The sequence below is a fragment of the Copidosoma floridanum genome, unplaced genomic scaffold (genome assembly GCF_036245765.1).
Source record: "Copidosoma floridanum isolate Cflo_tuat_1 unplaced genomic scaffold, Cflo_Japanese_pri ptg000001l, whole genome shotgun sequence".
In the NCBI taxonomy this organism is placed as follows: Eukaryota; Metazoa; Arthropoda; class Insecta; order Hymenoptera; family Encyrtidae; genus Copidosoma; species Copidosoma floridanum.
The window spans coordinates 6053075-6341432 of NW_028321878.1; the positions used below are offsets into that span (position 1 = coordinate 6053075).

Here is a 288358-nt window from a genome sequence, read left to right on the forward strand (position 1 = left end):
ATTTTTTGCCCCCATCCCCCCTCTTGATCGTATACACATACATACGTGAGTAACCTTTGACCCTTTTGACTATACATGCTCGAGTGTATGGACACGCGTTACAGGCCAAAGGTACCTATATATATGTACACCTACACCTATACCGTGTCTAGTTTATTTCACAAACATTACAGCTCGCGAGCTCGGGTGCAACGTGTGGGTATATATGTACGTACATATCCTAGGGTGCGAGCACGAAATTTATATCCTCGGTTGCGCGGGTGTGCGGTAAGCAGTGCGCGCGTGCGGGCGAGGTTAATGTTGGCCCCTTGTCGAAATTTGCATGGGGAAATTTTGAATTTTAAATCTCACGTCTACAGCTGCGCGGCTTTAATACGCGGGCCGATTTTTATACGCCCACAAGGTATTCGTTACACGCGCACTCTTGACCCTATGCGCGATGTGAATTCCGCGCAAAAGAGAAATACCAATTGTACCTATAAGTTTATTGTAATGTACGAGGTGGGCGCGTATTGTTTGGCGGATAAACGAATTCACTGCATCGGAGTACAGCTTAAAAGGAAGGAGATACTTTGAACAAGTATATACATATATATATATATATATATATGCGCGTGGATGGATGATTACTACTAGTGGATTTTTAACATTGATGTGTTTTTATTTACAAGTAACAACAAAAAATAAAAAAAAGTCGTGAAATAAAGGTTTTTGCAAAGTGGTAAAATTAAACTCTCCGAGTGTGGGTGCATGACGCAAATTACATCCCTGCATGTACGTGTAGCCGTTCAATAACTTTTGTAGCACTTCGATCTCCACACCAGCTAACGTAACGAGCCATCCGACGGGTAAACCCTAGACGAGGCACACTTTGTCGCGCTTCCTGGGCATAATCGAACGCCAAATGCGTGTATACGTACGTCTCCTTAGCTCCTGTAAGCTGAAATTGAGTGTGTGTGTGTGTGTGTGTGTGTGTGAGAGAGAGGCGGTTAATTAAAGTTGGCGGCCGCAACGAGTCAAAACGCATTGCCGGCACTGCAGTCGATCGTCATTTCCTCGAGAGCAGAGAGCCGCGATTCCCGTTTTCCTTCGCTTCGACGAGCCCATCGTCGCTCCGCTCGCTCTACCGAGTTGCAAATACACGCACCCAACATACCCAATGAGTTCGCGGGCGAGGAAACTCGTCAATTTGAATAATCGAAAAGCTTATACATTCGCTACGAATCGATCGAACGCGACAATTGCAGCCGATTCGACGTATACGGTATACATATATGCACAAAGTGACGCCGAGAACAGGGGGCAAAAAAAAAAAAAAAAAAAAAAAAACTAACAGACAGAACGTCGGGTCGGGAGCAGAGTTCACGTGCACTTGATTTAACAATAATTCATTCGGTTAATGTTTCAACCGAATGTGGCGTTGCTATGTGCAATCGGATGTACCTACGTACCGTGCGGATGCACCCCTCATTGCGCGACAGTGGCAGAGTGTATTGTATATGTCACATTATACGCCCTGCTACTCTGATTTCTGGCACGTGTGTTTCGTGTATCTATATACTCCCACTTGAAAATTTTTATGTGTGGTTGTGGTGACATTGTCAGCGCGAAAATGTACACTAGAAAAAAAAAAAAGGTTTGCGGAAAACCGGATCACGAATTTATATAGCAAACGTGGGCGTGGGTGTATATCGCAAGCCCAAAAATTCATTTGAAAGGGTCGGCATGTAAATTGCTACACGGTATATCCGAGCATTCGAAATTGACGCAGCAACTTTGCGTTTTTGTACGCGTCGAAAGCTTTTGGACATACACAACCTAGCCCTGCACGCCTACACCTGCCTTTTTCTTTCTCCTTTTACTCTCATATTATACACACGTACACCTTGAGAGAGCGGGAGTGTGAGCGGACTAATTGAAATTCCGCATTAAAATTCAGCCATAGGACCAAGAGAAAGGCGCCGGCGTCGTGTCTGCCGGCATTAATCCACCGATTGAATTACCCTTCGCGACGACGACGCGTTTCCGAGTACAGCTGCTGCGGCAGCAAGTCCTTCTCTCTCTCTCTTTTTTCCATTTTTTCGTTCTCCTTTTAGTCACCTTTTTTTCCCGTCCTTCAATTTTTTTTTTTTTTTTTTTTTTACTAATATAGCATTCGTCTCGAGCAGTGTTGAAAAGCCGCTTCCTCTATCCATTCGTTTTTCTCAACTCGGCAAATTTGCCCTCCTAATTTGTTTGCCCAGACCGGATTCGCGGGATTACATTGTCCTCTGGTGCTTGTGACGATTTCCGTTCCGTTTTATTGTCATTTATTTTTTTTTGTATATACACCAGAAATTTGGAAAAACAAAAAATATTTACGATAAAAATCGGTAATCACGAAAGTTTTGCTAACGAATCATTTATCGTCATGTTCGTGTAAAATAAATTTAATTAGAAAAATTCGTATGAAAGCTGAAACTCAATATTTCAAACTTCTCGGCAACTGCAGCACCGGTGCTTCGAAAGTAAAACTTTCCAGCACCAGTTCCACGGGTATATTAGTTTCGCGTGATGGTCCCCCCCCCCCCCAACCATGTACGACGACGATATTTTTATTACGTAAAAAAGTTCAACTTTTACCCTCGCAACGTGACACGGTGTATGGTTAGTATTAATTAAAGTTACGATGAGTTGCATTTAGACAGAACGCAATGGTAAATGTCGCATTCAAAGTTGATCTCCGATCGGCAATTCATCAAACTAACCGATTTTCATCAACCATAAGTGCACGTCCCGAACGAATGAAAAAGTAAATGGAAAGAAGAGACGAAAGGATCAGAGAGCTCAATTCGACGAAGGTATATAAACAGATGGGCGAAAATTATTGCCGATCGATGAGAAAATCGACCCTCACCATACGTATAGACGCATAAACTTCTTACAGTTGGCCATGAATCGAGAACGTACATGGACAAGTGTACATATACGTATTTGCCCCGGCTACCGCTGCTACTGACATCTCAATCCCGTCCAGTACTTACAGCCCATTCTCCTCCCTCCCTTTCCTTTTCTCTTCTCCCGTACAATGTAGATGATTTTCTTCGCGTACGACGCGTATACGGTAAAAGGGATGTCCGAGAGATATATTACATGCTGAATGAAGATGCATTTTTTTTTCCTGATCTCCTGCACGTGCGTGATTGGGTACATTTCTTTTCTCCCAAACGCCTCTTTTTTTTCGGCGCTGTGTCAACAATGCTAATGGGCCGGGTTCTCGGTCCCTCCCAATTTCTCTCGCGCCTTTACGAGTTAAGCCAAGAGTTGGAGGAGAGAGAAACAAAGTATACGTATGTATACACAAGGACCGCTCGCTTAGTCCTGTTTTTTTTTTTTTTTTTTTTTCTTTTTCTTCTCCCAGGACGGACAGTTTGCCGAGGCGAAGGTGGAATTTTTCTTCTGGGACTCTTTTTTTTTTTTTTCGTGGCTTTTGCGACCCCCAAGGCTCAACAGAACCCCGAGTAGCGATAAGGAAATATTTTTCCCCCTACCGCCGCGACCCTCCGACTCGTAACTTACTCCGACGTCGCTGAGCTCTCGCGTGCGGCATATCACGTATATTATTATCATCTGCTCTAAGAGCTGATAGCCTTTGTGGAGTGTAAGCGCGCCGAGGGCGTTTTTGAACGAAACGTCGCGCTTTATTGCGATTTTCATACGTTTTACTTTTTTAGCGTATTGTACGTACGGGGGGGAGGGGACCGACGTTTCATAAAGCTGCTCTTTGCCTTTTCTCTCTCCTTCTCTTGATTATTTATCCTCCGGTGGATGTAGCGAGACTTTCAATGGTCTTTCCTCTCCGAAATAATGTAGTGCCGGTGCAACTTCTCAAAGTGGGGGTTGTATACACTTTTCACCGATTTGGGGCCCTCTTGGGGTTCGCCTAAAAACTGAGTTGCGCAAAGTTTAAAAAATACGTCCAAAGATCCATGGCCATCGGCCGGAGAGTTTGCCGAGATCAAACCAGGGCACATTGTCATTAGGAAAAGTCATTACATCTCGGGACGAAAAGCAGAGGCCTCCGGGAGATCGGTGTCGGTTGGACGCGCCCGGGCTTTTACGAGCGTATACAATAGACCAGCGATTTACCGGCTATTCATCAGCTCGTTTTCTTGTTTCTCCCACTCGATCCATCTCTTGGAGGAGTGGAGTTTAAATTTTTCGTTGCTTCTTGATCGACTGTAATTACAAGCATCGAATGTGGGGCTCGGCGAAGGAGAAGCAACCTTTTCTAGGTGTGTTCGACACAGTGCACGATGAGTCGAGTACGCGTATATTATCTCTCTTCTCCGGGAGAGCAAATATTTGCCAAAGAGAGCGACGGACCTCGGAGAAGGTCATCTCTCACGGCGCCGGCTCGTGTGTGCCGATGGGGAAAGGACTCCTCGTCCCTTTATCCGTCCGACGCGCGCTTCTCGACACGGGGTCGAGTTTCGGGGATTTTCGTATACGAGGGACGTCGTCTATTTTTCCCCACCTTTTGCGTTTTCACGTTTTACAGTTGGAAAGCGACAACCATAAATGTATATGTACTTGTCGAGGCAATCGAGGAGAGTAGATTTTCCGATGGAAAACTCGAGCAAAAGAGAGAATAAGGATCTCCCGTGACTCGCTCCACTGCTTTATCATTCGAGCGCTGTATAATATACCGAGCAAGACGTTTGAAACAAATTTATCTCTTCCACTCCGTACTCCTTTTTTCTACTCTCCTGCCGGCTTTTTTTTTCATACGCATACTTTGTACGAAAAAAACTGGAGCAGAAAAAAGAGAGAGAACATCAAAGTATATATCACTCCCCGGAACTTTCGCGAGCAAGTCGTAAAGGACATATTTTTCTCTCTCGTATATGTATACGGCTCTGGCTGCAATTGCGCGACTTTTAATCCAACTCCTCGGTACTTACAGGCCATTGTCTTAAAAAAAAAAAAAAAAAAATTTCACCCGTGGGATGAGCATTATCGCGGAGAAACTAAAGTCACGAGTGTATAAATATATAGGGACGCAATCGTCGAACTTGAGTAGCAGATACAAGTTGAGCGTAGCAGGTGTTGCACCAAAGTTCCCGGAGCGCGTATCTACAGCTTCGTCCCGTCGAAACACTGCAAACGAGATTCCGAAAGCAAATACATACGAATCATCCCATTCCAAGTTCGGCAATCGCATAGTCTCGGTAGAAGCAACGTTACCCCTCCCTCTCGCGTCGATCCATGTCGAGCCACGCGTGAAAGCTCTACTTTCTTCTTTCGCGAGTGTCGTCCGGTACATCCAGCGCACGAATCGGCAAAAATCAAGGAGTTATGTCGATACAACCAGCTAACGTATATGTATACTCTCGTTTCTGCCGTCCCTTTGCCGTGGTGCACGCGTAGGTGTATATAGTCATACGTACATACACACAGGCCGAGACTGTTATTTGTATACGTATATATATGCATGCATGTATATTATATGGGTAAATAGGCCAGACGTTGCGGTCGGTCAATGTATAGGGTATAACAAGCAGCTGCGACAGTGGTCGGACGTATAATGTTTCGAGCTGTTGACTCGGACGCTGACGGACACACGTGCGAGAGGATACCGATATTTACCCCCTGCGGATGAGTGCGTTTATTGATGGGTATACTGTTTTTGGAAAGAGAAAAAAAAAGCTAGACGGTGGAAACGAAATAATCAACGTGACTCGTTTGACGTAAGGGCCAAAGAGGTGACGTCAAAGGGTCCAATTAACGAGATGGGGGGACCCAAGGTGAGCTAAATCAGTGCAACGCGACACAGGGCCGAGCACGAGTATCTCCCAGACGCGCCATTAGTCTCCCACCCGTCAATAAAAGCCTCATCCCTACACGATACGAGATATATATCGAGCTAAAGCTATCAAGTATCGCGCACAAGAGGGAAGGGCTCGACAAATTGAAGGGACGAAGGGGCTGGAAGAGCGTCACCTTACTCCGTCCATACCAGATGACACAGGAGCGTTTACGAGGGACACTCTCTTTTCTCGACGCCCATCAGGCATTGATGAGAGGACGTTAGGGCTCCCTCCGCTCCTGGTGTATGAAAGCCCCCCGGGGCCGGGGGGTGTACCTGCACCGAGCGCCTAAATTATATATACAAGGAGCTAGGGGCTATGTGTTGTACAAAAAGCGCGCCTTGGCTCGAAATTAATTGAACGTGAAAATCCAACAGGGCAATCCCCCTTGTGCAACAGTATACAAGTTACGAAATATAAATATCACTTTTCTTCACTGGGAGTGGTGTTTTTCGTCTTCGGATCTTCCGTTGGCACTCGACGCAGCTCGCAGCCGAATAGAAAGGCGAGTGGGCGAAAAACTGCTGGAAAGGGGTGTAAAAACGAGGGGAGTTGGGTCTGCTCTCCGGCACGTAGTTTACCTCCCCTTGACGGTGCCTTCGGTATGGAAAAACACCGATTGCATCGTTTCTGGAATATCAACGTGCGCCTCCTCCGGAATTAGTCGCGACGGCGATGTCTGTCGCCCTCGGGAATTTCCATATTACCCCCGCTAATCAGGCATCCAGACGCGAAATCAGCTAACAACGGTACCACTGCTTGCGCCATGGACGAAATCCAAGGGAGCGAGAAATCGATTACAACCCGAGAGAGAGAGAGAGGAATGGAGGTAGACTGCGTCTAGGTACAGAGCTGATGTATATCTCGTCACCGCATCGCGGTTGCCGCTTCGCCCCCTTTGGTGAGCATCCGGAGGAGGCTGCCGGCACGTGTATCCAGAACGTGTAGCGCGTATATTGTGTAACTCTGCTTTGCGGAGAGGGAGGGACCGGCGCTTGTATGACGCGTATAGTCCTCCAACTGCGGGGCTCGTCCGGCGTGTCTGCAAAGTTCTGCGGGCCGAGGTTGCAGGGGAAAGGAGCAAAGTGCCGGATGAGCTTTGCTCTGGCTTTCCGAGTTTTTCCTCTTTTTTTTTTTTTTCAACTTTCATTTCTGTTTTTGAGAGCAAAAGTTACGCTTGCGCCCTGAAATTGCGCTCCGCGATTATATATGTACACACATGTGCAGTGGACTGAGTTGTCACCACCGTTTTGCCGTATACCTTTTGGTGTGCTCATGCAGTGAAATGTCGTGTGCATGCGGTCACGAAAACTCCATAATGAAACAAAAAAAAAAAAAAAAAAAAAAAATGATCAAACCCTCGTAACGGAGCAGATCTCTCACTCCGAGTTGTTTGGCAAAAACCCATTTGCAGTAGTCTTTTATTCGGACGACGTAACATCTTGCAACAGCGCGATTTGCATGGACCCTCCGAGCTGTGGATGTATATAATATATGTATATGTAAATACTTTTTGTATTTCCCAGAAAAATATCTCGCACCTTTCCGCATACCAAGAGCTCACACCCCCACGGTCCTGCTGAATTTTAGGCGCTACCTCGTCAAGTGCTTTGCACGTGCGCGCGGGAACAATGGAGACGTGTACATATACACCAGCAGCAACGAGGAGGAGAAGAGATGGGTAAATGGGGGCGTGCCAAGTACATTATGATAATACATGCTACGGGGCCCGGGTAAATGTTTGCTCACCCATTCCCCGTGTCGATATCTCAATGAAAAGCGATGAGTTTCATAATGGATAACGATGTCGAGAATGCGTCGATATACGTTGATCATCGTCAGGAGCTTGGGTTCCTACATGAATTTTCATCTTTTTCTCAATGTAGATTTTCGCCTGTACAGAGACGCGGTCGCGATATTAAAATAAGCTGTAGATAAAAAAAAAAAAAATAACGTGTACGTCCGTTATATATTAATATACCGATACATAATATTATCTCTGCGTGTGTTTGCTCGTTATAGATCCGCATATAGGCACAACTAACCATATGCCTATACGTTAGTGGTCTAAATTGTGTGGTGCCCACGTTGCAGCTAATTGCGAAAGGTCAAAGTTGATATTTACCAGAGTTGTTTGTATCTTGGTTAACGATAATCGGTCGATCGCACTCACGATCGGCAATAAAATACATTGATTAATCAACCGCCGCACCTCAAATTCACCCACGTACTGCACCCAAAGTAACAACAACGAGTGAAGGAAGAAAAATAAAAATCTCGCTTGTCCGCAACTCGCTGTTCGTCATTTTAAGTGGCTGGTTTTATAATCGTCCCGTCTCGACTTTCATGAATTCAACCGTCCGAGGTGTTGGCAAGAAATACATGTATACGCGGGCAGAGGCAGGAATGAGAAAAAAAAAAAAAAAAAACTAAAAATCGCCGCGAGCGGAGCATTTCAATCAGCCGCTTCAATTTAACTTTAACGCCTCTACTTTGGTTTTTTAATGCTCCTGCTGCTTTCTCCTCTCCCTCTCGTATACACCGGGAAGCAAGATAACATCTCCGAGATCTACCAAAGGGGGATGGTTGGTCCACTTAAAAAAAAGTTCGGGGGGCGGGACAAAAAAATTCGTCCTCACCGAAACGAAATAGCGCCCCGAGAGAGAAATGGCCCCGGCCACTCGGCGATAATGGCACGGTGCTGAATGAATGCGCTCCATTGACCGCGTACGTATACGTACTCTCAATGAGACGATGACGGGATTGACCCTCTCGAGCGCCCGGTTGCTTTTAATTTGCGGTAATTAAGGCACCACCGATCGATTATCGTCCGTGTACGTAGCGTGTGCTGTACATCGACTTCGAGGACCAAAAGATAATATACGCGTGTACACGATACCACGAGTGCCGGGGCAGATGTCGCGTTGTCGTTATTATGGCTCGCTTTCTCACTGTACTCTGTACATTGGCTCTGATGTATTATTGTACATTTCGCGCCTCGAATGCTGTGGTAGCGGACCATTCTCGCGGGAGTATGTATACGATTGATGAAATATTCGCCAAATTCACGAGACATGGCTTTTTTTTTTTTTTTTGCTTCTCCCCCCCCCCAAAAAAAAAAAAAACTATTTGTAAGTGCCATTGGAATTGAGATAAATGATGATGTGCTCGGCCGGTCAATCGGCTCGTTGTTCGTGCCTCCGCAACCCAATTCTTTTTCCACGCTCCTTAATTCATCAGAGTGACTTTTATGGATCGTGCAACACGTCACGCCTCTCGGCTCCCATATATACACGTGTACATCGGAGATCTCCTCGTCAGAGATGAAACGTGCCATTATGTTTTCCGACGCGTCGTGTGAAATAAGAAATAAAGAATGCGTTTGCTCTCTCATCCGTGTTAAAAAAGGCTTACGGTAGCTGCGCGGCGAATCGCGTTGTGAGAACGGAATGGCCAAACGGGACGGGTTAGGGGGTAATAAAACAGGTAAACCGCATACACGCAGAGCAGAGAAACCCGAGAGGGGACTAATTTTCTCTGCGCACGAGGGAGCAAAGAAAAAGATCGAAGGGGCACGCGAGCTAATTGGGGGACCACCCTCCCATCTCAATCAGTGAGCAGAGAAAGAGGGAGAAAAATAGAAACGAGGGTACAACGACAGATATCTCTGGGCGGTTTAATTAACGGTGACCTTTTGCCGTGCATATGTACAGCGAGTCTCTTTTCACCGAATAATGGAGTACCTTGTAGGTTGGACGAGAGTAAAAAAAGGTTGGGGTGGGGCAAAACCGGCGAAATGTATAAAATTGTCGTTGGGGAAACTAGTTGTCAGAGCCGAAAGGAAACGGATTATCGATCTCGATGTACGGCGGTGTGGGTGGACCCTGAGATACAGAGAATTATTGGAAATACCTGGCGCGGAAGATACCAGCAGGGGAAGGGTAATTGAAAATGCCTGGCGGTGGCCTTGATATCCCGATATTTGCCCAATAGGTGCACGCATACAAGTGGCGGGGGACTTATCTTCCCCTTATGTACCCACTTTCGAAATTGGGTCTAGCTCTCTTGCGATCCCGGTCTCCCACACCCCCCGACACCCCGAGAGTCGATGCGCCCCGGTGGGTACTGCATCGAACTGTTTTGAACGAGGAAATTTTTATTGCTCCAGCCACACGAGTACTAACCGCATGGATACTTTTGTATCGTACCCATATTTAATACACTTTTTTGTGGACGGGCAGACACCGGGAGAGGTTTTCAGAGGCGCCACCCCTGCTACGTACGGCTATGCAAGTGGGGTTGTGGAAGGTGCATTTTTTTATTGAAGGCACATCACGGCTAATACGGCGCTCGAAATTGTTCCCTCTCAATTTCTTTCATCTCGTCTCTCGCTCTTACTTATCCGTATATATATATGTATGTTTTTTCTTGCAGTGGCAGCGGCGCCCGTGCCTGTGTACATGTATATACGCAAGTATCCGGCAAAGGGCAAATTGCGCGCTTTGCTCTTTCGAGGGAGCCTCCTTATGCCGAGGTAGAGCGTGGCTGGTGCGAGAGGCAGGAGAGAAGAAGGACGGGCGATGAAGGTGAAGGAAGGAGAGACGGAGGATCTCAAGTTAACTACCGTTCGCCCGCTGTGCGCGGGTTTTATTTTTGTTTTTTTCATTTATTTAAGTAGAGCGTGGCGGCGTGTCTGAGGCGGGAAAAAATAAGTTGTCGAGGGTACGTATGTATATACACTTACCCGACCAGCACCCGGTGTGTACATGCACAAGCGGTACTGCCCGGGAGTTGTTGGTGTGTTGCAAAGCGAGCGCTTTAATTAAACGCGGCGCTGAAAGGGGGAAACTACACCCGGCCGTGCCACGAAGCAGCTGGATTTCGGCGTCGATTAATTTCAGATCGCCGCGCCGCTGTGCCCAGAGTCGTGTACGTGTGCGCCGGCCTACTTGTGTGTAATACTCTGTTCGCTTGATTTCGGGGCCCCTGCGATCTGATGCACTTGCGCCTCTTAATTTTGGTCTTTCGACGCCTCTTTTTTTTTTTTTTTTTTTTTCACTCCTTACAAGTTTTCGGAAGAAACGTAAAATGCAATGCCCGCGACTCTGCAAAAAGTTCAAGGTAACGCGTATGTAGATACTCGTTTGTGCCGTTAATAAAAAATTGTTTTGGTTACGTGTCTACACATTAGTAAAAACTGAATCAATTTCTAAGATGTGTTTCAGAAATGTACACTCATGTATACGATAAAGCAATTAAATTAAATTACGGGAGAAACGAGGCTCCATGAAATAAAATCCATGTACCGTTACGGATGAGGCAAGCTACAATCGATTGGTCAATCAACGTGCCCAAGGAAAGTTTGAAAAAGAAAAAAAGGACCGGAGGTACCCAAAAGTCGGGGGATAACGTGTACACACGTTACGCGAGATGAGAGTAGAAGAAGAAGAAAAAAATGGCAAAAATATGCGCGGTAAGGATAGCGCCCTGCCCGCAAAATCTTTCGAGACAATAATATATACTTACGTACCGCGTCCCCTGTGAGGCTTTTTGTACGTTGTCTCTCTCCCGGTGACGTAAACCAGGACCCTCGAGGAGGCAATCGCCGAAAGGGTTTGACCTTTCCGTTTTCCCAGCCCCCCTTCCCCGGCGAATAAGCACCCGGACGCCCGCCGAGAGCGAGTACGTGATGTTTGTCGAGTCGAGATTCGTGCAAAGATTAGCGATACCCTCGCCCCCGGGGCTCCTTTATCCCCGCAGCTTCTCGGCACATCAGGCCGCGAACAAAACATTTGCGAGCCGATTAAACCCAACTGACAATTCCGTTGAAAATAACGCCACACGCCAAAGTTCTGAATTTGTATTATATAATGGTCACAATGGATTCCTTGAGGTATAGGTAACTGTGAGGGTACCAAACGTTGGATCTCCAATGCCTGAGGAGCGATAAATCTTCCCCGCGATCCTAATTAAGCCCCAAGACTCTCTGTGCCTCACATGTGTATACACATACGGGAGTTTATACGTTAACCATGTATACTTGGATTTATCTCTTTCCTCTCTGTGTGGCTCCTAGATTTTTCTCTCTCTCTCCTCCTATACTATATATACAACATACGCCGGCCCGCTATTTAATCGGCCGTCCATTAGCGAATGCAAATAAATCGCCAAAGCCTTTCCTCGTCTCTTTTCGGATTGCTATATAAACGCGCGCGCTAATATGTAGGCAGAACTGTGTACGTAAATAATATGTATATAGCCGAGGATGGATTTATCACGCATAGCTCAGGCGATGCGGCTGTAGTGTGTATAAAATATATATAATGAACACGGAGCCGTAGAGATGAGACCGAGTTCATCCTGTATCGATAACCCTTTCATCCGTCGATTCTCTTTCTTCGCGCTCTTTTCGGTCACACATGCGGTCCATGGAAGGTTTGTGCTTACGGGGTGAGACAAAATCAACAACGGGAGTACAAACTTACGGCTCCTCCTCGAGCGCTCTGCATGGATTATTATTTGTCTCTCCTTCACGGGTATTAGAGGTATGGATCGAATCCAATCCACATGAGAATGTGTATATGGTACGCCCGTGCGGAAGAACATCCTCGTTTGAGCGTTTATATGCATGTGACGGGAATCGATGGGAAGTGACCGGTTACCGAGGACTATTTTGCAGAGCCGCAGGTATATACATATGTACACCGCCAACTATGTGTAACAAACGAGTCCTCGCGTTCGATCGGCACGAGGGCTGTAATGGTGATAGCGAGCGCATCGGACTCTCTTTGTACTCGCGGGCTCCCTTTCGACGGCACATCGGCCGACTCTCGGGGCTACATCCTATACAGAGTGCACGAGTCGCAACTCCTTTGCGTGTATGTATATATAACCGCACGTCCACCGCGAGGATAACGGATCGTTTCGAAGCACACGTGCCATTGGCCTATAGCTCTGCGCGCCCTCCCCGACTATATCTCCCTTTCATCAGCTCCGGAACCAAAAAGAGGACGGGCGAAAAGGATTGCGTTGGATGGGAAATATTTGAGTCTACTGAATGATCCAAGGACAATTTGTACTGGAGCACGTAAGCCATCGATACGGCAGATCTACTGCTTCGTGTGTGCTCTCTTGCTCTTCGGGAGAGGCTTCGGTATTTCAAAGCTTATATACATGTTTATATTCCGTTTGCCGCTAATATATCAAGCTGCTCTATAAAAGACAATACGCTCATTCCTGGCAGGACGACTTTCATTGTCATTGTTTTTGAGTACACGGGCAGAGCAATAATATTTTATAAAAGAAACCTTTAGCTTGGCGGGATGTATACGTATACTGAATTATGTATAGCTTAGGGTGGGTGGGCGCACACCTACAGCGCGAGAAATGTCACTTTATTATATTACGCGCCGAGAAGGCTATGTGGTCGGTGTACAATATAATATACAAGCTGAGGGAGAGCTGTTTCCGTTGTTATCGGCTCGTTTGGGTTTTTATGCGACTACTCGCGCTGGGTATCTCATCTTGGCCGACTGTGGTCTGGTTTTTTTTTTTTTTTTTTTTTTTTTCTCAATACCCTATCCTACTTGTAAACAACTTGGTATATCGATCCCATCGGATTGTACAGTTTTTTTTTATGAAAATCAAGGCCTCTTTTTTCAGCAAGATTTGGTCAAGCTTTTGCAGACGAGGTGCATTGGGGACAGTAAGTTAATCGTCCTTACTCACACAGTATATGTATACCTACTTACAAGCCTATCTGAATAATGGCCCGACACTCTTGTCTCTACGTCCGTGCAATCGCAGAGCAATAATCGTAAGGGTTTACAGAGACAGCGCGAGTAAGTGTTTCCGTGGCAACTTCTTTATACCGTTTAACACTGGCTTAACTGTATTTTGCACTTTTTTTTTTCTCTCACGTTGCTCAATAAACTACGGATAAAACCGAACCCCTGTAAATGGTAATTTTGGTCCATATATGTATAGGCTCTTTCCTCGTTTGCAGACTCCCTCCGAACGAGAACTGGTCAATCAGTAAATGTATAGCGCGTATGCACCTGTTTGGGGTGACGAGAATTTCTACATGTACGTTCGTATACACGTACGGAGTTTCAACGAACTGGTTATAACGATGGACAGCCAAGGGTAACAAGGACTCTATCGTTACGCGACGGGCAGAAGGACGAAAATGGGCGGTGTAACACGCGTGTTTTGTCCTGGGGAGGGAGAAGTGCTGTTATTTGTTGGCTCGAACTTTTTCTCCAACAAAGTTGTTGATCCATCTCGCCAGGAAAAATATCAACGCAGTGCGCGAAAATTAGCGCGCATTCTCCAGATGCCTGCGCATCGGGGCTGCTCTTCCAACTTTTTTTCAACGCCGCGCAAAACTTCCCGACCGTGCCGAAGAATCTCGGCTACTTTAGGCTCCAATCGGAGAACAGAAAGAAGGAAAAAAAGGCCACGAGAGCACAAACTTTTGATTCCGGAACTCACAGAGCCTTTTGCATGGGAGACAGGCAGCCTCCCGCGACTTTTGGGGTTTTGAGGGAAAAAAACGCCCAGTGGCAATCTCGATCTTTCTTGGACGAGATTCGAAGCCGGAGTTAATTTATCGAGGTAAAAGGTCCTTTTCTTGTACACCCGGGAAGAGAAACTACCCTCACCCTCCCCTTCTCTTCTATCAAAGACTGCGAAACTTTGTCCCGCAAATTCGTTCGTTCGCTCTGCGGATACTCATATATATAGGCCTCTCGTTCACTCTGCTCCCTCGAAAAATTCGAATCTACACCTACAACACTTCACTGCAAGCTCTCTCTCTCTCTCGGCTCTTTTTTTTTTTTTTTTTTTTTTTTTTTTTTTTTTTTTTTTTTTTATTGTTTCAAAGTTCAAAGGTGCACGTGTGTGTGCAACGTCGATGACATGGAAAAAAAAAAAAAAAAAGTTCTGTGCACACACGTAAGTGCACATACGACGTACATAATATACTCTCCGACACCAACCTGGAGTTACGTCCTCGCGTGGCGTCTCCTGAATCTTGTATCGGCGCGTTTTATGGCACTCCATCGCGCGTCATGCGGAGGCTATTTGTTTTCATCCCGTGACGCTGTAAAACTCCTTCCCGAGCACTAAATGATTAACCCCGACGACAGGGCGCGTTACGTCTTATTTACGGCGCCGCTGCGTCTAATTTATTGTCCTGAATCCTTTTTTTCCTTCTTCCTTGCTTTTACGTTCTGCAGGAAATTAAATAATGCTTCGGGCGTACCGGAGCAGAAAAACGCAAATGCATTTTTAAAACTTTTCAAAGGGCGCACCAAATGCGAGAGCAAAGATGTGTGTGCTTCTACCGTTTTCCCCCCGCGATTGTTTCGTTTCGCTGGAAATATCGGAAAAATCATTGTTGCGTTTGCAAACTAACAATGAGCGCCAAAGCGCCAGAACCCGTGTAAAGGGGAGCAAAAAAAAAAGTTTGAAAAGACAAACAGCTTAATGGAGCGCATGAATTCGCAAGGCAGAAAAATAGAGAGAGCGACTTTTCGCTCGGCTAAGCATGCGATACAAATACAAGAAGAAGAAGAAGAAGCAAATACGTTGTACAGTGCACCACGGCTGAATGTATATCGAGTCGTGAAAAATTCACGGGAAGCGCGAGGAGAGAGAAGCACCCGCCAAATGGAAAAGCGCTGTCTGACCCATACTCGGCTTGTACCTCATCCCCCCATACGCGCGACGAGCAGCCCCGATATCTTTGAAGCAGCCTTTGTATACCCCCATAGAGACAAGCGTGAGAAAGGCGCTCCCCTATACCTGCATTATCCCCGAAACGACCGAAGGGGGCTAAGAATTTCGCGGACACTCCGCCGCAGAAAAAAATAAAAAAGAGCGCGATGCTTTACGAGAAGCGCTAACGTGAATTTACACCGCCATCATCATTACCACTCCCCCAAGGGGGGGGGGGCTATGTGCGCGTTGTTTAACGAGAAACGCGAGCTGATGGAAAGCCAAGGGGGGAAAAAAAGAAACAACGCCTCGCCCGCCGCTCATTACAAAGTTTTAAACTCCTCCATCTCTCTCTCTCTGCGGTTAACGTTGATTTCGCCACTTCCCTTTCCTCCAACCGCGAGCACTTACCCGTTCATCCTTTGCTCGGGTGGCGTTTCGAAAAAAATAAGAAAAAACACGCACGCTTGGACGCACAATGAAACGCTTGTACAGCAGAAAATGTGGAACTCGGTAAATAAACCCCACGCTCGAAGATTCACTTACTTACGCGCGCGTCTCTCCCGATCGCCGAGGAAATGGCCCTTTGGTGTACACGTATGATATCCGCGTGGCCGGCAAATGGCTATTGGCACGGAGAAACGTAGTTATGGTCCCCGTCTCTTTTCCTTCTTCTCCGATGCAGTCTGTACACGCTTGGACCAAATGGTTTCCGCGACGTCGGATTCAAGGGGGGAAGGGACGGCTTTTACCGATTACTTTTCCCGCTCCGCAGTTATTGGATGATTGAAAGCCCGCCACTGCGGCTAGGCGCTTCGTCTATCTTGCACAGCACGTATGGGTAAGGTGTATTGGACGCAAAAATTGCAGCGAGTGCAAAAAAGGCATAGGAGAGTAATTTTACTGATACGGGAAAAGTGCGTTCCTTATTCGACACGCTGTGAAAATTATATCGCGAGGGGCGAGTTGGGATGTGAAAAGAGTGTATCGTATTTTAATGGCTTCGCGGGCGGTGGTACGTATATAATATTATACGACTGCTATTTTAATGAGCGACGAAGGGCGCTCGATCGGTATTTTATGCTGTTTCGGGAAAACATTCGCGGACCAATACGGAGTCGTGAAATCCACCCGACCCTCGGAGTGTATAAATACAGATTGAAAAAAAAAAAAAAAAAAATCCACAGCGACGAGGCAAACGCAGCATAAAACGAACGGCGCTTAAATCTAAACGACGCGCGTATCCCTCCTTTGAGCTGCGTTTTTGCTTCTCGTCTACGTGTAGTTAGGAGCCGCGTGTATATCGCCGAGAAACGCGAAAAGGCCCTTTCCGTGGAATCAGCGGCTGTTGCTGGTTCCTGGGTGATCCAGTGCTTTTTTTTCGTTTTCGCGCTATAGTGACTGGCATTTTCAAGACCATTGCTATTACACGGTGGATAAAATGGCAACACTGTGGGGCCATTATCGATCGACAACGTCACGATATGCAGTGAGATACAAGTATGTAATTTGCAAACTAAAATCATTTCAACGTATTGTATAGGTACAAGATTTAAGGTAAACGTATACGATTGCTGTGATAATAGTAAAAAAAAAAAATGTATGAAAAACCGCGTTCGAGAAACAAAAGCGAATCCCCCCCCCCATCTAATGGGAGTAAAAAGGCTTTCATCCTCTCCCTTCCACGCTCACCTATATTTCCCTCTGCGCTCGTTATATATATACACACAGCAAAGGTTGAAGGAGGAAGCGCACACACATTCGGCGCGGACTCGCGGTTGACCTTAATGCAACGCGAGAGAATCCCCCGCGGATATCTGTCAGGAGCGATAAGTGCTCTCCCACGTGTTGTATCTGTGTAAGCACGTGTAGGTGTGCTCCACACCGATGCACCTACTGCACTCTCGCAGGCGAATCCAGACGCGAATGGTGACACGCTTCGCGCGTCCAATGTAGGTACACGTCTGACGCGAGCGAGGACATATATATATATATATATATATATATATATGCGGTATAGATGCATTGGTACACCCGTGTGGGACAGTTATCGTTAGTTGCTGCTGTTAGCCGATAGTACACGTCTCTTGTGTGGATACCTACGTACGTACAGCACATAGCCACAATAAATTCTTTCGACAGCGGTGCAATGGCACACTTTTGTCCGATAGGAGTTTAGACGTGTATCGAGAGAGAGAGAGAGAGACCGTACCGGGAGTGAACAGCGGGAACGACTTCATCCTCATTCCGGTCCATCGGTGCAGGTATGGGCAGCTTTTGATTGTTTGACGTCTCTCGTATGGGTGGACTCTGGTTGCCCTGATTTTTTTTTGCCCCCCCCCCCCTATCACGCCCTTATACTTGATATAGAAACTGCTGCCCATCAAACGTCAAAGAGTCAAACGTCTCTGTATGGACTGAAAAATCGCTCATGGGATTTCTAGTAAATTTGTTTGATTAAGAATTCAATTCGTCATAAATTTTTCGGGCCGCCTGTGGAGGGAGCGGGAAGGATGATTTTACGGGACATGTATACCATAATTACAAGAATACCTATACATATATACACCGTATAATCATTTAAATCAAAGCGTTTTTTGCGAGATCCGTGGATGGAGATTATACGGCAATCTCAGATCTTTCCGCGATAAGGGATAAATTTTCATGGGCTCATCCTTTTGCGAGCTTGTAAAAATATTTGCGTGAACGTACGGGTGGATTTTGCATCTCTGGCGATTAATTCGATTACCCGTTAACGAAATACGCTTTATGCTTATCGCGCGTATGGACGCGTACACGAGAATTTTTTGCTTGATATGCTGTCTCGTTGCATGTAAATGGAAAATTGCGTAATTTATGATTTATGAATAATCAAGGAGTTTCCTGCCTCCGGCTTTTACGTGTAGCTAAGCCTCGTCATCAGAGAGTAGATTTATATTTTTAAGCGATTGCGGATTGGTTAAAGACAAATTCGTCGATTGAAAAATGGCAAATGTCAAAATCCCGGTGATGATAACGATCTCGTGCAGATTTATATTGAACCAACTGTAGTAAGTGCAATAGATTTTGTAGATTCCGTCACGCGCTTTTCAACCTCACTTGCTATTTTTAAATCACTTTGTTATCGTTCCTAACGAGTATTGTCACATGCCATTGTTATCATTAACGTTTTATCGATTCAAAAAGCAACAATAATTATCTTTCGCGGACTAACTTATACGTACATTTTTACATAAATAAAATTGATGAGCACTTGAGCAGATATTATTATTATTATTATAGTTGTTATTATTAGTTGCTTGTAGGAAATTTTTATTATTAAAATAATTCATGAATGCAAGCCAATGCACTAGAGAATTTTAAGATGATCCAAGATCAGTCGTGTTTAAAAGAAAATCAAGCATAGACATCGTCACATGCCTTTGTTCACACGCGCATGTTTGAAATTGAAGTTTTAAAAGCTATTCGACAAAAGTAAAACTCAAATAAGGTACCTAACACGTTATCTTATATATGTCATTAGATTCAAATAAACCAACGTTTCTTATCAAATGGCACTACCTATCTCTGAGTAAATATGCTTGTATGAAAGTTTCACTTCTGTATTTTCACATAGGTATATGATTGTAATAAAAATATACGTGAATGAAAAATACGTTAATTTATTTATTCACCTAAATGGTTGTTCATGTGTAATATCTAGTTTTATACTTCAGCACGTAGCTGCCTGTTGATCATCTCCCCTTCTTACAACCACATTGGGTAATGATCAGATGGGGGTGCTCGAGGGGACCCACGTCATTTACACCATTAATGTTCATGGTAAAGTTTTTATAAGCCACGGGAACGCAGCAAGGCTCTAAATCGCATCGATCAGCGGAGTCCACATCGTAAAAAAATCTCTGAAAAAAAAAAAATACGATTGCTATAGCTTAATATAACCACAATTTAAGCGTTGCCGATGATATCATCCCCAGTAAGCATACCACCCATTAGAAGTTGTGATTCAAATGACACACGTAGTATCCCAATATATTATAAAAAAAAAAGGTAATTTTTGAGAAAATACTCGATATACGCTCCGAATAAGGTAACCAGTCGAACGATACTCACGTATGTCTTGAGATCATGATGCGACTTGTTTGTAATATTAAAAGTCGATGGTCCGCAGTGTCCTCGGCATTCGTTTACATTAACGTACAGGTCGTCCCCGGTGATACCTATTTTGAGGTCATTGACACGGACGAACTTTTTATGCTTCTTACAAGTATCGATGTGTTCCTTATGATGATGGTGATGATGATTGTGGTGCTTATTATTCTCCCTTTTGTATTCATTGTGGTTCTCGTGGTGCTTATGAAGTGGGTGATGTCCTCCAAGGTGTTTGTGCCCATGGGCTTCCACTTCCAAGGGAATGAACTCCGAGTCCCTCTTTTCATCTGATTTAACGATATATCGCTTCGCTCTTGGTAAATATGGTTTTTGCTTTCTTGAGTTGATTTTTTTAGCATCGGAAATGCTTACAGCAGCCAATGCCACCAATAATACGGCAAGTGACATCATCACAAAATGTCCTCTGCACCTCATTGTTGTACGTGAATCTAAAATTTACTTCAAGGGCAATCATCGGCAATATAATTGCTATTGAGTTAATTAAAATCACAATTTGAAATCTATATGCCAACTCACCAGTGACAACGATAGCAATCGGAATACGGTGTGGTTCCAACTCTCGAGTGTATTTCCGATCACGTAGAGAAAAGTTTAACACTCCAATTCGTGCTCAGTGTTGTACATATAATATAATGTATACGCAGAGCGTATAAAAATTAATGTTTATCTAGAGTCCATTACGTTGTCATGTGATATGCCATTACCGATCAACGCCGATACTTAATTATACTGCCACTCTCTAACTTTTCAAACTCAACTGCACACTTTTTCCGAAACGTATCGAGCTATACGTTTGAAGGCGCTGTAGTTGCAACTATAAAAGAAGACTAAGATGACGTAGCTTGCGTGCCTCTCAATTTGATTGGTAGTTGAAAAATGTCAATGACCAATAAGATCCGTTTTCAACTGTTGTCTGATATTTTTTGTCTACGCCTCGGACCTTTCAAATCAGCCCCTGTTTAGTTGGGTCACTTTTACTTGGATATCCAGATAACGACATAACGAGCTCGAAGGAACCAAAGACATTTTAAAAGTAGTCGTGACACAACACACGTCCAAACCTAATTACTGCCAGCTATCATCGTCTGGGTGATAAGATTTGTCCTTTGGTACTTTTTCTTTGTATATTTTTTCAGATAGTAACGCTAAGGATACTAGTGGTGTGAATAATGCACTATTAATCATTAAATTTATAGTCTTTCAAATCACTTTTTATGAGCCAAGTCGCAACTTAAAAATCGAATTAGAAAATCGAAAATGTAGGAACAATTTTTCTAGGGAAAAAACGTGCGGTCACCATTCTTGGTCAAATGTTTCGAGAAACATGTCATCATAACTTTCATTTACATTCTAGTTTTCACTGTTGGTAGTTAAAGTTCGAAAAATAAATAATTTTAATGACAACTTTTTAAATTTCAAATAGTTCTTCCACCGTACTTGATAACAGACAACAAAACAAGGAATAAATAAATACGTTTCTTCTTGCTGACAGTGCGCTCGATAAAGTGAGTTTTTAAAACTCGATGATTGTAGCGATACTTTGAGTAATAAAAATAAATACATTATTACACTTGATCACTTAAAGTTCTGAGATCCACTAAGAGTATATAATTTTTGCGCACTATGAGGTACAGCAGAAATAGATCAAAATTTACTAAGAAAGCAAAAAAAAGTTATTCTGAAAATAGCATTAAAAATACAAAAAACCGCTACCGCGTCATTTAAAAACGTAATAATAAGTATGAAGATTGATAGACAGCAAGCTCTCACGATTAAAAGCACAAGCTTCAGGAATAACACGGGAAAGAGAGGAAGAGTTGGTTTTGTAGCGAAATAATTGATTCCACGTTCTTCGCGTATTACTGCCGGTAACTCCTATTAACATTTTTCAAACCACTTCCCAAGCCTGTAATGTAAATTACGCGCGCGCGCGTGCGAGCGTTTATTTTTCTTTCCGATACGTATACACATCCCACGAAAATAGACGAAAATCCCAAAGGCACGCGTGTGCACGTGTACATAATTACATTTGAAACACGACTCCTCGGCTTGCGCGTAACGTGTTATACCACGCATTGTACCGCTGCATATAATGACACGTGTGCCTGTATAATGCACTACGGAGGTACAAACAGCTTCCTCTGCACTGCTATACATATTTATCTCTACTAAGATAGATTACCAATCACACTGGCCAAGTATAGCGATCGATCGGGAGCAAAGACCGATGATGCTCCTTTCGATCTCGAACTTTACGCTGATCCATCCGTCTTTGGTACCTATATACTTATGTTGGCGCGGACAACTTTATACGCACAAAAACGAGCAACTATGCGTATAGAAATGTATGCATGTGTGTTTGACTGACGTAAGATGCAGATTTTAATTTATGCTATGGAGCTGCAGTTGTTTATTTCTCGCAATGAAATTTTACTCTTACCTGATGTCGTTAATTGGAGTTGTTTATCATTATTATCACAGTGGGGCGATGGTAGTTTTTTTTACAATAAATCATATAAAAATCGTCTTCTTACCTTTGGAATTGTTAATAAGACAAACTTTTTCGTGTGTATCTCGAGTTTATTTTATGTGCGTAGACGATAAGCCTGAATTTATTTCGTCAATTGGGCATCACTTCATTGTCTTGGCGAAAAATATGCGTATGTTCTTTCTTTAAAAATTTACTTTGCAACGTCTCATTACGGCATATTACGCGGCAGTAAAAAATAAATTCGTCTCGCGGACCACCGAGAATACCCGTTAAACTCCCAGCTGTCAAAAAGGAGAAAAAAAAAAAAAGTACCTATACTCCATTACACGCCTCATTTTTTGCCCTCCCTTGGTTGGCAAGCAAAAAGAAGAAAAAAAAAAAAAAAAAAGAGCCAAAACTGCAAGTCGCTCTCGAGAGCATCAGCTCTCCAACAACAACAACAACAGCAACAGCAGTATTAGTTCGGCCAACTCTCCCCGGCTGCGCCATAAACTTTGCTCTCGACGGTCTCTTCCACCTTTTTCTTCGTTCACCTCTCCCCGGCCTTTTTTTCTTTTCTTCTTCTCGTCCTCGTTCCTTTTCTTCGTACTTTCTTTGCGCCCGTGCGATTTTTCGCGCCAATAGTCCCGCTGGCACGTGGATGTCCCCGAAAATCATCTTTTTTTTTTTTCCTTTCCTGCGATTCTTTCCTTTGGGTACCACCAACTTGCCCGAGCCACTTCCTCGTTTCCTGCCTTCCCCCCCGTCAAAATGAATAAACAACTCAGCGATCTGATATGTACTGTGTTTCAAACGCCTCCGTCCAGCGTCACGCGCATAAAGGACTCGAGTGAAACTGTGATATCTACGGCGATACACTATAACGAGAAGCAACAATGTAAGGACTGACGTCGCCAGCACTTGATATTCAAATGGTGGTTTTATCACTCTAGCTTTAAAATTCAAAAGCAAAATGAAAAAGCCGGGAGCCATTAGAGACGCGTCTGTGCAACACGCGACTTTTTCTACTTGTGTAGATTGCCATCGTCAGCCGGAGATAAAAATTCCAATCAAGCAGCAATATAATGTTATACGAGTGGTATGTATCACTCACCTGCCACGCAAACTCCCAAGCTTTATGATGCCCAACCGTGTGAGTATACGAGTATAATCATCGGCATCCTGATAACCACCCCTTGCACCACCCGCCTGCAGCAATTAGGTATACATATCTCCTTGGCTCTACTGCCAAGCGCGTGCCCACGTTTGTGTTTTATATATATATGTATGTATGTATGTATGTACAAAGGTGGTGAGAATAGGTAGTTAAAAGGGAGTCGTCTTCGGATCACATTAGAGATTAATTCGATCGGCCTACGTACGAGGTGTATGGGTTTGATGACAAACGCGAGGCTCCTCTGCGAGTATATATCCGTATATGTTATATGACATGCGCGGGTGTGTTTGACTTGTAAACAACGCCGAGCGGGTAATTCGATTCATCTGATGCCTGCAGTAGACTCTTCCCCTCCCACGTCTTCTGTGCGCATGTATACGTAATGAGGTTACACGTGTTTGGAGCCATCCCTCCAATGGGGGGGTGGTACAAATGCGCTTAGGGGAGGATGGAACGTCGGAGCTACGAGGGGGAAATTCCTTATCGGGAGGAGAATTTCGGCTTATTTTTCTCTCCCGAGACAAATCGAGGGCTATTATTTGGCGAATTTTACTTGAGAGACGGAGTTGCTGTTATCAATCTGTCGAGGGATACATTACTCGCGTTCGAGAGGTGATCAAGCGAGTGTGTCATGTCTACAGTTAATTCGCTGGAATTCTTACGACCACGAATGCGAATTTTTCGTTTGTTTGTTGCCAGATACATAAACAGCCGTGGCCCGAATAAAAGGCACCAACAGCTACCATCAATACACCGGGCGAATGAAAACATCAACGTTGAAACAATAATTACCGTAATCATCTTTATCTATCTGCACTCGACTCGGCTCCACCCGAAAAAAAAAAAAAAAAAAAAAAAAAAAAAAAAAGACAGCACCTGTGCCCAACCGCTTATTTAATCAGGAAGAGGGGGGGGAAAAAAAGAAGAAAAATCGTACGGAGGATGAAATCCCAGACAGCGAGCCGGGCGCACGAAACACGCGTGGGTTATTACGCCAATAATGACCGTGGCCGTGCCATTTTTTTTTTTTTTTTTTGTTTTTTTTTAAACACGCTCTGCCCGTACAGACGCAGCGCGAGTATGCAAATTCGAAAGCGATGGGCACCTAAGGAGAGGGGAAGACCATCTCGCCGTAACAGCATACGTTTATATATATATGGGTAATACGCGTGTGGTTGCTAACAGCTGCTACTGTGTCCCTGCAGGGTCAGTTCCGGTGATTAAGTATCCTGGGATACTCCTGACGAGCGACGCTTGCATAGGAGCGCGAATTATAAGCGATTGAATTCATATTAAACCATGGATACATGGGTGGATCTCTGACGTTAATGTCAAGGCGTTCTTTACCGCAGCATTGCAAATCCAAGTGGGTTACACGTGTAGATAAAATTTTTGTACTATTTGTAAAATGCATACTACTGTGGTATGGATAAATATTTCAGGAACAATTAAACCGATGCTTTGTCAACTACCATCGATTTTTTTTCTTTTTTTTTTTAGCAATCGACAAAAGTAGCTGTATAGAAAGTGAAAAGTTTCCACTCAAACTTTTTCTTTTGAAACGTATTTAGTTGATAGGTAGAACTAGTTAATTAGTCGATGCAACCACCACGAGCTTAATTATTCTCGAAATTCTTATCAACGCAACCGCAATGCATTTTATAAAAAAGAGCAATTTCAACTACGCAAGTTTTTATACGCGTACTTGGACACACACACACACACTTGGATTTACTGTAAATGAGTTTTTGCATATTTTAAGTTGATGTTTGTGAAACAAGTTAAGCAAGTAAAAAAAAAAAAATAATAATTGCTTGCAATCGATGAGTGATTAACTATGAACGATTCAAAACTCGAGTAGCTTACCGACGTTAGATTTTATTTTCCCACTGTTTGAAAATTCTTTTTCAAAACCTCATCGACTGCAATCGAAAGTTATTTGTAATAAAACTTCTATTTTATTGTAATCGACTTATTCGTCAATCATTTTCAAAGGTATTGAAATTACATTCAAATCACTCGAGCTTAAATCAAAATTTTCAATCCCTGCGTCACTCGATTGCACACGCAATCGCTCCACAATAATTATACGCTATAACACCATTATTAGCACCCAATACTCTCCTCATACTCTCATCGCAACAAATTTCCGAGTAATATTTTCCAACGATTTGAAAATATTATTCGCTCGAGCTCACACGCCGGTTTCTGTTTAATTGCATGCAGGGCGCGTGTGCGTGAAAAGCTCAGCTTTTGTGCATAATGGGCGCTCGACTCGTTAATTCCCCGATATTCGTTCGCACCCGGTGAAAAAAAAAGGGGGTACGCTGCTGATGCACAAAGCATTTTAATGCCTTTTTTCTTTATCTCCGACGCTTTCGGAGTACAGTTGCCGATAGCCAATATTACTTGCGCCAAGTACTCGAATGGACTTTAGCGCTTTCATGCTCGTTTTATCTCTACTTTAATACCCACGTATACGTAAAAACCTTCTCTTAGTGTTTGTAGATCGACAAACGTTATAGTGCTGTTGATAAAATATAATATGCTGTATTCATGCAAAACAAAAATTAACAAATCAAAGAGTAAACAGAACTAGGATCATCTTTGCTATCGATATACCTGTAATATATGTCACTTTTGTGCTTTGTCCCCTTACAGGCTTTGGATGAACTTGCAACGAGCTTCTGAACGTGGTTTTCGCGCCTTTCGATAAGGCACTTTCGAACAAATTCAATAAAGAGACTGTGCGGGTTTTGTTTGGTCTCAAAAGTATTAATTTTATTCGCGACGGAGGATTGTGTATCCTCTATTATTGAGATCAGATGGAGAATTTTCAATTAAAACTGTCTCTGTTGAACCTATTGAAACGATATTCATTTTCTTTTAATCTTTCTTTTCCGCACGCTTTTCGTGAAGCTGATTAAAGTTAAAACTTTTACGATATGTTTTTTTTTTTTTTTTACGCAACGCATTGAACGTACTTTCTAAAATTCGTAAAACGCCCAAACTATTGGAAAAAGCAATTTTTGCAGGGTTTGAACACTTGAAACTACGTGTTTTTAAAAAAATTAACTCGCATAACCCATCAACTACACTTTTCGATAAAAACAAACCGAACGACTGGCAGGAAAAAACGCCAATCCCCATAAAAATCGCACTTGGCCGTCAATCTCCTCTACTTCCACCCTTGCACCTTCAATTCTCCCCATTTTCCTCTTAACTCCAGCTTTTGCGTGCAGAAATCAAACACGTCTCTCTCTCGCTTCTTCTTGGGCCCCTCGTATGCATACAAGTACGACCGTCATCGCGCGTGCGATCGGAATTAAAGCTCAATCGGAAATAGACTCGAGGCTGTTCGATCGAGCGCGACTCACTCCGGGGAGTCGTAAATTCCGACGAACGAGCAGCTGCATTTCACTCCACAGTTGGGGATAATATATGTGGCCTAAGTATATACATGGGAAAATAAAAAGCTGCGCCAAAGACGAAACGATATCACGGATAAAAACAAAATTTAGTGCCACCGTGGCTACATAGGATTTCATCCCCGTGTGTTTTGGTGAAACAACACCGAAATACAAGCAGAAGAATAATACCTAAAAACGAATACAAGGTAGTACCTGTACAGCAGTAATTGCACAATACATGGAGTATATGGTAACGGTGAATCAAAGTCAGTGACCTTCTGAGGTATAAAAATGATATACGGGCGAGATTATGCTACTCGTATGCGACAAAAATACCACCGAAAGATTTGGATCTCGGATTAATCTCGAAAGCGTCCCCCCCACCGAATTAGGTTGAATTACGACTGTTCTTCCGGGCGCTGCCGGGGTGTTACCGACTCGCTATTAAATTTACAATGTACTTACTGCAGCCGCGGGATCTCTAAATACCGATCGCCTCGTCGAGGCCGTAAAATTTTTCTAAAACCGTGCCTTTCCCCATCTACAATAAGGTTTTTTTTTTTTTTTTTTCATTTGAGCGCACACGTGACGATGGTTTGGGTTAAAAAACCGATTCTGCCTTCTATTAATACAGAATCCGGCATGAAAACGGAGGTTATTAAATTACAAAGCCATGAAAAATGAGTTTATGATTTTTCTTTGTTTTTTGTCTCTCTGTAACTCTGAAAGGTATAAATAATATTGAGAAATCAATGCACGTACGCATTGTATAGGTGCTCGCTACAACCCGCCGCAGAGTTACCCGACAAAGGTACTATTGGCTTGTTTTTTTCTTCCCTCATTTATTTTCCTTTTCATTCCCCCCCAGACCGTATTGAAGCCGTTGTCCACGAACATCCCATGCAGAAAGGGACTGGAAGTGATGTACGAATCGGTTATCGAGTCGGGCACAGCTGGGCTTTTGTTTCTCGTTAAATTCAATATTATTCTCTCTCTCTCTTCACGACGACGACGACATCGGCTGTTTTTCCCCAAAACTCAATTAGACATCGGTAAACAGGATGGATTTTCGGAACAGGCATCGCGAGTAACTGATCGGTGACGCGAAGTACACCTCGTATACATCAAGATCCCCGCGGTTCCGTCGCATCTTCCATCATAGCGGTAATCGTCCCCGACACCCCCCACCCCTCTCCGTTCTCCGGAAAGCTTTCGCTTTCGATACTTTGGCGATAGATAAATCATACGAAGGTAATTCTGTTTTCGTTTTTTTTTTTTTTTTTTCCCTTCCTCCCCGGCAAATTGACGAGCCTCCGGTGTCTTAACTCGATATCCACCTCTCCCTTAATTTTCTCGCCCGTGGGGGGATGAAAAGAAAACACGTTCCATCCATTAGGGGCGACGTTTTCCCGCGTCAATTATTCCTCGCTTCTTCCGGGCAATCTGCCGTAACAAATCGCACAACGGAGCTACGATGACTATGCCTATACACGCACATGCAATGGTAAAGTCGTCAGTGGTGGTAATCCGTGCGTGCGCTTTTCTCCCGGCAGCCGACATTATTAATCACGAAAAAGGGAGAAACACCGCCAACTTGGGTACGTATGTACAGTTGCCACACAACATTTGGATTTAACAAAGATACTGTTTGCGTATATTCTTGTTTATGTATGAAGAAAAAAAAAAAAAATCGTCCATGGTGGTAGAGACAAATAAAAAAAGATTCATCTCTGCACCTTATTTTTTCTCCTCTTCGTGCGCGCAACACCTGCACCGACTCTCGCACGCCATCTTGAGTATCGGCCTTTGCGTTCGTGCATTGTTATTCGATGCACGCGACGATCCTCCGCAACGCGTTTGCAAGTAAAATTTTCCAAAAAAAAAAATTAAAAAAAAAAAAAATCTCAAGAGCCAACTGACGCGCGTGCGTCGAGCTATTTTCAAAAAAAAAACGAGCAACGCTCGTTGGCTGTAAATTAGCGATGCCCTTTCGATCCCTCGCGCGCGCGACACGGTGAAAAATGCGCCTCTCCCCGTAGCGTCGTCGGATGCACTTTCCACCGGGACACACGTATACAATTTACGAGCCTCGCTCGCCCCATTGTGCTCCCCCGCATAAGTGCACACACCCGAGGTTTATTTATAAAACTTTATCTTCGCGGCGCACCGAAATAACAGGAGAAAAAAAAAAACGCCCCCACGCGCCGATCCCGATTTGTTTTTCCAGCGCCACTGGCGATGCGCTCGAAAACCAGTTCCGCGATAGAGCGGAAAAATTTTCGAGCCGATAGCGGAAAGCTCTCGCTGGCACGACGTTTACCGAACGCCAACGAGTACACACCGGCTTACAGGGAGAGCAAGCCGGGAGAAAAAAAAAAAAAAGAAAAGAGTCTGTGTAAAACAAAGACGATCGGTAAGGGTATACCGATTCGAAGCCGGCTAGTGTGTATGCACGCGACGAGCTTTGGATTTCATAAATCCTGGTGGACCGGTAAGTGGAAAATCGATCGCGAGCCGTTCCCGTAGGCTGTACGGGCATCGTGGACCGGTATGCACCCGGGGAAAATAGAGCAAGACATAGGGATTACAGGTGCGCCGACAGGTCTACCCTGGTATATATATATGTACATGTGACGGAGGCCGGAGGAAAGGACGAATTAAGTAATTAAACTCCCGGGGGCCACGTGCTCGTCCGTTGACGATTCATCCGCACTTTGAAGATTCGATTTCAGTCTTTTGATTGGCTTCATGATAATCAGTGCAGTAGTGAAAATTATGAATCGGTGCGTATACTAAGTAAATTCAGTCGCTGACAAGCAGTGCAGAACATTCGAGTATATAAGTGTCCGTATCCACTTGAAAAGAGCAGCAAACATGTAAAACATGTGTGCACACGCAAGAGCTGTACACAACCACGTGGACCGCTGCTTGTATTGCGCAAAACACGTAATTACGCTTGCAGCTGAGTTTTCAGCGCGACTCATGGTTTTTTTTTTTTTTTTTTTTTTTCGTGGGCACCCACGCGCACGAGTTCGCATAAACCATCAGCCGACACTCAAAGCGCCACGTGCTTGGGTGTAGACGCGCGGGAGGGTAATTAGAACGAAAAGCCTTCCGACTGCATGTATCCGCTTTCCCGCGTCTACATAGTTTCGGGTAGATCTTGTCGAGGCACATAATACATATAAGCAGCTTCGACTGTTTTTCTTAGGAAAAAAAAAACATTATACGAGCTTCGAAGGAGTAGGGGGAGGGGTTTTTTATATACGGGTATCGATACTGGAGACGAAGCAAAATTAGACGCCCCCCCGAGAACATCAGGGATGACTTTGAGTTACCGAGCATCCAATAAGCCCAGGGTGTGGTTTTTATACACAACCGGCTATAATTGTATTACAAAAAAAAAAAAAAAAAAAAAAAAAAAAAAAAAAAAAAAAAAAAAAAGTGAGATCCCCCCGGTGTAAAGCTTAAGCTCCGAAAGAGAAAAAGACACGAGTAAGCTGGAGAACACACATTATCAACGATCAGATTAGATTGTACCACGTGTGGCTGCCATTACGCTTTAATACCCCGCTCGTTGTGTATTATATGTCTGGTACAGGGCTAACACAACAATACTCACCGTCGCGTGTCGCTGGGAATAATGGGCCATACATTGCACCCATACTAATGGAGACACGGTTTAAGAATAACTAATCGCACCCATGGATGTTGGTGTTTAGCTTTAGTAGCGGGAAGTACTTCCATTTTTTTTTTTTTTTTTTTTTTTTATTTGTCAGAGGAGCGTCAAAACCATGAGCCATCAGCACGCGATTCCTTAGATTTCGATGGAACATGTATTATATTATCTCTCTCACTCTTTTTCGAGGATAACGAATGTAGCCATTGTTGTCACTTGGTATTTTTTTCTTTCCCTTTTCTCTTTCCCTAATATTAGTTTGGCAAAACCACCTGGCTCCCCAGAAAAAACGACGCCTCGGAGTCATCGGGGCATTTTAGCCCGATTCGCGAATCTTGTTACATTTCCTTGGGCGCAACGGAGGAGAGGAACAAAAAAAAGGGGGGGAGGGAGACGAGCAAATGTGTACAGCAAAAGAGAGCATCGGCCGAAGCGGGAAAAACGGGGGCAAGAAGCCGCGGCTCATTGACGCTCGAGAGAAAAACGCGGATGGGCGGGCCTTTTTCGCTCAAGATGATGAGAAAAAGCCCACCACTGTGCGGCTATCTCTCCCTTTGCCGTTGGGGGTATACACCGTGCGCAAGGCGGTAGCAAATTAAAGAGCTGCTTCGCTCCTTTATACGTAATAATTTTTTTTTTTTTTTTTTTTTTTTTTTTTGCTGCTGATATCGCGAAGAGCTGTGCAAAGGCGTTTTCGGAGCTCTCACGCGAAAGGAAGCAACTCTTTTTTTTTTCGCCCCATAGTAAACCAACGTACCTATGACGCTTCCTTATTCACTACTCCACCTTTTCAGGATTCGTTTCTGTCTGGGCATCATATATACATGCAAACACACCCGTGAGACTTCCGTAGATTTTCTCCCCTTCATTGAGGCAGATTGAATTTACAAAGTATATTATATAAATACGTACGTATACGATGTCAATGGTATTTATATGATCTCGTCTGTTTTTGCGAAGATGAGCCGTTTCGACGGAATTAACTTTACCATTGAATATTGAGCGGTACAGGTACAACATCGGATCTGGCTTTGATCAGAGAGGAGGGGGGGGGAGAGAAAGTTTGCAAGAAACACAGCGTGGCGGGTACTTTGGAGTATTTTGATTAAAAATTCGCCGTAGCTTTGAAAAGCTCTGAAACGGCTCGAGATCCCCGTACCATGGCAGTTGGAAAACGTAAAGGAAAAAGAATGCAGCGTCCTCCCTCGGGCGACTATTAAAAAAAGGGCGGTGGGGAGGGAGGGAGTATTAATTAATCCGGGACAAAGAAGGCCGTCCCTTTCCGCAATGAATGGCAACGAAGTGAGGGCGAATGGAGTGTCGCGCGGTACGTAAGAGGGAGCGAAATAACTTTGCGGAGAAAAGTTGGGTATTATTTTTCTCCCGATTTATCTACCCCACCGCGGTGTACCTATAGGTGTGTATTGTACACAGCGCGGGCGAGTCAGACGCGATAAAAGCCCGGAGGGGACGCCTAATGGGACTGCTTCCAACCGACAGATCAATTAACGAAGACCGAACGGTTCAACGTGTTGAATTTTCCAAACGCGTGTGTGGGTACATTACGAATTGCTCGGCCAAAGAGTATAATATACATGTACGGGCTACTGTAAACGCATAAATCTCAGATAGAATGTCGTTCGATCTCCCATTCTCTCTCGGCGAGATACACATGGTATCGCGATTAACTGGCTCGAGTCTCGCCTTGAAATTGTAGACGTGCCTCTGTGATCCACCGAAAGTATCCCTCCTCTCGAGCAACGAAGTGATAATGGGCAGTGTCGTCGTGTCGGGAAAATGACAGAGCCGCGGAATCCCTGGAATCGTGCCAATGGCGTTACATTACAGGCTGCGGGTATACAACATATCTTCAAGCAAACAATTTTTCACAATGGGACTGAAAAAGGGCGAAAGGAAGAGGGTTTCAATGTACCTCCGCGAATCTGCAATTAGAAATCATATTATACTGCGCGCAAACGCGAGTTTAGAGTTACGTATAGGTACCTCTAGGAAGCCTCTGCCCACAAGAGAGGTAATATAAAATCAGCAAGTCCGGCTAAATGATTTTCGAAAGCCGCTCGGCGGCTCTTGCCACGTGTGTAGATACCACCGCGTTCCGGCAACCCACGCTGTCGCTGCACAGACCGCACGTGTACACAAAAATATACGGGACACGTTAAGGTATATGCGCTTTTTTCGAGGCGCGCTGTACAAACCCACGGCTGCGGGACGTATATCAACGATAAATCCCGAGGACTCGCCGAGGGTTTGAATTACTCGCCCACCGGGAGATATAATATCGTCGCGCAAAAGAAAGTTATTCATCGAGAGAGAAACGAGAATCTGCGGCTGGCGGTACTTATGTATGTGACAAGTGGACGAGCTAACAACGTACGTGCTGTGCCGCATGCGCGTATAATGTATAAATTATTATTATTTAGGTGACCGCATTGCGTCTGAGGTCCGCACCCCTACAAGGAAGGAGAGTTGTTGCTTCAACTGATGTACACACGTGTACGGTACATTCTGTAAAAGGGCGAAATTTGTAATCACGGGGTCTGCTGGTGAGGCGTAATTCCGGAACAACGGCCGTGAAATTTTGATTTACTCGCCAAGCGGCTCAACTGGGGACCGTTTGCCAATTTGAGCGGCTATACTTACACCCACGCGGAGGGAGTGGCGCTCTGTCGGGTTCACGTTCGCAGCAAGTATTCGAAAGCTCCCAAACCGAAGAAGCGTTAGCTCAAAATTGCCTCCAAAACCTCAAATTTGGGGGAATTTTCTGTTTGCGTCCATACTTCGTCCTGGCATTTATTTTACTTTTAACTGCACAAGTAAGAGCGAAGAACGTGATCGTTAAGTCGCAAAACAACTGCTCGTTCAAATTATCCAGTCCTTCGTTGATGCGACGATAAAAACCTGTGCCTCTTTAATTTTTACTCTGTCATAATAATAAAACAGATGTTACTGCCACTGCAAAAAGTGAAAAAAAAAGAAAGAATTCTTCCGAGTTAGCACTATGAGGGCAATTTCGAGCCGAGGCGTCGAAACTCCCTCGACGCGTTTCTTTCATTGATTTCAATTTATTATTTACACCACGCGTGCAGGCTCATACTAAAACGTGACTCTATATACATGACACTTGAATGAGAATTATTTGTCCCGTGAATGACGCGATGTCGTTTGTTCATTCATTCGGTTTCTCTCGATGGTGCGCTTAAGCGTATACTAAACCGTTGCAACAGCGATTGAAAAAAAAAAAAAAAGAAAGAAATGTATGCAAAAAACACGTTAATAATACGGCACGTTGGAGGGGGTATCGGAGCTACGGGTTCGTCGTTTAATTGGTGACGAGCAAACGCGACGGGAGCTATATTGTGTCGAACGACGGGCAACGCGTCCCCGGAATACGCCGATGGCGCGATTCGCTAATTCGATCATCATCGCCGTCGTCGTCCATATCTCATAACGGCCCCGTACAGCTCTCGGTCGAGTTTATGCATCATTTTTTTTTCCCCTTTGGTGTCTCGTTATTCAGCGATTACTCGTATCTACTCGATGAAACTTGATTGGTATATAAGCGCGTGTACTGCGTGCGGTCGCCCGATACGGCATGTATGTAACGTATATACGTGCGGCACAACGACGCGTCGAATGGAGAAACTTTACACGACGACGACACCTACTCTCCTTTTTCGCTGATGGCCAACGTATTTCGATTTAACGCCAGTATACCCACTTGCGTATACATTTCGTTGAAAGAAAAAGTTTCAATCGCGTGAAAAGGTCCCCGCTGCTGTACAGTTTACGGGTAATTAGTTAATTTTCAATTTGAATGTAAAAGGAGAAGAGGAAAGGGAATCGGCACCATTCACGGCTGCAGCATCAGTCGAGGACTGCTATACTCGGCAATTAAAAAGCAAAAGGGAGAACCTTAACGCTCGAGCGAGAAAAAGAGATACTTAACCGAGTTGCACCCGTACAGCCGTGTGTAGGTAAAATTAGTATTATACCTACACACGGCGGTCATTCTCGATTTTTTTCAATCGACTACCGTAAATGACTGAAGTGTGGCTGGTGGTATAACCTATGTACTCCCTTCAATTGGAATCAGCAAAGCGAGCGACGTCTCTTTTGAAAAATCACAATGATGTATTTAAAATATGGAAGGCCCGCCACCACCCAAATCGGCCGATCGATCATCGTTTCTCGCTGAAACGGAAGTTAATTTGCGATCGGCTCGTCGGTGAGCTTCTCGAGCCATATGTATATGCACACGGGAGAAAAAAGGAAGCAAGTGCCCCGGTACGTTCGCGATAAATTCGCTTCATCGAGGAATTTCTTTCAACGAGTTTTTTTTTTTTCCTCAAGTGCGCTCGACGCTACATTCTATAGAGGCACGACCGCGCGGACATTGACGGATGGCGGGGCACCGAGTGTTGTGTGTGCGCTTGGATTGTCATAGAGAGAGAGCGAACATTGTGTAACAACGGAATGGATGGTATGCATCCATTGCAAAATAGTCGCGTAGGTGTATTATGGAACATCGTTCTCGAAATCGGACCAAGTGGAAAGTCCATTGCAACTAAACAAAGGGTGCATTGTTCTGCCAAAATTTGGTTAATTTACAAGGATGGTGGTGGTGGTGGTGGTTCTCCCTCGAGTTAATGAAACTCCATGAAAAAAATTTGCTTCCACCCAGCTGAAAATCTTTTTTTTTCATCCAACAAAGGCTCGCGTGAATTTGAAGTTCGAATCGATGCTTAGCTGCTGCTCGAGCGCCACCAATTTACTGTCCATCTAAAACTCTCCCTTCGTTTGCCTATACTCGTTTATTTGCGCTCCCAAGCACTTCTTTCCGTTCGATTTCTCGTGCTAAAGGAAAAACACGCCAAGTTAGTAGTTGCATCTTATGCATGGAAAAAAGCTCAAAGGAAAACAAACGGTATCTCATCCCTGATCTTCAGTCTCGTTTATTCGTCGTCGCATTCGCTACATTAGACAATCCTTTTTTTTTTTTTTTTTTTCTTGTACAATCGATGTAAGTCAACAAAAAACACTAAGACGGTTGAATGATTGATCTACATGACGAAATACTTGTACAAATACAGACACATGTTGATCATCGACTTATACCGTAAAAATGTTGATTTAAAAAAATTTTTTGTTCCTCACTACTATCAAAATATTGCTCAGACAGCGGGTAAAGAACCACCCGGAGTATAATGCACGCGCAGCTGATAAAGGAAAAAAGGCACCACCCGACAGAGCCACAAAGAGCTACGAAGGCTTTGCTCCCTTTTTTCCACGTCTGTTTCTTTCAGTTTTCTTTTTTTTTTCCCTATCCCCCTTTTTTTTTTCTCGACTCGCAGTGGGCTCCGGTTGACGTTTGTAAGAACGCCCGCGGTCTGCCGTGTGTTTACCGTGTGACGCATGCTCGCGCGCGTGCACGTACATATGTGTGTGCGTGATAAGAAGTGAGCACGCGTACGTGACGGGATTTGTTTTCGCAAAGTTGTAAATGCACCAGAGTGTGGACGCTTATTCATTTCAAATGCCAGGAGTGCACCGGCGCTTTGTTAACTTGGTTACTGCACCAAACGGAAATAGTAGATGGTATGAGTTTTTCTTTTTTTTCTTATACTTTTCGATAAGCTAATGATGGTGATTACTTACATCTTTGGAGCGGATGATGGAGCCACTTTGGTGAACGATAGTTTTATCGATCGATCTCTCTATCTTTATCCAGGCGGTAACGAAATGGCAAAAGAAGCGCACAAAGGGGGGACCATAAATCAGCGACGGAGGCTCTAACGAGCTCTCGCGTACACACGTATCCCTGCGCCATTATGGGTGCACGTTGATAAGAAACACTTGCACGCGCGTTCACAGAAAAAAAAGAGGTTACCACTTTTATTTTTTGCTTCTTTTATTTTTTTTTTTAATGACAACTTTTAATTGAAAGCCAGATTTACTCGGCTTGATACTCTCAGAGAGCGACGAGTCAGCAAATAGACAACTCAAGTACCAACTTTTTAAACTAACACCTATACATATATATGTATAAAAAAGCTTTTTCCTCTTATTTTTTGTACATCCGTGGGCTTTTTTTTCAATTTTTCCAAGTTTTTACCATCATCAAGTACTTTTCGTCCTCATAGTTTTCGTTTACTCTTTTGGAACACACACATATGTGTGCCATTAATACACACATCACACGATATGATATTTCAAGGTTGGCGTATAATAATACGAGAAAAATAACATTACGAACAGCAGTAATCTTCGTCATCCTTCGAATTTACGGAGAAAAGCGCCGATAACCCATCTCTTCGCGAGTGTGGTCTTTGATTGTAACGTATACGTGCACTTGTACACCATATAATCCGCATCTCTCGACGAAATCGCGCTTAAATCACCGTGACAATGCTCGCACATCTTTTTATTGCACGCGTGTATAGGTATACAGTATACATAATATATGATACGCCCCTGATGCGTACGCGTACCATTTACAAACACGTGTTTAACGCGTGTAAATGCAAGCGGCGATCGTATCAAAGTTGTATCTTTCTCCGACGCTCGTGTACACATTTTTGTTTCTCTTTTCTTTCGTTTGCCCTCCGTGCCTGTACCGCGCAAATCATTTTTTCATGCTTACAATCCTTTGAGCGCGGTCGAATTTTTGCACAGCCGAAACGCTTGACTGATCGCGTGGCGAATTGTGTCGTTGCTTTTTTATTTATTTGTTTTTTTTGTTTTTATTTTTAATTATTGTAAAGTGCATGAAATCGGAAGAATATATAACCATCAAGTATACGTACGTTACTTTGTGCATACGTGTTTTGCTTCGAATTTTTGTGAAAGCTTTTTTTACTCAACACATACAATTGAGCAAACAATAGCAATAAAGTTGTTTGCATCGTTTGAGAAAATTTTTTTGTGCATACACATTTGCGTAAGTGCAACGTGCACTAATGATACAACGAAGCATTTCTACGAGTAGATAACACGAAAATAAGGCTTATAAACACGTCGATAAACGCGGCCAGCCATCGGAGCACCGCATAATCATCAATATCGTGAATATTGCGGCAAATGTGGGAAAAAGCCACTTTATGTAAATCCACGTCTCTTTATTCCCTGTACCAACGTGATTACAAGCATATATGTATGTATTATATTGTAACATCGTTTATTTGTGGTTTCGTCTCATTTCCTGCGATGTGGCCATTCGACGGGTTCCTCGAGCCCGAGAAAAGAAAAAAAGGGTAAAAAATCACCGCGCTATCTCCATTGAAATAAAGAAGCATAGCAAGAAAGCGCCGAAAATAAAAAGACCTTTAACTGGGGCTTCCGCGGGTGTGCTTGCATATACGTGCCCAAGAACGAGGGAAGGAAGGAAGATAAGTCCTTTCGAGGTATAACTACACGTGCACTTAAACTCGTGGCTCGATCGTTTTACGAGGAGAGGAAGTACACCCTCTCTCCCATACATATACGCGCGTATTGCGCATTGCGCCTCGACAACAACAAAGTATAAAAAAAGAAGAAAAAAAAGATACCTCGTGGCCGAGATTCCCTTTGCATCCCCCCAGCCCCCGTGTGTGGTTTTCTCTTCCTCCGTCTCCCTTTGGAAGAATAAAAAGGAGATTGTAAAGTCCGTAGGTGTTTTTGGGGCGAAGAAAGTGCAGACGCTACGCAGATAAGGCGAATCCGAGCTCTCGCGGTCTCCTGCGTATAATGTTGCCGCTGCTGCGGTACAACGCGCGGTTTCGTGGATTTACTCGTGAGAGCTCTGGGTAATTCTCGGACGTTGTGAAACGGTGATTTTCAAAATTAACGATATATATTGATTGTAAAGCTTAAAGATGTGGCATATGCGTTTGATGGATGAATCACTTAATTTTACCATCACCCAAGGAAAAATCCAAGTTTATTTATTGCAACTTGTTTTACAAAGTACATATCATTACGTACGAGTTAATTGTTAAAGTGCTCCATTGTTTTCAAAAAACCTTGCACTTGTGTTTCAACGCATTTCGTTGTGAGATCTCAGTCGTGTCATTTTTTCACTACATCGAATTGAACGGCAAAAGTTACCTAAAGGTTTTTTAGCTTTTCTCGTTATAAGAATACAGAATTAAAAATGTTGTTAAGAATCATAGAAATTACTACGTATGTCCTACTTTTTTGTTTCTAAACATGAACGCCGTAACATTACGTAATATAAATTTTTGTTAAAATATTTCAGTAAATACATACAAACATCAAAATAGAACAATACATAGAATATCCAGCAGCTATGATAATTGCAATATTCATCGTCGGGTTGTCCTCCTCGTTCTCTGATTTTTCTCGAAGCAACGGCACGTCACTCTTCAAACGACTTTGTAATAAAGACCAAATCCCAGACTCGTGAATTCTACGGATGATTTCCACAAATCTCTCGTAGTATGGAAAACCGTCTTCAAATAGGGAAAAAAAACTTTTGCACATCAAAGGAGGATGTGCTACCTTCGTCGGGACTGTTCCATCCGAGTTGCGATTGGTCTGCATTACATAATTTGCTACTCTTAGAGTTGTGATGCATATGCGGTTTTTATCCTTCGAAAGTGCTTTGATGCACCAGTAGCGACTTTTGGTATCGTTTACTCTTTTGAGAATGATCTCCAGCTGTTTTTTAGTGAATTTGAAAAATACTCCTTTCTTCGGTCGGCCTTTGAGATGAAAAGTGCAGTTTGATAAGGTGACACTTCCTGCGTAATTTTTAACGCAAACACGTCCAACCAATTACTCTGAATTACACGTGCCAGCGTGAAATTTTGAATGCACAATAATGCACACATAATAATCTTACACATATTTTACACTTCAAAAAAATGTGCGTATATAAATATCCTGTAAGAAATTAATGTTAGTAGTTATTTTTCATTGTAGTAACACTTTATTAGCACTAAAATTTTTCTTACATTCCACTCGTAATGAGTAAACATACTTTTTCGTTGGGAATAAATAATACTGATAGTTTTTGTTTGCTAATTTTTTGAAACTCCGATATTCTTCATTGCGTTTCTGTGCACCAATAATTTTTTATGTTTCACCTAAACTTTTAATATTTAAACATTTTTTTATGTTTTTCCTTGCTGTGGATACCAGATAACATCAGTTGTTTACCTCCATAGAAACTGCTACGCTTTGTATCGGTACTTGATATTAGACATGTTCCACTTTAACATCACATACGTTTAACAAGCTTTTTCTTCCAATAAACAATTTTTTGTATGATATTTATTTTACTTCATATTTCACTTTGAACAACTCCAATGTCGTACTATTTCAATAATTGATGTGAGTTTTAAACTGCACATATAAGTTTGCAATACATTAAATCCCATACATAACTACAAAAAAAAAAAACGAAATAAAAAGTTATCTTTGATTAGAACTAACATTTCTCGTCACAAAAAACATTCTGTCTCTTTTGTAACTAAAATTAAAAGCCCTATTTTTAGAATTTTTACTTTTTTTCTCATGTCGTTCGCTATCAAAAAAATAAAGATTTTTTTCATTGTACCAAGTCCTCACACGCCAAAATATTTATCATTTATAAAGTATACATTCAATCATAAACGTGAGAATCGCTACTAAATACCCAACAGCTGTGACTATGGCAATGTTGATTGCTATGTCGTCAATTTCATCGTCTAAATTTTCTCGAAGCAACGGCACGTTGTTCTGAAAACGATTTTGTAACAAACGCCAAATTCCAGACTCTCGAACTCTGCGTATAATTTCCACAAATCTCTCGTAATAGGGAAAGCCGTCTTCGAATAGGGAAAAAAAACTTTTGCACGTCAAAGGAGGATGTGCTACCTTCATCGCGACTGTTCCATCCGAGTTGCGGTTGGTCTGCATTACGTAATTGGCCATTCTCGTAGGCGTAATGCAAATGTGATTTTTGTCTTTTATCAGCATTTTTACACACCAATCGGTACTATTGTTTTTTTCTATTGTTTTCGTGATGAGCTCACGCTGTTCTCTCGTAAATCTAAAGAACAATTCTTCAATTGGTCTGGTAACCGTGTGCATCGTCAACCCTGATTTTACCAAATCTTCGTAGCTATTGAAAGAAACTTCATCTTGATTCATCCCCATCGCCATTATGTCATAATAAAAGCCAGAGGTGATCAATATCGACAAAATTACAACGACAAAGTAGATGATTCTGTTGCCCAAGCTTTTTGGCCTGTACTCCACTGATTGCAACAATATGAGTTGAATCAGTTGGAAGGACTCGTTGTGCTCGTCCTTTATTTTAAAAAGTCGCCGTGCGTAGATGATACATGCAATTATAAAGGGAGTAAGTATGACGTAAAGAAATAATTGTAGAGGTACTTCAAAGCGAGACAGAGGCAAAATCGGGACAATCGCTATGTAGGAGCGACAGTCGTCTTCTGAGTGTGCTATCAATTTCCCCACGGCCAAATCCTCGGGCACGTTTCTCAAGAAAAAATTGGTGTTGATTTCTTTTAAGTACTTTTTAGCTGCTGCTCTGGTTGTACTAACATTTGTGAGCTCCTTTGCCCACAAGATGTTGAAGTTCATAAAATTTAAAGTAAATTCAAAGTAGACGTAATCTGGTCCAGTGACGGATGGAGTTGTTTCAGTACTAGTTTTGCTAACGTAAAGATCTGGAGGTAAATCAAAGTACGTCAATTTTATAGGATATTTATTCACATTTTTTAATTTATCAGGAAAGAGTTGGGAATTGTTCCTCAAAAGCTCTTGTTTGGATGTAAAATTGTAAAATGGATTGTAATTGTATATGACAGGGGACGATTTTTTGGGCCCACCCTTTCTCATGTCCACGGCAATGGCAGAAATATCTAGGAATTTATTGGACCAGGCGTGTCTGAGAATCGACTCCACAGTTTTTGTCACCACGTGATCCTGACGCCTTTGAAACAACACGACCAAACATTTGGGCCTCACGTGGTATCGAGACGATTTGGCGACAAAATCAATCGTTTTCATGGTTTCGATGGATTTATGGAAAAAAATAATGTTCAGCATCGAGTGCACGGAAACGTTGCGATATTTTGTCTCATCTGCACTTTTCAAGTCGATTACTGTGCTCGTGAATTCCTGAGCCAACTTTCGGGTGATCAAAGCCACTTGTTGGGCATTTCTTCGGTTGGCCTTGGAGATGAAAAGTGCAGTTTGATAAGGTGACACTTCCTGCGTAATTTTTAACGCAAACACGTCCAACCAATTACTCTGAATTACACGTGCCAGTATGAAATTTTGAATGCACAATAGTACGATAACAGGGCTCACTTTGGCCAGATTCATATTTGTACCGCTAGGACAGATTTTTTTATGCTTTCTTTGCCAAACTAAAAGCTTGACGCATTAAATTAAGACTGAAAAGTGTATTTTTTGAAATTACGCCTCTTTCCTGTGAAAAATATTGTATGGATGGCAATCTCCCTTTTTTTTAACGTCAATTCGTATTTTGATTGACGTACGAGATAACTTGTTTTTGTACCATTTCATGTACATACACTGCATAGTTGTAAATAAGTAATCGTTTTTGCTAGCGTTCATGCGAATAATTACGCAAAAACTGTGAAACCCAACGTAACACGACACGGGCATTTCCGTACATTTAAATAACCATTGATTACACCAATTATATTCAACGAAAGCAACGACTCTGCATCGCTGCAACGTCAATACCCACAATATTTCTTCCAATTTGAACGAAACAAACAGAACGAAAAAAAAAACACCAGTAGAGAGCAACAATATCGTGTGTACCCACGTTTCTGATGCACACAACGGAAAGGAAAAAAAAAAACGGCCAAACAAACATCGCACAAAGAAGAAAAAAAAAAAGCGCGCGCGACGCGATCGATAGCTCTCGATGTGTTTGCACCGATAAATCAATGCGCTGAAATGCAAATGGTGAAAAAAAAGGCAGCACCGACCACGGGTCAAATCTCGGCTGAGCCTTTTTTTTTCCCTCCGCAGCTGCAGGTCCACTGCACAGAGTTATCGGAGCTCTTTTCCACTGACGCGCGGACGTGGGGGGGGGGGATTAAAGCCTCAACGTGGTCGGCCCGACATTAGAGAGATATTGATTCGGATTGAAAAAAAAAAAAAAAAAATTCGCGTCTCTCTGCGTGTACATATTCGCGAGCGCATGGGCGTCGTAAATAGCGAAAACAGGATTCGGCTACGTATAATGTGCGTATACTCTGCAGCGCAAGCTGCGTGGGACTTTACGTGCCGGTAATATTTCCTTCGAGGCCAAAAACACGGATACGTCCGACTCTTTTACTTTTTAAGCTCATATACGTGTACATGTATATTTTAGGGGACTTTAACGCACTCGTCGGCCGTTTTGTTTTTGTTGTTGCACGACCAACATTGGAAACAATTACCAAGCCGTTTAAACTCGAAAGGCGCATCTCAAATTTTTTCCCTCCTTGACAAAATATGCAGCTCCACTTTGTTTGTTGATCAAAAGAGTTAATACCCGACTCATTTGAAAAAAAAATAAAAAAACTTCCCCCTCGAACTTTCCAACGGAGGCGCAAATGCAAACGAAAAAAGCAAATCACTACAATGCCGAGCTAATCATTCCTCTCGGCTGCAGCTCGAGGCAATTAGCGACATCAAACAACACTCACGATGTGCATCGCGAGCGCTGATCGGAGCCAATTAATTTTCTCCTCCCCCAAAGGGCGGCCGGTGCATATACACATCATTTAGGCGCGTATACACGCGAGCGTGCCATTGTTTTCACGCGTAACACGCCAAGAGACAGGGGCAGGGAGAATGAAAAAAAAGGAGGGGAAAAAAAACGAGCTTTTGCGCACTCGTTTAATGGCCTATACACGTGTACGTATATGTGGGGGGAGTATATAGGTATACGTATGGATCTCGCTAATTCAGCGCGAAAAAAGAGAAACAAAAGGCAGGTGCGCTATGAAAAGAACCGTGTGGTAACACATCGTCGCAACATTACACCAACCGACGTTTTGGTTTTTTTTTTTTTTTTTTTTTTTCTTTTTTTTTACGGTCCCAAGTGCTGTTTGCACAGGCGCGACTTTTTCACATGCCGCGTGTACACCGAGCAATACAGACGAGGTCTCTTTCTTTCTCCGTTCCGGGGGCATCTTCTTCTTCATAGCGGTTTTTCGAGACCAGAAGTACATATCAATATACATAGTACGCAAGAACAAAAAGGTATATAGGGTGGGACGCGTTTTTACTATAATCGCGCACCCGCGCAATTCCAACAATACCTAACGAAGGGGAGAAACCGGATCTGTTGCGATTCGGGGCGAAAAAAGAAGGCGTCATCGTCCAACGCATGAACAAACATGATGTACGTCGAGAAGCTGTGCGAGCGATATGTTATTCAGGGAAAAAGGAAGGTTTACTCACCAGTGACGAAAACAACGAGGCCGGCGAGGACGAGGATCCAGGTGGCGAGTCGTCTGTCCGGCGACTTCATATCGTAGGCCGCTCGCATCGTTAATTGCAAAGAGAACAAAAAAAAAGGTACAGACTCGAGCCCAGCGCACGCTATCCTTGCCGGTAATCAAGGAGAGGAGGAGCCCAGCCGCATTTCTATACCAGCACTGTCTATCGCTCCGGGGAAACGGTATATACTAGTTACATTGGCCCGAGAGAGTCACTGAACCATCGAATATGCACGTGTTGCGAAAAACAAAAAAATTATCCAAAAGATATGTAGCGGATGATGTTGCAGTTGTTATATTGTGGTTGCTGTGAAGTGCGTATGTATGCATGTACACCGGGCCACTGGGCCTGTAGCACGTGGATGATGGTTGCACCGGCGGCGCGTCACCGTACGCCCGCAAATTCCAAGCTCAAACAATTTATACGTAGCCAAGTATCTATATTGCTACTCTCGCCTTCCGCATATGCGCTCATTGTCGCTAGCCGATTCTTTTCTTCATTTATGTTTTTTCATCCGTCTTCTTTTTTTTTCGTCGGGCTCACTCCTGCACAGGCACGTCTAATCGCCCTCTGCGGCGCTGGAAAAGTTAAGTACACATGTCAGACCGATTTTCGAGCGAGAGCGCTTTATTATTTTTGCTTAGACGGCAGGTCTCGAGACAGCTTAGCTTCGTCGGCTGTATGTTTGTATAGGCGCGTTGGCAAATTTGTCTCTCACGCTTTGGGGACCAAAATTCCGGCAATCGAGAGATCGCGAAGGAAAAAATCGGCAAATTACCGATCTCTTGCCGATCCGTTTGGCTTAAAAGCCATGCACCGTATATCCCCGGCAAATCGGAGCTTTGTCATCCGATCGATCGCGCGTGCCCCAAAAGCCGGTTGACGGTGGGTATATGTGTATCGTAGCCGTGCGTGCAGACAAAATCGCGGGGACCGCTGCGTATGGCGGCCAGTCGCGAGCAAGACTGATTCGGAACGAGCGAGCATTCGAGCGGTCCCCGAGAGCTCGCGGCTGAGCCCCCCCGTGTATATAGTAAGTATACACACACACACACACACATATATATATATATACCCGATAAGTCTATCATGTATATATACACCTATACCAACGTGCAGAGTATTTACAAGAGAGCGAAAGAGGAGCCCTACGCTACCACTGTGTGTGTGTGTATACTACGCGAGGAGTGTATGTAGAGCCAAAGGCGAGCATAAAGCAGAGGAGAGGACCCCGCGGGTGTCATTGTGGTGGTGGTGTACAGCTATCGCTCACATGTAAATAGATACATACCCATTATATGTATAGGTACTCACCACTTACCACTTACTTGGTATACTCTCTTTTCTCGCCTACTTACTCTCTGCATACGTAGATAGTCTTCCTCGCGACAGCCGTCGACGTGTTTTCGTTTTCGTCGATCGGTATACCGGTCGACGGGCTCGTGCACCCGAGGAAGGATACGGGCTTTGCGGTCGCAATATCTATCCTTTCCGAGTGCCAATTTTTTTTTTCATCAGTCCTCTATTTGGTTTCATCGAGTGTACCGGCAAACTATTCCTTCTTCTCTCAACTCAATGGGATTCGTAAGGGTGTTTTTTTTTTTTTTTTTTTTTTTTTTTTTTTTTTTTTTTTTACCGTGGAGTTGTCAATACATCCAAAGGGAGAATGATATTTTAAATGGAAAAGGCGAGATTTTCATGTCAAAATCACAGTACAGTTGAATAAACTTTTATGTACGTTAAAGTACATATTATGCGAGCCCTCCAACCACGAATAAAATTTTTATCGTGGGAGGTTCAAAGAGTCGGCACGTGGAGCAAGGAAAACAATTCAAAAGCCCTACGCGACACGTGAGAGCTATAGTTGTGCAAAAAAAATGTGAGGATTCTAAAAGTGACAAAAGTTTCATTTCCGTGTGGTGAAAAATAGTTGCTTCCAACTTTCTCTCGCGACCGTATTTCCGGATCCTCGACGAAGCCGGCGAGTGCACGCTGTTGATAAGCCCTCCAACGCATAACAGAAAATTTCAGTTTTCCCTTTCGTCCCTTTTTTTTACACTTGCATTTAGTACGTGTGTATAAATTGTTAGAATATATGTATAGAATTGTGTTCCATTGTTTTCTTTTAGTATAAGTAGAATATATACAACGAGCAAGGAGAAAAACCATATGATGATTGAAGTGGCAGAGTGGTTCTGGTAGCCAACCAAGTTCCATTACCCCCGAATTTCACCATTGGGGTTTTTTTTTTTTGTTTTTTTCGGGTACCTCTACGATATTTTTTTCTTTTTCCATCAACGGCGGTGAAGGTGTCGGCTCCTATTTTTCATGGATTAATGTTTACCATAAAAATCGAGAAGAACAAAAATGATTATTGATTACACTGTGCAATCAATGCAGGGAGACAAAAAAAGGTTGCCTCGAGGAGATGATGGCTAAATTCTTTCGAGCAACTGTTGTTCGTGTATACTCCAATAATCACGCGATTTAGAGTCACTCATGATTAGGTGATGGTGATCCGAGACCATCTGAAACAATGTAATGAGCATTAAAATTAGCAATTCAAATGCACGTGATTGTAATTACAATATCGTAAACGGCGAAAAATAAAAAAGTCGCGGTTCGAGCGGGCAGAGTATGCACACACATACAATTATTATATGTAAACCTGCAGGGCAATCCCGTCGCATATGTAGTAGTCCTTGTCATGTGCACGCATCAGGTATATAATGCAATACAGTCGATGACAGGACAGATGTGAATTTAGAGCAAACGAGCCTCTCCCCCTTCGATGCACTGTAGCGCAAAGCTTCGGGCGGGATATTCGCCAAATCGCGAGTAATGGCGAAGCGACGCGTCCGGAAAAAGCTCCGTCCGGGGAATCACTGTTGCCCCCTTTTTTCAATCTTTTTCACGATACATTTGTCACATGCTCACGATGAATTATCAAGAGGATGTGAACGTACACTTCCTACGATACCATATAAAAACAAACAAAATAACTAACAACAATAATCATAGGTGTAAGGAGCGCGAAAAAAGCTAGTGCTATATGCGAAATGGTGTTAAAACCACAAGAACAACGGATGGATGATACTATACGTGCACGGTCGTACAGCGTGTAATCATCGACAAGTCGACAAGAGCCGCGAGGAGCGAGTTCGAGAGCGAAAACAATCAAACAATTGCTGGCATTGGTGCTAAATCGTTAGTTATAGCGATTATCGAAGAAGAGAGAAAGCGGAAAAACTCTCGCGCGTGATAAGTAAGTACATATCGAGGACGAATGAGCTCGCGAGAGCACACTATGTGTATTTGTAATGTGCATTTGTGACGTATGTACTATATGATCGAAAAGTACTTTGAGAGTATCCATCTCCGTCTGCTGGATGATGGGGGCATTGTTTGTATTAAATGGACCAGTCGGGCCTTAATGACGCTAATTTATAAAACGGATCGGCGTGCACTTACGTCAATCAGTACATATGAACCAATTTATGTTGCACAAAACACATTGTAGGTATAAGGTAAAAGCACCAGTACGTGAACACTTTTTCCAGAAAGTCTTTGTTTTCTCATTTTTATTGAATTTCTGATTTGCATAACAACAAAACAGTCATTGCGCCAGTAAGTTTATATTTTTTCCTTTAAAAAAAAAAACAAAAAAGTTTTTCTAGGTCATGTGTACAATTAATAAATTAATTTTAAAGTTTTTTTACCAATGACCCAGTAGATGAACAGCGTGTTCAGGTATTGGTACCGATACGTATTTTTGACCGAGTACTTGAACATCCCATGTTAATTAAATGGGAGAGAGGTTATGTTAGCTGTCTTCTACTGATTTCTATTTTTATTATGTATTGCAAATAACCAAATCGAAAAATTTCTTTCTAATTTCGTTGGTGACATATTATGAAAACTATAACGACTGGCTTGACATACTATTATTATTGATTAACAGTGATTTCAATCATTTTTATGTGTTCGAGTACTGGGTATAGGTAAAACATAATGGTACCAGTACCTGAACAGTCTCACAAGCCACCTCATACAAGTTGCACAAATAAATAATTTTTTTCTCGTTGAGTATAAAGACTTACTGAAATATAAATTTTGTTTTATCTAAAGAACGATCAAAGGATATCAGAAACATTTTTTTTTTTTATCCACTTAAATTGAAAATAGTTTATTCAAGCTGTTCAATCTACTGGTGCAATTTTAGGAAGTGTTCACGTACTGGTGCTTTTACCTTACCTGATTTCGATGACTGCGGGCGTTTGACTTATTGATGCGTATACGCATATGTCTGTCTCCTGTCTCTCTGATAGTGGCCGGAATTTATAATCGGCGCCACTTGGCTCGACTGTCAGATTTACGTGAGAATCAGCTTTAGATGTATTTGAAGTTGTACTTTAATTTGTGCTGTGCAGATCGAACGAGACTTTTGTACCGCACGTAATCATCTATGATGATTTTATTTTTATTTGCTCTTAATTGATGATTTGATAAAGGAATTTTTTATTTATTATGCAGTTGACTTCATTAAGAATGAAGCTTTTATGAAATTTGCCTACTAAAAAGAGAGGGTGGCGCCATCACGTATGACTTTATGATGATACCCTTAAAGCATATCATCATAAGATAATACCCGCAGTCAATAGCCGCTGTAGGTATGTGTCTCAGTCGATAACATCCGATTTCGATCCAGTCGATAAAATTCAAGTATATGTATATAATTGAATTGTATGTCAAACATAGAGATAATTCATATTATCTCTATGATATCAAAGCAATAAAACGTCCGTAGGGTGTCCGAGACTCGGACTCGGACTCCGAGTCGTCGACTATAGCCAATTTTTTTCGGTGGACGATGAAAAGCTCTCAACTAATGTGTCTATGTCATTTTAAAGGGCAAAATCTGAGTTGTGCTTTTCTTCGCCATATGAAACAAAAACGTCAGTAGGGTTTAGGAGCGACGAGAAAAATTGCACGCTAGATGGCGTTGATTGAAATACATACAAAATTAGCCAAGGCCACACCGATGATTCGATAAATTGCTCGATCACGTGCGATGCAAAAAAACCATATGGAAAAAATGTGAGGATATTATTGCTGTTTTAACTATGTCCAGCACAACCCAAAATTATACTTTCTGGTGACGATTGCGGAAAACACCCTTGGTGTTTACGCATAAGCACTAGCTCATATAATAAGCTTAAATAATTAGAAAAAAAAGTTAATCCAACTTGACAAATTACCTATAAGCTTCTCTTACGCGACAGTCAAAGACAAAGTTTCCTACAAAATAATCAAATCAACTATTTATTGGCAATTTTATCAGTATAAACCAGACTCCATGTATTATCTGGATTCGTTTTTCAAAATACATAGATTTTTCTTTTCATGCTACAAAAGTTAAGAGTTTGTTTGCAACACAAATTTAAAGAGTATTACATTTGTTGCTTTAAAAACGTCGAAATTTTCAATGCTTTTGTAACATAAGCTTTATTTTTATAAGAAATTGAAGAAAATTTTATATTTTCAAGTTTATAATGTAGAAAAATGCTATCAAATAATAATATTCTTTGCTATACGTTACTTAACTACGAATTAATTTTTGACTAACTATTTCTTAATATTGATAAATCGATAGATGATGGGATATGAAATAAACAGGGCATGATGTACATTCGTTAACAAAAAAGATTTATTCATTTTTATTCCGAGAACTTACAAATAAAATTTTGACTTATTAATAAGAGATCAATGCTTAAACCGGAATTAGAATTGACCACCTCGAAGTCGTAAAACTAAATGAAGTGTGGACTCTTTTTGAATATTGTAGTCTGAAAGTGTGCGACCATCTTCGAGCTGCTTGCCAGCAAAAATCAGTCGTTGTTGGTCTGGAGGAATTCCTTCTTTATCCTGGATTTTAGCCTTGACGTTTTCAATTGTGTCAGAAGCCTCGACTTCTAAGGTGATAGTTTTACCGGTAAGAGTTTTTACAAAAATTTGCATGCCTCCTCGGAGACGCAAGACCAAATGGAGAGTTGACTCTTTCTGAATGTTGTAGTCCGACAGTGTACGGCCATCTTCGAGCTGTTTACCAGCGAAAATTAAACGCTGCTGATCTGGAGGTATGCCTTCTTTGTCTTGAATTTTAGCCTTCACGTTTTCAATCGTATCTGAGGCCTCGACTTCTAGGGTTATTGTTTTGCCAGTTAGAGTTTTAACGAAGATCTGCATACCACCACGAAGTCGGAGTACAAGATGCAGAGTAGACTCCTTCTGAATGTTATAATCAGACAGAGTACGCCCATCCTCGAGCTGCTTACCAGCGAAAATCAAACGCTGCTGATCAGGTGGGATACCTTCTTTGTCTTGAATTTTGGCCTTCACATTTTCAATTGTATCGGAAGCTTCAACCTCAAGTGTGATGGTTTTTCCAGTGAGAGTCTTGACAAAGATCTGCATGCCTCCTCGAAGACGCAATACGAGATGTAGGGTAGACTCTTTTTGAATGTTGTAGTCCGACAATGTACGTCCATCTTCGAGTTGCTTGCCAGCAAAAATCAAACGTTGCTGATCTGGAGGGATACCCTCTTTGTCCTGGATTTTTGCTTTGACATTTTCAATCGTGTCTGAGGCTTCGACTTCTAGCGTGATCGTCTTTCCAGTGAGAGTCTTGACAAAAATTTGCATGCCTCCTCGGAGACGCAAGACCAAATGAAGGGTAGACTCCTTTTGAATGTTGTAGTCGGACAGTGTACGGCCATCTTCAAGCTGCTTGCCAGCGAAAATCAAACGTTGCTGATCTGGAGGGATACCCTCTTTGTCCTGGATTTTTGCTTTGACATTTTCAATTGTATCGGAAGCTTCCACCTCTAAGGTGATCGTCTTTCCAGTGAGAGTCTTGACAAAGATCTGCATGCCTCCTCGAAGACGCAAGACCAAGTGAAGGGTGGATTCCTTCTGAATGTTATAGTCGGACAGTGTACGGCCATCCTCAAGCTGCTTGCCAGCGAAAATCAAACGTTGCTGATCTGGAGGGATACCCTCTTTGTCCTGGATTTTTGCTTTGACATTTTCAATTGTGTCAGAGGCCTCAACTTCCAGTGTGATGGTTTTGCCAGTAAGAGTTTTTACAAAGATTTGCATACCACCACGAAGTCGGAGTACAAGATGGAGTGTAGACTCTTTTTGAATATTATAGTCTGAAAGTGTACGCCCATCTTCGAGCTGTTTACCAGCGAAAATCAAACGCTGCTGATCGGGAGGGATACCTTCTTTATCCTGAATTTTAGCTTTGACATTCTCAATCGTGTCGGAGGCCTCGACTTCTAGAGTGATTGTTTTACCAGTAAGAGTTTTAACAAAAATTTGCATGCCTCCTCGGAGACGCAAGACCAAATGAAGGGTGGACTCCTTTTGAATGTTGTAGTCAGATAGTGTGCGCCCGTCTTCAAGCTGCTTTCCGGCAAAAATCAATCTCTGTTGATCAGGAGGAATACCTTCTTTATCTTGAATTTTGGCCTTGACGTTTTCAATTGTATCAGAGGCCTCAACTTCCAGTGTGATGGTTTTGCCAGTGAGAGTCTTAACAAAGATCTGCATACCACCACGAAGTCGGAGTACAAGATGCAGAGTAGACTCTTTCTGAATGTTATAATCAGACAAAGTACGCCCATCTTCCAGCTGTTTTCCTGCAAAGATCAAACGTTGCTGATCTGGAGGGATACCCTCTTTGTCCTGGATTTTTGCTTTGACATTTTCAATCGTGTCTGAGGCTTCGACTTCTAGCGTGATCGTCTTTCCAGTGAGAGTCTTGACAAAAATTTGCATGCCTCCTCGGAGACGCAAGACCAAATGAAGGGTAGACTCCTTTTGAATGTTGTAGTCGGACAGTGTACGGCCATCTTCAAGCTGCTTGCCAGCGAAAATCAAACGCTGCTGATCTGGGGGGATACCTTCTTTGTCTTGAATTTTAGCCTTGACGTTTTCAATTGTATCGGAAGCTTCCACCTCTAAGGTGATCGTCTTTCCAGTGAGAGTCTTGACAAAGATCTGCATGCCTCCTCGAAGACGCAAGACCAAGTGAAGGGTGGATTCCTTCTGAATGTTATAGTCGGACAGTGTACGGCCATCCTCAAGCTGCTTGCCAGCGAAAATCAAACGTTGCTGATCTGGAGGGATACCCTCTTTGTCCTGGATTTTTGCTTTGACATTTTCAATCGTGTCAGAAGCTTCCACCTCTAAGGTGATCGTCTTTCCAGTGAGGGTCTTGACAAAGATCTGCATGTTTGCCTGAAAACGATTTCATATTGTTAACACAATATCAAATTTTCGTACAATGAGAAACAAAAAAAAATAGTTTAACTCAAAATTTACAATACGCGTTAGTTAAGTAAAAAATTTTTTTCAAATATTCATGCGAGTCAATCAATATCAAAATCCAAGGCTGAGTTTGCAGCAATGTAATCAATACCGAGCGCAGTTGTCCCGTTCACTGCCTATACAAAATGGCGGACAAACTGCTACGAGCAAAAACTTTCACAGGTCAACAAAGCAAATTTCGGAAAACAATCTACGCCTCGTGGCTTACTAAAATCGTAACACTCCCTTAATGCTTGAATAAAACGAAGGTATATTTACTAATTAGGCCAATTATTAGTTTAACCTTTCAAGTATGCTCGTTAATATTCCTTTAAAAAAAGTATAAAAGTTCGTGTGAACTCCTTGCTTTTTGAAAATATTGTGTACCGTAGTATTTACTTGAAATTTAAAAAAATATTGACTACAAAGTGGGGCTACTCAATTCTTTCAAGAATAGGGGCTGACTCAACCGCGAGACGTACTGCGTCACAAATATCGATCGCGCACTGCCCAGCAACGGAACAAAGAAAATCAGCTGTTGTCACGGAAAATTCACATGATGAACTTCAAAATCATTTACACATCCCGCAACTGCGAAATAATTAAATTTTCATGGACCTACTTTTAGGCTCGACAAGAGGAAATCTCGCCCGATGCTCCTTGAGCACGGACTTACATCACGCAACAAAACGAAACCAAATTTTCAGTTGCATAACCAAAAAAAAATAAAATAAAATAATCATTATCGAGTTACAAAGAAAAAAAAAGAACCTCACCTTAGTCTATCGAAGTACAATATGCGTCAGCTACAATCTCCTCGTAATAAAGAATCGCAGTTGAATTGAAAGGCTCTCGAAGTTCACTCTTCAAAAACACAACGCTATCTGTTCGAGGAACAATCGTCACCTTGCTTATATATAGGCTTGCGTCTGCGTGTAGGGGAGACCGGGGCCGTATGGGTCTCTGGGGAATATGGGTCTTGGCTATATTTACGGAACTAGGTGACCTGAAGTTTCAATTTTTTTTTTTTGTAATACATTTGAATAAATAATAATGAATGACAATAAAAATCACATAGGTAATCAAATGAAAAAATTATTATTAAAGATTGAAATTTTCATTCCGAAAAAAAAAATTTTTAACCAAATTTATTAAGCGAAAAAAGTAGTAAAAGTTATTATTTTGGGACTTATAACTACTGATATCGATAGATGAACTCGTGTACTTAAATTTGATGCCTTTAACACATTATTTTTTGCCACTACTAACTGTTAGTAACCAATTTAAATAAAAGTGGCTTATGAGGCGGTATGGGTCAGTCTCGCGGGGCTGTATGGGTCAGCATCGAAAGCCAAGCAGACGGTAAATGACAACTGTGACATGTAGTCAAGGCAGTTTAGCTCGTTAGTTTTAATTTAGATTTAAGTTTATTTTAAGTTAATTTCAAAAGGCAGCAGGACAAAGATCAATTTATATACAAACCAAGTATGCAATTTTTATATTAATGTTTTGCATTGTAATGTTTTGCACTAAAATTTTTTTCGAGGTTATACAAACAAAATTTCGTCAAATCCATCGACAAATGTTATTCAATAATCTCAGTTTTTGTCAATATTTTCAAATTAGTTGTGATACATATTGCTTTATTTGCTCTGACAATATTTCCAGAGTTTATTATAACTCGTTATTTAAGATTAAATTTATCTGTGATCAAAGTAAAAAATTTCATGTGCAGTACGATGCTTAAAATACAGATTGTTTTTAAATTTTTATAATTATTTTGGAACTAATTTGGAATAATAAAATTTTTCAAAAAATACATCCAATTGTAGTAATTAAATAAGTCTTAACGTTTTCAATAGATTAAACAAAAAAAAATTTTACTTCATAAAAAATTACCTTGTGTAAATAAATGCACATAAATTGGTAGATTCTTCATTTAAAATACACAGGCCCATTGAGCCCCGTCGTAAGACCCATACCACCCCAGCCCTGAGGCGGTATGGGTTTTTTGAGATACTAACCTTTTATGTTTTTTTGTGAATAAATCACTTAGTTAATAATTTTTTAAGTGGGTGAACTTTGTTCCTGGGATGTTAAAGAATCGATTTAGTATTTCAGTTAATTATTTACGATTATGTTTTTCATTTCCAAGTTATGTTAAACCATTCGTGGCCCATACAGCCCCGGTCTCCCCTACGTCGCCAATTCCCATTGGTCGAGTATCTTGTCTGCTGATGACGACGTGTAGCTCCGTCAGCTTTCCGTCCCTGTTTTGCTAAGTAGTAGGTACAAGTGTAAATAAAATAAAGTCAGAATGGCAGGAAACGATCACAATATTCGTGATTCATATTTATGACGCTTGGGAAGGGAAAAAGATCGAGGGGGGAGACGATCAAGCCCGAACAACACGGTGTTCTAGAACGATCGGAAAATATTGAAAGAAAATTCAGAAAATGGTTGAATCTGCCTATACTGTGTTTAAATTTGAGATTGAGGTTTTTTTATTTAACTGCCAATGCCTATAGTAGAAGGAGAAAAATAAGTTTGCGGAAGAGGCTGACTATTGCCAATCAAAAATGAAAAGGTTTTGGAAAATTCGTCTCAAGTCATTCAGTTGTAATTTTTAACTCGCTCTCGCTCTCCCCCCGCACCCGTGTATGTAATTACTTTGTTCTTAATATTTTCTGGCAGCGAAAAGCGAGTAGGTACTTGAAAGAGAATGACTATTGTGACATCAACAGAGAATTTAAAAGAAGCAGTGATCATTCAATTTATGTGATGTATAGATATACTTGTTTACGAATAATTGATTTTTAGAACTGTAATATTAAAAATTGGATGAACATTGGAATCGGTGATTTTTTTTTGTCAAACGCCAAACAGCAGAACCAACATACAGACAACATCCTTGAGAAAAAACCAACCCACGCGCACACGCGACGAGCCTTTATTTATAAGCTGACGAGAGAAAAGCCTTTGTTTTGAAATTTATCATTGTTTCAATTTGTTTCTCAATCGCTGTCAATTTTAAGACACGAAAAAAAAAGACCGTTAAAGGGGAAAGAAGAAGTATAAATATATTTTGCATTTATGCCGACTCATTCGTCGAACTGGTTTCTTTTTCAACCATTTTGAGGTTTCCGTTATCTTGTAACGCAAATTGAATCACGCCAAATTCAATTACAAGCAACAAACATGTTTGTTCGTTCTAAAGACCGCAATCGTGCAATTCTCCAATCGCAACAGATGAATTGATTTTTTTTTTTTTTTTTTTTTCGAATGGGGTCAAACCGTGGTAAAACGCAAAATTGAACATTCGTTTTGCAAATGGAAAATTACTAGAGAAATAGTAAGGTAGTCAACTTTTATAGTAACGCAACATCGCTTCTACGAAATATATACATATATTTTGCTGTGTATAGTGTAATGTAGTGAAATAACAAATATAAAATTGATTAAAAATTTAAAATATTGTTAACTGTCAATAAACCCATTGAGATTACTTGATTATAATTACGTCTAAAAACACCCTTATTCAGATTATGTTGTTTAAAACTTTTAATTAAACAAATAAGTCAATAATTTACATACAGGCACATCAGTCTAAATATAAATATATCGATTCTACAAGCTGATGCAATCGATAAGTAGAAGTGGTAAGCGACGCTCAGGCTGTAAGAATGTAACATACAACGTAACTATAAACGTAGTAGGTTTAAGATACGCGCACACGTACTTATTAATCAACAATTTGTATCAACGTGACTAATCACAAAATCTAAACTTTTTTTAATATTTACCATCCATTTCATTGTACGTTTACTAATAGAATAATCGCTTTACAACGGACTTATTGTTTATATAAAATATAATGAAGTAGTTTCTTTTTTTTATTTATTTTTTTTTTAAGTTTTCGTCTCAACAATGGAAGGAATTATATTTTTTATATTTTTCATGCAATTCATAAAAACCTTTTTAAAAAAATATATTTTTGAGTTTTTATTGGGTACATATACATACACGACTTCAAAACTCTTAAACGAGGATAGTTGTAAAAATAGCTTCTTATGAATGATCGGAGTGGAAAATTTTCAAAAGTTATTTCGATAAACAAGTACGCATATTTATATACATGTACACAATAACGCTATCGACCGTGGCTAACGTTACTTATTAATTTATTTGTGAAGATCGAATGTATATTTTGAAAGAAACAAATCACGATAAAAATGAAATAAATCCCTTAATGTTTGGTACCCACCATTTCTCCAACGTTTTAAAAAATACTCTAATATATTCAGCAATCTAAATGTTAAAATATATATTTAAAAAACATAAATTAAAAACCAAAAGGGATCGCTAAATTCGTAGAGCATCGTTCGTGTGAGGGGCTATGATAGCTATATATTTATGTCACAGTTTCATGTATTTTCGTCAACTCGACTTATTTTCATCTGATCCAGCTGGGGTACTGCTAGAAAGTTTTCCAGATGATTTTCATGTTTTCATCTCAAAAACACACATCCTCCCTCCCTTCCGCTCCAAAAGTCAACGAACTGTCAACATATAGGCCAATGTGTAGGTATTCTGTGCAGGGATAAACTTATACCGTTGTAGTTTGAAACACGTTTGAAGTTTGAAGGCCCTGCCTCACTCTTAAAAATAAACAAACGTCGAAAGAGCCAAAACGCATTAGAAAGCACAACCTATACCACGCCTTTGCATTTGTACACGTATGGATATATATATATATATATATATATGTATGTTTATACAAGCTGCGTAATTTTGTTGTTTACATGAAAAGCGTGGTGAGTAAAGTTGTGAACGACGCCGTCAAAACTCTCTGGCCAATGGGAAACGCGTTTAAAGGAAGAACTCCGTTTCGTCGACCCATAGGAATCGAGTGGCTATATACATCGCCACGCTCGGTGCTCGCTATTGTACAACGGGCTTGAGTTTCAGTCTGGAAGACAAACTTGAAGTGTCCCGAGACCTGAACGCATCAAATTATATACGATTAAAAGAACGATTCGACCGTTGTCTAGGTCTGATAACTACTAATCTACTCTTTTTACTGTTAAATAGTGTCCGTGCTATCATTGCCCTTGGTTGTATACCACCGCGTCCGAATTATAATTTTGGCAATATGTGACGGCCACGCAGTGCTTTTTTTTTTCTCTCCCCCCCTTGACCCTTCCCCCGTTCTTAACTAACTTATTGTGAAATGTTGTTTCTCTTTAAAATGTTAGTCAAGTGAACATTATTCCGCAAAATGTCCACAGGTACGTACGCTTGTACGGGAGCTCTCTCTCTCTACAGCGAGTTACTCGCGTACGGCTCAAGTTGTACTCAAAATTGTTGAATGTTTATGAGGTATTTCTTTTTCTAATCCACAGCTCTGTACCAAAAGGACACAGCTAGTCGCCTTCGGGCCCAGCTGAGACGCAAAGCCATCAGCCTCTACTATGGGAAAAGTCCAAAGATGACTTTTGAAGATGTGGCCAAGAAAATGCAGTTGCCACAGAAGTATATTGAAAAGTGGATAAACAGATATGAAAAAACTGGTTTGCATGGTTATGTGGGTCAGAGGCAATCGGCTATTCTCTGCATTTACAAGAAGAATCCCAACATTACTCTGTCACAGTTGAGAATTTTATTGAAAAAAGTCGGGATTGTCTTGAGCAACAGTGAGTTGGGACACATTTTAAAATCTCTCAAACACATATTGACCGATCCTATGTTCAAATCTGCGAGCGAAGAGCAAATATTAAAAAAACTGGCTAAAGTAACTAAAGTGCAAGCAAAATCAGTTATCAGGATGAATCAGAAAATGAAATTGGAAAGAGATAAGGAAGATGGTGGTGGTAAAGAGCATCCTCATGCACAGGTTACAAAATCAATTTATCTAGATCATAATTACGTGTCGCATCCAGATTTATCGTATGATGAAAATGATTATTCACTTTACGATAAAGTAGACAAATTAACAAAGTACAAGACTGATCTAATGAACAAAATAGCAACAGTTTCTGACAACTTGGACAAACTGTTTGATTCAGAAGGCAAAAGAAAAGAAGAAAGCAATCATAAGGAGAAGATGAAATACAAAATTTCGCTGCTAAGGGAACAAATACTTTATTTATGTTTAGAAATGAAAGGTCCTAAATTGAGTATCGAAGAAATAACTCAAAATTTACCTCTGACGAGAACAATGGTGAGTAAATGGATAGAACAAGCTAAAAGTATCAAAAGATACGTCCATGCAAAGCACGTAAACAAGTGTTGTGGCAAGATACAGGAATCGATTGTACGCTTGGTAAAACTTAACTCAGAATTAAAAACAGAAGACATTAAAAATATTCTGCATAATGTTAATATAGATTTGTCTAATTTGAAATTGGAAAGACAACTTAATAGTGTCAAGTATATGATTAATGGGCCTGAAGATTTTATGGAAAAAGATCACGAAGAAATAATGATGCAAAAAGATGATATAGATTATTGTATCAAAGTGTTGTCTTTAAAAATAAGTTCTATTAATCTAAACAAACCAAAACGCAAAAAGTTTTGTAATATTATTGAAAAATCCAATTCACAACAGTTATCACTTCAGAGCATCATTGATTCCTTCAATTCAAATAAACATGCAAATTTATCATCTGTTAAAATTATTTCGGATCACATTTACCAAAATTCTCCGCCGATCAGTAATTTAATCAACAACGTAAAAACCGTAAGACTCACACTGCCCAAAGAATTAACCAACATGAGCAGTAATGATCCAAATGATAAATCTTCGCAGAGCTTAGAGTTATTAAATTATGAGTCTATAAATACTGAAGTTAAAAAGAGATTCAATGGTATTAATGGTAAAATAAATGGATTAAACCTTCTTCAAGCAGTTACTTTCAATGAAATGGCTATGTATGGGATAACAAGGGAAAATAATAAAGAAAAAGGTAGTCCTGTAGTTGTAGAATATAGTAACGTTTCAACACAATCAAACAATAAAATAGTAACATCTGAATGTAATGAAGACGTAAGTTTACTACAAAGTATTTCAATGATCCCTAACGATTTTTCTACACAACATAAAGGTTGTTCCGATACTAAAAAAGAACAGCAAATTCAACAACTAGAAGTAATTGAAGAAACTGTGTGTGGTATTGATTTAGACAGACATATTGTTTTTCATAAAGATGCAGTTAAAGAAAATACCTCTCCAAACTTGGGCACGCTAAAAGAATATGTATTCTGTAACAAGCAGGAACAACTCAATCATCCACAAACAAATACCAACTTATGTAATTTGGTTATTGAAGAAACCACGCTCAGTAAAAGTGTAGAAAACTTTCCAAAAGTCGTTAATGAAGAAGTGATTTCTAATGTTTCTGTAGTTGAAAAAGACAATGAAATGACATTACCATTAAATAATCAGGGAAATATTACAATGGAAAGAATCCCAGAAACTGAAAGTTTTATAGTCAATGAAACAGAATTGATAGAAGATATCAGTAAAAAAGTAACTGATAATGTTATAAGTGACACCCCTTTAGTAGAAATATCGGAAGAAGTAGAGGAAGAATCTGGAATAGGTAGTCTAATTCTTGATAACAAGATTCATGAAGATGACGAGGAAGAAGATATAATGGATGAAAATATGGTTGGCAACACGTCAGCATCATCAGATGAATATACCAGCTATAAAGAAAGAAAAAGAAAATATAGTGAAAATGATATTTTGGAATCTGATGAATCTGAATTTGAACCAATTGATGACTTATCATTCATAGGACTAGATTCAGATTCTGATACCCTTGTTAGAGAAGAGACTGATGACAGTGAGAAGGAAATAATGACTGAGTATATAGAGTGTGAAGACAATTCTGTGGTGATAAAGTATTGGTTAGCTACGTAATTTAAACTCATTCTAATAGGCTTATTAAATTTGATAGACTAATCAATACCTAATTTCTTTTAACTTAACATGACACCTAGAGAAGTTTGAAAACCTCTTAATAGATATGACCAAATTTTATCCCTAGAACAATTCATTTCCCAACTACGTTAAGTATTAAACTATGAAGAAATTATATGATTAAAAATAAAAAAATGTATATAAAATTTAAAAAGTTATAAAATATTAATAAGGTACCAAAAAAAATTTAATTTATAACAAATGAATACTTAGTGTACCGTGAATAGTAATGAAATTTTAATATGTATATTAATATCCTTGTAGACAAAAAGTCGTTAAGAATCTAATATTTTAAAAATATTTTAGTTAGCAAAATATATTTACTATTTATCAATGATGATTATATTACTTTGAATAAAAATGATGAATCTACCAACGGTGTTACAGATGATTGTTTCTCGGGCTAAAAGTCGAGAGATGATAAAAGGTAAGTAGTTTTTCTAAGTATAAAATATTTCAGTTGCTTTTACGCGCTGTACAAAAAAACGTATATTTACTAATTATAAGATAGACATGTGAGTTTTTATCAATAAACTTATTTAAAATCTCTAATTCCTTTATTTCTGACTCTCCTTTTTCATGACCGGGTGTGCGTATTAAAACAAAAGTAATTAAAGACTTATGTTCACTCGTAAGCATCTATTTATTACAGCAAAATGACAAATACATTAATGAATCAATAGCTTAACAAAAATTTTTAATTTTTAACGATACTTAAATAAACCTTATTTTTAAGTACTCCACATCGCTTGTTTTTTTGAATAAAAAAATTGATCATTGCACTCAAGTTGCAAAAAAACCATGACTAAATTGCATACATACCAATACATATTTAGAAAATTGTACTCTTTATAAGAAAAGGATTACTTTCGTATACAAAATAGCACAATGATACTAGACATATTGTATAAAAGTTGCATATTAACGCAATGCAGATATTGAATTAGGAACATACACGGATTTATAGAAATTTATGTACGGTCACTAAGAAAAAACTTTTTCGTAAAAAAGAAGTAGAAATAATAATTTTTAACAGTTTAATAAAAAAGATGGGAAAAATAAACTCAAATTGAATTGAATGGATAACATTGAAACGCTTTACTATAGTACACCACTACTCTGTTAGACATTAAATTGAATAGATTTGAAATCAATTAATAACAAAATTTCATGAGTGGTAAGTGCAATTTTTTTTGTAGTTCGTTGCCTTTAGTTTGCATGATGTAAACGCTACAACCTTGCTTTTGAAATTGACAAGAACTGTCGATTATTTGTCTACTTCCAATTTTGTCAGTTTCTTTTAATATACGATATACATTTGTTCAGAGACGTTAACGTACAGTGGAAAAATCACACTTTTTAGGTGAGTTTTTCTTCAACATTAACAAGCCCAACATAAACTTTAATAGGGTCTCATTAATGGCTTGAAATTGATTTAATGAATACAAATTGTGTGGTGCTTTAAATGATCTTGATTCCCAATTAGTTGAAGGAACTTTCAAATAAAATAATTGCTACATTATGAGAAAATTACCAATTGAATTATTATTCTTGATCTCCAATATATTTCGTTTTCATACAATTTATTTTTGGTTTATAAACTTTTTAGCATTCTCGCATACTACACTTGTGACCATTTTTAATATTTCAAGACGCACAGCTAAATTAATGCAGACTAACAAGTCTACCATTATTTCCTCCAAAAGAGCTCATGTTTTCTTTTTAAAAAGTTAACCACTACCCCGATAGCCTAACTAGGAGATCTTTTCGTTTACGTTGAAAAAAAAGTTATCACTAATTTTCTTTTTTCAAAATGACCTCCGATCTACGGAAAAATTTAATTTCTAATTTCAAAAAAAGCATACAATTCAGCGTTGTATATTAAGAAGTGTACGCAATTGTCATCTAAATTATTTAATTCCGTAACTTTCCCTTTATAGAAAAAGAGAAAACGAACAGACCATCAGAAGTAATGATTCATAATTCATGGAGGGACTGGGGAGAGAAAAAACCTTGTTTTTAGGTTTTACAACGTTGTCTTGCATTCATAAATTACGACTTAATAATAAAATTGAATGTTTTGGTTAAATCTACTTGGAGTCCGTCTCCATCTTGATTTCTTCCGCCTTTTTGTCTTTCTTTGACGCTTCGCTGTCCGTGCCCTCTCCGTTACTGTTGTCGCGTCTTCGCTTGCGCGTAAATGTACCCTTGTGTTTGGGCGGTGGTAGTTGTTCCATGCCTAAGACCTTATGTATCTGACGGAAAGCGACTAATCGCAGGTCATGCTGTGCCGAGGCTGTAATGTCTTCTCGTTGCTGAGTCGTCATGTTGCCAATTGCATCAACCGGATCCTTTTCGCATGGATCGGCCAGTCCTGTAGGACACAAAAGCAAAAAATATCATTTACCACATCACACTAACAGAAGTCATCATGAGGGCGTGTTATATTTGGTATCAGATTGCCATTCATCTGCGAATTAGTACAGGAATGTCACTTGAAGATCGAGAATCCAAAAAACTTGTTTTCAAGACCAACAAGCAACTCTGCACTATTCTCAGTCTCGTCATCTATTATCATCATTTAAATAGAATAGTTTTCATATTTCAAAAAATAACAATTGTTTCAAAGTCAAACATAATTTCTTAACAAACCTGGACTTCCAGGGAGTAAAATTCCACCCGCAATACATTCCAAGAGTCGTCTTAAAGCGGCACCTGGACTGAGTGGACCACCAGCTGTGCTTAATACCTTTTCAGTCAGTAACTCTAATGCCTGTGTCGAATAAATAGAAAAAATACATGTTTGAGATTCAAAAAATTTGTTGGAGCGAAAAATCATCACTTAAGTACATAGAAAAAACTCATACCCATGGATTCAATGAACTCCAGGTTGGTACGCGATTGCACAAATCGCGCATAATACGAATGACCATAACGCAGCTCTGCAATGATGTCGCTCTAGCCTGTTGGATTGAGTTTAATATCAAATAACTGATGAGGCTCATTAATTAAATCCTATTCTAAAGTCTCAAAATGTTTTATGCAGTCTTTAGCTATGGAATCATCCAGCCTCGTGCCTACCTCTCAGAGCATGTTAACATTAATAATGATATTTAGCCTATATCAATATTACCGGGTGTTTATCGTGTCGTATTAATTTTGTTTTTGCTACTGTTTCTATTGACTGGCAAAAATAAAATACAAACGTATGCATTGAAACAGAAACTCTACTGTTGGAAAAATGAGAACGTTAAGATGAACGAATATTTACAGTATAAGGTATTTGCAAAAGAAACACCCGGTACACGTATCGACACCACTGTGTGCTTGTGCTTGTCTGTCTCTTCTTTTTATGTTAATTAAAACTTCAAGTGCTCGTTGAAACTCTAAGGAAGTATTGAATTTAAGAATAAATGCGATACGAGTATTACATTAACTGCATTTTACATTACTTCCAAGTAAGTTCAAAAATAAAATAAGGCGAGTGCAAAACTTTTGTAATTAAAACATCGTTGAAAAATGATATCTGTTATTATTTCTAGCGAATAGTTAATATTTGTTTTCATTTCAAAATGTTTTTTCAAGACAGACCTAGAACAGACGCAGTCTAGGCTACACGGTGCATTATAACCCAGAATAATCAATGAAACACATTGGTCGAGGTATTAAAAGCGAAATAAAAATTAAATTCGTAACTTGAAAAATAAGAGATGGTACAAAATTAAAAAAAGTTAGGCCAACTTTGATGTAAAACAAAAACAAAGCTGTCGATTCCGATTGCTATTATTCTGGATGTCGTAGGGGATTTTTATTAAAAGTTACGAAAAAGGGCAAAACGAATCCTCAGGCAGGTACAGTCTTTTATCAATATTATCTGAACATGTAAGAAACTGTATTTGCTTGAAAGTTGCTTACTACTATCGAATCTCGCTTTGATCGCTCTCTCGGAACTATCTATTTGACAAATGCACTTTATAGCGCTGTTACGTTCATTTGAAGCTACTTATTCGTTAGTATTGGTAACCAACTGATGTACGATAATAACGTGCCAAAGCACAATCAAGACACCGAGTGCACGCTCAAGCGAGACTGCGAGCGTTTTTGTCATTTACTTTATGTTCAGACGCTGACACTGATATTATACAGTAAGAGTAAAAAATACATTAATGCTGCAGTAGACCATGTTTGTAAAAAAAAAGCTATGGACCACAAGGCTGGTAATCGCTAAAACTGCTAGTTTACTGTCTTGTTTACAAAGATCTTTATTGCTCTTACGTTGATAGCGAGTAGAGCTCTATTAATTGCGGACAGAGAGAGAGAGGACAACTTGCACCCGTTTTTTCTCTTTTAAACGCGGATCATCAACTTTTAATTTTTTTTTTTTTTTTTTTTTTTTAACGAATTATTAAGTTTCGTCTAATTAAACTGTCTTTCTGAATGGTGGTGTTGAATTCAAACCTGAAACCACTTGGCATGCCTGAGCGCGGCCAAAGCCTCCAAACATTTAGCCTTGGGAAGTACATCCGGTGGGTCTGGTTTCGTCGCGGCCGGCGTCACGGGCGTCGTTTGTTGTTGCGCAGCTCCCTGTTGCTGCTGCCCAGCATTATCTGAGGTTCCAACAAAGAAAGCACAACACGCTTAGACAACACTTAGAGTGTTTGATCATGCCCAGCTTGGGTTTAACAACAGCAGTATTCCCCTCTATTGGACTCTTCTTTTGTTTTGTTTGATCCTTTACAAATTCAACTTCCATTCACACAAAGTTTTCAGTTATGTCTGTTGATTTTATTAGTAACAAACTTTTACACATAAATTGATTTATTGAATTTAGTTTTGCTACGTGTTCTAACAAAGTCTGCGTTGTTGGTCTCGCAAAACAAAACAAAATAAAGAAACAAACTAAGATCTTGAAAGGAGCTACGATGCAAGAACGTTTTTTTCGGTTTGTGTTCATTTCCGTATAACTAGCACAAGAGCTTTACGGAAATGATGGTTCCTTCTACAATTGATGTGGTCAATAACGCTTAATTATTTGCAACAATTTGAAGAAAAAAAAACTAGTACAAAATTTTTTTTTAAAGTTGTTGCAATTAATAAGCCTATACTGTACTTAATTGTCGAGAACCTAATCAGGTTATCGAAAAAAAACGGTAAGCATCGTGCCAAGCCACAATGACGTATAATATATATGTATATATATATATATATATGTGTGTGTGTACGAGATATAAATATATGCATAAAATACTCGAGTGATAGAGGGTGGAATCACTTGGCGGTATGCATGATCAAAAAGTCCATAGTTTTTAGATTGCCTCAGCGTTAATTTCCAGATATCGAAAGCATGTTAACGTTTGAACAAAAGTGATATCTCAGAAAAACTCTTCTTTGAAGGAGACTCTAGCTAACCACTGTTTACTTGAATTGAGAACTCGAAAATCATCATGGATGAGAAATCTTTCTCTATTCACACTCTAAGAGCAAAAGTATATGTTTTATCCTCAAGTTTCCTTCTTAATTAAATTAATAACGAACGAAAAAACCTTTACTGTCTTACGCTCTCTCTTTCCCGTTTAACATTGTCTTATAGGATCAGGTTATTTTTGTTCTTCCTTCGTTTAATGAAGAAAAAAAAAATTTTTAATAAATTTTTCGCAAACATAACTGCATCTGTTAGTTTGTGAGACATGCACGAGCTCTACTCTCACGCTCTACAAAACAAACAAATGCCGTCACGTTACGATTTAAATTTAGATTATAGAGCGTTTCATGTGTACACACACTGGCAACCTCGGGCGCGAAGTCCTTGGAACTGTGAAAGACCAGCAACTCTTACCTGATACTTTAGGAAAAGAATATTACTCAAAACCTATTCCAGGCCATGAAAAGAACAAACTAAATTCAATATTGCCAAGAGATGTGTAAAATATTAATAAAATCAAAAGGACACGAAAACCCTTTATACTATTTTATTTTTTTCTGTTCTACGTACTTTTAAATATACTCGATTCGGTTATCCTTTTCTTGGCCGGCGCAAATATAAGAAACAATTGAATTACCTCCTGCAGCAGGTGTTTTCATGGCATCACGCATCAGAGGACTTGTCAAAGTTACACTGACGGTCACCGTTCCACCTGACACTGTGAGAGCAGCTGACTCGGGATGTTTGCCGACATTGTAAGCCTCTTCCGGAGCTACGATTTTCAATTGAGCTGGCAATATTTCAGCGACTTTGTTCAGTAGAGTTCTAGAAGAAAAAAAAATACAGACATTAACTAAAAGATGCTTATGGAAGGATTTAACTGGAATGAAAATAGTTCATCACCTAGTTGGCTTTTCAGCACACAAAACTACGAGACACACGTGATTGTCTCCAGAAAGTAAAAGACCCTTGGCCAGGTTTCCAACTCGCATGACACCACGAAGAACTCGCGAGTCTTCCTTTTCTTTTTGGAAAGAGAATAAATTTCCATCTCTGCCATCTTCTTTTGGAAGAGACTTTTTATTGGCTTCATCCTTCTTTGCAGCATCATTGGAATTGGCACTCGTAGAGTTGGCTGCAGCTGCTGCTGGAGCTGCTATATCAAATTAAATATTCATTTTTAAGTAAAACAGTTGATTACGGCGTTAGTTGAAAAAAATATTTAAAAAATATTTAAAATTAATACCAGATTCAGCAAGCGCATCAGAAACGAACTTAAGAGCTTTCTCAGTGTGCGAAACAATCTTTTGAACAGCTTGGAGTTCTTCCTCTTTAGGATAAATGGACGAGTGGTGTGCAATAACGTGTTTGTCGTCGGATGTATCCGGTCGACGTTGTGGTGGACCTGGGAACATCATGGGTGGCGGTCCAGGGAATGGCCTAGGCATAGGAGCACCTGGACCACGACCATAGCGTCGGTACCACTCATAATATTCGACGTCTTCCTCATAACGACGACGCTCTTCCCAGTACATCATCTCCTCATCAATCATTGGACCCATTGGACCCATGTGTGACATTTCATCTCGACGTCTCATGTACTCCTCACGCATTTGTTGCTGTCTCAATTTCTCTTCCAACATCTTGCGTTGCTGTAATCAAAAAAATCAAATATGAGTTGCCTGATGAGTTTTTAAGACACCATTGTAAATAAATAATAAGGATTTATCGCACCTTCAGACTAGGCTTCATGTCAACTACAAGATCAGGATTTACTTTCTTTTTGTATGCAAATCTGTGTCTTCTGCCCTTCATGTGCATGTCTTTCGCATTAGGATCGTTAAAGCGGCACTCGCAGAGCTTGCAGTTGAAGCTGATGATTTTTCCATCATCTGACTTGTTTTCCTCGATGTATTCTTGCCCAACTGGCTGAATATCTTTTTCCTCGCCAGACTGTTCTTCACCAGCATCTTCGCTTTCTTCAATTTTTACATCATTGCCAGTGTTAACTGTTCCGAGGTTTCCAGCTGAAAAAGTATTTTGTTGTACGTGAAAATTTACTCAAATACATACAGCATGTATTGCAGGCACTTGGAAAATACGTATCCAAAAAGTTTTACGAGTATAAATACTTACAAGCAACAAAGTTTATCTTTGGTGCAGCCGTGATTACGCCCTTCTTGACGGCAGCACCAACCTTGATGGCGCTTGGCTTTGGATTGAGCACCGTAGGATCAGCACTAGGAATAGGCTTGCCCAGCTTTGTGTGTAGCTTAACGACCTTTTGATGCTTGGCACCACGAATGTGAGCTGCATAGGCGTCATTGCCAGTGCAGGTAACGTCGCACAGCTCACAACGCAACGAGTTGCCGGCACCCCGCGCCGGCGGCTGTTGCGGCACCTTGAGGGAGGCTTCCTTTTTTTTGTGCTTCTGACCCTCAAGATGCTCGCGATAGGTCTGCGGCCCGGCGCAGCTGATTTTGCAGACGTCGCAGTAATGCAGCTGCTGGGGCTTGGGCGGCTGTTTAGGTCGCATCGCTTTCATTCCGCCGCCTCCGCCGCCACCCGCGCCGCCCGAGCCAAAACCTTTACGCCCGTAGCCCTGCCAACCTCCGGTCTTCAAGTTAGTCGAATTGCTGTTTGCGCTCTGCTGAGCTACGTATATTGTCGCAGCGCTGTACAGCGCTGCGTCGTATCCGGAATACGCTGTACCCGCTTCTAAAGAAAATGAAATTGAAGTCTCATCTTGCCTCTGGGCGAGCTACGCGAGTAGCCGAGCGTGCTTTCTCATTTTTCTTATATTTTTCGCAGTGATTTTCTTTAAAATTTGCATTGACTTTGACAACATTTGTTTGTAAAATTTACATTTCCCACGAAAATTTAATTAAAACCGAGAGAATCAATTTCATATCTTTTTTACACTAAATACACTCGTTATATCAGTACATGACTTTGTTCCATAAATTTTTTATTTGAATTTTCAAACATGATTCAAAATTACACTTTGGTTAGGCATATTGTGAAAGTTCTATGGAACAAAATCAGGGTGCTGACAACCACTCAAGTACCCTTAATTTTTTTTCCTTTTCATACATCTTTAAAAATTAAGGGAACCATTAGAAAAAGAAAAAAAAAGTTTCAATAATTGGTTAAAAAACAAATGTGAATAACGATAAGGGAAAAACTGATGAGGAAGCTTAGGCATACCCAAAAAAATTTCAACAGCTTAGCATTGCCATGTAAGTATTTTTTGTAATGACCAGTCCATTGATTTAATCAAACTAATTCTTATTCTATTATTAGTAGATTTATATTAAATTAAAAATTCAAGTACAAAAGCTTGGAAAAAACTGTTGCTCTGAGTAAACCTTAAAGATACTTACTGTTCGTGGCTGCAGCTGGAGCAGCAGCAGGTGCAGCTGGAGCCGAGTAACCGGAAGAGTAAGCTGCGTTTTGGGAGGGATTGGGCTGCGGGTAGGCCGTACTCGTCGCCTGATAAGTCTTGGCCTGACCAGTGGCCGTTGGCTGACGAGGAGCACCGGCGTACGCGCTAGTCGTGCTGTAGGCTGGCTTAGCCGCCTGGTAGTGGGTCTCGGTGGTCGTGTAAGTGGCAGCGGCCGCCGGTTGCTGGTAATAGGTTTTGGTCGCGTCGTACGTAGCCGCAGGAGCTGCGCGTCCGTAACCGTAGTCGTAGGTCTGTGGCACTGTTCCTGGATAAGCTGCTGATTAATGTGCAAGGAGACACGAAAAACCATAGGACATAGGAGAAATAAAAAGCTTACCGGCGTACGTGGTGCCGGTCGCGGCAGCAGCTGCAGCTGCCTGGTAAGTTTCGTAACCTGTGGCCGCTGCGGCGGCGGGTCTCTGGGTGTACGTTGCGGCGGTCGCTGCTGGGGTCACGGCGTAGCCAGCCTGGCCGGTCTGGTAGGCTGCAGCACTGGTAGCTCTGCGAACAATCAAAAAGAGGTCTCGATTTGACTCAACAGAAAATCAAAAGATAAAACGTAACGCAAGAACCTCGTGCTCCAAACGGTCCATCACTATAGCTACGCTTCTACTCACACACGAGAAAATTCGTTCCCGCTTATGAATGAATACTCCATACTCAGATTCACGTGAGTATGAGGCAATAAATAGTAGAGAACGAACTATATGCAACAAAAATAATCATCAGGAAAGTCACCTCGAGCTCGGCTATATATTATATATAGAGCTAGACCCGTTACATGGGAACTTTTGTATCTGCCATGGACACTCGATGCGAGCAGAGTTGTAAAATATCTTATCTCCTACGGCACACGCGGCCGTCAAGGTTGGAGTCCATTGGGGCCACGCTTTGCGTTTACATGCACGAAACGAGAACGGCGAAGGGGGAGGGCGCGTGGGACCGCGTTAAAGAAATTGTTCCGTCACGCCGGAGTCGTGACCTAAAAGGCAGTTGGCAGAAGCAGTGCTCTTCTGGAATTGAAGCTCACACTCGCCCTGGCACGGCAGCGGGTCCCCGGGATAACATTGGGCACGCATCAGCCGAGCACACGAGGCGACGCACGCTTCTTACCTAAGAAAGGGATCGCTGAAGAGAGAAATGGCGGCGACTTTCTCGAGCCGGCAGGCTAGCGTTCGGAGCGCTCGGAAGAACAGCCCAGGAAATGAAAGCGAGCCACGCGGTGTGGATGCGAAAATGCCGAGCGTAAAGGGGTAAAGTTAATGACCGTAGGGTCGAGGGGGCAAATCAAAGTGTTAAACGATTAAAAACGTACCCATATTGCGTGCCGCCGTGGGTGAAGCCGAAATAATTGTTCTGAGCCATCCTTCCTAGCTGAGAGTAGCCCGGAAAGAAGAGACACACTGCGAGCGAGTGAACGCTGCTACTGCTCTGTCTCCGTGCTACTCTACGTAAATAAGTACTCTTTAGAGTTGGTACGCTAACTGCGGCGTGCCTGTCGTTGAACCGAGCTGCGCGGGACTAACTTCCAACGACTTAGCTGCGTCTTTGTCCGATTCGGAAGAAACAACACATCTATAGGTAGAGAGTGTAGGTATGCACAAGGGCGTATAAGCCACGTATGTTGTGTGTATGTTGCAGATGCATATAAGCGATGGTATGGTATGACTCCGTAACTCCGTACTGCACGCTTGCAGTGGACGGCCGAAAAAAAGGGGAGAGTGAGACCAAGTTCGAGCAACGTGTGGTGTATTTTATATATTAGCGAGAAAGAGAAGGGAACACGCGAGAGATGACGATGACGACAAGACTGGCGTCCTCTGGTAACGCGATGATACATATGCACAAACAAGCGGGGATTGGATTGGCTGGCATGATGCGCTTGTGTTTTTGCGTCGCCGCCGTTCGCCGTCGACCTCTGCCTACCGCAGAGACATCTGCAATACCTACTTTCGTACGTTCATACTTTCTTAGGTATTGACAAATCGGCACTTATCGGAGTCAATAATTAAATACGAGCTCTTTTAATATATTGCTAACGTTAAAAAAGTCCCGACAGAAATAAATTATTGCCTGACAAATATTTTATGAGCTCACATGGCTGAGTTTTGCTTCAGCTTTGGCTGCTGTTTGTATTTCCATGTAGGTGCTTTCGTTATTTATTGGCAAATGCGATAATTGTGCATTTTTGCGGCCTCTTAACAATATTGATGCTTAGAGTTAAGTGCAAAAATCTAGTTCTGGCCTTTCAGACAAGTTATACAAAAACGTGATGAGTAAAAACGTTATTAGATCATTGATTAAGGGGGCTCCAGCGAGCACTGGTACCAACCCGAAAACTATTCGGTTAGTTGGTATCACTTCTGTGAGTATATATCTATATATACGTGTATATATAAGCGAGCACCATCATCTATATATATGATGTGTCCGTACCTGTGGTAAACAAACAGCAGCTTCTGTCACATACAGAGCGTTTTATTTAGAATTAGTTTTTTTGTGTTATAAAAAATGAAAGAAATCACACATCACTGTAAGATCAGAGTCATCAAGACTTGCAGGATGCTGAAATGATTTTGCAACAGCAAAAAAGAAATAAAAAAGTAATTGATGATAACAAACAAAAATTAATTGTATTAAAATGTATTATTAATGATAAGATAATTTATAAAATGGCCAAAGAATCGATATCAATAGAAGTATTAGTAGATGCATATAAAAAAGATCCTACAAATGGCATCACCTCATTATTATCTATGAGTGTAAATAATAAAGTAAGAGTTATTTCAAATAAAAAAATTATTGACGAAATTTTTGATAAAATAAAAAATAATTGCAGTTAAAATTTTTCAATGTTCTATTTTATTTAAAAAAAAAAATATGTGTAAGTAATCCATAGGAGAACACGATTAAAAAAGAGTTACAAATGACATGAAACTTATGTAAGTACTTGCAGTGTAATTCTGAAATATTCAAAAGCGCGCGCCTTACAAACAACAAGATGGCATCCCGTCATGACTCTGCTAATTCAATGACTTGATCAATACTTTACAAAATATCTCAAATATTTCCAGGGTTACCTATATTTTTGAAGGTACCATCTGAAAGCTGAGATGTTTTTCTATAAAACAGTTACAGTCCTGACATGTAACTCCTCAATTATTGTTAGAAAATACCGATGTTTTCACGTTGCTCTATGAGAGGCTATGTATAATGTACGAACTTTGAGAGCAAATATCTCAAAATTTTCCAGGGTTAGAGGGGTAAATCAGGACACCGTTGGAATCAGCGTGTTTTTATCTATCAATTAAGCTACCTGTGACCTCCTAACTCCTCCCGCTGGAGCCCCCTTAATTTTCTTAAACTTCACAGTGTAAAGTACTTGGCTAAATTCTTATTAAATTGTGACTTATGCAGTATTGAACAAAATGTACGATTTTATAAACGTCAATACCTATCCAACTGCAGAAAGTTACAGGAATATATTTTAATATTAAATTATGTTAATATTATGCATAAGCATTAACGAATTGTATAAACGAATAATACTTGATTCGTATTTACGTTAAATGTATTACAAAATGTTTTCATACATGATATATTTTATGTAAAATACACATTCATATTTAATCATAAAGCTGGATCTATAGCAGCTAAGCTAATTTGGATACCTCTAAAACTAAGACAGATACCCCATAATGTACTAAATTGGGAAGATACCTGATTTAGTGGTACAAAAAATAACGTTTGTTGATTTACATTTTATCATTAGCTAAACAATCAATGTACAGTTTAAGTATTACTACAAAGGTGTGTCAAACAATCGCTAACGATTCCTTTAATCTAAGAATTTTATTAAGGAGAAAACCTTGTTCCAGACAACTATTTATCTAGCACCAAAACGCCACTTAAACGTTAACAAAAATAACGGAGCCGTACCTATTTATTTATTAAAATTGGAGCTCGATGTGAAAAAATTTAACGTAAATTTTTTCTGAAACACTGCTAAGTAGTTGAAGTAAGAAAATGTTACTTACCAAGACCATGCACTTTTACAAAAAGCTTTTGGTCCAGAAACACGTTATAACCTGCATTTTAAGGAGAAAGAAAGGAGGGGGTGATTTGGTACAAATAACCAACGCAACTCTATACTTATATACGCGCAACTTACCAAGATTTCAAAGACATCCAACGCTCCGGTAAATACGTACAAGTACATTCGCTCCGAAAAAAAGAAATCTCAACATGCTCGAACAATATCTAAGTAGGTACCTACTTGTGGGTGTAGAAAGTTAAATGGATGTCGATATCCACGAAACTTTGAGATACAAGATACCTAGAGGCTTTGACACAACTGTCCAGGTACACGCAGATATATTGTGCTGTACTCTTACCTCGATGTCGACAGACGTCTGCCGGTACAAAAGGTCCGAGGTTGAGGTTATTCGATGAGTCGCAGCACAAGCAGCAACAACTACAACGGAGCAAGTGTATTAGGTATACAATGGATCAGGAGGCTTGGTGATGCCAACTGACGATTAAACAAAACGCCAGGATTTTGCTCTTCCTGGGTAAAGGTTGTCTAGATAGGTGTACCAGGTCGTCTACACTCTAGAGAGGACGTTTGTGCCGTATAGAAGGTATATATACTACTCCCTATAACTGAGCGACGCGCAGAGCTAAGGGCACACAGGATGGAGTGTCGATGGAGATGATGTGAAGTATATGAATTCCATACTTATACGTAAATATTGTAGGCCATTGTGTTTAATCGTAAGCTTGCGAACAATTAATATTACAATTAATAGTGTATCAAGAATTGAATGGCAAATACCTTTTGCCGGTTTTGTCGAACAGTGCGTGACGTGCGTGTGTCTCTATACTTGGCTGCTTGAACCTCGAACCTCGAACCCTCGGAAGCTTAACATTGCGCTGTGCAGGGTGCGCGATGGTTTCGTCTGCTTCTGCTGCTGCCTTTCACTCTCTTTTTGTATAAGTATACATACTTTACCCCTCTCTTTTTCTCTCATTTCTCTGGGTCTCTCTCTGTGCTCTCATTTCTCAACGTGTAGTATTCCATTCCATACATCTATATCAGCATCTATAGATGCACCGTGATATCATTCTCTTAGTGTTCTTACAAGCTTTCATGATGTCGAGTTCTGTCAGATTAAATTAGAGTTACGAATAGTGAGTACTTGACGAAAATTTTTTTCGGTAATCTCTTGATATCGGTTATTTTATTTGTTTCCATGTGTCAAATCCATAAATTAAATACGCATTTGTTGTAATTATGGTATGTGTAGGTACCAATTTTCTGAGCTTGGTCAAAATTTGTGTACGTCTGTCATAAATTGTGTTTGTTTAGAAATTGAAAACGATGTTACATCCAACTTTAACTTTCAATGCAGTTGTTAAAACTGACAGCTGAGTTATGGTGACAATTATGAGCACAATAGTTGTCACATAAATGCTACTTCATTGATAATTGTAAGTTTTAATCGTCAACATACTGAGCAAGTAAGATATTTTAAAACAATCTTACCACGATTAGTTATATGATTATTTCATTTTAGAGAAGCTGGAAAAGCAGTGATTCTGACAATGTGGCTGCACAGAAATATTTTCACTTGTAAATATTGATTTTCCAACAAGAACTGTGCAGATGATGAGTCATTCTGGTTGTTGATTAGTTATAAATACTTATATTATTACAAAAGAAAAAAAAAATACAGAGCCTCAAGATGTTGAGGAAAATGAGCAGAGCTACACCAAAATTGGTAGAGAAGAAACACATCAAGTACTTTCAGTTAGTTCTTCAAATGGTCCCTCAGGGTGTACCAGATGCCTCGAGAGCGACTTTAGCATACTTTGCCCTGTCAGGTCTGGATCTACTCAATGCTTTGGATCATCTATCTCAACAGCAAAAAAAGGACGCCATCAATTGGTTTTACAGACTACAAGTCAAGGGAGCTGGCAAAAGATCGGGCTTTGAATCATCCTCCATGATTCCAAAAGATGTAATAACTAAATATCACTGTGGCCATTTGGCAATGACCTACACAAGCTTAGCAGGGTTGCTGATTCTTGAGGATGATTTGAGTGAGGTTGATAGGGATTCTATTATCAAAGCAGTTGAAGCTTGTCAGAACTCGGATGGTTCGTTTACCGCGATGATAACAGGATACGAGAGTGACATGAGGTTTCTCTATTGTGCTTGCTGGATTTCAGCTGTTTTAGATGACTGGTCTGGAGTGGATAAAGAAAAGGCTGTTGACTATATTGTTAAAAGTTTTGTAAGTCTTTATTTGTACAGTATTGTATAGTACAGTAAAAAAAAAAAAAATTTTTAACTATTCGAAACATAATTGTACTTTTTAGTCATATGATGGTGGATTTGGTCAAGGACCAGGTCTCGAGAGCCATGGCGGCTCTTCGTTTTGTGCTGTGGCTAGCTTACATTTAATGGATGAACTAGATAATGCACTCACTAAAAATCAGTTGGACAAGTTGAAGAGATGGTGTCTTATGAGGCAAGTTGATGGTTTTCATGGAAGACCTGGCAAACCATCGGACTCTTGTTACAGCTTTTGGATTGGGGCAACTTTAAATTTACTGGGAATTAGTAAATTATCAAACTGGGAAGAGAATAGGGCATTTCTTCTTGATACCCAAAACACAATAATGGGAGGCTTTGGCAAGTACGCTGACGAACAACCAGATCCCTTACATGCATACTTTGGTACGTACTTCACACGATAGTATCTTTATCATTTTAAATCAATTTTTTTAAATGCATACTTTTTGCAGGAATATGTAGCTTAAGTTTGATAGAAGAGCCCAGTCTACAAGAAATGCATCCTGCATTGAACATTTCACAAAGAGCATACGCACATTTGCAAAAAATTCAGAACCAGTGGAGAGGAATTTTTTAAACTAACAAATGCATTGCCATATACATTACTTGCATAATACACGCACAATAAGTTAAAGTTGAACGACATTTTTGTATAATATATACTCGAAAGTTTAAACAGTTACATTTATTTTTAACGTTTGTGAATTACACAGCTGCTCAGGAAAAGTTGACTATTTTATACTTTTTTATTGTACATTTCATGTTTTTTTACACTTTGGAAAATTTTATAAAGCTCAATACATACAGTTACAAAAATAATCTACTTTTCAATATTCACCTGTTATTATCAATCGTGTGAGACCTAACAAATAATTTACCATATGCTAATCAAAAAATTTAGTTTTCAAACACAAGCAAAGTGTACTTTTGTTACAAGTATCAAATTTATCAATACTTTTTCCGAAAGCTCTAACACAAAAGAAGAGCCACACAAATCACCCAATGCATGCGAAAATAAGAAATAGTTTTCTTGAAAAGTCCATTTTTTAAGCTCTAACATTCCCGCTCCGAGAGGCTTCTGTTTGTAAGGTTTCTCTGCAATGGCGGTTTAAAGCTCAATAACGTCGCAACAATGACACCGCGAACCAGTCGAACACCCTGATTCCCAGTAACCACCCCTAAAAGGTACGTATTCCAGGTAGGGGTGGCGCACACACGTATAGCCGTTGGAATTACCATGGCAACGTTCGACAAATATATATCGCACATGGAGAGAGCAGTTGAGAATAACCACAGCACATATATAATATGAGAGCAGAGCAGGCGGAGCGGCAGAGAGGAGGGTGCGAGGAGTGAAAAAAAAAAAGGAAGACCTTCGCTGTATATAATATATACTTATTCAGCTGCTGCTCCCGCTGCTCGCACCGCCAACCAGACGACTCCGGTCTTCCGAACGGAGCGCGCGGCCAGAGCTTTTTACCGCACTTATATACGTTCATTACAAAATCCCACCGCGCGCAAAGACTGATGGGCGTTTCGAACGCGCGCGAGCGTTTTTTGTTCGTTCGTTATACCTATTGTCATCGCAAGAATCGTGGACGGTTGTGTGTTGAATAATTATTGTTTTTCTCAGTTATAAATCGTATGTGACCAAAGGTGCAAGAGTATTCGAACAAGTAACGAAGAAATAATATGTATAATAATAACAATAACCAAGGGATGGTTTGAACAAAAATGACTCTCGCACCCTCTTGAGCCTCGCTATACGCACGAATATAAGTAGTACTCATTAAGAAGTAAGCCAGCAAGCAACGGTCGAGGGTCGCTCCGAGGCGACCCCGGAAACCTTTCGCGGTGAGTATATTATACTTATATACTTGCCAATTCCTATGTACTTACATAAGGGGGAACGTGGTGCGGAGGTGGGCACCTTTTTTTCATTATTTCACTGTGACAACAATTTTGAGTATTTTATTATTGTCCAAGCGTTATTGACACGGTAAGAACCTTAACTTTACCGTGCCATACTTTGCTAAACTTTAATCTATAAATATATATTTTTTTTATGCTGAAGAACGAGAACATCCAAAACTGCTCACTCGTGCCTCACCATAGGGTACGGGTGAGCAGGGGGTGGGGCGCGGATGGGCACGGATAAATAATGCACCCAGTATGAAAGTGTGTAGGTTTTGAAACTGATTTTAAATCTAAGTTTATTTTGCAGTACTTACAGTATTCGTATTAAAAATATTGTAACAAATAATATAATATACATAATTTTTAAGTATTAATCTCTTGTAATTTTAAATCACATTTTAATCACAATATTATCGCATTTCTTTGGATTGATTCATGCTAATACAACACTCAACAGTAATATATTTTGAAAAATAATTAAAACAAAGAATTAGATATCGTTTTGAAAAATAATTGGTATATTTTTAATCGAGATGCAATCTTCCTCGATGCAAATATTTGAGTTAAGTACACTATCAATTGTCGTTTTAATCGTATCATGTGTTGTAGGTATATCGACTTGGTTGGATTGTAATTTTAACTTTTTTTTATTAATTTTTATAGGCTTCGTCACCTTCATTTTCGATATTACTTTTGGCTTCGATACTTTTAAAAAACTATTTGAAAAACTACATAAAAAATCAACAAAAATAAAAATAAATAGCCTAACCTATAAAGTATGACAGCTGACAGCTAACTACATACAACTGGTATACCTATACCTACAAATAGCAGACGCTCGATGCGGAACTGCTTTCTTGCACGGGCCCATTTGCGCCCCACCTTGGTGCCCATTCCCACCCTCGCAACACATATTTTTTACTTATTAATAACTCTTTTATTACAAGTAAAAAAAAAATTAAAAAAATAGCCTGTCAAAGTTAAAGATCTAAGCTTTCGAATAATATCATGGATAATTATGTAGGTCATGTATAATAAATTTGCCAAGTGATTAAAAATTTTTTTTTTGTAGGTTATCTTCGACTAAGAGTTGAATCAGCTCGTAGTAAAAAAAAAAGCTTTTAGTCCGGTAAATTTGTTTGGATAGAGAAACTATTGATGTTGTATATGTATATTACAGAGGATTCAGCTAAAAATATGTTTTTATTTTTAAATATTTGCATGCCCATTTTATCGGCTATGCCCACCTCCGCCCCACGTTCCCCTACTCATATACCTGCAATATAAAACGTATATATAAGTATCCATATATCTCTATAGTACGCCCTATACGTGCTCGTCATGCATAAACGCAACAAGCTGCTGCCTCTGCTGTATAGGTATATATTATTATCTACACCAACTCTACAGCAAGAGGATCTGTTCGAATAAAGAGATGTGTTTTATTTACAAGGTTTACGGACGCGTTTTTACGTCGGTGTTAATTTTTATGGGCGAGGTTATTTTTTGTAAGTGATCATTGTACAGCTACTAGCTTGATGGATTTTATAATCTAAGTAATCGAATTTCACTCCAATTTACAGCCTCCCTCAAATTTCAATTAAATATGTATGTACTCTAACAACCATCAGCCTCTAAAAATAAACTTTTTAACTCATGTCTCGTTCGCGCGTCTATTATCATCGTTAAATGTCAATTTACAGCGACACATATTCTTTCTTATCTCTCGGTCGTTCATTTAATTGAGTTGTAAGTACTAACTGCATTTTCCTCTTAATTTTTTTTTTATCGTCACGAACTACTTATTTGTTAAATAAAACTCTTATTTAGCTGCGTGTTTTTTATTTTATTTTATTTTATTTTTTTTTTTGGGGTGTTTCAACAAAAACCCGTAAAATTTTGACCAACAGTAGAGGTACTTATACATATCTTCACGTTTATACTATATTAGCGCCAATGTAGTAATGAAATGACAATTGCGTGGAAATGCTGTGAGGCTCGCGTATTGTTTATTAATTAAAGTCGAAAACCACATTGAATTTAACGTAACGAAGCCGCAGCTTAAAACGTACGTACATCAACAAGTTGCACAGCCTAATACTTATCTCGATCGACCAAATTAAACGCGGACCTGCACGATTTTATCTCGGATGATATCACTGCACCTTGGAGCCGTTTTCGCGAGTTGTGTTTGCTGCACTTGCTGTAGCTCCGGTGGTCATGAAAAAAAGAAAGCTAAATGTATAAAAAAAACAAAAAATGTATAATGCACTCAACTGGACGATAGGAAACTACAGCAATCCGGATATACAAGAGTTCAATCTTGAGTATAATTCTATAGGTACCAGAAATAACGAGTCACCAAGTAACGGTTTCATCTTGAAAAGTAGAAAAAAAAATAAAATAAAAAGTTTTTCGAGTTTTTTCATGGACTTGCAACTATTGTCTTTCAGCTAGGAGATTTATCTGTTTGGAAAAAATCGTCTGGGTGACTTATAGTATCCAAAGATGAAAATTTGTAATCATTCTACCTATCTACAGCATACGACAATCAAAAGATTATCAGGGAGAAGATCTCTCTTTCTCTCTTTGAATTTATCAGAAGTAAAAAATTAATAGCACTCCCGTCAACGCAGAACGAGCCGTGTCTTTCTGTGTTTTGGAATTCATAGCCCTGATGGTGTTGTACATGTGTGTAGATATACGTGCATGTATTTTGACATGTCAGGCGCAATTATATTCACGTGTCTTTTCGGCCATCAAACATGATCGTTTAAAACACCGTCCGAGTTAAATGCAGAGCTGTTTGTTTGAACGGTGCTGTACAAACACATCAGAGAGGATTGGACTAGTTCGTGTGCACTTGTTATCGTTATTCGCTTGATTGCTGCCAGGCACGACAGTCTGACTTTTTTTTTTTTTCTTTTTCAAACGGTAAAAGACGTTTTACAGAAAGTTATGATTTTTCGATCGATGTAGGTGTAGCGAAGAAACAATCGCCAATACGGAAAATCACCCTTAACTTTCGCTCTAGTTGACGTGAAACGACGGTCTACTCGAGGACAACTGTATATTTATGCTTATACCACAGAAACATGTTTGCATCCGTGATTGGGGACACTTTTTAGTGTAACAACGATCAATGGATTAATAAAATAAACAATTTCTCATGAAGGTGTACATCATGACAATTTTTGTTTGTAATCTATGCGGTACAACACTTCATCAATTACAAAGTTCAACTAAACCATGTAATTGTACTTTTCGACTTTATGAATATTAAAAAAAAAAAAATTAAATTAAATTAAAAAAAACATAAACAACCATTGAACCAAGAAACGCTAGAATAAAATGATATTTAGATTTTCGATACCTTGAGATTTGCCCGAATAATCCAAACACTAGCACAGTTCAATGGGATTGATTCCCTCCCCCCCCCTAGTGGATGGCACACAATGATGAAAAAAAAAACAAAAAAAACATCAAGTTTAAATGAATGGATCTTGAATCTCATCCCCAGAAACGCTTTTACAAAGTATACGCTTGGATGATTTACACGATATGTACGTCACAATTGCACCCATTTGGGTCCCACAAATCGCACGAAAGTCGAAGGAAAAAGTATGGCCTTTTTCATCCGATCGAATCAGCATCACATCACAGCGAAAAAGCGCATACCTCGCGCAAAAGAGCGAGAAAGAGTGAGCCCGGGCACTCGAGCTTCTTCCTAATGCTTATATATTATGAACCTTTTATATATACACGTTGGTATACACACGCACTCAAGGGCGTCCGGATGGCTGCACTAGAACCGCATCCATAAAGAAACACTTCCCCTCATTAGGATCATTGGAAGCAGGTCAGCTTGCACAAGTCGCGAGAAAGGCAGTTGAAAAAAAAAAGCAATCCCACACGCACAGCCGAGGATGAGGTTCTCTTTTTTTTTTCTTTTTTTTTTTTTTTTAATTATAAATCGACGCGAGAGTGACATGCTATTACAAATGCGTGTATTGCAGCATAAGATGGATAAAAACCTCGATTCAACTTTGTCCCTGCAATTTTCGATCGATTTGAGGTTTAAGCCAAGCAAAAGGGTACACCCATCGGAATCCATGCTTCACTTGATTATTTATTCATTTTTTTATTGAATAACGACCATAATCGCGATGGCTTTCACGGCACATCGTTGCATCCGTTACACGCATGTTGTGCAGTTCAGGGTGTAGTTGTTGATGATATATATTATGTACATAACAGTAAGTATATATATATACGAATGGCACCGAAGAAAAGGGGAGCAAAAAGAGAGCTCGGAGAACTTTCGTGATGCAGCTGTTCATTTGCAACGATCTCTTACGTGTCTGTGGACTGAAATACGTCTATATAGGATAATCTAGAATCTACTCAAGATTACTGATGTAACGTACCCTGTACAAAGTATACAAGTAAGTGGGTATGACGGATACGTGTGGGCTTGTACTTTGAAGCATCAAGGAGGTAAATTTTTTTTTTTTTTTTTTTTTTCTACCCACGTTGGCAAAAATTTTGTAAAAGACTGTGATTTTTCATACAAAACGCAAAGCATGTACGTTATACTACACACTGTGAACAGTCAAAGGCTGTCGAAGGACTTTCAATCAAATTCGAAGGATATATATTATCTATTCGTTGTTCAGATCGTCAAAACGTCAATTTCTCCCCTGCACCTAGCCCAAGAAGTGAAAAATAGTCTCCTCCTTCCTGTTTTCACATATGTTTTTTTTTTTTTTTTGTTTTTTTTTATAATTTGTTACGTATACATCTACATTACATCATAAATGACAGTCTCACATTCTAAAAGAAGAGAGGGCATTAATACTATATTGTTCGTGCAGCGAAAAGAAAGTTTGCTTTCTCCTCACGCGCATAACTTTTACAACATTACAATATATACATATAATTTATGTTCTTGCACAATGTAAAATGCATACGCCCATCACATATGTACAATCAAGTCCCAACGTCAGCGCATAGCGTTAACGTGTAGGTTTTATCATGGGAATTTTCACAGATCCTTCAATACCATCATGTCCCATTACTACAACAAAACAAAATACCTACATCGCACGTATACGCGCAGTTATTATACAACATCTTTTCCCATTGTCTCGTCCCTGTATATGTATAGTTCTAATTGTACAGCTACGTACTTAATACTACTAAGTCCGTAATACTTTTCAAACAACTCTGCAACGAGGGTGTGAATTTAGCGTGCAAATTAAACTCCAGTCCACCAACTCGGGTTAACTATACTTTATTTAAAGTACTCCCAGTAGCAGCAGTGTTCGCATTTATATAAAAAGAAAAATAGATGAAATAACGATTGATTGGGCTTCGATGTACCCGATGTGTTTGCTTTGTGGGTAAAATAAGATAAGAGAGGCGCACCCGTACGACCAAGTCATATTATAATATAACTTATTCAGGACAGCGAACTCGGGTCTTCGGAAAATATACTTACTCGTCCACCTGCGCCGTCCCAACTCTTAACGTGCCCATTGTCCGTGTATATAGGTATAAAGAGAGCGTGTGTATTTTATTGAGTGCAAACAGGAAGGATAAAGGGCATTAATTCATCGTCGATTTCTTGACAACTAACGAGTATAATAATTTAATTTGAACCGAAAAACAACCCTACAGGATATACATATACCTAGGTACCTTTTCGATCTCTCATATTTATGTATATTTAAGACGTGTGAAAATCTACGTATGCATAATTTTATCGGCATAGAAGCGCGACAATGTGGAAAACGTTGAATATATCGGCTCCAAGAGATTTTCATTTATTGTAACGAAATTTTTTTTCTTTTTTTTTCCCAATGTCCCTTTTTTGGTACTAAACCTCGTCAACCTTGATATAATGGAATAAAGTGACAGCCATGTCTTTTAATATAATTTCCATACGCTTTCCCGTGCACAGTAGCGCGTGCGTCCATTTTGCAGAGAGATCGATTGAACGTACGCGTGCCGTTGTCGCGTGCCTTGTGTGTGTGGGTTACATACCTTGAAAAGGCAGATGTTGCTCGCGTGCGTGTGGATCGGAGAAAAAAAGGGAAGAGCGAATGGTATACGCTCGTATGGATATCTGTTACTTGCACGATGGCTCTTGTAATTTTTTTTTTTTAACTTATGATGTGTATAGGTACGTGGGCGCATCCGGTTTGATGGTATAATGGAATCATCATGTTTGTAGAAGTAAATTTTATAGAGAGGAAAAACATATTCTAGCTGTGGGTATATATATATTACGTAGTTTTTTTTAAGATGCACGTAATAAGTATACGACGTATAGCTGAACTAGATAGACATTGACGATCTTAATTGGATGATTGTTCTCTGGATGCGCGTATACGGATACACCTCGTTGTATTCGATACAAAGAGTTTATCTTCGAAGTGTTTTTTCCGTCATCTGCTATTATTGTTTACTTTTATGTATATACTGTTTGTTGGTTAAGAATAAGAGAAACATTTTTCAACAAGTTTTCGATATCTTTTTGTTTTTAGGAATAATAGCTTATAAAATACTGTCAACATCTGTAAGTACCAACGGGATACTATGTGAGACGAGAAATTAAAAAAAAAAAAAAAAAAAAAACGAGGTCGATCATTTGCTGCAAGGGAGAAGGAAAATTAAATTGGATAAAGTCATGGATAACAGTGCTGTGTTTGTAAAAATAATGGAAAGAAATAGAAAGTAATGGAAAAAAAAAAAATGAACAAGCGCTGCAACAAAGAAAAGATTTTTATTTGAAAACATACTAAATCACGATAATACTCATAAAACCATCCACGAATCAACTTTTCTCGTTTCTTTTTTTTGAAAAAAAAAATAGAGCTTTAACTTTCAAACAAACGGCTACCGTAACGTATCAAAAAAACTTTTGTCCAAAAATTAGTTCTCAATACCCGCCAGCGTACATTTATTTCCAAAAATTACTCTTCACGAAAGATGAATACACGCAAGAAATGTATTATCAAGCAAGCACACGTGTATATATACATTTTTTTTTTCTGCAACACCGTAGTACTTTTTCATTAAAAACAACGTCAAACTGCGCAAGCACGTCGACTTTTCAGACTCTGAACGCGTCCTAAGACTTTTCTTTCAAAAAAAACAAAAAAAAAAAAAAAAAAAAAAAAAACCCAGAAGCACAATGACAGGCTCTTTCTCCTTGAAAATCCAGAAAATCCAAGCATGTGTCCGTCCGTCGCCATAATCTTTCGCCGGAGAAAAAGGAAGGAAATAGAAAAAATAATGAAAAACCAAGCAAGGTGCAACATACGGTATATAATATACGTATAACATGTCCCTCCACCATCCCGAGGCTCGTCTCACCTCGAGCAACAGCTGCTCGGGGGTCGATACTATTGTATAGGAAGGGAGCCATGAGGCCAGAGGGCTCAGGGACGACTCAGCTATACATGTATACAGGTACAACACACGATTTTTATCCGCCCCGTTTCCTCAAAGCTTTCCGAGCAATTGTTGCTCCGTCGCACACGTGTGCTGCCGGGGATGGGCACGAAGCCCACTTTGCCGCGCTCTCGTATATCCTCATCCCCATCAGCCCCTAGGATATGTTTTCTCTTACCTCTATACTGGCAAAACCTGACGTTACTGTGAAAACTTGACTACACCTTTCGGGACACGTGACTGCCACCTATATGCTCAACTTCTTTAATGTATTGTTCACGACGTAATGGTGTACAACCATACCAACGTTGGTATATATTTCTTATCGCCGCAGCGTCAAGAGAATCACAAAAAAAGAAAAATCCAATTTATTCGTTGAAACGTTGGTATGGATGTACAACCGGCAAAGCATACACGATAAATATCTCTGATAGGAGAGTCCTGGAACAATTACTGTGAAATATGTAGGGTAAATCCGGAATGATAAACAGGTCTGTTACATTCTTACATTAAAACAATTTTACGAGCTTGCGGTTTGAAGAGGATCGTTAGTTCATCAAAGAATTTTCGTTGAAATTGAAATAATATATATTCGTAGGAACAAAGGACGTGGTTTTTCGTAATGCAATACGTTTAATAGAGTTCAGTTTATAGTGAGCTTTCGAGGGGTTCAAAGAGCATTAACTTCGTTAAATTTGCTCGCTACCTGATGTTCATTTGCGAGAAAGCCAATAACTCAGGGCTCTGGTAATCGATTTGCACAGTGTCTATTAATAATTGCGATCAAAGACCTTACGCCGGCAAACGAAGTAGGTGACACGTGGGGTTTATAAAATAGACGCTTGAGCTTGTTAATAATATTTTTTTTAAACTATAAATACTCTCGAAGAAACAAAGACAATATGAATTTTCTCATAGTCAGTACAATTGTTTCGAACTACTGATTACTGCAAACTCTAGTCTGACTGTAAACGAGGTATATTTTACATTTTCTTTAATTTTTGGATTGTCGATTTCATATTTTCAACTGGGACCAAAATCAAGATGATTAGATTAAATAAAAATGTACTTATATTTGTAGATTTGGTCACGAATAACAGTTGTTTCGTAACTGTGTTGGTTTTAACATATTTGCTGTTAACTTTTGTAAATTAAATGTGTTAAAAATATTAAAAGTATTAAAAATGTAACTGTTTAACAATTTGTATAAAATAAAAAAAAAACTATTCAACAACAGAACATTTTTGAAGACTTTAAAACGTACTTATTCATAAAGTGCCTGCTATTTCAAAAAGCTTACGATATCACGGAGTGATTGAGAATTTCGAGTTGGGCGAGACTGATCCATCGATGGCACGTCTGAACTTTTTGTACTGCAAAACTATGTTCTGAAAAAGTAAAAACGAAATTGTCATGTGATACCAAGAATTTAATGTAACAATCGTATTAATTTCGGTACAGCTGAGACTCACCAACGAATCATAAAGTATTTTGTTTTTGTACTTGGCGAACAAAAATTTTTGTGCTGCTTCTTCGTTCAGTCGTTTGATCTCATACGATGCCTCAAGCATAATCTCGACAGATACCAAACCAAGTTTTTCCAAAACTTTGAACATACTTCTCAAGGGCATAAGCGTCAAATCGAAATCTGACTTAACTTTGTTGTGCTCACGCGGAACAATCAGTGCACTTCTGAAAATTTATACACGCTTATTTTGAATGTTATTATTTTTCGCGAGTTACTATTGTTATTGCCAATATTGATCACTTACTCATCTAATTGAGAGAAAAGTTGAGGTTCCGTGTCTCTATTTATGAGCTTTAAGGGTAGAGAACAATTTAAAACATCTAAAATTTTGAGAAAAACTCTTGGTTCCTTCAAATTTGTAAAAACTTTAACAAATTCCTCAAGGAATAACCAACCCTCTTTGTCGTAATGAAAAACGTGAAAAGCTTTTTGATCCATTTTTTCACTAAGATCTGGAAAGATTACGTATCCGGTTATCACTAAAAACTTTTAAAAAATACTTCTGTATAAAAAACATTATGTGTAAGTATAATAATAAACTCACGTATCATAAAATAAGCTGTGTCTTGTGTCGAAACATTGTTTCCGTCCAAAATTTTTCGAGTTTGAGGTGGAGAACCCCTTTCAGGCCCACCATCTTTATTGCTGACACTATCTCCGAACACCTGATTGCCTTCGGAATTATTAGATTCAACAAAGTCCTTATTAAAATCTAGGCTTGTCCCCCTACTGCATACAGACGGGGATGCCGGATTAACATTTTCCCCCAAATCGGTATTCACTAATTGTCTTGGGTTGACGGTTGCCAGTTGATCCGATTTTTCATTTTGTTTAGTTTCCGTTTTGACATTCATTTCTGACGGTTGTGTGGACACATCACCGTCGATTCGTTTCGAAACGGTTGGAATCATAGAAGATTTCTGTGCAAGCTCAGGGGACTTGCCCTGTTCATTTGCTTGAACCTCACCGGAATCTTGGCTGTTTTCAATCGAAATTTTCATCAAGCTGTTGATATTCGACTCAGTCGAACTTTCATGAAGTTCGTCTCGACTGGGTACATCGGCACAAATTGATTGGTCCATCACATTGGTTTCTTCCATGGAGTCGGGGTTTTCTTTTGGATGACACAGACCCATTGAACTGTTGTCAATCACCGGTAATTTATCATCCCGTTTCGTTTCAACTGATGCAAGTTTATAACTAGTAACTTGCTTGTGACTGTGCCCTGCGTCCCGTACTCTTTCATGAAGAGGGGCTTCGTCGTAACTGACCTGTAGCAAAACGAAAACTGTTGAAATTTTTTGGCCGATGCCATCAAATTTTCTCATATTTTAATCACTCGTAGCATGAAAATTAAATAAAAGATTCTGAGATCCCATTTCGTTTTAGTAATTATTGTAATCATGCGTGTAAGACACATATTATTTTATTGAAAGTCTGAATGGAAAAAAAAAGAAATTTATACATATAATTTTCGTGATGTACTAGTACTCGTAACAAACCATTTCTCCCCAATTAGCCAATTTATTTTTCACCATCCAATCGCTTACAGTTCCGTCCTCGCGTTTGTCCGTTTTATTTGTCAAAGACACTACCATGGTATTGTTCTGAAAATAAAAGAACAATGAAACACAACATTCCATAACGACTAAAATTTTTATTCCCAAGCAATTCACGAAATTACGCACATCTTCGCGTAAAACATGAATTCTTGCCACAAAGAGTAATCCTAATACTTTATCGGCAAATGCATCGGTAGAACTCTTTGGCCACACGTAAGAGCCAATGGGCTTGACATCGTGCAAGCCGCAAACTATGGCTTGAGCCGGTAACTTTGAGAAAGACTCGTGTAGGAAGAACAGGTCATTGGAATCGTACGATCTGACAATACCGTAGTCGTAAAAAAATACCTGAAATTACGTTTTTTTTAAGAATCGAGGATATAATAAAAAAATGTTTGATGATTTTAATTATCAAGTGAAAATTCTCTAACCACGACCGATCCGTCATCCCTGATTTTTATGATCATTGCTCTATACCAAACACCTAAAAGGTTGCAGCAAACATTCAGTCCAGGCTGTAAAATACATCGAGGGACCTTGAGGGACTGCACATCTTTCTCTTCATAAAAGTCCCTAAAAAAAAAAATATCGATTAACAGCATTTAAAAAAGATTAACCGAATGAGTAAATGGATATTATTGAGATGACAGAAATACCCCAAACGGCTCATAAACTCGTTGAACTCGTCACAATTTTTTAAAAGCATGATACAAAAAATTGACGGCGTAACAGTTTCAGAAACCATAACTTCAAAATCCCCATTGGAGTCACGCTCTATAGAGGAAACTGGAATGTACTTGACGGTATCACAAATACCCATGTAGCCATCAGGAATCAGTTCCATGCACCTTTTATGGGACTAAGAGTGGAAACAAAAAAAAAAAAAAAAAAAAAAAATTGAATCTACATGGCATGTGGTATATACATTATTTACAAGTATGGTTGACGACGTGTTACTCTTGGACGAGGACGTTTGGTTTCATTTTACCAACCCCAAATTCTATTTAATATAAATTCACATTACACGAGCAGCTCGTGTTTGTCGTTACCTGGAGCTTGTAGCCAGATGAGATCGGCATTGGTGGGAGCACCGGCGAGGTCTTCCTCTGGTCAAGCTGATGAAGGACCTGTTTGTCCTTCGCATCTCCTATCCGCGTCATATTATCGGTACTGCTCGTCGACAGTGCAAGACTTACCGATCCGATTTTTGGCCTTGGAGCTCCAATCCATGCGTGTTGGTGGACAAACTCGCGAGGGGCTGGTCCTTGTACCCCCCACCCCGGAGGTTTTGATGGAAGAGTTCGCGAGCTGTAATCCATACCTCGACCCCTGCCTCTGGAGCTTCTTTGGTACCTAAACATTCATAAAAGAGGCAAATTAATATACGAGGAAATCTACAAAAATTACCCCGTTTTTGTCCCCCATTTTAATTAAAAAAATTTATTTGAGGCATACCTTCGAGATAGGGCTCATTTTGCTCTTTATGCCATGTGCTATGAGGAAAAAAATTTTGTCTCAAAAAAATGTTTGTTTATTAAAATGGGGGACAAAAACGGGATAATTTTGAAGATTTCTTCACACATATATTTAATCTATGAGATTGACAGAAAGAGGACTGTTTTATGGAGCTTGAATTGTTTATCTTATCAAAAGTCGGTCCATAATGCTGTCCAGGAGGCACTTTTCGTGAAAAACGCGAAAGGTAAAAATATGCAGTGCATGTGGCGGAATAATGATATAAATCAACGGGCAGATACCATATAAAATGGACAATAAACTCTTAGAACCGATCGACAGAAGAGGCTTGCGTTAGTATCAATCAGCCCTCGCGTAAAATCCGATCGAGAGCACCGAAATTTATTAAATAAAAATTTGAATAAAATTTAATTCACTTACCGGCTTGTACCTCTCATTTTGGAATATCACGCCGAATAAATAAAGTATACTTGGATGTGTATACCATCAACACTTGTGATTGCGTGTCCGATGATGATGATGATGATGAAGACAACTGGAGAAAAATGTATTGCCGTACAAGTTCCTACGATGTCTTACTGCCTACTTTTTGTGCCGTACGAGTGCCTGCAAGTAACTCACATACTCGGCACACGAGGAGGAACAAGTGAGCGGTTGAGCAGAGTTTAACAATGAAAACAACAACGAGACCGCGGTGCGACAAATGAGCCACCCGCACCCGCACCTCTCTTGTTTTCGTGTTTGTTACTTTAAAGTTGTCCTGCCCGATGCTCACCGATTGTTTCAAAAGTTAAATAAACCTTTTGTATATAATACACCCACTTGGTTCGTTTCTAATTTATAAACAAGAAAAAACAAAAAAAAAAAAAAAAAAAGTCAAATGTACATGGTGATTCTACTTTGTTTTTTTTTAATTTGTAATTTGTTGCGAATAATTTGCGTTCGGATAGTTATATATAATTTCTACTCCCAGCTGAATGAATTAAAGTAAAAACAACGCAATTAATCGATTCAATCGTGTAATATTGCCATGCCGTCGAGCGCTTCAGTGTTTGAAAAGCATAGCTCGACGCTTACATCGAAAAATAAAAAATAAATCTCTACTGTGTGGGTATATTGTATACGCATTGCATGTATACCTTTTATCTTTGTGTTCTGCTCTCGACATTAGTCGTCGTAGTAAATAAAGCGGGTATACCTACATATGTAAACATTTAAGTGTCAAAACATCAGCAACAAAAGCATATGTTTATATATACTGATTCAAGTCACGCTGCTTGTAAATATCGGTAGCGAGATCGGTGGGCATACCCTGCGCTTCACAGTACCTATACCATCTGTTTTTTGCGACATACGTACCCACAACATTTGTATCTACATTATATATTATAATTCGAAAAAAAGTCTTGCAAAACTTCCAGATGCAAGAGTCTTCTCTGCCAATTAGACCAAGTGTCCCTCGGTTTTCTCTCTCTCGCGGGAAGGAATAGAAAAATCCTCGAGTGTTCTTACCCAGTTCGCGCAAAAATAACCGCGAAGCTACTCTTAAGAGCAACCCACCAGCTGCCTTTTCGACCTTTTTTCCTTGTAAATGTCTTTTGAAGAGAGAAACAGCCTCTTTTTGTTTTTTTGGGCTTCCCTCCGTTGCTTTTTCCAAGACCCTCGAGAGATAAGGCGTGTGATGTGTCTTGGAAAAAGTGAAGCTTTCTCTCTTGGATGTGTGTGTATACGTATAACACGCGCATAGGACGTTTATCGATTTCAACGGTGAAGTATCAATTTAGCGAATGACTCGGGGGAACTACGAAAGCTTTCGAGAGCTTTTACTGCCACCCCGACACATGTTGTTATATACATACATCAGGCATAGAGCTGATGCACCATCAACATCATACGTGTGTTATTGTTATGGTACCTATACATTTCGCGCGTGATCTTACATTGAGAGAAATTTACAACATAAACAGAGCCTATACTCATTTGAAAATCATGATTACTGTCGTTATTCGTATACGGTACCATGTCGGTATACCCTTTCCAATGATGGCCCAATCATACATTACAAACAGCGAAGATATAACGGCACTCGTGTATGGGCCTGTTTTTGTGCCATTCAAATTTTAACATCAATTAGTGGGTATCTCTCGCTTCACGGATTACGAAATATATTGATAAGTAATGAAAAAACAACTGATAACGGTGTTATTGTTTTTCATCATCTATAGATAGGTAGATAGTACTTATATATACTATAATGTGGAATAATAAAAGTGAATGAAATCGGTGGTGAGTAAAAGAAGGCCCTTACCGATAAGAAATATTTGACGGGCATCGTATTTTTATCGCCTATAACATTTTGGTACTTCACAGAGACCGAGTTCGATACCCTCGACGATACAGCCGTTTAACCCCCATTTTTATCTCCAACGACTTCTATGTGCGTGTTACACGCATTAAATCTCAAAGATTAAAGCTCTGGCCCGCTATTAAAAAAAAAAACTATTTCGTTTAATACAATTTGTGTACTTGCAGGTGGCGTGGGGAACAGCAGTAATGGAGCTTCAAAGTTGGCTGCTTTATCACCTTGTGGCCGTGAGTGACTGTAATCAAGGTGAGTAATTTAAAATCACCTACAAGAGCGCACATGTAACTTATTTCGTGGCACGCGATTACATTATGTAGTTTATATTATCATGCTGTATAGTTGCATCATGTATTGTATGTGGATATTTATACATATTATTATGTGTGTAAAGTTCGTTGTCGTCGCAAGCTCGCGCGCAAGTGTCCTTCCTTGTTTGTGAGTAACGCGCGGTTTTTCTTGTGCATGTCAATATGTAATAGATGGACGAGCTTGAATTTTTCAGCGATACGCTAGGGGGGGTATGGGTATAGCGAGACTGTAGGAATCATGTCCAAGGTCTCGCACTTTTGGTATCGATTTTTTAATAATTTAAAAAAACAAGGAAATTCATTTCATCGGATCGTTTTAATCGTTACTGTTGTAATTACAATAGGCTGCCTTGTTAATACAAATACTATCGTAAGTTATGTTTGAAAAATATTTGAGTCATAAGAAAATTTTACACGGAATTGCAATCAGTACGTCGACTCCTAAGGTTTCCTAAATTTTTAATTGAATGTCAAAACACAGGCGTACATCAGAATAATAATTATAACAGCGTTTTAAGTTATACTCAATTGAAAACGAGTTGAAGAAAATTTTCCTCAACCTAACGTAATGACAAGTGTTTTTATGCGTATAACTATGAAAATTTAACTAAACATAATCTGGGTATAGTATGAAAAATTAACTATAAAAAGTTACGCGAAATGTTTTAAAAACCAAAGTCAAGCAAAACAGTTCTTGCTACTCTTTTTTTAAAATCCTAATGAACTTAATTTACACGACGAACTGCCACATTTTCATTTCTTTTATCTATTTAGTCACAATTAAATTTAATTTTGTTTCATTATATTCATCATTATGATTTTTCATGTCACTGCAGTATGTACACGATTTTTATTTTAGTTTATTGAGTTGAGTTATCCTAAGTTTCGGACACCACCGTACCATTGTTTAAGTTTTGTTTTCATTACTTATCTCACGGAGGATATTACCGCGAGAGGTGCATCCAAGTTAGACGGTAAGTCATGTTTTGCATGTAAGCACCAACACCCATCCATCATCCTTTTGTGCTTGTCCTTGTTGCATTCGCGTATTGAAAAATGATAAAAATAAGCCGATAATGATCAAAAACCACCCAGAGGCGAGCCAAGCTTGCAAGAGATGTCTATTAATTTATTTTTATTTACTTTTTTCTGTAAACTATTTTTATTGATCTTTGAAAAAAAAATTGGTAATCTTTGTTCATAAAATTCATCATTTACTCGTTGTTCAAAGCTATTCAAGTCTTGAATGTTTTTATACAAAAGCACAATAATTAGCTGTTCTAACATTGAATGTTGTGTACATTATAGTTGACACGAAATGAAAATCGTTGAATCACAAAACATAATACTTAATTATAAAAAAAATTTTCAAAAAGTAATACGTACAGTTATTTACCTCTACAACATTTCGTCGTCGCACGTGACACATACAAACCTAAAGCAATTAAGCCAACGTATCCTTATCACTTTCCAAGCACGAGCACGTATGTATGTATGTATGTATATGTATGTACACACGCTATTTAATTATAGATAAGCTTTCGAAGAAACATTGCTTTCAAAATTCATCGACAGTTTTCAACAAACAGCTGTACTTGCAAGCCACGACACTCGTTCCTTTCTCCTATTTGTATGATCGCAGTATATCGTACCTACTAGCTACCAACGATGCAGCCTAAAATCTCTCAAAGTGAGTCGTGTGTTTAGGATACTTTGAAAATCTCGGTGCTACTCGCGCAAAGTACTTTTTATTAGCGAGCGTGTGAGTGTGCGTGTGTACATATATATGTGATAATAAGCTCAGGTAACTCTCGATAAACAACCCACCATCGAAAAACGTTCCTCGACCCATACATTGGAGAGTAGATCCCAAAAATATCCTCAAACCCAACGTGAGAAAAGGTATAACGATACAATCACATTGTTCCACGATAAATCAGTGATACAGTCAGCGGCCACGGGTGGGGAGTTGTACCCGGTGACCGGCACCAGCAAAATGCCGTCGGAGGTAGACGCGGCAACGGCCCCAGCCTCGACGGGCAGCCGGGCCCGAGATTTGGGTCTGCGGGCCCAAAAGAAGCTGCTGGACCGTTTCGCCGCTTCCGCGGCCGGCCGGTCCCTGCTCATCGACGACACGACGGCGTCGCTCCTCGACAACCTGTACAAGCTGATGGACCGGGCCGCGCGCGCCAGTCCCCGCATCGACAAGAAACAGCCCGAGAAGGTGCTCAAGAACATCGTCAAGCTGTCCATCAAGGTTGGTCATGACTTTTAACCGTGCGCCCCCTCGCAAAGGGCCTTTTTTTCCCTCTCCCCCCCGAGTACCAATACACGGTGTTAATACATTTATAACAATCGCGGATTTTTTTATTTGGTTTTTTTATGCAGTACGGGACAATTTTTGTTTACTCGTTGCTAGTTGTTCGTCGATTCTCGTGACGATATGAGTATAATAACTTACAATGCGGTGGAGAAGCGACCGACGCGTTTTTTGAAATATATATACAAAATACTCGACTTTTGTAACGCTTTGTTGGAACGACTCGACGTCGACAGTATTATGAACACAATGACATGAAGGAAAAAATTTTCAGATCGGCCTGCTGCACCGCAACCAGCAGCTCGGCCCGTCGGACGCGGGTAACCTGGAGGAGATCCGCCGGGCCCTGCACTCGACCGCGATGGTCGTGCTGTCGTTCTACGAGCTCGAGTTCAGCTACGAGCGCGCCTACCTGGTTAAGTCACTGGAGCGGTGTCGAGCAGCAGTTCGCGCCCTCATAAAGCCCCACCTGACCGAAAAATCCCGGGAGCGGTGCGAACAGGTATTTGACTTTCTCGTGCACCCGGACTTTCTCGAGGCCGTCTTCGCCAACGACTCCGAGCTTAGACCCGTACTCGGTGCCCTCGTCGGTGACATCAACAAGGCCCTCGAGACCGGAGAGCTATGATGAGGATGGTAACGACGAGCGGTTGTACCTTTTGCGCGATTGGATGGAGATTTCGTTTCCCCAGCTCGAGCTATATAAGGGATAAGGGGGGCTGAGTTTGAATTTTGAGGAGAAATCCAATGAATTTTAAAAGTATCGGCGATACCGATTTTGTGACGGTCACTCGTTTCGAGTGTACAGAGAAATCCGATGGCGTTGTTGCGAAGGTTCAAGAAAAGTATTGAAAACTTTTTGTTAAACCTTGCGTGTTTTTTAAGGACCAACGAAACGTTGGTCCAACGATGATATTTTGTGAGCAGAGATCGTCATCTTTGAAACCGATGATGGTCAACGCGAAAGCAAATTTTTTGATCGCTCGACTCGAGTGTTTTTAACAATGTAATTATTAGTTTATTGATTTCACACGCGTAAATATGTAGTGCATATATTGCAAAATGTGTAGTATTTGTCAGACTGGCGTGGTGTATTATAACGTATAGAGCGAAACGGTACTTTTTTTTGTTTGATCAGTCGAGTTGCAGGGACATTAAAATGGGCGTGATAAAAATAAATAAATAAATAAAACGAGCACTATTATACACGTAATGGTTTGCTGGACAAGCCAGAGTGTTCACGTGTGATGTTTACTCAAAAACACAACCAATGACCAAATATTTTCGAGTGCGTATTGAAAACCAGGTTGTTCGATGTACAAAGTAAAGTCTTAACAATTCACAACCGAGAAATTTTTTCATTAATATGTCAATTGATGAATCACCAAACATTTTTCATTTTATTTTTGTTGATAGCGTATTTAAACACAATACAGGCGATAATGGCGATTTGGCGCTGTTTAAAAAAAAAAAAGACAATCTTATTGCATGCACATTTAAGTTTCAAACCACTAGAAAATGCATATTGTCGGATACTTATAGTACCATAGTAGTTGCTATCATTGCGCCTTGATCCTTCCGAACAACTTTATACTTATTTGTTGAAAATGAAATGTCAACAATTTTTTGAACGTGGTCATTTTTTTCTCTCTGCTTTGGTAAATAGAACGTTGTAAATATCTTTATTTCTGAACTGCGTAAAAATATTTAAGAATCACACAGTGTAAAATAAAAAACCATCACCGACTCAGTTTTAAAATAATAGCGGTTCAGCTGCGAGCATTTGTTTGCTTAGCACGTTAAAATCGCAAGAAAATTATGTACATATGGTTGGTACATGGAGACGTCAAAGACGATGTAAATCGTAGTCATAAGTTATAAGCGCATCCATATCAAAGATAATTTTAATATTATCACGTGTGTACCATTAGTATTAGTTTTGCCAAAATGCACCGTTCCAAAAAAATGTTTAATTGTACATTTTTTTTAATGGGTGTAGTATTTTGTTTTTTTTTTGAACATGTACGTATCAAAAAATTGTAAACTTTTTTTTTAATCACGCAAACTGTCAATACATCCAAAAAGTTTGGACTGCATTTTTTACAAGCAATTAATATAATAATCACATATTTAGATTAAATATATGGATCTAAGTGAGAACTTTCGATGTAATGTATATGTTGAACCAATAAATTATTTATAGTATAAATGATGTAAAAGAATCATCAGCATCTATATGTATACCTATACTAATTGATAATATTGAGATAGAAAAAAAAGAGAAAAAGGTAAGTATCTGGAAATAGTTTGGATAAAAAATTAAACATCGACTTTTTTGCAATTGGCTTGATTTCTTTTAGTTTATTTACACGATTTTCACCGGGTTGTGACGCCGTGTAACTCTGAATTACAACGGCATAATTATCATTAGCATCAGCTGATCAGAAATCTGCGGGAATTTTTTTTCCTATTAATCGGCATCCAAAATACAAAACAACACGTATCACAAACGAGAAAAGTCAAAGTACGTATACATGTACAATCAACTTTTTAATCGATAATCCGCAATTACCTATCGGCAATCGTTCATTCTTTTTGTAAAATAATATATGTCTCGCCTTCGTCACTGCTACGAATTTTCATTATTTTATGCCAGTCATTTCCCACACCTTCCTGTTTGTCAATTGTCTTAAGCATTGGCTTGTTTTTTCACTTTTTTTATCAACTATTTAATTCAATTACCAGTCTTCATTTTTTTCTATGTACTATTGCAACCAGGTTCATTCGGTCTCCTGGTACGATTCACGGACATGTAAAATTAATTTTTTTTTTTTATGTTTACATTTTCATTAATGAATCGATCGGTACACTTGTTATGTGTTAATCTTCTCATTAAGAGTCATTCTTTTATAAAACTTTTATTATGATTATGGTTTTTTTTTTTTAAGTATATAAAGCAAAGTTTTCGTAGTAACTGTAATATCTGTCGAATAAATTTATGCACACAAAATCCGGTACGTCTTTCTAACACTTATGGACTCTTATAGACTATAATGAATCCTGTGATGTATTTTGCAGTTTTAGCGAGAAAATTACGTACTATTTATACATTTTTTTTCACCAGGCATAACACGTGAAAATAATGTAAAAAAACCATACATCAACACTAATGATTTAATTGATTCATACAGAGAAATTCTTGTTTTTTTTTTTATGAATTGATTATACTTTTGTATAAATTAAAAAAAAAAAAAAAAAAAAAAATTTTTCAAACATTTACAACTATGAGAAAAAATTGTAAATCGCTGTTAAGAATCCAATGAATCGTTATAAATAAAACAACAGTTGCCAAGTTATTGGCCCAAAGCTTCACAAAATAACTCCGTGAAAACTTTTTCGTAGTATAAGAATCTAAAGGAGTTACTTCATTGATCAATTTAAATTAATAAACAACGAATATAATAATTATGACTTTACTAACTCTACATTAATGATCAATTGAAAGAATCAAGAAAAAAAATCAACAAATTCTTCAAGTGCTGTAAATAAGAGTGAATAAATGTACAATGAGTGTCAATTGCCTTGTGAGTTAAAAAATATTTTCCATTTAATGTACAATTCGATTAAAAATCATTTGATTACAAATGAGCACAATGTCTTCATTAATAAATATATAACATTAGTGAGCGACTTTCGAACGATTGGAGTAATTTTCTATGTATAAATTCGGTACCATCCAATGCAATTTCCCTCATTTAGGAACATAATTGGTGGCTGTAATTGTCGTAATCATTTATTTATCTTTACAAGATTAATACGCATAAGATAAACGATTTCGACTCATTGCACTCAGCCAAAACGTATCTATACAATCACAGTATATGCCTTTCCTACTTTTTGTTTAAATAACGGTGATCAAATCACTGCTTATTATTTACTGACCACCAGTTCCTAAAACTTCAATCACCTACAGTTTTAATTATTTGGCGGGAGATCAATCTTTTAAGTCAAGTCATGTCTGTAATTCAATTTTTCTTACTATAAGGGTTTTTGAGACTATTAATGTGTATGTATATTTTTATGATAAATTTTCAGTACCGCCTGGCATGCCATTTACATAGCAAAATGTAATACAATATGCACACTAGGTATGATTGATAATATTTAGTGTTAATTGATTTTATACTTTACACAGTGGTAATTATTTTTGTTTAACTACAATGTACACCCTTATATTATTAATAATACAATTGAAATTCATCAAAAATCAAAGTAACACAATTGTATTGCTATGTGTTATCTTTCAGGAGCTAAACAATGTGTTTATGATTCCAATCTATATTTATAAATTGTGATGGATAAACATAATAACCACTGCATGCTTGTGTTTCAAGGGATGAATTAAAATTGATTATTTTTTTTCAAACATCATCCTACCATTTATAAAGTTAAACTAGTGCCTAAACTCGCGTGGTCATAATTTTAGTCAATTGAAAATACGTATAAACAAACTTTATATCAAGTCACAAAAAAAAATCACAATATAAAAATGAAAATTGTCGAGTCACGAGTTTTTCGGACCTTATTCATTCCTTGAATTTCGTAGAAAATTAACCTACACTAAATTATTTATTAAATATAGGCTTATTGTAATCAATACACTACATACCATACAATTAATGCCTACAAATTTTTTAAATTTTCCTACTAGTGTTCTTGCGATGTTTGACTTTTTTCACGTCATCTGATACTTAAATGCACATCACAGACCGTGATAACAAACACGCTGATAAAATTGAAACTATGTAATGCATAGTCATACACTCATTGCCACAGTCCAGCATAATTTCCATAGAGATTTGTAGGTAATGGACCTCCGGCACAAAATAACCGCGTTCCTGATGCATCATAACAGTGTGTGTAGATAGCTGGCGTATATTTTGCATTTTGAAATCCATCGATGTAATCTTCATCAGGAAACTGGAAGAAATTTGTAGATTTTAAACATACATTTATAAAATACATATTGTTTCAAAAACTTTTACTTACCACATAGCCTTTGGAAGCTTTCAACATCACCGTTCTGTTTGAGTTTATGGATGACTCTAAATACTTTTGAGCCCTTATATCATAAAACATCAACATTCCAAGACCAGTGCCTATTGTTAAAACCGAACCCTGGAAACTCGCTGACCTAATACAACATCCACTGTACCTGTGAGTTTGAAAAATGATAAAATAGTATGGTTTTACCATGCAATACTTTACATAATTTTATGAAATTAAAAATTTTTAAATACCTAGAGGGCACTTTTTTGATCGATTGCAAAGTTCTAGCATCCAAAAGCAGTGTGTACGAGCGTCCACCTATAGCGTAGAGTCCTTCATTGTGCACAGCTATGCACACATTATCTTGACACTGAGACAATTTTCGGGACATTTTTTGCCTAAACCTTTCTGCAGACCAAATGTGAATGTAACTATTTGTTGACATAACGGCAATTTCCTTGTAGGCTTTATTAAATAGCAGAGATCGTACTTTTTGTGCAGATTTACATTCTTTGGAAGTAACAGGCTGAATTAATCTGTATTAAAATGAAGTTGTGGCATTTAGCAACTATTAAAAAAAATTGAGCTCAAAATATAAAATAATTTGGCACCTGTGTGACGGGATATCGGCTTTTTCAGGAGCTTCTGACATTTCATTGTCTATATGCCACAAGCACATTTTTGTGTCCTTGGATCCAGAGACTAAAAATTCGTCGTCTATCCAACACATGTCGTAAACCCAGTCTCTGTGGCCCTGTTCACCCACACACACAGGATCTAACGTTGGTAATCTGTATATTGCTATTTCAGTGCTATTTCTTCCACCAGTTGCTAGAAGAGTTCTGTAAAATAAAACAGTGTACATGTGGTTTTGTAATTTTTTTCTAATTGGTATGTAAAAAATACGCAACTACTGAATACCTTGAAGGGTTTATTTGAACCGAATGAATACCACACTGCTGTTCTACCAATCCATTTGGTCCAGCAGTAGGGTTTTGTCTTCCATGAAGAGATGGAATTTGATCTAACTTTTGTGTAGCAACATCATACACCATGAGTTTATTACACTTGGTACCAAACACAACTTGCCTTTCACTTAACCATTGCGAACAAAATACTTTGTTCATATTATTTAAACTAATTGAATATTCTTTGAACAAGTCATGGCTTAAAATATGACGAGAGCCGAATTCTTGATTGATCTTACGCACTTCTTTTGTACCTATTTCTCTTGATCGCACATAATCTACGAAATTAAACGATGTCCTTAAAAACTGTTTACCATCTGATGGATTCTCATCTTCATCATCACTGGACTCATAGCAAACAAAATCCTCTGGTTTTTCAGCTTTTCGATTTCTTTCTGCTATCAAAGCTTGTCTAAAAATTTAAAGAATCATTTTTTGTTGCATGTTTAACAATTGCAAAAAAGAAAATTTAAGAAAAAACTTATTACCTCCGGTTATGCCTGTCTTGAAGGCGAGAATTATTTGCACAAGATGGATATCTTCCATAAACAGGTAGACGCTGTGTTTCAGCCATTGTGCAAAAAGTATCCGTGAACAGATTTCCGAATGAATGTCTTCCTCAGTAATCACTTTTCTTGAAAAGTAAAACTACTTCATTTGGGATTCCTATCAGGAATCTAGTAAAAGCATCTGCATAGTTGAGAAATCAATTTGTCATGAGAAATCTTCCGAAATATTTGTACAGAATTCTTGCATATCCAAAAGATTCAAGTTAAAAATCTTTCACCTAAGATTAGTACAATCAATCAAAATCCTTTACTCAGTATTCGACCTTAAAAATAAAAAATTATCAATTAAAAAAACTGATTGCTAATTAAATGAAATTTGTGTGACAAGCACTCTACAAAACATGAAAAATCTGCTTGCTGAAATCAAATTCACTTGTTTCAACAGAAAAAGTGAGTGAATGTTATCCCAAAAACACAAATAAACAAAAACAGATTCCTAACTAACAACAAAATCTGTAATCTGTTATCTGAAAAGCGAGTCAGTAATATTTTTATACAGTAAAGCATATAGACACTTAATACAAACTTGACGCACACATAGTAATAAGATACAAAATTATTCGGCATTACAATTGAGAAGCACATATGCAAGGAAAATCTGTTCCTATTAAATTGATGAGCCATAAACTCTCCATGAACCTACACCCAGCAGTGTTGCACTGAGTACGAGTTTCTAAAAGTCATAAGTGTATATACATCTTGGAAAAAAAGGAGCCACACATCAGTAAAACGCATGTAAAAAGGGCAAAATCAATCGGTCTACTACTCTAAGTACTCTGGCTCTGGGATATACACATACGTAAGCCCATTAAAATACTATTAGCACACACAACAGCAGATTTTTCAAGTATCGCAGGTATAAGAAATTATGATGTATGTAACTATTTATTTAATCGGGTTAAAAAAAAGCCACAATCATATAATAAACTCGACACATTCTTGCACACCTATCCTTACCCTTAAAATTGGAAAAGAGAGCACCATTGGAAAGGACGTGCACACGGGCACGGCAAACTTTTAAAAAATCCACCCTTTATCGAAGAAAACCGAAATATAAACTGATAACTTTTGAAATAAAAATTAGCAGCTATAAATTAAATAAACCAGCAGGGGCTCTGGCGACTAAAGCCCGTAAATAGACGCGAGAAGCGACCTGACGCGACTGGCCTTGGCTGTTACGATATACAACTTCTGCTGAGACTCGACAGCTCAACACATATATATAAGGGTACTGCACCATCTCTTTCTCTCGACGGTCGCGTCGCGTCGTCTAGACCATAATTTAAACCCGAGCCCCCCATGCACTGGCCAGCCCCGAGAGACAACTTTAATTGTTGTAGTATAGGACTGTACTGCCACCTACAATTTTCTCTTTTTCTAATATATTTATATTTACCTGTTTATGTATCTTTTTTTTTTAGATATATTGTCGGAATTGGAGACAGACAATAATAAAATACTTAATACCTTATTAACAACATCTTCAATCTCTATTATGTGATTGATGGTGATCAGCAATTACGAAAACAAAGATATCGTTGCTGTCTACTGTAGGTAACAAGGAACTCTGACCCTATCCATGTCTGGTAACAGGTAACAGTAGGTAACACGGGAGACTATGTTATTAACGGATGACGTGAACCGGTGGAACATATGTTCAAATAAATATATTTCCATTATATCTTCTCAAAAATCACCCTTAGATCGTTAGGTGTTTCTCTGATGTGTTTGTATAGAAAACGCTTTATCTTGAAAACTGAAAAGGGGGGGGGGGAAACATTTTTGTATTTGGACCTTTCAGCGTCCTAAGGCAAAGTATCTATAAAAAAAAAAGTTTTGGACCCATATAAGAACCAATTGTGTTTGCGAACAAAAAATCATTATAACAATTGATTATTTAACAACTGTTTGGCAAAAAAGTCCCTGTGAAACGTGTTTAGGGAAACTAAATAACGTTACATGGAAAAAAGTACATCGTGCGTGTGCTGCTTGAAGTAACACAGCGCGCAATTTTCCCAAGCAAAAGCGGGAAACACTGTCCTCTGAGATAAAAGGTACTACTAATGAAAGCCACAATTAAAGCTCCAAAACAAGTTCCTGCGGTTATTAAATGGCAAAAAATGGCCATGTTTTATGAATTTTTCTATCCACGTAAATTGCGCTACTACTTGAATTCCCTTCATCATTTTTTAAGTGCATACATTAACAGTTTATGTCGAGTAGTCGAGTCCAGTGGTGATTACAAAATGCCTAAAACGCGAATGAGCATTGCTCCCTGCGATGTCACTCGTATGGAACAATGATTGAAAACTTTTCAAGATGAAAATCTGCGAAATAAAAACAAATTTTCTTCGAACACGTCACAATAAATATTTTCCGCAAGTATGATTATCTACATGTTACAACTATAGTTCTCTCGAGTGTCACTTGACTCAAAAATTACGTTTCTCTCAAGTCCTACCGAAATAAAATGTACATTCAAATAAATATCCCAGACGTTCGACGTAGTTGAAAATATATATTGTATGTGTTTTTGTTTGAAAAAAAACACAGAAATTATAATTTGATGTTAAATACATTATTTCATACTGATCAAATGAGCCCTTTAAGACAAACAATATATATTTTTTTGCATTTATTAAACATTTGGTATTTTCAAGATCTCATCTTATAAACATTCAATAATTTTTGTACGAAATAGATGTAAGTACTGCTCGAAGAAATGAGTAAAGAAATTATTTGTTTAATACATTTAAAATCTATACTTCGGACAACTATATAAATAAATATAACGAACTGCAAAATTTTCCTCAATTTGTAAATATATTATAGTTTGACGGATAAACAGATAGATTTCAGTATATATACATACATACAGTGTTCGAAATCGAAGAGAGAGAAGAGAGACCGTGGCCAATAAAAGGGGAGGCCAGAGCGTTATAAAAATTTCAAGAAAGCCAGCGACCGCTTAAATTACCAAGTTTATCCCATTTCGACGACAATTTGACACACTTCTTTGACATAAAAGTCTCCCCAACGGGGAGCAAAGTGGGTATAGTGGTACAGAGCTAGAGAAGGGTCGTGTATAGGCATGGCAAAGAAAGAAAGAAAAAAAAAAAAAAAAAAAAGGTAAAAGAAATAGAAAAGAAGAATACAGAATGAGGAAGCAAAAGGAAGAGAGAAAGAGGGAGTAGTATATAGTGTATATGTATTATATACGAATACATATACATGTACATATTGCGTGAGAGGTGGCGGTGTACACCACCTGCAGAATTGGGGGGTGCAAGTTTAGGGAGATAAATTAAATATACTCACACATACATACGGGACAAAAAAAAATTCGAAACCCTTATACACACACCGGACGCAAGAATAAAAAAATAAAAAAAATAGGTGAGGACAAAAACCTCCTCAAGCAGACAAGAAGAGTTAAGCTATGGAAAAAAAAAATGAGCAAATTTCAGAATCATCCGACACTACACGTTGTAATATACCGATATGCTTATAGCTGACATGAGGGAAATAAAGGGATTGACTATCAAAACGACCCCTTCTTGCCCCATTCTAATCGAATGGAAGGGTGTGCGTACTGCAAGCGAGAAGAAAATATAGAAATCTGCAGTTGCAAAGAGTACATATACATATATACCCATATAGGTACAGTTGTAGGGGGTGAAAAGTGGTGGCAGCAGCACTACTGCTGCAGCAGCGGCTGCGGGAGGCACACCAGCGGTCCTCCCCGTATAACGCGGGAGTGGGGAGATAAAAAGCTAAAGAAAAGAAAAAAAAAAAAAAAAAAGATCTCTCGCACTTGCAGTAATACTTTACGTGTATGCAGATTGTATGTGTGTATATTATATTATGCCCACAGAATGTGAAAAAATCGTGTGACATACAGGTAGACCTTTAATATATAAGGACAAGAGAATAAAAGAGAGACGGACAAACTTAGGGGTGATATAATAACTCCCCCGCATTACACTTAATAATATTACATGTAGACATATGACCCATGGATGCAAACTCACGGCCATGCCGTATCGAGGGTGCGTTAATAATAGTTGCCATGAGGCCCGATCCTCGACAACCCAAAACCTCGCTTGGTTGAACTAATTAACCCTTCATACACGTATGTACATAATATATAGTACATAACATACATTGCATATCATATTAGTTTGGCCAATATACCTATCATTACTTATTACATATGGTACCTATCCCTTATAATAATCTGCCCCTTATCCCTTATTCCCTATATACCTACTTACACGCGAGGTTTTTACAACTTCGTATAGGTACGTACCTACATATCAGAGAAAGATTCTTTTTTTTTATTTTTTTTTTTATTAATAAGCTTTTTCTGATTTATACAAATCAATATAGCTAGCAGAGAAAGATTCTTTGTTTTTTTTTTTTTTATTTATAAGCTTTTTCTGATTTACACAAATCAATATAGCTAGAGAAAGATTCGAGAGGCCTTTCGGTCGGGTAAGTAAATGGCAAGGATAGCATGAAGCAGGAGGAATTAGAAGAAGGGCTTTGAAGAGGATAATAAGAGAGGTATATATTTCAAGGTGCAGAGCAAAGGAGCAAGTGGATGTATACTTATGTATATGGTGCCAAATACAAGCGTATATGTACGTAGGACGTATAGGGGATGTGTGTAGCTGTATACAAGTAAGGAGAAAAACACGAGACAAAAACGAGGGATAGACTGATAGAGGATATATTCGCTCCGTGCATGACACGCAGCGCCGCCCTCGGTGTCAGAATCGCGCAATACCGTACCCCCGTATGATTAAATCGTAACACTGTCGCTTATAGGCTGCTGTAGGTTAGGTACGAACTTTTGTCTCCTAACTGCCCTAATCCACAGCTCCTTCTGTTTTGTTTCATGGGGTCTACTTGGGAATTTATACAGCACCACCCCCTGCTTTTCAGTCACCTTACAATTCAGGGACGGTCGGGAACAGTCTGGGCGAGTCGGAGACGAAAGTGAACAAGTGCTCTTCTCCGATCGTCCCCGATCGTCCCTGACCGTACACGATGCGCAGTTGTACATGTTAGGTTAGGTTAATGCTGTGTGTAAACAATAGTTTGTAAATAAAGAAGTGTAAATACAAAAAAGTTTGTTTACTTTTTGCATTAACCTAACCTAACATGTACAACTGCGCATCGTGTACGGTCAGGGACGATCGGGGACGATCGGAGAAGAGCACTTGTGCCACTTGTTCACTTTCGTCTCCGACTCGCCCAGACTGTCCCCGACCGTCCCTGGATTGTAAGGTAAACAAATCTACTGTCTCGTACGCATTTCGTTACTTTGTAAACGTAAACACTGATTCAGATTATACAGCTAGCGGCAGCCTATGTCGACTGCTTGGAGTTCTTGCTCTCACGTGTACAACATTACAGATAAGTATGTGTGTTGTGTACTATATGACAGATGATATTTAATAACCCATTATTTAAAATTTCGGGCGATTTGAAGTGCCTAGCAAAATTATTTATCCGTATTATAGACCCGGTTTGGCTAAATAACATTTTTTTTCCGCCTTCGATTTCTCAACTAATTACTTTAAATGAAATAATATCTTTTCTCATATAAGACAACGCTTACTGTACGATTCATGGGGGTACGGATTCGCCAACTTTGCTCACCTACAGCGCTGCAGTCGTTTTTTTTCATCCCCTCCAACCTGATGCACGGAGCGAACGAGCGAATAGGATATAGAGAGAGGCAGGAGTGGTGCAATGTTGGGGTGGGTGTACATATATACACTCTGTATACAGCCTGTATAATACAGGTGGTGTATGTATATGTGTAAGAACTGGTGCTACACGCGCGCGGCGCGCGTTATATATCCTGCACCTATATATTAAAAACTATTGGGTACTACCGACTACCTACTTATTTATTCGACAAGTACTAGCTTGCGTTCCCCAACAATCGTTATATTATTTTACATCTCTTGTAACCTTTCAACGTGCGCGCCTCGTAAACCGTCCTTCTTGTAAAGTAAGGGACACACATCCGAACTGCACGACTTCTACGGAAATCGCCAGGACGAAAGAGCATATACAAGTCCTTACTACAGCCTGTCTGTCCTCTGTCTATCTGTCTGACCTGACGTCCTTACTCTGTATCTATACTACTTTACTACCCCTGCGCCTAGCAGACGACGTCGTGTGACTTTGGATCGCTTACGCGGTTAGTGGGTCATGCAGTAGCAGCAGCAGGGTATCAGGATGACGGGAGAGTGCAAGGACAGCGGTGTCTTCTGCAGTGTATAACCGCAGCAGTAATCGCCTACTGAAAAAGAGCCACGTCTCTGTCAAGTTAATCCCTCGTACCTGTGAATAGCGTGTTTCACAACCCTTTCTATTTGTCGATCGTGTATATACTCGGGTCTATTGGTTCAGTGAAACACGAGGTGTGTTAGACACATACGGCAGACAAGATATAATAATGGGGTATCAACCTCAGCGTCAACATCAGCATCATCAACGCCAGAGCTGGAGCAGGACGTAGAGAAACGTCGACGAGCAGCATCAGCTCGAAAGTGGGAGTTAACTTTAGCTCTCTTGCCGCGAGCAGAGCAGTGTAGTGCGAAAGAGCACGCGAGTGCTTACGTGCAAACAAACAAACGAACGTGCGAGGAAAAGATCTGGTCAGCGAAAGTACCAGTCATGGCATCCTCCCAGAAAGGCATACAAATTGGTAACGCCTGGTTCCAGAAGAAGATCAACCTGAGGCCCCAGCATAGGGGCGTGCACCTCGTCACCGAGGAGATACTCAGGCAGTTACCCGAGCTCTGCCAGTTCTCCGTAGGCCTCTGTCACATACAAAGTGGGTATAACTACTGTACAGATGCTTTGACACTTGTTTGCTAACTACTTGACAGTATTCTTCAATGTACTCCTCAAGCAGGACAACAATAACTTAAATCCCTGTCATAATATCTTTGATCAGATGGCAAGAACACATGATCACTTTGCATTTACAAGGCATTTGGATTTCGAAATCCTTGATGACTTGCTAGTTATGGGCCACCGTTTTTTTTATGCAGAATTCAAACTGGTGTAAAAAGTCATGTATATTTAACAATTAAGAGTACCACACACAAGTCTTGTATTAAAATTGTCTTTGAATATTTAATGAATTTACATAACAGCTTTTCAAGAATTCAAATAGTTCAATGACTTTGCAAAATTAAAATCTGTTACAATCACGTTACAAGAGTCTTTGATTATTTATTGTTTCTGCAAATGTTATTATATATTTTTTCAGGATCAATTAAAATAACTTTAAAAGGCATTCATTTGAAAAGTGGTGTTCAATGAATCATTATGAATTAAATGATGGTAGCCAAAAGTCAAAATACGTTTTTGAATAACTCATTGAGTTTTGTAAAATTTTTGTGAAAAACATATTTTCTTGCTATTTGCGTTGATAATTTTCATTTCATTTTATTAACATATGATTTAATTTTTCAGTTCTCCACACTTCAGCCAGTTTAGCGCTGAATGAAAGTTGGGATCCAGATGTGAGAGATGACATGGAAATGATGCTTAACAAAATAGTTCCTGAAGGATTGCCCTACAGGCATAGTTGTGAAGGGCCTGATGATATGGTAAATTATTACGACTACTAACAATTTTGGAATTTATGTTTATGTTGATTAAGGAGAGTCACAGATTTGGCCCTTAACTATACTTCTTGTTTACTGCAAGCCATATTTGTGATTTTTGTTTTAAAATTAAGAGTACAAATATTTTGCTGGAGCACTTAAATTAATAAACTCGCATTTCGTAACGATTATTGTATACAGATAAATTATCAGTAGTTTTTATAAATAGTGTTTTGATATAAAACTTAATCTAATTGAGTGTGGGTGAAAAAAGTTTGATAAGAAATAGATTATGCCTAATATTACGTTTACTAAAATCCATTGATTAGATTACAAGATGAGTGATTTGTAATTTGATGTTTGTAAATAGGGCTCCATTAATACTTGTACAAATATAAATAAATCGATATTTGTAACTGTCTAAGCAAAATTTATGGTTTTTTTTATTTATTTATTTTTTTTTATAGTTTAGTTCGAATAAGTATATGTTGAATATTCGAATGAGTATTTAGAACAAGTAATTACATAGCATTATCACGCTTTTATTTCAGCCAGCGCACGTGAAGGCGTGCTTTCTGGGCTCATCGTTGAGCATCCCAATAACGGAAGGCAAATTGGCGCTAGGCACGTGGCAAGGCGTTTGGTTGTGCGAGCATCGTGATCACGCGGGCAGCCGCAAGCTTGTGTTGACACTGACCGGCTGTTTAAGGGACTCGGGGCGAAGTCCCCTCAGCCCTGTCAGTCCAATAGCCTCGACGAGTAGCTAGGACCACTCGCATCCGCGTAGGCGCGGCAAGCGGACTAGCACGCTGCGCAAGTCTGCCTCCAGTAACACCAGCTAGCACTCGGCCTCGGCCTCCCATAGTCCAGCGCCCACACCGCGGCTGGCCTCCAGGGAGGAAGAGTGACTTTGGCACAGCCACGACCACTGCTGCTACTCCTGCTGTTGCTGCCACTCTACTGCTACTGAAGCTGTTGACACTATCACACATTGGTTGTTGATTGTGGGATAGAGCTGGCTGCATATATGAAAAAGGGAGTGAGCAAGAGAGCTGGAGATGATTGAAGGGAAAGTGCATCATCATTGCCATCATCCCATTGCTATGCTGCTGCTGCCGCTACGAGAGAGAAAGAGAGCTTTGTGTCCTTATTCGCTGTTCTTTCGTTCGCACCATACGTGACTCGTTGCTATTATCACAAGGACGGACTCTCTCTCTCTCTCTCTCTCTCTCTCTCGCTCCCTCCATCCCTCTGTTGTTATTACTCTACTTGCGTGCAAGGTGTGCCGATGCTGTGCTTTGGAACGTCTTCGTCTCGTTGTTTGCATGCTTGCTCTGTAAAGAGGAAAACTGGTGGTACCTATTCTGATTGTGGAAACACTTGTTCCTCGTAGCGACTGCAATAATGCGCAAACGATCATTCTCCAAACGGGATACCAAGAGGTTTGGCTGGGTCCACTTCCTGGTTATTGAAATACGTAATTTACACCAAGAGCATCTCCGAAGAAGACTCATTATCACAGACGATTGCCGCAACTGATGGATTGTGAGTGCATATAGCTGAATTTAACGAAATAACTTTTATCGTTTTTGCGTCTAGTACGAATTAAGAATAATAATAATAATACATAATGATATAATTAAGAAAAAACGCTGGTGAAACTTTGTCGGTATCCGACATCCCGATAATTACTGGCATTTTTGCCTTATTTTGTGTTTTTTAATTAAAAAAAGAAAAAAAAAAAAAAATCCGCAGACAAATGCACAGTAAATTTATTGTTAATTTAATAAAAGGGAATGAGCCGAAAACACGCATATTTCAATGTCAATTTGAACAAAGGCGGATGTCTCGTATTAAAAAAGATTTTTTACTTACTTTACATTGCTATTTAATTTACATTCGTACTATTATTCAGATTAGCACAAAAATCCGAGTAGTTTTTCGAACCCAAATTACTAAAGAAGCTTGAAAATAACACAGAAAATTTAACTGAGTATCATCTGTTGAATTTTTTAGAGTGAGAAAAGCTAAGGATGGATAATGTGAATGATCCATAAAATTTCTGCTTGATGCCCTTATTCCAAGTGACCATAGACATTTAAAAATCTCGATCTTTTAATTAAGAAATTTTTAAATTGACGTAAATTAGAATTCAACCCTACAATTTTTTATTTTATTTATTTACGTACAAACTTCATAAATACCGATATTTTGTCTTGACCTTAAATTACTAGCTATATATTCGTAGTTTTCTTGGATTGATATTAATAATGATAATATAGCTGTCATTGACATAAAAAAAATAAAAAAAATAGCGTAACCATACAAAATAGCTAGTTTTTGCATATGAACATATGAAAAAATTGAGCACGCTATGCAACTAGAAGCTTATACACACAATTAGTGCTATTGATAATACTAAACAAACGTAATAATTTTGTCAGAGCTTTAAAATTAGAAATTTTTTACGTTCTAACGATTAAATAAGGAATAAGGTCGTGCAAGCTTCGAAAATGGTTGTCATTCCGTAAAAGCTGCCAGAACAAACCTTTTTTTGCGCTTCGTGAAGTTCATGAAGCCATTACATAAGGTATCAAACTTGGCCATACTGTGATAAGCTATACTTTATAATATTTCGGAATCTTGGCTAAATGCATTAATTACGTACTGAAGGTATTCTTCGAAAGTACATTTAAAATTAATATCGTCGGCTTGATATACAGTTTTAGGTATAATATTTCTGTTAAACTTAGATTCTAAACTATAATTCTTTGGTATAGCGCCTAAGCGAACTAAATCCATTGGTAAATAAGTGTCTTCACCAAATATAACTTCCTTCATTGTTCGTCGTGAGTACATGGAATAATTTTCTGGTTCATTACATTTATTTTTCAGATTTTTAACGTTCTTACATGATAAGAAATTAAATATTGAACATGATGACTCTTTCAATCCATCAATCATAGTCAAGTTCCCAGTAATTCTAAATCTAGCGGAGGATCTGTTAATTCTTGAAATGACTTCTTTATTAGTTAGGAAGAATTTAGTCTCATGCTCTTCGAGCGTACGTGACATCCTTTCATTCCTTGATTTCGAGATAGTAACACTATTGGATCGTGATGACTCGTCCTCATCATCATAAAGCTGCATGGTTGATCCTCGCACATTATGCACCATTGGTAATCTTCCCATATCTTTAGATTGTGTATGTATGTCTCTATACAATTTGGGGATCTGAGAGTTGCTAAATTCAATATTTCCGTAAGTTTTGGAGCTTGATGGAACAACTGATCGAGTTGAGCTATATATGTCTGGTTCAATATCTTTCGGGGCAGTTGGGATAATAAGTTGGTGTTTGATGTCACGTTGATGCTGAGTCTCTGAAAATCTCTCAATATCGTACGTGTACGTGTATCTCTCAATACACGTGCATGTATTTATTATAAAAATTTAGACGATGACTTTAAAAAATACGAAAAATACAAAAATAAGCGATTCCGCGATGATTTACAACAAAACGTCCAGTTCCATTTTCACACGTACCCTTGAATAAAATCGATGCATATTGCATTTATTGACAGACAAATTGTTTGAATATTTTGAAAATGTTTAATATTATATTAAGCACTTGCATAGCTTTGTTTCAATCAAATAAGATAACCGGCTTTTTTTATGCTGGCAATGCATTTTTATAGATTGCACCATTTTATACCTGATTATAATCAAAGAAATCATTTAAAACTATCGATAATTCCGCATTATATTTAAATATTTTTATTCATGCCTAAACAGGGACTCTTAAGAAATAATATTAATCGTCATTAATATTCGACTAAACCATAATTTTGCTCATATTAATTACTAACTTGAACGAACATTCCTTTCAATGTCGAAAGATACATTTGTTAATAGTATCGCAATTTGAAAAATAAATAAAATCTAATAAGGAAATCATATAAACACGAATAAACGATCTTGAAACGTCATTTTAAAAGTTCTTTACGACAATTTGCTATTTTTTTATTGCGACTAAAAAAGAGTTTATACATGCAGCGTATAATATATTAATTAATTTTCTAGTGAAAAACGTGTAAAGAGAAAGTAACAGCGAGACACATGGACACGAGAAAAATCATATGCATTTGGGCTGGTTGTATATGGTAATCATGTAAAACTAAAATTACAAAAAAATAAATTAATATATAAGTAATCTGCTCGTCCGCGCACGTACTACACATGTATAACAAGTCCAAGGTAAATATAAAGCGCGATAACGAATCAGGCGTGAGCCATTATAAATAAATAATAGAGAAATGAAAAAAGCGAAGAGAAAGGCGTTGTTATTTAATTAATAGTTATTGAATAATTTATAAATTTATTATAAAAGATTATGCAAATGATGTAAGATGAACAATTGTACACGAGAAAAAGTATGAAATATATATATATATAAAAAAAAACAGTCATATTGTAAAATTAATCACTTACAATGTCTGTAAAGTATGTGTTTAGTAGGCACCTCTCAAAACTTTGATACACAGCTAAGAGCTGAGATGAGTATGTAAATGCGAGAGAAAAATAGAGAAAAAAATAGATGAGATGTACGCAGTAACTGCCTGTGTCTTAAAATACATTTATTCGTGGTGGCATCTGTACGCGTATATGCATATTTATAAAAATAACAAATACTTGTCATGAAAATCGATTTGTGCATAAAAAAAAAAAACAAAAACAACAAGTTCAGGGACAGCGATTGCCGGATCGTTGTCGCTCGTATACGTTTACAAACCCGTGTCGTACCAGAGGTTTGTTGACCCTCAATTCAAGAAATGTGGTACTCGTGGAAAATGTAATTAAATTCATAACAGGAGAATCACGCGTGTGCGGTCAACGGAATCAAGAAAAACGACGTACATGCGGGGTGTGTCTCGAGGGATCGTGTCCTAAGAGATCCACGAGCGACTCTTATATTTGTTCTAACGCGTAGAGCTTTTTAAACTTTATTTTTATAGGAATGATTTTTGCTGAATTATCATTAGTGTGTATAGTTATGTCTTTTTATCGATTGCGAGGGGAGAATTAAATTCGAGGTGTGACGTATGATTTTCGAATTAACAAAAAAAATCAATAAATAAATAAATAAATAAACATTCACGGGTAAAAAAAGTTCTAACCAAGGCTGAGCTTCTAATTGTAAAGTAGTCGAGAGATATAAAAATCGTTGATTATTGTGTATGATTATTTTATGTGTGTGATTATTTGATTAACTATCGTTATGTACACTACATTTTTAAAAATCGTTTTTTATTTATTATCAAGGGACCTGATTTGAGTATAAAATGATACGCGTTTGTCATTTCGATTACGTGCGATCTGTGCTTGTCAAATTAATGCTAACATTTATTTCTTCTTGCAATTAGACCCATATAGATTATTATTATTTTTTAATTTTTTTGTTACAAATAAACTTTAAGGATCCCATACTATAGACTAAAAGAAATTCCGATGTATAAAATGTACATCTTGTTTATTGAAGTGTGTAAATAGCTTGTTGATAATGTCCGATTATCTCTGAAGGGGCCCTAAAACATATTGTAACGAATATTAATTTTGTTAATTTTAATTTGCTTTCAGTCTCGTTATTGAAATATTCATCGAATTTTATGTATTAAACGTTTCGTGCTGATTTTGTAAAAATTACGATAAAATATTACAAAGTACCGAAATTTGGTGCCTCGTAATAAGACTTTTACAAAACCCATTTGTAAAAGAATCGAATGTACTAAGCTCATATATATAGCATGTAAAAAAATATCACATGTCCAGGCAATAATCGGCTAAGTGAAAAATTTGGCATTAAAACTCATAGCAATACTGTAGAAAAAAAAATCTTAATAAAGTATCATTATTTGCCTAAATCGAAAGACAACACGTCTGCAAAAATAGCATCATTTTTTACGAGCATTAATTTCATAAGTAACAAAAAATCCACCTATTAACTTGTATTATTTTATATCGATCAATCATATCCCAAAATCGCGTTTAATGTAACAAAAAAAAAAAATCTCGAATGTGTTCAAGGAATACTTATTCCGATAAAAGACACATATAATAGAACTCGAAAAATAATGATTTAAATTTAAAAAAGCCGAGCTGAGATATTTCATGGAGAAAACAAAAACGTATATTGCGAATAATTTTTACCGCTTAAAATAATATTTTGGGAGAGGCGTTCCAGCGTGTATACAGATAAACATTTTTCTATGTGCATTCAATTATTATTATTTCGTTTTATTCTCACATGAACCTCTTGGATTCATGTTCGTACCTGCACTGTGTTCTAATTAATCTGTATATGAAAAAAAACTTCAATGAAACGAATGAATGAGATAATAAATTAATAAAACCAAATGACGCGTATGCGCAAGTCGAAAATTGTCCCATTAACGCATTGCTTCTCCGCCGATTTTTCAACATAATATACGAAGGTAAATACACAGCATCGTCTGCACGTGTGTAAAAATAAAATTGCAAAAATTGTGTGTAAATGCATAAATAATACAAAGGTTGACGTGAACAATGCTCGAAAGCCTGAGAACTCGTTCACTGTCAAATAATTTTCTTTTTTTTTTTTTTTTTAAATTGTACAGCATACTTTTTACATGGTTTCCAATATTTGCCATAAATTATCTGGACCTACATAATATACATGTATGTAAAGCAGACTCTACTTGAAAATCTAACCAATATGTCTCGACTCTCCTAGATGGCGAAATTACAATTATGGAAAAAATTGGAGATAAAAAGTAATAAGCGCAAACGTAATATAAACGAATGTAGGAGGAATCGTTAGAAAATGTAGTGGCTTACATAAATTCTTAATATTATATAAAATAATTAATTATAAAATTTTTTGTCATCTGTAGTGTGAGAAGTTTGAAAGCTACAAGTGTAACGATCCAAAACGACAATCTTTCACTTTAATCTGATAAATTGTTATTTGATGTAAAAATTTTATTTTTGTTTTCGTACATTTACTTGAAATAAATGCAATTTCAGTCAGTGCGAAATTCATGACGGACACTAGAAAAATAATTACTTGAGAAAATACTATGGTACTATACTTTCCGTCTAACAATACTAAATAAATAAATATTATCATTCATAATCTTTAACCGAGTTCATTGCAAATCAATTTTGTGAGTCTGATCGAAATAGTCTAATGCAAAATATTAATCAAAGCAGCTTGTGACTAGTTGAAAAAAAAGGGGAAAAAACCATTAAAAACACAGCAGTCTTCTAATAATCAAAGAAACTATCCTCAGGGGAGTCGAGTACACGAAAAAAAAAAATAATAATAAAATTATAAGTTAAACACCACATCAACGTCTTGTTCTTTTTAAGTTATAACGCAGGAATCAAAAGCTCTGATGCTTAAGAAATAAAAAAAAAATCACAATTTGCGAAAAAAAGCAGATGTAAGTGAATACTTGGCCACGATAAAAAATTCATGATTTACTTAACAAGATGGAAAAAAAATAGAGAAATGTGATCAAAAAAATAATTAAAGTTGGGCGGAATCATACAAAACTATAATTGTCTCAAAGTAAGCTTTCACACGCGTGTGTGTCTGGGTAGGGAAAATATAGTCGAGCATGTAAAAAAGAAGTTAGAGCCACTCGAATGCCAATCTTGAGCGAAAGAGTCTTTTATTGGCCACGGCGATATCGATTGCTTTAAAGCGCGAGGCCCACTCCGACACTGTGTCGCTGCAGCGTTTATGTATTTAATATACAGATTCGAGGACAGGCGAATGGGGCTGCAAAATAACGATACTTTTACGTACACACGTATATATGTTTATTATTTTCCATTATTTACGGAAATAAAGTGCCGAAGACGATTTTACTCATTCCCTCGTTCCCCCGAGGTTGATATAAGTAAGTTCTGCCAGCTGCGGTTGTTTCTTCCGATTATAGTGTTTTTGAAACGTGTGTGAGTGTACCAACGCGACACAATCATGAACTTGATGACAAAACGATTTTTATAAAAGAGAAAAATGATAATATAACGATAGTTATTTAATCGATAAATTCAATTGTTCACTCTAAGATTGCTTGGGTAGATGAGGAATTAACTTTAACATCCTTGGATTTTTATTTTACAACGTACTTGCGCGTTAAGTACAGGTGCTTGAATTTATCTGTATGAATACATCAACAAAAAGAGTTTCCAACAAAACAAAACAAAAACATATGTATACACGCGATTTGCAAATTTTCTACAAATTTTGTAAAAAAATATCTTTAAATTTCGCTTCGTAAAATGATACAAAATAAGTGTGTGAATTTGGCTAGTATTTTCATATCACCACATGCATATATCTATAAAAAAAAATACGCGTTTCAATAAAAAAAAAGAAAGAAAAAAAAAAAAGGAAAAAAAGTTGCACAAAAAACACGAAACATGAAATTTTGAATCGCTTAGATTTACATATTTTTAACCATTGATAATTCTGCGAGTCAAAGTACTTACGAAAACAATTAAAATTTTTTAAAAAGCATTTGATATCCTGTGGCCAGTAATTTTTCGTTCAAAGACTCTTTAAGAAAAAAATTATTAACTTAGGAAGTCTAGTACTTACACCGATACATGTTCCAACGAAAAGGTAAATGAATAAATAAATAAAACATTCCGCTTGATTTTCTCATCGCAACGGCTCACCTTATGAACGTGCGTTCACTTATTTCTAAGGACGAAGATTGCTACCGACTGCATAAAAAAATTAAGTCTCTGGTTTGTCGTCGCAGACATATACATAATAATAATTAATAAAAATTAAAAAAAAACTTTTTCATTATAAACAACCCTTTTTTTTGACTCGTGCTATAGAGGTATTTCCAAATCAAATGTCCATTTCACAGCGTTGATGAAAGTATATATAAGTACATATTAAAAAAAAGGTGTAAGTGATGTGTAAAAATAAAGGAAAAAGAAAAGGGGACCGACCGCATGGATAAAATAGAGTTATAACTGTGGATCGCAGGAAAAAGTCTCTTTTTTCTTTTTCCCTTGCCCGAATTTTCGCTGACATATAATACACAATTATAAAAAAAAATAAAAAAAAAAACCAAATTAATAATCAAAGAAACAATACTTACCCACATACGCGCGATTTTTCCAGGAGGAACATTGTAAAAAGACATTATTAAAGCTATTTATAATATACTTGTAACAATGAGATGCGACGATTGCGCGGGTATAATTGAGATTTTTAAATTTTCATCGAGCATTTGTTTGCCGTGAACATGCATATAAATAAATAAATAAAGAGTAAATATATGTATAAGAAGAAGTATATGGTGGGCTCGTGTTCATAGTGGTAAGCGCCGATTTTCTCTTTGTAACCGTTGGAAGTTACCACAACTGCAATGGCGTCCTGAGAAATATATAATAACAATGGAAGGAAGAAAAAAAAGAACTATCGAAATTAAACGGATTAATATGAAGTGGACGAGTGAATAATTTTAAGACGACTACAAAAATGCGTGTGAACGATACGAAACAAAAACCGAAATATGAATTAAAAATGAAAAAAAAAAAAAAAAGAAAGAAAAAAGTGTAACTAGGATGTCCGAACATCGTCCAAGTGCTTCTCATGATGCTTGGGTACATAATCATTAAAAACTATTGTGTACTATTACTTGTATCATACTATTATCATAACTATGTATAATACTAGGGGGGACTTATTAAACCAAGTTGACTCTAAAAATTTTGGTGCATGTTTTTCTCTTACTCCTCTTCATTCCTTTCCTATACTCATTCGGAAGTATTTTATTCTTATTTTTAAAATTACTAGACAAACCTTGGAGTGCTTCACTGATTATTTCTGAATCAATTGAAAGTACACGCTGATTCATGATAAACAATTCTTTGAATAATGCCTCCAGAATTCTTCAAAGTCCATTGAATTATTATTAAAAGATGAGTAAAAATTATCATTAGTTTCTTATACGTGTTTTCAAGTACTGTTCCTCATAAGTGCACTTCAGAATGTCTTATCACATGGGCGCAATATTTCTTTTTCTATTTAAAAATTTTTTTTTTTTTAGTTCAAACGCAGTCCTAAATAGAGATTTGTGATATTGCGACCCATGCATAAGCGTATGTGTTAAACATTTCTTAAACGGTGGATCTCTGCAAGCTCGCCAGAAACCCATACCGCACGTTATTCTAAACCAACCAACCAGAATCATTATATTTTTTCTTTACTCGACAGTGCTTCACGATTTCAATAAAAGATTTCAAGTAGAAAAAATAAAACTAAGCATATAAAGAGTCGTAAAAAGAATTTTTATTCACTACACTTGATACAGCGAAAAAGCATAACTACGTCGATCGCGATGATGCACTTACGCTATATATTGTATATATTGTTGTCGCACCAATTTGACGATAATACATTGTTCGTTTACATCGGTAGACATAATATGACAGCTTTGGCGGCTTATTACTCTCTCAAATAGTCCTTCCTTAAAATGCACGATAATTTTTTTTCATCCTCCAACGATTATTGTATATAGGTATTGCAGCATATCCGGATGAAAAAAATGTATCTATATGTATAAGTATACGCGATGAAACAAAAGATTTGACAAACGGCCTTCTCGTCCCATCATTATGTATGTATGTATATATAACGCACTCGCATAAAACCCACACATACACGCGAAGCAGCTTGATCGACCTATTTATACTACTATATGAATTCTGTTTTTTTTTTTTTTTTTTTCCATATTTATGCCGAGCCACGTTTCCGAGTCATCATCATCAAAATACGCACGATACATGACGTGTCATGTGTATACACAAATATACCTATTACACACGTGCAGGACATCATAATATATTATAATGTAATACATGTGTGTGTGTGTGTATATATATACTTTAGGTAGACGGAGGAGTCGGTTTTTCGGCGTCGTCAGGAGAGTCGAGCTCGTTGTAGTTCTGGGGCACAGGGTGGGGTCCCGGATTGCTGAGATCGTTGGCCTTCTCCTGGACCTCCTTGAACGAGGCCTTGATGTTGTCCAAGGCAGCCCCGAGGCCCAGCTTGATCTGATTGAACTCCTGCGTGACGAGCGACAACCGGCCCAGCAGGTAGTTGAGGTTCGTGTCCACCTCGCTCATGCGCTTCGTTATCTCGCCGACCTGTGGAAAACACGCGGACAACAATGTAGTATGTAGGTATATCGATTTTTCCCCAACCGCATCATGTTCTGGGTCGTAGTCTCAAGTACCGATGGGTTATTACCTTGCTCTCCATGCCGTCCATCGTCGAGGTCGTGCCGTTAACGTAGGCCTCGTTCTGCTCGTGGAGCTTGTCAAGGGCCTTGGCGCTCTCCATCATCTGCTGGTACATGACGTTTATCTGTCTCCAAACTTGATTCATCTCCTGCTCCATTTTTACGGTCAGATTGGCCAGGGCGCCGTTTTGGTTGTCCATTATGTCGTTGGATATGCCGTCGAAGCGGCTGTTGAGGGTGTGGTTGATGTTCAAGCCCTGCACCATCACGAGCTCGCTCACCTCGCGCATTATCTTGTAAGCGTGCTCGAGACGCTTCTTCGTGTCCAACACGTGGTCGGCCATCTCGACCATGACCGCTTGGCCCTTGCCGAGGTCGCGCAGCTCTTGATTCGTGCGCTCTGCTTGGTTCGCCATGTCGGATCTGATATGATTTTTCATTTTTTTTTTTTTTCTTTTTCCTTGGTTTTTCCACAAAAAGAGAAAATAGAATAAGATCGAACTTGTCAATCAAGTTTACCTCAGCGCTGTAACGGAGTCTCGGGCCTCCTCTCTGTTCTCGGACATCCTAGTCGCGATGCCCTCGTTTCCTTGGACGACCGCGTCCTGCAGGGCGTGCCTCGCTTCCTCCAGCGACATTTGCGTCTCGTTGTGCATCGTTTGCACCTCGGAGATCCTGACGGAGACGATCAAACGCATTATTCGCTTGTTTGTTTTCTTTTTCTATTTTCAATAGATAGAAAAAAAAGAATCAAACCTCGGAAGATCCCGAATCTTGTCGAGGGCGTTGTGCAAGAGCTCCTGTACGAGGCCGATCTTGACGTTGAGGTCCTCGGTCGCGGCGCCGCTCGTTGCCGTCGGCGTGACTGCGGCCGCGTTCTCGAGTTGTCCCACGGCTTGGGCCACGTCCTCGATTTTCTTGCCGATCTCTTTGAGCTCGGCGAGCGCGTTACTTACGACGGTCTGATTGGTGGCCTTGGCGATCTTTGCCTGTAGGCCGGTGCCGAGCTCGTCGAGCTTCTTCTCGAGTTTGTCGGCGATCTTTGCCTCGCTGGCCTCGATCCTCGCCAGGATGTCCGGCGAGGGGTCGACCGGCGTTGGAATCGTCGGCAACGCTTTGCTCGTGCCCTCGATGACTTTGGACTCGATCTCCGTGGCCCAGCCTTCCAGTCGACTCTGCAGGTCCTCCAACGTGTCCGTCATCTTTTGAATCTGGATCCGCTCCCGCTCGTCCCTCTGCCAAGTGTATGATTAATCACGCCCTTGACCAACGAGGAGGCAATTTTTTTTTTTTTTTTTTTTTTTACCTGGGCGATGGCCTGCTCGATGCCAGTAGCGCGATCCTCCAGTTTTTCGAAAAAGGCCATTATGTTGTCAAGGGATGAAAATTTCTTGGTCAGCTGCACGACGCTCTTTTGCAATTGCTGGGAGGTTTGTCGGTCTCTCGCTTCATGGCGCTCGAGTCTTGTTTGGTCGGGAACAAAAAATCGAGAGATATTGAAAAAGCACATTAATTCCAGATAAGGATATGTGGAGCTTCTTTTGCTGTGACCAATTTTTGGTAAATTTAATACGCCGATTCAAAACTGAGGGATAAAAATTGGATCGGTTGAGTATACCTAACGAGAAACATTTACAAAATCTTAACGTAATTTTTAAAAAATTTTTCTTCCTCCCTAAATTAGTCACAACTAGACAAACTACATTTCCTCCTCCTGTAGCGTTTGCTCCCTCATTGGTATTGTTTTTCGTTTGTAGATAAAAAAAGTTACCTTTCCGTGTTCTCCCGCAGCATGTGGACCATACTCAGCATCGCGTTTTTTATGTCCTCGTGCCTGTTGAGACAAGTATTATTTTTAATATATGTGTATGCCGATTCTGCTACTGTTTACGTTAGTTGGCCTCCAAAAATTTTTTAAAATAATTTAGAAAATATACACTCTTCTACAAATCGTTGTGAACTTTCGTTTCACCGGAATGAACTTTTATCGTATTTGTACTGCTTAAATGGTTCGATTGGTACGCGTAATCATCACGTATATGACACATTGTATGTACATGGGATTAGTGCACTCGTTCTTCAATCGACCGATCGAGCCATCAATTGAAGCCTGCATAAATGTCATATGATTCAATTGACGCTGATTGAAAAAAAGAGGAACATATGAAAAAAAAGGCAAACTTTAACTTACGTAATTTCTCTGGATTCCGCTTGCACAATTGTCACCAAAAAGAGGCACAGCAACGAGGTGATTGAAAACTTGGGCAGCATGATTGTCTTTTTTCCTTGGCGAACTTGGCGAACTCTGAAACTCGACAAAAACTATTCAAATGTACAGACAATACAACGAGCAATGTATTCGTAAGAAATGCCACGCTGATTAATAAAATGATGAATGGGTCTGAAAATCTTTGTTTTCATATTTCGTTTGCTGTGTATATGAGTATGTGCGCGCGCGTGATTGACGCATTGGAAATAAAAACGCTCTGTTCCGACTCTGCATTTCACGAATTTAAATACATACAAAACACGAGAAGCAAAGAGAGAAAGAAATGATCTCATGGTTTTGTATTACCTTCGAACTTTTATGATTTGCGCGGTAAGCACATATTATATACATACTTGCCGGGCTCCGCGTAATTTGATTCGTGCATAAACTCCCTGCAACAGCTTGAGCCTAATACTACTAACTAAGTAAAAAAAAAAAGATCGTAACGGCGCTAGTACGTCTCCCTTCTGATTTTGCCTCTTTCCATTACGATCACCCATTGGCCCCTTTGCAGGGATGAAGTATGTACAAGGGTGAAGGTAATTGGTTTGCCGAGGAACGAAAACAAACGAAACTAAAGATGAAAATATACACATGTGATGCATGTATAGGTAATTATACCTCCTGGTAGATGAACGCATGACATAAAATTATCTCACGAGGCAGGTCTCGGACTCAAAGAAACCCGATGGAAGTTATTTTGCGTACAGGCAAGGCGCCAGTTGTTCCACCCGCCACCCGCAATCTCGTTCTCTCTTTGTAAGCTTTTGGCATATATACCCGGAGGGGGTGTTCCAATTGTCCGCTCGTCCAGGCGAAAATCCGGCGGTGCGTGGACAATGCCGTGTTCATCGCGCGCGTGCAGATCAAAGGCCGCTTATATATATATATTATACACGCTGGCGCTACAAGTGCAATACGTCCCGCGTATATCTTGTATAGTATGCGATACAGATACCAATACCAAAGGGGCGCTCTGTTATCGTTAAAATTCAATGAGCCAAAGTGAAGGAGGGAGAAAGATAAGACGGACGAGGGGGGAAAATATTAAGAGGCGAACGAGAGAGACGAGGTCGGGCTCCCGACGATGACCCCTCGTATGGAGGGAAGTATTAATAGTTCGTGTATACGGTATAGATGAGCTTCTCTAGTGTATACAATTGAGTGCAGTATACACACGTGCTTAAAATTATCGCTTTTTATCATCTCGCTCGTTTGTATAGATGTAAATGGCTTGTCGGATAGATGCTGGAGGCAAAAGGCACCAAAGTGTAACTTGGGTGTTGTGGGCATGTATATTATGTACCCACAACGAATTAACGAGGATTAAACAACAAAGCTATAGAATAAGAATTGAACGACCTGTTGGTGTTTCGCACAAACTTTTGTTTTTTTTCTCGGCACTCTCGGTTATTTGGTTTGGCAAATTCGGTCTTTCCCGAGAGACATTTTTTACACGCGTACAATCAATAAACAAGAATCGCCAAATGGATTTTTACTTTGAGATAAAATTTAAAGTTCAACCGCATTCGTTGGCCTTTTCCTGATGCAGCCATTCAATTTAATCATCGTTTATTGACCGGCTCGAGGCGTTTTTTTTTTTTTTTTTTTTGCATTCTGTCAATGTTCTTGTCCCCGTATTAACAAGTTGCCGATGACACTTTGGAATGTTTATACACTCGCAAGTTGCACCGACAGACTTGATGGATTTCAAATAATGCAAAATTACCTTGATAAGAGAAAAAAAAACACGCAATGATTGACGAAATTAAGTTGGTCGTTTTCTGTAAAAACCGATTTGTGCACGATGGTAAAAACGTGTATATTGTTTATTCTCTTTGATCTAACAAAAAAAGCTGTTGTCATCGAATATGGCACGAATGGCGTAAATAGTAAAAGAGTTGACGTAAACGTACCCGTGGAGTACTCAAAGGTAAATGAGAAAAAGTCGCACGACCTATTGGGGCTACATTTATAGAACTGCAGATGTAAGTACGGTACATGCATACACACAAAAGAGAGTTTCTTCTTCCATCCCTCGTTATGTATACCTACTTATTCATCGTCTCGAGCTTGGGTGTTTCTCGGGCGTAAGATATATACGCATGTGTATACATGTAGGGGCCATGTGGTGCGTGTATATATATAATATAAACGATCGCAGCAGCCCCATCGAAGCCATCTGCCTATTATATATACGAGTACACGTTCACGTGCATATGTTTTCTTTCCTCTTGTTTTTCTCTCTAAGGCTCTTTGTCGGTAAGCATCGGACCGCTCGACGCTTGCTTTTTTACTCCTAGCTCCCTTCGTTCCTTTTCATTGCTTTTTTTTTTTTTTTTTTTTTTTTTTTTTCTTCCACTCCGCTCGTCCCCCCTGTATACACACACAAGATAATGAATCGCGCGCTCGAGAAAAAGCTACCTACACCACTGAATACATGGAGAGCTTTTTTTTTTTTTTTTCGTTAAACCTGGTAATTTTTGTCTTACTTTAAGGGACAATGGTGAGCTTGCGCAAGCAACTATTTACCTGTACGATTGCTACGTGAATCCGGAGAGCCTTTCAAGTGCGCGCGCTCAGAGCGTTCTATTTTGATATTTAGAACGAAAGAGAGAGTGCGCGCTCTTTGAAAAGCTCATTCAGTAAAATCAAGCGTCACCATCCAACTCTCAGCTGTACAGCTTTTTTTTTTCTTTTTTTTTTTTTTTACCTCCGCCCCTTACAATTACCGTTACTCTTTAAATTCACGTAGCACATAGTTGAAGAAAAGACGAAAATTTATTGTTTTTGCGAGAAGAACTTTTATCCCTACAACGACATGGTCACCCCCCCCCCCCTCTGCCGCAAGAAGCTTTTGAACGGTATACCTGTAAAAGCCTCGTAGGTATACGTACTTGCTGTATTTGTAAATGAAGTGACAAAGTATAAGCACACACGTGGAAAATTTTCTACTCATCGTCTCAAGATTCGCAACACTGCATCAGCCCGTACCAGTTAAAGTACATATATTTATAGTATTGCCGATTATCGGAATCCCGCGTTGAAAGGCCGATTTATCATTATGTCTTTTGAGAGCACACAGAGCTGCTCATTGTCAGTTGAGTATATAGCCCCCCCCCCTCAGTGATATTTAAGCTCTTGAGCTTCAATCTACACGTGTGGCTCCACAACCGGAAACGTGTGGCGTGTAGACACACATATATGATGCCGATTCACGTAGTAGTCGATGGGAGGACTCTATTTTTGTCCACGGCGCCGGTACCAAGAAGAGATTTTTTTCCATAACTTCAATCGTTCACGCCAAAGAGCTTCCATCTCCATGGGGTGACAAGCGCTTACCCATTGTTTGTAAGGCACATATATTTTTAGCGGTGGTGATGGCCCGGACGTTACAGGCAGCCGCGCAATTCGCGAACGACGCAGCGAGTGAATGTTACGTTGTATTTTACAGGCTGGGTTTTTTAAATCACGAATACGAGCAACACCGAACCTCATAGCCCGTTGCGCGTTTCCTTTTTTTTACCGGGCGCTTTTCCGAGAGACAACTATCCCTCGAGGCCCGTACTTTAACGTTCAAAAAACAAAAGGAAAATTTTGAAATTGACCCATCAGGTTTCTTCTCCCATTAGACGCGCGTAAAACAACACACGGGTGTAATATGCGTGTGGGCGTGCTCGTGCGACTCTTCTCTTACTACTGCCCGCAAATTGATTCACAATGTATACATCGATAAGGACACTTGAAACGTGGTATGGTACATGCTCTTCTTTCTTTGTTCCCGTCTTTAACGACAACTTTGGCATATATACTCGCGTCACGTGCGATCGGTACTGGAGAGAAAAATCGGTTCTATTGTCTCCTAAAAAGGAAAACAATTTACATCACACATAGTCAACGCGTCGTTTACTCTTGAATTCGTTTGGTTGTGCTTTAAAAAGACGAGCGATCGTTTCGTTATTTTCACGAGGGATCCAAGTACCTTTCATAGACGAAGCTGTGAAGATTTGTACTGCTGTCGATTATTCCGGAGTATACGATTCGCGGAAAGCTCGGGAGCGAACCATTCAGCCGGAGCTCGGGGTGATTTTCGCACGGAAGAAGAAGAAGAAACTCGTTTGTGATGTACAGGAATTCGATGAGCTGCGTATATGTACCCTTGCAATTGAGACTCGCGCGGGAAGGCGAGCAAGTATACGGACGGTACATTATATACATATACCCCATGCGGATGTTGCAATTTAACGCACCTATATGGATGTACACATGCTAGAGTTGCGGCTATATAAACGCGAGGGCTGCTGCGGGCGCTCTTTTTCCCGTGATGTATTATATGTATGCGCGTACCTACGTCTAAGAAATGGAGGAGGGATCGGTTGAGCGCGTCGATTCCGCATTGCTGCGCTTTTGCAAAACGATCAATTCCACCCGATGCAAATTGCTCGCGAATTCAAGTACCACTTGACGTACAGAGCTTATAAAAATGTGTCTTTTGTTCTGAACTGGAGTTAAAGAGTTGGAGATATATACTCACAATGAACGGAGCTAAAGGAAAAACTGGCAGAGCTGAAGAAACGACAAAAGATGTTGGGTCCGAGTCCGTCCCTCTCGGGGCTGTGGTGCTTTGCGTTTGTGTACCTACTCGTGAACAGCGCGCGCTAAGGACTGACGAGAGCATCGGATGGAGTAGCCAAGGAGAGTCACGGCGCTCTGCACAATATGTGTATCGAGTTAGATAATTTTCTTTCCCTCTCTCTCTAAGTTCCGTCACGCAGCCATGGGGGGGTTGACTTCCACGAGTAAGCGTTTTCGGTGTATTTTTACCCGCAGAATCCGAACGTCAAAGTCGTTTTTTTACCGAAATTATGGTTACTAACAATTCAAAGGGTTTGTATAAAAACCGTAGCAAATCAGCAAAAAAAGTTGACGACCAAACTTATTTTCGATTTGACCCCGAGATATTGCAAAATCAGGGCAAAATATTGAAAAACGTCGGTTTTCCCAAGTTTTTTTAAACTCATAACTCACCTTCTCATTATCGTATGGAGCTTCGATATCCCTCATTTTGAAACTAAATATCCAAGCTTTTTTTCATCACTACAGTAAAAAGATTTATTACTCGCACTCATGTGTTTGGCCATTAAACTCACTGCGACGAGTCTTAAAAAATAGCCGGCCGCCTTGTCGAGCCTATATACATATATCAGAGCGCGGAGCAGCTGCCATACGCGCACCTAAAAATTTTCATATCTCCCAGAAAAATTAATTAATTACACAGTTTAATTAGCAAAACGTTTGTTTCCAATCGTACTGTAGCGGGAAAAAACAGTCATACTAATTTTTTTTTGTGTAGTTAAAATGCTTGTAAAAAAGTGGCTTAGCTCGCTTTCATGCAATTTTGGGATCCTATCACGATTGATTCTAAAGCTTGGATCTTTGGCTTCAAAACAAGGGGCGTTGAAGCTCCATATACATTAAAGAGAAGCCGAGTTGAGAGCGAAAAACTACCGCTTTTCAATATTTTTGCACTAAATACACGTGCGGTGCCGGTTTCGATCGGAAAGCTGAGTTTCGCACTGCAGCGAATTTGTAGGTCCTCTGCTCCACGATTTCCCGAACATGTGTGTACTTAGCTGCTTTCGAATAACAGTGGAGGCTCATCGCTGAGAGGAGATCCGGGCACGATTGTCACACCAGTCGGGACCGGCAAGACGAAGAGCAATTAGTTCAATCTGTCACGAATTCAGCACCGAAGATTCACTTTCAAGGGCAAATCAATCAATTTCGTATGCCTTACATATATACGTTATCTTCCATTCCCGCGTCTCTGTGCTTCTATTGAATTTCACCCGCGGACAGGCCTAACTGCAGGAGTACTTGGTCAAAGTATTTCTTGTTTATAAAAAATTTATCTTTATTTACGTTTTTTTTTTTTTTTTTTTTTCGTTAACTTCAATTACACACGAAAATACTTAAAATTTAATAGAGCTTTTAAAGCTTTTTTTTTTATTCCTTATTGAACGTTTGAATCAATTTTCTTAATAGCTCCTTCTGTTCTGTATCAAAGAATGACCATAATTCCATCTCAAGTTCTAGCAAAGCTTCGTAATCTCTAGATTGACAAGCCAGTACAAGAGACTGGAGCAGCAGCATCTCATCCTCTGTCATGTTTGGCACTAGAAATTTTACTTTTATTACCTCAAATTTTCAACAAAGTATACAATTAATTAACAGCTATGTTGAGTACCAGCAAGAGGAGTATCTTCAGCCCAAGCATACTTTTCCAATACCTGAGCAAGAGAAGGTGCAAGCTTTTTAGGTGTAGGCCTAAGAATCAACAGCAGTAGTACCCTACTTATTTCGCACCTGTGCAACACGTTTTTGTAATTTCCAATTATTCTAATACCAACATGGTTTTCAATCATTTCCACCAACTCGGTGAGTACCTGTAGAGCAGAAACATAGTCCCCTGTGAAATAAAATTAAAAAGTATTGTGGATTCAATGATTTGACTGTGTAAAAAATGAAAATTTCTAAAAAACCTTGCTTTATGTAGTACGTAACCAATAAATTAATGGCTTGCACTGTTGGATGAGTGTAAATGGCCTTACACAAGTAGTCAACTCCTTCTGAACTTGCCCCAAGAGCCATAGCCAATTCCATGGTTAAACTAGCTGACATAATACTATAGCCATCTTCATTGTTGCATCTTGTAATGGCATGATTGAAGGCGTTTATTGCTGCTTGTAAATCTTCTTGATTAATCGAAAGGCAGCCCAATTCATTATTTTTTTTATTAGCTTTCAAAAACTGACGTCCTGCTTTTGTCAGCAGATTCACTTCAGAAATGGAATTCCCCAATGTTCCTTGGCATCTTGCTGCAGATAACCAGCACCAGCCGGCATACTGATTCAAGTCTTTTTGTTCACAATTCAATGCTAACACCTCTGTTGATATCACGTCAGACAGAAAATAAAATTTTTGGTTGATTATTTCTAAGGAGACGCTACATTACGATTTTTGTTCACAACTTAAAAACTAAAAAAATTATCTCGTTAATTTACCAAACTGGTCCGATGCTTCAGAAACATTTGGCTTTCTTAAGAAACGCCTGGAATGAAAGTAGACAAAAATTATCTCATCAGTTTATTGTAAACTTTTAAAACGTAAACTTAACCTCACTTTTTCAACTTATTAGATATTGAATGATATTTAGATAGAAAGTCACTTCCTTCTAAGCTGTAACGATTATTTTGATCTAAAAAAGACATAAGTAAGTATAAATTTTTAACTCCACGACTGTATCTGTTTTAGTCAGAGATATTAGGCATGTATATAATATTAGTGCATTCCGCAAAGTTACAACTGGTTTATAGGCACTGGATTACAGCCTATGTCTACAGCAAATGTCACGTTTGTTTTGACGGCTGAACGACTATACTTAATCGATATCATGTAAAAATTGACTCAGGTACTTAGTTGACACTTATGGACTTAGGTACATATAGTTGAACAAAAAACTTTTTTTTTTAAGATAATTTCAATACACCCTCATAAGAGCCCAAAACTTATTTCACGGAAGAATTAGAATATAATTTTAATTTTGTACCAATACAGGGATGATAATCAAAACAATATTAATTGTTAATGTAAATTATTTATTGTGAGTAATACAGATCTGTAAATAATAACAATTCTAAAGAGGCACATTGTTGATTTATAGTTTTCACTTCTCAAGTGGTTAAATTAATTTTTTTCAATAATGTTAACACGCAAAAGAAAGAGTTCGCGTTATTATTACATCGTGAAAAAATTCACGTGCAAGTCAGACCTTCATGGCCCTCTCATTTGACATCAGAACTTTACTTTTTTGGTGAAAGTTTGCTTTTGTTACTAATTGTATCAAAAATTATTATTTATTTTTTCACTGAATCATACGTAAAAAAACTATTAATGAAGTATTTAACCATAATTTGTACATAAAAAATTAACTTACACTAAAATGCTTATAAACTTAATTTTTTATATCCGCTAACTCTTTGATATTATTTAGCAGATGTTCAGTGTAAGTTTTATAATTTATCGGCTGAATAGTAACAACTGTCGCTTTTAGTCTGTTTTCATCCTGTAAAAAAGTATAAATTTATAGAATAATAGATTCAATTTAGGTGATATCCAAAAACATATTTTGCAGTGTACTCACATTGTAATTTTCCATTTTCATACGCAATTTGAAGATGTACGATTTAAATGCAGCTGCTCCAATTTTTTCCATGTACGTATCATCATTTTTTTCTTTCAGTTCTCCCAACTCCTGAGCAGAAGCGTTCATTAAAACTTCTGCATCATCATTGAATGCAGTAACCCAATGATTGGCTGTCCAGTCAACCAAATTGGCCTATAAAACCGTGATATTGATGAGTTCGACGTGAAATATTAGAATTGACAAATAAGTTTACTCACACTGGCCAATAAACGATAAATAAAGTTAGGAAACTCCCTTTGACACTTCTCACACTTGTACATTCCATTGCTCTGATCTACAACTTTTTTTTTACAGCCTTCTGATGGGCAAGATTTGTACAGTGCATTTTCTGCTTTGATGAGATTGACCGTTGCTTTGCAAATGAAATAGCTTGGCTGGTCTTGATGACCAAATCTATTTTCTGCGGCTTCTTTAAATGTTGCCCATGTGCCGTTCACACCGCTCGAGACGTTTGTCTTGGATAAAGACCTAGATTCCGTGTTGGAACCAACAGTCTTAAACCATCCGCGTAATCTGCAGAGGGATAAATGACATTATATTTACAATCATCATTGTATAAGTCGCAAAAACTACTGTATACTCACTTATGAGCTTGAGGAATGTCTGGATCGACTTGCAGCATGGATGAAGCTACTAAAGATAAGTTTTTACCTCCTTGGTACTCACCAATTTTCGCTCCTTTGACTGCTATAACAGGATTTGTGGATCCATCAAAGTCAACTGCCTGCTGACCCCAAAGAGTCAGACTTATCTAAAAAATTATGTAAAACTCTTAAAATGCACCTATTATAAAAAAAATTCCTAAAACCTTATTTTGTACCCACCATATCATTGTTTTCGTCTACAATATTAATATCTCTTTTTTTAAGTTCTCGTCCAGTAGTTCTTGCAACTAAATTTTGTACATCGCTGCAACTCTTGACGATTCCCAAAATATCTGCAAACAGCAAGAAGTACTTGAAATAAAAAATTTTATATCAATATTATTAATTTAACACAAATTTACCAAGCAGATCATCTTTTGGCGTTGTTTCAACAGTACTGATTGGCACAAAGTTGAACTGCAAGCTCGGAATTTCCTCACTCTCTTCATTACAAACTATTACTTCGGAATCATTGCCTAACGTCATTTCATAGTCGTTTTTCAAGTTATTGAATTGTTTATTTGCTGGTTTCAAAATACAGCGGGAGATGAAGTAAACTTTTCCAATCTGTAATAAACATTTCCCATTAAAACGTACAAAAATTTTACCTTTCAGAGTTTAATTACAAATATACCTCTATCATATCATAAAACTTATCACACTGATCGCGAAACGCCGTGCATCTGATTTCGCCACTTTCATCCAATAAATCCATGCTGAACAACTTTCCTTCTCCACGAGAGTTTGACCATGTTCTGATAGGTGATTTATTTGCAACGCGAGCCTTTATGACCCACCTAAAATTTCAAAGATTTCTAAGTGACAGAAAGTATCTACAATAATCGAATATAAAAGTACACGCCAATATTGTAAATGTGGAACCCACCTGTTTTGATAAGGACTTAGAGCAACAATGGGAGTTGTGTTAATGCCACTAGATATTGAATCATTCAAATTATTCTTTGGAGTTGGCTTTGGTACTGGTGCAGGAGCAACAGATTTCTGTGGTGCGGTTTTAGTTTTGTTCACCACAGGATCAGCAACTTCTTCCGATTTGGCATTTTCTGAGTTGATATCTCCCAAAACAATTCCAACTTCATTACCAGGAACTAATACCTCGATATTCAGAATCACCATAACACGTCTGCGCAAAATGAATTATTCACTTCAGCTTAAAAATGTCACTGATTGTTTACTTAGAAGCAGAATAGTATATTAAGCAAATGCAATACCTCTGAGTGCCACCATTGTTGACCATACTTATGGCATAGCGGTTGATCCGAACAATAGAGTGTTCCGACAAGATATTATCAGTGACAAGGTGGTTGAGCTGAGTTGCCAGCATAGTAAAGGAATTGGACTTGACTCCATCCGACACCAGCAGCCTGAATCGTTCCCCGCTGGATGAGCTGGCGAGTCTCTTGTGACCCTACATAAACACACACTCGTTAGTTAGAATTTACAATTCAACAGCTCAATTGTGGTGAAAAAACTCACCAAGATCTGAAAAACCGGGTTTTCAATCTCTGTGCCATTCATTATCGTCTGTAAAAACATTCAACTAATGTTAGTAAATTACACAAAAGATAATTTACAGTAAGAGCTAATTATATTTCATAACCATGTACAGGACAAACAAAACTTACATCAAGAGCACCTGCTGTTAGTTGAGGCAACATGACTGTTAGATTATTATCTACAAAATAATCAATTCAACTTTTTTTATTCGCAATTTCTAAATGTTGTTTGCGAAATAAATCAATAAATGTATTTTTTGTGATTGCGCACTTCGAAGCAACCCAGTCAACAAATTCTTGCGTATCTAACTCACAGAGGTGATCTATTCCCGCTTCCCGCCAACGAAACAATCAAGTCGCTGCAATTGTGAATACTGGTTCGTTACCGACCAAAGGTACACCTAAGAAGAGCCTTTTTCACTTCACATCAGCCAATCAAAAAGCTAAACAAACGACCGGCCATATTTGATTATTTAGCCAATAAGCGCTTTGTGTGAAACAAAATTCCGTCACGGCACTCTTTTTAAAAGGTAAAAAAATCAAACCAATTGTTCAATTGTAAAATGTTTTTTACTAGTTTTATCTAGCACAAATATAAAATTAGTTTAACAAACCTATAGTATCACAAATTTTCTTACATTATAGTGTTTTGACTTATTGATGTACACACATGATCATGTCGTTACGATTCCACATGACTCTGAAAGATTTTTAAATTACTAAATCTTATAGCAGCACTTTTTAACTACGCATATCATATCATTCATAGATTTTTTCGAGGATTTAGCTCAGAACGTCGGAAGACATAGTTTTAAAGGTCTCGGAGTCCTTACAAGTCCTTCGAGCTCCTCGGAACTAAAGAAAATATGCAAAATGTAAATAAGGCAACAATCGAAGTAGTTTGAGAAATATTAATTACGATTCAGTACAAGGTGGTTATTTTTCTCAACACTTGCCCCGAATTTTTTCGTTTCTGTGCAGGCAGAGAATGGTTTCAGAGGTTTTTTGTCGTTTACCTCACTGGCCTTGACCTTTGTTGTATTGTTGAAAATTACTGTTTAGTTTTTTTTTTTTTTTTTATTCTAATTGCATATGCAGTCTGAAGTGCGGAAGATCTTGCCACGGTTTACCAACAATTAAGCACCAGAAACTATGTCAAAAATCGTGTATACCCTCTCTCTTTTTTCTTCTGCTCACGCGCTATTGTGTGTGTGTACAATACAATATGTACAGTGTAAGCACGTTTTCTCTCTCTCTCTCTCAACATTAAAGTGAGTTTGCAGATTTGAGTTTTATTTAGTAGGTATTACTAGGTATAGGTTTGGTTTTGGTTTGTATGTCAGTAAGTGAGGGGATATGTCCTCAAATCCGTTGTTGATGCTTGCCGAAGAGTTAAACAGATCGTGAAGTATTAGCGATTGTTATTCGTGTCTTGAGTGTACGTTCATATGATACTTACTTGCTCTATTTTTACCGTAAATAACGTGAATATCGTGTTTTTGGAGCACTCGTTTAAAGCCGCTGCTTAACCTCAAAACACGATGATTTGTGTATTTTACCCATGAAAATTGTCTGGTGACTTGAATATTTACCGGAATTTTTATTTATTTCCAGTGTAATTTTAGTATAAAAATATGGACAGACTATTGCGATTAGGCGGTGGAATGCCCGGATTGAACTCGGGACCTCCGCCTTCGGACGCCCCAGTCGTTGATACTGCGGAGCAGGTAAACAATGAATTGGAAATAATAATCCTCAATATAACTTATGCATCATTTTTACGTCGAGTGATCAATGGTTATGTGCGTTGTAGGTTTACATTTCCTCTCTGGCACTGTTGAAAATGTTAAAACACGGAAGAGCGGGGGTACCAATGGAAGTAATGGGTCTGATGCTTGGTGAATTTGTTGATGACTATACGGTCAGGGTTATAGATGTCTTTGCCATGCCACAGACGGGAACCGTAAGTTTCATTATCTGGAATATTATAAACATATTCTAAAAGTGCTCATGCTCTCATTTTGCAACTTGTTTTTTAGGGAGTTAGCGTGGAAGCAGTAGATCCAGTTTTTCAAGCAAAGATGTTAGACATGCTCAAACAAACTGGTCGACCTGAGATGGTAGTTGGCTGGTATCATTCCCATCCTGGATTTGGATGTTGGCTATCTGGAGTAGATATAAACACACAGCAATCATTTGAAGCGCTTAGTGAGAGAGCAGTAGCTGTTGTTATTGATCCCATTCAGTCAGTCAAAGGAAAAGTTGTTATAGATGCATTTAGATTAATTAATCCAAACATGATGGTGAGCGCCGTTTTTTTTTCTTTCTTTAACACTAATGTATTGTTTTTAGAAAGTGAAACTTGCAGATTTCCTTTTTTTTTTATGTAGGTTCTCGGTCAAGAACCGCGACAGACAACGTCAAACTTAGGTCACTTGCAAAAACCATCTGTTCAAGCACTTATTCACGGGTTGAATAGACATTACTATAGCATTAGTATTAACTACCGTAAAAACGAGTTGGAACAGAAAATGTTACTAAATTTGCACAAAAAGACTTGGATGGATGGCTTGACACTTGCAGAGTACTCCGAACACAGTAAAATCAACGAAAATACTGTGCAAGAAATGCTTGAATTAGCTAAAAATTATAATAAGGTAAGCTTTAAGCAATAAAATACATTTTAAATTACAAATCTGTCCTACATACTACTAAAAATTTATCATCAGGCTTTGGAGGATGAAGAGAAAATGACGCCAGAACAGTTGGCGATCAAGAATGTTGGTAAACAAGACCCAAAGAGACATTTAGAAGAGAAGGTCGACAATCTTATGACGACGAATATTGTTCAATGCTTAGGAGCTATGCTCGATACTGTTGTCTTCAAATAACTGAATCATAATTCAATATACAAAGAAACATATGCATCAATTTAATGTCAGATTTACCAACTTTTTGTACTGATTCATTCAACTTACTGCTGCTGGATGTGTGTAAAAAAATCTCTGAATTATATTTTCAAATTTTTAATGAAAACAGCATATATTGTTTTTACAAAATATTCGTGTATCATCCAACGTTGATAGCTTAAACCTGACCTGTTTGTTTTTTTGTTTTACAACCAACGCTTGTTTGATAATTTTCATGACAAAAACTGAATAAAACAAATAACTAATTTTGCAAGTAGCTGTAATGACAAAATATTTATATAAAAAAAGTAATGGAAAAATGAAGGATCTTACTTTAGTTTGGTGAAAAGTATTTTTATGAGCATAAAAATAGTCTATTACAAATATTTATGTACAGCTTAAATATTTATGTAAATCTATCCACAAATGCTAGTTACAGAAGATAAACTTGGAATATACTCTCAACGGTTCCAATATTTATACTTTTTCAAAAAAATCATTCAGCATTTATCACGATTAGCGACTATTTTAATTAAAAATAGTCTTCATTTTGCACTCGCAACCACTCATTACTCATTCACAAATCGTTAAAAAAAGGTGATTTAAAAAAAATTAACGCCCTTATTCTTCAGTAGGAGGCTGCTCTTTGCTTTTCTTCTTTTTCTTTTTCTTTTCCTTCACTAACTGTTCCTAAAAGAAAAAAAAAAAATTGTTTACAATTACACATACACAAATGATCATTGACTTAAATATTTAAACTGAATATCTACCTCTCCCTGTTCTTCAACGACCATTGACGTTTCAGCTTCCGACTCTTGCTTTACTTTCTTGTCCTTCTTCTTTTTCTTTTCTTTCTTCTCCTTCTTTTTATCTTTTGTAGATTCCACTTCATTTACTGATTCGCTAACTACAACTTCCTTAGATGGAGACATAGTTTCTTCAATCTTGCGCTTTTTAGAAGGAGCTTCTACAACTTGCACTTTTTCTTGCGTTTCTTTCACACCGTTTTCTCCATTCTTTAAGATAGGGTTGCTTAGAAAATTGTTGATTCAAAACTATAACACAAATTAAACAAACCTTTGAAGGAGCATAATCCGTGTAGCTGGTGAGCCAGTCAGAAGGTGTATTTTCATTCGGTTTTCCGTGTTTATCAAGTTTTCCTTCCAAGATCATTTTCTTTTTTATAGATGCCTTTGGTCCTAAGCCCCATTTTCTTGGGTAAGCGTCTCTTTCCATAATAACGCGTTTAATTTTGGCAACTACTCCGTGATCGCAAGCTGACATTGTTGGCGCCGTCATGAGAGCCACAGCTGTGTAAAATTTTTAAACATTAGTTTGTATAACATAAACGAGAAGTGCTGAGAATTTTTTTTTTTTTTTTTTTTTTTTTTTTTTTCAAAAATTTACCTCTAAAAATTTAGAAGTAAAATTAAAAGTATTTACCGAGAGCCACAGCTTCTCCTTTAGTGGTGACAATAACGATTTCTTCGTTTAATTCAATACCTTGATCATACATCAGAACACCAGGCAACATTATTTTAGCTCCATAACATATAGCATTTACCTAGGCAATAGGTATTTACTATTAAAAAATATTTTGGAGCAACAATATTCTAAGTTCAAAAGTTTGTTCAACTCAAACGACTTGGGTAGTAAAAGAACTAATACTTACAGCGCTGTCTTTGACAATGATCCTTTTATGATTGACAAGTAGTGATTCCAATGGTCTGATAACTCTCCTCAGATAAGATTCATCACCATGATTTTCGTACAGCCATTGGGCATCTAGTAGATCATGCATCGTGACTAGTCCATCTTTCTCAGACATAATACCAGAACGATTTCTTCTCAGCTCTTGCATGTGGCAACCAGTACCAAGAAATAGACCAAGATGGACACAAATTGTTCTAATGTAGGAACCCGCTTCACAACTAACTTTGAAGACACCCATGTTTCTTTCCTCATCATAATCAAGAAACCAGCTGTCGTAAACTGTCCTTACTCTCAACTGACGTTTGACGGCTGAAATTAGAGGAGGTCTTTGAAATAATGCACCTCTCAGTTTTTCAAGGGCCTGATGGATCTGAAAATTGAATTAATTTTGTGTTTACCAAATTCCTTAAATATCACTAAGTGTAAATAAAAAAATATGTTACCTTTTTAATATTATCAACAGCCTCATGGAGCTTGAATACAGCCACATACTCTTTACCAGCTGACTGCTGAGATTTGGCCAGTCTTGTGGCTCTGTCAATACAAACAATTAAACAGCCTGATACTTTTGGGTCTAAGGTACCAGAGTGACCTGTTTTTTGAACTTTTAAAATTCTTTTAATCCATGCGACAACCTCATGGGATGATGGATTGGAAGGCTTGTCAAGGTTTATGCAACCAGACTGTACGTACTCAGAAATCGTTCTATGAAGGGGTGTGGATCCGCAAGAAAGAGGTGTAAAATGTTTTGTGCGTGTCAACATTTTGTCAAAATTCTGTAAGAAAAAAATGACTCTTGATACAACCCCTCCGTAATTGAACTGTAGAGAACGTAAATATACGCACCTTAAACAACAATGGCCAGTCCTTGCAGTCCAGCTTAGGGATTTCATTGGATGACTGCATTTCATACTTAACCTTCAACTGCGCCTCTGCGATAGACTTATTCTTGCTTTTTTTCTCTTCATTTTCTGAAATATAAACACTCATGTTACCAGAACTCATGCTTATAACCTCAACCTCAAGACTGTTTTCCCCAATTTAATTCGACTAACACTTCGAATCTCATTAGTTTGTAAGATATTGATTGTATTTATATATCAGTTGAATGTTTAACATAAACCTCAATTGTTTATTAGTGTACTTTGATAAATAATCGTGATCGGAATCTCATGGAACCACGTGCTGTTTACCGTAAAGTAACAAGCCGACAATCGTAACTCGTAACACAAGAAATCACCTCAATGAATTAATTTTGAGAATTAAAAAAAAAAAAAAAAAAAGAAACACGTAACTAATTCGAGTTGGAAATGATAATCAACACCGTGACAACTAAATTTTACCTATTTCAGCCATTTCAACAAGCTATGGAAGCACGTGCGGATGTATTGTTTTAAGAGAGCCGACGACGCCGAGCGTGTATATGGCGCCAAAGGCACGAATGAAATTGGATGGAAAGTGATGGAACTGCGTTCCCGAATTCCAAACAGTAACCGAACAGTGGATAAGGGAGAAAGCCTCCTGTCTAGGTAGGTTTATAAAAATTGCCACCTCATCCAATTTAACGTTGAGTTTGGCGCTAGTGCTTCAAAGCCTCTAGACTTGTGGAGAGGGGGTACTGCTCTGCGCTGATTGGCTCCACCATATTTAATACTTGTGGCGGTAAAGACGAAAAGTCTAAAATAATTTATAGTTTTTTTTTTAATATAAGATTATTTTCAGTTACCAAAAGTCAAAATACATTAAATCGTAGATTGTCTTTAATATTTATTGAGATATTTGACCTTAAGAGCCAATAACCCCATAACCCTATTTTAATAAGAGGTTAGATCTTAGATCACTCATCTTAATCATAGATCATGTTGTTAGATCACACTTATAAAATAGTTTGGTGATCTTAAAAGTCATTATTTCTGGTAAAATGTAATTTTTAGTGATTGCTGATATTATAAAGTTATAACACTAAGTTGTCAGCATTTTTTGGATAAAAATTATGAGTTGATTGAAATTGTAACCAGTTGATTCAAGTCAACTGATATAACTACACGCCTTGTTTGAATTGCATAGAGAGTACAGGGTTGTCAGATTAATGTGTGACGTTTGAATTTACCGCCAGACAGTATCGATCTTGCGATATATCGCTTACTCAGGTACTTAAATGGCGCAGTTTTCTTCTTTGTTTTGCTTGCGCGGTTGTTCCCGCCTCATATACGTCATGCAATGCTTCCACCACTCATAACATGCCAGGTAGCTGAAACATATATATATATACGGTAGCAGCCATTCTCATTCTCTACTCAAAGCCTCGTGCCATGCTGAGTGTAAGCACAGTACCTACATAGTGCAGAAAAGTCAGAATTTATAGTACGTGTGTATACTTATATATCCTTCGTGTAGAATCGGTAGTACCTATTATTGTTTGCTATCGTATACAGTACGCCAAAAAGCAAGTTACACCTGTGAAAAGTGCTGTTTGAATGCGGTATCTAAATTTGTGCAAGTTAAGACTTATCCAGAACTATTGACGTTGGAGTCAAGAAAGACTTGAATTTTGACTGCAGTTATTATTTGATATAACTAGAGTGTTTAACGAATATACAATATTCTCGAAAATGAGTGAGGTAATTACTATCAGTTCGTCTGACGACGAGGTTGTATTACCTAAAGCTTCACAAAGGACACATGACAACACTTCGTCAAAGGTAAAAAAATATATTTATTCTCCCATAATCTAATAATTTCAATAATGCCTTGTGTAACCTTCTTTATCCTCTTTTATAAATATACAAGTCTGAAACCGTCAAGTTGCTTTACAATTATGAAGGAAGTGCAAATTGATGTTGCCATTGAAAATTTGAATCACTTGAACACATTAAACATTTTTTACACTCTTAATCATGAACAAATACTTTTTGTTTTCGTAAACAATGGCTGTAGACAAAAATAACCAAATGCTAGCTTCAGTAGATTTGTTCGGCTTAGAGATCCAGTGCGTTTGGAGGACTCTGGCTTTTAAAACGGAACACGTAGTCTTGCTCCGAGCTAACTAAATAACTTCTACAGGCAACATATTTGTATTTATGACCGAGGCCATACATATAGATATAAACTACAAACCCAAGTGCAAAGATTTTATGCACTTAAGTATGTAAATTTTTTAACGCTCTTAATCATGAGTTATACACTTAAAACGCATAAAATTGTGTAGATAAAAGTGTGTAAAAGATGTTACAATCTAAGTGCGTAGAAACTATATATGCACTTAGATTTACAGTATACCTACTACAGGAGTTGCTTTGGTTAGCTTGTACCGCTCAGAACAAGAACAAGGGCCTGATTCACACCTTCCATAAACTAAATTCCGTCCGAGATAAACTGTCACGTTAAATTATTATGTATAAATCTATACATCTTTTTTCGAGCTGTCATGTGTTCATTTATGTACATCACTTATTTTCGTAGGTGGTCAAATGCCAGTTTATCGCCAAAATTGCGATTTTTTACTTTTGCTGGAGATTACAATGTCAGACCTGGCTCGTGGCAATTTTTCGGCGATTTTTTAATATTTTATTGAATTAACATCTATTTGAATCAAACAAATTAATTTACAAAATCGTACAGTGAAAGAAAAGGATAGTTTTTAAAAATAAGCTGGAATTTCAAATGAAATTTAATGTAGAATTCTCTAGTTAACAATTTGACTAAAACAATTTCCAAGTATAATAAGTGATTTATGATAAACTGAAGATAATTAAAATCACGAAATTTTCGAAACAACATGTATCAATAATAGATTAGGTATATCTATTAAGATATTAACGAAATTTTGACTTTTTAATCATTCTTGGAAAAAAACGTTTTTATCAAGTCGTTAACTATAGAATTCTAACTTGCGGTCAATTCGAAGTTATAAATTTTTTAAAACCAATACTACATTTTTCAGATGTAAAATTATAAATGTACCAAATGTTGAATAGTTATAAAACGGTTATTTTCATTACATATAAATAGCAATATATTAACAACATATAAATATTAACAACACTTTTACAGGTTACTCTATCTTCACTATAATAAGTGTTAGTTCCTCCTTAGATGTGATAAAAAATTTTTGTATTCCATAAATTTGCATATTTATTATGTACAGGGTGACCTATTTTAATCTATGGACCCGAATTTCTTCTAAACTACGAGGTCTACAAAAAAATAGTTCAGACGAAAGTTGGGCAGGACAGAGGGGGCCATTTGATGGTACCATTAGTTTTGACCTTGAAGTCAGTTTATGCACTTAGATTTACAGTATACCTACTACAGGAGTTGCTTTGGTTAACTTGTACCGCTCAGAACAAGAACAAGGGCCTGATTCATACCTTCCATAAACTAAATTCCGTCCGAGATAAACTGTCACGTTAAATTATTATGTATAAATCTATACATCTTTTTTCGAGCTGTCATGTGTTCATTTATGTACATCACTCATTTTCGTAGGTGGTCAAATGCCAGTTTATCGCCAAAATTGCGATTTTTTACTTTTGCTGGAGATTACAATGTCAGACCTGGCTCGTGGCAATTTTTCGGCGATTTTTTAATATTTTATTGAATTAACATCTATTTGAATCAAACAAATTAATTTACAAAATCGTACAGTGAAAGAAAAGGATAGTTTTTAAAGATAAGCTGGAATTTCAAATGAAATTTAATGTAGAATTCTCTAGTTAACAATTTGACTAAAACAATTTCCAAGTATAATAAGTGATTTATGATAAACTGAAGATAATTAAAATCACGAAATTTTCGAAACAACATGTATCAATAATAGATTAGGTATATCTATTAAGATATTAACGAAATTTTGACTTTTTAATCATTCTTGGAAAAAAACGTTTTTATCAAGTCGTTAACTATAGAATTCTAACTTGCGGTCAATTCGAAGTTATAAATTTTTTAAAACCAATACTACATTTTTCAGATGTAAAATTATAAATGTACCAAATGTTGAATAGTTATAAAACGGTTATTTTCATTACATATAAATAGCAATATATTAACAACATATAAATATTAACAACACTTTTACAGGTTACTCTATCTTCACTATAATAAGTGTTAGTTCCTCCTTAGATGTGATAAAAAATTTTTGTATTCCATAAATTTGCATATTTATTATGTACAGGGTGACCTATTTTAATCTATGGACCCGAATTTCTTCTAAACTACGAGGTCTACAAAAAAATAGTTCAGACAAAAGTTGGGCAGGACAGAAGGGGCCATTTGATGGTACCATTAGTTTTGACCTTGAAGTCAGTTTTGAAGGTCATTTCAAGGTCAAGATGGTTTTTTCAAATGGTAACCCCTATTTTTGAGTGCGGATTTGAAAAGAGCGGGAAATTTAACATCAAATTTGTCTGTGAAAATTGTTTTTGTGACCTTGAAAAGTTGAAAATGAAGGTCAAATGTCTAAAAAAACGATTCGACGTAATTTTTCAAAAATGATGTGGTTTTCTGGGTAACACTACAGTTCATAATGCTTGAGAAAGATCAATAAATTGTAAAAGTACAAATTACTTTAATTATCTTGACCTTGAGATAAATTTTGAAGGTTATTTCAAGGTCGTAAAGCATTTTTGTATTCATAAATCCTGCTTTCGACTGCAATCCTTGTTTTTTGAGATTAGGTCCTAAAGAATGTTATTACTCTTACATGTTCATGATAAACCTAACCTTTAAAAGGTCACATTAGGGTCAATTTAAAAAGTCAATCAGCAAGTTTTCAATTGCTGATTCTTAGTAATAGGCGGTGGCATTTTTTAATGCGGAAATAGCAAAACAAAAGTACTTTTATCTTACTTTTAGCGTTACCCGGAAACAACGACGTGGACGTAGTAACTTCTGTTTCCTTTGGGGTGCCAGATTATCGTGAGTCCCTTTGCCTCTCATGTCGGGGTGCTTGATTATCGTGAGTCCCCTAGCCTCTCACGTCGGGGTGCTTCATTATCGTGAGTCCCCTAGCCTCTCACGTCGGGATGCTTGATTATCGTGAGTCCCCTAGCCTCTCACGTCGGGGTGCTTGATTATCGTGAGTCCCCTTGCCACTCACAATAGCTGCATTTAGCCACGGATAAATTGTTCGAAATTTTGTCCGTTGGCTTGAAGACACATGCGCACACGTCTTTCAAAACTGTCCACAGTCCTGAGCAATGTTTCTCGAGGAATGGCTGCGCAAGCCGTACGGATCCGGTCCATCATATCCTCTCGCGTTGTTGGCCGTTGTGCAAAAACAACATTTTTCACGTACCCCCACAAAAAAAAGTCGGGTGACGTGAGATCTGGTGAACAAGCAGGCCATTTAATTGGGCCTCCTCGTTCTATCCACCTGCCCTGATAACGGTTGTTTAAAAACTCCCGTACAATCAGTGCAAAATGAGGTGGAGCACCATCTTGTTGAAGCCACATTCTTTGCCGTGTTGCCAAGTCAACATTTTCCAACAGACCAGGTAAGTGCTCCCGTACCAATGCTAAGTAGCTAAACCTGTTAACATTTTGATCAAAAAAGTAGGGTCCAATCAAATACCCATTTACAATTCCGCACCAGACCATGAGGCTCCACCGATTTTGGTGGTCTACAGCTCTGTACCAGTAAGGATTTTTGTACGACCAATAGTGACAGTTATGTCTGTTCAGTTGCCCGTCGCTGTAAAAATTAGCTTCATCCGAGAAAAGAACATAGCGAAAGAAATGGGGATCATTTTGAATGACTCGCAAAGCCCATTGGCAGAAATTAATTCGAGCTACAACATGACGAGGTTGTAAGGCTTGCGTTAGAGTAATATGGTAAGCATGATAATTTAAAAATCGCAAGATTCTTGAAACGGTACATTGCGGTATACCCGTTTCTCTTTCAATCTGTCGAGTACTAATGTGCGGATCTAAATGGACAGCTGCAAGAATTGTTAATGTTCACACATCATTATCTTCATAAACATGATGTCGGCGTTGACGAACAAGATGCCCTTCGCGAGCTCTTTCTGTTAGGGTTCTTATTGTCACATCAGTAGGGTGTCTTCTATCTGGAAATCGTACAGCATAAAGTATTGATGCAGCGGCGTAATTGTTGCGACATTCCCCTAAAACTAATATCATATCAACAATTTCTGTTGGTGGATAATCAGGCATATTAAAAAATTTGTTTCGGGTACACGAAATGTAAATAGTAATTTAGATTTACATAAGAAGTAAAATAATACAAAAAAAATCAATGTCTAACATAAAAGCTCGATAATTTTCATTTATAAAAGCAAAAGTAGTCCAAAGCAAAGTAGTCGAGAAATAATAGTACCGATAAATTGCCCAAACAAATTTTTAGGAAGATAATCACAAAGTAAACTGAAATAAGTTCCTCAAGCTTATGCTAAGGAAAATCGCATTATCCGTGAAAAACAATTGTATTGATAAGCTACGATTTTGTTTTATTATAAGATCTTGTATTTATTAATGGACTAATCTTTACAATTAAACTAACAATTAGTTTGATGCCTGCATTTATTTTGACAAGTTAGAATTCTATAGTTAACGACTTGATAAAAACGTTTTTTTCCAAGAATGATTAAAAAGTCAAAATTTCGTTAATATCTTAATAGATATACCTAATCTATTATTGATACATGTTGTTTAGAAAATTTCGTGATTTTAATTATCTTCAGTTTATCATAAATCACTTATTATACTTGGAAATTGTTTTAGTCAAATTGTTAACTAGAGAATTCTACATTAAATTTCATTTGAAATTCCAGCTTATCTTTAAAAACTATCCTTTTCTTTCACTGTACGATTTTGTAAATTAATTTGTTTGATTCAAATAGATGTTAATTCAATAAAATATTAAAAAATCGCCGAAAAATTGCCACGAGCCAGGTCTGACATTGTAATCTCCAGCAAAAGTAAAAAATCGCAATTTTGGCGATAAACTGGCATTTGACCACCTACGAAAATAAGTGATGTACATAAATGAACACATGACAGCTCGAAAAAAGATGTATAGATTTATACATAATAATTTAACGTGACAGTTTATCTCGGACGGAATTTAGTTTATGGAAGGTGTGAATCAGGCCCTTGTTCTTGTTCTGAGCGGTACAAGCTAACCAAAGCAACTCCTGTAGTAGGTATACTGTAAATCTAAGTGCATAAACTGACTTCAAGGTCAAAACTAATGGTACCATCAAATGGCCCCCTCTGTCCTGCCCAACTTTCGTCTGAACTATTTTTTTGTAGACCTCGTAGTTTAGAAGAAATTCGGGTCCATAGATTAAAATAGGTCACCCTGTACATAATAAATATGCAAATTTATGGAATACAAAAATTTTTTATCACATCTAAGGAGGAACTAACACTTATTATAGTGAAGATAGAGTAACCTGTAAAAGTGTTGTTAATATTTATATGTTGTTAATATATTGCTATTTATATGTAATGAAAATAACCGTTTTATAACTATTCAACATTTGGTACATTTATAATTTTACATCTGAAAAATGTAGTGTTGGTTTTAAAAAATTTATAACTTCGAATTGACCGCAAGTTAGAATTCTATAGTTAACGACTTGATAAAAACGTTTTTTTCCAAGAATGATTAAAAAGTCAAAATTTCGTTAATATCTTAATAGATATACCTAATCTATTATTGATACATGTTGTTTCGAAAATTTCGTGATTTTAATTATTTTCAGTTTATCATAAATCACTTATTATACTTGGAAATTGTTTTAGTCAAATTGTTAACTAGAGAATTCTACATTAAATTTCATTTGAAATTCCAGCTTATTTTTAAAAACTATCCTTTTCTTTCACTGTACGATTTTGTAAATTAATTTGTTTGATTCAAATAGATGTTAATTCAATAAAATATTAAAAAATCGCCGAAAAATTGCCACGAGCCAGGTCTGACATTGTAATCTCCAGCAAAAGTAAAAAATCGCAATTTTGGCGATAAACTGGCATTTGACCACCTACGAAAATAAGTGATGTACACAAATGAACACATGACAGCTCGAAAAAAGATGTATAGATTTATACATAATAATTTAACGTGACAGTTTATCTCGGACGGAATTTAGTTTATGGAAGGTGTGAATCAGGCCCTTGTTCTTGTTCTGAGCGGTACAAGCTAACCAAAGCAACTCCTGTAGTAGGTATACTGTAAATCTAAGTGCATAAACTGACTTCAAGGTCAAAACTAATGGTACCATCAAATGGCCCCCTCTGTCCTGCCCAACTTTCGTCTGAACTATTTTTTTGTAGACCTCGTAGTTTAGAAGAAATTTGGGTCCATAGATTAAAATGGGCCACCCTGTATTGTAAAAATTGCTCTATTTGAATTTAAGTTTGAATGATTGTTAAGTATTTGAAAACAATCTTTTTCTGATGAAATACAATTCTCTATTTTCACTTTCTATTTTTTACAATAATTTAAAAAATTAGGATAAGTTGAATGAAGATTATTAATTTAAATTGAAATTGTCATATTTTTAGTTTCAAGGGTATATATCATTTTCATTCTTGTATAACTCGAATAGTAATTTGAACGTCCATATTAAGGAAAAAACTTTTTTTAGGTTTGAATAAAATTATCAGCTACAAATTGTATAAGAAAATATTTCAGGCTCACCAGCTGGACCATCAATTAATTTAATGTGTAACCATCAATTAAATTTTTAAAATAAGTGAGGTGTGAAATGTTGATATCTTGTTTTTCAGTTCAAAGACCATGCTTAAATAAGTGCATTAATTTCTTTATTACTCGAAAATTCTTGTAAGATGTAATTTTCATATTAATTTCAAATTGTACACTGGAAATATTATGAAAAGTAAAAACTGCGCCAAAAATTTTCATGATTGAATAGTTTTATAACAGTTATTGCTTCCTTAATTATTTTATTACTTAAAGAATTGTTATCTATTGAACCTTAGCACTAGCCTTGAAATGTTTTTGTAAAAATTTTTCATGTGTTTTAAAATTTTTCAAACTTAAAAAACTAGTTTTTTCTATTAGTTAAAAAAATGTTCTTTGTTTTTTAGAGAAAAAACTTATATTGACTTATGGTCAAATTTTTTTTCTTATTGTCGTATTTTTATTTTTTCGTTATCAAAAACGTTGTAACAGAACATTTACGTAATAAATACTTTTTATGAAATTGTTATCTTTATTTAATATAAACAAAACCGTTGAAGGATTTTTTCAGTAATTTATGGATTCTTCTAACTTATTTACTTTATAAATAGTTTTTTATCTGTTTTCAAGATGAACTGGCCATTCAACAACTTCATGACTTCTACCACATACAGAAAATTTTTCTCCTCTCCATACGGTTTTCGTGGGATTCAGATATCTATTACTTCTGTATTTTGTCTTTTATCATAAATATTTTAAGTTGTAATTTCGCTCTAGAATTCACAAAATGATCCATCACCTTTTTTATAAATACAAAAAAATCGTATTCAATATTTTGAATTAACGCATGGTTTGCAACATTTATATCGCAAATACATTTAACTAATAAGAAATTCATTATGCAGCATAACCATGGAAGTATCTGTTAAAATTTTTTTTGCTTGTAAATCTTTTCCTCTGTACATACAATTTTCAGAAACAATGAAATCGCAAGTTTTTATTATTCACGCAAATAGTAATTGTTTGAAAATTATTGTTAAAAGCTAATACTTTCCGTCTTTCAAGTACTACAAGTGACAGCTTTTTTTCGATTTCATTTTTGTTTCTCCCCTTTTTGAGCCCAAAAGTAGTTTTTGGCACCTTCTGATTTATTTCAACAATGTTACTACTGATTCATTTAAGCCTAAAGTTATACATTTTAATTCCACCATTTTCCTCTCATTTTCCTAGGTAAAAACTTCCACTGAAATGAGATTTTTTTTAAATCAATGATTTTTTGCTGTGGGTCCTATACTTAGTAGTAAATCTTCTTTAATAAACTTTACCTTCCTGTAGTACACTGAAGCTAGCATACCCGGGTAAATTTTTTTTGAGTTTTTCTTTTGAACATTACATAGAGAAGGTTTCATGTACCACAAATATAACAGTTACATACAGTTTTGATAACAGTTACACATTACAATTAAAATTTTATTTAGGAGGCATTAAAGAAGAAAAGAAAATTCCCTTTTGAGCCAGCTGGAGAGGGCAGTAGTGCTAAGAAACTTAAATTTGAAGATAGCGAAAAAACATCTAAGGTTTGCATTGACTCTAACTTGGAAAAAACTTCATCGAGCCTGAATTCCTGTCTTAGTATCGACAATAAGTCTGAAAATCATCGTGTAGATAATAATTGTAATTTGATAATGGACTCTAAACCCTCTGAGGCAGGAACATTAAAATATTTTGATGAAGTTGAAAAACAATTGCAGACCAAGTCTCCATCAAACACAGGAGTGAGGGATAAAACTGTTAGGCGAATTCAACCAGTCTTAATTGTCAAAGACATTATTCCAAATTCTGCGGATAAAGTTTTTGAAGACTTTCTGAAAGCCTGTGCTAATTATGAAAAGGCTGATGAAGAAACTAAAGTAATTCTTGAAAAGTTGCAAAAGAAATACAACAAGCTTGATTCATTCAACAAACATGATAGAGACTTCATACTTTTTCTTCGAAATCGCGTGAACAACATAACTCATAAAAAAGCTAAATTTTACCAAACTATATTTGAAGTTCGTGAGGAAATCAGTAGACGCATAATTAAACTCAAAAAAGATAAATCAACACGAGAAAAAGGCAGTGAATCAGACACAGAACCAGAATATACTACAGACGAGTTGAAAAAAATTAAAATATTAGAGAAGGTTATAAAAGAGTGCCAAAGAAGAATCGAAGAACTAGAAACAGCAGAAGTCATCTTTGATGATGATGAAGACTCAGCGTATTTAAAGGAAGATAGGTATAAAAGAAAATATGTACAGTTATGCCAAGCACTTAGTGATATAGCAAGAGATAAAAAACTAAAATCAGAAATAATGAAGAAAAAAATTACGTTGAATGATATCCAAGATGAAATGACCGGTATTAAGGCCATTGATCAATCTATCATTGATTTTGTAAATATTAGTATTAGTCGGATGAACAAATTAAAACACATTCAGAACTTTAATGCTGATCCGAATTATATTGTTCCGCCCGACTTTTACGAAGTATTACAAATTATAGAAAAACATACTGAAACTCGGAACCTTCAATTTAGTAAACAAGAAATAGAATTATATGGTAAGTGTATTAGTTGTTTTCGTTTATGATTACTGTATATATATATCTGTTATTTCATAATTAACGCTTTTTTAGCTACAAAATCATTTAAAGCAGTTGTCAAATATTTGAAAAATTGTCGACTACAGGAGTTCAAAGAATATATTGGATGTTTTATCAGCGACACTTGTGGTAAATATATTGACCCAGCATCCAATGACGAAAACCTTGAAAAAATTCTTCAGGCTAATAAGTTAAATTCGGACAAGCATTTAAATGAAGTTTTTGAAAAATATGTAAATATGCAAAAGAATTTAAGCAATGAAAAATTAAAAGAATCAATGACAGCCATGTATTCCTCCGAAGAAAGTTGTAATCTAGATAATCATGAGAAACATCTAGTTGAGAAAAATTCACAAGTAGGTAAGCGAAAACGCTTCCTTCACAGTGACGAAGAAGAATCTGGTAAAGACAATCAGACTCATAACAGCCGAGAAGATGAAGAAAAACCAGCTAAAAAGATGAAAAAAAATGATGATTCAAAATGTCAAAACACAGCTTATGAAAATAATACAAAAGAAAAAGAAATTGAATGTATAGACGTTGGAGATAACTGCACGTCACCAGGTAGTAATCATCAAGTTGTAGTTTCCAACATATTTTCTAACCTCACAAATTATAATAAATCATAATCATTATCTTTAAATTTCAGATTCTCCCACGAGAGACGTACGTACGTTGGTAGACGATAATTCGAAGTATTTCCCCAGGATACGAGTGGCTAGTGTGGGCAACTTTCCCAAGGCTTGGGAGACCTCGGACTCTCCCGAAAGTCCGGGAAAAGAGTCCATAGATCTGGACTTTTCACCAAAAAAAAATATTTTTCCACCAGTAGAGGTGGTAGATTTGTGCTCACCAGAAAGAAGGTCAAAAATTTCTAGTATTACAGTGTCCAAGGTGCCTAACCCATTAGCAGTAAAAAAATCAAAATTAAAAAAAAAATTGATCTTCGAGATAACGATAGACGACTAATGTGAAAACATTTTGTAACAAAATGTGATTATACAATACCTTACCGACAGCCCTTGAAGAAAAGATGAACCATGATGAAGTGGTGGAATAGAAATCTGCGATCATTTGAGAGTTAAGCTCATTCCGTAAAATTGTTGTGTTCGTTTTTTTTATATTTTTCTCTATTTTGTTGTAATATACATTTATTTATAAGGATATAGAATATTTTCGTGCCTTGCTTGTAATAAGTTTAAAATTAAATAGTGTTCAGTTTTGTACCTGAATATTTGCCGACAAACCTTTTCTAAATTCAAATTGCGTCACGTTTGTTATTCTTGTATTAAAGTTGAAGTAATTTTCCGATCATACGCCTTTATCATCGCGTACATTTGCAATGCCCAAGAGACCGTTTTACCTTTACTCTTGTACCTTTATTTATCAATGTACTAGAATTTCTACTTTAACTTTTGTCTCTATAAATATTGCTCTGCGAGCATAGTATGTTAGTTAGCGCGCCGCGGCGGCAGAGAAAGCTTCTCTCCGCTTGCCTTCACTTGAGCACATTTTCATAATTTAAGCACTGTAAATATATTGTAAATATTTTTATTGCACATTTGCGTTATATTTATTTTCCGCCGTAAACCACTTCCACCTCTACACGACTGAACTGGATTGGGAGCAGCATAAAACCCCTTCCCTCGTGAACAAATAGGAAGTTTTTTTAAAAATATTTTTCCCATTTTCTGCAAATTATTTTCATTGCAAATGTTGGAAACATTAAATAATCATACTTAATTAATTTCAAAAACGAACTAGCCTATCAAAAGTTAAACTAGTCTTACGCTAAGGTAGCTTTACCAGAAACAAGTAGCACCTGTCAGTGCTCCCCGGCAAATACATCAAAAATTTTTTTTAATTAAAATGTTTTGTACCCATAAAGTACATTATTTAATACAAATGCTGACTCTGGCACAAAAATTTAATAAATTCCCTTAGTTTCTTATGATTTATGTTACTCATTTAATGTTTTTTACGTTGTGTATAAGGATTTTCGATAATAAAAAGTCATTCGTTGTAAGATTTTCTACTATGTCAAAGTGGTCGATATTGTTCCTTAGCAGTAAAAATTCGACATTATCTACAAATTGTATTAGTCTCTGTAAATAATAAAAAAATATGCTTTTTTCACTTTTTTATGTAATTGACGTTTAAAAGATGGAAAACAAAAAAAAACGTTACTCACTCGTGCATATCGTTTGGATTCCTCGACAAAGATAGGGGAATCGCATTCCCCTACAGCTAGGATAACTTTTAAATTGCTTATACACTCTGAGTTGTTTTCTAATTTTTTCGATTCATCGATTGGAGCGAAAGTATACAAACTGATTTCTTTTCTAAAAATATAATTCATTAATTGTAATCAATGCTTAAGTGATTTTCGAGTATAGTTAATATGTAAGTTATATAGTATATAAGTTAGTATACATTTTTTTACTTATTTTAATTATTTATTCGACTAGATTATCAAAATATTCAAATTAAAGAGAAGTGATGAATTGTCGAATGAAATTTCTCTCTCAGTAGTCATAAAAACATGCATGTTGTATAACGTATCTAATTAAATCCAACATTTATTAAACTTTTGATGATGTTTGGAATAAAATTTTTAAGAATATACTGCCTGATGAAGCTATAATTAGCCTTATGCCAAAGTAACTACACTAGGAATAAATAGCATTAATAGGGCCCCCAGCAAACACATGAAAAATTATTTTCATTTGACTCATTTTTTTCTAACAAGTTATTTGTACGTAGGACAAGGGGTATGTTTCTCGGCACGTTCCCGTTCTCTGTGTCCCACTTGAGCTTCCTACAGTCACGCCTTATGTAGCCAATCTTATTACACGGCCACATCACAGTGGCAGGTCAACGGACCTCGGTTTGGGGATGGTTTGATCGTTCGGTAATGTTGAGTTTGTCTGATCGTTGCGTGGCGGTCCGTACGGGTATTCGTTGCGGGGCTGGCTATTACTGTTATGCGGGTGTTCGGCTTCATCTTTTAGCATTTCGCGTTCTGCTATTAGTGTGTTGTCGAACATCTTGCCTAGGCTGATGTTATTCTCGGGGGGAAATCTTTGCCGTAATGAAAACGGGATCCCGTCTTAAAATGCTTCGATTACATCACGGTCAATTTCTAAGGCTTCTTCGCTAGAAAGTTCCCTATTTGTGTCGAGAGCTTTCCTGTCTACTAATGAGTTACGGATGTCGCGCGTGCGGTTGATGTAATCTAACATTTTTTCGCGTTCGTTTTTGCGCAGTGCAGCCAGTTTGCCTCTTATTTGGTTCTGCGTGTCGTATGGAGCGAAAAGTACCTTAAGGAGGGTGAGAAATTCGTTGAAGTCAGAAAATAGTTGTTCTCCCATAACTACGTCGGTGCGGTCAGTGATTTTGCCCCGGGCTTGCCTAAGGAAGACGCTCTCGTAGGTGTCCCATACCTCCCCAAATAATTAATGACACCAAAGGAACATTTCACGGAAAAATCTGCCTGGTATGAACTTTCTCCGATGAAAACAGGTTGAGAGAAACATTTTTTACTAAAGGCTCTAACTATGCCTATGGTATGATAAATATGTTATCAATTAGGTGACTGGATAATGGGGGCAGCAATATACCCCTACACAGAGGTAGTGAGTAGGTGGCTCCAGCGATAAAGCCAGTATGGACTGTCGCAGTAACCCGGAAGAAAAAAAGTTATAGACAAAACGATACGTATTAATGATTTTCTAGAAGAAATGGGGGGGGGCATTGGGTGGATATTTGTCCCTGGTAAAGCTACTTTGACGTGAGACTAGTTTTAGCTCCATTATAACGTGGACGTCATTTTTTAAATCAGTTGATTATTATTATAATAATAAATGAGTAAAATATTTCCAACGTTTGCAATGAAAGTAACTGGTAAAAAGCGAAGAAAGTGTGAAAAAAAAGAACTTCTGATAAAGTTTTAAAGAATCTTGTCATGAATAACTGTATATTGTGAAGAAATGCAAAAAAAAAATTTAAAGAAAAAGCAGCAGCAATAAACTTACGGAGTGAGCTTAACGGCCTCGTTCACACTTAAAGAAAGCACCGGTTTCAAATCGTAAATTCCGCCAATGAGTACAAGACCCTTAAGCAGCTCTAGACAACTGTGCTTTGAAGCTCGCCATTTGTGGTCGTGCAGCAAACTTGCTGCGAGATGGGCACCAGCACTATGACCTCCAAGCCAGATACATCTGTACGGAGCACGAAATTTTTAAGATTATTTACCTTTACAGACATCTGTGCCTTGAAGCTCGCCACTTGTGCTGAGCTAAATATCGACAGAATGGCTGTATGAAAAAAAAAATTTAATAATCGATAAATCTTTTATCATTGTCTATCTTTTTTTGCGGTCAATGTTTTACAAGGCAGCTGTTTAAGATTAACTTATTGGCCTTTGATTGAGATTCTTTCTGGGGAGAAGGAAAAACTCTTTTACAACTACTGATTACACAATTGTCTTTTAGTCAAAAGTTTTGACTATAAAAAAAAGTTGAACGTCAGGTTATGTAAGTCATCATGTAAATATGTAAATCGTTGGAAAAAAAATCAATTCCTTTTGTACAGAGATTAATGTAATTATTTTGATGTAAATAAATTGTATATATTTTACTATACTTACTTAGATTTTAAAGACTGAGCCAAAATTATGATTTTTTCAACCAGTAATTTTATTTGCTGCACAATATCGGTTAATCTTACTGAAATCGAAAAGATAGTTTGTTAATAGATGTAGTAGTTAAGAATGTATGATTTAACTTTTTTCAATTTATTGTTTAAAATGATTCAAACTCATTTTATAGATAAGTTTCGACGATTTAAAAATCGATTGAAACGCTTACTGTTTACTTTTTATGAAAAGCAAATAAACTTTTTATTAATAATACCACTTGTTGTCTCTTATATATTTAAAATTCTTACATCACATCACAAATAATACGAAAAAGGAAATAAAAAAATATCGGCTCACCGTTTGGACACAAGTCATAACCAGCTACAACAACTTTAATCCCATGGGCCACGAAATTTGGGACTGCAAAACCTGACAAGTCCTTGCTGAACTCCATCCAATAGCCGCCGTGAATGAATATAAAAATCGGTGCATCTAAAAGCGTTCAAATATATTACCCATAACCACCGAAAAATCATAAAATCTACGATCACTTGAACACTGAATCACAAAAACTTTTTTTTACCATCCGGAAGATCGGTTCCGTATATATCGTACTTGGCACGCTCAGATGATCCATATGGTACGTTCAGCTCGTGCGCTATTGACAAGCGAGTTTTCCTCGTAACTACAAAGTCAAAGAACCCACGCGCGTTAAATTGAAATACTTTTTTTTTTAAAAACAGAGCTACAGCTTACCGTTTTCACAAAATTTGAGGAACCGAGCTTGCAACTCTATCGGACCGTACCTCTTGCTCCAATTGCTTGGCATGTAATTGAACTCGTGGTCCTGCAAAAAATCGATCATTTTTACAATCTTTCGACCTGCTAATAAACAAAAAAAAAGTAACCTTATAGGCCTGATGCACTTACTGGTGTGAGGGACTGCATTTTTATTTAGTTGCTTCTAGGTTCCTTTCAAAAAAGAATAGAAAAAAAAAAAAAAAAAAAAAAAAGTTCTTATCTCTGGTTTTGTAGAGAACAAAGCCAACAGTTTATTTAAGCTCCGTACTATCTTACCACGCACACGTAACTGAGCAACTACAGGGACGCTTTTTGCTCCGTGGCTGCGTTCTTTCTCCCTGGCGTGTACGTTTGTACACCCAAGGGAATGTGATTCTTTCCCGGCGGTGACCCCAAATGGCAGCATCGCACATTGATTGTATACTTGGTCGATCAGAGATGGCGTTAATTCTGCAGGGTAGCCGGAGTTTTGTCATATTCCTAGAGAAAAAGAGAGAGAGAGAACCTGGTTATTTACAGTTTCTACTGCATCTTCTGCTACCGTCCATGCATTATTTTGGAGTTTTTGTTCGATACATGGAAGTGAGACATATTTTCCAGTTAAGATTATCCCAACGATATTATTTCTGTAATTTATTAGGGTTTGACGTTAGAGTCCTAATGGCAATGAAGTATGAACTCCTAGACAAGAGTGTGTACGTTGTAAGCCGATAGCCACTGCATTTGTTTATGAAAAGCTTGTGTTTATTTCTAGAAACTTTAACTCCAAAATATGTGTTGATATCAGAAGCACAGAATTAAGAAGTCGTTAAATTCTACGATGAATTCCACGTGATATGCTAGAAATGGTTTTATACATGGTTGTTCAAGCTTTCATCTAATGAATAGCCGGCAACTAATCAGATGTGTAGGCCAAGCGAGAACCATCTTGGTTGCTTTTGGCGCATTTTTCAAGCATTTGCAATATAAATTAATGAATAAATCTTGTGAATAACTAATTAATAATTTATTGAAAAGAAGAAAATTTTAAAGTAATTTTTATTAAAATAAGACAGCTAAATAATCAAGAAAATTAGTATTAATAAAAAAATAACCTTAATTGATCTATAAGTCGTGAAAAATTGTATTGAAAATGAATTAAATAAACATGATCAATTTAATTATTGATATATTTATAGCCTTTTACTGCCTATACAATACAATTCAAGTAATTGGTCACTACGTTTTTTGGACTCTATGTGTGGTGGTATAATGAGCTCATGTATTGGATGATGGAATGTTAGAAATGAATATTTAATCGTTTTAAGTAGCCCAAGTCCCACAGTAGATAAACAAAATTTATTTTTTGGGCTTTGTGTGATATGATAAGCTTATCTGCATGCTATTAGAGTATTTGGGAGAGTTATTTGATCGTTTTGAGTGGCTTAAGTCTCACGGATTCAAAAATAAATTGTTACAAATTTTCATAATCACAAAATATCGTCTTTTCCTAGCTCTTTGCATTATTTATGGAGATATAGCGATTTTAAGTTTCTGGTTCTTAATTAAAAAAATTTTATACTTGTAGGATAGCCGAGAAAAAGGTTAATGTTACAAGAAAAAGTAGTTTATAGAGGTTTTTGATGCTTAAATAATTTTATTGAACGAATTTTTTTTTTTATGTTACCCTTTTCTTGCAGTAACAACAATAACTAATATTATTTTTACATACTGTATGGAATTTAGAATACATATAAACTAATTTTTTTCAAACGCATACAGTTATACTGATTTTTAAAATCAGTTTTACGTGAGATGTTGTGCAGTTGTAAAAAAATTCATGAGAAGTAAAAAATTACCGTTAAAATAGTGATAGTTGATAGATGTTTTACTTCGTATACGTAACAGTATTTTGTACATGGCAAGTATATGGTTAAAAAATTATTTAACGATTGTATGAATGGCATTTACTAAACAAATTAGTTATTTTTCTAGTGGGCAATCTTACAGCAGGTATACATAAAATTATCTTCGTTAAGTTTAGTCTGATATTTAAACTGGGCTCAGTTAAAATTTTTTGCAGTTATACGCATATAATATATGCAGGTTAAGATTATCACTGTTTAGATTTTCCAATTAAAACCACACTGAAAAATTCAGATGATGTAAGTCATCGTCAGAATGATCAAACATGCATTTGACGTCGTTTTTATTGAAATTTATCGAAGGATCGTTATTCTTTATGTTGAACACAACTAGTCACGTGGTTATTGCGAGACGATCGCCGCGCCCTGTAACGTCGGCAAAGATTACAAAGACAAATAAGTGCAAGAATAAGCAGAAAAAAAAGAATGAGACCTACAGCGATTTTAAGATATATGTTATTGTATCGTAAAGTTGAAGCTTCATTGATTTTAACGTATTGTTTGATCCATTTCAGGTGATTGGAAATTCTGGTAAAAATCATCATAACGCAACGATCACTGCCAATGACCTCATAAGTAGGTTCAGTCGCAATGCCTATGAGCACAGCTTCATTGTTGTCATCAAACTTGACAAGTGGATTGCCAACATCCATCTTTAAAAAGAAACGTATACCAATTCATCAATAATTCACTAGTATGCATGAATAAAGGAGCTTGAGCAGTTACAACTTATAATAATACACTTACTGTAGTAGTGCATACATTTTCACCGGTAACGCAGATTTGATCTGAAGGTATAAAATACATAGGCAAACGGTGCCGCAGAGGTCCGATGCAATCTTGTTTATTTGAGTTTGAGGTGACACAATCGTACCGGAGTTTTTTGAAGTCATAATTATTCAGGCCCCAACCCGTCACTGTGTATATCTCGCCTGAAATTTCCGTTTCGTTAAAAGCAGGTAACTTAATTGGGCGCACGCTATCCGTGACTTTGACTGGGTTTTCCAATTGCAGCAAGGCAATGTCGTTTGGCGAAAACCTCGGATGCTTACTGTAACGGCCGTGGTTAAATTAATTTTTCTGATGATTCGACTTTTGGATGTATCTCAATTTAGAGGACAAATTAGTTCCTTACCTATCGTAACTTGGATGAAGGATAACTTTTTTTACCCTCAAATTCTGCTCGCCCTTCTTCGATTCCAATATGTTTTCGTTCACCAGATCGCCAGCGTATACAAATTGGATTTTTTCCAAAGAGCCTGCAGTACAACGAACAGTAGTTAAAACGAACTCTTCCGAAATGATGACGCCGCTGCACAAGTGAACTGTACATCCATCTGGGCAATATTCGTTCTCATAAACCTTCCGAACGGACACGTGGTAGGGAAATTCGCCCTTCATCGCATTTTTAATATTTCTATTGGTAATGTCTGTTTTTCCACATTTAGATTTCGGCTGCACTGCTAACGTACCTTGAAACAAATTTCGTGCTTAAAATTTTCATTATACTAGATAAATTTAATCTACACTTAATCGATATGATTAAAACCAAACATAAATCATCCAACAATCATCAAAGCCATTCCATAATTTTTTCCGTATAACTTTTCAAACTTTGAGTGAAAAATTGTAAAAATTATTTCGAGTCGCGATATAACTTACTTTGCACTAGTAAAGCAATAGTACATAACAGCACTTTGAATGATCCCATGTTGTCACTTCAAGAATAAACGAACAACTGCATCACTACACTGAAACATTGAATCATACGCTACTTATAGTTTATTATTATCACACATTGAACACATTTATCGTTAATTTTATTTTTAATTTATTACGCACACAGATAAATGTACATGGATTAGTCATTTCCATGGCCGTATGATGATTAATTTTGGGAAAAGTGTTTCTTCACACCGTACGTCATAAAACGTTAACTTACAAAAATCCGACGATATGCTGTTCTATAAGTTACCTTTGAAAATAATAAACCAAGTAGATGTGAAAAATCGTAACATTTATTCACATAAAAATGTAAGATTCAAAATAGTATATTAATATAAGAATTTAAAGAGAAATTTATTTTATTTTTACTTGTCCTGTAGTTATGTTGTTCAACCGTGATGTCTATGGTAATAATCAATAAGTGTTGTATGTAAACATAAAGTAACAAATTTCAAAGTAATGAGTGATACAAAGGTGAGTATAAGTAAACACTATCGTAGTTGTACTTATCTATTTTAGAAGTAATTTAGACTTTTGACTCATTGCTTTTCCATGATTCACTTATTTATACGCAATACCTCCAAATTTGACGAATATTAATATCCAGACAGCATAATTTATGCTACGAGTTGTCATAATCGTACTAATTTGCACTAATTGTAATGTGAGTCTAAAAATCAGATGTCTGATTACTGGATTCGTAGGTAAGATATTGTCACGGACGTGGTCCGGCTTTTGGCACAAGCTCAGCGTTTCCAAGCCAAGCGCACTCCTGGTCACAAGGCCGTGTCAGCACACTGGGGCTCAGCTAGGATTGGCCCCTAGGAATTTAAATTTTACCAAATCATATCGATAAAATTTGTTCTTTATAGAATTTTTTACGAGTTAAAGCATGAAACCATAATTTACCTATGAAACATTTAATTTTTATCCTTAAAACAATTTTAGTTGGAAGAGATTATAGATTTACTAAAAATATATATGTTCGTGTTGAATACTACGAAGTAGTAAAATCGTGCTAACCCAGGTAGCACAGATATAAATAAACTGGAATTAAGGGAGGAGGCTTATAATTATTGTAAATTATTTAATTGTTTAGTTTCAAAATTCGTCCACATATCTCCATTTTGCCTGACATACAATAGTTTATTCATTTTTTTACCAATTTATTGTCAGATGTTATTCAATATGAATTATAATTGAGGATGATAAATTAGGATAGTTTGTTACAAGAAACTTCATTTTTTCTAATGTATTTTTAATTTTGTAAGAGAATAAAAATAACTATGTCAGTCAATGATTATCATTTTCAAAAAATAGCTTTCTGACAAACACGATTTCAATTCTGGAATAAGCTTAAAAACTTGTCGTTAAAGTAATTCAAGAAGTCGATCTTTGTGTGAGTAATTTGTAGTCAAATAAAACAAAAAATAGCCATTTAAGAGAGAAAAAAAAAAAAAAACGTGTAAGTTGAATTTTTCGGATTCGTTTCAAATCCAAAGTGGTTATGACATGCATATACCTATATATGCAGAGAAAAACCTCTGTATTGTAAGATGGTTAAATTATCATGGGTACCCTACGGAGTTGACAACAGACACACATGCGCTCCTCGTTAGCGATTGTCGATATTTATCTTTAAACTTGGTATACATTTTATTTAAGATGAATCGCATGATTTTATGACAAATATCATCGATACGTAGTTTAATTTTCAAACATTAGTTACTCATAAACAAACGTTAATGATCAATTATTATTATTTATTTGAGATGTACGTCTTTACTACTTTGGTGTCTGAGAACATCCATGTATAGGTGAAGTGAATTTCTTATACCCACCACACGAACATCTATATACGATAAGGATATATATATATATCACTTATATCCACGAAAGAATGCAACAAGATACTCATGCATGCAGAGGTGCGTACTTGATAATATACACGTAGCTCATCGCTTTGAGAGCCACCAGAGCCGCGTATACCCTCGAACCTTTAGCGCCTGAATTTGGAGTTCTCCTTTTTGGTTGACTCGATGAAATTATTTTTGAAAGAACCAAATTTTTTGTTAATTTGACGTTCAACTGAATGCAGTCAAGAGATATAGTTACACACATACGACACTCTCGAGTATAAAGATCCGATTTTAATTTCATCACTACAAGATATTTGAACCATTAAAAAAGGCTCATCATTAGGCTTTAATTGGCTCTGTCGTCATGGATGAAAATTACATTTACGAAAAAAAAGAGGAAGAATCCAGGGTATCATAAATTTCCTGAATATTTACTCTAGAACACTGGGTGGCAGCAGCAGCTATTCGTCTCTCGGAGAAAGAGACACAAGAGAGCCGAGCTCTAAACCAGAAAAACCGGACTTTACCTTCTTTCTCTTCTTCTTTGCCACCTCCCCCGCATACACGTACACACTGGCCCCTGTATACATACCGATGAACCTCCATATTTTTATTTTATTTTTTATCTTCAATACATTGTTCCGGTCGACAATCAAACGCATTGAATAAACTTATGATAAATAAAATAAAACGAATAAAAAAAATTTTCTTTCTTTTTGACTGATGCAAAAATAATTTCCTTCCAACATCTTGGATGCTCATCAATTAACTATCAATTGGAAACACATCGAGATTGACGACAAATTTTTCAACCCAAGACATAAATATTTTCTGCATCAACGTCTGCTACCACTTATATGGTATTGTCCCTCGATTCTCTCTTTAGGTAAAAAAGGCCCCCAAGCCATTGACGACCGCACTTTTTTTGCCTTTCTCCGCCTCTGTAGCCACACACACGTCATATACATATTATATATATATTTACACAGTGATCTCCACCCATACGCTTGGGTGCGAGAATGAATGGTCATCGCCTCTTTCTCGGCGTAGTTACATGCCATCTTGATAAAGTGATTTCCAGCCCCTTTGGGAGTACATGTATTTTATTATATTCCACGCCGAACGAGATGATTTTCGAATGAAGACATCGAGTTCGCTAAAAGAAAATAAGTGTGTCCCATTATTTATTGAGCTATACCTATGTATACTATACCTATTGTGACATCCGTACCATTTTGAGACAACCTGATTCGGCTGAAATCTTATGCGAGAGATACGTAATTTAAAAAAAAATAAAGTAAAATAAGAACCGACTTCTTCTCAATTCCTACCGATTTTTGTACACTTTTGTGCTTGCATGCAGGGCACAAGTATGCGCCTTTTAGCCTAACAACAAACAGAAAAGACATGCACTTGTGTACATACGTTATAATTTATAAAAAAAAAATTCAAACGTATGTACAATACAGAACTAGCGCGTTTCCGGTGGGTGCACAGCGTACAGGACCGGAAAAAGAGAAAAAGAAAAGTTTCATGGTACACCGACTCCCCCTACATATTATCCCCTATAATGTGGTACTACATATAGGTATAGGTGAGCAAACGACGCAGAGCTAAGGCCAAGGACGCATACATATATATGCATTCGTTAAGTCTGTAAAAGTATCTCTGCGTGGGTTCGCTTGCCTGCACAAACACATATATATATATTATATACTCGATGTCCCCTTTGCACTTTGAAAATACCTATGTAGGTACGTACCTACTTATGTTGTATATTGTTTAGCGAGGGCTTTGGTCAACATTCCGGGTCGTCGTTGCGGAAAAAGAGAAAAAATGAGTTGCACAACACCACAATTTAACGCATGTGGTCACGGTGCTTTGGGCCGAAAATAATATTCGTGCTCGAGATGATTTAACTTTCATCTGTCTTTGCTTGACAAAACATTGGAAATCGGTTGTTGCAAAAGATTTGCTTTTCAAAGAATCCCGGCTAACCACGATTCCGCCGATCTCTTTGAACAATTGTCTCTCGAGCCCATAATACTTGGGTATCACGTCCACGCCAAAGCTCGGCTGTTCCCTCTTGCCAGTGAATGTACATATACATATGATATACATACATGTTCTGTAGCGCACATACCGATCGCGCGAGTGGTCAATTCATTTGACCCAGAATTAAGAGACGAAAGAACGCTGGAGACGACTGTGGTGGTTGTACCACCGTAATTTAGACCGAGATGCTTCTTCAATTAGTGCCTCGAACATCATCGACTGGTGTAAGATGTTTCATCTCGACGACTGTACATGTTAATGCGTGTGGACCCTAGCCCGAACGATCTTTGACGATTGATTCTTGGCTCGTGTATAGATAGCGAGCGATACTGAATTTTAGAAACCAATTGCGTTGGGTTTTTTTCCTTTTTCTTTTTTTTTTACGCAAGTGGAAGAAATCGTGTTAATTGAGCTTTTTATGGCTTCTCGTATGGAAGTGCGTGCTTTTTTTGAGCGACCGATTGCTTTTCGTGGATTTTATTTTGTGTCCATTTTCATTGGGCTTAGTTTCATCTACTCATTTGGTAAAAGAAGGTAGGGATCGAGATATTAATTGTCACGAGTTAATATAGATATACGTTAACACATAAACTATTCAAGTATTTACAATTGTAACTGAGATAACGCATAACGATGTTTTAATTTTTTTGTTTGTGGAATTTTTTCAGTTCATCCGAACCTTTGGTAAACATTTTTCATATAATCGATTTTAAAAAAAAAGTAACTCGGAGCTATTTTTTTGTCCATTGTATCGAGTTTTTTCAAAATTACTTTCTGTTTAAGAAAATGTGAAAAAAATTAATGTTAAGTAATGATAAAAATAATGATTCGAATATCAAAAACGTGTTGTATTGTGGGCTCAAATTTTTTTTGAAATTCGCCATCAAAAGTATTAAAAAAAATTAGCTCTTTACACGTAAGAAAAACATAATGAATAAAACAAACATAAGAACTAATGTCTGACGATGAAAAAAAAAAAAAAAATCACTAGTTTCATACTAACATACAGGCCAAGAAACACGTGCGCGCTCTCTTACATGCATGCACCAATGTGGTACAGCGACACGTTGTGTCACACAGAGTGCAAGGATTTTTTTCTTCGCCATCCCTCAATTGAGATATATCTTTATCTATTAACGTTTAGCGAATTATGCACATACGCACACGTATTATAACGCACGGTGTGATCAACAAAGTGACTATAAATCGATAAACCTAGCTTGACGTAACGTGAGTAATTCAAACAATAACTACTTATGTACGAAAGGTATAACGCTGTGATCGGTACCGGCAAAGGCGTTCGGGCCCCTGAAATTCCTTAAGCACTAGCAGACCAGCGATCTTTTTTTTTTTTTTTTTTTTCGACGTGTTCCCATGTACCCGTGCATATATATATATACAACGGTACAATACACGTATACCGATATATGTATATAAAAAGGCAAAAGCTTAAAACAAGGACGAGGAGGCACGTGAGGTGAAAGGGAAAGAATAGCCTGAAAGAGAGAAAAGAAGACACGCCAGCAGCGCCGACGGGAAGAAATTTCGATGCTCGAAACTCTCGTATACTCCCACGCGAACGCAACCTTGGGTTAAGTTTTGTAATAGCAAGTACGAGGATAAACAATTGCTGCCGGACGCGTAGGGTGATATTACAATTATTTAAAAACAACATCAAAACTATGGGATGATTGAAATCACTGATGCCATGTAAAGAGGGGGGGGGGAACAGAGAGCATCAATTATGATCAATCCGATTAGGCACCCACGGAGTTATGCTCGCGCACCGATTACATCGCGCATACCGATTTTAATAATCGAACGGTGTCCTTCGAGCTTTCTTGCGAGCTGAGCGAACGGCTCTCCCGTGGTACGAAGATACATTACATACATATCTATAGACATGATCGTAATATTCATATAGTCGCCATTCGCGTATCGGTAGATTTTTCCTGCTTATTTTTCACGCCATGTTATGCCCGTATAAGAATCGCTGATGCTGCTCTTTTTCCTCGGTTCATGTCGCGCAACGTATCGTTAATGCAGCTAAGCTCCCTTTGACCGAGACACATTTTTATTTTTCAACTCTCAATTCTGCAACGAAACTCACCAGTGTCGATCGCCAACACAGTTTACCGATCACAAATCGTATCGTAGCGCGTGTAAATGCTGATACCATCAAGTACCGTATACTTTCTCTTTTTCTACAACCTGTTGATTTCAAGCTGCATACGCATGTGTATACACACAGAAGTGTACGAAAATTAAAAAAATTTCACATTCCCAAGTCTGCTCGTAACGCGATCGGTAATTGTTCCTTCTTGTCCTCCGCACTTCTATAAGCAGTAGCGCAGCTCTCGTTTCTCCCAGCATATTTTTGTAACCCCGCCTCAACTCGATATCGCGATATTATATCAAATGGGCTCTCGTGCTCGCAGATAAAAACCGTACAATTATTCTTGAACGCCAGTTAGCCTCCATTGGGGCTTATTCGCTGTGTATAACACTCCATCATTTCGACATGCTTTGATTAGACCATTAATCGCTGACGTTTGAGTTTAGTTGTTATTATTTTTCATGTTTTACTTCTTTTACCTCTTATCAATTAAATTGTGGGTACACCTTAATTATGCTGCGTGTGTATGATAAATTTCAAAATTTTGATCTTGGTTGCTTTGAAGCTCATAACGTTCAGTGCTGAATGGAATGCGTGTGAGTATTATACCCACCACGCGTATGATAATATACGCATAAATGGTTGCGCGAATGCACAATGCACAAAATAACCACCTGCAGGCATGTAGTACACGCAGGCAATAGGTGTACGTAACTCAGCAGAGCTAGTGATTATCGTTTCATGCAACGACTTTCCAGATACATTCTTCGATCCTGGCGTCACGTGGCAGCTTTTGAGTTCATCGGCGTAAAAGTTACTGTTTAACGAAAAAAGAAAAAGAAAAAAATTACTAAAAAAAAAAAATATTTTGTGCAACGCATACAATGTGTACATTAATGTTTAATCACAATAAGCTATGAAATTGTGAATCGCTCGTATGTACGGAAACACAGGGGGTATAGACTTTGCAAAAAAAATGTGACCAAATCTCTGACTTATACTTTGTGATTTTAGACGGTGTATATCGATTTTCCAAGCTGTAAAAATTTAAGGCCTCATAATTTTACTTCTGCAGTTAAAAAAATGTAAAAAAAAAAGAAAAAAAAACAACATATGGATTTTTTGCAGATTATGTATAGCTATTAAATAGCGAGATAAATATGCTTTCGCCACTCATAATAATCAAGGCCGCTCTTGAATGCGCCAATGCATCTGATATGCGTTTACTCGAGGACGCATTGTTGCCTGTACACTACTTACTGTTTTTATGTAACTCGCGCTGACTTTTGACCTAAAAAAAAAAAAGTTCAAGAGAATTACATACTTGCACCCATAAATTGGCGTTTGTTTGTACTTTGCTTTGATTTTACTGTAAACACTCTGCGTTAATGTTAATGCAAACATAAGCAACGCATTTACAACTAGATTTAATTTCTGTATAAAAATGTTTTGAATAAAAAATAAAAAAATCAGAATTGCTGAAAATCGTATAATCAAGTAAAAACGTATCGGTAATGAAAAAATTTACCTACTTCAACAAACCCCCCCCCCCATCCCCGTCATTACACAATAAGTAATACAAGTGCACGTCTCGAAGAACCTAGTGTCCATCCAATCAAGTGACATTTAAAGCGCAGTAATGCCGTGCCAACAACGAATCGATCTCCGATTCCCGCCCGCACCCTCGCAGCACCGCACACTTTTCGCGTATCGAATGCCCATAGAATTCGATACGACCTATATAGGCGTTGCAGTGTCGCCAATTACCAATAATATCACACATCGTGTGTACAGGCGCATGGATTTTCTATTATTGCTGCTGAGTTTATTGTAACCACGAGGCTATCGTTAGACGGCGATTATATACGTAAAAACGGTATTATTTTTTTTTATAAGAGTATCGAGAAAGCATACAGCCAGCGACATACTTACGTACACTGAGCGAACCCTTTTTACGAAACGGTTTAATTCAACCCTTTGTTGTTCCGTATTTTTTTATTTATTCACAAATACACCAAAATGGTGTCCCTGTCACGACAACCAGGATTGTTTCGACAAAGGGGGACGCTCGACCGAATTGAAATAATAGAGGTATACATTTTTACGACCGTCGTAAAAGTTTTATTGTACCGTTTTCGACACGCTCCCTCGCTCTCTCGGGTGGATTTTCTCCCGAATATCTCCATCATTCCTCAAAATCGGCGTCTTCAAAATACAGGGTACGATACATCCATACCAGAAGATAATAAACGACATGCACACGTTTATTAACCCACGTGTGAAGTTATACCTTCATTTCCGTTTCGGTCGAATACGATTGTTGGCCCAGAAAATCCATACATGCTATATGGTAACCGCAAGAGTGTGTGCATGCGAATACTTGAACAACATATACCTGGGCTTAAGATCAAGGTTACAAGTAGCGATCGTCTCAGGTATTGAATAACGAAGTATCGGTATAGAAATATATTATATCGATTCGCAACCTTAACGATATCAATATTCGCACGCGCCGTCGCAAAGATCGGCAAAGTCATCTTGAAAAACATGTAGGTATTATGCGGGCAAAGAAGTTGTTTCCGAGATCGATGCACGTAACAAAACCGAGTGCAACAATCGGCGGTGATTCATTTGTTCCGTTATGAAAGCCATATATACCTATACTTGCCGCGTGGATTTTCTCGGTAAACCTTGCGGGATGTCTTCGCTTGGTTTTTCGAAAAACGCCAAGGCAAAATGAACGAGAGATAGAGATCCGTCCGCCGAGTGATCTCAGCTCGGTGGGCATTTTCATTCCACGCGCAGCAGCGGTAATCGGAAAGGATTGCCATTCTTCTCTTTCTTCGCAGGTGGACGGGACAGACGATCTACACCGATCATCAATTATTCTTGCATAACCTGTTTACTCGTTCCACAACGTACAACTCGAGTTGCTCTATGTCCTGACTTTGCCATCGGTTGAATGTAACAATAATATATACGCAGAAATGGAGCCGTTTATTGTTGTATGGATCGTGACGGTACCGTTGTCGCGTGGCCGAGTTACAAGGACCATGATAGGTGCACTGAGAGAAAAAAATAATAAAAATTATTGAGAGATTTCATCAAAAACTACCATTCCATACAGTAAATCGGCAAAAAAGGTGAAAAATTTTATTTGTAACAGTAAAAATTATGATTAGAACGGGAAAGTAAAATTTATTAACCGACCATTTTAAGGTTTACTGTTCCAGCATGGTAATTTTTACTGTTCTAACCATAATTTTTACAATTCAAACTACAATTTGTACGATTACAACAATAACATTTACTATTGAAAATAATAATTTTCTCTTTTTTGCTAGCTTGCATCCGATTTACTGTGCGGAATGGTAATTTTTGCTGGAATTTTTATTATTTTTTTCTCAATGTGTATACGCATCGGGAGGGCACACGTTGTAGAATATTTATCGGTAAATATTATTAAGTACTTTACTTTTATCGTTACTATATGTACAGTAGATGGACGTGGTTCACTCCGGCGGTCATTAATGCCCCCTTAGGATTTTTGTCGCAACGGCCTTGGGTATGCGATTGCACGTTTGAACTAATATCTCACCGAACGATAAGCTCCGAAATATGACGATTTGAAGTTTACTAAGCATAATTAGTGGCGAGTTTGTTGAAGTTGACTCGGCTAAAAAACATTATCGCTGAATTAATGGTATTCGGTTGTCCGTACATTGTCACGCTTAATCGTTTCGAGGTTAAATGAATGTTGAATGTACGTAGCATATATTATGTGCAATCTCTGCTGTGTTAAGGGTAGATTATATCATACAAGTGTTTCTTTCACACCGCTCTAAAATTCTAAATCTGACAGGTTACACATATGTTCAAAAATTTGTAATGTTTAACATCGTACCATTAAGCTTTTTAAAAGAATAAACCATACCGCATTTATCTTATTGGCTGTTCTCCTTGTTCGTGTACGTATCAGCAGCTTTTATTCGTGATGTGAGCCATTTATTGTTATTATTTTTTTTTTTTTCATGCAGATAATACGATGACGTACAAAAAAAATTCTAAACAGAGACGCCTCGTCATTTGTGTACAAATAAAACAGAGAAGAAAGCACGTTATTCTTCATTTCACGAATACATCGAGTTGTCTTGAATACTATTGTATACCTACTTAAATTCTAGAAACGATGAATATCGCGTGGATCTTTTTTGATGGGTCAGGTATTCCTATCTTTTGTGAGTAGGTATATTTTTGTTAAGCAGAAGGTGTTTTTCGAGCCACCACGAAGTCAATATTAGATAGGAGCAAAGTAGAAAGTGGAAAAATGAGGTAAACCTATACCGTTTTAGAGTGTGTGTATTTATAATAAGCATATAATTATACTGTTTCGGTTAAACAGTTAGATTTTCAGTGAGCGCTCTCAAGGTATATACGGGATGGTTTTGTAGGCCTCAAACGCGTAAAGAAGTTTTTTATTTTTTATTTTTGGTAATACACGAAACTGTTGTTAAAATCCTTCATTTAGATTTATAAGCTCGACCATATTTTATTCCTATTCTACAAGTATACTATTTTTATTGCTGAGTATAAACAAACGGTAATTGAGGATTGAAAATTGTTCATCTTCTATTAAACACTATTAAGTATCGTGCGTTTGTCAAAAGAAACAATTGGTTAATGACGTGCCGAGTCTCAAAAAAGTATCTGCAAATGTAGCAGTGCAATCAATCACAAAATGACAGTTACAAGGTGTTCGGGAGTCAAAATGGATCACTCGATGTGTATCATTAAAATTACTCAACCACCTGCAGCAAGTACTCAGACGTGAGTCATGCGGTAAATAAAGAAATCGGTGTAACGAGTAAAAAAAAAAGTATAGTACATCATGACGTACGTGTACACTGTATACCTATACCATAAAATTAAAGTAACGCGGGTCCTAGTAACGGGTATATAATTTATTTGTTGCAACGTGCGCACATCCATGTTTTATGTGGACGCGTGATCGGTCGAGATAAAAAAAGGAACCAACACGGAGAGTATAAAGGCGCTCTCTCACCCTGAGAGAAGGTGGAATTTCGTCTCCTGTATACTTGGGGGGGCCCCCAGCTCGGTTGCCATGGAAACCAAGCGCACCCACACCTGTAAGAAACCTATCTACACAATACACATTTACATAGGTATCCTACTCAGCTCCAGACGGATTCGCCATCACCTGCGCTCGCACGTGAGTCCCACCGGCTCTTTCCTATATATTTATATCCTTTGCTCTCTCCTGCCTCGGGTCTCCTTCTCCGTTTTCTTGCTCGTACATATACGCATCTCCCCGAGCGCCTGCTGTCTCGTTTCCACTGTAAACCTCGGCTCTAACGTGATGTGTCGTATTTTTTTCATTTAGCACGGGTGGAGACGAGCGAGCGCGGTGGAAAAGGCATGATCGCCAAAAAAAATGGGACCACATGGCTTATCCGGCCCAGCCATCGCCCAACAGAAACACATGTATACCTATGTATCCTTCCAAGTGGATTTTTATCTTTCGCCTTATATACGTATATATACCTACTGGAAAAACGGGAAAGACTATAGATGTTCCGTATAGGCTTGGTGGTTGGGACGCGTATGTGGGACCACTCGTGCGAAGATTTGGATTTTCTTCCACTCGCGTGAGAAATAGAGTGTGTAAAAACAAGCGTGTAATTTTATTTAAATTTTACTAACGCCACGTAGTGCATTGTTGTTCAAATTATTTTCAAATTTTAACAATTACGAATCTTTTGCATCCCAGTTTCCCTGGGAAATTAATGATGCAAGAACTTTGAGAAAGAGTATGCGCTATGCATAAATAAATAAAACAAATGTTTTGGGGAAATAAATTAGCCAAGAAATTTGCCATGGCCGTACTTCAATCGCAAAACCAAACAATACACACCGTCTCTTATACCGTCAACAGTCCTCGGAGAAAGACGATCTATGTCAAACAGCCTTTCCGGAAAAAATTGTATCCATGCATGTAATTACTTATGCAGTTAACTCGTAACTTGTGGATGTATATTACACATATAATTGTAGAGATCTTTGCGGGGCTTTTCTCATCCATATCTTGCCTTGATCCTCTCTTCCATAAAAATGAGAATTAGTTTTTTTCTATAAATCAATATATATAAAAGAAAAAACATGACAGTCGCTAAAAGACGATGCTGAATGTATTTTATTTTTATGTATTAATTTGGGATATTTGTAAATTTTTAGATGTGTCTACATTCTATTAATACTGTATGAGACACGATGGAAATCGATACTTGAATTAACAAAAGTTACGGGCTGTTTTTCTAGATGCATTAAAAAAAGATAAGCAGTTATTTTTTGTGATAAATTTAAGAGTAAAATTAAGCAAACGTTAACAGTCTTATCTATTGAAAAATTTACAAAACTTGGTTAAAAGGGTGATTTTTAAATTTATTGTATAAAACGTTGGATATTCAGCCTCAAAAGTTGATGGAAAAACTTTTAGAGGAGAAGTAAAAATGAATAAGTTTGCCAAGTCTCAATCTTTGCCATGGTTTGTTTTTTTGAGAATTTAAAAATATGTCATGCAAGTGTCTCGCAAACTGTATATATCGCTTAGTATAAGTACGCCAGTACGCACATATGTGTCATGCAACTAAATTTGTTGAAAATGAACGACTTTGTCTCTACATAATGACTAATCTTTATTTTTTATTTCTTAAAATGTTTCAAATTTTGTTTCAGCTGTGAATTAGAAGTTTGAGTATATATGCTTTTTTCCTCACTTGATTTTGAAACCTTAAAAATTTTAGTAACCATTAAATTTTACAGTCGTAGAAATTTGTCATTATTTTACGATTTATAGCACAAGAAGTTTAGTCAGCTTATCATCTTACTGTAAAAAGTAATTTCCTCACCGAAAGTTTGAAACTTGACATATAGCAGCTTTCAGTACGGATATGCGTAAGTATGGTTGATGGAAATTTGAAGAGCTATTCTTAATAAATTTACTGATAACGTCAGAAAGTCTTTAAAATATCGTATGTATCAATTTTATGACTTTCTATCGTCATCACCTTCTAATTGTAAGTCTTCATCGTAAATCTTGACATTGATGCTTTCGTCAAGTTAAAGTATTTCTATTTCTCAACTGCTATAGTTAACAGGAAATAGTAAAACATTGAGTTTTATAAAACATGTAACGATGCGACTGTACGTTGTACCCCCACTATCGAGTCTTTATACCAATTAGCCGTTATAACTGTTATCAGCAGCTTGAAAATGGATTTTACTTCTGAAATATGTCGCACCTAACTACTAATCAGTAAAAACGTAGCTAGCACTGCTGCAGTGCATACGAGGTATAACCTCCAGTCTATTCATTTGGGTTCATCAATCTTTTCTATCCTTCAGTTCAGTTTTGGCTTTGCTTTCGGATTTAAAGGCTACAGATGTGTTGAATTATTACTTTGACAAGTGTGCTTTGTTCGATGTAATCTTTTCTTTATTTGGTTCATTTTCCATACTTTTCAACAAAGCAGAAGGTTATTGCGGCTAGCAATAAAAAAAAGGCGTCCAATAAGTGAACGAGGTTCGTATCCTCACATAATACTTTCGTACTTGATTCGTATATAAAATGATTTGACTATCCTGATACTTTTGTGAAAGATTACTCTTACTTGCTTAGTAGCAAAGCCTAAACAAAAGAAATTTTTCAATAAATAGACTTATGTAAAGAATGTACTCAAAAAATCATGCGACTGTTTAACGATCGCTGAACGTTGAGAACTGCGAAACTTTAAGTTTGGATTGCGTAAAAAAAACCCCTTCTAGAACTCAGGTGTCTTAAACTTTGGATGTTTGCTTTTGCTGAGCTCACTCAGAAATAATTATTCATTAATATATTGTTGTACATTCAACTATGTGAGGTAATAAAAGCGTGCTTGAATAAAGATGTCACGTCAGTGTCGAAAACCACGATTATGATACCGAAGAAAGAGATTTTTGACCGGGAAATATGAAAAAGATTTTTTTTTTTTTTAGATTTAAACGTATGAATAACTTTTCACCAGGAAACAAAAAAGTAATATTCTTCGATGCAGTGCTAGAAAGATGGATGACTACATTCCACATGCCAGTTCCAAGTATTACTTGGCAGTTTGCTTTGTTCTTCGTATATAAAAAACGGCTCACATGAGCTTGATCAAGTCTAAACCCTAAAATTGACGTAATATGTCAAATGGAACAAAGTAATCGCCCTCAAACTGGCAAGTTAACTTAAGCGCAATTTTGTATACTTATATGTAATAATTGCCGAGAAACGAGCATTATTTCACGGTCGGTTGTGGTTCACTCTTCCTGACACGTCAATCGACTCATTTATTTCACAACGTCACAAAAGTAAAAGAATACGATAGATAGTCTCATCTAGCTTAAAAATCCATTATATTGATTTTTTTGTACGTCTGTTCGCTTGTAGATAAATCAGAAATAGCAAGAAGCAAGGATGTTTGACGTTTTTGGCTCGGTGAAGGGCTTCATAGAGCTCGATAAGATTGACACTGACAACATTGTATTCAAGTTGCACTACAAAGCAACATTTGTCATTCTATTGGCCTTTTCGATACTGGTCACCTCGAAACAGTACTTCGGTGACCCCATCGACTGCATAGTCGATGAAATTCCATCGGACGTCATGGACACGTACTGCTGGATCCACTCCACCTTCACGGTGAGACATCTCCATGGAATCCCCGGCAGGAATGTGGTCTCCGAAGGTGTAGGACCAGCTGAAATTGACTCCCAAGCCGATTACCACAAGTACTACCAGTGGGTGTGCTTCGTTCTCTTTTTCCAAGCCATCCTATTCTATGTCCCGCGTTACTTGTGGCAGATGATGGAGGGTGGCAAACTCAAGATGCTCGTGCTCGACATGAACTCACCGGACATGACCGACAACGCCAAGGCCAGCAACAGAAAGATCCTCGTCGACTATTTCATTACGAACCTCAATAACCATAACTTTTACGCGTTTCGCTTCTTCTTATGCGAACTTCTGAACTTTATCAACGTCTTCCTGCAGATGCACGTGGTCGACCGTTTTCTGGATGGTGGGTTCAAAGCGTATGGCTCGGTAGCCCTAGATAATTGGGACGTTAAGGACGAAGTGTTCCCAAAACTGACCAAGTGCACTTTCCACAAATACGGCCCCAGCGGTAGTACAGAAACTTTCGACGGTCTCTGCGTACTTCCTCTGAACATCGTCAACGAGAAGATCTATGTGTTCCTTTGGTTCTGGTTCTGGTTCTTGGTTGTCGTAAATGGCTTGAATTTGATGTATCGCGTGTGCATGATTGTCGTGATTCAATTTCGCGTACTCCTCCTGCGAGCGCGTTCAAGGCTCAACAATAGCAAGGAAATCGAGAAGATCAACTGTAAATGTCAGATCGGCGACTGGTTCATACTTTACCAACTCGGCAGAAACATTGATCCGCTTATCTACAAGCAGGTGATTACTGATTTAGCGGTCAGGCTTTATGTTGCGGAAAGAGTCTAGAATATATAACTAGAGTGTTCTCAATCGATTCAAAGTATTATTTTGTACATACATTTTTAAAGTTTTAACAATTACATTGTAGTTGCTAATTTTCCTTCCTAGTTATCGTCTTTTGCGTATATTTGAGTAAAATTTGTGAAGCTATCGGTTGAATGTCCGACCTGTGTTTGCGTTATTATATTCTTGCGTTCATATACTTTAATTGTAAATAAATAACTCAACAATTTAAATGTACAAAAAAGGTAATCGTTTTGGAAACACACACCAACATAAATCATACATTTAACTGTATCGACAGGAATAACAATTTTATTATGGATGTAGAAATTTGTAATAAAAAATAACGATTTAAAAAGACCTACACATTGTTGTGATAATTTTGGTAAACCACTTGTAATTTTTAATTTATAGACAATGCAAAAAATATAATAAATTCCAATCATGTTTCCTTACAGTAAGTTTTAAAGATAAACGTACATTATGGATTTTTGATGATAGTATCAATAAAAACAGATGGTATCGTTCATAAAATATTTTTGATAAAAAAACCAATGTATTTCCAAACCTCTTGAAGAAAACTTACTTATCAATTGTAAGCCATGTTATGACAAAAAAAACTAAATTATGAAACATTTTATGTACAAGATCACATCGGTAAAGAAGTTACATGAACAAAAAACTTTCGTTACTGTTACGCGTAATGCCAAAAACCATTCAATCTCATAAGTTTTTATTAAAATTTATTATTTGAGAATTTCCTAATGACAAATTTTTTATTAGGTAATTAAAAAATATTATTTCATGTTCATTGGGAAAATTTAAAATATTTTTTTGGTCAATGATGTTGAAGTGTATATATATATGTATATATATATACATCTTTTTTTTTTTTTTTCAAATTTCAAGTCATTTTTTTCGAGTCAATTTATTGACAAGTATACCAAATAAATGGACAATAACGGGTGTGGAAAATAGATTTTAATGAATTTTATAGTATGATTTCGTAAAAACATCCAGGCCTAGATTTCATTGCTTCAGAGTTACAACTGTTTAAATGTGTCAAAATATATGGAACTACATAGTTTCCGTTCAAAGGTTATGAGAATTTGAATCGAAGAACCAGAAATTGAAGGATACATCATATCGAAATTTTCATTTTTTGATTTATTCTATGTATGATTAAAAACTCGCAGAAATTTGGAACGGAAGCTACCTATAATACTTTTTTTTTCTGTAGATTTTCTTTAAAGAACATCACAATATTTTATGCAATTTTCATGTATACTTAGATTGTTTGCCATAACTTTAGAACAAACGAGAGGTATCCTCTGTAACAATGATTTTGTACTGTGGAATACGAGGTAAAATATCCCAATGTTTCTCATCGTGTCGAAAACTTAACAATTGATCTGGGTAAAATTAGTAGCGTCACTTTATATCACAATTTTCAGTATTAATCTTGCAAAAAAATAACTTAGTACCAACTCTTTCTATTCAAACGAAAAATCCATACACGAAAATGATCAGAAATCAAGATTAGTGGTATATAATTCGTACTTGAGCGAACGTGACAAATGTTAAAATTAATTTGAAATCGTTGCTATTTTTCAGTTTATGATTGATGCTACATGATATAAAAATTTGGAAATAATAAATATAAAATATTTTTAATTGGAAATAAAAAATAAAACGATTATTGGTAATTTTTTCTTACTCTGTCACATTTAAAGTAATAAAATTTTTTATTTTGGTTGTACAAGTGTCAGTTCTTTGTAGTATTTTGCACACCAAAATTCTCGAAAGTTAAAACTTTATTCAGTAATGTGCAATATTAAAATAATTTTTTGTAAGATTAAAAACCATCTCGAGTATATTTCATTATTCATTACTTATCACCTCATCTGATTTGTACTTGTGGTTACAACAATTGACTCTCGTCTAAAGTTTTATTCAATGACATGCATACATAGATATCTGCTTGATCAAATTTAAGAAATCAAAAAATTCGTCCTGAAAAGAGTTTAAAACTTTTTCAAAGGGTATAGGTTTTAATGAATTGTCTTTAATTGTAAAGCCCAATTAGCCCAAGATGATAAAGCCAATCCTGAAAAAAAGAAATTTTTTACATATCAGGGAAATTACTGAAGTAATGGTGTGGAAAGAGGCAGTGTATTTATAAGTTGTTATATTGTGAGTTTGGTTTTTTTTTTTTTTACGAGCCCCGTTAGATGGCGCTGATGCTGATCTCAAAGTTATACTAAGACCACGTGATACAGAGTGGCAAGTACAAAACTTGTTTACAATGTTGGTAGATTAATATTATATTATTGTTAATGTTTACCAAACTTTCGTGTCCTACAATAAAAATATTTAATTTAAAAGTAAATGAAATATGTTAATGGTGGAGTAAAGCCTTTTGAAGAAGGAAGCATAATTTTAAATTTGAACCATGTTTTACTAAGTATATGGTCGTTATAAAAACTCTAAAACGGGATTAGATAAACACTTTGCTCTGTGTTTGCAATCGTCTAAAACATTTAGCACCGCAGACGTAAACAGTAAATTTTTATATAATAAGTATATGTCTTGTTTATTTCGAAAACAGTACAGTGTATATATGTACACTGGTAGTAGTGTAACACTACTGTCGTTTGTTTTACGGGACTCGTCGCGCTATATGGAGTTGAATTTTGTGCGGATTGCGGAGTGTATACACCTACCTATGGGACATGATGGGAGCCTGTGTAATATATATTATGGCCTTATTCCCCTCTTTCTTCATCGTCGGCGCAGCAGTCGCAGCACTGCAGCAGTTTCGTACCCTTATACATGTATGTATACCTGTGCACACACACCTTTAGAAAAGGGGGAGAAAAAGAGCCAGCTAAGAGTGGGGCCTTCCCCCCCATATTCTCGTCCTATCGCAAAAGTTAGGTATAGTGCAAGATACGCAAGCTGCACGAGCGCACGGCAGAAATCATATATATATATACATTTCGCGTGAGCACAGCGTGTACACTCAAAGGCAAGTATTATAAGTATACGCGGGGGACACCACGCGTAAAACGCGTTGCGATCGTGGAGCAAAGAGAAAGAGAGAAACCACCAAGTGGGGGAGAAGGTATTATAAAGAAAGAAACGCAGGAGAGCGACGGAGATAGCAAAAAAAGAGAGGCAAGCACAAGAGAAACGGCACACAGCGTTTGGACCGGGGATGGGGAGTGGCGCGGCAAGGGACGAGGAAGAAGCAGCGGAGGAGCGGAAAGGAAGGGTCCCTCGGCGAGCACGAGCTCAGTCCCCGACGCTCTCGTGCGCGCTCGTGTGAGCTGTTCGAGAGTCAAGTTTGACAAAGAGAAAAGTACCCAAAACGAAGCCTGGCTAGGTCCTACAGGCTCCCTCTCTCACTTGGCTGTGCCATATACGTGTATTTGTACATACTTGGACGTTTACAGTGAAACACTAGAGCAATTAAACGTAATTTCTTTTTTTTTGCACGACTTTTTTTTACTTTGGTTGTAAAAGAGAGCAAAGGAGTACAGGACATACAGAGAGCCTGCTATGGAGACTTGACTGTACACAGGCATCAATAGGTACGCATGTATACCGTTTGAGTGCGTGTTGTATATATATACACAATAGTGACGGACAAGCCAGTGCGTGCAATAAATAAGGGAGCGAATACCTAAGCAGGAGAAGAAAAAGGAAGGGCCTCTCTCTCTTAGTGTACAGTGTGCTGACAACGGGATAGCATTGCTGTGTTTAGTGCGTCGCCGTCATCTTCCGATCGAGCGTGCAACAGTGCTAACCAAGGGAGGATTAAGGATTCGTTGGCTGTTTCCCTCATTTAGGTCAGTTATTTTACTTTGCTTTTTCCCCCGATACAAGAAATGCATACGTTTTCATGCTGCTTTGATACAAATGTGCTGTTATCTTTACTTTGTTTTGTTGTTTTTTTGTTTCTCGAGAAGGCAGGAGACGCTACATAGCTTGAGGCTACGTTCTGACAGACAACGCAGAGAAAAAGGCACACATCGTCCACCACCATTCGTTATTCTCTTATCTGGTTGGGTCTCTAGTTAAAACCCAGTATTTACACGAGGTTAGTATCATCATCCTTCTTGTTTTCTGTTGTGTGTTACTCAATTTTATGGCTATTCCGGTGCTTTTAAGGGAGTTGAGTTTTGTTTTTGTTGCAAAAATCAATGAGAAAGTGAATATTTTATTATTATTCATATTGCATGCACTACATAATTACGTGCATATTCGAGAGCGAAAGACAAACCATGTTTGTGGGTTAGACAGAGCAACCACGGCTTCGAGCCGAGGAGCGTGGTTGGTGCGCGCTGTGCCGGTGTCTTTTCATGCCTCACCCGATTGAGACTGTCTTATACCGCGTAAGCTACTCCCAGGATCATGTCTGGTAGCCAGGCCAAGCCCTGATCGGAACCTGAAAGGGCCACTGTAGGTACGGGTCGTATGTGAAAAAGTGTTTTAGAGAAGATCCCACAGTATATTATGCACGGCTTACAAATGCATGGATAAATTTATTTGTTTTATCTTAATTACTATTAAATTTTGTTTTTCAAACAAAAAAAAGAAACATTACTTTTTCCATATTGCATCATCGTGAAAAAAATAGGTAATCGTTGATTAAAATAACAGAAAGTATCATTTAACAATTTGAGGCACTTAATATTAAATCTGATTATAATTAGTAAACGTAATTATGAGTTTGTCAAACAAAAGTTTTTTTTGCCATACTTGAATTATGGACAGCCCTTTTTAGATGGTGTCAAGACCTAGTTGGGCTATTGCGTTGGAGAGGCGCTTGAGCATACGACCCTTTCAGGCCAAATAAGGGCCGGACAGGGCACCTCTGCCACTAGATCCGACCCTGTGAGTAGGGGGAGGGAGAGGAAAGGAGTTCAGAGCTCTAATTCACCGCAACTGTTGCTGTGGGGTTTCTTTCATTTGTTTGCCCTTGGCCACAAACCATCAGAATTTTCTTAATTTTAATTTCATTTTAAACAACAAATTTGCAAACAGATCAAAGAAAGTTTTTAATACTGCTTTCTAATTGATAAATATTTTATACCTTTAATTATTATTATTATTTACTTATTTTTTTGACAGGGGGCCTGCGATCTAAAAATCTTTTTTTGTTATTTTTCCCAGGGTTATTTATTTTTAATAGGCAAATCAAAGAGAATACAGAGCCAAGATGTTTGACGTTTTTGGCTCGGTGAAGGGCTTGCTAAAGCTCGATGTGGTTTGCATTGACAACAATGTATTCAGATTACATTACAAAGCAACCTTTGTCATTCTGGTGGCATTTTCGCTGCTGGTCACTTCAAGACAGTACATTGGTGATCCCATCGACTGCATAGTAGATGACATCCCTCTGCATATAATGGACACTTACTGCTGGATCTACTCCACCTTCACGGTGCCAAAACTCAACGGAGAGCCAGGCAAGGATGTCGTTCAACCTGGTGTAGCACCGCACCGGGATGGATTGGATGAAGTCAGATACCACAAGTACTACCAGTGGGTTTGCTTTGCCCTATTTTTCCAAGCCCTTCTGTTTTACATTCCTCGTTACCTCTGGAAAACGTGGGAAGGTGGCAGAATCAAGATGCTCGTGCTCGACTTGAACTTCCCGGTCGTAAGCGAGGACTGCAAGGCTGACCGTAGGAAGCTCCTCGTCGACTATTTCACTACGAACCTTCACTCCCAGAACTTTTATGCGTTTCGCTTCTTCTTTTGCGAATTTCTAAACTTCATCAACGTCTTCCTACAAATGTATGTTGTCGACGTCTTCTTGGGCGGCGAGTTCTCGCAGTACGGCTTGGAAGTCGTTGGGATCACAGAAATGGATCCAGACGATCGCATCGACCCCATGTCTCGAGTCTTCCCAAAAGTCACAAAGTGCACCTTCCACAAATATGGTGCTTCCGGTACTGTGCAGAAATTGGACGGTCTCTGCGTACTCCCGCTGAACATCGTCAACGAGAAGATCTACGTGTTCCTTTGGTTCTGGTTCTGGTTCTTGGCTGCCATCAGCGCCATGAGTTTGGTTTACCGAGTATGCGTGTGCACGGGAGTCAACTTCCGTAGACTACTTCTGCGAGCGCGCTCGCGGCTCAACACCCACGACCAGATCGAGACGATAAACAAAAGGTGTCAGATTGGCGATTGGTTCATTCTCTATCAGCTCGGCAAGAACATCGATCCGCTCATCTACAAGCAACTGATATCCGACCTAGCGAAAAAGTTTGAAGGCAAGGAGAACGTCTAGGGAAAAACTGCTTTCCAGCTTCGACTAGCCCATTTATTCTTTTTCCTGATAACGACGATGCAGCCGTAATCGAACGAACGATCGATCGCAAGACCGAAAACGAGAAGCTTGGAAGATTGCGAGGAAGAGAAGAAGAAAGATAGAGGGACAGATCGCGTGTACCCTGCCGATTATAACATACTTACTCTAGGTGATTCAATTTTTTTTCTTTTTGAATTCAAGAGATATAGACAGAAAATGCTCGAGTAAAAGTTAATTTGAAGCAAAATAAAATAATGAAGATAGAACGGAAACTGAAAAGTGTACTTGAAGCATATTTGTGATGATGTGCGTACCTTCCCCGCGTGAGTAGCGCAAAGGCAAACGCAGCTCAGGATTTTCCCCAACGTTATCTCTTGGTAGTCTGTAACTAAGGGAATTTCTATGATGAAAGAAAATCATGCCCACGCGATGCACTTTTAGTTGTTGTTCTTGTTACTTTTATTTGCGATTAAATTTCTGTATCATCTTCCGCCTGTCTTCTCAGCATCTTTTGAGCGTGTCCCAATGCATTTTGATCAATCTTTTACTTTACTTATACTTTACTTATTTATTTAGCTGTAGTATACAAAGATTTATTCTGTTTCTGAACAATTTCGTTTATAATGAAGATTAAGGTAGTCAAAAAAGTAGTACATACAAAATTTTTAAGCCATCAGTCGCTACACTGTTCATGAGTATACTCTTATTGTATTTAATAGAATAGAAAAGAATAGCATTAAAAAAAAAAAATTAAAAAAAGTTTGCATACAAGTGTTAGATATGATGCGTAGTTGCTTATTATTTTTATCATTCATTAGATGTAGATTCTACGTTTGGCAGTATTAAATGGGATTTCGTTGACAGCGTGGAAATACGTTTAAAATAAATGCACTTCCTAAATGATTTTCCATTTTAATTCACCATTACATTTTTTTTCTTATTTCTTATCGTTGCGTTCATTTCATTTGAGATGTCTAACTGTGTCGTGGTAAAATTAATTATAATTATCATTTAAGATGAAGAAACAAAATTATTTCAAGTTTTTTTCTTAACACCCAAAAAAATGTACACGATAGTCGTAATAGTTGCACGATTCTCGGTAAAATTTTGGAAATAATGGCATCACGTGTTTTCGCACCGCGGATTTTCCTCATGAAATTTGAACAAAATTGAAAACTCGGGCGGTTTCTTTCTTTCGAGCCATTAAGCGTTAACCGGACGTGGTGTAAAATTCCACCGGAGTAACTCGAGAGACCGAGGGGAGGCAATTGAAAGCCGGGGTTAAAAGAGACACTGGTCGGGTAATTCAAGTAACGCGCTTGGCGAGCCGAGGAAAAAAGCCGCTCCCGAAATAGTATATTACAGTAGTCAGTCACTCCGTGAAGAGCTGATGCAGCGCCGGAAGTGCTTTGTCGCCCCTTTCTCGGGATTCAAATTTTTCGAGTCAATCTTTTTTCCCATTTGAAAGGCAAAAATACTCTACCTTTGCATTAAAGCTGACGATGCACTCGCCGATCTCTCGTTCCCTATCGAAATGAAATACACCGATCCTCTTGATAAATGTAGCGGCTTTTTTACGAGAGGCTTAGACATTTTGAATGCCTTGGATGTCAAATTGCAGAGCTCGTTTGTAATTGTCCGCTGTAAACTTGAAACGTGCGAAAACCGTGCACTATTTTGCGTTTTAAATATTCTTAAATTAGATAAGCGAATTTAATTATAGTATTCACTTATACAAAAAAAAACTCTATAGATTAGCATAAAACATGTTTTGGCAACACTCTATCCTTTTCCGCGACAATCGTTAAAAAACAGAAAAAAATTCTTGTAATATGGAAATAAAAATTCAGTCATGATTGAGAAGAATAAAAAATCGAGTTGGAGATAATTTTATTTTTTAAACATTAACTCATAATTATAATAACTGTTATTAACTTGTAAGAAAAAAAAAATAAAAATAATCAAAACTTTTTAGCCTTTTAAGCCAGTTGAAAGTCTTGGGGGGGGGGAAAAAAATATGTATCTCAAAATGTCGCGTACTTTCGCTTTACCTCGCTCTTCGGGCGAAGAACGAGGCAAAGTTGTAGCGAGTGCCGGGGAAAAGAAAATGACTCTATATCCGCCGCTTATCGCACAATTAGAGCCCGCGAAGCCTCGGCGAGTCTTCCCGAGACGTCCTTTTTCTCACGGCTCGCTCGAGACGACGCATATATGTATACAGAGAGAGAGAGAGAGATAGAAGTTGCAGTCGAGGGAATGAATAACAAATGAGGCTTTCGTTATAAAAAGGAGAGAAGAAGGAGAGCGGACGTGGGAGGCGAAAGAAGGATCGAGAGATCGGTACAGCCCTTAATGGCACCGCCGTCTACCGGAGAGCGCGCGAACGAGGGGATCGGCTCTTTGTTTCTTCACAGAGGGTCCTTTTCTTCGTTTTAACGAAGCTGCGCTGGCTTGGTTTTTCTTTATCTCCGAGCTCTTGTTATCGCGATGAAAAATTCTCTCTGGTTTCGTATGTATATTCTTACGGGGAAAAGTACAATAGGATTTTTCGATGGAAAACGTCCCGAAAAGCTGGGAACGATGGGAACCACTGGTTGTCCCGTGCTTATGATATTTATGCTCTCTTTCTCTCTTTTCGATCGCATTCAGTACGTTATTTTTTTGTTCTTTTTGAAACGGAAAAAAAAAATTGAGTCCTACAGGTTTGGCATGGTTTGTTTTCTCATTTGTTTTCATCTCATTAAAAACCTTTGATGATTTTTTTATTGTTTATTTTTTTCTAATGTAAAAAATCTGACGGGCACTTTAACGAAGCTGTACACGTCTCGCAAGTGATTTAATCGAGATTCGTCATTGGAAAAAACAGTCTTATCAGCTGCGCTGCCTTTACGGAAGAATCGTTTCTTGATACTGCGTGAATGTATGAAAAGTATGGATTAGTCATTCTGTTACTTTGCTTTGTTATTTTTTTTTTTTTTTTTTTTTTTTCTGAAGTACTAACTATTTTTTACATGTATCGAGTGGATGAAATTATGCCATGATCTGTGGAGCATTAAACTTAACTGTAAATCATTATCAAGTGCACCGTTGGGTTTGCCTTTATGCGCTAATACAGGGTACGAAGAGACCCATGTTCTGCATTTTTTTGTAACTTACCATCATTGCAATATGGCTTACAGATACACACATCATTTTCGACTTTACAAAATCATCGTACAGTTTACGTAGTACTGCCACCCTGAAAAAAGTTTTGTTCTTCATTATTTTAGATTGTTTGCCTTATATAAAGCATATGTTCAAGTGTTCTGTAACTTTTATATGAATAATAATTTTATGTAGAAAATAATGCGTCAATAAGAAAAACCCGAGAGTATATGAAACAAAGAAATCAAGCCTCATAGCGTTTTTGTAATTTTTTTTTTTTTTTTCATCGAGCGGTCGTCATTAAAAATCTGTACCTCCAACGGAAGTAACAACCGTCGTCGGATGCGTGAATATCTCTTGCTGATACCGATACAGAACCGTATACTCTCGCATTACATTACGATGATCGACGTTGTTTTTACCTTTCATGCGAATCATCTATTGTACAAAATGTTGACAGTATCGTTCATTTCCAAGTATCGTCCAAAAAGCGCCAACAACAAAAGTACGGTATAGAAAAAAAAAAGAAAAAAGAAAAATCCAGCGAGACGATAATGAGGCCTGTGTAAGCTCCTGCTAAATAATCGAGGCGATTGGTTACATTACGTTCCAACTTGAATGCGAAGTACTACAACCCTTTCGAGTAAGTGCACGCACGCACATGCACATACGTTGGCAAACGCACGTGCATGGGTGTGCGTGTGTAGGCGTATAATGTGTCAACGCGTGTGCCAGCTTTTTTTTTTTTTTTCTTGAGCGAGAGAGACAAAGAGAGACTGGGACGAGAAAAAGAGGGAGCTACGTAGCTGCTTAGTAGTAATTTAGCTGAATTGTGATAGATCCGTTTAACGGCATATGACTGTTATATGCGCGTATACTCGGTAAGGCGCGGGAAACCGAGAGAGAAAGAGAGCGATGTGTGTGACGAGAGACAATAATTGTGGCGCCGAGTATGATCATAATTTTTTTCGTATGTATACGGACATATCGAGTGTACGTCTATAACGCAAATGTGAAAACGTACGTCAATGCGAGGGACCAATGAACTACTATGATATATTTTTGTAGGTTCGACAGAAAAGCATTCCTAGATTGTGTCTTTTTAAAAACATTTTCCAATTTTTCCTTTCCCCCCCCCCCTTTTTTTACATACAAGAGCTTTTTTCTGTATAAACTGTAATGATGTTATGTTTGAAAGAGAAAAAACAATTGAGAGTAGGAAAGTGCTGAGAGTGTGAAGATGTGTCTTTTATGCGAACATTTATTGTATAAAAAAGTGAATAAATTAATTTCTAAAGGTAGCAGGGGTTGTCTTGTTACTTGCTTCCCATTGTAAAATTCTTCCTTTTTTTTTTTTTTTTCAATACTGCGATGAAAAAAAATGAATAATAAATCAATAAACTGTATAAATAATAGAAATCCTCATCCTTTGTGCTCGGAAATGTCACAACCAAGCCATATTTTTCCCAACTCTTTCGTCAAAGATTTCCAGGTGTTCGGTACAAGTAAGTATGTGCACACATAAATCGGCCGGACGAACGTTGCCATTTACGGAGCGCGTTCTCTTTGCCTCGAGATGGAAAATCGAGTTTCTCCAGACCACGAGAACTGCTGCTTAGGTGAGTATATTTTTCGAAAAAAGCAATTTCCACGCGAGATCTCGCATCGGCATCTCTTTACTACAAGTGCGTAAGAGCTGTCTTTACGTAGAATTGATAAATGGCCGAGCTTTTTAACAACGAGCTTGACAGACGTGACTGATCGACCGAAGGCTCGCGAGATAAAAATCGTACGTTACAGTGGCTCGAGGCAATACGTGAATAATTTTCAGTAAATCGTTAAATCAGCACACTGCACCTACGACGGGTGTATTTTCTCGAAGAAAAAAAAATCCGTAAAGAAATCACAAAATGATCAGAGATAAAATTCCAATAGTTTCGTAATTTTTCGTCAATGAAACCAGTAACATCTGAGCATTGGCCATAATATATCAGTTGCCAAATCGAGTTATCAACGACCTCGCACACCCTATAAATATACGTAAATGGATTGTACGGACACGTGTGAAAGGAAAATCTAATCGCGTATCAATACTACTGCTGCGGCACGTACCCCTCGCTACAACCGATCCAGACACCCATTAGATATCACTCGTCAAAGCGCAGTTCATCATCCGTTGGCCTTGAATTAAATCACATATTGTACACCTAAAAGGGTCCGTCACGTCGTACAGCGCGCGTAAGCGGAAGCACCTTGTCAAAATGTCTCGAGCGTGTACAGCGCGTTACCCGCATGTGACTTATATTCATGTAGGATATGATACGCTCAGGTATGTACATTGATACTACGCTGTGTGAGAAGATCATAGGCAACGTTACATAAATCCAAGCTCCCTGTGTATATAATCACCTTATCGAAGGCACAAGTATACACGTGTGATAGCTACTCTGACTCTGATACGAAGTTGGTTTCTTTCTTTATTTATTTTTTTTCTCTACAAAGAAGTTTCGGTTTTGTCGGACCAAACGAGGTGGTTGGCCAAGCGATCCAAACTCATTTTTTTTTTTTTTTTTTTTTTTTTTTTTTTTCATTCTGTAAATATGTTGCACGCTTGGGGGGGAAAAATACATCAATGAATAAACCATCTGCCGAACAAACACTGGTGAAAAATGCTCGTGATGTATATTTACACATCGATGACAATTGAACATTATTTATTGATTCGCGATTCTGCAAATATTATACGAAAGAAAAAAATACACCCTTTTACTTGGAAATCGTAATTTTATTAATGTTGCGGGCTTTGGCGATAAAAAAAAAGTGCACAAGCAGTAACTAAGGATAAATACTTATCTTCGAGAGAGATATGGGTGCGAGTATTCAGTTGCTCAATTACGTTATTTCTTTTAAAACACATGCCAAAGAAAAACGCTGCTTTTGCAAGTTGTGACAAACGAGTAAATACGATTAAAATCCCGAAAAAAAAAAAAAAAATTGTTTGTATAGTCATTGGTAAAAAAAAGTTTTTTATCTCGCTCGAAAAAAATGTTTTTTTTTTTTTTCTAGCTAGATCAACGGCACCAATCTGCGCGAGACAACGTTTCCATATACTTTATCTCCCGCGGTGTTCCCTCACGTACACCGGTTTTACCTTGGTACTATTATCTCAGTTGGTGGATAAATTATCTGGCATCTGTATTTTTTTCCCTCCGCCCTCTCCCCCCCACCCGAGGGTCCAAAAGCCTGTGTGGTTTTTGTCTATAATTTTACCCGGAGTTATTATTACGTATTGCACCGAGACATTTTTCTTCGAACACCTGGGCACACCATATATTATAACCGTATGGCCAACAGCTCGCGTTGGATTTATGATTTCGCTCGTTGTGGAAAACTGCTTCCTTTTAACAATTAGCCATGTATAGGTCCAGTCAAATGATAAGATGAAAAAAAAAAAAAAAAAAAAAAAAAAAAAATGTGAGGTACGTGGCAGGTATAGTCCACGTGTGAGATTATACCTGTGTACATGATACCCTCGGAGGTGCAGGTTGTAAAGTAGACAATGAAAACCACTGCATGGACGAGGAAGAAAGAAAGAAACTGGCTCCCTATATATACGTATACATAAATCCCCTTTGGAATGTGGTGTCGTCGTCCACGAAATAATGATAATAGCGAGAGAAGACGGATAAAGGAGGGGAGAGAGGGAAAAGTAAAAGTCGAGAAGAGGGGCCGTTTTTCTCTTTCTCAACTCCAGACTTTTTTACATGGGAACAAGTAGAGGTGTACGTGCAGACACAGAATCCCGGCCCGACGAGGTGCGCCTCTTGGCACGTAGGTAAGTAAATGGAAACCGGCGTGCAACTGCGACCGGACGGCCAAAATCGTCAAGGGAATAAGTAATGGACACGCGGGAATGCACTTGTTCCTTTTTTTTTTTTTTTCTTTTCAACTCCTCAGGTTGTATTTTATTGCACTTGGCGCGTCTTATCTTCCCCAGCTCGAAACGTCGGATCATAGTTTCGTGATCCAATTTCGTCCCTCATAGTTCCCCAAGAGCAAATAGCATTCGATGTCCCGTGGCTCCAGGTGAGAAAATAAGAGAAAAAAAAAAAAAAAAAAAAAGAGATCTTCAGCAGCGCAAACATTTCACGCTCGGCGGTATAAATGTATATACTTATAGGACGCTCGACTCTGGCGCGTGTACAAACATTTGTACAACACTTGCGTCAATTTTTCCGTAAACATAGCGTGTGGGCACGCATGATTAAACAGTAATAAAAAAAGACCAACTCCGTGACTCTCGTGGTTTTTTGATGTTAGAGCCGGTGTGTACCTACGCGTGTAAAAGATCTCCGAAAAATTCTTTCGGCGAAAAAGCGCTGAGTAACCATATCGACCGATCGTTTCGGATTGAAATATATGTATAGAATATGCGCGTAAGCCTACAGTAAAGAAAAATTATTATTAAATGGAATTCATCAATCAGCGATGGCTTTTGAAGGAACTTTTTTTCCCCTCCGTTGCCGTACATTCTCATCCTTCCATAAGGATCGGCTCTGCTCTCGGCCGTAAAAGGCGGCGCTCTCGAAACGATTCCATACATGATCCACACATCATTCGTACAAGTCACGGAACAAAATATTCAGCAGCTCTCGGTATACCCTATATATGTTTTTTTTTTTTTTTTTTTTTTTTCTTCTTTTTCCTTTGTGAAAAAAGTCACGTAACCCGCACCTGATGCCGGTTTTTCACAGTCGTAGGGTCCGATTCAATGGAAGTGCTGGTATATAAGAGCATTTTTCACGGTGCACAGGATTCGTGCACACCGCGCGGAAGAGAAATAATATACCAAGGCCCCATCAGAAAAAGAAGAAGGATAAATCGGCCGCGAAGGCATCGGTTGTGTGTAAGTATACGTATGGGTACAGATCAACGTAAGTAGCTCCCGCACGCGAGACCGAGAAGTTGGGCAGGTATGAGGTAGTATAGGTAAGTGTATATACTTGATACACGCTCGAGTCGATTCGTGCGCTCTCGTACAGGTACGAGCCGAGGGCAACGGCCGGTCAAAGTCCCACTCGCGAGCAACTCTTGCCGGTTGCCGGTTAAAGGCCTTTTTCCTCCCCTCTCCCTCGTTTTCTTTTCCTTGTTCCATGTGCACGTCGACTCCTGGCCGTATATGTCTCTCTCTCGATACACGGCTTTTTAAGCGATGGACCTTGGACGATGCTGCCGCCACTGCCGAATCGTCTCGCAAGAATCAAGATTTACCGATACTTTTCCTCGATCGAGCGAGTATACACGTCGATCGATCGGTTGGCCCCTCTAAACTTTTGCGGACCAATGTGGTGTGTCCTTTTTCTCACGTATATATACCGAGAAAATTAATAATGCGGAATAGTATAGTTACCAAAACGAGAAGAAAAAAAAATGGTTTTTTTTTTTTTTTTTTTTTTTTTGCGTAGGTGTGCGAACTTTGGCACGCGAGTGAATTTTTTACGAGCCAACCGGTGTCCAGGGTCCCTTTTTTTATTATTCTCGCCGTCTGTGAGGTTCTTCTTTTTTTGTATCTGGCATCTGCTTTATTTTGCCTTTGTTTTTTTTCTTTCTTGACAAAAGTGAGACAAGAATACTAAAGCCGATTTTCACAAACAATCGAGAGAGAGAGAGAGAACTACAATGTAATTACACATTTATCCGGGACGTTTGACAAATATGTTTGATTTTCCAAGTTTCGCTCTATCGGAATTTAATGAGCACACTTCACGCGCTTGCGAATAGTACACGAGCGCAGCAATTGCATATGATAAATACTTACCGATCAAAGGTCGCTGGCGCGCAGCGTTCATCAACCCCGAAAGATTTCGCTATCGCGTGCATGTAGTTTTGATTCATCCCGATGTAAACATGGGCGTTACGTGTGTGCGTAAGGGATGAAAAATTGGGTAATTCATCAAATTAGTTTCTTCCCCTTTGAGGTGAACCCCCTCCACACGCCACAGCCATAATATTATGTACTTGGTGTGCGCGTACGAGAGAACAGCAGACAAGATATGGATGTATTACTATAGATCACCGTTCCCATTACCCGGACGTGTACCACATAATCGAAGAATAATACTCTTTCAAAGCTTGGAGTAAATAGTGAAGGAAAGAAACAAAGGAGTCTGGAGACAAGAGCGACGCGTGTGTTTACTTGAGGGTATCGAAAAATAGAACGTTCGAAATGATGAATACCTAAAGAGCTTTTTGCCTCTGATACAATATAATACAGTTTGGGCACAAATTAAAAAGTCCCGAAAGGGTTGGAACTATTAGAAAATCAACTTTTACAAGGACATGATAAAGATATATATTAAACATAAAAAAAATACTGTAAACGTAACAATGATTGAAAAAACAAAAGTTCAGGAAATATCTTTGAAATTTCACCAAAATAGAGCTTCCGGAGAGTTATCTATTCACACTGCGTAGTCGTTCCAAGTTAGGTATAGTACTTCAAACCACCATTTGTGAAGTTCTGTTTAAGCTTATGAACTCGATGTATATTTAATGAGTGATCTTTCGGCAACGATATTAATTTTAATGATAAAATACGAGAAAACCTAATGGTTGTTCCAAGTAAATAACAAAAAGCCGCACTTTATCGAATTTAAATCATTTAAATGGCTGCTAACGCGTCAACCCCCAAACTTTTATCATTTCATGGTTACGCGAGAAAAAACAAACAATTATTTTTTGAGGAAAAAAAAAAAGAAAAATCTCAAAAAATTTCTGCCCCAAACAAACCACGTGGTCAATCTCACGAAAACCCCCCAAACATAAAAAAAGGACTTGGTCACGTGACAATCAATGTCTTGTCAAAGGAATTTCTTACGTATAAAAAACAAACGAATCAAATGGGCGTTACCTAATAAGCATCTATAACATCAACGTTTCAAGAATGTAAATACATCCCTACACGGCGGCAAATAGGCTTATCTGTTTACCTATAAGCAGGAACATACATACAAAGGGATGTCGCGATGTGAACGTGTTATCGTCGTCGAGCTTCTTTATATCAATTCTCGATTCCACAGGCCCACTTATAGCTAAGCGCCAAGACAATGCCTGGAAACGTTTTTCTGGTTGTTTAATCTAAATAGTTGCGTTTTACGGGTGTTGGAGCGCGCACGCGTAGCTGATATTGCGTATCTTTCTCGATCTCTCGTTTAAATAGAAGACAGATCAGGACAGATAATATACGATGCCAATCAGTCAACCGTGTCAACCCAATGTGTGTAACATATGTATATTGCACGCATGGGTGTGCAAGAAAAAAAATTCTACAGTACTATGCAACAATGTAATAAAAATGGCTAATTTGTTGTTAAACGTTCCAAGCGTTGAAAATATTTTTAAATTTTCCACGCCAGCACATTCATGTGAAGTATCATGCCTGATAAGCGGTCTAAGACAAAAAATTCAGGTGATGGAAGTGAAACGTATCTCCTAAAACCGCCAAGTGTACACATACGTATATTCATCATCAAACAAAGGTCCAATTTAAGTCATTCAGGTTCTGTTTTTAGAATTATTTGCAAACGAAACGACTTGGGTGTTGGTGTGTACCGCACTCAAAACCGCACATAGTCGTTTATAAATTGAGAGATAAGCAAAAGAACGAGCCGTAAAACGTCTTTGTTTGAATTCACGGAAGTGCGCAAAAAAAAAAACGAAATGGCCCTAATTGGCCCTCGCGGTGCGCGCCGACTTGAATTTTTTAATAACCATCGCCACCTACGACTCTGGATTACTGTGATCGTAAAACAGCTGAAAGCCGCATCCAATCGCATATACATATATATATATGTATACGGGACGCGTGATAGCAATCAATATAGTGTGTAAGCGCAGTTGACGGGGAACGAGGGGGAGAGGAAGAAAACATATCGCGTCCGAGATATATGCAAGTGTTTGCCGCGGGGATTTAAAAAGCACGTTACGTACCTCATCTGTGAAAAGTTTATACATCGTTGCCGAGAACCATACAATTCGTCACTGTTTACTCAAGATATACCTTTTGTTCATCATCGGGGTGATGTTGGCTATTTATTTACTTTTTTTTTTTTTTTTTTTTTTTTTTTCTTCATAATTACGCATCGGGAAAAAACCCGGGAGAGAACTCACTTTGGAAATTTCGTCGGACGAGCTTTGTCGACCAATGTGTCATTCGCCACGTGCTCTCACACATTTATTTTATACATGCACAGAGTTGGTACATGTCGAATTTTATAGATGTACCTAAATATCCAATCTTACACTTATACATGCTGTTTATTCATTACGTAACAAATGTACTGGTACTTTTATCGCTTGTCAAAAAAATTTTACACAGCCAGCAGAGGCTATACTTTTACAACTTTGTAAAAGAAAATCGTAGTTGTATTTTGAAAACGTCATTCTGCGTTACTTTTTGTCAAATAAAATTCAATTACTTCTGAAAATTATTGTAAATTAGGCTGAACCCCTTACTTTCGGTGCTGTCATCCAGATGGTTACCGCACCAATTGAGCCCACCCCATTAAAAGGAAAATAAAGCGAAAACAATGAAGAAGTGATTTTTGTAGTTGGAAAACTCACTGGAAATTCCCAGCCTATTTTTGTAAGGTATTTAGAACGTTATTGCAATTATGTTTTGTTACGGTACAAAAATGTGAGGAAAAAACGTTCGTTTTAACGTTTCCGAACGTTATTTAGGGGTACCGCTGATACACGTATATGTATATGCAATACATACAGATTGAAAGTTTCACTGATGTTTTTGAGAAACCAAGCATTGCACAATAATACACGGGAATCATTACCAAGGTCACTGTTAAAGAAGAGCGAACAGTCCAAATTTAAAAAGCACTTCCATTCATCGTCCAAAGTAGACGTATATCCTACGTCTTGTCATCACCCACGTGCAAAAACACAGAGAGAGGCATGACTCGCGATTTTAAAATAAGGTGACGCGCCGTCTCTCTTGTTGTTCACATCACGCATCAGTACCGCCGACATCGTCAATGATTAGTATAGTGCCGGTGTCCCAAAACTAAACGTTATATTTTTTTCGCACGTTAATTTGCGCCACGCCTTTCGGTTTCGAAGGGAAAAAAAAAAAGATGTATGTACGAGGTGTTTGCGATGGATCATTAGAGCAGGGGTGGTGTCTCCAATTGAAATTTCATGTATGGCTAAAATTTTATTTCATTAATACCATAATGAAACGTCGCTCGGCGTAATATTACTTCATAACTCCCTCCCCCGCCCCCAGATAAGATTCAAATGTGATGTGTTATCTCCACTGAAAATTTCTTTTGCATTGCAAAACGCGACACCTGCGCGTACAATGTCAACTTTTATTCGAAGCTTTTGGAACGAAATAATAAAAACAGGTTTTTCCACTTGGCTTATCTGATGAGGTACATATTTTTTGATGCGTATCGCACATGCTTACGCTGACTAAAAACTGAAACGTACGAAATAATACTGCTCTGGTACCACGAAAACACGAAATTTCGTAACTTGGGAACGTTTTAATAATAATTAATTAATAATTAAAAATAGGCAGTTAATACAATAATTAGCAAAATCATATTAAATTTTTTGGTTTTGGCAATCGATGCATTTTTCAATACTTATTATTACGTCATCGCATGATACCTCAACTATACACAGTGAAAATTTTACGTGCCATCTGTGGAATAGAGTGTAAAAATAACAAACGTGAAAAAGTTTATAACCCATGCACATACTTTGTGAAACATATGGTAAAATATCGAGGTGTTTCCTACGCAACTCATCTTGATGACAAAAATAAAATGCCAGACCTCTCGCACTCGTTACATCAAATTGCGTAAGTAGGACACTGACCAACCCCCGAAAATATCACGCACCCTTCTTATTTCCAAGCAACATGTATATATATATATTAGATGTGCTATAGACCGAGGAAAGAAGCGAGTTCCCAATCCGTCGTTTCTCCGTCCCAAGCAACTCTCATCCGCGATAGAAGCCCATCCGAGTCGGTCGGCGGCTTATCAATCGTATATCGCTCTTATCGAGCCGCGGGTAAGCGGCGGTGGCGGGCATCGCATCCCCCCTGTATATATTCTCCGTCCTCCTCTCGCGACCCCGAGTAAAGACAATATCACCGTCTTGCGTGCACATACGTACATACACGGACACACGCGATAACGAGCGAGAGAGAGAAATCGCGCGCTCTTCTCCTCATTTTCGATCTTTTATACTTTGGGGTCCCCCCCCCCCCATCCCTGCCTCCCTGCAGCTGCTCTTGATAAAACCTCGTGTTGTGCTCAAGTGCGTAATATTATGTACTCCGGAGTTTTCCGGACAGTGTGACTCGACCCGCGTAGACGTGATAATAACATCCCACTGTACCTTGCACTCGTTTCGAGCTTCGATCGGTTGGCCCCCCTCGGCTTTTTGTTTAAATTACCATTGGTGTTGTTGTTGTTGGTGGTGATTTTTTTTCCCCTCTTTTGATTTTGCGAGGCGCACGCGTGTGTTGTACGTGGAGGGGGTGACTCGGAGACACGTGGTTTGAGGGGCACGCGGTCTTGGGCGAGACATGGCTCCGGCTTCGGTCTTTGCGACCTTCGCCATACTCAAGGAACACGTTAATTTAAAAGTCTCCAGGGAGGTGCCCTCCATCGACAACATCAGTGAGTATACGCAACTATATTGTTATCGCGCGTTTTCCTTTGTTATTGTTCATACGTGTAAGGGAGTGAGCGCGAATGATCGGTAATCTAGAGACATTCTGTGTTTTGTTTCTTTGTTGAATTTTTTTTTTTTTTTTCCCCGATAAAACTCGGTCATTAGGAAATAATCAAGTACATAATGTCCAGGTCTTCTTCAATTATTTTATATCGGGCATGTAGATAATTAAAAGCCTTATCACACTTTGTTCCCCTCGTGTATCGCGGGTGTGTGTGTAATGCGTCAAAATATTTTTACTTAAAGTATGACCAACTGTTTTCGCATATACAAACATACGTATATTTTATAGATATAAATTCAAGCTTAACTGTATGACCTTCGTGTGGAAATTAGTTTATTGTTCGATAACTTTGAATTGTTTGTTAATTCATTCAAGCGACGAGTCGTCACTTTTAGGATTTTTTTTTTTTTCCAACATCCATATTGTAGTGACTCATTGCCTTGATTCAGGCGTCGATTATCTTTGAACCTGCAATTAGCAGTGTATAACTACCTGCGTCGTCACATTTTCTTCACAATGAAAATGTCGTTTCTAGATTTTATCGGCAAAGTACACCCTTTACATAATGGCGTTTTGAACGAGCAAACCCACGAGATCGGTTAAAGTGGAAGATTAGAAAAAAAAAAAAAAAAACTGGGTCAGAATGAAATATCAATTTTTTGCTTCCAGTCTTCAAGCTTCACTACAGAGCGACATTTTTAATACTACTATCGGCATCGCTACTCGTCACGTCGAGGCAGTTCTTCGGCGAACACATAAAGTAAGCGAATTCAGCTCAACAACCACACCTCGGTTGATTTTGCCTTAATCAACATTACCACATTTTCCAGATGTATCACAGACCAGGGTATACCGGGCCACGTGATAGACTCGTTCTGCTTCTTCATGTCGACTTTCACGGTGGTAAGTGCGCGACACTATATATTCCGTGACGCTTTTGTGACGACTCGTTAAAATGAAACTTCACGTGACTCAGACGAAACACATGAACGCGTCTGCTCTGCTGGAGGGTGAGATACCGCATCCAGGGGTAGGTCCAGTCAACAAGAAGGACGAGGTCACGTTCCACGCCTACTACCAGTGGGTGCCGTTCGTCCTGTTCTTCCAAGCGATTCTCTTCTACTTGCCCCACCACATATGGCGATCCGTCGAAGGTTCAAAGTTTTGGTTATCGCATGTATATACAGTTGGCGATTAAAAAAATGACATGTATAATATATCGATAGGTGGCCGGCTGAAAATGCTGATGTCGGGTCTGCACATGGCGTCGATTTCCTTGCGGGAGGAGGAGATAGTGACCGATTCCGTGAAAGTTCCCTCCAAGTACGAAAAGGAGAACAAGATCAAGGACATACGCAGGGCCTTCATGAACCGGTTGCACCTGAATCGGCCCTGGGCGTACTACCTCGGGCTCTGCGAGCTTCTCAACTTGGTCAACGTGCTCGCTCAGATGTACATCACCAACAAATTTCTGGGCGGGTCGTTTACGCGGATCGGCAGTGACGTCGCCCACGGGGACTTTGACGGGCCCATGGACCCGTTGGACGTGATCTTTCCAAAAGTTAGTTTCTTTCATTTATTTGTTTATTTTTACCTTACACGAGTTTTCTTCATCTGTTGGGTCGTCCAAAGAATTGCGCACAACGACTAATCGGTCGAATCTACAAGTTGGATGAAATAAGTATTGCCAATCAGTTAATCGTCCATGCGAAAATGTAAATAATGAGTAAAAGATCGGTAAAAATTCACTGATTTGATCGGTAAATGATTATGAACATTTAACATCGTGCAACTCTCGTCCACGTACTACACGAGGTGCCACTTATAATGTAGCTCATGCGCGTGTGGGTTTGTGTGAAATACACTCTATGAATACAGGTCACAAAGTGCACCTTCCACAAGTACGGTGCATCGGGTGGCGTCCAGCGTCACGACGCGCTTTGCGTCATGGCACTCAACATCATCAACGAGAAGATCTACGCATTCCTCTGGTTCTGGTTCTTCATATTGGCGATCTGCTCGAGTATCGGTATCATATGGAGGCTTCTCACCATGGCACTACATTCTAGGTATGATTATATTATACACTGGATGCTTTGAAACAAAATCATTATACATGTAGTGCATGCGATGTTAGTAGAGTGGGAAACTAGGCCAATCATCTATAGATGAGGAGAATCGCGATCGTCGCGTTAGCTATATATAAATCGTGTTTTCGCGGAGGCGTTCGTTGCCTCTTGACTCGTATCTCGTGTTAAGCAAGGTCGAAGTCACAACGGCGTAGGTGTACATAAGGTACTTGTGCTTATTTACGACTGTAAATCGGCACGTGCACTTCATTATTGGACGTTTTGCATTGTACCCCGAGTTGCAACGAATTAAGGTTAATACGACGAGCGAGGAATTTTTTTCGAATGGCATGTGTTTTTATTGTTATTGTTACTTTTTTTTTTTACCCGTCTTTGTCGGGGATCGGGACTTTGACCTATGGCTCATATATTTATGTATTTAGAAGCCAAGTTCTCGTGCACATTGGTTCAAAAGATCGGTAAGTTTGACGAGCTACCAAAGAGCCGATAGTCACGTAATTATGGCACTGTCCCATATTTCTTAGATGGATCGTAAAAAGTTACGATTAGTTTTTACACTGTCGAACGTTAAATTGTCACGAGTGCCGCGCTCTCTGTGAAGATTTTTCTTTTTTCTTTTTCTTCAATGGGACTGAAACGACGTTAACACAGAAAAAAAGAAGAAGAAAAAACGACTATACATATACAGTATGATAATGTATCGTCCTGTGTGTCCTTTCGCAGGAGCACGTACTTCAACAAGTTGGTGTTCTCGATAGCCTGTCCCGGCAAGTACAATCCGTGGGACATACTCAAGGTAACGAACGAGTCGTACTTTGGGGACTGGCTGTTCCTCTACTACATAGCGCGCAACGTCGAGAATTACGTGTTTAAGGAGCTGTTGCAAGGATTGGCGCAAGATCTCGACGAAAAGCGGAAATCAATGTATCGCACGCTGCAGCCCCAAGCGGAGAAGGAGCCCCTACAGCCGAAGAACGAGTACAGGTGACCATTACATACATGTATTATCTGTAATACCTTGACACGTCCCATAATACCGAGAATATTACATACACTTATATGTACTTGTCACTCGACTGATTGTGGTGGTATAGCGTTGTGCGAGCATTACGTAAACTCGCGATGCATATATGTATACTATATAAATGTATGATCGGTTTTGGTGTGTTCACGAGACCCACGAGACCGTAAAAGCATCATTACTATTGACATTAATGGTTGGTTTTTACAGAGGTTGTTTTTTTTTTTTTTTCAAATTGTTATACTGAAACTCGTGTCGCGAGTGACAAGTACAACGCACATGCGAGAACTCTATTTTTAGCGCCTGGTTTTAATTGCCCGTCCTAAATTGCGCTTGTGTACAGTTTTAAATTGGTGTCGCAGCAATCTCGACTTACGTAAAGAGGCGGTCGCGATTTTTTAAAAAAATCTGGTCGATGAGTTAGATGTATGAACGAACAAAGCTCACTTAAGCGCCCGTGTCCACGCGTCGACACAATACTCCATTCTCACGTGGGACGCGTTGCCATACTTTCCACCCATTTTCCATCGATTCCCAGGAATGTAAAAATAAACGTACGAGCAACAAAGAGCCACTATAACGCAGCTGCCACGTATACTGTATTATACGCCGATAGTTTTCCCATCGGGTAATAATGTACATCGCGTGCAATCCTACACGTACAGGTGAATGTTATAGGCGCGGGAGTGATAATTTGTGCACAATTGAGGCGCGTCACGGTTGTTTTTCCCGTTTACGAATTTGCATGGGAAAACGCCACCCGATGTGGACGCCGGAACTCGGTGATTCGCCGCGCTCTGACACACGCGATGGTTCGTCACGTATAGGTGTTTACGTGGAACGAGGGAGGAAGGGAGGCGCTCTCGCAGGTCACACATCTTGGGGATCGCCTTGATGATAACGATTTAATGGGAGACGCGTTACGCGCGCACTGGCCATTACGAAGTTGTTTTCTGTACATATACGTACACCACGAGTAAAAGAAAACATTTTTTTTTTTTTGCCGCTCTTCGTTTTTAATTCTCAAGCCTTGGGAGAGCGAATTTCGTCATTCATTGTAACCTGGTATTCGATGTACATGTATATACACGTTGCCGATTTATTTTATCCGTTTTTAACTCTGCCTACATGGATACACAGTACACCGGAATCGAGATGAACAATAACCAACAACTTATAAACATTAATTGTTATACGTAGCGACGTCTTCATGCGTTTGTTTTGCAGACCCATCAAGGACTTGGAGGCGGCGCAGACAGATCTCATGACGCCGTAAAGCTCGGCCATCTGTTGCCACTATCAACTGACGTACCACAGTTTGGAGTCAACGACTCCGCGCGATGACGACACGGATAGTTGCGATCGCAACAAGTGTGCATCAGGACGATCATGCGGCAATGAACAATCGACACGTGTGTCTACGTGCTCCAGTTTTTCTCTCTTTATCGTCGACTGATTGGTTCTTTTGATTTTTGCGTGTTTACCTTACGTAATAATGTGTATTGCGCAACTGCGTGTAACCGTACGGACCCGGAGAAGAAGAGTTGCCGATCGTGTCTCATCGTGACGATTATGATGCTGTGCCGTTGCGAGAGAGAGAGATGTATTGTGCGATACCGTTCAAGGTAACGCACGCGTGGACTAGCCTTTTTCACAGGCGACACACACGCGATGGCCTACATTCTTAAAGTTACAGGTTGGGATCGATATGTGGGTCGATCGGTGTTTTTTTTTTTTTTTTTTAAATTTACCAAACGGTTGGCTCGTACCGATTTTCTTGGATCCTCGCGTGAAACGATCGTGCATTTACGTTATGTTTATCGTTTGTTCAAGGCGCTTTTCAGCCACATGTGATTCAACGGCACTTACTTGACGGTGCGAATTTTGTGCTGCCGATTTTTTTTTCTTATCTTTTTAGTATATGTATATAATACATATTGTACACTTTTATGAAGCATTTAATACTTGAACGCAAATTCAGAGTATCGCAAAGACAATACTTATGTATGTTAAGAGAAATCGTATGAAAACAAATTCGTCCAAAGGCGAATGAATGGATGACGCAATAACCGCGGGTGTGCGCTGTTACGCGCCAAACGCGGGAACCACCGATAACATCGGTATACGTATAGCTCCCCCCCCCCGTATATGGGGGTGTATGCGTAACGCCTATAGCTGGTTTTTCTCACTCGGTCGTTATACCTATGTATAATTACGTGTGATAATGTATACGTTGGGCCTATCGAATTCGCGTGTAATCTCTGTCACGTGGCGCCAACGATGTTGATCGTGAGAGGATTTGGATGAGTGCGCGTTAATACCCATAGTACGACGTAGGAGCTAGATTTCAATTGTTCGAAAAAAAAAAAAAAAAAAAAAAATGTATATGTACCTTACGGATGTACATATTTTTTTGCATTTGTTTTTCATGCAATGTGCACGCGTATGACATGAATTGTCATAAATGTTAATAAAAATCAAAAGTTATTTTATACGCGCAAGCGAGTGTTTATTTATCCACAATGCCCGTTATAGATTTTACCCCTCAATCATTGATCTCGAACGTTGTTATTAGAATTTTTTCACAATCAACGTACACGCCTGTACGTACAGGTAAATATACGTACATGCAAATAACATGACAGAGCACCAGCTCGATTTCTTACGTTTTTAATTCTAATACTCACGTAATAAATTTAATAAGCGCTACTCGCGATAATCATGGTGATTACAGGCTGCATTCCTGGGCATAATGTATAAAGTACTGTCGATGAAGTGGAACGCCCAGCCCTTGGAGATAATTTCTTATGCAATGATTTGTTCGATAGAAAAAAAAAAACATTTCTGCGTTAATTGGTCGTCAAAGACCAGCCCAGAGAGAGAGGGGGATAAAAAGGCTCTCCCAATCATAACCAACTCATAGCACCAATCGAGTGTGCATATATAATTCACCGCAACGCCTTTCGGCAAAGTTTAACCGGCGCGCCTTGATTCCCATACCACGTAACTTCACCCGGCGCCTGCACTCGATGTATATTATCTGTACTTATACTAGACGGACAGATATTCGCGACCCCTACAGCATAAGGACATTGTGTTGTAGGGGTCGCGAATATCTCTGTCCGTCTATAGTGTACACACACCATTCCTTTCACTATCAGCGGAGCGCAAGTGTTTTAAAAACCGGTGAGCTTTGAGCGCCGCAGTTAAAAGCTCTCGCTCGAACGCGGGAAAAACAATGAAGAAAAAAAGCACCAAGGTCGGACAGGCGGCGCAGAGGATATTCCCCGCCTCAGGTGTCCATCGCACGCACACACATACATTTATACATAGCTGTCTCGATTGGCGCATCTCTGCGCTTCAATTGCGGCCTCGTTCCATTTGTCTTCTCCTTCTTCTGTTTGTGTTGTTCTTCCTTTTTTTTTTTTTCTTTTCTTTTTGACACAGTGGCCGATCGGGCGACACCAGTTTCAGGTACGGCATAGAAAGTTACAGGCAGACTGTACGGGATTGCATGCAGCTCGTTGCAAGTCGGGGGTAGGACCGAGAGCGGTCCTCCGGAGTTTTCGGAAGGGAGGCCGCAATAACTGTAGACGCGACGGAGAAAGTCTCGTTGGCCATTTTATGGGGGAGCCTGCAGATATAAATCGCAAAACGATCCATCATCCATCGCTGCTGGGAGGAGGGACACGCATATATTTATATGTACCGTTATTTACGACCGGCGCGAGAATTTTTTTCCTCCGGAAAACGTGCGAAAACTCCACTCGAGGGGAGTTCGGTATTTCAAGGACCTTTTTTTTTAAAGGGGCGCTCGGATCTCCGTGTTAATTATAAACACATCGGGCGTCGTTGCCACACGCGTCGGCTGTAGCTCTGGTACACCCGATACTTGCTCAAAAGTAAACAGCACGCAGATTTTAGGAAGGTTCCGGCCTTTGTCGCGGGACCTTAAATGGCACTTCGACTCGACACAAAACATACCCCTCTACCGAGCACTCGCTGCTACATGTATATAGGCAGCATTTTCATGTACACGTCACCACCTGCGTTGCATTTGAGATGTGGTCCGAAAAGGATGAAGGAGGAACTTTGTGCGGGGCAGTGGGAAAGGGCTCCGATTTTTGGCTTCCATTCCCCAGAAGCAGCGTGACGTGGGACGTGACTTTCGACACGACTCCAGGAGCTACGCGTTCAGCACGTGTTTCCGAGATTTTTCTTGGGATTTAGGGGGAGTGTTGGGCCGGCGGGGAAAGGATCGGTGTCTCGAGGGAATAGTCAGAATCGAGGATGACCTTAGAGCCAATGACGACGCGCGCAAGGATTAAGATAAATACTGGAAAGCCGAGAAAATATACGTGTATAATATACACGCTTACGGACGCATCGCGATGATCTGTTGCTCCTTCCGTGTACTTTCGAGAGAAACAGTTTCTATTTTTCCCAGGACGCGCAAACGATACGCACCCAGTGAATTTAGGGCTCGGCAAACGTGAGGATTTGTCGGTCGATTTGCAAATTGTTCAAATCAACATAGCAAGGCGCGTACGGTTTCTGGAAAGGCCACCAATGGTAAAAGGAGTAAAAAAAAAAAAAAAAAAAAAAAAAGCCATTTGCATGTTGTCTCTCCCAATCAGTAAAGTTTCCCCGTACCTCTACGCGTATTTTCTCGGGATTATCGTAATAAAAATAATACCGTGATCGACAGATCCTACAGCTTGGGGGAAAAAAAAATCGCTCTCCGAGAACCTGCAGACTACTTAGCTCGCGTTTAAATATTTAAATTTGGAGCCCGAGGCTTTTATTTACCTACTTGCGTATACTCGGTGACGAGGACGCGGCAGTGAGTGTCCAATGTCACGATTGATGTATCGCAGTTGCGCGTATGTGCAATATTAATAAATCGTTCCGTAACGCGTTGGACTTTTTTTTTTTTTTTCCTTCTCATCGGACGCACTGTATATACTTTGAAATTTAAATGCGCCTCTTTTACGAAATAACCCTTCCTGAGGTTGCGAGAGAGAAAAAAACCCGGCTTATCTGAAAACTCGGCGGGATCGGCAAAAATCGGGTTATTCGATTTTCTTGTCGCAGCTTACCACGGCTTAGCATCGAATTGACTCAACGATCCGTCAGGGATTCCGCACAAATCTCCAAAACAACGGCAAAAAACCTATTTGCAGAAACTGTGAAAAGGAAAAAAAAAAAGGATATTGTGCATCGCTAACGACTTCCCTCCTCGGATTAGCATGAAAATGGTGTGTTTTCGTCACTCGCGCCAACTCCTCATTCCAATCGCAACGTTTGCCACGGGCGATTCTCACGCCTCGATAATTCATTCTCTCAGCCTTCGCGCGACAAAGATTAGCCGTACTGCGGACGCGTGCAATTACTTGCTCGTCAGGCGCGTCGCTCAACGTACATATACAACAGCGAGGCCCATCGTCAGCTCTGCGGGAAATTAAATGCCAAGAGGTTGTGGGAGTCGAACATATATATATATGCTCTCACTTGACAGCCCAACGAGTCGACCGCACACAATATCGTCTTCGCTTTGAAAAGCATACTCGGTCTTTGCTATCGTAATTGTTTTTTACTTTACGATGGCCATTTTTACCATTATTACACACACACACACAGAGCTAGAATATTAGTTTTCTAAAAAAGACATTATAGCTTCGGAAGGAAAAGGTATGTACAAAAGGAGTTTCGTCTAAAACTGCAGGAAGAAAAAAAAAAATCTCACAAGGCGTACTATCGCATCTTGTGCGTCACATGGCCTGCATCCTCGATCCATTAAAAATAGACGAGGGAGATCTCGTTTCTATCTTCATACAAGTAAATATATATACAACTTACCCGGTGGTGAGTGAGTATAAGTGTTTTATATGCCAGTCTCAACATCTGCTACTATATACCGTGTATATTCATATACATCGAGAAGAGAAAGACATCCGTTCCAGAGATATACTATGTGCAATGTATGGAGTTGACATTGTATTTTTTGTACGTTTATAAATGTACCTACATGAGGACAAAAATGCACACGATTTTATTATTCTCTGTTTTTCAACAACTAATACAATTCAGACGGTACAGCTTACCCCACAATTAGCCCTTAGTGCATATCATAATGTATTAAATGTGTAATATTTCGCCACGCGTTCTTTCCTTCCCTAAATAACTTATATACACAGCTATACCCAAGGAGGAGCTGTCATCCGGAGCTCGGGGTCGACATACATTCGTCATAATTGTCACTATTGACCAGCAGGGGTTCTCAAACGACTCTCGTATGGAGGCTGTACATGCATTGCTGCTCCAATTACCACTTGTAAGAGTACGCTTTTATGTGTATATACACGTATATATTATAACAGTCAAGTGTGCCTGATGCGCGTGTATGAGAGAAGAGATGAGACGAGAGTGGACGACACACAGCGTCTCGACGCACGGTCAATTCGCTCTTTCATTACATTAATGTACAAGTACGCACGTACACGCGTGTATGTGTGATGATGAAGGTAATAAAGGAGGAGAGGATGAGTGACCTGGTTTAGCGACGCGCACAGCCTCTCGGGGAAGCCGAAGAATACTTATCTAAATGCTTACCTCGTTTTTTTTTTTTTTTTTTTTTTCTGCACTACTGTACCTAAGGGAGGAAAAAAGTAATAATTCATTTTTGTTTTTTGTCACCCAAGACTTTTCTTTCGATAAAACAGATTTTGACTCTTTGTATCTTTGCTTGGAGCACATGTATGTTTCTTTTCTTTAAATTGTATCACGTATAAGTACAAGTAATGATGGTCTATGCCATATATATGTACCTACCAACTCCCTAAAAATATCTTACTTGTTGGGTACTTTGAATAATCGTCCTTTTAACTTTTGATTACATTTACAATTGCTGAGAGATGAAGCCACACGCCCGATTCATCTCATCCCATAGTTGTTCGTACGATCTCCATCGATTTCCATATAATGTCAATCTATTTTTTTGTTTAATTTTTTTTCAATGCTTCATATTTTGATGAATTCCAGGGAATCGACGCCTCCTACCCTCCTGTACCTCCATGAAAGGAAGCCGCTCACAGATTCAGAGATTTTGCACAATGCGCCTTCATATTACATGTATAGTACACGTGTCAACCCGTCCAACCGATCTATATATACTCACGGCAAAAGCCAAAGTGAAATTCTTTCGATTGAACTTTATTGTTTTTCACGCATGAAACAAAAGAAATTCTCGAAATAAAAGTAACGAGCAACTTTGCAACGCGTAACTAGGTACCAATCCTTCAGTTTATTTTGTCGAAAACACTCGAAAGCTCGGTTGGAACATCGGACTGAGCGCGCATACGTCGATGATAATACACTAGCTGTTATACGTGTTGCACATGCTAATACCACCTTCGATGTACATCATATGGTGAGTATTACTTAGGCGCATCGGCGCTTAAACCTGTAAGTTTGTTACAATAGGCATACATATATATGCACGCACGTAATTAACATTCATCGGTCGCGCTCGTCATCTATATTTAAGCCTCGTGCACGTGTCGAGCTCATATGGGAAGCAAATCGAAACTACACCCACGCGTATGTATACACACTGCAGCTCCTCTCCGAAAGGATCGCCCTAGTGTTTTATTTTTAAAAGTATACTAGACTGTTTTTTTTTTCTTCTTTTTTTTACTGCAGGGGAAAAAAAGCCACGCGCCCAAACAGGAGGCTTCTGTTTCTTCTGTGACGGGCAAACCAAGGGGGAGTAGCGGTGCTGGTGGTGGCTCTTTGTGCCCCGTGCAACCTACAGAGGGCCGAAAAGAACCGTATATATATACACAAGTATAAGGACGAGGGCCACGTAACAGATGTTGCTTGCATGTGCGTGCGTGCACGCATGGGTATTCGATATTTTTACGACTCGGGGTGATGGTTGTCTAATACCTCTCGGGAGACACTTGTGTGTGCTGCGGAAGTTGAGGAAAAAAAAAAAAAAAAAAAAAAAAAAAAAAAATACAGCGTCTACACCCTCGAGGAGGGACTCTTTTACGCTTTGTACAAGTATATTGATGTATGGTTTACAGTAGCCCTTGTTTTCGTATACTATACGCTAATGACTGTTGGTTTAAGATTTTTGTTTTTTCAGTATCTCATTGCAACGATACTCGTTTATATATACGAACGAAGGTTGAAACATAAATAAATATATACGTATTTTTTCTCCCTTGTTTTTATCATTACACGTGTACACAAATCAGGAAACTAATTAAACTAATACCTATACAACGTGCAAACGGTCAATCGAATAAGCTCAAGCGCGTGTTTGCGTTCGTATAGGTGCTTGTGATGATCCACGACTCGGCTGATCACTTATATATATATATACATGCTAGATAAATAATAACGATTACAGATGGATGAAAAAAAAATAAAACAAGCGGCACGCGCGACTGTTACATGATACCCCAGATCGCCTTTGCTTTCGGACGAGCCCATATCCGCGGTGGGTATATTATTGCACGTATTATAGAAGGCTCGGCTCCAGCGAGGGATGTTATCGCTATACTTAAATATCATGCTCGTGACATATACAAAAGAGCAAAAACAATTTATATCTTGGTTGTTTTATGATAAATTCATAGGTATGCGTGGGTATATATGGTAAAAATATGTGTAAAAATATAGTCTCCGCTTCGACACACGTATACCTATCCTTACCCACGCTCAGCGAAAAGTATAAGCGTGACAAAAGACACGATTCGCGGAAAAGCGTCGATATCTGCAAGGATGCACATAATAATGATAATGATTTATGTGTATGTGTGCTGGTCTCTGTATGTATATGTATACAAACTATATAATATTATACGTTAATATCGCGTTACACGGGAATTGCGTTACGTTATCGCGTACGCGTCTGCTGAGCGATGCTTGATACCGCAGCCACCGATGCGCGAGTCGTATTTTATTTTTGCTAGTATAGGTTGTACATTGAAAAAAAAAATAATAATAAAAAAATAAACATATACCGACTGTCAAACGCGACCATACGATACGTGTAATGTACGTCTTTAAAAAACAGCCACGATGTGCAGATACAATATCTTTTTTCTCCTAAGCTTTTGGAATCGTAAGCCGAAATTGAATGCCCCTATGTATACGTACATACATATAAGGTATACGTCAAGCAAAAAATTTTCCTGCCGATGGACATTTAAAAGAAATCCACGAAATGCACAACATCCCCCCCTCCTCCTCTCATATTATCATCAAGATATATTATGCTCATATTTCATTCAAGCGCAACGTGAGTCTTGCGTCAACCGATTCGAGTTAGCTAATCTATTAATATCCTTTTCTCAATACGTATTCCGAACACGTAACTTTATATGCACATCAGCACACTTTTTTGAACTTGTGAATTTTGTCCCTCTGTTTTTTTTTTTCGTATCTCGGATAAGGCTATGCACGCGCGTCACGTGTAACAAAATAAGAACGATCGCGATCGGCGCGGGAGATTTTAAAATTCAACGGCTTATCCGAAGGATCGGGCTCGTGCGTGAGTTTTTCGCGCTGACCCAAATGCATACGACGGAGGTGAGAGTGTCATGCATGTCATGTATATACACAACGTCCGAGCTATATGCGCATGGTTTGGAAATTTCAATCGGCTCGGCGCAAACTTTTCTATCTTTTTTGCCTCTTTTTGAGATGTGCTCGAGGGTCTACTTGGCGGGTCAATGCCGAAGGATGCATCACCGACGCGCGACCTTTTTTTTCTCTTTTTTTTTTTTTGCTTTTTCATTTATTAAAACTACGCATTATTGTATAGTCCTCTCCATTATACCATTATCTTGACAATAAATCAATAAGTATATGAGTGTATCAATTTATTGCAGTGATTTATACATCCGGAGACACGTAATAAATTAATATTTACAACAGGGGGGTGATTGAAGTGAAGCTGAATATTTGTACGCGTGGTGTTTTTATATTTTCATCTACACGTAACGCTTGGAGAAAACGGTGTAAGCGTTACTCGAGACGTCATCGGTATCTTTGGCAACCAGCAAGATTTACTTTCTATACGTTATAACTTTACGAGCTGGAAATTCGCGTAACGTGCGGTTACGGTCGCAACGAGAGTTGGAGGATCTCGGGGGTCGTAAAAAGTCACTCGGGGGATTGTGATCTTTTTCAACCCTTTTTCTTTCTTTTCAAAGAGAAAATCAATATTATATACCTATAATAATCCGCAAAAGATCGGTTGATTGGTTAACCAAGGTAAATTTCGTTTATATTTTCGTGCACGCGTGAATCTGTGCAAAAGAGAAGGAAAAATCGCACGACACGGGCATTGTAAATATAACTTATGGTTCGCTCCCGGCCAATTAATCACAAGGTGTGGCAATGAATTATGAACAGCCATAAATACATCATTTCTTTGGAAGGAAGAAAAGTAAATGTTGGGCCAAGTGTGGTGTAGCTATAATATTGTACAAACACACATCTGAGGGAGAGAGAGAGAGAGAGAGAAATAACGAGGGACGTCGCGAGGTGGATTCAATTAAATGTTTTACTCACGGCTCCAAGACAAAAGAGGACCCGAATCGGTAGAGGTGGGCCTCTTTTTGGCGCACAATACAAGTGAACGTCCTCCCAACGGAAAAACCATTCTCTCATTGGGGCCGAAGAAAGAAAGAATAAAAAACAGACGAAACGAAGCGATATCCCGTTACGCGCTGGCACTTGCACGTACGCACAACCAAAGTAAGCGGACCTCGGTTTTTTTACTCGTCACGATCGACGAGGAATGAAAAAAAAAAAGAAAAAGAAGAAAAAAAACCCAGCCGATTTTCGAACCGGTTTTCCACCCTACCTGCGCTCGCGGAGAACGTACATGGAGGCAGTCGCAACACGCACAGTTGAGCTAAATGATAAAAAAAAAGTGAGTATAGAAAAGAGAGAGAAAAAAAGAAGAAGTCGCGTGCAGTGGCGATCGGTCAAGGCTCGGGAAAAAAGTGTCGTAGTCATATGTACACTCGGGGAAGAAAAGAAAAAGAACGGCGTAAAGAGTCGAGCGACGCCCCCGCGCGGGATGACAATGGGATTAGTATTCCACGAGTGGGTAGATGGCCAGTGTAGGTATATATATATACATGTACGCGTGGTAGTTGCAGTAGGTGGAGGGATCGGGTGTCGTCCCGGGCTGGGAACCAAAAGACCTCGTGCGACTACGCATCGTCGTTATATATTATTTCTTCAATCAGCGCGACTCGCCGCGCTATAGCTCCGGTTACTCGCGTACCCATATTACTTTATTGCTGTACGCGTCGATCGACGGTTGGGGAAAATGACATAATTGTGCTTCACGAGATGCACGCAGCAAGGGGTTTAACGATTTTACTTGCAGATCTTCGGGTGAATTAGGGGGACAATTTCGAGTGCCAAAGCGTTACGGTACACGTATGTGGCTATTGTCTATTGGGAATGTTTATTTTATTCTCCTTGCACCATCTTTCGTTCACTGTCATACATTTTTTGTGTACATTACTTGACACTCGAGCTGAATTGCTTTCACTTTTTATCCGGACATACCAAGCTAAACCCTCCTCTATTCCATCCTGGGATTGGTAGCATCGGGAATTCTTTTTTTTTTTTTTAACTTCACTCCCACAATTCAAAGTCATACCAACTTGTAACACTCGCAAGATAATATCGAGGTAGTCGACGTCAGTTTTTTTTTATTTTTTTTTTTATTTTATTTATGTTGTGTGGTTGCACGGGCGTGTATAGTGACGAATTTATGTCAAGAGAGGATGTTTGTATATGTATATAAATGGGTACAGAATTTTTGTTTTCCTTTGCTCCGGCGCCACGACGTTTAGGTAATGGACATAATGTCGCAATCTGTTGAAAAGTTCCCACGTATAGTGCAATTTACATCTGAATGATTGTCGATCCGTATAGCTCACATACACTATATTTACATTCGTTACATCGTTTTGCAATCGGATAATTTATGATAATCCACGAATGAATATTCACTTCGGTTCTAACGCTTACGCGAGAATTTTTCTCCATCGCGAGCGAAAAAAAAAAAAAAATCCCAAATTCAATAAAAAAAGTAGTTTGTCTACAAAACTATACCCTAAGAGGTAGAAAGGTCCTGCGTAGAGATTTAGTTTCAAAACGAATGCACGTTAATATATTCATTAAATCGTACGCATGTATGTATATGTACCACAAGGTAACGCGAGAAAACTTCAAACTGCTGCATCAGTCGACCGTAGCGATCAAACTCCATATACGCGAAGTGTATCCAAGTCGAGAGTGTGTTTCTTTTGCCCCACACACACATATATATATATATATATATATATATATATCCTGACGAGTGACCCTCCGATATACCTACTTACCCGTATACAGGCACGTCCTACAATATCCTGTATATGTATAACGAAAACAAACAAACAAACAAACAACAACAACAAAAACAAAGCGTATAACGACAGGTGCAAGAGTATCGTCACCCCTTAGGAATGTCGAGCGGGGCGTTGGCTGTATATTATGCATCGCGTCCAACCGAAAATGAACGCAAGCCAAAACACCAGAATTTTCCCTTGTTGATGGATCGCGGGCAATGATTTACGAGCGCTCGAGAAAGCCATCTCTCTTTCCGAGGGAAATCCTTGAAAGGCTGCAGTAAAATGGGCACCTCACAGGTACCCATTACACAGCCCGCAGATAGAGGAGGTGGACGTGGAGTTATTACAAGTCGAGGGCGACTTCGTGGAACCTTTCGTTGGAAATGTGCATGTACGATATATACATATATATATATACATACGCTGGAAAATTATACATGTACCGGAGAAGCGCGTATACATGCAGTCCGCGACGGATGTTGCAACGTGATCCCCGTACACGCGTTTCCTTAAAAATAAATAATAATAATAATAGTACATTTGCGCCAAATGCCTGCCTGTTTTCTCTCAAACAAATCACAACACGTCATAATATCACGTCAATTAACTGGTTCTAAAAAAGAAAAAAGAAAAAAAAAATAAAAGGTCCCCAGAATTTACGAGCCAACGAATCTCTGGCGTGTGCTTATTTTATTCGAGATAAAGAGGGACGGCAAGTGCACGTACAGCGCGCGCGGGGGGATGTATAACGTTTCGGATTTCAAGCGCGGCATTATATGTACATGCGGTGGCGGCGACCTTTAAAAATCCCGCCCACGCCTCCACGGTCTCGCGTGCAATATATATCTACACACGCACAAGCACACCATACAATCGCCTGCTCCAATTTTTTCTCGTTAAAGAGCTCCAGTGTCCAATTGAACCTTTCAGCATCGCTTACTGTTAGTGCGTGTATATATATATATATATATACACCCATAGGTATACAAGGTTGGTTTGAATTTCACTTTGTGCCATTTGTTGCGGCTGATGATGTCCTCCATCTCCGTGTCGCGTCGCGTCATACATGTCTTTGCGATGATTGGGTGATTTACTTACGTATATCATATAATACATACTTGCACGTGCTACTTATTGTCAATACTTGACTACTCGGAATCACTCGGAGTGTGTGATTATTCAATGAACAATATCGGGCGGTTATTGGATGTAACGTGTGTGCAAAAAACATTAATCTTACACGAAGGGAATATTTACACATGCACACGATGATTACAATAACATACACATGGAAGATGCGAGGTATCATCCCTAGTGGGGGGGGGGCTCTGTAAAAACAGAGATATACACTTCGTATACTTAATCTATTTTTCATTGTTTCCTCGCGTCAGAGAGGAATTTTTAGAGCCAAAGGGCATGAGTGAGGGGAGCGCCCGAAAATTACACCCAACCGCGCTCGTTCCTCCCTTTTTCCTTCTCCGCCTGGCATCGTGTACATACAACTCTAAAATTTTAGGGCCCGGCCCATTCATCATGCGCCTCCCCCCTCTTTTAATTGCCTCCTTCCTTTCTTTCTTCCTTTCTTTCCGAGTGTGCCCCCGGCACCAGTTCGACCTCGAGATTTAACAGAGCGCCTCTTCCTTCCCCTGCAACTTGACTCTGTCTCTCTCTCTCTCTCTCGAGAAATGAGGAAAGGAAGCCGCTCTGATTTAATTTGTATCGCGACGTCATTGAAAATTGTAGTATAAATATATGAGACCATACTTATACCCACACCTGTAAGTGTCCATACATATATATATAAGTACGTGCACGTATAGAAGTAAAGAACAATGGGTCAACTCGGGGGTAGGGCGGATGTGCACGACGCGTGTGTGTGTGGTGGTATATATATATCAGATCGGTATACGCGTCGGAGCTTCAGAAGCAGCGCCGGTCCGTTCATTTAAATGAAAGTGACCTTTAAGCATATATAATACGCAGTGCCATATCACCATGTGCTCGCGATAGTCGTTGCTTTGCCCGCGCGTTTATGCACGGTTGTATTTATATATATATACCCCCTCTGGCGCGCGCGTGGCTTTTTTTATGCATTAGCTGCGATTCGCCGCTGTTGAATTTTTCACACCGAAAGTTGTGTGCAACCAAACGTAATTCACGATGTTTACGTGTTTATATATGTACAATAAATACACTAGCAGCTCGAATCGACGAAAAATAACAACTCGACGCCCCAAATACCATAATCGTGGGGGGGAGCGCAAACGGTAATCGAGGTATGGGTGTATTTCAAATCGGAGTCGTCTTCGCGCGTCCAACAATTTGGGGCTCGTGCACTTTGTGCTCAGATATTATTATTATACGTATGTGTTCACACTTGTGTCATTTCTCGCGTTTCGATCGCACAAATTGTACAAATTAGTGTCTCCATTACAATATATTATATCCATGCATATACAGTTCACGGCCGGAGTTGGAGCAAGCACGTACATCCCATTATTTCCGGTCTTTTCCGCGGTTCCTGTGCGCGTATATAATATATTATGATAACGGCGCGGGCGTCGGGCGCTTATCTCTTTGCCTGCCTCTTGGCTGTCTCGCATCAAATAATCACGTCGGAGACAAAACTTTTTCTTTTTTGTCAATATAGAACGTGTAACGGTGCATTGGAAAAATAAATGGGCCGATCGCGGGAGACGAGATGCCGCGTGTTCAATATGAAAGTGCACGGTAAGTATCGGATTTCCCCCTTTTTTTTTCCAAGGGATGGGGTGAAGTGCTTTTTTCCGTCCTGATGCGTCGAAAGGATACTAGGGGTTAGCCTCCCGAATCGATCGTCCTATGTATATGCTGTGATTGGCTAACAGACACGTGACAGAGTTCAAAGGATCAGAGACAAGAAGGAGTACATATAGATGTAATTACTTTGTTCTTTGTGGGCAAAAATGAGAAGCAAACAAAACCTTTGTGTTTTCAAACGCGGCGTATAAAGTTTCAAACTGATCATTTACTTCATCTCTCGTCTCTAATTCTGTGTTTTCGAACAAACAAACAAAAAAGGGCGGCACGAGGGAAGAAGAGAAAGACGCGAAGGTGCGCGTAAGTTTGCGGTGCATCGGTGCGCGGGTCGCGTTGAAATAACGACACAGGACCGCGGGGGCCAGCTCCTGCCCCGTGTGGTAATAATACACTTGTACACGAAAAAAAGAGGAAAAGAAAAAAGGCTCTCTTTCACCACTTACATTAGGTGTATACCAACTGCTGCTGCATAATGATGTATTATAGCTTCCGTTCAAGGATCTGATGCAATGGTGCACACAAGTGTAATATATTAATTTATAGTAGTCCTGGAGTTAAGTAGATGCGCGTGTGTGTATGAATAAGATGTGTGTCCGCATGGGCAGAAAATAGCATTGAATTTAAATGCAGAGGGACGAGGATGACGTTAAATATAGCGTTGCTGCTGTCACCACTGCCGCTGCGAGAGAATGAATAAATATTACAACCGTTACTTATCGATTTTTATCAATCCGGCATGCATACATAACGCACCTATATATATGGCCATGCTTACGTATGTGGATGAACAAAAAGTGTGATGCACATTGTTACATTGGGCTACTGGTTGTATCAAAGGTACTGGAGTTTTACTCGAAGATTTCGTGACTGAAAAGAAAGTTTTACAAAATCATGCGAGTTTATCAAAGTTAAGTGAATAAAAAGCTCATTATGAATAATTACCATAAATTTTCCATAGATTTGGAGAGATTGGATTTGGAAATTTTTGCAGAGGTAATTTATTACTGTAATGAACATCCTTGAGACAACCCATGCAACGGACGTGCACCTTTTTCCTCGCTTTTTCCATGTTAAGAGGTTCAAAAACTTTAAGAGAACAATCAATCTTTATTGTTGCCACGAACACGTCTAATGTTACTTTTTTTAAGTCACGATAACAACACAGGATGCATTTGAATTCCATTTAGTCGAAATTCAATTTGATAGCCTGTACAAAAAGGAATTTTTACACGAGCACTTAAAAATTTAAATACCAATTTCTATGTAAAATTGATCCAGGGATAAGAATTCTGATTAATTGACGTCACAAATAAAAATACCTACACCTTACATGAGCGCGTTTGAATAATTACAGCATTGAATCACATCGCAAGCTATAAGTACGGCTGAATCAATGATATAATTGTTCGCGTTTGGTACGTGTACACACATTCCTTCTCTCGAATTCCTCGGCAATGTGTAACGGTTGCAAAAACTTGAACATTACTTATTGTACATGAATGTTATTATACCCACTTACCACATAAAAGAAACGTATATTAGACGTAAGTGTTTGCCCCCCCCCCCCTATTATGGCGAGAGAAACACTGAAATTAATTGTCCTTCTGTACCAAGTAAGCACATAAGTAAGTATACATTTACAGAAAGCATAAAATTTTCGGGTCGTGTAATTCCCATTTGAAAGGGCTTCATTCCCTTGGGAAAAGATTTTTCTCTGAATCCGTATTTTATTAGCTATACCTTCCTTATACGATGTATGAGACAACAAAAGGGCTCGTAAATACACCCTCCTCCCTGCAACGACTACCACTGATCGACAGACTCTATAAACCTTGGATGATGCAATTCAAGGCATCCGTATTCCAACATCCGAAAAATTATCACTTTCTCGGAAATACCTACTAAACTGATAGAACCTTATAGGGATGTATATCTTGCCAGATACACATTTGTGCAAACTACGTGCTCCACTATTGGTATTGGTCCAACGGATGATTAAAAAAAAAAACCACAGGGAGACTGCGGAAGGTACAGGGAAGAGGAGGGGATGGGGACCAACAACAGTAATACAATAATACTTTTGTTGTTTTCTCGTTACACGTGGGGTATAAAAAAAAAAATTAAAAAAAATAATGATGCAGGCAACCAAATGTACCAAAAAAACAGAGAGAAAAGGGAGAGAAAGAGATATAGGATTGGAACATCTGGTAGCTCGATCCAGGAAAAGAAGGACATAATATTTATACACTTGTATACCTATACACATTTAGAGGGGAAGCCAGCACAGAGTTTTCTCTCTCGCCCGTACGTACAAGTATATACCTATACACACATGTAGTGCACAGCACACGGGGCTCGGCAAAGTATCTCTCTCCCCCCACCCCCTTGGGCGCGCGCGCGTTCGCTCTCTTCCCTTTTTGCTGTACGTATATACGTATATATAAGTACACACGCCGTGATGTGTTGTTCTTTCTCTTTCTCGCAAGTTGCGAGTCGCAAGTCGCAACCCGCGCGAGCCTGATGCCTGTATACTGCTGCACAACAGACCCCCCACAACACACCGACACTACACACGCAAAGAACCAAAGGAGCAGAGGCAGCCGTATGTATGTATAGGTATATGGTACGCATCCAGGAGAGACCGTTGCGCGCAAAAGAAAGAGAGAGACGGAAGGAGAGGCGGAGGGGAAGAGAGTATAGAGGCAGCAACTCACTCTCTCGTGTTGTATAGACAAGTCAGTGTCGGCGCTATCCAAGCTCCAACAGGACAGTTTCTACGTTACGTTGAGCGCCTCCCAGTGCATAAGTCGTCGTACAACTGACACCCTTAGTGTTGTTAGTTAACTAAGGTAAATACAACAGCCTGCAGACCTATTGTTCTGTGTGTCCGTATACTCAAGGGCAAAGTATCCCTCATACCTGTACGTGTACGTGCTGTACACTACCCACATGCGATTGCAGCCCGCTGATACTCGCGTAAGTTTTTTGTTTTGTTTTTTTTTAATTTTTAATTTTTATGTTTCCATGTCTTGCTTATTTGGATTATTATTATTATTACTTTTCACTACTTTTCCGGTACCCAGGTACCCACACTCGCAAGTGAACGGTACGGAAACAACAGGATGCTGCGTTTTCGCTGTAATATACCCCCGGGTACAAGTATATGTGTGTGCGCGCGCGCTCGGAACTACGATTTTCACCCGATTTTCGCCATACGGGTTTTCCTCGCCGTTATATTACGTACTTGAACGTTGTTAATAAAATCGTGTATTGCATCTTCCTCCACCTCATCTCCTCGAACATGTGTACGGAGGGGTCGCATATTGCACGTGTCTAGATCTTTCTCTCTCTCTCTCCCGTCTCGTGTGGACGTGTGCCGAATGCCGATAAGTGACGAGGTGGGGATGTGATGTGAATCTGTTTCCCCCCTGCGCGTTTGAGAATGCTGATGAAAGACAAAAAAAAAAAAAATTTTCCACGTACATGCGACCCTATCGTGCGTGACGATGGACAACGTTTTACAAGAGTAGGGTGCTCGAGAGTATTGTGTGTATTTAGAATTACATTTTTTAAGCAGCACGCATGTGGCGTGGGTTTTGTTATTATACGTGTACGGCAGCTAGTACGGTTGACGACCTTGACATCGTAGCCGCCCGGGTAGGTGGTATTGCCACGGTGTGCATCAGTTGAGGTTAGATTGTCGTTTTGTCAAAAAGGTCCTGCCCGCAGCGCGCGCCCACTTTAGCTTGTCCTTTGTATACATGTATTTATCATTTTCGCGGAAATCAGTGTGATTTATCAACGAACTATTTTGCTTTTGCTTCAATGTAAAGCTTTAAAGTTCCGCAACTCGTTGTAGTTTTTTTTGTTTCTCAACCGCAGAGAACAAATAATATTTGTTCGACAGCCTAGAGGCAAGGGCAATGTTTTGATTTCTCTAAATTCTTTTTAAACATTCAATTCTTGTTTTGTGTAACCGTACTGTACACATGTGTATTGTACTTTTCTAAGCGAGAATCTTGAGGTGGGTGTATTTTATTCACAGATGCACATGATGATAAATAGACGTCATAACAATGCCTTTTGGTCAATATAAGATCAATCGTTTCTCTGAATCAGATATGTTTTGAAATCGTATAGCTATGCTAAGTATGAAGTGTCACTAAAAATCGGCGCTTGGATATGTGTAACATTAGACGTCCTTTGTTTTTTTTTCTTGGCAGTCTAGACAATTGAAAAAAAAAAAAAAACAACTGAAGCATGGTCAGTTATTAGATTAAAAGAAATAAGTCACTGAACTAATAAGTAATAAAAACTGAATAAGTGTTAATTTTAGACAAAAGTTTTAAGAAACTGTCTACATTTTGAGCTCTAAATTATAGGAAAAAAAAAATTTTAACAGATAATTAACACGATTTACGAAAACCCATTTTATTACTATAGATGGATTTATTCGATGACACATTATTAGGTTATGACTGATAACACACCATGACTAATTTTACTAAATCTGTTACAAGAGTACTCACTTTACCCGATTCTATTAGACATGGTGGCTGTCATATGTTCCATAAAAAAAAGTTCTGTAATCGTAACTACACCAGAGATAAGGTTTTCTTTTAAATGAAGTAGTCGTAACTAAAGCTCCAATGGAATTGAAATTTAATCAGCCTTGCCTCTCCAATTTATCGCCCGAAATTACACAGAAATGAGTATCAAGTAGGATCACCTTACCTAATTCCAAGCCTGAATTCCATTTACAATTCCGTACAAGCGGCGAACAACAGAGCCCGAGCATCAAAGCAGCGTGCAGTACTTAAATAATCATCATGTGTATAATACTTTGCACTTGTGCCATATTTTAAGTCTATCGTATCTCCCTTTTTCGTCATAAATTGTTCTTTTCTTTACAGCCGCAGCATCGTGGGCATAATTACCTTACGAGAAAATTAAAAGAAGCAAAGAAAAGTCAAAGACCAGAGGAGAGCCTGCTCAGCTGTGTATAGCGTATACTTGCAAGTGAGAGAAAAAGAAAAATCAAGGGACGCATAAAGAGAAGCACACACTTTCGGCTTTTACGATTACCTGACAGATGGGGTCGATCGCTCGGGACTAAGGCCCGGCAGTAGCGTTCATCTCCCTTTCTTTCTCTCTTCTTCTCGAAGTTACGAGATCGAGGGATAACGAGTCCTTTCCATGCGTCTTTGACCAAACGCTCTTTTCCCTCCAATCGGACGTGGAAATCTGAAAATTATAACGACAGAGTAGACAGTAGCAGCCAAGATGTTGAAGCTACTTGGAGAGTTGAAGGGCTACCTTAAGCCCCAGGAGATCAGCACCGACTCCATGGTGTTCCGCCTGCACAACCAGTTCACGTCTGTACTGCTGCTTGCTTGTTCTTTGATCATCACTGCCTCCCAGTTTGTTGGCAATCCTATCTCGTGCATTACACCTGCGTCACTGCCCTCGCAGCCGGTGAACACCTTCTGCTGGATTACTTCGACGTTCACTATGCCCGATGCGTTCAATCGTGAGGTATGTTTTGTATACAGTTGTACATTTTTTTTTTTTTTTCATTTTGTTAGAATTTCAGAGTTGCACTTGGTGTTTCAATTGAATGCATAACACTATTTAATTTTTCCACACAAAGATAAATAATAATTCAAAGTGCCTGTGCATGCAAAACTAAGCAAATTATTTAGTCTTAAATAAAAAGATTGTAGGAATCTTTAAATACAAGGTCATCTCTTTTGCTTTGCTAATAATGCTGTTTGCTCTAAACTTCTTTACGTGCTTAATCACTAATTATTATTTTTCTACAATTTTTTTTTTTTTTTTTTTTCTTCTTTGCTAAAATTAAACTGTTTGCTACTAGTAAGAGTAAATTGACCCCCGGCAAAGTGTCAGTTTAATTAGAGCATGATTTTTATCCAATGTTAAATTCATTTTTACCTCAAATGAGATCCCACATCTTTCATTTGCAGTCAGCGTCGATTAGTTGAAAAATTCTTAGTGTTCAAGAAAGTGTATAAATACTGTATTCTGTTGAATAATTTTTTTTTCTCTACCTCCTAAAGTTGCAATGTATAAAATAAATTTTTGCAACAGACGATAAGAATATGAAAAAAAACTCAGCAGTGCAGCGTCACTCGTGCGTTTCACTGTCAAAGGCTAACGGGACAAGAAGCTGTAGCCCTAGTTTCTTTTTTATTTTAACCATCGTTTTCACCAGCAACACGCTCAAGTCTTTCGTAAGGTCGTCTGATCGCTATATTGCCACTTGCACTGTACGAATAAATTATAAATTGGCCTGTTAACGAAATTGAAAAGTTAACCGAGTATGCAAACGAGAGCCGGTTTGCTAGTATGTATATATTCATGTACACACGTGCATCGACAAAAGCGCAGTGAGGCAGACGGCCTTTGCATATATTTACAAACACCTACGATAATGATTCGTTTCTGTACCATAAGGTACATTTTGCATGTTCACTTGAGGCTCGTTGACTTTTTTATGCTTATCGCCAATTTTAATCACTTTTTTTTTTCTTTTCCTGCGGGTGGATCATTTTTGTTTCAGTACCATAACAAAAAACTTGTTTGACTGTATGCGATTCAACTTAAGAGTTGTGATTTTGTTCGTAATAAACCAATAAAATAATGGCAATGAAATTATGGAGCTGGAAAAAAATAATGTGTATCCAAAAAAAACTATGAAAACAAATTGAAGTTTCTCTCTGTGAAACAATAAAAGATAATTTCTTTGCTCGTGATCGATCTCTGAAGTACTAGAGCGTAACTGTTCGGGCATTACGTCCGTTCTAATATACGTACCTATACCTGTGTTGAACAATTCTAAGACCCCCAGAGCTCAGAGACCATCAATTGTTTCTGTCTCAAGAAATCAATTCCTTGAAAAAAAAATTAATAAATAAATAAAGGAGAGTCGAAGAAATTTGAACTGATTTTCATTCCGGTGCACAAACGTTAATCTCTTCTCTAATAATTACGCACTTTTTAAACATTGGGGTCTCATTAAAAAAAATCAGGGTCAATGTATCGTAAGTATTAATCTTGTACTTGTTAAATGCAACGGGTTGAATTCGCTCGCCAATCAAATTATCGCATCTAAGAGTGACGCAACACGCATCTGGTGTTTGGAAAAGAATTAGAGCGACGAGGAAAAAAAAGACCAAGCCTGTATCGCGTGTCCTTATTGTCCGAATTCAATACTACAATCTACAATTTCTACATGTATTAACGAACAAATATATCTGTTTCATTGCAGGTTGGCCTCGAAGTCGCCCACCCCGGTGTGACCAACGACTTCGGCAAGGCAAGGAAATACTACACCTACTACCAGTGGGTCTGCTTCGCACTGTTCTTCCAAGTAAGCGCTTCAACTACTCCCATTTCCTTCTTCCTCCGCCTCCTTCTCCTACCTTTCATACTTGTGTATATCTCGGCTCTTTATTACATACGGCTCTCCACGCACGTGCGTCCCTTTATCTCTATCTTCCTCTCTCTCCCTCGTTCTCTTTTTACGTGAAAGCCGCTCTCTCCGGTCTTTATCGCGATCTCACTGTAGCTGCTGGTGCTCCTTGGACGCTCGGCTTCTTCGCAAGTTTTTTTCTTTCCTCTTTTATTCGGAAACTTGCCGAAAGCTGTCGGTGTGCTCGCTGAGTTTCTTGTTACGCTAAGTAAAAGATCGCTTTCCAGACGATTAAGTACTCGGTCTTTTTTTTTTTTTTTTTTTTTTTTTCCTTCGCTGCCCTTGTGGGGTTTTGTTGAAGTGCCCGTTTAGCGAGCTCGATAATCAAGATTACATTTTTTCAACTAATTGATACCGATTTGTGCTGTTCAAAACCCTTTAAAAGTCTACACTTGCTGTTCTTATTTCAAATAATTTAGACAGTACCGCTAAACTTTTGAGCAATCATTGCGAGCGCTGTTATGCTAATTTGAGTCGCCGCCTCGATGATTGTCCGGAGATTTAAAAATATCCTTCCCAGCTCCCATCCAATGGTTTATAATGTGCACATACGTAGTATCGAATGACCGAGCGTGTTCGAGTTATCAATTGTGAGTGACACGGGCTCTTTAATTTCAGGCAATATGTTGCTACTTCCCCAACTGGCTCTGGAGTATCTGGGAGGGTGGACTGATAAGGACCTTGGTCACGGGTCTGCATCACACGCTCGAGCAAGAGGAGACTCTTTGCAAAAAGAAAAACGTCGTCATGGAGTACCTTATCACGCATATTAGGGTGAGTTTATTTTGAAAAAAAATCATCCTTGTTGCTTGATTGAAGCTGCTTTATTTTTTGTCACACGACACATTGTGTAAAATGACGACTCAGCGCTCTTGAGATTTTTTTGTGGATACAATGTCAAGATGTATGAGTAAACTGAATTCGAAAAACACAAGAAGAGTAAAAAAAATTAATTGCTGGAACAGTTATGAAACACTAGTCAATATATCTTCCTTGGTTGATGATGTGCTCATCAATGAGGCTCGCGATTTTTTGCAATCATTATAAATGTTTACATTCAAGTCTGTGAATCTTGATTACGAAGAATAATGTTAAAACACTGCTATTTTTTCACCTACTTCGTACCATTCATCAACCATCATTATTACGCTTTTTGTAGTATTTCCAAATTACGTAATTAAACCGTAGACCAGAAAGAGATACATACGTACCTTATTAAAAAATTTAAAAAAAAGTTTTTTTATGTTAAAGGATCTTTGCATGAATAATTTCAGAAATAGCTTACAAAATGGCAATTAAAGCTCAATTACAAGCCTTTTTTCACTACTTCACCTGGTGTTGCGATCGATTATACAATCGATTCCGCTATACTTACACCTTTAACTCGACACCCATACAAACTCATGACAATCGTATGAATCATCAATCGGATTCCGCAGTGTACACATAGAAAATTGCTCAATTATTTCTTGAAACAAGAATAGGAAGACAATCTAGCCAGCGGTAAGAAGCGACGAGTAAATCAATTCGTTTGTACCGTTACGAAACGAGTAGAGGAAGCTAGTCGCGCGAGCTTGATAGCAAAAAAATTGTGAACAAGAGCCAAGAGAACAATGGGGAAGAGAATTTTCGCGTGAATCTCGGTATAATCTCGGCTTCTGCGCGCTGATGCACCTGTATCTATAGCTATGCTAGCCTCTTGCGTGCTGGTGAGCTTAACGCCTGACATCGGAGATGCCTTTCTGTTCTTCCGCAACAGAAAGGTTTCGAAAAGTACACAAACAACAATAATTGTTTGTATACTTTTCGTGATCTTTTGTAGAACTAGTAAACTTAGTAGCGCACAAATTAGAGCCCGTCATACGTGCCCTATTCAAAACTTGAAAATAAACTCGACCAAAGAAACGTCATAACTTGGAAACTCCGAGTTAAAAAAAGCACATTCTCAAGCTTATAATACCAGGCAATGCAAAGCAACGCATACGTGTATACAGTCGTGCATCGTCTCCGTGAAGCAAAGCGTATGAGTCGTCATCCGGCAATGTGTAAGCCAATTCAGCCTCGTTGAATCCAATTTCTACTAATAAACACTCTTTGAACGCCCCGTAGCTATGTATGTTCGTTTAATCAAACTTGCTCATCCTGACTCCTTGGTTATCTTTGCAGACGCACAATGCGTACGTGTATCGGTATTATGCGTGCGAGGTCATCTGCCTCTTCAACATCCTGGTCCAGCTCTTCTTCATGAATAAGTTCTTTGATGGCGAGTTCATTACCTACGGGTGGCGCGTGCTCTCGTTTACCGATGCGCCTCAAGAAGAAAGATTTGACCCGATGGTCTACATCTTTCCAAGGGTCACCAAGTGCATCTTCCACAAGTTCGGTCCTTCTGGAACAATACAGAATCTGGACTCTTTGTGCGTCCTGCCTCTGAACATCGTCAACGAAAAGACTTACATTTTCATCTGGTTCTGGTTTTTGGCTCTTACGACTATGCTGGTTGGCCTGATAATCTACAGAGCGGCCATTATTTTCGTACCCAGCGTGAGGCCAAAGATCCTGCAGATGTCCTCGAGAATGCTAGAGTACGAGACGTGTCAGAGCATTAGTCGAAAAATCGAACTGGGTGAGTTTTGATTTAATAAAAAGTCATCTTTACTTCAAGCGATACGTTCTTCAGACTGTATTAATTTTGGATATTGTTTTTTCCTCTAGGTGACTGGTGGGTACTGTACGTGCTTTCGTCGAACATGGACTCGCTAGTCTATCGTGAACTGCTTCAGGAATTGACGAAGAGGATGAGCGAGCACATATCGCCCGTGAGTCCATAGGGTAAACTCTTGGCCGCGATTAGGCCAGACGATGGAAGGTTCTATTACAAACGCGATGATTCTTAGCAGCGAGTTGCTTCATCCTTCTTGTTGATGGAAAAGCATAGGTAAAACTAAAGTATGGCGTGTGAAGTGTAGTACGACAGGAATCGCTTTCTGGGCGTGCTATGCTACCCGACGATCGTTACTATGAAAATCGATCTAAAAATTGAGAGAAAAGATAGTATTGATGTACAAAAAATTTTCATATAATAAATTTTTATATTAAAATTTTACAAATAAAAAAGAACCAATTAGATTAAGTAGAACTGTAAGACAGGACCGTTGTAAGCATACTTTACATTAATTACACTTGAACTTCGGATTTGTAAAATCTATACCGATTGATAACAATTGATGGTGATTGTTCCCGTTGTTGAAAAAATTTATTGATACACCATTCGTTCATTAAATAATTTGACGATCAACATTATGTTAAGGTTTAATTTACTTTTAAATGTCTGAGGGTAACACGATGATAGTTGTGAGACTAAAATTTTCTCTGATTTGAAGTGGTTAGGAAAAAGTAATTTTTAGGTGCAAAAATGTAAGACTCAAACGCTGAGTAGTCGAGTTTCGTGCGTTTTTTTTATAATGAAACTATACCGAGACCACGCGTACCTTCTTTACCGTCCGTTTTAAAGAAAGAGTAGAGAGTGCGCACATGTATTTTTATATAATATATACAAAATATATATATATTAACGAAGGTTATTAAAAACAAAACAAAAAGAAATGTAAGTGCGTGACAAATTGGCCTAAGCGTTTTCATCACAAGTATTTCTCTAGATACTTTTTGCGAAAAAGACCGTGCCAATTTTTAGACCCCGACTCTTTAGTCGTGTTCAACAGAATATTTATGGCTATATAGTATGTACCACTGGTGGTATTCCTATTGCTGTTTAAGCGACTTCCATTAACTTTCATGGAAGCTTGTACTATATTATTATATTATTACTCGATTTATATTATATATACATTTATAAACTCCCACGGCTGCTGACTCCTTTGTGATGTTGAGTTTGGAGATTAAACAGCAGCTTGTCGCTAAGACTGACACGAATTGTAAGCTCTCGAACATGAGCGAGAGTTTCTCTCGTGTATTAAATAATTGTTGCTGTTAAAATTAAAGCGAGTAATGCGCCAAGCACAAAAAAAAAATATTTATGTGAGACTTAAATTTAAGAATGAAAAGTGGGACCAATTGGGTTTAAAGCATTATAAATAAACCGATTTCATTTAGGATATTATTGAAACAAAAAATTAGTTTTACTAAGTTTTTCTTCTCTTTTTCGTTCAAACTAAGTTAATTATAAATTAAGTCACGTAGTTTTCTTTCTCTTTTCCTCTCATCAAACTCACATGTATGATTACTATTACTATAACTATTATCATTACTATTATGATTATATTGATCTGTAAGATTGGAGGATTAAAGCTGATTTGAAACAAAACGACACTTGTGTGCGCATATCTCTGTTCCCTCGCTCGTCGTCTCCAATTTTCCTAGTCATACTCCTATTGTTGAGGCACAAGGAACACAAGAATCTAAGCTCAGAAGACCAAAGGGAAAAGATCGTACCTATTCCAAACAATTAACCCGTGGCAGCTCCAACAAACCAACTGCAGATATTCATTGTCGCTCCTGATTTGCGACTCTTACGAGCTACAGGACAATCGGCAAAGTTTGTCCTTTTGCAACTCCAAAACAACGAAAGTTGGTAATTTTTTTTTTCAAGACGAGTCTCGAATGCTTAATTGGGTCGAACTAGTGAGCAGCAGAACCGGCGCTTTTTGTTGCAAAATCTACAAGGCCAATCAGCTACTGTCCCGCGTTCTGCTGCTCACTATATGTCGAAAGCGGCACCTTAATCACCGCTCTCGTGTTACATGTACAGCTCGGGGCCGATTCTTCGGACAGGCGATGCTGATTTATATGGGTTACGTCTAACAATAATTACTGTAAATTGTTAAAAATCAAATTAACGCGACGACAGAGCTAATAACTGCAATCCATCATCATCATCAGTGCCATCACTGTCCATAAAAAAAAAGCCCTCTTTCCGCAAGCTCGCCGATTCCACCCACGCTGGTCCGATACATGTATGTACGTACGGTCTCTCCGCGTCGTTCAACTCTGTCGCTCCGGCGTAGGTAAGCTGGACGGGAATTATAAAAATAAAATATGCCGCCCGTAGGCGCTCGAGCTTTTCGGCCATTCTCTCTTTACACTTTGGCCGGCTATTTCTCCGGGGCGAAGCTCGACCACCCGGCGGGAGAAAAGCGCCAGTACAATTGTGGCATGGGAACCCACACGCGGTGGTTCATCCGGCTTATTAGGTTCGCTTGCGCGGGACAGACGTGAAAGCTCACGAAAAGAAAAAAAAAAAAAAAAAACGAGTGAAAGCTCTGCAGGTGTGAAGCGTAAACAACACCTACATGTGCTTACTTTCGATTGTTACGTACGCGCGTGTCGTTAAAGTGCCTTTTAATCGCTGTTGATGTACTATAAATATATACATACGCTAGTGTGCTTTTACACTTGATAATCGAGTACATCAGCGCGTTTTATTAATTTTGTTGTTATACATACATGGGGGGTACGACGGAAATTTTGTTGTTTTAGTGCCGTTTTTTTGCCGTCGCGGTAATGCCCATTGAGGACTTGTTTACAAAGAAATAAGGAAAATCTCTTTGACGTGAAGCAGCTCTTACGGTTAAACTCGTTCAGCGAGTCGAAAAAAAAAAGAAAGCTCGTTCTCGGATAATGATGTTTTCTTTTTTCTTCTCAATCGTGGTATAATCACTGGTGTTCATTATATTGTGATAAAATTGCCAAAATAAACGTTCCGAGAGGGCGTTTTTTTGAAAAGTTTCACCGATCCAAGTGGTTACATACCTCGTGTGGTAGGTATAATTGTCGAAGAGAATAACCCCGCGTGCTTGCCCAAGCGCGTCCGATCCAAAATCACGAAATTCAGCCGGTCAAGCGTCCCTCGCGCGAATACAATATGCATGGCACAAGAAAACCTGGCAATCGGCCGACCCCCTCCGTCTTTTTTTTGTTAATCCGTGGGAACATTTGCAAATCAATACCTATTTCGTGCGCCCGTACTGTCTCTATCAATTACCCCCACTCACACAGAGACACGGAATCGAACGGCGCTCAGTGGGAATCCATAAATACAATAAATTCTCGCGAGTCCCCGAAAATCGCCCCGCGAGCCAAATTACACACGCACGAGTCTCTCCATCCCAAGCACGTGCGTCAAGGCGCTTTGACGGAACAACGGATCATATATTATCATTTTCTCTCCTCCCCCATCCCCGTCAAGCGCGACGCTTCCTCTTTATAATTCTCCGGAAGGAAGAAATCACGAATCGGCCCCACTGCACGTCTCCTCTCGTAAAAACGAAGACAAACAGCAGCCGCGTATCGTCGTCGTTTGCGACGTTTGCAAGGAGGGGGGGGGGTTGCAAGTACGGTACGTGTAAGGAAGGGAGTAAGGAGAGCTGCAAGAGATGCTGTTTAATGTTTAAAATCGGAGACGGCGGTGGTGGCTATGCGCCACTATCCTACACCCTATACGCCGACTGGCATTTGCCGGGTCAACCTGTACACACACACGCGCGCGCGAGAAAGAGAAGAGGTATATATGTGTATACAAAGGTAATGAAGCGAAGGGAGTACTGTATACGTATATAAACACGGGGTACAGAAGAGGAGGGTGTGTGCACCTATAAGCGTCGGTGGCAGCGGATGGAGAGAGGGAGGGAAAGGATCCACCGCCAAAACAAGGGCAAGGTGGAGGTGCGCTCTGCCGCATACCGTGACGCAAACGCGGTGTAGGCTCTCCCTCTCACTTTGGGGCTCGTCGCCGTACCCGCGCCGCTGGCGATCGCGAAACCGCGCTCGCCCTGCGCGACTACTTTTTACACCCCCTCCCCCGAAGCGACATCCCGTTTTTTTTTTTTGTTTATTACACACCGAAACGGCACATCGGGCAACACGCTCGCTCTTGGACGTACAACCGTCTCTTACCCTCGTTTTTCGCGTACCCCTCCCATCAGCTAATTTCGTTTTCTTCATCGTCCGGCTACTACACGCGCTTGGCGTTTTTAATTATCGGTAAATTGGATACCCTCGCGCGTGGGGTGTATAAATTACGTCGGGAGGGACGCGCGCATTGTGGACCGAGTTAATCGAGTCCCTCGTCAAGTGCACCTGCACGCCCAACGCGTATCATCATCATTATGCGCACGTTATTTACTATACGCGCCTCGAAAAAAATGACAAAACAACGGGGGGTTACAGATGCATCGATACTTGTACCCGTGAAAGTGCGCGCGAGCAGTTGATTTTTTTTTTTTTTCAATATTGGTACTGTGCGCGGTGTAGGGAGAAAATTTCAAGTGGTCCGTTAACACATAGTGCCAGAGTGTGCAGTTGGGCAAACAAACGGGAGTAATAATAATACGGGCGTTTAAGTGGACTCGGCGCGATAAAAGAGCCGCAAATTGAAAATTTCGCGTCGCACCGTTGAATAATCCTTTGTTGGAAAAGAAGGAAAAGGAACAAGTGAAAAAGGGAGGGTTGAATTTTAGGAACGGGTGGTACAAGTTTGGCGGTGCGTGGTTGTAGCATGAGGTGGCGAGAGGATGCGTCGGGAGCAGCCGGCAGGAGAGCCAAGGTCCTCGGCTCCAGCATCGGGCGCTCGTCGACAAGATTGCAGGTGCACGGCTCCCCACCTCGGACCGGTCGGCACCAGGGAGCTTCGCCAGGGAGGAAAGAGCCGGGCGGTGGTGGACGGCAGCCGCGCTAACCGGCTGCCGGCCGCGCTATTATGAGGAGCTTGGCCCACCGTCAGCAACAGCGGAAGCAGTGCTCGTTGCCGGCCTTGGACCACCGGGCGACGGCTGTCGTCGTTGTCCTGCCCCTTGGGCCCAGCAGGCGACGCGTCAGAGCAGGCGAGGAGGGAGTCGCCGCGAGTGAGGCTCCTCGCAGGCAGAGGAGCGCATGGATTCGCCTCGGCAGGAGCAAGCGTGACCGCAGGCACGAGACCTGGATCATGGATGCCCTTAGGGGACTCTACTGCCTCTTCAACGTGAGTTGCTCCACTTTATATTTTTCGTATTGCAGTTTACCCACTTATATACTTGATGCACTTCCTACAAGCTTAAAATTGTTCGTTGTATTTCCATTTTATTTTATTTATCATACTTTACTCGACCATTACTGTTTTTATTACATCAGTGTTGTTGTTATGCATGTTTTATTTTATTTTCTTTAATTATTTTTTATCTTTTTATTTTTTTGTATATTTTATTTTATTATCTCTTTGTTTTATATGATATTTTCCTTGAGCGTTACCTGTGATAGCTGTTTTTACACTTTTAACGCTTGTACAACAATGTATCTGCTGTAATTCATCATATCAAGCACTATACCTACAGGACCTCTGAGTCCTTAGTGCCAAATAAAGACTTACTTACTTACTTACTTACAAGCTGTTTTGAGTTTTTTTTTTTTAAGCGCTTAGTGAGTCGATCGCGGTGAGACGGTGTAAGATTGCCGAGGATTTAATTGGCCGGTGCTTGATCGAGGGGTGGAAAAAAAAAAGAAGAAAATCCGCGCATCATTTAAATATTCATAGTCTCAATCAGCGTCGAACGGGACGCGGGTCAACAGTTTTATACGTACACGGGCATAAATGTTGACCCACATTTTACAAAGTAAACCATGTTTGAAGCACTTGCATTACCAATGAGCAAATGGGTCTTACGGATGAATTGTTTAAATGTGTGCATTGCATACGAAAAAAAAAAAAAAAAAAAAGATGCGGATTATTTGTAATCTCGCTACCCACCGTTTCTCGTATCTCTTTTTTATTTTTTCATATTAAAACTAGTACGCGAACTTGATCGTTTTTCCTTTAAAAAAAAAAAAATAAAAAAAAAATAAAAAAATAAACAAGTAAATAAAAACTCATAAATTATTTACAAACTTTATTGTGTGCTACGTTTTGTTTTGTTTTAATGAAAAATGTCAAAAAGTAATTGAAGGTCACTCCCTTTATTTCAATTATTAGGGTATCGATCGTCTCACGCGCTCGTCCTTCGTACAGGCGCATTATATTCTCTCTTGCATGAAAATTAACATTTTTATTGGCTATAAATATCGTTGACGATTTCATGTTACTCAAAAAGAAATTTATGTTTGCCGCACACATATCGAGCGATTTCGTATTTGCTTAAATTATTTCTTTCCTTCTTTTTTCTTCTTTTCCTTTCGACAATTTTTCGAAATTAAACTTGGATGCGCCAAATTTACGTGCGAATAATTTATTCAAACAAAGTGTTAAACTTTTGGCACCCAATTTTACGTGCACTCTACGGTTCGACACACCCGTGACACCGGACTCTTCAAGAAGTTTAAGTGCCTTTTTGTTCTTCGCTATATACATGTAATTTTTTTTTTGTTTTTTTTTTAAGGGTAGAATTCAAATTTACGTACAGATGAAAAATTTCCATAGAGTTTTGTTTACTTTTGAAAAGAAAAATTCATGATCATGAAAAAAAAAAAAATTGTCTTTTTTTAAAAACATGTGTAATTTTGTTATTCCTCTGGCTACGTGTCAATTAGATGTTGGACAATATAAATTTGGTAAGTCAACAACATTTGATTATATAAATAGCGAAACAGCTGATGCTTCACTCTCTATTCCTTGTAGACGTACCATAAAAATGCACTTGCAAAAAAAAAAAAAAAATCCGTAGAGAGACAGTAAATTTTTTTGCACTACATTTTGACTAAAAAAAGACAACGATAAATTTAAAGTAAACAAAACACTCGTTTGTAGTTGTTAATGCATTGCACTTTCTAGATACTTACGTACGTTTAACATTAGTCAAGAGAAAAATACGTCCGCGACCTTCGTATAGTGGAAGAATTTGCATAACTAACGGCATCAATCATTGCTAAAAAAAAAAAAAAAAAAAAAAATTGAAAAAAAAATTGAAAAAAAAACAACGCACGAGAAATTTAAAAAAGTACAGTTCTCGAAATGCTTATACTTAAAACGATGAGAGAATGGAGATTAATGTACCCTCGCCACAGAGAGGGAGCGAGGAAGACCGCGTCTGACGTATTCTGCCTTTGACTACTTCCAAATTGAATTCTGAACTGCCCTACTTTAATTGCATGTAGATTTTTTCTCTCTCTCTCTCTCCATCTATCTTCTTCCTTTTTTCTTTGATTTCCCCTCACCCCCTCAACTTTACAATACGCGAGAGGTCGACTTTGTCGCGCTCGATACATTTTTCGTACTAATTCACGAGCACAAGTGGCAAACGATAATTTGTACAGATACCGTCTTTCATGTCTAAAAAAAGCATCAATCCAGCGTCACGTGTATTATTGTATCCCACTAAATACGTACACGACGAAATCCACGAAAAATTCACTGTTCTGACTCGTTTTCATTGATCACGCGATTGATGCGAAAATTTGTGGGGGCACCGAATAAAATTGAAGTGATACTCTTGTTTACCGAGATTTTCAAGGTAATTTTCGGGAAACATAATCTCTTTCCACCATAAATTATATGGGGATTGGGACCAAAAGTTACGAGGTCGATACTTTTCATTTTGACTCAAATTTGATTGTGACGCTTTGTTTGAAGTCGTTTTACGAACTGCTTTGATTTCTGAGCAATCCTTGCTGAAAAGGAATGTCCAAAAAAGAAGGCATTTTTTACAAATTTTTCCCAATAATAAGCCTTCAAAATTTGATGAAAAGCAAAAGGGTAAAAACAAAACCAACCAATCCAGAGTGAATAAACAAGCTTGAATAAATGTCGAAGCATGATTTTATTTTACCTTCAAACTACGCGAAACATTTAATTTTCCGTATATCGCGTCGTACACCCACACTCGAGTAGCGTATATGTATGTATATACACACACTTACGAGGGAGCTCTTATGCAAAAGTAATAACAATTTGATTGCTCGGATTTTACGATCCAGCACCGAGACTCCCTCGCAGCCACACAGACGTCTTTTTCAAAGGGGCGCGAGTACAAAACAACAGAGTGGATTTTAAGTAGCGCATAAACATACAAATATAGAAATCTAAAAGGAATACCTAATTGACTCGCGCTATTAACGGCCATATACAACCGCCCTCCTACACACCACACGTATATTATATACACATGTACTTGCAACTCGCGCGCTTCTAAATTTAATTTCAAAGTAGTCGATATTTTCTTTTTTTTATTACAATATAATACTTGTTCCATTCACAACGAGCTTTGGTATATAACCTCCCCAATGTAGGTAAGCAAAGTACAAACGGACGGCTTCGTGTCGAGGCTCCACGTGTTCACGGCGATTCTGCTGCTGGCGTTCTTCGCGATGGTCTCGATGAAGCAGTGCGTCGGCAATCCCATCGACTGCGTCCACACGAGGTTGGCACTTTTAACACCCGCGATATTTCCCATCCACCCATGGCTATACCCATAACACTGTGATCAATCGCCTTGAATTTTCAGGGATATCCCGGTGGAGGCGTTCAACGCCTACTGCTGGATCCACAGTACGTACTTCGTGACGGGTGCTATGCTGGGGGTCGCGGGGGTGAACGTCGCCTTTCCGGGTGTCGGCTCGACGCTCCTGTACCAGCACAGGCAGAGGGTGTCGGGCCACCAGTCGGGCGATCGCTCCGGGCCCGACTCCATCACGAGGCAGGTCAAGTACTACCAGTGGGTGCCCTTCTTGCTCATATTTCAGGTAAGGGCTAGTACCTCCAAGGGACTGGGGGGAAAAAAAACACACGCGCGAGTTTGCTGGTCGTTTGGAGATGACGTTTTAATGGTTATACCCAACCAGGTGTAATGTATACATGTGTTCGATTTTTTTTTTTCGTTTAAATTTGAAAAACTCCCGCCAAGACCCGGCAGCCAAGCTGCTGGCGTGCTCTGTTGGGCATACCCCCAAGTACTGGCCATACTGTACACGCGACCGAGTGGAGTCGCGTCGGCAACAGACCGACCGGTACGTTATCTGTTTGACTGCGTATTGAATATTGATAAGTTCAAATATATATTGATTGAAAACTTCATTTGGTAACAAAAGCCATGACATATTGATTTTTTAGTCGGCAGGTAGGTATGAAATTGTCGTTTTAACATCAGTATAGATGTATGGACATTTTATGTGTAATAAAGGTAAGTGATGATGAACCAATCTGAATTAAAAAAAAAAAAAAATGATATATTGCTGGAAAAAACGCGCAACAAATCATATATTGAGATCCGTTTCGACGAAACAATAGTGATCTATGTGTTTTACAGCTTTGGGTACACGTTACGTTTTTCTCCCTCGATCGACACTTATTTGAGCTATATGCTCGAGAGAAAAAGCAGTTCCGTATGATAATTCTGTTTTGGCAGCCCATAACTTACAGCAAGGAATTGCAGAGGAAAAAAAAATGGGGTCTGTCACCAAGAAAAAGTATCCCACGTGATGCGTGATTAAAAAACCACCTCTAGCCAAAAATAAACAATTACCCATCAGCCAGGGTGTCACGGATGATACTGTTTTTCTTTTACAGTACGCCTTTAGCGCAGCGCATCAGCTAAGGTATACATACCCGCAAGCTCGGCGAGCTTGGCCGTGGCTCGCTCGATTCGTCACTCGATACCCCGACCCTCACCTCGTGTACCGCGCTCCCCCCCTTTCTCGCCCCGTAGATATACGTCCGGATGGACAGGCGCTGAGTGAAACCCGTACACACACAGCCGCCAAGAAGAACAACGCACTCGACGAGCCGCTGTTGATTAGGACGCGCGAATGGCTACACGTTTACATGCGGTCTTTGGCGATGCCGATGTCACCTCACGTCGAGTGACATGATGCACCGCAATCAACGACTTGACGAATGTTATTCCATATACTGTACCGTTAATCAATAATTATGCATCAAATTTTTGGTGAGTTTATAGATGAATGGACCCCGGCATATCCTCCACGTTATGGATATATATATACTTTGGATGCGTTTCGAATGGAGCTTTGGTTTTTTTTTTTTTTTTTTTTAAGAAAGAAAGAAAGAAAGAAAAAAAAAAGCGTAAAACGATCGAGATCGAAGCAAAAAAGGGAGACGTATGGAGCCGTAAAGGCCGTGCACCTCGAGTAACAAAAGATGGGCTTTACGAGGCAAGGGCTCGCTCGCGAGTGTAAAATGGAAATTTATGGGGCGTCCGAGCCCAAAAATACAGTGACGAGTTTTACGAGGATGCTGGGGTCGGGATCGCGAGGCTGTTACCCCCCCCCTCTCGGCTATCTTTGATTTGTCGACGGCAATTCATTTGGCCCTCGTGCACCAATACAGCTTTTTATTATTCTCGTTCCTCCAAGCAAGAGTATATGTATAGGCCACGTTGGCTATTCAAGAAATTGCTATCCTCGCACAATAATCCTTTGGAAGGTAACGCGTGCGATCCCGGCTGAAGCGATGTCTTCGCGCATCGGTACACCAGCGGGGGACGTATACACGAGGCGAGAGAGCGAGCGACAGATTTAGAAGCGAAGCTACGTAAACAGCAGTCGTCGGTTTGAGTGGGAGGGAGCTGAGAATGGAAAAAAAAGCATCGCAAAGCAAGGAGGTGGAGGCTGATGCAGCTGGACGAGGCGGTTGCAAGTTTGAGCCAGAGGAATCGTCAAAGTTGCTCTTGTTGAGAGGAGAAGCTGGTATAGCCCTCCCTCGGGGGACTTTTCCCTCGCGCAGTCGACGAACGCTAATCAACCTTGATCTTACCCGGGAGACCTAGCGAGTGTATAAGAAACAAAAACAAAAATGTTATTTTCAAAGCCGATCGCCAATTAGGAGCTTTAGGAGATGTATAAGAGAGCACCTCTGGGGCAAATGAGAATGCATCTGGGGCGTCTTGAGCCACTGTGCTCCTACGTATACACATATTTCGAGATTTGGAGCGCTTTCAAAAAGATATCCCCAAGCAGCGCTTCCGCGGCTGATAAGAAACCAGGGATGTTTTTTTTTTTTTTTTTTTTTTCATTCTTCGGACGCTACGTCTTACTGCTGTACACGTACACCCACTCCCGACAATTCTGAGGCCGTAGGAGTCTTTTATTGGATCAAGCTCGGGTTAAATAGATTAAAACGTTCGTACACCCGAGTTTCATACTTTTGTATGATATTTCTTGCACAACTCAGCTTTTGCGATTAAAGTTGGGACGAGGAGGTTTTTTTTTTTTCCAACGATTTCACAGCATTTTCTTCCGCTTGCCCAACGGCCCTTTCGAGAGTTTTGCCAACACGACCGAAATATTAATATTCGAGCGGCTTTCGCGTCGCTTTGCTTTAGCTTTCCCCGTCACGATTCAAACGCCCCACCCGCGAATCGTCCACAGAGGAGCAGGTAACAAACCAAACTTTGGAAATCTCGCAACGGCAGGTGTATATATATATAATATGTAACGTGCAACACACGTATACAAGTATACGAAAGATGAATGGAGAGAAAGCAACAAACAACGCTCGGCCGAGGGGCTGAAAAGTTCAAGTACCCGGTGTGTGTGTGTGTGTGTGTGGGTGATGCGCGGATGAATGACACACGCCGTACACACGTACAATACACAGACAAGATGGGGCGAACGGATTAGCGGGGGATTAAAGATTGGCGAAGCCACAGCCGGTGGATGGTGCAGGCGCGTGTTTCCCGCGGAAGACGTAATGGCAGTGGCTACCCGGCAGTAGTGCTCGGCGCGCCAACAAAGCCGATCGGTACACTTTTCGACGACTAGCGGGAAGGAAGAGCCACTTTATTCTTCCACTGTCCATACGATTCGTGCAGTGTTTGTAATTTGTGCGCGGTCTCGTCGAGGGGGATATTATGGTAGCACGTGCGCGTAAGACATATCGCAAAAATCGCAGCGAGAGCTTGCAAAATTCATACGGGCTTCAAGGACGCTTGAATTATCGAAGCTTCGTTGCGCACCTTTTTTTTTTTTTCCACCTCGATTTGCATGGACCTACTTTCTGTGTGGATTCTTCCGAAACCGCGTGTAACCTTATTTGCTTTATCTTTAAAATGTTTCTTCGCGTTCGCGCGAGGTGCTCTCGTGAAACTTTTATTCATTCCGATCCGTTCATGTATTGTTTCGAGAGTCACCGGCGTCACCAGCTTATATCTTAAAATACCTGCTTTTTCGACTTTGAATAACGCTCGGCTCCAAGTACATGCCGATGTAATTTAAAACTTGGAAAAACAATCTAGCGTTTTGTTAGCTCGGAAAGGGTAATTAATCATCGGGGGTGGGGGGGGGACCGGTGGGTCACGTGCCAAGTGCAACATCCAAATTTAAAAACCAACGGGCATAAATCAAGCAATCAAGTGCCGCCACTTGGCATTGCGTTATAAGCACAACAACACGCCCTCAAGTCCGTTCATTCGCCTATTCTCGTCCTCGTTTGCGCTTTTTGCTCCTATTCGCGCCAACGATCCTTTGGAGTTTTTTTTTTTTTTTCGTTCGGACCACGGAGAGAAAGAGAGTTATATACTTACGTTTCGGGAGCATAGAGACGAAAAATTGGATGGAAAAAAAGTATCATGCCTGCGTCGACGCGCGTTACGACAAGGTCAGGCCCGCGTTTTTAGGCCACTCGACGAGCGAGTGCAGATGAAAAAATAAAATATAAAAAAATTCGGGGCTATACGGACGCGTTAATGTGCTCGATTTCTCTCATTCGCGTGCGTATTTATGCTTGTAAAAAAAAAAAAAAAAAAAAAAATTACAGCGGCATGGCTCGAAGCCATTGGAAAAAAAAATTATCGACGTAGGCCAAGGAGGGAGCCAGTTGCGTCTTTGATCGGTATACAAGGGTGACCACGGGTTTGCCTGGGTCCCAATAAGCCGTTGCCGCGCAAGCTCCCACTGGCCCGCGCGAAACGCTTCCCAGCCGCACGGGCTAATAGACTCGCACCTACGGGAGCCTTAATATAAAACACGGGGCCCCCTGTGCTCGAGACGGAGAAAGAGAGTAGAACGGCTTTCTTCGACACGCACGCACACACGTGTACACGCGGAACGGGGGCCGCCGTCACGTTTCGCCCGCAAGCTCGACGCATTGCGTTATACTCTCGCTCTTTCTTCTTTCTCGGATCGTTTCTATTCCTGGAGTGGTAGTAGCCGTAACAGCATCTCCCTCTCGCTCGCGCGCGTGTGTGTATATATAAATGCACGAGGTGAACATCGCGTAAAAGAACGAGACGTACGAAAGCTCCGAATGTGCCTCTTCGTTGTGTGTGCGAAGAAGAAAGAGAGAGAGAGAGTCGGCGTGTGTTATAATAAACGCGAGCGCGGCCGCGCGGCGCGTGTAATTTCTGCGATCGCCACCAAGAGCTTTTCCACCTATTTCTCTCTTCCCGCGGCGTGCGTACACGCTCTCATTTGTCAGTTGGTTGGCGACGACTCGCCGATCGTTGTATCCGGCACCCGCGCCTCGGCTTACCAATCTAACGTTTTTTTTTTTTTTTTTTCTTCCCCCGTCACGTATACGCTCGCGATCGAGCTTGCGGCCGCCCTACGTCTCCATGAGCCGAAAGGGAGAGATCGCCGTTACACGCGCTCTTTGCCGTGGACACGTGTGTTTGTGGATGGATTGTACGCGCCGATTGTCGTTTGATCGGGTTACTTGCCGGCGAGTGATGTAGAACCGGTTTTCCACGGGCGGAAGGAAGAACTTTGCGAGAAGAGAGATCGGTACGGACCTCGATGGGAGATCTATGAAAACTAGCTGCTGCTGCTGTTGTTTTTGTGGTGGTAGTGGTGGTTGTGGTGTTGTTTTTACCGGGAAGTAGTATTTGTTTGAAAATGAAATTCAGAGGGGCAAAAAATATCGAATACCCTCCCGCACGCGGGTATACCGATAAAATCGGTGTAGGATCCAATTTGCTCGAAAGATCGAATGAAATTATACGGGGACAAGAGCTCGGTGCTCTACCGATTCCTAATTGGATACGCACGAGCGCCCTAATCGGATGCCTTACACCCGTTTGCCCGGAGCTTACGAGCCGATCAGCATCGCGATGCGCGATTTACCTTTTTTCCTCTCTTTCCCTCCCTTTCTGTACGCGAGCTTGCAACGATTGTCACGATGAACATCTATAGGCGCTCGAGACGCACGTGGAGCTTCACGTTACAGACACGGTCTTCGTATCGGTGAACGATTCCACGGGGGCGAGAAAAATTACCAGCTATTTGCGGAACGAAGCGTCGATTTTTAACCACAGAGGTATACACACATTCGCCGAACAATCAAATCCTAACAAACGCCAGCGGGTCTGCAAGTAGGTTCGCTGAACTCGGGCCGAAACAACGGCAGCCTCCGCGTCACTGTTGCGCTGTATAGCGGAGCCGCGGAAACTATGAGGATATGGAAAGAAAGTTATCCAAGTGTATTACGTGCCCGGAAAAATAGCCATTGTTTTCTCACTCGCGCGTACACGTAAACACAGACGTGGGAAGGGGGTCCGGGCGATCTTACAAAAACGAGCTTTTGAACGATACAACGAGAGCTCCTTTTTATCTCTCTCTTTTTTTTGTGTTCCTCAGTACGGAAATCACGAAATTACGGAAGTCCCGACGAGTCGACCGGACACTATACTTTGCAAAATGCGTTAGTAAACAGGTACACGATTCTATATCTAGCCGTGACCTTCCATCCGAAACCCATGGTATCGCAAATTAAACCGTGTGGCAAAAAAAAAGGAAAAAAAAACAAAGAATCCCAACCGGTCCTCGCGAGGAGAGTCGCCAGCTGCTGTATATACCAACCCTCTGGATCCCCTATATATATACATACATACATATGGTATGGAATGCAAATCGTACCGCGGAAGGGGCCATAAATTTCCAACGATGATGTACGGCTCGCGAGCGAGAGGCTTTAATCGAACGAACGGTAATATGCATGTGCCCCCTCTCGTCTATATACGTACGTGTATATGGATTTGCCCACGTGTGCTCTTCCCCCCCCCCCCTGTGTACGTATACAGGCGTTCGGCAGCGTGGAGGCCCCCGGCCTCTCGCAGCCACGCGGTAAAAATAGAAAAGGCCGCCTGCGCGCCGCCACTGCTCTTTCTCTCAAGCGAGAGAGAGGGATTCTTTCGATCTTTTCGTCTTTTTAGCCTTTCGCAAGGGGTATCCGTGTATATATATACCCTCCCACCCGATCTCGGCCCGATTATGGGAAATTTATCGACACTTCGTGAATTGGGGTACCATCGGCACTCGGGGGGCAGAGGGAGCCATCGAGCTCGACGACTACGACAAAGTTCGACGCGTTAATTTTTGACGAGCCGACCACGTCTCTGTATCTCTGGGCTGATTTATCGGCCGGAGCTTTGATTTGCGGCGCGGAGGAATAGTGGGTCGAGAGCACACCGCGCGTGGCTTAATAATGTGTACGCACCGGAGGGATGGGTCGCGCGTGACCGGATTGAACCGATGACAGGTTACCTCGAGGCTCCCCCGCCGTGCGAAAAGAGTGAGTATATATGAATTCGGGGATAATTGTTCGGCTAATCGGTCGGGCCGCCACATAAATTTGGAACCGAGTTGCCACGAGGGGGTTTGTTTTACGCGAGCCAGGAGGCGTGCGTGTTTGCTTATTAGACGGTACGCTCGTATGGGCCGACCTTGCGCGGATCAGAGGTGTGGAGTTGTATCTTTTTTTTTTTTTTTTTTTTTTTTTTTTTTTTTTTTTTTTTTGCTGTATGGTATTTAATGATTCGAGACCATAGGTGCGATAAATCATCGCTCCCTCCTCCGAAATCGTCTCGTGTCGTTTATCGGCGCCTCTAAATTACGGCCTCGGACCGACGCCCTCCTGACCCTGATACTCGCTCGAAAGGAAGGAGAAATCAAGAAAAAAAATACATTTACGTTTTGGACGCAACAAACGGCAAATCCTTATTATGGGTGATTCATGGTATCCCCCGATCCAAAGCGTCTCCTCTCCCTCTCGCGGTATTATTTTTGATCGCCACACACGTGTATATATACATACGCGCGTCTATCGGGGCTGCGGGCGAGTGGATAACCGTTGGCTCGGCGCCAAATCGAGCACCGCATTTTCGAGGGGAAAAAATTATGCAAAGGCTCGCACGTATACAATATACTCGCAAGCCGTAACGCGTCGCTTTTATCGGACGCGGGGAGGTTTTTATTTGTCTGTGGGCTTTGGGGGTGCGCGTGGGTAACAAGTGGCTACATCGTTGCTGTGTGTTATACACTACGCTCTTTGGGGTTTCGGTGTCTCTACATTTACTCCCCATTCTTTTTTCCCATAGAGTCGTCGACGGTATCAGCTGCGTTGGTGCCGGTTATATTTATCGAGATTATGAGAGACATTTTTTTTTTCTTTTTTTTATCATTCATTGGAATTTTTGTTTATTTTTTCTTGCTAAAAGCGTTTGGTGGCCAAAGTTTTTCAGAAAATCGCGTTGAAGCGTACATAAATCTCCAAATTCGTGATTTTCCACAAATACGCTGAAGCAATGTTTGCGTCAAACTACCTAAACGGGGGGACACGCGATATAAAAAAAAAGTCCTATTCACGATTGTTAGCTCGTAAAAAGCGTCGTGGCGTGGGCGTTAATTAATCGATGCCATCGTCGATCAAACGGAGTCTGGCCGAGAGTTCATTAGCCCACGCGAGGAACACATTTAAATTCCGCCTTTTTTTCTTATTTAGATACGCTGGAGCGTTAACGCGGACTCTTTATATACGCTTGGAAATCGAAATTTCCTCTCTGTTTCATTCATGAATAAAATATGCTTTTGAATTTCTTATTGAAAAAAAAAAAAAAAAAAAAAAAAAAATACCCGTTATTCCCTAAACATAGCTCAGCTACTATGGTGATTCTAAATATGTATACGTCAGACATGGATCGACATCGCGCGAATCCGAGGCAGGAAAAACACAATTCGAACAACAAACCAAGCCAACAATGGTTTCCCGCGAGTGCCCCATCGCCCACATCAACAATGCATTTTGCCCCCGAAAGAGAGAGGAGCTTTGTTATTAGCTCTCTCTAATCAAATTGAGCGCGAATCGCGGGTTCAATTAACGCCGATTTTAATAGACACGCAGCCCCCTACGCCTATACACGTGAGTCAACACACGCGGTCGTTCAATTTGGTCGTCGGGTGGGATGGCTAATCAAATCGCGACGAAGAGGTAAACTGGTCTCCCTGCCGGTGACGCGTAACGGGGAACTTTGGGGGACATTTTCTACCATTGGAAACAACAACGAAATCTCCCGTCGGATAATTGTTTACGGACAGTGTATGCGTTTGGGAAAAGCTTGAATATTATTTACACGAGTCCCACAACTATGGAGTCGACATTTCAACGATTCACTACTACGAAAACAACAGTTCCCTTGTCCCCTCCCATAATAAAACTCGGTGTATTAATAATTTGTCAAGGCGAGTCTTTCACAATATAATACATATATACTCAGGCAGCAACGCTCAGCGAGAGGGGGAGGGAAACGTCGTGGAGACGAAATTTCCGCGGTCCCAAAATAGCGGGCCATTTTAGGGTCGTGTTGACACTGGGCAACGTGTCAAAAGGAGAAATGGAAATACAACAACACGCTCGCGCGCCTGCGTTTTCGTAGTCGTGTAATTAACGATGACGAGGTCTCTATTACGTGCTCCAGGCACTGCGTGTGTGTGGACGAATTGAAAAAGCGTGTCCGTTGTTCCACTCGTATAGACGCGAGGCAGAAAAGATTCAACTTTGAAAAAAACACGCCCGGTCGAAGGGAAAGCGAGGAAACAGGGGAATCCCCCAACTGCTATTCCGGTGCGCGGCGTCCGTACATTTGCGGATGATGGAGGGCGAGTGCAGCAGAGAGCAGCTTTCCCCCCCCCCCCCTCGTTGCCTCCGAAATTAGAATGGCCCGCACATCAAACAACATCAGAAAAGTGAGAGACCGAAGCTCGTTTCACGCGCACAATCTTACACCGTTACGTATAGTTGGCGTACGCGCGTGCAAGGCGGCTCCTGCGAGCCCCTGCTTTGATCGCGAACCGATCAGATACGGATCGTTTGACCGGGATAGTGTTATATGCGCGATAAAGGCTGGGCGCGTTTCTCCCCGGCCATCGGTCTGTTCGATTGTTCTTTGGGGTATACGCTACTTCTGGGGTCGCTATTTTCGGGGTGCTGAGAAAATAATGTGTTCTTAATCCCATCCAACCGCGGTATCGACAGCGTTTAGCCAATCATCGCAGGTGTTTACCAAACTCTCGTATGACTCGCGGATTTGACGGATCAACGATATTTCATACATATAAGATAAGATGCGTACAGCTGTGATTTCCAGCATCGCTACGCGTGCCCCCCAACACATATCATGCCGCGTAAATAAACTTTAGGCGCGTATAGTACCCATCATTTCGGTAGATCTCTGGTTTTCGTCCGACGAGTCTCGTGGCGATGATGACGATGATTGAAGCGCCAACGAGATGGTTGACACTACGGCTCTCCTCAAACGCTCGCTAATCTAAATCCATCGACATCTCGATAACGGAGTTGTACCTAATCCCTCCCCGCTCCTTTTTTTTTTTTTCCTGTTCTGGTGTATGAAAAAAAGTAAAAGAGAGGGAGATGAGTCGGTGGTGGGTAGATCGTACCGGGCACGAGCCAAGTGCCGAGTGGCGCCTATGCCAAGTGCGCTTTTTCTCTATACCTTCGTGTACGTATACGAGTCCGTCCTATTATTTCCAGGGTTTTTCTAATGACTGCCCGTTTTTTTTTGCTCACCCACTCGCTGGTTAGAACAAGGAAGGAACGAAGAAACGGCAGGGAGGGAGTCATGATACGCCAGAGCCCGAGTTTTGCCTCTAGTCGCGAAAGAAAGATCAGCCGCGCCAGCCGCACTTTTGCCGAAACTTTTGCCGGTATACTTACCTCGCGCGCAAAAACCAGCGGCGATTATTCGTTTATTCATCCATACAATTATTTATTTTTTTCTTTTCGTTCCATTGTACTCCCGACCGATTAATTTTGGATTTCGCGTGCTGTACATGGGGTTATCCAAATATTTGACCGGCGCCAACGACAGCTCTTCGCACCCGCGAGAGACGTAAATTTTCTTTTCACTCGCCAACCGGATGGGAAGTCGTTTGCTCGATCTGTGGACCACGTAAAATGGCACCAACCCCCCCTTACCAACCGCAAAAACTAATTTCCACGCGAACGCGGAGCAACAATTTTCGAGAGAGCCAACGAAAACGCATCCACCTGATTGCAGCAGTAGCAGCCCCCGGTGATCAATAGACGCAGTGGGGGGGTATCGAAAAAGTTTTCTCCTGTTCGCAGATATAACTGACATCGGGAGCCGAAGATAAACATAAGATCGGAGCGAGTCGCGAGGGGAGCACATCCGATGCGTCTGCCCGGCGACGTCGAATTTGTAATTCAAAGAAAAGCCGGGAGCGTGCGGGCTCCGGCCGTTTAAGGGGACATGCCGGCCGGCGTCAGACGCAAAAGTCGCGCTGTCGCTTGAAGAGTCGAATGCACACCGGGTCGAGGATGGCCGGGGGTCCATTGGACAGTGCAGCCACGGCTGGTCGCCGCAGTTTTGGAAACACTCTTGCCCCTGTTTTTCCCTTCGAATCGCGAGTAGTAAGTACAGAGGATGCGCGGAGGAGACAACAACGAGGAGCGCGGTGCGGCACAAAAGTGACCTTTGGTGCAAATATGTGAGGGGAGGAAAAACCATGAACGGCTACGTGGTCAAGGAATTGACCCGCAGATTTTCTCGACCAACGCGGTCCAAGAAGGCTCGTTGTACTAGTCTTCGAGGGGGCGATAACAATTATCATAAAAAAAAGTGGTGAGCCGGGAAAGGGCCGATACAAGAGTAGTTGTGGCAGCAGAGGGTACGATGTTGGACATATTCCGCGGCCTGAAGAGCCTGATAAAGATCTCGCATATTCACATCGACACCGCGGTGTTTCGCCTCCACTACAGCCTGACCGTCATACTGTTGATAGCCTTTTCCCTGATAGTCACCACTCGGCAGTACGTCGGCAATCCCATCGATTGCATACACAGCAAGGATTTGCCGGAGGACGTGCTCAACACGTACTGCTGGATACACAGCACGTACACCATCACCGCGGCGTACAAGAAGAAGGAGGGCTACGAGGTGCCCTTCCCCGGGATCGACAACTCGAGGTCGTATCCCGAGAGCGAGAGGAAGGAGTACAGGTACTACCAGTGGGTCTGCTTCATGCTGTTTTTGCAGGTAAGCCCGTTCATCATATTAATATCTAGTACACATGTTGGGTGAAATCAATGACTCAGCTCCAGCACCGTCGACGCACTGCAGTGTCCTGTGTCGATATATTATACTTTAAGTATTCCCAGTGATTTGTGTCCTCCCTTTGTGTACAGTATTAAGTATACGCTTTGAAAAATGTTTAATCAACCGGAACGTTCGATATGGGCAACTTGTAGATTAACCTCCATACGCGCCGCGCAATGAGCTTTTGTGACAAACGAAATCGTTGCATCAGTGCTTCTTCTACCGGTGTAGCTGTTGGAGTATAAAGAAATATGACTGCAGGCGAACCGGACGATCAACCCGGGGAACTTTGATAAAAGTCCATTCGTTTGTATATAGTCTTAATTGTACGTTCATCGTAGCTCACGTGTATACATATATATACCGAATCGTCCTCTATACATGTACTAAAAACCATGATCCAGCGTGACGTGTGTACATTAAAATGCGTGCCCAATGATGTAATGAGTATCTGCCGGTGTGCTCAATTAAACGCGATCGGTAAGCATAATACCGATTCCTGATTGCGTCTTGCAAGTATCATCGTCGTCATCCTACGCGGTCAATTTATCCGTGATAAAAATAAAGACAATACGCACACGCGAAACCTGTCGGTGCAGCTGCGAGCGGTGGAGGGGATGAGAGAGGAAAGACAATGACGCCACGGCGCATTCATGGGGAGGAGGGTGATGAGCTGTTATCGGCGAGGGCGCTGATTACCCTATCGGCTGTGGGCTCTCGGTGGAATGACAGGCCGAGAAAGAAGTAACAAACGATCTTTTGTTCGCGAGGGTGGCTTTCTTTCGACGGCGATCGGCCGGAAATCATGTCCCTCGGGTTGGAGAGGAAAAACGCCTTGGGAGGCCCGTGACGTCCCTGCATATGCGGTCAGGGTACATTGTACCGTTAGGCGCCGTTGGACGATATGAGTGACGTGGACCGTTCACGCGGATGTGTGTACTTGTACATGTCAGTAGCTATATCGTTGCTGTCGTCGGTATTCGTTTGGGACGAGGAAAACGTGGCTCGATCGGACAATGATGTCCACGATGATGATTATGGCCGGTACGTGGAATTTTCCGAGGAATCTGTCTTGTTTCATGTCCAGTTGGAAAGTGCCGTCGCGATGAGGAGTGGTACACAGATGAATTGATAATATTTGAGGGAACTGAATTCGCTTGATAATCGCATCTCTACATCGATTTTCCCGCTCGTAAATAATTGAGTGTATTGGAATTCATTTACAAAGTCGAGAAGCTATTAAACGTTTTCATTGGTGCTTGATTCTCGCGGCCGAGTAGAGATATGTATTGCCCAAACATTCACAAAGGTTTTCAATAAATCGTTGGTACCCGTGAAAATAGTGAGGTTTTTGTATTTTTAGATCCATCCCAATAGTCAACTTTTTCCCCATCACGTCTTAATTAATCAATTTATCCCTATCATGTTTGAAAAAATTTTCGTAAAACATACGTTTGGTCAGTGTTATCTGTTAATTATTTACGTTCGAGCCATGTTAACCATCTAATATAAATAGTCCTCTTAAACTTTTCTCATCTTTTAATATTATTTAAAATAAAAAAAATGTAAAATTATCAAGTAGTGTACTTATTATACTTTTCCTTTCTTTTCTTTATTTGCTTATCAAACTTGGTCGCTGTCCAGGTTTTTTTAAGCTGTTATTTTTTTATCAAAATACATTGTGTGGTACTTATCATTTAAATAATCAACAAATCCTTTGTATCGATGTTTTTAAAATTATTGGTCACACCCCTATTACCAATCATTATCTCAAATTTAAATTGTATACTATAAACATAATAAATTCTCCTGTACCCTAAATTGGACAAATGTTAAAATGTGCATTTTTTTGGCAACAGGCAATGAATTTCCCCCAAAGTACCCCGACAACGACTGCCCATTAGCATCCACTTTTGTTTTTTGTTTTCACTTCCCATCCCTCATTATGGCTTGCGGTGCGTACACCGAGGGGGAAAATAAAAAGAAGCTCCATCGAAACGCACAGACAGAATCCCGAAGACCACAGCGAAGCAGTCGATTCTCGGTACGCAGGTACAGTGGCGTGACCGATACTTTTGCGCCAAACACACCGATCTTTTTGAATCGGGCAACAACGAAAAAAAAAAAAAAATAAAATAAAATAAAATAAAAAAATAAGGGCTATACGGCTTTTTTCTTCCGAGAACGTCGCTCCGGCAATTTTACATTTCACCCTGGAGATCGGAGCTGAAGTGAAAAAAAGGGCTGTAAAAGCACCCGTGGCGGGAGGGGGGGGGCTATTATACGTGCCCCGCACAATTTTTTTGCGCTCCACGGCGGTGATGATCGCCACTCGAACATTAAGCCTCGAGGCGGAGTACAAATACGAATGTACCGAAATACCATTTTTATGGTGAAATGTGCTTGGGTTGCATGTTTATACACTTTTCACAGCCCGTACCGCGGGATTTCTGGGATTTTGTCGTTTCTCCCCGGGCGATGACAAAACTGGGGATCTTAAAAAAACCTTAAAAGGAAATCACTTTTTTTCCTCCTCTTATTACCATTTCAAAACGTATGAGCCATAAAATGTATTTCATAATACTTTATCTGTACTCGAGTACGATCATCGTTATTTTTAATTGAACGAGTCGTTTAATCAACATCATGTTAAATAAATGCACGAACGAAGGCAATACGTGTCCTTTTTAATTAAGAGCTCGTTGTATACAGATATCCTTACTTTTAATCATCGACAAAAAATAATATTACGCAAGATGTGCGAAAATAAACCGGTTTTGAGGAACCCAATTGAAAGGTACGACGAAAAATCGTCATTCGTTGATTAAAAGTTGTGATTAAAGGCCGAGACATCTTTGGAACAACCATTGCACTTCGTTTGAGTACACACATAATGTATTTTTGGTACATTTATACGAGCGACGTAAAATTCACACGATATCCAGAGTCGTAAGTAACAATTTTATGTGCGAGTAGGCAGGGGCGAAAGCAACAACCGCGTATAGTAATAATTTTCACTTTTACCTCTATTGGCCGAGTCCCAATTGTTGTAACAACTCGACACTATGCGTACGTGTATACAAAACTTACGAGACAGTAATAGCTACTTCCTTCCTTGGTATATAGATTAAATCACTTTGTAGTAATTTTTTTTCACATTTTCTTACATCACAAGCTGCATTTTACCTAATCCAAGGGAAAGCGAGCTCGGGTTGGATTTACCTACATATACATATACGTATACGTGTATTGCAGTGGCGATCGAGGTGCATATGTACTTGTGTGGCGGGGCTTGAGCAGATTAGAGGCTAGTCGAGCGAGAAAAACAGATTTTTCTTTTGAGCTAACTCGATATCCTTTTGAGCAATCGAGGAACAGTCAATGAATCATAGTATAGTATAGCACACGCATGTATACTTGAATTAGATTAGATTTTACTCCTTTGTTTAAACCTTGTGGTATCAAATAGTAATATAATTTAGTGAAATACGTAATAATTACACATTATAATACTATCAACGTAATTTAAAAAAATAAGACTACAATGAAATTAACAGAAGTAATAGTTGGAAAATTACACATAGTTAAAACTGACAAAATAAATAACAATAATCATATATTTTAGTAATAAACAAATTCAACGTGTTGATTAAGCTTAATTGCAGAATTGAAAAATATAATTTAAGAATGATCCATACAACTTATGGCCCATGGATTTTTCGACTCAAGTGAAGCACGCTCTCGTATATAAAATACCTATATATCTCTGTTATTCCTGTTTCGTTATCCTCGCGCAACATAGCACCAAATCACGCGACATGTACCATTACGTAAAATACAGTGCTTGAAGAAAAAAAAACAAAAAAAAACAAAAAAAACAAAAAACGAGTTGGTCAACGCCGAGTGACAAACCATGCCCGACAAGCGTAAGGCTAATAGATTATTGGATCATATACGAGGGAGCTTATATTGGGTTATAAAACAGGCGATTACCGGTTCTCGTCACTCCCTGACTAGAGATTACCGATGATTATTCAATTAAAAACGAAAGAAAGAACGATAAAGCCGAGGGGAGAGAGCAAAGACATCACTGCACACATATATTATCAGGCGCCCGTCCGTGTGTATTATATCAAGAAAAGTAGAAGAAGAAGAAGAAGAAGAAAAGAGACACTCGCGCGTGTGGGCAGTGTCTCGCTTCCACCTCCTCCTCCCCCCCCCCTGTAAGCATATCTAGTTCATTGCCAAGTAGGAAACCCTAAGCGCGTGTACCTACTCGCGAGCTTACGTGTACGTACGACTACTACCTCCCACCCACCCTTTGTTCGCATCAACGCGCGGACAGGTATTGTTCTATCGTCCGTCTCGGGCGACGGGGGCGGGGGACGCTGCTCGTAAATACCCACAGCGACGCTCAGCGTATACGCGCTTGAGATGTAGATACGCGCCTCCGCTCCGCGATGCGTTTTGTACGTTATATAGACAAGAGGGTCTTGTGCGGCGGACGGGCGCGTCCCGTTAGATTGTCCAAGGGTCGGGCCGTCGATAATAGATTCGCACCGAAGGACGTTGGCCTCTCTCCTGCTTCTGTTTGGACGTAGGAAACAGTAGGAATTTTTTTTTTTTTTTTTTTGTTTTTACATTACAAGACTTGTATAATAAATATCGCCTGTACGATTACATGGACCCCAAAATGTCATTCCTTCGGATCATCACCATTAAATTGTGCAACAATGACACAATCCCCTGGATAGGTACAAATGTTGAGAACTATGGTCCATACCCGAGTGAACATACCTGCAAAAAGGAACCATACCCACAGCTCTGGTACTTTCATTCTAATGTAAGAATATCTTATGGAGAAAAAAAAAGGAAATCCGTCTATCACCCTTTGGACGATTAATTTTGACGGGGAGCAGCAGCAGAGATTGCAGGAAATTATTTTTCGTACCTGCGAGCTGTAGCTCTGGGGTGTGAGGATGTCCGTTTTTTTCTTCTTCCAATTTCAAGGTAACATCGTATCCCCGTTGTCGTAAAACAACTTTATTTATCCAGACGTGACGATAAATTACGCGCGTTTTACGACGAGTTGACATCTTTAATCCCCTTTCCCCCGTCCCCGCCGATGAATTGAAAGGATGATTGATGGAAAAAGGCGCGTTATTAACTCGGCCGAAACAGCGAAATCGTCGCGTAAATCAATCGTCCAGTGCCGGAAAAGGTATAGCAAGGGAGGGAGGGATGGAAAAAAGTTTCCCGCTCGATCTTCCACCAAAGTGAAACCTGCGCGGGGGGGAAGCAGCTTGAAAATTTAATGAAAAAGCTACGCGAGCACGGAGACATTTCAAATTAATGGGTGACCAAACAGTCATTCATATAGATGTACACGTATAAAGCGTTGGAACGGCATTTTGTTCGCACGTATCAGCTGTTGTAAAGGTAAGTATATGGCACGTAGAGACCAAGAAAATCGGCGAAGGGGAGCAAGAGTTGCCACTCGGATGAATCGGGTGGTATACGTTGGTACGTGAGGCGAGCGAGGCCGTAATAAGGCCTCCTCTTCCTTCTTCTATACTTATAGGCATAATATACTTTTGCTCGGTCGCTATAGCAAGCGTTTCGCGGCTCTGCGCTCTCCCTCGTCTTCTGCACGTATACATACACCTATCTATAGCGCGACAATGACCCGAATGCCTTGGAGGCGACCACGACTCGCTCGCTACCTCGACTTTTAGTTTAGCCTCTCTCTTTTTCAGCTTTTCCACCCCCTTCTCCAACACCCATGTATTATTGACTCGTCCTCTCTCTCTCTCGCTCCACCGCTCGAACAACAAAAACAACTGTCCTCCGCGTGTTTGCATACCTATCTCAATACTTACTTGCATCTCCAATCCAATATTATTTTTATTGTCGGCTAAGGACACGCTTACCTATACTTACAGCAGCTGTTTGACCGGTTAATCTCTTTTTAATGCGCCTGAATACGCTGCCCCATAACAAACCCATCTGTATTGCACACACGCAGTGTCTCTACGTGTTATTATCATCGCTAGCATCTCAAGAGGCAAAACCCCACTACTGTTGTTGTTATATACCCACCCCCCCAACGCTTGTTATTTTATTTTTTTTTTTTTATTTCCACCTCGAAGCCACCGCGATCATATTAGCCAAGCTCCTTATCTCCCCGCGGGTAGTGTGCCTTGTAAAACGGGTAAATGATCGACCCAATAAAGATCAAAATTCGAAATGCTCCGAAGCTTTTCTTTTTTTAATAAGAAAATAACAAATTGCAAAGCCCCGCTCAAACAACGAGGAGAGAAATAAAGGAAAGGGAAAATATATTATGAAGATTAAGTAGAAAACGCCGCGCTAGGTAAGACACCGCGGGTGCTTTTACTTTTCGTTTGCGCGTCGAGAGTGCCAGTGCGGTAAAAATATAATAATTGTAAATTAACTTTAAACTGGTGATTTTTACCATTTTGTTGTATACGTACACTTACGCGTGTTTCCCTTATTCGACATTAAATTATCACCCTATACATATACGCATATACTAGAGCTCTCTCTCTCTCTCTCTGACAAACCGCGCCGTATGGACCGAAAATTAAAATTCGCGTCCAGGTGGCGGTTACGATTGTGGCACGCGCCCGCGTGCGGACGGACAAATGGACCCATCATGGGTGGCTATTAATCATCCGCCCAACGCTCGCCCATCCGCGTACGACCTTCTCTTCCTCGGCACTGGTAATATACACCCATGTGTGTAAATTGTAATACATGTGTTACTACTTGTCTCTCACTCCCCTCCACCCCTAGCAACGTGTTTTGCCGCAATCGTGATGTCACGTTGTGAGCGGAGACTTTGCTACCCTGGACCATTGAATTCCCTAATCTGTACGCGTAAAAAACTCGGATGATTTGTATTTGTAGCTGTGCAGCTTCCAAGATAAACAAAAAGGCAGATCTGATGCAACACTGTTTTATAACCGGAACGTGATATCATCTCTTTTTTTTTGCTTTTTCCCTTTCCCAATAAACGATGCACCGCGATGCATTATACACAAAAGCGCGAAGAGACGCGCGAGAGTTTACGCGGACCGAAAGAGCATCTATTTCCAGCGGGTTTATTTGTCCCTCCGAGCTATTGTGGCTGCACTGTTTTACCCGGTGCACTAAACTCGTGCTGTGAAGGGGTGTTTTGAAATACGCGCGATGGTCAGCAACGCGGAAGGATTGTTTTCACGTTCTTTACCACCAAAGGGCTGTAAAATTGGCCCTGTGGAGTATAAATCGCTGCGTTACGTTGATAGGAAGACCGAGGAAGGAGAGAGTCATAAGGATACGCGCGCTACGATCATCTTGACGATGATTTATGACGTTGTAAAAAAGATGAAACAATACGCCGTTCGAGCCAGTAAAACGTGATTTGTTTTGTTTTTAGTTGTTATATCGTTGCCCTCGGAATAGTACTCTTGATTTACACCCCTGTTTTGACACCCTCATTTTATCTTGCGCAACGTCACATGTTTCGTCAATACTTACATAACGTTACGATATTTGGAGCCACACCAGCATCATCGTCATTGTAATCACGATTGTTACCGGTGAAAGTAGGACCGTTTGCCCCTTGTCAACGTCAAATGTCGCAATTCAGGTTGAAACGTCGCTTTCTTGTTCATCCACAGTCTTCACCACTAAAAGACATAAAGGAAAAGAAAAGAGATGAGCCAGGAGATGACGAGTGCAAGCTCTTGATTAAGTAGTGCCCATTTCGGTGGCAGCAGAATGAACAGTTTTAATCAAGTGCTCTGTACACCCCGCCCCATCCCTCGTTCTAATAAGACCCACTGCAGCAGCCGAACAATGGCGGGTGCAATAAAGAATAATTTCGCGGCCTCAAGGAGAGGGAAATAACGTGCCCTCGGGTTCTTTTATCTATTTTTTTTTTTTTTCCTCTCGAGAACCCGGCAAATCGACTGCAATCCGGAATAACAGGTCTCTCGGGTTTTTTATTTCTTCATTTCTGCTCGATAGCCGCAATTACCCCTTTGCATCGACACAGAGAGCGATTGTATGCTTTCCAAAATAAATATTATACCATCAATTGAAATCACGCGTCCGAATGCCATTTGTTATACGATGTATTTTATTTTTAAATAAATGCAAGGAACGATCAAACGCGAGTCTTTGCACGTGTACCTGTAGGTTCGGTGTCAAGTTCGAGCGCCTTGTAATAATAACATCGACCATCATAACAGTAAGAAAATTCAAGGCGACCGCGAGAATATTGTACGGGTGCGCTTGCAAAAGCTCGTGGGGCACGTATGTGTACCGAAAGGGGTGTTTGCGCGACAACGAGAGAGACGCCATGCCCGAAAGCTCCGATCGATCTCTCAATTTTTCGCAAACTTGGTCGCGGAGGAGGGCTCGGTGACTACATAATTATGGCTTCGGAAGAAAGGGAGGGGGGGGGGACGAAAGAGAGCCACGGACGCGGACTGGTCTACTTTCTCGCAAGATGGTTATTAATTTCGATCAAGGCATCCCAAGTTTTGCCTCGCAATCATTTTTTTGTTCCCCCTTTTCCTCTCTTTCAATCAAGGGTGCAGTTCTCGCGACCGAGCTCCCCTCCTTTTTTCAGGTCAGAAATATAAATTTAATCCCGAGACGTGGCACGAAAACCTTGTCATAAATTTGCTTACGAGCGCGTGTGTCTAATGCACGCGACGGGGCTTTGTGCAGTTTGTGTAGTAAAAAGAATAAATATATATATACGTGTTTAAAAAAAAAAAAAAAAAAAAAAAACAAGGCTAGAATCTGTTGATGAAACATTTTCCCTCTGCCGTACATAAACCACAAGCCACTTACTATTTTAAGGCTGGTATTTGAAGGACTCGAAATTGAAAGGGCCCTTTTCGTACAGCCAACAGTAAAAAGGGAATTCCCTTTCAATTTCGAGTCTTTAAAATGGCACATGATTTGAGTAACAAATTTTCTCGCTAGTACCTGTTGTATCTCATAGTAAATAGCAAAAAATTTCGTTTTTGCGTGTGAAATTGGCAACAAATGAGCGGCAAATTGTCCACATGTAGATATAAAAGTAGGAATCGTCACTTTAGCCCGATACACGTGAGAAAGCCGAGCCCGTCTCTTCCTTTGCATGGCAATTTGCATGTAATGGTCGCGGGCGCGTGCCACGAGAGAGGCATGAACTTGGATAACGGCATAATCACAACGATACATCATCCAAGGGAAAGATCCAAAGTTATATGTATAGGTACACATGTGTGTGTGTGTGTGTACAGCGCTCGCGTCTTCGAGGCCAAGGGATGCCCCTCAAGTCTCTCGGCCAACGGCAGCCCCCTTTCGCCACCCCCTTTGCCAACTTCCTCTTCTCGTTCTTCCCCTTTAAGGCCTCTCTCGCTCTTCTCGCTCTCCAGCCTGACGACCATCTCATCTTTTTCTTTGCCTCCTCGTCAAGACTCTCTCTCTCTCGCTCTCTGTCACACTTGCCCCTTCTAATGTAGTCAGCCGAGTGGCAGGTGTGCGCGATGCGTGCCCAGTGTCGCCGATCTGCTCCCGCGTGTGTATACACTTTGCACAGTTTGATCGGGAGCCCCCCTCCGATATTTATCCACACTTGGCGAAATTGAAGTAGTCGTCGAGGGTGACCGAGAGTGAGAGTGATGCGAACGTGCCGATTTGTCGAAGCGAGTAACCACGAGAGGGATCGATCGGCTATTTGGGGGCTCTGAATACGCGGAAGATGTACGTGATTTTTGGAAAGGTTTTAACTCGATAGTAACAATGAAGTGTCAACATATATGTGGATTCCAATGATGGTACAGTGTGATCGCTTAGCTCAAGTGGTGGGACGTTAGTCATCAATACCATCCACCCCACGCTGCGGAGATCTGCAGTGACCCATAAAGTTGGCACAAGCGAGTACAGATAATACACAGCACTTGCATTTGCAATACGTAATTTTTTTTTTTTCTTTTCCAATCACCGTACATCACTCGATCCCATCGATGTACGTTATCACTACGGATAAAAATTACGCTTGGGCCAGAAAAAACAGGGTTCAGAGCCCACGTGCAGAGTTTTATCAAGCACTCGCTCGACGTATAGCGTTCTGCTTATCATGAAAAAACCGGTACCTGGTATCTTCTCCTGGATTGAGTGACAAGGGAAATGCACGAACCCTCCAAAAACACAAGGTGAGCGCAAAAAATGAGAGCAGTAGCTTGGGAGGTGTCGAGAACCACCGGGGAAGCGAAAAGGAAGGATGCGGTGGCGGTGCGTGGCTTTGCTGCTCCCACGTGGAGTAGCATCGTAGCCTACCCGACAAGACAAATATAAATATTACACGTGTATAGATAATAAGAGGAGCTTCGTCAGATATACCATGCCCGTGATGTTGAAGATGATAGACGTGTTCGGCTCGATCCGGTCGCTCTTCAAGGTCCAGCGGGCCTCGGAGGACACGGTGATATTTCGGCTGCACTACCAAGCGACCGTAGCCCTCCTGCTGACCGGCTGCCTGACCCTGGCGTGCAAGAGCATAAGCGGCTCGCCGATACACTGCGAGTCGGCCGGCTCCGTCGACAAGGTCGTCCTCGAGACGTTCTGTTGGCTGCACACGACCTACAGTATGGTTTACGCTTTCAACATGAGCCTCGGCCGGTCCATACCCTATCCCGGGGTCTCGAACAGCGGCGTGTCCAAGACCGAGGTACACGGCCACGGGCCCCATCCCCTCGTCAAACAGCACAAGTACTACCAATGGGTCATCTTTGTCCTCCTCCTCCAAGTAAGGCACATTCTACTACATATTATTATCTGCACGTGATGCAGTCGTGGGGTTTCTAATAGCTGTGTTTTTTTTTTTTTATAATCATACATATACCCATGCATGTTTGTACATGGTGTAAAAATGATCCAATCTGAGTCAATGATCCCCGTCGCGTCAAGCGACAACGAGAAAGCCCCACCTTTGCTCGTGAGAGTGTAACATATGTTTGTAACGTCAGGCAAAGAGGGAGGGGGAATCGGAGTACAGCGCGTCCCCATCCATTACCACCCACCCACCTGAATCAAGAGAGAGAGAGAGAGCCAACCTAACCGGGCAATGAGGGGACGTTAAAACGAGATTAGCGGGAGGCAGCGACGAGATCTCTGTCTCCTCGCACAATCAGATTCCCTTGAATATATGCGCAACTGGGCGAATTCACTTTCATACGTGAGCGCGTCGGGGTGAATTTATACGCGACTGTGTATACAATACAATGGCACGCGCGCCCGGCAATTTCTCAGCGCGTCGTGAGAGGACGTGCGCCCCCTTGTATCTCCATCCGTCCCTCCAGAGAGCGCGCCCCGAGGAAGGAAGAAAAAAAGCACGTGTATACATATCAATCTTGCGATTACCGCGACTCCGTGTACAATCCGTCCTTCTTTCCCCCCTTCGCGGCCGAGCGACTTTGTTTCCCTTTCTTTTTCGTAGACGGCGCCGTTGCTGTTGGTATGCGTATAGGGTTTTAGATTAGGGTTTTTTAGCGTATACATCGCATACTTGTAACGTGTCGCTCGCCCAGGCGGGACTATCTTTCTGACGGGGCTCGTGATTTAGAGCTTATTACCCCCAATTGGCATGTGGGGGCACGGAAAGCAACATCCCCCCTAGTGAGGTGTTTGTATAGTTTTCTTTCTTTTTTTTTTTTTTTTTTTTTTCATGATTAAGTTTAAATGGATTCTTCAACCACCTCCCGTGTCCGCGTGCATTCGGTTAATATATGCGCGCATCTCAGAGCCGAGAGATGAAGACACCAGCAGGGAATTATAATATAATTTATGCGGACGCACTTTATGTGTGCACGCGTACGTATAATATATATATATATACGCGCACTAATGCGCCGCTGCAACGAGGATTTCTTTGTGCGGCAGGCCCGTTCTCACCGTCCATCTCCTCTCCCCCTTTCGCTGCATCTTATTCTCTCATCTCTTCTCCTACTGCGCGCGTGTACAGTATATACACACTGTGATGCTGACCACCGACTGCCCACTCGCTGTTTCTATACTCTCGGGCTTTTTTTTTTTTTTTTGTTTTGTTTTTTTTTTCTTTTTCTTCTCTCCCCCCAGCTCTCATTGTTCGTCCCTCTCCCTCGCCTAGTTACGCAACTTTGGATTGAGAGATCACGACGTCCTCTCGGGATAGAGCAGTGACCAGCAGTTGCCGTATAAGTATACGTATGCATTGCCTGTGCGGGACGAGTCGTGCAGTTGTAGTGCTGTAGTGTGCGTGTGCCGAGATATCACGGGGTTCGTTAAGGAGCTCGAGATGCTAAATCACCCGACAGTACGTTACACACGAGCGGATTTTCGCTTCACCCCCCTTTTTTTTTTTTTTTTTCATTATTCTTAATTTCGTCGTTATTGAATGCCCCGTTTATATGAGGATAGCCACAATCGATTGGATGATGATGAATATCCTACAACGTTTGGAGGTATACCCATAAAAATCGACCGATAAATGACACACAACAAAGACACATCGGAGGATGCGTGTTAGGTGCTTACTCCTCGGGGAGCCCGGATAATCTTCGGTTCCCCCTATACCGATTCGTGAGTCGTTCGCGCGGTACAGGAGAATCGACGTTTCAATCTGAGGATCCACCCGGTAGCAGTATGTGCATATACCTACTTAAATACTAGCCGGTGCAATTTACGAGCGGCAGTTGTCGCGAGAGAGGACGATCCTCGCGACAGATAATGAGGCAATTTACGACTGCGGGGATGTTATTGGGCGTTGGCACGCGCGCGACCCTTTTTCCTTTTTTGCGTACGACAAACATACGATCGAGCGAGTACTTTTCATTTTTACGCCCAACTTGTGGGTATGGGTAAAAAGTGCAACCACTTGTAAGCCATCCGTGTCTTTTATACAAAGGAAATTTTTAACCCCATATGTAACTAAAATTTCAATTGCGAAAAAAAAAGTGCTTCAGGGCCTATTAAATTGGATTTTCACATAAAGTGAATGCCCCTAAAAATGGCCAAAAATTTCTGTTCCATCTCGAAAATGCGTTAAATAAATATCAATTCGATCGCGGTGTTAATTTTAAAATCAATCCTGTACAAGATTCTACACTAAATTAAAAAGTTGATGATTACCGAAATGAGAGGCTACGCAAAGTCCGATAAATGTTCATTGAAGCCTTCCTCCATGTAATCCATGACCACTTGAACTCACCATTTGGATTTAAATTACTGAAAAAACGTGTCAATAGTTAAATTTTGTCTGAGCCATTACCTGGAGAACGTACTTGTTCGCGCTTATTTTTAGAACGAGGAGAGAAGGGAAAGTCCCTGTCTTTTATTCCACGGCACATTGTTGGCGCGGGAAAAACTTTTCCGCGTTCGCGATACGCGGAAACACGCGGTTCCTTCCTTCCTTCCACGGTTTGTTTGTTTGTCGCGGGGGGTAATTTTCAAAGGAGGGTGAGGCAGTCCCGTAGAATGGGACTTTAATAATAGGTGGCTGCTGTGGTTTTTTTCCTCCTCCTCCTCTTCCTTCGTAGCTCGTAGTTATTTTCAGTAACCCGTGACTCGAAGAAAAGAAGAAAAAAATCATCTGCGTTTGTTTTCCGTGCTAGAGTTAAAAAAGAAAAAAAAAAAAAAAAAAAAAAAAAGGAAATAAATGACGATATTATGCTGGAAACAGTTGATTAGCCGTGAATTACGAGACAATTGGAGACGAGAGAGTCGTCGAAGGGAAAAGTAAAAAATAAATAAATATCTCCGTATTCATGTTACGTATACACGTGCACGTACTTATTAAGCAAGGCTCGTTACCTGGAAATGGTTTCCGGAAAGTAATCAGTACAGTACGGCTAATGCAACACACGAAAAGATTTTAACCGAGAGCCTGTGCCGAGTAAAAGGGATTTGCCGATTGAATCGTGTAGAAAGAAGGAAAGAGCACGAAAAACACATCCTCCATTATATTATATCAAAACCCGCGTGCAATGGAATACTCGTTGTGTGTGTATATAAGTATAATTGGTACAAAGCAGCGTAATGCGTTTTTGTTTAGCATTGAAAAATCAATTAGCCGAGGCGCGCACAAACGATCGTTTCAATGCGCGCATCGGTATGATTTTATAAATCACCCGGTCGCGCTAAACGTGCCGTGACGAGGTAATCATCCAAAGGTTAAACTGCACTGATGGATAATAGTTGTTGAGAGAGGAAGAAAAGAATTAAATCCCCCCCACCCATCTACCCACCCTTTTGATTCAACAGCTTTTACAACAATACGGATGGAAGTAGAGAAATACGACCGGCGGAATCGTTGCACAGAGGCGCGTGCGATGTATACTTACTGGTACAATACAGAGGGCCATTTTCCATTGTATATACTTACGTATACCTATGTAACCTGCTATCATTACAGTATACGTGATGCTGTGCCACGCACGTGCGTGAATGCTTGTGCCAATACACACGTATACGTGTGCGTGTAAAAGCCATCGAGCACACAGCGCGATGCACGCACAAATGATACAGATGGCGGAGAGCCAGGAGCGGTGGAGAGGCTATATTTTCCCGCGCCTTGGACTCGATCGGTGCATTGACACCGATACCGAAAATTCTCTCGAGTGGCGTTGAACGATTGGCTCCCTTTAGTCCCCCTATCTCTTGTTTATATACGCGTTTTGTCGGTATTGCAAAAAAATACAAAGCTGAGAGCTGCCTCGATTTGTTGCCCAATGGGAGAAACATAAGCTCGATGACTCATTTGGTGGGATTGCAAGGTTTCGGGAGGGCGATTAGAGGGTGCACGCCGACGTTTCATGGAGGAATTTTTTTTTCTTTTTTTTTCAAGGCCGGCCGTTCCGTTCAATTGATGCGCAGCTTACAGGTCCTCGTAATACCTTCACGGGGTCCTTGGACGAGAAGCGCGTCCATTGCAACAATGTATACCATTGTTCGTGAAATCAGCTAACGGCCGTGCACTCGTCGCAAACGTGCTAAATATATACATGCACACTGTGACGAGCGAATCAATGGGGATCATTCGTTTGTTTGTTGGTTCGTTGTTGAAAATGTAAAAAGAAAAAAAAAGATACATAATAACTATGGTATGTTTCACGATGTGTACCAAAAAAACAAGATCACATGCCCACAAGCGAAAATCTTTCCCTATACGCGTACACCTATTACCAGCCAACTCCGTTACGTTGCGATCCCGTTGTTGTTGGCATCGTACGGACGCCAAAAACCGTAGAGGCATACAACAGAACCCGACGCTGATTTTCCGTACATATTCCCGTGTAAGTATCTAATAGTTTCAACCCCCGAGGCTCTCTGGCACTAGCGATTTTCACGCCGAGCACACGACAATAACACGCATCACCATCATCCTCCATCAGCCCTATGCGATATATACACATATACGCCATACTATTAACATAATAAGCCCACACGGGTGTATTTTTTATACACGTACACGTGTATGTGCACATTGTATGTATAGGGAGCAGTGCGCTCTGGCATTGCCATTTCTGTGCGGGCAAGGCTTGCATTGTCCATTGTTTTCCCACGTCCATTCTTCGTGAGAGGCCAAACTAGCATCAGCACTGCATTCAAGGGACTCCAAACGGCACGTTTGTGTCCGTAAGCGCGAATTTCGCTGCTGGTGTCTTTATATAGGCAAATGTATACACCTACCCCTACACGTACGTAGTATACGCATGTGTACAAGTTAGGGAAAAATGGCACTCGATGCCTCTTTGGCTGAGGAGACCCCCTTGAACGGCCCGTGTACGTGTACGTGGCTCTTGAAAAATTGCCGTACAGTAACATTGCAGTAACATTGGGAAAATTTCCAAGGGAACGCCAAGAACTCCCTCTTTTTTTTTTTTTTTTTTTTTTTTTCAAGATTAGCTGTTACAAGCACCATTTTCGTTAAGCACGACTTTGATGTTTTTCTTCAAACAGCACTACACATTAAATTAGATTACATTTCCGCTTTTTACCACGTGTATATAAGTATACACCTTAATGCCGAAATACCGTGTACATAAATGATAATATATACGATGCAATATTTAAGAAGTATAGTCCAAAATGAGTTTGCACGAGTTGAACGTCCCGCGTAAAAATTTTTACGTTTGGCCAAACTTTGGCCAAGCTTGGGCAATAAGAAAATCCCAAACTTGGATTTTCGTTGGAATATTTTACTCAAGTTTAGCAAATGTTCTTCCAAACGTCTAAAAAATTAATTTGTTGCGTCAGGATATTAGTTGGTCTGCATTATATGACTTACGAAAAATATTGAATAAAATATTCAAACGAAAATCCAAGTTTGGGATTTTCTCACTGCCCAAGTTTGGCCAAACGTCGACCACATGAACTTTGGCGAAATTTTGGCCAAACGTAAAAATTGTTACGCGGAGTACTACTTTTACGTAAAAAATGATTCAGTACCCGATAGCTGAGGAAACCTATATTGCGCCACATGCACCAAAGAGAGAACAAAAAAACAAAAAAAAAAAAAAACCAATCCTCCAACGCGTAGGTGCGAGACTCGTATACCCGGTACGGTAGGTGTATCAGTTGAAATGTAGACAAAAAAAGAAAAAAAAGAAAACAGAAAAAGCAATGAAACAAGACCCGAGAATCTCCAGAGATATGGGAAAGGCGACGCGTGTCTCAGTCAGTAGGCGAAAACAAGGACGAGGAGGAAGCAGTGATGCATCGTCGGTGATAAATGCAGAAAAGGTGCATATACGTATAGCAGGGTACAATGCACATATATGAGTACGTACACATGCAGGTATGTATAGGTATACGGTATGGAGCTCAAAGATAGCTGCACGCAGAGAGAGAACAAAACGGAGGAGAGCTTGCGCGTAGGTCTCTCTCCTCCTATTCTCCCTCCTCACACATACATACTCATATTAGATTGTTCTCTCTTTCTCGCTGTATGCGGGTAAGGTATATATACCCATGGACCGAGAGATAGATATGAGAGAGAAAGGGTCACAGCAAGACGCAGGACAAAGAAGATTGATACAAGCGCGCGCGCGAGAATGTGGACGAGAGAGAGAGAGAGAGAGAGAGATATAGCCTCATCTACTTGGGATGCACACAATGTAATAGATGTATCAAGGCGAACGGTGCCCGATTCTTTTTCTTTTCATCCCCCTCCCCCTTTCGCCCCGCTTGTACATGTATATATATATATATGAGTGCAAGCGCATTGTAGGTACGCTGTGTACTTACATCGGATTGCTTGCGTGCATCGATGCATGTACATGTGCTTCTTCATGCGAGACCCCAATGTTCGTCTCTCTTCAATCGTCTCGTATACGTATGGCTATTGCACTTGCTTCTACATAAGTATATATATATTCCGATAGCTCATTGCAGTGGAGGAAGGAATATTACATAATACATATATACCCTGCATCCCACTCACTTGTTGTGCTTTGGAAATTGTTTTTTTTTTTTCTTATTATTTCACCATGAGATCGGAAGATGCGCAATCTCCCACGTATACGTTATGGCCCACTCTTTTAGGGGCAGGGCCATTTATTTGGTCGCTCATGCATGGACTTGCGTCATTATCGAATCTAGTGGGGAAATAATGTGCCATAGAATCTATACAAGCTTCTGATCGACTTGTTTATAGCATTGTCAATAGGACAAACTCAACTGCATCAAAAATCATAGTGTACCTCCCACAACGTGTACGGATAAGTGTTCAACTCCTCGGACAATGGGTAGGGAGGAAAAAAAAAAAAAAAAAAAAAACCAAAAACTACATGTTCCTTTCGGGATAATCTCTGAGCCTGCCATATACTGTGCTTCCCTTTTTTTTTGCCTCACTTGCCTCAACAACGACACCACGATACAATATTTTAATCGGCTCAATTGATCAGTACAAGGTGCAAATGGTACAACGTACGCTACACTACAGGCAAAAAATTCGACATTGCGCCTAATACGCGAAAAACATGTAACTATACACTTGCAAGAGTGCCATTATCGGGTCTAATCTATTCCTTCCTCGTACTTTTGCACCTTCCCTAGGGACGCGCGTACGAGTGTACATAAATTTTGTGCGCATGCACGTATAAAGTCCCTTTGAAAGGGAAAATCCGTCGTGTGAGAACTACCGCGTACCTATACCTAATTAAGGCCGAGAGGGTGAGATAAGCAGCGGATGAAAAGAAAATCTGTCCGTATACGCACATATATATAATATATACATACAGTCGAGGATATAATTAAAGCTTCCTGGATCACCCCGTGGGTCTATTGCACCGCATAATAGACATCACGTATATAAATACATGTCGTTGGCGTCGCGCACACTCTCCCCCGTATGGATATACTGCAATATACACTATACTGATATTGTAAGATATAATGGCCTCTCGGACTCTTCATTAGGCTACCGCTTTCTTCTTCACTCGTCTGACCGCGGCTCAATTATAGTCTACTGATGCAACTGAAGGCTATACACACGGAGTGCGCGCTTTCGCGTTTTCAACGGTACATATCTACTCGCATTGTTACCGATCTATATGTTATATATATATATATACAGTTGCAGCAGCCGTTGCAGAAATATCAGAGAATTCGAGCTTATAATAGACGCGCTTTACCGACATCGGGTACAGCTGTCGGAAGCGATAGTTGATTGATATTGTTTTTAGCTTTTTCTCGGAGCTCGAGCTCTCGGCTACTCCAACTGTATACAAGAATTGTACTCAACGAGATTTTATTTTGATTGGCTGTAATCCGAAACGTCGCGCGAAGAAGGAGACTGGCGATGATTTAACGGGAGAGCGACGCGTCTCTACACATTATACGTATACCTTTTGACAAGTTTGATTCTATGAATTATACACGCCAGGGGCTGATAGGTACATTTGTATGGCATGAAGCAGTTTATCAGCGGATGAGAGGGAAAATTGTTTGAATATCGAAAAAAGGCGGTAACGCGTTGTAATTCAATCGGACGATTGATTTGCACTTCGTCCAAAGTGCGACGTGTTACACTACCGACGATGAGTGCCAGAAATTGCGACACCTGTGCGTACACGCGAGGCCTGCCAGAAAGACTCTCGATGATATCTAAGCATGCATACATGTACGCACATCTGTAATTAATTAATCTCTCGCGTTTTTAACACGTCACCCGAGTTGGGACATCGTTTACAGAATAAACGGGGAGCAAGAGTGCCTTTTGGTGACTTTCCATCGAAAAAGTCCCCTTTATCGGGTGGCTAGCTCGTTGGAAAAATGCGGGAGACGCGCCCAATAATAATAACCATTTTAGATAAGGCAACCTCCTGTGGCAATTATATAACACGCAGTGCACGTGTATATTCCCACAACCGCGCAACTCGCAATCTTCATTTTTCCCTCGGGACACGGAGAGAAGGAGCGTTTTATCTGCTTCCTCTCTCTCCCTTTGCTGTGCACGTACGTTGTGTCGTATGCGTTGTCGCCGGGGCCGTGAACTTAATTGAAGCCGCAGCGGCTAAGGTCACACGCGTTGCGTGCGCCGGTGTTTTATAAATATAATAATATGAGTATATATACATACACTCATAACGCTGTGCACCCGCTAACATTTAAGGAGGAATAATTGCACCCTCGCTGTCACTGCCCCGCCGTTGGTTGTGTACAGTTTTTTTTTATTTTTTTTATTTTACCGATACGTCACGTATTACGAACATGATTACGGTATCGCCGGTGTGATGCAACGAAATTTTAATATCGCCCAAAAACGATAACGTGTACCACCGAGTCGCGAAAAAAAAGGGGCGGGCGAATCACCATTAAAATTCCCGATCGGGCGGAAAAGAAAACTCTTATCCGAGACACGATCTCCGCTGGGGGTACTTATATACGCGCGAAAATGAGATCGATCGGCAGAGGAGGAGGAGGAGGATGAGGAGGTTGGGGGTCTCTCTCGCTGCACGGGGATTAAAACATTTTCCCTCGCGCTCGCGCAACTTTCAATTATACGATCAGCGCGCATCTGCCGCGATTTATCCAGGACCCGTGCGATGAAATAAACGAGCCGCGTGTACGTACGCGCGTGCGAATGGCACGATGATAAGAGGGAGAAAAAAAAAAAAAAAGTTTACACACACGGAAGGGGGCGAGAAAGGGCATATTTCCTCGTTATCGCGATGCCGGTCTTTCTCAGGCGATACAACCCCGGGAATTCGTTTAAGAATGCGTTATTAATAATCCAACGGGCTATCTCTCTAACCCCTCTGCCGTACTTCGTGCGAAACGATAAATTCGAATTTCGCGCTATGGTATAGTCACTCACTTCATTTTATTTTTACTTCTTTAATTCCGCGCACTTTGAGAATAATCTCGGTGCACGCGCGTGCATCCCCTTGACCGATGAACTGTAATTTTCCGGCTTTTTATTAATTGCCGGGGCTAGTTGGGGCATTTGTTATATCCCCCAGATGAAATTGATTGCGCAGCCCTCGTACGTATACCTGTACGATTTCTCTGTGCATATACGTAACGCGTATACACTTAAAAAAAACAAAAAAAAAAAAAAAAACGGACAAAATTCAATTATTCGATTCGAGCGCGGGGTAATAAATGATGGGCGTTCATTACTCCGCCAAGCCGATGTTTGGATTATTCGCTCTTTGGCATATGCGGTGTATGTACATACACGTAGCAGAGTTTTTCAATAGGTGGATTGGCTCCGAAGGGGGACCATTCGTTTTATGGAATATACTAATGGAAAAATCCATCACCATCGCAAAGACTCGAGATGGGTCTCTCGCGAGTTTCCCCATAAGTATATATACGCGTGAAAAGTTTTCATTGAGATCTCAGTTCCTCCATTGAATCCACATAATATGGGTGTCCGTGATGATTAATACAATTTAGTATGTGGGCATTGCATCGAAAACAAACAAAATCTACATCGAGTCAAACCTCCATAATTGGATGTTCCCACATTAGTTTGGTATGATCGCCCGTTATGGGTGAAAAAAGTCTCGTTTGCAAGCAAATAACCAGCAAACTCTTAATCGATGACCGATAATGAATGATGAGAAAAAAAAAAAAAAAAAAAAAGTAATAACGGTTACGACAAAAGAGATAAATATTGACGAATGCACGAAAATTCCAGGCGATCCTGTTTTACACGCCGCGTTGGCTGTGGAAGGGCTGGGAGGGTGGCAAGATCCACGCTCTCATGATGGACCTCGACATCGGGCTGTGCTCCGAGGTCGAGAAGAAGCAGAAGAAGAAGATGCTGCTCGACTATCTCTGGGAGAATCTGCGCTTCCACAACTGGTGGGCGTACAGGTACTACCTCTGCGAGACCCTCGCCTTCCTCAACGTCGTCGGTTAGTACGCTCTTTTTTACCTATAAATACATACATACCTTCGTTTCATCGGTCCTTTATTCTGCATCACAAGGGTGCATCGTAACAACCATTTACATCTCCTCCCCGTGTCTATGTTCCTCCTCCTTCTCGTCATACGCCGACTCGATACTTTTTCCTACTCGACAATCATCATAAATCTCGCTCTTTCGTATATAATATACACATATGGTATTTCACGTATGGGCGCGAGACTGGAAATTAACTTGGGGTTTTCCCATAACCACCTCCCCCCTCACTCTCTATCTGCATGGGACGCTTACACGTATATACCGGGGGCCAAAGAGGTTCGAGGGTTCATTTCGAGCCACTGCCTTATCGATCGGGAAAATCGAGCCTGGGCATGTACAATATTTATTACGTGTACTCTCCACGCGCCTGTACAGTATAATGGTATACGTACCTTGCGCGCCTCTTTACGTCTGGAAAAATATAAACGAGTCAATTATCTTTTTCTCTCCCCTTCTGCGTGTCTCTCTATGTTACACCAAAGTGGGGGATTATAATTAAAAAAAAAGTTTTTTTTTTTTTTTTTTCTGCCGCATTAATGAAGCGCCCGTGTGAATGCAGTCGGCAGGAAATATGCGGTAGTGCGTATACACTTTGGCGTAGTTGCGCTAAAGTATACCCACCTTATATATGTGTATATGTGTAATACAGCAAAGGGAGGTAAATATAGTACGTACAAAAGGGGCGAGTTATCGTCTAAATTTTGGCAGCCACACTCCCAAGCTGCGGCTACACTTGCTCGCGGAGAGAGAGAGAGTGTGTACATGTGCCTGGTTTGTACTAAATCTTGGTAATGCCTTAATTTCATCATCATCATCATCATCATTTGTGATTAATATATGTATATATAAATCACGTAGTAGAAAAAAAAAAATGATAATCGCAGGCCAGATGTTCCTGATGAATCGGTTCTTCGACGGAGCCTTCCTGACCTTTGGCATCGACGTGCTGCGCTTCCTCGAATCGGATCAGGAGGACCGCGTCGATCCAATGATCTACGTGTTCCCGCGCATGACCAAGTGTACCTTTTACAAGTACGGGGTGAGCGGCGAGGTCGAGCGCCACGACGCCGTGTGCATACTACCCCTGAACGTCGTCAATGAAAAGATCTACGTGTTCCTCTGGTTCTGGTTCCTCTTTCTTGGCCTGCTCAGCCTGCTCACCGTCATCTACAGGGTAAGTCGTTCGTTTTTACGCGCCGGAATGTCCCCCGTACCTCCACCCACACGCATGTCCATCGGGGACATCGATCCCCCGTTTGAGTCAGGCCTTTCCGAGGACTCGTTAACAAGATTGCCCTTACAAGTATGCGCGCAATATATTATATATAAGCTCGTTAAATGCACCCACCTCGTCTTGTCGAGCGAGTTGGGGCAAGGGGCTCGGGTGTGTCGTCTTCGATGAAACGGATAAACTATTCCACCCTCGCCTCCCCTAAATTCTCGTTCCAATAATAATCGTCGATGGGAAATAAATAATCCACGTGTGTGTGTGTCGCAGATTATAATAATATTCTCGCCTCGGACGAGGGTCTACCTGCTGCGGTTGAGGTTTCGGCTGGTGCGCCGCGAGGCCGTCGAGACGATAGTCAAGCGGAGCAAGGTCGGCGATTGGTTTCTCCTGTACATGCTGGGCGAGAACCTCGACACCGTCATCTACAGGGACGTCATGCACGATTTGGCCAATCGGCTGGCCTCGAGGCATCACCACAGCGTGCCCGGCGTCAAGGGCGAGCTGCAGGAGGCCTGATTGCGGTACGTTCGCACTTCCACAAACATCCGTTTACATATATACATACACGGACATCAATTTTACGCTGTGTACATTTTATTTCATGCACCCACGCCACTTACCCACCTCTGCTTACAATAATAGCTTGTCGCGGCAACAAAAAGTAAAAGAAAGCGATCGAAGCACATGCATAAATATAAAATAGTTGATGCATGTGCCTAAATTGCGTGTACATGTGTATAAAAGGAAAGCATCTCCCATCGACTACTTGTATGGTGTTTTCCTCCTTGCATGCACGAGCCGAAAATAAACTGGCCGAACGGAGGTCGCTTGTACACCCCACCCTGTACACGATGTTTAACGGTCGCGTTGTACATGTACATATAAATGGTATACCCTATGCGATCGCTACCTCCTTCGTCTCGCGGGCGGGTCGCCACGCTCTTTTTTCCCTCTTTTTCGCCAATGATACAGCTACCGTTGTATACACAGCCTCACGATTTATCGCGCTTTCTTCCGTGTGTGCTATACGTATGTATTGCATATAGGTACGTGTATGTGTGTATACTCGCTGCGCCCAACAGTTCCAATAGGTGCAGCCCCCGCTGTAAGTCCATCCATACGAGCGTCTCCGTCGCGTGTGTTCGCGGTCCAGGGTGCCCGGAGCGCGACCGACGAACTCGTGCTTAATCGCCGGATATAACTGTAGGCAGTTGGGGTAGGAAGAAAAAGGGAGGCTGATGCTCCGTGGATCAGTGTTTTTTTTTCACTACGTTCATTGCACAGCTATTGGGGTGTTTGTAACAAGTTTTACGTCCAAGGCGTTACGTTTGTTCGAGGGTTCGGTTTGTTTGGTTTTATCGTAATCACTTAACCGCCGGAAAGCGCTGCCGCATGGAAGTACTTTCTACCCCCCCAACGTATGCGCTTGACAAATGTCCCCCAGTTTTTTTTCTCGGGGACGTTTGAAAAATTGCCGCTTCATACGGTACTCGCGACGTTTACAGTTGATTTTTTTTTTTTTCTGACCATAGATTTATTCGACTCGTAGAATGTGTTGCCATGGCAACGCGTTTTTGGTGATGTTCAAAGTCTGGAAAGCGGAAGAAAAAAAAATGTTTTTTTTTTTTTTTAATCAATTGGCGCAAAAAAAAGTCTTGAGTTCCCCGTTGATTAATTAACGGGAAGATCCAACGAGACCGCCCGGTCGTAATGAGTCGCTCTCGAGTAAAAGTTTCGTTTAATTTTGAAATTCATTTAACTTTGATAATGAGCGCCAATGCAGCTGATGGTAATACACTTACTTACTACATTATATTATAGGTGCAGAGCGCGAGGAGCAAGAGAGAGAGAGAGAGAGATGAGTAGCGAACGCTTTTAATACACCTATGAATGTTATACAGACACACAGTGAGCTCCGTAGCGCAAAGTCATTATCTCGTCTTGTGCCCTCGCTCGGGGTTATATTTATTATGTTGGAGGAGCAAAATCAAATTAGGGAGGGACACCCCCTTCTGTGCCCATTAGACCGGAGCTTCAGCGCTACACGCTCGTATACCCACATACATACACGTGCACATCATATCATTACATCGCGAAGGATCTCAAAGTCAAAAGTTGTACGAGTATAATAGAGAGAAAGAGCAATTAAAATCAGAGGCTGATGTGCAGACCAACATAGGTGTTTGTGGGTATTTATGTTGTAAGCTCTCGAGGGTGCATCTCGGAAAATAACACTTGTGAGGGGAGCAGAGGGGGAAGATTTTTCCGAGACGTGTCTACTCTCTGATGGTGCACATCCACGGGCGAAACAAGAACAAAAGTACTGATTGAAATTCACTTTTCGTTATACTTGTACACATTTGTGTGAAATTACATAAAAAAAGAAATGAAATTAATCCCTCCTCTCGAGTACACCGTCCAAGGCCACGTTTCTTTGTTTCCCTCGTTCGTATGTGTGGGCTTAATGAAAAAACAAAGGGTGGTAAGAGTAAAGGAACAAACAAAACACTCACACGGATCAAAAGCGAGAGAGGCCCTTCGAAGGAGCAAAGGAACGCGGCGGCCGGAGGTCCGTGTAACGAGTGAGTGCAAACAGAGCCGACTCTCGCACAATTAAAATTAGAATTTAAAACGCTGTGAGGGAGCCGGGCCTTTATCTCTCATGCGGCCGAGCGACGGGTAACGAGCTAATATCAAGCCCACGAGGTGGCAGGAGGGGGGGTATAAGACATCCATCACGCGATAAGTGAGCTTTTTTTCCGAGGGGCAGAGGAGGGGCCGCAGCATCCGCTCTGCATGTATACCAAACGATTACCCTCGCGTTGTCCGCGCGCCTTGTTGAATCCACGAGGAATAAGTTGTACATTTTTAACATCGTGCTTTTGATTCTACGAGCAATGAGGAATTTCCCTTTGTTTTTCTCTCTGCGGGAATTACCGGGGGATTTTCTCGATGCTATCTTATTTGATGTTTAATGCTGCATATATATACATACCTACTCCGTGGTGGCTTGCAGCCCCATAAATGCACCGAGGGCACATTACATGGATACACGCATGGTGTACCTGCGAATAAAATGTTGTACTCTATTGGAAAACGCGAACTTTAAGGTAACATGAGAATACAGTATAAACATTCCAGCCGAGTGAAAAACAGAGGATCATTTTTACTTCCGATCACCGTACCGATTTGCGAAAAAAAAAAAAAAAAAAAACTTTTTTATAAATAGAGTCATCGCCCCTCCTCCTTGGCGATTTTCCTCTTCTCATCCAAGTAGGGAGAAAAGAACGAGTTTGAAAGTTCGTCGTACGCGGGACGGAAAATAAAGGAAAGGAGCCGTCCGTCGAGCGAAACTTTTTCCACGCATCGATTCATCGACCCGCGCTCCTTACATACTTGCATGCAAGCGCGCGCAGAGAGAAAGAGCCAAGGGAAAAGGCTACAAGCTTTTCTACTCTACTCGTTAATTAATAAGCAAACGCGGGCGACAGATACAACGTTAGCCTCTTAAAATTGACGCGCGCGATGCAGCCTGTCCCTCTATACTTGCTCTCCTAATTAACTGATCCGCATCGCTTATTGTATATAGGTATATTATACATATACACCGTTTTACAATTCGTGAGTCCGTACCCGCGCGGCAAAGCATAATTTCAACTGATAATCGCTTGTAGAAATTCGTCCCGTACAAGTATATGTATGTATAAATATGCCCATCGTCCGCGTTGCAGTTTCCTCATTCATTCACATCGTTGCACGACCTTCTATTAAACATCAGAGTTCCGTATCTGATTATCAACGATGGCCTGTTACGTGCAGTATAATATATACCCCTCGACTCTCGACGACTCCATTAGGACGCAACTTGGTTTACACGGCATACGAATATACATATGCAATTATTTGCGTGTGTGTGAAGCAACTCTGCACCCGTAGATCGTGTATAATATATACTTACCGGTGTGTAAGATCGGCGCGACAGATAAGTAACGCAGCTTATACCCAACAACCATCAAGTGTACCGATCTCTCCCCCTCCTCCTCTAATCAAACGTCAATGGCTTGTTTCTTGTGACCCGATGCACATTGTACACGCACAACACACATTGTATACACTCGCTCATCGCATATTATACACACTTAGCTCACGAGCGTATATTATATATGCCTTGATCATGCACGCATAAGTAAGGGAATGAGGGAGATAATAATTATGAGCTTGTAAGTGCCATACAATATTGTGATGTGTGTATACAGGGAGAGAGACGCTGGCAGAGACGCGCCGCACGTCCCTTCTCGATCCGGCAGGCGTTTCCGCTCTTTGTTCCATCATCGGGGATGACGACCGGACCATCGCGAGCCGGAGCAGTCGCCGAGTTGTCCCGACGTTGGGCCGTCCTACCCCGGTGGCCCGCAGCTTTGGGACACCTGTGGATCTCCGGAGCAGAGCGCGCGCGTCTTCCCGTAGAAGAGGCTCGTTGGACCACGCCACTCGGACTTTGGCTCGTGCAGTGTGATATGTGCAAGCGAGTGTGCGCCTATACACGTACGGAGACTCTTTGCGTACTGTAACATGATGGAGAGGGTGCATTTTTTTTTTTTTTTTTTTTTTTTTTCGCTTTTTCCTCGAAAACTATACGGGTGTGTTCTTCGGCGGTGCTCGGTGGCAGAGGAGGGACTCGCTCGATTCGGGAGTAACTTTTTTTTCTTTCTCCTTTCCGCTTACATCGTACATACATGAGTGATGGTGGCGATCGCGATTGCATTTTACGGCGCGAAAGGGAAAATAACGATGCTTCCGTAGTTGTTGCCTGTTAAGGGTCGGGTCGAGGATGCGCGTAGAATATTGTTATCAATAGCGTACGGTATACTAAACAATAACTATACTGTATAGGATTAACGATGCAACGTCGAATAGGAGGAATTACGTGTAATTACAATGTGTACCATCGACACGTCTATTATGTATTTATTGTAGTAGAAAAAAAAAACGATATTCCTTATTGTACCGTACGATTTTTATTAGATTTTTCCTAACGAATCGTATTTTTGTATACGCGTACGTACGTCAAAAAACGAGCTTAGTTTCACGAAGAGTCTTGACATCCAAATTATTATTTATAATCATGATCGTAGACTTGTGTAAAATTATGACGAGGTAGTTATGTCTATGTGACAAATTAATCGTTTCTCGTGTCGAACGAACAAGCAATAGTTATATGCACGCAGCATATATAGTTTGTAATCGTATCGTGTAAGCGATTGTGACTCCGAGGCGGTCGATAAAAGTAACGTTGAAAAATAAAAAAGAGGAAAAATTATACTCGAATGAAAAAAAATCTAAAAAATAAATTAAGAATATATGCATACTATAGTAGGAAAAAAAATGTAAATTCATATTTATAAAGTATGAAAAGTGTAAAGCAGGCGTCGACGAAAATCATATCCTGAATCCCTCGAGCTGTCCAACTCTACCACTCCGACACGCATGAAACGCAGGAAATACGTAAAAAAAAAAAAAAAAAAAATGCCAAAGAACGCGACAATATACCTGATGTAAATGATTAACGAAAATGTAAAATGCGTGAAAAGCAAGGCTTGATGCGCCCTTACTGTGCTTGCCCTCCTTCGAGCGCGTCGTCGACGATACGCGACTCCAAAGTAAACGATTGATACATTGTAAGTGGAGAAAAGAAAGCAAGAGAGTAAGCCAGCGCGATTGTCGCAGTGCCAAAGCAATAATGTAAAACAAAAAGTGACAAAGGGAAAGAAAAATAAATAAAAATTATTCCCACTGTGAAAGGATGTGAGTGAAGAACGGGTTTGTGCGTATATCTCTGGAGGAAATAAAATAATAGTGTACCGTCGCAAAGGAGGTTGCTGTCGCCACCACGACGAATAATTATAAATATGTATACTCGCATGGAAAAATAAGAGAGAGAACGAATTAGTAGCGGCGAGTTCACTGCCTCGGCCCTTCCGTATATACTGTACGTCTAAGTTGTACATTATTGTGGCAATATTTTTTTTTTTTTTTTTTTTTCTCTAGAGTAAGAAGAAGTTATGCAATTGTAATCGAATGAGAGATAATTATGTGATGCGAGACGAGAGTATAATGTGGTCGCGAATCCAATATTTCCCGCTGGCGTTTTTTTTTTTTTTTTTTCAATTTTTCTACTTTGCTCTTTATCTCATATATAATGTTACTGAAAAAATTACAACGTTGTATAGGCATGAATATACATTTTGTTGTGGAAAAAAATTACTCTTAGAAATTTATTTGTCATAAAGATGTACATACTTTGATCACTTTTGCTGATCAGTACTGAACAAAGTAGAAATTTTATTTTTTATTTTTAACTCGAGAGAAGCGAAATTCAAACAAATCGCCAGCGAATCGCTGTATGGCTGCTCGAAGACAATACTTTGTTTTGTATACCGCGTTCTTCTCTTAATTTATAATTTTCGTTTTTTTTTTTTTTTTTTTTTTTTTTTTTTTTTGTTTCTCGTCTCGTTTGCAAAGCCATAGCGCATACGGTTTGGAGGACCAAAAATAACTCGTTCTCCGAGTCTTCCGCGCCCACGGCGATTATAAACGCGTCATAGTCCCGGGGTTCGCGTAAAGGGGGCCAAAAGCGGTTTGTTCGACGAGGAAAAAAAAAAATAATTTAAAAATGTATCGTCCAATATATACCAATGTACGATGTTTAAAAATTATCTATATGAGTATTTAGTAAAAAAACGTTTAATAGAATAAAAATTAAAATTAAAAACGCATACACCCACCAATGACGACAAAAAAAAACATGTATCTAAATGTCGCAAGGTGGTATCCTCTTTGTAGCGAATGTATTATAAAAAAATAAAAGGAGACAGAGTACACGTAGCACGTAAAATGTAACATTTCAAGCGTAAAAGCTAAGTATAAACATTTTCAACATACCAATGTGTAAAGTTTTTCTCGATGCCGACAAAGTATACGAACGCATTTGTACACATACTTACCTACATAAAAAAAAAAAAAAAATATCCACGTGATTAATCGGTTGTTTCGTTTCTTTCCTTCCGTTTTTTTTTCTCGTACCATTGCTCTTTTTTCATGTTCTTCTTCTACGTACGCCAGCATGTACTTATATTCACACTCGTACACACATGATATACCTACTTGTTCGTTGTTCGTTGCGAGATAATGTGTAATTCAATTTGAGGAGTTCGCTCTCTCGACTCATATTTTCCTTACTTACGCACTTTTACTGTATACATATGCAATATTGGCACGCGCGTGATTATGTAAAAAAAAAATAAACTTATATAGATAATATAAAAAGAGACAAATGCAAGTAACTATATACCAAAGGGTGTTACGTGAAAAACGATTGGCTGCCGACGCATATCGTGTTAAGAAGAAGTACGTGGTACACATACTTACGCGACTCACGGTCAGTTTTCCAAGGCGTCGAATTAATTACTCGCTATTTTCGTAGGCTATACTTGAACGTAAATTATAAAGCATACGCAAAAAAACTTTTCCAAAACTTACACAGAGCAGTGTATTACTAAAATTGTCCCGACGATTATGAATAATCGAAAATATTTTTATCTTTTCAACTTCAAAGTATACTTACTCCGTAAGCATATACTTTTATGATATTAATAAGAAAAAAATATAAAAAAAAAGTTTGATCACTTGTACATAAAATTTTGCGCGTTTAAATGCTACATTAGCGATTTGAATTAGTTATATATGTAATAGTTTTATCACAGCGTGAAATTCGATGCCCCAGAAAATTGATTGGCGTGTTACGCGTGTAAAATAAGCAAATTACGTTTAACAAAATCAGTAGCAGCAGAAGACTGATAAAAAAAGAAAAATAAATCAACAAACTACCATTAACGATACTGCAATCTATACATATATATGCGGCGCTTATATACTCAGGTAAAAATGTTTAACTAGTCAAAGTGACAAAAAAAAAAAAAAAAAAAAAATTATTCAAAACTAATGATCGAGCTTCTGCCTTAGTCGAAAGTATCAGCAATAAATGCAGCTAGTCACAATTCCGATTCACAAATAAATAATGTTACAGATGCGCGCAGAGTCGATCTAGTCATTCTTATATTATATGCCGTTTGTACTTCACACTTGTAACAGAAAAATAATAATTATTAAATGCAGTAAAACAAAATTCAGTGAGAGTAGTGTGAAAAAATAAACCACGAGACGAGCGATGAAATTGTAATGTCGTCAGGCATCTTGATACGGTCGTTGCCACGCAACACGTGTGCTGTAAGAGGATTAAAAAAAATAAAAAAATAAAAAGTTGCTGATTATCAGTGAGAGAGCGAATTTTTTCGAGATGATGTTGGTGCGAGATTTTAGATGAGACGCGTTTGATAATTTCACCTGTGCCTTGTAGCTTTTTGCCTTTTCGCCAAAATAAAAAGTTAAAATGAAAAAAAAAAAAAAAAAAAAAAAAAAAAAATCAATTCAAGGGCATCGTCCGAACTTTCGGATTAATTAGCCAGACACATAATACATACATGTACACGCACGTGTATCAGATATAATTATACAGACACACAGACACGTACCCACACATTGCGTTTGTAATGATAGACAGTAATTTTTGTCGCCTCTATCTCAAGCAATAAATGAAATCATAGTATTATAATATTATATATATATTATACACCTGCACCAAGTAATTTCAGATTCATTCATATTCCAATTTTTTTTCCTTTTTTTTGTTCTTCTTGTAACTTATAGACAAATAAGTATAGAGTTATCGTTACAACTAAGTATACATTGTAATCGATTGTTTTTGATTTATTACAAACATTTATTTTTAAAATAAATGAAAAAAAAAAAAACAGACATATATATATATACTTGTCTTTGTAAATACTAATTACATCCTTAGACTCTGTATCCCTAGACTAACAACTAAACTATTAAGAAAAAAAAAAAAAAAAAAAGAGAAAAAATTTATTGATAATCATTATTGACGTCATGCTGCATATACTGCTCTCGAGCGTGAAAAAATATTCACATTAATGTGTTACCTACACAGGAACAATCCATTGCAAGCCGATCCGTTAGTTTGTACACGTATGGGTATACATCTACCTACGTATAAGCAGCACGAACGAATAAAACAGTGGAAGAACCAATGAGGAAGTAAGTATATATAGTGGTAAAGGAAGGCGTGGAACTAGAATAGGAAGGAGACGAAGGATGGAGGAGGAACACACGAGAGGAGCATTGCATAAGGAGCAGGGAAAGAAGGGCTAGTAAAAAGAAAAGGCGTGGAAAGCAAATGCCGTGACGATCACGCGTGGGAGGGGGAGAGAACTCGCGCCTGTGCGCGTAATGTAACTGCTTCCATCCAAGTATGCTAACTCACTCGCTTTTGCAGGAACACGGATCGCATATGTACCTGCCAAGCATTGCATTGCATATTGTATCTGTACAGGTATAACACAATATATTATGCCATTGCTACGTGAGCTAAATTATTATGCATCCATGCGACAATGGGCAAGATCGTAGTTGCGCGTTTAGAAAATTGAACTAACTCTGCATGTGTACCTGATGCTGCCTAGTATATCGCGGTTCTGTATCTCTGCACCACGGCCACCACGGGACCTACCACCATATCCTGATGGTCCGTGTGTATCGTGTAGCTCGTTGCATCGTTTCCTTTGTGTCGCTGTAATTTTATCGGCCTTGAATTTTGTAATTCCGTACTATACAAATGTTTTCGGTGACTTGTTGCATTAAATTATACAATACCTAAATCTGTACTACAGCCACCGTTAGCTATTGAAATATAGTTGAGTTTGAGTATTTTACAACGAGACAATTGACGCAATTAGAAAATAATTAGTCACGAATTTACGAACAGGTTTCATTGTTTTTGGTAGGATGGGGATGTATCATTGTATTCTTTCACGAGGTATAACTACATGATGGATGCGGTCGAGGACAAAGTTATGAGGTATGTATCTGTGGAAGGAAATTTTTTTTACTTTTTTTGTGACTCTGTAAACAAGTACTTATTGCCTTTCCGTAGAGCACAAAAATTATTTCCTTCTATTGCACCAAGTTTTTGTATTAGAAAAACTTACGATTTATATTTAAGTTTGTTTTTTTTTTTTTTTTTTTTTAAATTGACAGTGTGATCTTAAAATTGGGGTCAGTCAACTTTTATACAGGTATGCACATACATAATCTGTGGTCAGACGTACTACCATTTATGTTGTCGATTCACGTGGCAAAAGCTAAAAGTTACGATTTTAATCAAGAAATTCTTCGAGCTGAAGTCCACTAGGATCACAATGGCCCTCCTTACCTTCAAGTTCCTCTTATATGTTTTATACGTTTAGCGCGCGTATACTTTTGCGTAATTTGACTTTGCGCCTCACTTTTCTTACGAACAAAAGCAACGCGAAAGAGAGAGAGAGAGATGGAGGGTCTAAAAAGTTGGGCACTTATAAACATTTACTTTACACTTACAAACACTTTTCCAAAGACAGCCCTACACGTCGAGTCTCTATAAATACACAGGTACATTTGTTTCCTTGCGTTGGTCATCCCATTGTATTGGCGTAAGAACTATTTCAGATAACTATACTACCTTCATCAAAAACTAACATAATTAACCAGATTTATCTTCCTCCCGCTACAATAAGTAAACTTGTTTGAACCATGCAATACGCCATCACATCGAGCCAATCGTTAACAGATTCTATCACCTACAGGTTCCCTGCTCATCTTCTCTAATATGGAATATTTTAATTTTTGGTCAAAAAAAAAAAAAAAAAAAAAATCCAAGGTATACCCATGTAAAATGTAATAAAGTTAATCACTGAATCACGTTACGGTAACTCCCAACTTGCCTGTTACCGAAAAATTTCAAGAAACACTTAAAAATCATCGCTATCCCGCTCTTTACTAAAAACAAAAAAACAAAAAAAAAAAACTGCAGCTCGTGAGATCTTAACACTTCTCTCTCGCCGGGCCGCGATCTTATCTCAAAAAACAGTTTTGTCTTCCCGCCATCATCCACACGAGAAGAATTTTTTTTTTTTCATATGAACAGAAGAAAAAGAGGAGGGAAAAAAAGCCACGTAAAACGAGAGATTCCAGAGCACCAAAAGAGAGATGCAGCAGTGGGATCGGATTGTCAGAAGCCCAGGAGGCAACAACAGTAGACAGCGAATGGAAGAGATCACGCGTACAGAGCCCGATGAATCGGGGGAAAAAAAACTGAGTTTTCAGGGGAGCGCAGCCTCGTAAATTACAGGGGAGGATCGTTAAAAAATTGGTAATTAAGGAGCGAGGCGCAACACGCGTGCGTGTGCTGCAGTGAAAGTCATTACCTATATATATATATATACTAGCAAGTTGCTGCACACGAGCCGCTTGAGGGATGGGAGGAATTGACGAAAGCAGGTCCAACGAAAAAAAACAAAAAAAAAAAGGAAAAAAAAAAACATATCGTCGAGACGAGCAAGGGATGATGCTCCTTTCTTTCTCGGCTCTAATGGGAGGGAGAAGCTGTTTACACGCTCATATTCTCCCTTGTCGATGTCTTTTTTCCCAAATTTTCTCTCCCCCCCCTGCCCTTACATGCCCCTCTCGCGCGTAATTAAATTACTTAATGACACGATGCGCATGGGTTATTATTATTGTCCCGAGGGTATTTCATACACATGTACATGTATTGTGTGTATACTACACAAGCGGCTCGTTTACGCTCGTGCGGGCAAGTAAGAGCATACACCCGGTATATATGATATTGATTTCCAAAGGTACAACCTACGGTGCGTAATACGCGCGTGTGGTTTTTTCAATTTGTTTGTACATGGATTTGTGTGCTCTATCGGGCATGTAATTGTGCTGACTGTGCGCCACGTATACATGTGTGTTTTCTCTCTCTCTCTCTGTTGAAATGACACGGGGGGTGGGGGATATAGGTGTATTATTATTTTTCACCAGTGTGCTGGTGCACGTATGTACGTATAAATAGGTACGCTTTGCAGGAATTAAAATGTAATTCGTAGGCATTGGGGCCTGGGTACACCCTAACGAGTAGGAATTACCCCCCTCGGCCCCTGTTTTTTATTTTTACACGGAGAGCGTTTGACTCGTGATTCCGAGATATAATGTTGGCCTTTCCCTTTTTTATTTGGCGCTAAGGTAACAAGTTCCCTTCTCGAGGGCAAAGGTTCTCACAAGCCGATAACGCGTGCACCGTGTCATTAGGGCATTTTTCAAACGAGCCCTAAAAACAAAGTGCACAAGATGAGCTGGATTGTCCATTTTTTTTTGTTCCCCCCACATTTTCACGGCACCCATATTAGAGGATACTAAAAAAAAATGAGGGTGTACACTTGTGCCCCCGAGGTTTTTGTCTGGCGTACAGTCTGCCTCGAAAGCAAAAACGATTTATAAAAGTTCCGTCCGCACCTACTTTGTCCTAGAGAATGGCTGTTTTTTGTAGTCAGCTTTTAAAAAAATCTCGGTTGAATCGCTCCACTCGAAAAGTGATTTTTAAAATTAAATGCGACGCGAGAAGATAAAAAAAAAAGCCCCTCTATACGCACAATTTTGTGCTTTCGTGGTCGACTGTACCAAATAACCCCAAAACTGCAGCAAATGGCGCGGAAGAGCAAAAAAGAGAAGGTGCGCACATAATAGACGAGAGATACGCATCCACGGCATACCGTAACTGGGTGTGTACGGCGCGCTCGACCCCCTTTCCCCTGCGATGGGCCGAACAGGGCACTTTGGCGGTGTTTAGCGTCTCGAAATCCCAGGCCGCATTGCTCGGCAAAAAATTGCCGGTGTGGTGTGTATAAGTATGTATAAAACCGCAGCACGCGGGGCGGTCGAGGGGGGGGGCGGGGTGGAGAAAAAAAATCAAGCCAAAACGCAGGCCCAGAGGGACCCAAGGGGGCGTCCCGAACAGCACGCTGGGCCTCCCTGAAGGCGCGAAGAAAAGTATATACTTGTCCGCAGCGGAGAAATAAAAGTGGCGATGATGCCGATTGCCGGTCCTTCGTGTAACTCGATGAAACGCAATAAAAAGGGCCTTCGATTCGGCTCTGCTATACACGCCCTTTTATACCCGAGGTGGAAGCTCCCGTCGGCTAATTGCACTCGCCGAAGCTGAAGCGAGTGTACATATATATGCGCGCACACAATGTGTCGTGCGAAAGATCACGGTGAAGGGATGAGTTACTCGTACCCAAGCGCGCAGAAAAAAAAAATTTATTCGCCGGCCGGCTTCTTCCTTTGAGACTCGTCGGTCGGTATGCTTAATACGACGTACCGCAGGCTCTTTCGTCGGGGGGTGGGGACCTCTAATAAATTGCGCCGATGAGAGATTGGTGGAAGGGGCGAATGAACTGTTACATTATGCCGTAACGTAATGGTGCTGGCTTCTTTTTTTTTTTTTTTTTCATCACGGGTAAGGATGAAAATGTTCGACATTAGGCGACCGGTTTTAAATTGAAATTCATAACAACATGTTTAGAAACCCGACACGCTGTGCGGCAAACTTCGAGCTCGTGCGAACAATCCATTTGTATGTCCAACTAGAGCAACGTGCACAAAACCAACTGGTCAACGCGAAATTTTTCATTTCGAAACGATCAAGGTACAATCACCTCCACGAGTTATATACCGCGTGTAGTTGTAGTATATATAGTCGAACTGGAGCGTTTACGAAATCTTTGTGTATATCAGTAGGCCTACGCGCTTGTCTCATGCTGTATAATATTATGTTACCGGTTCGCATAAATAGGTACCCCCATTTTTGTTAGTCGTGCGCTTGTGCCGATTTATATTTTTCCAGTCGCATTGAACGTATGTATGCTGCTGTAATGAATCTTTTATTTTTTTTTTCATGTGTAAAAAAACGTACGGAATCAAAATTAATGCTGTACTTATGTTACGTTTATGATCGTCTCTTGTTTGTTAATGTGACATAGTTGTTGAAATGACGTGTCGTAATGTCGGTTCATGAATTTTAATGTATATATTTATACTATTTCAGTTACAATTAATAGCCTTTCGACAGGTTTTGCTCTTTAAACCCATTAAGAAGAAAAAAAAAAAAAAAAAATTAATAAAACTTTTCTGATGTAAGGAAACACATACTTTTCGAATTCATTCTCGATTCACGACTTACGTACACGTATGTTATGCATGTGTTTTTGATGCCTTTATCAACTTTCCATCGGGAATTTGATTCACGTATGAATTTTAAATTAAAAAAAGGATCGACTTATTTCATTGAAAAATTGACCGAGAGGAACCCACGTTGCTGTGTGTTTATGCTAATAAGAATGAGATGTGTCGAAAATAAATCCATTTAAATGGATGATTATTACGTAGCTGTACGTATCGACGAACTGTGCACCAATGTATCAAGATTAAAAGTTTGAAAGTGACCGCAGACCAAAATTCTTGGATGTAAGTATATATACATAATTTAGAGGTACGAGAGAGAAAACGGAATAAAATTTAAAAAATCGTTTTCTGTCTTTGCGAGTCTTTTCATAGATAACCAGTTTTGTCCGACCACTGCTGCTGTCCTGATCTCTTTCCGTACAAACTTTTGTAAAGCCGATTTAGCACTGTTCTATACAATCTTTTTTTTTTTGTTTTCTTTTTTTTATATATGCTTACTTTTGTTAAAGCCCACCATACGTTAAAAAGGATGACATACAATTTTCTGCTTCGGTTTAGAATAAGTATACGGTTGATCCGTTCGTGATTTAAATAAATAATCGCCCGAAAAATGTGACCGAGTACGGCTAAGCAAACCGTAACAAAACCCAACGTAGCGAAATCTTTTTCTTCTCCCATGACAGATAATACTGAGTTTTTTTTATCATATCCAAGCTATAGAAGCCGAAATTATTTCTTCAATAAACATTCGAACGATAACAGACGAATAAAAATAAAAAAGTCCCTCCTCGCTGATGCAACATCTTCAAAAAGAAAGGAAAAGCGCGGCAGAGAAAAAAAAAAGGCGAGGTGACTGCAGGTATAATATATAACAATCAGCTTCTCGCTCACGCACGACCGTGACCCGTTTCCTCTTTTTCTTCTTCTCCTCCCCGAGTCTATAACACAAGTATATATGGCGATCGGCGCTCCTCTCTATAATATACCTCTCCTTGCCTTGGCGATGCGAGAGTAGCCTTACGTCCGTCTTCGTCGCCTACGCGACAAACACGCGTATCCAGTTGAACTAGTATCGATACATACACCAACGTACACATTCACACATGTATAGGTTTAAGGTAGAGTAGGCAGCTGTAGTTATACTTATCTATCTATAATAGAGACCGGATTCTTATAGGTGGGCGAGGCCATACGCTCGCGCTCCCTATATACAACTCCGATGTATAATATCTTTGCAAAAGTGGACTGACTGGCTCTCACTGACGCTGCTGTTGTACTCGTGTTAACCTATTATGCACCGATGCAAAAGTTGCCGCATATATAGGTGTACCTATACAATTACACATATTACGTATATTTGTATACATATACATGGACATTATTGGTCCTGCCCCCGCAATACATATATAGAGTGGACGCTTAGCTTTGGCTAATTGAAAGTGAGGATTAATCGCGCGTCCATAGGTTTAGAGACTCGGCTTGATATACTGTGGATTATTTTTCACATCGTCACTTGTTTATTATTATTATTACCTATTATTTGTGGAGGGCGTTATAACTAAATGTAAAAATTGCCCGCGTTCCTGCGCAACTGCCAGTATAATATTTTTTTCGAGCAAATTGTTTAATTTCCTGCGCGGAAAGTCATAAAAAAGCGTGACTAAGCTCGCGCGAGCATTCTTATAATTTCGTGCTAAAATCATTAAGAGAGACGGAACTGAAGGAAAAGAAAAATAAAAGCAGCCTCTATTTATTTTTCAAAAATCAACAATGTAGCGATGAATTTCGATGTATCATCCAGTGCCAAGTTTTAATCGTAGCAATTTTCATCGCAAATTTGGGGAAAGAAACCAAAAATTACAATGTCTCTTATTCAATTGTCCCTCCCCCACGCTCGTCTGCAACTGTTCTATGGTGCACACGCAACCCTGCCCAACAACGAAAACCCAAGAGCTTGTTAATCAACCAGCCGATGCTTTTTTTTTTGTTTCCCGCTAGCGTGAAAAAAATGCCCACACAGACATGTACCTACACCCCATGACAGCAATAGATCGGAAAACGCCCCAACACTGCAGCATACCTCCTCCTCCTTCTTCTTCGTTATCTCCGGGAGGAGAATAAGCAAGCATCCCCTTATGGCGACTAGTCGCTCCTTTTTCGATGCGGCGCACCGCGAGGAGGAGGAGGAATAAAGAGGCGCTGATACGCACGCGCGCGAAGCGTGTCCCCAGCTACAAATATATACGTATATATATATATTATATGCGACACGGACGCGTGGCGTCGGTGATTAATAGGCCGACCGGTGGAGATTTATTCGCGCTGATTTCATCGGCGCTGACCGGCTATTAGGCCGATTCGATGTCGTACCACTGGATATACTGTATACGTGTCCTCGTATACATATTATACATATATACAGCGATGCTCGCGGTTTCGGGCAGCGAATATTATTTATTGCACTGGTATGTGCTCGTTTGTACATCTATAGGAAAAACCATAGTGTTCACGAAGGATTTCTCGCTCTATGAACACCGGACACACTTTGTCGTATCGTTCAAGTACAAACGACTCTATGGCCAATTGATTGGCGCATCCGATGTGCGCGTGTGGTGCGACGAGCGAGTAAATAAAATACTCGGTCCAGCATCGGTCCAGCTTGAAAACGAAACGTCTCGGATCGCTGTTCTCTCTCGTATAAGTACATATATTGTATGGGCAGTTAGAGGCACTTATATCCGAGCACATTCATATAATATATACACAATAACTTGCATATAGTATACCCGAGCAAAACAACAAGGGTTTTCCTCTCTCGCGGGTGGTAAATACAGCTCTGCTCCCCTTTGCTTGGCACATACCTATATATAGGTGCACATAATATAAGCGCAACTATAGCAGAGTGCATGCATAGACGAGTTGGTAGCAGAAACGCATTCCTCGGCTGTATAGAGTAGGTAGGTATATATAAGTGGAGGAGACGCAGGCAGGAGTATAGGAGGTTACTGGCCGCGGTACGGGGCTAGGACTACAGGATCATAGGGGGCTGGGGGAGAGGGGGGGGTGGAGAGGAAAAAGGACGAGGGAGAGAGAGAGAGAGAGACGTGCGTGCGTGTGCAGCAGCCGCGCCTTCTCATCCTCCGCCACCTCTTCCTTTGACCGAGAGCTGCTGACCGGCATGAGATACACGCGCACATTGTATATATATAGATACCTGTACCGTTGAGAGAGAGAGAGAGGAATCCTCGCGAAACAGCTCCTTCTTGCCTACCCGCGGTATATAGCCTACTCGGGAATTTCAGGATTATTCCTCGCCCAAGATACGAGCTGTTTATTACGCGCGTCCGTCTCGCCTTTTTCCTCTCTCTCTCTCTCTTTTTGTTTCATTTTCTTCCTTTCTAAAGATGATGATGATGATCGATCGAGCGATTTTTAATACCGAGTCCTCGTTGTGCACGTAGCGACTGCACCGGCTTCGCGGATTGGGGGGGAGGGGGAGAACGACCTTCGGACCGAACGTAGGGAGCAGCGGAGCCTTGAACTTTCGTCGGACGATTATATTCGTGAAACTATTATTATACATACACACATATACGTGTATACGTGGATAAACACAACTGGTCCGCGAGTCCGAAAGGCGTGTTGCGGGAGAGCGAAGCAAAATGGATTGTTAAGTGGGCCCCTCGCATCCTGTCACGATTTCATTATCTCTCCCTTCGATCTATGGGTGTAGGTCTAAGTCTACCCCCCTCTCGCGTATATATATACATATACATGTGGGTGTGAGTACTAGCTCTCTTAATTTCTGTGCATATATTGTATATACTCTCGTAGGGGTTTTTTTTTTTCAATTTCTTTTTCCCACCTAAAGAACGAAAAAGCCGTGCGTAAATAATATGCTCGAACGCCTACAGTAGAAACAGTCGGGTATCGTAAGACGCATCCGTAATTGTTGTACAAGCCTCTCGTATACCTATATTCGTTTGGTACTTGGATTTCGAAAAGTATTTCACGCCAATTAAAAAAAAAAAAAAAAAAAAACGAGCCATCATCCTGTATACTTACTCGTGCGTGGAAAAAAAAAAAAAAAAAAAAAAAAAAAGAAATGTAGAACTTTGGCATAGAGCCCCCGGTTATTGTACCTCGTGGAAATAACAATGAAATCGTCGTAGTCATTCGACGTTGGGTTTAATACCTCTAGGAGTACCTGCGAATTAAAAAGCTCTCCAGGGATCTTTTCGCTCCTCCTGCTTTGCGTCCATTACCATCCCCTTTTGTCCGGGAGCCTTATCTCGCTCGCCAATTCGCGAGCCCCGGCGTTTATTACGTACAGGTGGGTGTCGACGTCGATCCTTCAAAAGCTTCCTTCATCTCTTTTCTCCCACCGTACACACACACACACACACGTTCAGAGGCAGCAACTCCAACTCGGCATTCCGCGACTCGTCCGCGAAGGCTGTTTCGTGCAGGCATCTCTCTCCTCTCCTCTTCCTCGACTCCCTTTTTCCTCTTATTATGCGCCTCTTGCAGCTCGTCTCTTCTCGCGACTCCAAACCGCCGCCACTGCAGCTTCTTCTTCTTACTCTCCCGCGTCTGCGCGAAATTTCGCGTGCCATTAGTCGTCCTGGGGATTTTTCAAGTCGACCGAAAGGCTCTCCCCGGTTTTTTTTATTCATCAATTTCTTTTTTTCGATTCCGCGTACGCGCTATACACAGGTATGCGAGGGACGAGATGGATTTTCTTTTTTTTTTTTTTTTTTTTTTTTTCCATGCGATCATACAAGCGATGCTCCCGGCAAACGCCCGGTGGCTTGTATATTACCACGCGTACGCGCGTTACGACTTCCCGCGACGTTTTAATCACTCGCGCGTAACTTTTGGCTCCGCCGAATGTAAACAACGTCGTCTGGTATATTTATCGCACGTGCACGCACGTGTATTTTGCAATGATTATTTTTGCGCAAGAGATTTAAATCGCCGGTCGATGCAATGTATAATCGATGTCGCCTCGAAGGACCCGAGCTCGCGCACATTTGTCACACGTTGATCGGACCGGGTTGCCGTGCAGCACGAAAAATACGTATTGCGCGGATCGACGAATATTGTATATGCTAACTGTTGCGACGTTATTATGAATTTAAACGAAAATATCGAGTGGCCATGTGCATACGAGGTAAGCGCCCGTAAAGTTCCATGTGTACCATCTCTGTACATGTACTTTTTCGTATACGAGCCACGTGTAAGAGAGCAAATGACAAATCGAACGTTGGGGAGGCGTCTTACACTATATACATCGCACGTCCAGTTTGGGTGAGTAATCCATCGGAGCGGGTTTCGCGTTGTGCGTGAAATCATGGGCTCTGTATAGTCCTGTCACGTATATCGAAATACTCGTCGCTCGCGCTGCTTCGTTGCGTTCGTAGATGGAATTTCAATAAAACGATGGTATTTACCTTGTGCCAGGAGTTTCTTTTCTTTCATTCCTGCTGGGGGCTCTTCTTGAGCGTAGCCAAAGACACGGAGTCGAGGATTACAGTTTTTTGAAAATCTTTTTGTTTCTTTTTTCCCTCCAGTTGTCACTTGTTTGGTTTCACGCAACGTGAGAAAAAAATATGCAAACGACTGAGGCGTTTTTCTAGTAGATTATTCCCTCGGGCTCGGAATAACAGAATATTCTAATAATCTCTGCTTCGATTTCCCTCTAATTAATAAATTTACACTCATCACGTCGGTGAAAAACATTTGTCCGAGAGACGTGGTTCCAGCTATTTCCTCCTTTCTCACAGTCCATCCGACGACAGGGAATATCAATTTTTTTTTCGTCCCCCCGCCGTATCGATTACGCCGTAAATGAGAAAACACCATCGGCGCGTGTGATGAACAACGACGTCGGTGGATAAGGGAATCGTTTTTGCGCGAGTGAGATTATGATGTTTGCTGTTACGCATCTGGGAGGACCGATTTTTTTTTGTTTTTTTTTTTTTTCGCGGTCCCAGGACCTGCTACGCACAGAAGAGTTTTATTACAAATTCGGGTTTCGCTTGCACCTGAGAATCGCACAGGTAGCAAACGACATTTTTTATTCCGCTCCGTTACCCAATGCGCCAATATCATTAATCAAACTGGAAATTCGAGTGAATCCGTCGCTATCTCAGAAGCGAAAACAAAACAACAAACACACACCGAAATACCCCGAGGTCCCGGAAAGGTAACACGATCCGACAAAAAACAGGTGATTAGCATGAGCAAACCCAAAGGATCCTCGACAGCCAACAAAACGAGAACACCTACTTACCCGAGCGTTCAGACGTGCGTATGCGTATACAAGACAAGAGCACGACACATCTCTTCGTATCATACACAAGATGCCTATACGCGCGAAAGGAAAAAAAAAAAAAAAAAAAAAAAAAAAAAGTCGTCGGGGCGAGCGGCCTCGAGAGGTCCACTGTCCCTCTCTCTCCACTGTCGGCCGAAAAATATATATCTCTCCTCTGATGCTGTCGTCTCGATTTCGAGGGAGCGACACGTGTGCATACACACAAGAGCTATTGTGCACGAGCTTGTTTCAAATGCGCGCAAGGAAGCCTTGGGGCGCCCACGTCCTTTTTTTCTTCTTCTTCCAAATTTCCTCCTCCTCCCCACCCTTGCTTGGTTAAATACGTCTTTCTTTCGCTATTTTTCGCAGTCGCGACGCGATGCGAATTATTATGTTCCCTGCTCGAGTGACGCGCGGAATTTTCGGCTCCCGGTCCGGTGACACTTTGGTAGCCGTGTTTCTGCGCGTTTTTCGTGTTGAAAAAAACAAAAAAAAAAACAAAGGGTTGCCAGGAGGAGGATTCTCGGAAGAATTTTCAGGAGGACGCGGAGAGAGGTGCGACGTTGTGCGTGTCGTATATAAATATATACACACACGTCCCGAGATTAAACGCGCCCTCTTTTTTGCGCCATCTCCGGGAATTATTGCGATATGCCCGGGAGTTTTATGGCTACTTTGGCACTTATTTTTAGTTGGCTCGTCTCTGTGTGTATAATATTATGATGCATTATTGCGGGGGGTGCCTTGTCGCGTATCATTATACGTATACAGGAGAGACGGATAGACGAGTGTTGTTTGGCGGACTGAATTATTGCACGGCTTAAGACTCGGTGCAGGGGATTACACGGTGAAATATCAGATTTTAGTTTTTGGTGTGTATATCTGTCGGTGCGAATGAATCGGCGTTTGGGGACATTATACGAACAAAAATATAACTCTAATGAATAATGGAGAAATTTCAAGCCAACGTCTCTGTCAAACTGTGCTAAAAGTAACCTTGGGTCAATTTTGTCCCTTTTTTTATTTTTTTCAAACGAGTTTGTAATTTATTTAAAGAGCTGCAAAAAACAACCCACTCTCTCCATTATTATTGCAAAGAAATTGTGTTTCTGTACAGTACGAAAATTGATTTCTCTCATCTCCAAAACGAAAGAAGCGTTTTGTATCCCTCTTTTACCACGAGTGAACACGTGGGCCGGAAATCAAGACTCGGACCCACTCGCGCCTGTCACCCAACCAGCACGTAGGGCTCGTTAAAAAGAGCTTTTATCCTTGACTTTGCGCGCGCGAGGTAACTAAACCTCGTCAATCACACAATTCGGGCGAATCAAGTTGCAAGAATGCCCCCCTCCGACTTTTTGCTCGTGTACATCAATACGTATAGAGTAATGCCCACAACCCCCAAAGCGAACGGAAACGAGCCGTATACAACACACGTATGTCCGTCTACTCGCGTGTACGTATATACGAGTGTACCTGCGTATGTGG

General features: G+C 39.8%; 22 protein-coding genes across 41 annotated transcripts; 10 read left to right on the forward strand and 12 right to left on the reverse strand.

Moving 5' to 3' along the window:
- Window positions 1–19231: 19231 nt before the first annotated feature.
- Window positions 19232–20599, reverse strand: LOC149375999 (uncharacterized). Of its 2 annotated transcripts, none has more exons than XM_089592157.1 (3): window positions 20259–20599; window positions 19683–20170; window positions 19232–19471 (listed from the first exon to the last, which is right to left on the reverse strand). In XM_089592157.1, the coding sequence occupies exons 2-3, from the start codon at window positions 20154–20156 to the stop codon at window positions 19304–19306; spliced, it is 642 nt and encodes a 213-aa protein (XP_089448283.1). In that variant the 5' UTR covers window positions 20157–20170; window positions 20259–20599; the 3' UTR covers window positions 19232–19303. The 2 variants fall into 2 exon arrangements, with proteins under 2 accessions (XP_089448283.1, XP_089448276.1); XM_089592150.1 differs by having other exon boundaries at window positions 19683–20180.
- A 29061-nt stretch (window positions 20600–49660) lies between these two features.
- Window positions 49661–53256, reverse strand: Ubi-p63E (Polyubiquitin-63E). Its single transcript, XM_014359880.3, has 2 exons — window positions 53125–53256; window positions 49661–52279 (listed from the first exon to the last, which is right to left on the reverse strand). Exon 2 carries the CDS (start codon window positions 52271–52273, stop codon window positions 49757–49759), a length of 2517 nt encoding a protein of 838 aa, XP_014215366.2. The 5' UTR covers window positions 52274–52279; window positions 53125–53256; the 3' UTR covers window positions 49661–49756.
- A 4067-nt stretch (window positions 53257–57323) lies between these two features.
- LOC106644385 (uncharacterized) lies at window positions 57324–60409 on the forward strand. The gene is made up of 2 exons (XM_014359843.2): window positions 57324–57636; window positions 57751–60409. The coding sequence occupies exons 1-2, from the start codon at window positions 57627–57629 to the stop codon at window positions 60270–60272; spliced, it is 2532 nt and encodes an 843-aa protein (XP_014215329.2). The 5' UTR covers window positions 57324–57626; the 3' UTR covers window positions 60273–60409.
- A 1465-nt stretch (window positions 60410–61874) lies between these two features.
- Window positions 61875–71024, reverse strand: Zn72D (Zinc-finger protein 72D). Of its 9 annotated transcripts, none has more exons than XM_023392166.2 (12): window positions 70515–71024; window positions 69537–69700; window positions 69138–69458; window positions 67891–68472; window positions 67489–67781; window positions 67001–67406; window positions 66658–66910; window positions 66392–66579; window positions 64791–64939; window positions 63200–63295; window positions 62985–63105; window positions 61875–62706 (listed from the first exon to the last, which is right to left on the reverse strand). In XM_023392166.2, exons 1-12 carry the CDS (start codon window positions 70562–70564, stop codon window positions 62423–62425), a joined length of 2907 nt encoding a protein of 968 aa, XP_023247934.2. In that variant the 5' UTR covers window positions 70565–71024; the 3' UTR covers window positions 61875–62422. The 9 variants fall into 9 exon arrangements, with proteins under 9 accessions (XP_023247934.2, XP_089448550.1, XP_023247931.2 ...); XM_089592424.1 differs by having other exon boundaries at window positions 67001–67358; window positions 69138–69464; XM_023392163.2 differs by having other exon boundaries at window positions 69138–69464.
- Window positions 71025–73404: 2380 nt separating this feature from the next.
- On the forward strand, window positions 73405–76298 carry betaggt-I (geranylgeranyl transferase type-1 subunit beta). Of its 3 annotated transcripts, none has more exons than XM_014359878.2 (5): window positions 73405–74495; window positions 74568–74689; window positions 74776–75495; window positions 75581–75941; window positions 76010–76298. In XM_014359878.2, exons 3-5 carry the CDS (start codon window positions 74944–74946, stop codon window positions 76132–76134), a joined length of 1038 nt encoding a protein of 345 aa, XP_014215364.2. In that variant the 5' UTR covers window positions 73405–74495; window positions 74568–74689; window positions 74776–74943; the 3' UTR covers window positions 76135–76298. The 3 variants fall into 3 exon arrangements, with proteins under 3 accessions (XP_014215364.2, XP_014215363.2, XP_014215365.2); XM_014359877.2 differs by having other exon boundaries at window positions 73405–74389; window positions 74506–74689; XM_014359879.2 differs by having other exon boundaries at window positions 73405–74389.
- Window positions 76299–77013: 715 nt separating this feature from the next.
- On the forward strand, window positions 77014–96690 carry sigmar (Tumor necrosis factor alpha-induced protein 8-like protein sigmar). 4 transcript variants are annotated; one of them, XM_089592723.1, is made up of 4 exons: window positions 77014–77411; window positions 92031–92109; window positions 94112–94428; window positions 94766–96690. In XM_089592723.1, exons 2-4 carry the CDS (start codon window positions 92052–92054, stop codon window positions 95117–95119), a joined length of 729 nt encoding a protein of 242 aa, XP_089448849.1. In that variant the 5' UTR covers window positions 77014–77411; window positions 92031–92051; the 3' UTR covers window positions 95120–96690. The 4 variants fall into 4 exon arrangements, with proteins under 4 accessions (XP_089448849.1, XP_089448853.1, XP_023247862.2 ...); XM_089592727.1 differs by lacking the exon at window positions 77014–77411 and adding an exon at window positions 91892–91935; XM_023392094.2 differs by lacking the exon at window positions 77014–77411 and adding an exon at window positions 93031–93145 and having other exon boundaries at window positions 92041–92109.
- Window positions 85923–90237, reverse strand: LOC106644412 (uncharacterized). The gene is made up of 10 exons (XM_014359901.2): window positions 89919–90237; window positions 89072–89375; window positions 88679–88881; window positions 88454–88595; window positions 88149–88370; window positions 87963–88067; window positions 87005–87731; window positions 86705–86912; window positions 86405–86624; window positions 85923–86320 (listed from the first exon to the last, which is right to left on the reverse strand). Exons 1-10 carry the CDS (start codon window positions 89933–89935, stop codon window positions 86237–86239), a joined length of 2232 nt encoding a protein of 743 aa, XP_014215387.2. The 5' UTR covers window positions 89936–90237; the 3' UTR covers window positions 85923–86236.
- Window positions 96691–98073: 1383 nt separating the features above from the next.
- Window positions 98074–102275, reverse strand: DCAF12 (DDB1 and CUL4 associated factor 12-like protein). Its single transcript, XM_014359842.2, has 7 exons — window positions 102035–102275; window positions 100997–101340; window positions 100462–100920; window positions 100152–100382; window positions 99792–100076; window positions 99541–99706; window positions 98074–99471 (listed from the first exon to the last, which is right to left on the reverse strand). Exons 2-7 carry the CDS (start codon window positions 101080–101082, stop codon window positions 99316–99318), a joined length of 1383 nt encoding a protein of 460 aa, XP_014215328.1. The 5' UTR covers window positions 101083–101340; window positions 102035–102275; the 3' UTR covers window positions 98074–99315.
- A 4643-nt stretch (window positions 102276–106918) lies between these two features.
- On the forward strand, window positions 106919–113133 carry LOC106644372 (uncharacterized). Its single transcript, XM_014359826.2, has 3 exons — window positions 106919–107933; window positions 108581–108717; window positions 109266–113133. The coding sequence occupies exons 1-3, from the start codon at window positions 107774–107776 to the stop codon at window positions 109479–109481; spliced, it is 513 nt and encodes a 170-aa protein (XP_014215312.1). The 5' UTR covers window positions 106919–107773; the 3' UTR covers window positions 109482–113133.
- A 5916-nt stretch (window positions 113134–119049) lies between these two features.
- Window positions 119050–126935, reverse strand: LOC106644383 (uncharacterized). Its single transcript, XM_014359840.2, has 8 exons — window positions 126827–126935; window positions 122215–122328; window positions 121795–121857; window positions 121330–121486; window positions 120780–121258; window positions 120543–120698; window positions 120032–120446; window positions 119050–119928 (listed from the first exon to the last, which is right to left on the reverse strand). The coding sequence occupies exons 2-8, from the start codon at window positions 122292–122294 to the stop codon at window positions 119668–119670; spliced, it is 1611 nt and encodes a 536-aa protein (XP_014215326.2). The 5' UTR covers window positions 122295–122328; window positions 126827–126935; the 3' UTR covers window positions 119050–119667.
- Window positions 126936–128262: 1327 nt separating this feature from the next.
- LOC106644363 (40-kDa huntingtin-associated protein) lies at window positions 128263–129655 on the reverse strand. The gene is made up of 5 exons (XM_014359817.2): window positions 129475–129655; window positions 129357–129403; window positions 128835–129239; window positions 128540–128761; window positions 128263–128468 (listed from the first exon to the last, which is right to left on the reverse strand). Exons 1-5 carry the CDS (start codon window positions 129561–129563, stop codon window positions 128299–128301), a joined length of 933 nt encoding a protein of 310 aa, XP_014215303.2. The 5' UTR covers window positions 129564–129655; the 3' UTR covers window positions 128263–128298.
- A 299-nt stretch (window positions 129656–129954) lies between these two features.
- LOC106644382 (replication protein A 70) lies at window positions 129955–133070 on the reverse strand. Its single transcript, XM_014359839.2, has 11 exons — window positions 132849–133070; window positions 132700–132747; window positions 132435–132631; window positions 132089–132346; window positions 131837–131999; window positions 131565–131769; window positions 131383–131495; window positions 131143–131309; window positions 130756–131071; window positions 130496–130690; window positions 129955–130417 (listed from the first exon to the last, which is right to left on the reverse strand). The coding sequence occupies exons 1-11, from the start codon at window positions 132879–132881 to the stop codon at window positions 130307–130309; spliced, it is 1806 nt and encodes a 601-aa protein (XP_014215325.2). The 5' UTR covers window positions 132882–133070; the 3' UTR covers window positions 129955–130306.
- A 940-nt stretch (window positions 133071–134010) lies between these two features.
- Window positions 134011–135965, forward strand: Rpn11 (regulatory particle non-ATPase 11). Its single transcript, XM_014359825.2, has 6 exons — window positions 134011–134157; window positions 134334–134446; window positions 134533–134682; window positions 134759–135022; window positions 135110–135376; window positions 135449–135965. The coding sequence occupies exons 2-6, from the start codon at window positions 134354–134356 to the stop codon at window positions 135608–135610; spliced, it is 936 nt and encodes a 311-aa protein (XP_014215311.1). The 5' UTR covers window positions 134011–134157; window positions 134334–134353; the 3' UTR covers window positions 135611–135965.
- Window positions 135781–138837, reverse strand: Nop60B (dyskerin pseudouridine synthase 1 Nop60B). Of its 2 annotated transcripts, none has more exons than XM_089593534.1 (8): window positions 138685–138837; window positions 138188–138312; window positions 137785–138117; window positions 137301–137711; window positions 137072–137192; window positions 136705–136938; window positions 136399–136649; window positions 135781–136318 (listed from the first exon to the last, which is right to left on the reverse strand). In XM_089593534.1, exons 1-8 carry the CDS (start codon window positions 138695–138697, stop codon window positions 136250–136252), a joined length of 1557 nt encoding a protein of 518 aa, XP_089449660.1. In that variant the 5' UTR covers window positions 138698–138837; the 3' UTR covers window positions 135781–136249. The 2 variants fall into 2 exon arrangements, with proteins under 2 accessions (XP_089449660.1, XP_014215310.2); XM_014359824.3 differs by having other exon boundaries at window positions 135783–136318; window positions 136399–136644; window positions 136706–136938; window positions 138685–138836.
- Window positions 138838–143449: 4612 nt separating this feature from the next.
- Window positions 143450–144461, reverse strand: LOC149376000 (uncharacterized). The gene is made up of 2 exons (XM_089589170.1): window positions 144422–144461; window positions 143450–144279 (listed from the first exon to the last, which is right to left on the reverse strand). The coding sequence occupies exons 1-2, from the start codon at window positions 144459–144461 to the stop codon at window positions 143450–143452; spliced, it is 870 nt and encodes a 289-aa protein (XP_089445296.1).
- A 7033-nt stretch (window positions 144462–151494) lies between these two features.
- On the reverse strand, window positions 151495–155266 carry KFase (kynurenine formamidase). The gene is made up of 8 exons (XM_089591986.1): window positions 155221–155266; window positions 155047–155137; window positions 154874–154975; window positions 154648–154782; window positions 154300–154378; window positions 153686–153871; window positions 151843–151993; window positions 151495–151756 (listed from the first exon to the last, which is right to left on the reverse strand). Exons 1-8 carry the CDS (start codon window positions 155236–155238, stop codon window positions 151616–151618), a joined length of 903 nt encoding a protein of 300 aa, XP_089448112.1. The 5' UTR covers window positions 155239–155266; the 3' UTR covers window positions 151495–151615.
- Window positions 155267–156755: 1489 nt separating this feature from the next.
- On the reverse strand, window positions 156756–159146 carry LOC106644388 (granzyme F-like). 4 transcript variants are annotated; one of them, XM_014359846.2, is made up of 7 exons: window positions 159090–159146; window positions 158838–158970; window positions 158658–158746; window positions 158131–158467; window positions 157743–158046; window positions 157433–157648; window positions 156756–157361 (listed from the first exon to the last, which is right to left on the reverse strand). In XM_014359846.2, exons 3-7 carry the CDS (start codon window positions 158704–158706, stop codon window positions 157338–157340), a joined length of 930 nt encoding a protein of 309 aa, XP_014215332.2. In that variant the 5' UTR covers window positions 158707–158746; window positions 158838–158970; window positions 159090–159146; the 3' UTR covers window positions 156756–157337. The 4 variants fall into 4 exon arrangements, with proteins under 4 accessions (XP_014215332.2, XP_089447135.1, XP_014215331.2 ...); XM_089591009.1 differs by having other exon boundaries at window positions 156756–157648; window positions 158658–158741; XM_014359845.2 differs by having other exon boundaries at window positions 156756–157648.
- Window positions 159147–172190: 13044 nt separating this feature from the next.
- LOC106644401 (innexin inx2) lies at window positions 172191–174648 on the forward strand. Its single transcript, XM_014359872.2, has 2 exons — window positions 172191–172350; window positions 173239–174648. The coding sequence occupies exon 2, from the start codon at window positions 173266–173268 to the stop codon at window positions 174313–174315; it is 1050 nt and encodes a 349-aa protein (XP_014215358.2). The 5' UTR covers window positions 172191–172350; window positions 173239–173265; the 3' UTR covers window positions 174316–174648.
- Window positions 174649–177594: 2946 nt separating this feature from the next.
- LOC106644400 (innexin inx2) lies at window positions 177595–182649 on the forward strand. The gene is made up of 3 exons (XM_014359871.2): window positions 177595–178163; window positions 178284–178414; window positions 179491–182649. The coding sequence occupies exon 3, from the start codon at window positions 179537–179539 to the stop codon at window positions 180611–180613; it is 1077 nt and encodes a 358-aa protein (XP_014215357.2). The 5' UTR covers window positions 177595–178163; window positions 178284–178414; window positions 179491–179536; the 3' UTR covers window positions 180614–182649.
- An 11501-nt stretch (window positions 182650–194150) lies between these two features.
- On the forward strand, window positions 194151–200149 carry Inx7 (innexin 7). The gene is made up of 8 exons (XM_014359833.2): window positions 194151–194487; window positions 195216–195306; window positions 195377–195449; window positions 195523–195700; window positions 195773–196107; window positions 196425–196615; window positions 197360–197620; window positions 198885–200149. Exons 1-8 carry the CDS (start codon window positions 194394–194396, stop codon window positions 198931–198933), a joined length of 1272 nt encoding a protein of 423 aa, XP_014215319.2. The 5' UTR covers window positions 194151–194393; the 3' UTR covers window positions 198934–200149.
- A 15485-nt stretch (window positions 200150–215634) lies between these two features.
- Window positions 215635–224706, forward strand: ogre (optic ganglion reduced). Of its 2 annotated transcripts, none has more exons than XM_014359831.2 (6): window positions 215635–215866; window positions 217804–218425; window positions 220179–220280; window positions 221001–221156; window positions 222549–223008; window positions 223098–224706. In XM_014359831.2, the coding sequence occupies exons 2-6, from the start codon at window positions 218174–218176 to the stop codon at window positions 223211–223213; spliced, it is 1086 nt and encodes a 361-aa protein (XP_014215317.2). In that variant the 5' UTR covers window positions 215635–215866; window positions 217804–218173; the 3' UTR covers window positions 223214–224706. The 2 variants fall into 2 exon arrangements, with proteins under 2 accessions (XP_014215317.2, XP_014215318.2); XM_014359832.2 differs by having other exon boundaries at window positions 215635–215739.
- Window positions 224707–254072: 29366 nt separating this feature from the next.
- On the forward strand, window positions 254073–270665 carry shakB (Innexin family member shaking B). The gene is made up of 5 exons (XM_089590523.1): window positions 254073–254477; window positions 264855–265074; window positions 266009–266298; window positions 266623–266876; window positions 270612–270665. The coding sequence occupies exons 1-4, from the start codon at window positions 254073–254075 to the stop codon at window positions 266869–266871; spliced, it is 1164 nt and encodes a 387-aa protein (XP_089446649.1). The 3' UTR covers window positions 266872–266876; window positions 270612–270665.
- Window positions 270666–288358: the final 17693 nt, after the last annotated feature.

Bases quoted from the DNA above. Each gene is read 5' to 3' on its own strand.
- LOC106644412 (XM_014359901.2), bottom strand. The intron at 86,625-86,704 runs GTAAGTGATCAA...ATAAATTTTCAG, and splicing joins CTTTTCTCTCAATTAGATGA to AAGTGCACTGATTGTTCCGC. The intron at 86,321-86,404 runs GTGAGTCTCAGC...TTACTTTTTCAG, and splicing joins AAATACTTTATGATTCGTTG to AACATAGTTTTGCAGTACAA.
- ogre (XM_014359831.2), top strand. From the start codon at position 218,174: ATGTTGAAGCTACTTGGAGAGTTGAAGGGCTACCTTAAGCCCCAGGAG. The intron at 220,281-221,000 runs GTAAGCGCTTCA...CTTTAATTTCAG, and splicing joins GCTTCGCACTGTTCTTCCAA to GCAATATGTTGCTACTTCCC. The intron at 221,157-222,548 runs GTGAGTTTATTT...TTATCTTTGCAG, and splicing joins ACCTTATCACGCATATTAGG to ACGCACAATGCGTACGTGTA.
- LOC149375999 (XM_089592157.1), bottom strand. From the start codon at position 20,156: ATGAGGTGCAGAGGACATTTTGTGATGATGTCACTTGCCGTATTATTG. The intron at 19,472-19,682 runs GTGAGTATCGTT...TTTTTTTTTCAG, and splicing joins ATCATGATCTCAAGACATAC to AGATTTTTTTACGATGTGGA.
- Ubi-p63E (XM_014359880.3), bottom strand. From the start codon at position 52,273: ATGCAGATCTTTGTCAAGACCCTCACTGGAAAGACGATCACCTTAGAG.
- Inx7 (XM_014359833.2), top strand. From the start codon at position 194,394: ATGGCTCCGGCTTCGGTCTTTGCGACCTTCGCCATACTCAAGGAACAC. The intron at 195,701-195,772 runs GTTCAAAGTTTT...ATATATCGATAG, and splicing joins CATATGGCGATCCGTCGAAG to GTGGCCGGCTGAAAATGCTG. The intron at 197,621-198,884 runs GTGACCATTACA...TTTGTTTTGCAG, and splicing joins CAGCCGAAGAACGAGTACAG to ACCCATCAAGGACTTGGAGG.
- LOC149376000 (XM_089589170.1), bottom strand. From the start codon at position 144,461: ATGTCGCAACAATTACGCCGCTGCATCAATACTTTATGCT. The intron at 144,280-144,421 runs GTACGATTTCCA...CAATTCTTGCAG, and splicing joins CTGCATCAATACTTTATGCT to CTGTCCATTTAGATCCGCAC.
- shakB (XM_089590523.1), top strand. From the start codon at position 254,073: ATGCCCGTGATGTTGAAGATGATAGACGTGTTCGGCTCGATCCGGTCG. The intron at 254,478-264,854 runs GTAAGGCACATT...CGAAAATTCCAG, and splicing joins TCTTTGTCCTCCTCCTCCAA to GCGATCCTGTTTTACACGCC. The intron at 265,075-266,008 runs GTTAGTACGCTC...TGATAATCGCAG, and splicing joins CGCCTTCCTCAACGTCGTCG to GCCAGATGTTCCTGATGAAT.
- LOC106644388 (XM_089591009.1), bottom strand. From the start codon at position 158,706: ATGGGATCATTCAAAGTGCTGTTATGTACTATTGCTTTACTAGTGCAA. The intron at 158,468-158,657 runs GTAAGTTATATC...ATTTGTTTCAAG, and splicing joins TATTGCTTTACTAGTGCAAA to GTACGTTAGCAGTGCAGCCG. The intron at 157,649-157,742 runs GTAAGTGTATTA...TTCTTTTTAAAG, and splicing joins AAAATGTATGCACTACTACA to ATGGATGTTGGCAATCCACT.
- KFase (XM_089591986.1), bottom strand. The intron at 154,783-154,873 runs GTAAAAAAAAGT...GAACGCTTTTAG, and splicing joins CGGAACCGATCTTCCGGATG to ATGCACCGATTTTTATATTC. The intron at 154,379-154,647 runs GTGAGCCGATAT...TTTCGATTTCAG, and splicing joins TTATGACTTGTGTCCAAACG to TAAGATTAACCGATATTGTG.
- LOC106644400 (XM_014359871.2), top strand. From the start codon at position 179,537: ATGTTTGACGTTTTTGGCTCGGTGAAGGGCTTGCTAAAGCTCGATGTG.
- Zn72D (XM_014359874.2), bottom strand. From the start codon at position 70,564: ATGGCTCAGAACAATTATTTCGGCTTCACCCACGGCGGCACGCAATAT. The intron at 69,701-70,514 runs GTACGTTTTTAA...GATTGTTCGCAG, and splicing joins CACGGCGGCACGCAATATGG to AGCTACCAGTGCTGCAGCCT. The intron at 66,911-67,000 runs GTATTAATTTTA...AATTTGATATAG, and splicing joins TGATGCGCTTGCTGAATCTG to CAGCTCCAGCAGCAGCTGCA.
- LOC106644382 (XM_014359839.2), bottom strand. From the start codon at position 132,881: ATGTTGCCTCAACTAACAGCAGGTGCTCTTGAT. The intron at 132,632-132,699 runs GTGAGTTTTTTC...GTGTTTATGTAG, and splicing joins ACCCGGTTTTTCAGATCTTG to GGTCACAAGAGACTCGCCAG. The intron at 131,496-131,564 runs GTAAATTTGTGT...TGCTGTTTGCAG, and splicing joins GCCAAAAGATGATCTGCTTG to ATATTTTGGGAATCGTCAAG.
- LOC106644363 (XM_014359817.2), bottom strand. From the start codon at position 129,563: ATGTCTTTTTTAGATCAAAATAATCGTTACAGCTTAGAAGGAAGTGAC. The intron at 129,404-129,474 runs GTGAGGTTAAGT...CTTTCATTCCAG, and splicing joins ATATCTAATAAGTTGAAAAA to GCGTTTCTTAAGAAAGCCAA. The intron at 128,469-128,539 runs GTACTCAACATA...TAAAATTTCTAG, and splicing joins TGAAGATACTCCTCTTGCTG to TGCCAAACATGACAGAGGAT.
- LOC106644401 (XM_014359872.2), top strand. From the start codon at position 173,266: ATGTTTGACGTTTTTGGCTCGGTGAAGGGCTTCATAGAGCTCGATAAG.
- Rpn11 (XM_014359825.2), top strand. From the start codon at position 134,354: ATGGACAGACTATTGCGATTAGGCGGTGGAATGCCCGGATTGAACTCG. The intron at 134,447-134,532 runs GTAAACAATGAA...TGTGCGTTGTAG, and splicing joins TCGTTGATACTGCGGAGCAG to GTTTACATTTCCTCTCTGGC. The intron at 135,377-135,448 runs GTAAGCTTTAAG...ATTTATCATCAG, and splicing joins TAGCTAAAAATTATAATAAG to GCTTTGGAGGATGAAGAGAA.
- DCAF12 (XM_014359842.2), bottom strand. From the start codon at position 101,082: ATGGCTGAAACACAGCGTCTACCTGTTTATGGAAGATATCCATCTTGT. The intron at 100,383-100,461 runs GTATTCAGTAGT...TTTATTTTACAG, and splicing joins GTTCAAATAAACCCTTCAAG to AACTCTTCTAGCAACTGGTG. The intron at 99,472-99,540 runs GTAAGTAAAAGT...AATTTCTTCCAG, and splicing joins AAGCTTCCAAAGGCTATGTG to TTTCCTGATGAAGATTACAT.
- LOC106644372 (XM_014359826.2), top strand. From the start codon at position 107,774: ATGGCATCCTCCCAGAAAGGCATACAAATTGGTAACGCCTGGTTCCAG. The intron at 107,934-108,580 runs GTGGGTATAACT...TTAATTTTTCAG, and splicing joins AGGCCTCTGTCACATACAAA to TTCTCCACACTTCAGCCAGT. The intron at 108,718-109,265 runs GTAAATTATTAC...CTTTTATTTCAG, and splicing joins GTGAAGGGCCTGATGATATG to CCAGCGCACGTGAAGGCGTG.
- sigmar (XM_089592723.1), top strand. From the start codon at position 92,052: ATGGAGCTTCAAAGTTGGCTGCTTTATCACCTTGTGGCCGTGAGTGAC. The intron at 92,110-94,111 runs GTGAGTAATTTA...ACGATAAATCAG, and splicing joins CGTGAGTGACTGTAATCAAG to TGATACAGTCAGCGGCCACG. The intron at 94,429-94,765 runs GTTGGTCATGAC...AAAAATTTTCAG, and splicing joins TCGTCAAGCTGTCCATCAAG to ATCGGCCTGCTGCACCGCAA.
- LOC106644383 (XM_014359840.2), bottom strand. From the start codon at position 122,294: ATGCTGCCCAAGTTTTCAATCACCTCGTTGCTGTGCCTCTTTTTGGTG. The intron at 121,487-121,794 runs GTAACTTTTTTT...CGACCAAACAAG, and splicing joins CTGCGGGAGAACACGGAAAG to ACTCGAGCGCCATGAAGCGA. The intron at 120,699-120,779 runs GTTTGATTCTTT...CGTCTCCGTCAG, and splicing joins AAGATTCGGGATCTTCCGAG to GATCTCCGAGGTGCAAACGA.
- betaggt-I (XM_014359878.2), top strand. From the start codon at position 74,944: ATGTTGAGGAAAATGAGCAGAGCTACACCAAAATTGGTAGAGAAGAAA. The intron at 75,496-75,580 runs GTAAGTCTTTAT...TGTACTTTTTAG, and splicing joins ACTATATTGTTAAAAGTTTT to TCATATGATGGTGGATTTGG. The intron at 75,942-76,009 runs GTACGTACTTCA...TACTTTTTGCAG, and splicing joins TCCCTTACATGCATACTTTG to GAATATGTAGCTTAAGTTTG.
- Nop60B (XM_089593534.1), bottom strand. The intron at 136,939-137,071 runs GTAAATACTTTT...AATTTTACACAG, and splicing joins AGGAGAAGCTGTGGCTCTCG to CTGTGGCTCTCATGACGGCG. The intron at 136,319-136,398 runs GTAGATATTCAG...TTTTTCTTTTAG, and splicing joins TCGTTGAAGAACAGGGAGAG to GAACAGTTAGTGAAGGAAAA.